This window comes from Colius striatus, chromosome Z (genome assembly GCF_028858725.1).
Source record: "Colius striatus isolate bColStr4 chromosome Z, bColStr4.1.hap1, whole genome shotgun sequence".
Taxonomy (NCBI): domain Eukaryota; kingdom Metazoa; phylum Chordata; class Aves; order Coliiformes; family Coliidae; genus Colius; species Colius striatus.
The window spans coordinates 42,684,731-42,928,523 of record NC_084790.1 but is presented as its reverse complement, the minus strand read 5'-3'; the positions used below and the strand labels follow the sequence as shown (position 1 = coordinate 42,928,523).

At 40.6% G+C, this 243,793-nt stretch overlaps 9 protein-coding genes across 12 annotated transcripts; 6 read left to right on the top strand and 3 right to left on the bottom strand.

The window, feature by feature from the left end:
- Positions 1 to 1,398: 1,398 nt before the first annotated feature.
- PLPP1 (phospholipid phosphatase 1) lies at positions 1,399 to 68,358 on the top strand. Of its 2 annotated transcripts, none has more exons than XM_062017690.1 (6): positions 1,399 to 1,543; positions 36,175 to 36,326; positions 39,714 to 39,994; positions 52,347 to 52,404; positions 66,227 to 66,403; positions 67,804 to 68,358. In XM_062017690.1, exons 1-6 carry the CDS (start codon positions 1,486 to 1,488, stop codon positions 67,927 to 67,929), a joined length of 852 nt encoding a protein of 283 aa, XP_061873674.1. In that variant the 5' UTR covers positions 1,399 to 1,485; the 3' UTR covers positions 67,930 to 68,358. The 2 variants fall into 2 exon arrangements, with proteins under 2 accessions (XP_061873674.1, XP_061873673.1); XM_062017689.1 differs by lacking the exon at positions 36,175 to 36,326 and adding an exon at positions 20,220 to 20,374.
- MTREX (Mtr4 exosome RNA helicase) lies at positions 67,232 to 113,231 on the bottom strand. The gene is made up of 27 exons (XM_062017688.1): positions 112,895 to 113,231; positions 112,435 to 112,566; positions 111,001 to 111,067; positions 109,144 to 109,206; positions 108,509 to 108,621; positions 107,607 to 107,781; positions 106,552 to 106,642; positions 105,998 to 106,122; positions 105,109 to 105,207; positions 104,249 to 104,351; positions 103,980 to 104,111; positions 102,705 to 102,784; positions 100,539 to 100,649; positions 99,378 to 99,479; positions 98,702 to 98,827; positions 86,153 to 86,303; positions 84,172 to 84,344; positions 83,830 to 83,898; positions 78,734 to 78,862; positions 77,722 to 77,832; positions 77,227 to 77,415; positions 75,993 to 76,156; positions 74,760 to 74,865; positions 73,494 to 73,550; positions 72,934 to 73,096; positions 68,768 to 68,872; positions 67,232 to 68,382 (listed from the first exon to the last, which is right to left on the bottom strand). Exons 1-27 carry the CDS (start codon positions 112,999 to 113,001, stop codon positions 68,330 to 68,332), a joined length of 3,096 nt encoding a protein of 1,031 aa, XP_061873672.1. The 5' UTR covers positions 113,002 to 113,231; the 3' UTR covers positions 67,232 to 68,329.
- A 177-nt stretch (positions 113,232 to 113,408) lies between these two features.
- On the top strand, positions 113,409 to 138,583 carry DHX29 (DExH-box helicase 29). 2 transcript variants are annotated; one of them, XM_062018014.1, is made up of 27 exons: positions 113,409 to 113,599; positions 116,998 to 117,071; positions 117,705 to 117,818; positions 118,373 to 118,502; positions 118,902 to 119,044; positions 119,589 to 119,714; positions 120,160 to 120,286; positions 120,548 to 120,709; positions 121,301 to 121,466; positions 122,149 to 122,272; positions 122,710 to 123,306; positions 125,281 to 125,424; positions 125,518 to 125,694; positions 126,278 to 126,418; positions 126,567 to 126,711; positions 126,908 to 127,028; positions 127,879 to 127,963; positions 128,566 to 128,654; positions 129,245 to 129,373; positions 130,129 to 130,204; positions 131,632 to 131,856; positions 132,744 to 132,880; positions 133,499 to 133,592; positions 134,303 to 134,605; positions 135,935 to 136,066; positions 137,475 to 137,571; positions 138,331 to 138,583. In XM_062018014.1, exons 1-27 carry the CDS (start codon positions 113,419 to 113,421, stop codon positions 138,384 to 138,386), a joined length of 4,095 nt encoding a protein of 1,364 aa, XP_061873998.1. In that variant the 5' UTR covers positions 113,409 to 113,418; the 3' UTR covers positions 138,387 to 138,583. The 2 variants fall into 2 exon arrangements, with proteins under 2 accessions (XP_061873998.1, XP_061873999.1); XM_062018015.1 differs by lacking the exons at positions 113,409 to 113,599; positions 116,998 to 117,071; positions 117,705 to 117,818 and having other exon boundaries at positions 118,411 to 118,502; positions 118,902 to 119,039.
- A 2,058-nt stretch (positions 138,584 to 140,641) lies between these two features.
- Positions 140,642 to 142,801, top strand: CCNO (cyclin O). The gene is made up of 4 exons (XM_062018824.1): positions 140,642 to 140,670; positions 141,267 to 141,861; positions 141,969 to 142,154; positions 142,316 to 142,801. The coding sequence occupies exons 1-4, from the start codon at positions 140,642 to 140,644 to the stop codon at positions 142,799 to 142,801; spliced, it is 1,296 nt and encodes a 431-aa protein (XP_061874808.1).
- A 2,410-nt stretch (positions 142,802 to 145,211) lies between these two features.
- MCIDAS (multiciliate differentiation and DNA synthesis associated cell cycle protein) lies at positions 145,212 to 147,052 on the top strand. The gene is made up of 4 exons (XM_062019493.1): positions 145,212 to 145,254; positions 145,647 to 145,861; positions 146,015 to 146,125; positions 146,588 to 147,052. Exons 1-4 carry the CDS (start codon positions 145,248 to 145,250, stop codon positions 147,050 to 147,052), a joined length of 798 nt encoding a protein of 265 aa, XP_061875477.1. The 5' UTR covers positions 145,212 to 145,247.
- Positions 147,053 to 166,677: 19,625 nt separating this feature from the next.
- GPX8 (glutathione peroxidase 8 (putative)) lies at positions 166,678 to 170,727 on the bottom strand. Of its 2 annotated transcripts, XM_010210548.2 has the most exons (3): positions 170,521 to 170,727; positions 169,648 to 169,909; positions 166,678 to 167,317 (listed from the first exon to the last, which is right to left on the bottom strand). In XM_010210548.2, exons 1-3 carry the CDS (start codon positions 170,725 to 170,727, stop codon positions 167,154 to 167,156), a joined length of 633 nt encoding a protein of 210 aa, XP_010208850.1. In that variant the 3' UTR covers positions 166,678 to 167,153. The 2 variants fall into 2 exon arrangements, with proteins under 2 accessions (XP_010208850.1, XP_061874482.1); XM_062018498.1 differs by lacking the exon at positions 169,648 to 169,909 and having other exon boundaries at positions 167,184 to 167,317.
- A 2,482-nt stretch (positions 170,728 to 173,209) lies between these two features.
- CDC20B (cell division cycle 20B) lies at positions 173,210 to 194,663 on the top strand. The gene is given in 11 exon segments (XM_062018823.1): positions 173,210 to 173,221; positions 173,860 to 174,076; positions 175,675 to 175,781; positions 179,607 to 179,706; positions 182,401 to 182,511; positions 183,921 to 184,117; positions 184,966 to 185,060; positions 188,307 to 188,535; positions 189,613 to 189,738; positions 190,453 to 190,570; positions 194,416 to 194,663. Coding segments are annotated over 11 exon segments (1,560 nt in total).
- Positions 194,664 to 197,682: 3,019 nt separating this feature from the next.
- GZMA (granzyme A) lies at positions 197,683 to 202,836 on the bottom strand. Its single transcript, XM_010205182.2, has 5 exons — positions 202,752 to 202,836; positions 201,825 to 201,969; positions 200,026 to 200,164; positions 199,061 to 199,333; positions 197,683 to 198,303 (listed from the first exon to the last, which is right to left on the bottom strand). Exons 1-5 carry the CDS (start codon positions 202,810 to 202,812, stop codon positions 198,145 to 198,147), a joined length of 777 nt encoding a protein of 258 aa, XP_010203484.1. The 5' UTR covers positions 202,813 to 202,836; the 3' UTR covers positions 197,683 to 198,144.
- A 19,322-nt stretch (positions 202,837 to 222,158) lies between these two features.
- On the top strand, positions 222,159 to 228,950 carry ESM1 (endothelial cell specific molecule 1). Its single transcript, XM_010205183.2, has 3 exons — positions 222,159 to 222,561; positions 226,518 to 226,673; positions 228,778 to 228,950. Exons 1-3 carry the CDS (start codon positions 222,261 to 222,263, stop codon positions 228,876 to 228,878), a joined length of 558 nt encoding a protein of 185 aa, XP_010203485.1. The 5' UTR covers positions 222,159 to 222,260; the 3' UTR covers positions 228,879 to 228,950.
- Positions 228,951 to 243,793: the final 14,843 nt, after the last annotated feature.

Genomic DNA, 243,793 nt, shown 5'->3' with positions numbered 1-243,793 from the left:
TTCTCACAGAGATAAGCAGAGTTTTCCTCCTTGCCAGGTGCTAGTACATTTTTCCCCCATTACCTTCTGCATTTTAAGACAATACTGGATTTTCTGCCTCCATGACACCAGCCCAGAATGCTTGTGCACGGCAAGATGTGGTCCATGAATTGCACTACACTTAGAGGAATCACAAATAGTTTTAACCTCTAGAACACTCTCTACATTCTGATTTGTAGCTAGGATGCTTCCTGGGTGTTGACATGAAACTGAGAATGCCCGTACAGGCTACTAAAAAGAGTTTCTTCGTATATTCTGTATGGAACCGTGTTACACACCTTTTTATGCGGCACGGCCAAATACAGCATATTTAGTGAGGCATTTCCACCTCAAGAACTTGTTTCCCTTGTTGATCTGGCAAACCTGTTATTCAGCATGTAATACAAAGTGAAGCTGTTTACAAAGTATAGAGGGTGGACTACACAAGAAGTCACAGAAAAGTTTCTGCCTGATGCTTTGAGTGTGGGATGCGCAGCTCACGCCACCTGCCATTGCCTGCAATAAAACACAAGATGCGCACAGATGTGTGAGTGAAAACTTTGTGCCCCGCAGCACCAAACCACGCTGGTGCTGGAAGGTGTCCGTTTTGGGCTAAATGCCGTTAACATAAAAATGTGGCTGGGTGAAAGCTTTCTTCGTGGCGGTCACTGTTTTATTTCCATACAAGACCTTTTATCAAGGAAAAAGATGGTTCTGCGTTGGTCTGAAACTCCTCGTGCGTTCTGCAGTTTTCCAACACTTCCTGAGCGGCAAGAGCTTTCATCAGAAAGACCCCAGCCTGTATTTGCAGCCGAGGACTCCTCGGGTGTTCGTCACTGGCAGCCCTTCGGGAGCCCAGGCGGGTCGCGCTCGGCCGCCTCGGCAAGGATCGCTTCAGGACAGGCTCGGGAGGGCAGCTGAAGCCCTGTAGGAGCGCGACGGGACCCCCAGCGAAACCCACACGGCCCACCCGCAGCCACCGCGGCCGCCTCAGGCGTGCGACGAAAGGCAAGCGAGGGGCAGGGCGCAAGCCCAGACAGCGGGTTCCCCGGGGCGGGGGGCGGGGGGGGAGCGGGGGGCGGGCCGCGCGGCGATTGGCCGCGCTGGGGCCGCCGCTGAAGCGCGGCCGCGCAGCTGAGGCGTCGCGGAGGCAGCCGCGGGGTGCGGAGCAGCCGCCGCCGTCCCGCCCTTTGCCCCCTCCCTCCCCCCACCGCCATCCCCGCCCGCCTTAAAGCGCGGGCGCGCGCTGCCGTAGTGTCAGTAGCGCAGTGCAGGCGGTGGCTGCGGCGCTGCTGAGATTGTGGGGGGCGGACGGGAGGGCGTCATTGGCTCGAGCGCCGCGCAGAGCCGCAGCTCCTCCCTTCCTCCTGCCGCCTCCGCGCCGCGCCCGCCCCTCGGGCCGAGGCTGTCACCGCGCCGCGCGAGCAGGCACCGCCGTTGCCGCGCCGGGCGCCCGGCGCTGACAGTATGTTTGACAGGACGCGGCTGCCCTTCGTGGCGCTGGACGTGGTCTGCGTGGTGCTGGGTAGGTCAGCGGGACGCGGAGGGGGCGACGGCAGCCGTCCTCGCGGCGCCGCGCCTCATTTGCTCCCCGCACGGTATCGATCTAACCGCATGCTCACCTCTTCCCCCCTCGCGGAGCCAGGCACCACCTCGGAGCGAGGCGTCCTACTGCCTGTGCCCGCGCTGCTGCCTGTCTGCCTCTTCTACACCTGCCTGCCGTCCCTTCACCTCCAACCTTCCTTTCCTTCCCCTCCGCCGTCGCCTCTGGGGGACCGCGGCCCGCGCTCTCCCACCCCTGACCCGGAGGAATCTGGTCACTGCCGCCCCCCGCGTCCGCGGGCTGGGAACGGGAGAGAGGAGTTCTGGGGGTAGGGAGTTGCTGCGGCTCATCCACTGACATCTGAAGCTCCCCGTTCTGTCTGGTGCCTTTATTCTTCCTTCCTTGACTCCTGTCGGCTGGACAGAAGAAGGGCCTGTGCAGGGAAGGTGCGTGTCTGCAGCCTGGGATGTGTTTGTTGCCCGTGGTGGGTCGGAAGGCAGCCCTGCGAAGGGTTGGCAGCACGGGAACCTACCTCATCCCATTTTTCCACGGAGATGGCACCGTAGGTGTTGTGCAGTAGAGAGGAGATTCATTTGAGAGATTGTGGACTATCTCAGTGGTACTAAACTAATGCTGTAGGCTGAAGCTGACAGTGGAAGCGGGTTAATTGCCAGCGCAGGATGTTTGCGTGTAGCAGTGGGGACACGTGTAGGGCACAAGCGATGCCTGGGTGTGACGAGGGCTGTGTATGGAACCCTGACAGCCGCCACAGTGCACTGCCACAGCACTGCACAAGCTTGTCTCAGTTAGTCCAAGCCGTATCACCTTCCTAGTGCTTCTTTCTTCCGATTCAAGCCCCATCTCTGTTGAAACTGTATCATGGCCTGTCAGTTTGCATTAACTTTCACCTCATATGTAACGATAGACTGTAGATAGTAATGATGCGAATTATCAGCCAGCAAAAGGGGAAGCTTTACTTTGTGGAGCTGTGACTCTTCTAGACTGCTGGGTGCTGAAAGACAGGAAAGGCTCTTCAGTTCCTGAAGATGTGCTTCTTGATCAGTCTTGGGAATTAGTAGTTTTGGATATTTGCTTCTTAGCCACATGAGAAAGCAGTATTTCAGTAACAAATGTAGGCACTTGTTTGGTAGGTTTCGTGGTCTTCAATCAAACAGGTTTGGCTTTTGAATTTCCTCTTGGATGAAAATGTCTTTAGCATCAGTGTGAACATAGTTGGCAACATTGTACCTTGGTAGATATTACAAATAGCAGTGGCACTTCTAGCTGTTTGTTATTAAAGAACAAGGTTCTGGTAAATGATGTGTTGCTCTGGATAAGTGTTATATGAGAGAGAGTTTTTGGAGAAGGGTAGTGGATCCATGTAGTCTAGTAGGGTCAATTTTTATTCAGAGGTTTTAGGAAGCTATGCCATAGCAAGGCTTAAATGTCCATGCTGCCTTTATGGTCAGTAAAACAGTTTTTCCTGCCCTGATAATTGTCATTACAAAATCTTTATAATCTGTCAAAAGTTTGCACTATGCATATATTTTGATCTGTTTGAAGTATATGTGTGTATCTGAAGTGATCTTGAGTAATCAAGGAAAACAAAATATATGAAAACTAAGACCGTAGGAGGCACATGACTGTAGGATTTCGCCCTGCTTCTAGCTGCTACCCAGGAGGTAGATTCTTGACCTTGCCCTGCAGTGTAATATCAATTCACACACTTTCCCTGTTTCCACTTAGCATTTGGAGTACAGATGCCCCGATCTGATGTCTCAAGTGTGCTGGAGGGTTGATAGACTTTGTTTTCCCTTGGGCTTGTTTACTTCCCACCAGCAGAGGAAAAATGCAGACAGTGCATAACATGAAGTCTCTTGACACCTGCAACTATAAACACGTTGAGTTTTAGTGAAACTCTAGCTGAAACAAAAATATCCAAGTGTAGGAATGGGAAAGATACTGGCTAGAGGACCAAATTCTGTTCCTCTTCTCCCGGGCCTATAGAATAACACATTTTAAGCCTGTGTGTCTAAAGAGGGAACCTGGTTTAAGTTTTCTTTTTTGGTAAGAAGAATAGTTTCTGTTGATTTTGAACTTCTCTCACATTTTTCCCTGCCCTTCCCCCACACTTACTTTGGTATCGTCTCAAATGACGGAGGTAACTGCCCAGATTAAGTGACTTTCAGGTATTGATAACCAGATACCTAGTATCTCCACTAGAGAGATCCTGAAGCCTCCAAGGGAAAAAAAATCTTTAGCTGTATCATGCTTAAAGCTTTTAACTATGTAGACCAGCTTCAGTTGAGTGCCAGTCTTTGTGTGATAGTCCATTCTACTGAAAAAAGGGCTACCATATTCACAGTCCCCAAGGTAACTGCTGCTGTCACTTGATACCAAACTTAAGTTTTTTTCTTATCCTTCTCCTGCCTGCACCTTCCCCATAGTATGTGAAGATAGGGAAGGGAAAATAATTTCATTATCCCAGCAGTGTTGAACAGAAATTACTAAGGATACTGCTTCAGGTTATGGCTACTTGACTTGGCCATAAGCTCACTGCAATGACAGTGGATAACTTGGACTCTGTATGTCTGTGAGTTGTTTACTCCTGTTTTGGTTGGACCATTCTTTATGCAGGTACCACTCTCTCAACACAAGTTTTCCTAGAGGAAAGGAAGGGAAAAAGAGCTTTATTGCGGGTTTTTGGTGATTTAAATGGATTTATTGAAAGATCTCTCAAAGGCCTAAGATGGAGCAAAGATAGAGACTAAAAAAGAGATCAAGGAAGATCAGGCGCTGAAGGAGGGAGCAACGTCTCACTCTTAAGGTGAAATTAAGCTTTTAAATCAGATTGGTTGCCTAAAGCTTAAGTCTAAGGTTGCTCTTAATTGACCTTAAAGAAACTCCCTCCCTCATCTACCATTCTATCTAGTAAAGGGGTGAGAATTTAGGGAAAGCAGTCTTTGATGCCTTGAGAAAATAAGTGAAAACTTCTTTTTCTCCTGTATCAGGATGATAATCTTTCCTTCAAAATGATACTAGTGTTTTGGTGTTAAAACTAGTTTCATGTTCTTTAATCTGAAAACCAAAAAAGCAAGCTGCCGTTTTCTGCAGTACCTGTCCTTAAGTAGTGTGAGGAGGCTGCATCTGCATTCTGAGAGTGCTGATCTGCAGTGCTGGATGTGTGTGCATGCAGCTCTGCAGTGCTGCATTGCTCCCTTATTCTGTGTACTCCAGCAGAGAGTAGTCAGCTTCTGTCAGTGGAAAGCGCAGGTGACCTGGGCTTCAGGGTTTCCTCCATCTGCATTTTCCTGTTACTTGTCTCCTCTTTGTTTTTCTGGTGGAGAAACATTTTGTATTACATGGTAGAGATGGAGATGGTGTAAATGGAATGGTGATTCTAGACAGCAGTAAAACCATTTTTTAAACTGATACTGATATTTGCTGCTTATGATTCATTTATGGTTCCAATTTGTCATGCAAAAAAATACAACTTATGAGAAATACTTAAATAGTTAGCTTACGACTGATGTCTTCATTAGTCACTGTATATATATTCTGCGCCATTCTATAGGTCTATTGTTTGACTGCAGATCAGGTCCCTTTTGCATTAAGGCAAGTAAACAACACTTAAAGAACAAAGTTGGGGGAATCCATGTTAATATTCCTGTAATCAGGGCAGAACTACTAAATACATTGGCTTTTGGACCAAACTCTCACTGGGGCAAAGTCAGATTAAAGTAACTTCTGCAGAGGTGGATAGAGCAGTAAGGAAAACATTCTCTGTCATGCCAGACTATAGGACAACTTGCATCTAGTCTGTACTTGTTGCAGTTCGTGGCCAGCTGAAGTGCAGGGATGCTTTACACCAAAACGGTGTTTCTTGAGTCCTTTGCCTGACTGTACAATCACTGACAAGTTACTGTACGTAGTTAGGGAGCGTACTTGTATGTGGTTGCTGGTGTAATACAAGGATATGTACAACCCAAAATGAGAATAGTGGCTTCTAAAGAATACAACCGTTCACTGTTTTGATCCACTCTTCTGCAATATGTTGGAAATAATAAAGGAACTATTTGATTATTAGGATTCTACAGCAGTTTCAAATTTATGTTTGGTGTACCTGTAGGGATTTCCCCACACCATATCCTGCCTTGTTTTGGTTGAAGAAGCCACCTGAAAGCTTCCTGCTGGGAATTATCTGCTACTTGGGTGTTGCAGCTGTGTAGAAAAGGAGGTTTGTAGTTGGCTGCTGGTGGGGAAGGTGAGACTGTAACAGTTTTACTCTTTTCTTTTTTTTTGGTCATGAAAATGCTTCTGAATAAGGAAAGAAGTTGTTATAGTCTTCCGAACAGAAGAAAATGTGAATTAAACCTAGAAAAAGTGACTGCTTACATCACTTTTTAGGCTTACAGTTTTAAAGACTGCTGAAATGTGTGATACAGGGCAATATACTGAACAGCAGATGTCTGTGTATAGAACAGGTGATTTTGCTTTTGCAACATATGACCAGGGAGGGTGGGATGCCTGGAACACTCTGCACATCCTCTAGGATGTCTTTGATTTAGGTGCCATTCTTCCCTTTTAGGGGTGTTTACTCTTGCTGTCCTTGAGGGCAGCCATCTCTGTGACAATTAAAGCACTACTGCTCAGTCAAGGAAGTCCTCCTTCTGTGTGGGTTTGCACTTCCTGATTGCCCTGGTTCAAATATTACCTTCCCCCTGCTCCACCCTCCCCCAGCTTGTGACTCACTATGGTTATTTTCTATGTCATGTGGATGCTACATCTTTTTTCTAGTTCATTAATGTTGTTAATCTGTAACAGGTTCATGTGAAATAGCAACTTGTCTTCCAATGACACTTTTGGGCACCACAAGATAATAGCCTTGAAATTGAATCTCAGTTCATTGGAAAGATAGTTGTCACCTAAAACAAGGAAAAACTTCCCTCTCCTACTATATTTTCTCAAAACATCTGAGACTGAGTACTCTGGCTGTGACATTGTCTTTCTTTTGTTACTGTTCTTGGCATCAGCCACTCTTTATTTTCCACCACATAACGTAAGAATGCTCACCTCTTGCAAGAAAGCCTAGAGAAAAGCTTCAGGTTAGAGCTCAACTAGCAAGCGAACCCTATTCTAGGTCAGCAGTCTGATTCTTGCTCTGCCAGGTATTGCTGTTGTATCTTGTCTTCTGGCTAACCCCTGCCTCAAAAAGAGATATTTTTGCATTTGCTTTCTACAGCAATGGATAAATCCTAATTCAGACTCCAGGGCCTTCCCAAGAACCAGATCTTCAACTTGGCACTATACACTTTCCTCTTGGCATAATAGAGGAAGGTGCTTGTCCACATTGAGCTTCCTTACCAGCTGCATGAGTCCTGATAGTTTTTTACCTTAAACAGACAGAAGGACTCTTGCAGCATGCATATGTGGAGGTGCTGCTGAAGGGCATGTAAGGAAATGGACTTCTGGCATGCTTCCTGTAGAAAATGAAGTACAGCACTACAGCTAAATGATAAAATGGCTCATCTGTCATAGTTACAAGACATTCTGCCTCACCCTTATAGCTGCTGAGGTGCTTGTTGAGCCTCTTCTAAGTAACATTGATTCAATACACTGACCTGGTTTTCAACAGTTGGGTTGGATGGACTTGTACTGACTAAAAGCTCATTGGTTTAAAACCCACACAACCACAGCCCTGGTTGGAGGAGAAGTAAAGAGATGACTACTGCTTGCCTGTGTAGTTTTATGTAGGAGCACTGTTGCAGTGACCAGATGCTGATGACAAGATAAAGCTGTGGTAGTCCTTTGTGACTATTGGAGCAATGGAAGCAGGTAGCACAAAGAGATGACCTACCTTAGAAAGGTACCTGATGATGAGAGGTAACACTAGCTTCCAAATTACTTGGATTTATCCCTGACAGCTGATAATGCTCTTTGCAGAGTTAGTCTAGGATGGCTAAGCTCACCTGATGGGGAGGACAGAAAAAGAAAAAGGGAACTACTGGACAGAATTATGTGGCAAGATATACCACACACAGAAGTATGGCTTAAAAGTCATATTCAGTGATACTAGCTTGATTACTTAACTGCTTAGGGTGGTGGTGGTGCCATGGAGTGTTTTTTTTCCCTATTGTCTGTCCCCTAGAGGAAGCTCCTCTTTTTTGGGGCTTAATCAGGTGAAGTAGTTGACTGAACACAACTGAAAAATCCACAGACACTAGGAATTCAGATAATGGATGACTAGCAAGTGACTAGTTCTATCCCAGTTTTATGACTGAAATGAAAACTGTTGATGTTAAAATAAAGTTTCCTTAAGATGCTTTTGTAGTCTTATTTTGTTGGAAAGGTATAGTTGCCACTACATCAGGAAATACTAATCATTTTAGCTGCAGCAAAAGTCCTCTTAGTCCCACCTGTGGACATACCCACAAGCAATTTTCTAGCCAGAGTGGTATAGTCCTCGGGTTTAAAAAGTGGAAGAAAACTGTGCTGCTTATATTAAGGATCTTCTGCTTGGTTCTTGTTTAACAATCACTGGTAATGAGCTGACCCACCTTCTGGAAGGAATTGTCATTTCCAAGTTATGAGAGTAATCTCAGAGGCACAGAACTGAAAACAGGCTGTTGACAAACTGGCATTGTCTTTCAAACTGATTTTACCAGACTCCCTAGTATACAAATCCTTCTGACACCAGCTTCAGGTTAGCTTTTAAAATTAAGAGAGCTTCTTTATATAGAAGCAAAAAATAGCCCGAAGTAAGCTTCTTAAGCAGAATATGATACAGAAAAAATAATATTGAAAATGTCTGATGCACTTAACTTAAGGACTTAAGTAATCTGTTTATAGCATTGATTTATAGGATTTGAAACAACTGGTATGAGAAGCATTAATAGGCTAGTCTTGCTCTGTTACTGGTTTCCCTCATTCATATTTAAAAAGCCATAACCAAAAGCATTCTGACTCAGAAGTGCGTTAAAGTACTTTGGTTTTATTTGTATTATACTTGAGCACAGTTTTGGCATCTCTGCTCATGTGGCTTGATAACTGGCAACAGGAAAGTAAAGTTTTTTTACGTTTTAAATTAAAGGAAATAGGTCAGGACACCCACCTTGGAATGGTTATAAATCCTAATTCTACTAGCTGTAACCAAAAGTATGCAGGAGTGTATCAATACAGCCTTATTTCTGTGATGTTGCTGCTGAAACAATGGATCTTGCTAGACTTAGCCTAGATTTTAGTGACTTCTCCCCTTTGTCTGCCATTGCTAGTCATGCAGCTTTCAGACAGACCACGAAGAGGTTGCTTGGTCTCATAAGAGATGTTGGCTGTCCACCAGTGGTATGGAAGAAGGGTCACAGGCTTTTGTTAAATGATCATTTTCCTAAGGAAGAAAAAAACTGTATAAACAGGATTTGCTCCAAGTGTGGAGGGGATTATACATAAAATTTCAGTATCTCGTGTGTCTTCTGCCTCTCTTCAAAACAGAGTGGAATTTTCCCCTCAAATTAATCTTGGTGCATTTTTGTTAACTTTGTTCTGTTATTGCCAATCTGTAGATTACCTTAGACCTGTTCTGACTGAGTCGCTGAAACTTAACAGTAGGTATAATATTCTCTAAAACCAGAGTACTGGGATGATAAGGAACACATATGTATCTGAGCTTATCTACCTTATGTATCTGAGCTTATCTACCTTATTTTAAGGGATCTAAAAATGGCAATGGACTACACTTTCCTTAAGCTGAAGGAGCTGTTTTGGAAGGTAATGGTGGGGACAGCTAAGAGAATAAAGGACTAATTATAACCAGAGAACCTTCTGATGTACAGCAAGCTAATGGAGAGCCTGTATGTCCCATAAGGGGTCAAGAGAGCATTTAATGCTGAGATGCAGAATGGAGGAAGTGAGATCAAGTCCTGCAAATGGTCCAGTCAGGAACTCTTGCCCATTGAATTCCAAAACTCATCTTCTTATTTATTCATTGTCTCCTTTTCTGTAGCTTTTTGCTGACTTGAGGAAATTCAGGCTTCAATTTGGTTTTGTTACGTAAGCCTATATGGCAGTATTACTATTCATTTAAAATACTCCAAGCCAATATGGTGTCTGGGTCTGATGATGACAGAGGTCCTGTGCTAATAGAGTTCCCTGTTTCTGTGTGCAGACTCAGTCTCTTGTGATTCTTCCTGTCTTTCTGGAATCTTAAGACTCCAGTCATCAATGCTAGAAAATGAATTCTCTAATCATAAATATACAGAAACTAACACCACAAATCTAATGCTGATAGTTTCTACTGAAACTGGGAAGCAACATGTGCTCTGCTATGAGTACTGTAAGGTTTTCTATGTTGTGGCATTGTTCATTACACTTGAGTATGAAAAGCAACTTTATAAAAATTTATTTTACAAATTCCAGGTAAATTAACTTCTTAGTAAGTCTTCTGCATCAGTACAAAACAATTGCTCTGGTAGCTCTAAAACATATAGCATATTACCACTTTTTCCTTTTAAAATTCTGATTAGATCTAGCTTAATACAGGACTTATGTTCTAAAACTATACTGTTAGATGTTAAACTTCAGTGTACCATGAAAAAACGTGGTTTCGCGAACTGAAAATACTCTTAAATTTAGTGGCATGCAGCAATATGTACAGTAAAAAAATGATGACATTCTGGTGATTAAGGTAGACAATCTCATGGAAATTCTGAGTCTGTAGCACTGGCATTGTAAAACTTGACTTTTAAAGGCTGTTTATGTAAAATATTATAATGCTTGTAAGACTCACTGGAAAAGGAGCATTTACACTTCTAAAAGCTCATTAATTGTCTATTTCTAGAGACTGAATGGTATTTCAAGTTAGGATGTGCAGCTGTATGTGAAATATTCTGAAAGCCTCTTTATGCGCACTCCCACAAAACAAAGATTAAAATGGAAAAGTAGTTGCAGCTTCTGGAATTTGAAAGAGCACCGGTCTTACAAGATACTTAGAGTTGGTGTCACCTGCAAAAAAAAAAGTTCCCTGCTTTGCCAACAGCTGACAGCTTCTTTTGCTGTATTGTTTTCCCCACCTGTGCCTAAGCCCAGCATTTAGATTGGTTGATTGTAGAATATCTTGATCTTTGGGGGTACATACATGGCCTTGTATCTGTGGGCTTTTTAATTCTCTAGACAATACTGTTGAAACTTTTAACAGTGAATGTAATGCTGAGCACATAATGCAAGCAGTCTTTACATATTTGATTTCCCCTAAACGGGTCATAGTGGGAGAAGTTGCTCTTGGTTGCTGTGGCTGCAGCCAGCTGGATTCTTCCCCACCTCATGAGTAGCTTTGTAACCCAAGAAGCTGCTGATCTCTCTCTTTCCGTCTTCTACCCCGCCTCTAGTGTCTCTAGCTCCTTGTCTGAGCATCTTAAATCTGACAGGTCTGTCAGTAATCAGGAGAATTAGCCTCTACATCAGTGGGTGAACTGCTAATGAATTCCAGGTGTTTGGCAATCAGCTGCTCTATATCCAGCCCTTTCTGCCCCTTGAACAAACAGAGCCCAGGATGTGGTCTTTGTTTGTGACTAGTTTGCTTTGAGCTGCATATTTGTCTCTCTTGTGTCTCTGTATTTACATGTGAGATAGCTTTATGTTTTTTAGACTAACAGGTACTTAATGCTTCTAAGTGTCCTTTTTTTTTTTTTTTGGTTAACATGTATATGAAATAAGATGGAATATCCTTGTCTCTTAATATTTTTAACTAAGTGTTGTGGCTTGTTATAGAGAATTAGTAATGTATATAGCTGAACTAGTGCTTCCAGGTAGTACTGAAATGTTGAATGGGGAGAAACTAGAGTGTGGTGCAGTTCCCTTTTAGCAAATGGCTAGACTAGAAATTGCAGTTCTTCTGTATTGATGCTGGTCCAGCTCAGAAAAAGATTTCCTTTGCCGCCTGCCTCCTCCACTCTTGTCCTGCCTCAACCAAATGTGTAAGGCATGGCGAGGCAGTGAAGTGAAACTTATCAGTGGGCCTAGGTTTCTGATCTGGCTTCTCTGCCAACCTAATCAAATCAGAAAGCAAGTGAAAATGTAAATAGTCTACAGTTGCAAGTAGAGTAGTTGCAGAGATTAGAATGCAGGTCATGCATTTAAATACATAGATCCTGTTTACTGAAGCCTAGTACAGCTTCTGGCATTATCAGAACAATCTGGTGTGCTGGTATTAGGAATATTTTGCATTCCTTGTAGCAGTAAGATAAAGTACTTTAAAGTGGTTAGGAGGTGAGTTATGGGCTACCCATTTATCTTAGTTTCTGAAAATAAATACTTTCTTGACTTTTTTTCCCTGTACATCACTACCTCTTAAGTGTCAAGTCTAAATGCTTTCTTATTTTTTTTTAGAGTTTTTATAATCTGTTCTTCATAGTAGTTTTCTGTATTCCCAGAACCTCCCGTCTGAGAGGTGTTAGTACTTTCTGACTGCTTGTGGGGGGAGAACAAAGAAAAATACTACATCTGCTTTTCTGCCGAGAAGAGTATCTTTCACAGATGCACCCAAGCTCTCTCCAGCAGCATGAGATTGACATGTCTCAGTTTCTGTACATCTCTTCCTTATCCCAGATGGTACACTGAAAAATGAGCAGCAAAGCAAGCATGGTTGTCCTGGAGGAAAATTAAAGCAAAAATACAAATGTAAGAGTGGGAGAATTTAAGTTCTACTTAAGAGAATTTAAGTTCTACTACTTGTCCTCAGTAGTATTTGGCCATAGCTCCAGATGATGGCAGTTGTTTGTGGAGTTATTTAACACTATCATCTCTCTAATAAGAATGGTAGTTAAGAAAAGTACCTTTTTCTTAAATAAGCAGCTTTTAGCTGAATAACTGATCTTTTTTTGAGACTGTTATTTACGAAGGTTATTTCTCTATATACAGCCATAATTCCTGTTTGAGAGCCCCCCAGTTTAACTTTCCTTACAGAGACCAAAACTGTCTTTCTCTCTTCACATCAAGTGCAGAATGTGTTTATCTGTTTTTCAGGATAAGTGTAGAGAAATATAAAAATTGTCTCATGTTATCTCTAATTAGCATCTACTTGAGAATTCAGTACAACAAGAAGAAAGAACTTTGGTTAATAATCAAGCTAGAATATTTTTATTTGCCATAGTTTCCCCTAAGGGTAACTGCTTTCCTCCCAGTTTCTAGATATTAATCTGTTTAAATGAAGATAATTTCCGTGTTGACAACCAGATACGAGGTTTTGTGTTCTTGGAGAACTTGAAACACCAATTCAGCACAAGTTTTTAAGATGACACAAAGCCTCAAGTCAAGATTCTGTTCCTTCCACAGATAAGGAGGCCAGTTGGGTTAATTAGAGAACGTTTATGAAAAATGCAGTGTATTCCTTTGGACTACTTAAAACTGGTGGAGAAAGTGCCACTGACCAGGAAATGATTTCATGAGGTGTTTTTTAAGCTGATCTGAGACTGTTGCCAATCTGTCCTTGTGCTCCCTTCTTCCACAGCCTTGGCAGTATGTCCCTGCTCTGTCTTTTACACTACCTCAAAGTCACATACTTGGCCAGATATGCAGTTGTTCCTGGAGTGCCAGTGTTGTGGGGGCATACACTTTTTCTTTCTTTGGACAAGTTGGTGTGAAAAGCCAGGGCTGTGTCAAGGAAGGGGATAGCAGTGGATGGCCAGAGACAGAACAGAGGCAGGATACAGTCTAGGTTATTGTTGGTTGCTCTTGGAAGTGTAGCAAGGTTGTATGAAGACCATGTTGAACTAAGTGGTACAGTTAGAAAATTCAGGAGGCTTTATACCTTTCAAGTATAAAGCTTAAACAGCCTTAAAAGACTTATCAAAAACAATGTCCATAGACTTAACTGGGAAAATGTTGCTAAATTTTAAGCAGACCATGGAGAGTATTTTCAGACCCTGAAGCTGCCTCCTTTTGAACAATATTCTCTGCTGGTCTTAAATGTTCAGAGCAACTGCTAGATGTAGAAGAGGCAAAGTCAGCTATATTTCCTCCCTTCTCCTCTACTTTAGGGAAAAATATCCCATTCAGCTCGCTGATAAAGCCAAATGCACACCAGAGTATCAGAATCCAGCTCCTTATGCCCCTAAATTTAAGCACTTGACTCTAAAGATACAGGTATTGAAAATGCCACAAATCAGAGTAATACTGCAGCATTACACGGTACAAAATTTAGCATCCAGCACTTCCATTTGTGTAACTTAAATATCTCTCTTATTTACTTCATAATTAAAACTACTTATAACCAAACAACATTTTTTTTAAAAGGAAGACTTCACCTCTCCCTTCCTCTGGGTATTGGTTTTTTTTTTCTTGACGTTCTCTTGCTTTGGGTGGAGAGCCATTCTCACAGTGGCTTCCTCTCTAGTCTCCTAGCTCAGACTTCCCTTCCTTCCTTACAGGCTTTTGTCTTAATCTGTTGTCCAGCAGATGTGATTAAATATGAGCTCTCTGAAGGCTGTTTGTTACTGTGAATTATCTGTAGGTTTTCAATGGGAACTACCCTAAAAATGTCTTGAATCTGGAACTGGAATTGGAACATCCTTGTAAACTCGACACAATTCCGTGCAACTATTTCACCTAGTCTAGCTTCAGTCTGTGCAAATGTGTTTTGCCCTGTTTTTGTAGTGCTGGCTAAAACAGACTGTTTCATCCCTGCAGTCCCCACTCAGTAGTTGAAATATCAGTTTTGCCTCTCTCTTTTCCCTCTGTTCTATGTGGTTTTTATTCTTTCTTGTCCAAGTATCTGAAGCTTTTTCAAGTTTCTTTCATAGGTAAAGGCTTCAAATCTCTACAGTCTTATTTTCCTAATCAACTTTCTTACTACTGTAACTTTCAGAGTTAGGCAGTCTGTTTGTGTGAGCGTTACTGGAGGACTGCCTCCCAGTTTTTCACAAAGTTTTGGATGGGCCAGTTACAGAGCACTTGGTTGATTGAGTTGTTTGTGTATTTAAAGGGGAAGACAGTGAGATCAGAGCACTACTACTGTGTTTTTGTTACTACCCAGCAAAACAGCCCAGAACCTGTTGGTCCCTAGCTCTTGACAATATCAGCTAGATAAATATTAACAGAAAACAGCAAAACTCCAATTCTGAGCATGGGGAGCTTATCCTAGCATGGTTTGGGTTAGAAAGGACCTTAGAGATCATCCAGTTCCAGCCCCACCCTACTATGGGTACGGACACCTTCCACTAAACCGGATTGCTCAAAGCTCCAGCCAGCCTGGCCTTGAACACTTCCAGGGATGGGGTGTCCACAGCCTCTCTGAGAAACCTGTTCCAGTTTCTAACTACTCTCACAGGGTGGAATTTCCTCCTTCATTTAGTTCAAAGCCATTATCCACTGTCCTGTCACCACATGCCCTTGTAAAAAGTCACTCCCCACATTTCTTGTTGGCTGCTTTGGGTACTGGAAGGTGCTGTAAGACCTCCCTGGAGCCTTCTGTGGGCTGAAGAACCCCAGCTTTCTCAACCTGTCCTCACAGGAGAGGTGTTTCAAGCCCTCTTCAAGCCTCTGGACTCATTCCAACAGGTCCATGTTCTTATGTTGAGGGCCCCAGAGCTGGAGGCAATACTCCAGGGCACACCAGAGGGGCTGAATCCCCCTCCCTCAACCTGTTGGCCACACTTCTTTTGATGCAGCCTAAGATAGGGCTGTGAGTGGACATTGCTGGCTCCTATTCAAGGACTAGTATTTTTTTTACAGTAGAAGGTCATGCTTTAGAGGATAGGAATGACAACTGAGCCATTATGGTCTCTTAAATTTTACCTAGATCAGAAGAACATCATCAGAGGTTACTGCTGCTACTGGCTAGGGGAAGAGGAAGAAGAGATAGGTATATAGTGAAGAGGATAAGGCAGGAGAGTTGATCTACAAGATGGCCTTTTAGCCTTGTAATCTCTCACCTGATCTTGATCATACTTTCTTCCAGTTAATGAAACTGAACATATATTTGTTCCTCAAAAGTTCATTACACAGTCAGCCTGCTTAAAGGTCATGGAGATGCTCAATGCCTGTGATAGCAGTATGGGCCTGGTTTGTTCATTAGTGTATTTTTTTTTCTCTCCTGTAGTTAAAACTTCAAGACCCTGTGCTTACACAGAATCATAGAATGGTAGGGGTTGGAAGGGACCTTTAGAGATCATCTAGTCCAACCCCCCTGCAGAAGCAGGTTCACCTAGATCAGGTCACATAGGAACATGTCCAGGTGGGTCTTGAAGACCTCCAAGGAAGGAGACTCCACAACCCCTCTGGGCAGCCTGTGCCACTGCTCCCTCGCTCTTGTGGTGAAATAGTTTTTTCTTACGTTTAAGTGGAACTTTTTGTGTTCCAGCTTCATCCCATTACCCCTTGTCCTGTTACTGTCTACTATAGAAAAGAGGGATGTCCCAACCTCCTGACACCCTTTAGGTATTTATAAATGTTAATAAGATCATCCCTCAATCTCCTCCAGACTAAACAGCCCCAGTTCCCGCAGCCTTTCTTCGTATGAAAGATGTTCTATACCCTTGATCATCTTGGTGGCCCTGTACTGGACTCTCTCCAGCAGTTCCCTGTCCCTCTTGAGCTGAGGAGCCCAGAACTGGACACAGGACTCCAGATGAGGCCTCACCAGGGCAGAGGAGAGAGGGAGAAGAACCTCCCTTGACCTGCTGGCCACACTCTTCTTGATGCAATCCAGGATGCCATTGCCCTTCTTGGCCACGAGGGCACATTGCTGGCTCATATTTAGCTTATTATCAATCAGGACTTCCAGGTCTCTCTCTGCAGAGCTGCTCTTCAGCTGTTCAACCCCCAGCCTGTACTGGTGCATGAGGTTGTTCCTCCCCAGATGCAGGACTCTGCACTTGTCCTTGTTGAACCTCATGAGGTTCCTCTGTGCCCAACTCTCAAGCTGGTTGTGATCCCACTGAATGGCAGCACAGCCTTCTGGGGAATCAGCCAGTCCTCCTAGTTTGGTGTCATCAAGGAACTTGCTGAGGGTACACTCTGTCCTCTCATCCAGGCTGTTGATAAAGATGTTGAACAAGACTGGCCCTAGAACCCATCCCTGTGGAACTCCACTGGCCACAGGCCTCCAACTCAGTTCTGTGCCACCCTCTGGGCTCTGTCATTCAGCCAGCTCTCGATTCACCTCACTGTCCACTCATCCAAGCCACACTGCTTGAGCTTTCTGATGAGGATGTTGTGGGAGACAGTTTCAAAAGCCTTGCTGAAGTCAAGGTAGATGCTATCCACTGCTCTCCCCTCATCTAACCAGCTGGTTATGCACTCATAGAAGGATATCAGGTTAGTACAGGTGGGTACATGTACTAAGTGTTGTCGTCTTGCCCTGTAAAATGAGCAATAATAAAAATGCTACTGTTTGGAGTAGGTTAATGTTTAACTACACACCAATTCACAAAGTCTCCACTGCTGGAAAGCATAATTTAGATTGCAGTAGGAGTTAACAGAAAAGTAAAAAATGGAAAAGTAAAAAAATAGGAAGTTAGTGTAAGATGTGCAATCAGCATCCAATTTCTTTCATTCTCTTACTACACACAAATGACTATACAAATGAATTTTGCAGTTATCAGTGTCCACATCTGACCCCTTTATTTGCAGCTTTTCCTTTTCCTTCTTTCCCAAAATCTCATGCTATTAAATCAATCTGATTTAACACAAAGATGCATCCTTTTCTGTCAGTGAAATAGATGTAGGAAAGAACAAAAATCTATGAAGAAATATTTAAATATGTAGACAAAAAAAAAGGTGAAACTGCTGATTATGTAGAAGTTCCCACAAACTAATTTTATAAACAAATTTTACATAACAAAGACTATTTAATGAGAAGTAAAGAAAGCTTAAATTAAATCTTGAGTTCCTTTCCTCTTTGTTTAATAAAGCTGAATGCTTAATGCTTATTGTAAGGAATTTTCCCTAATTAAGTAAAAAAAGCCCTCAAGGTTCTGTCTTAACTAGGTTACAGAGTGAGTAATTCTCTCCTGCTGCAGTTACACAACAAAAAAAACCTCCAAACCCTTAATATTCAAACTGTTTTGAGTAAAACACTGCTTGTCAAACTTAAGGTACTTCTGTGCACTCATGTAATAGGTCTCTCCAGTTCCTAAATAAATCTTTCCTGAAAAAAAATGCATGACCCATGATAGTAAACCTCTGTACTTTGGTGTCAAGAAATTTGGAGGTTTTGAGCCTAGACATCTTGTTGTGTTTGCAGGTGTCTTCTCATTTCTGAACAGGAGCACTTAGTGAATGTGTTTTATTTTTAGGAGCTGCTGAAATACTCTGTCCTAATCAAGCTAAACCCAGAAACAAAATCAAACCAAAACATCTCAATCTTACTGTAAAATCTAAACAACATTGGCTAAAGAGAGTTGAGCTGGAAGGTTGAAAATGTAACTGAAAAAAAAATCTTGATGTAGCAACTTTTCTTGGAAAAGAGAGGTATTTGTGTCTGTTAAGTAGTCAACTTGTGCAAAGTATAAACTGCTGCTTAAGTTAACCGTGAAGTTGTTATATTTCTGCTTGTGAAAATCTGATGAGCTGTTTGAGAAGATAGGATTGTATCAAATAGGTAATGGCTTTACCACTCCATCATCCTGATGCTGAGTAGAGATAATGACAGGAAACATGGGCTCTGACTTACGTTAGTGGAATCTTTCCACAGCCTTGAGTGGAGCTGAAAATTAACTATAGACATTGCAAATGTACAGCAGTGTCCTTTGATCTGAGTGAACTTTCGGAGTTTTTCAGTGTGGCCCCCTTTGTATTTGAAGGCCTATGATTCTTTCTGTTGCTGCTTCTGCCATCTGTGTGCTGTCAAACTGTATATCTTTTCTCAGTCATTAAAGGAGAGGAAGGAGAGAGACCTTTGAGATGCAGTTGCTCCAAAAGTGTATTGTCCTACCTCATGAAGAGTTTTGTGCTTAATCTTGAACAAGCATAGTGCCATTTGCTTTTTTGTTCAGTTTCATTATATGGGATGGTAAGCATCTGCTGAAGTGCTTTTCTGCATGAGCATCCCCAGTTGTTAAGTATGGACAATCCTTGTGATTTTGTATGTTTACTGAAGAAAAAAAAAATCCTCTCTGCTCCATAGGAGTCTTTAAATTTCTGCCAAACTGCCTTCTGCAATCATTGCAATTTTCTTAGGATCTGGGAGCTAGGGTATGACCAAGCACATGTACAGTTTCAATATGTACTTCATGAACTTTTCTACTGCAACTTAGCAGCCCAAACAAGGGTCCAGCATTCAGCACTCTTAACTACCGTTTTACACGTGATGCCTTTTCTTCTAATAAGGTAAATAGGATTAAGCTTCTTTAAAACTCCTTTAAGTGATTCATTTGATAGTCATCTTAGCAAGTGTCACCTTAAATCAAAGCAATCTCTCATCACATGAACTTCTTTAAAAGTTCTTTTGTTCTCAGTACAACAGTTTGTTTATAGCATGACTAGTCTTTTCTGCCTCAAATGCACTTACCATCTAATTTGCTTAAGAGTATCTATATGCAGAATTTCATTTTGCATGGATATTGGAGAAAAAATACAAAAGTTTACTTGGTCCCTTTTTACCTTGTTTTAAACAGCAATCTGTGGAGGTTTTGTTAGTGTTTGGGTTTTTTTGGGGTGGTGGGTCACAGTTCTTAAAAGATAGCCTGATTTGTCCACTGTTGATGTATTACTTGATCAGGGGACTAAAGGCAAGTGGGAGAATGAGAAAGTAAAATGACAAAACTTGGGTTTCCTGAGGTGATTGGTCCTGCAAATGACTGCTCCCTAGGCTATTCTCGTCAGAAATAACTTATGGACCTGAATGTAATTGTCAGATGTCGTGAAGGCTTCTTTAGCATTACTTACACTGTACTGGCAGTCAACTTGTAGGAAAGGAAATTAGGTAGCATGTCACACAGTGTTAAATTCAGAGAACTGTCTTTTGTATCAGTTTCAGATTCTGTGTTAACAATGTGTCTTTTTCATGCAGAAATCTTGTGTACAGAAAAAGTGCACAAATGCCATGTGAATGCAACTCTTACAAGTATAACTCTCATTACCTTGAGGTGTAGTCCATTCGAAGTGCCTGTATTTCCCATTGCAGTTCTGTTTTTCCCCTTACCTGCATGAAACCTACTTGCATGAAATCCTTAACTCCCTAACTACAGCAAAATCTGTATATATCTTTGTCTTGTTCTTTGTAAATATTGACCAGATTATAGTGTATAGAACAAAGCTGGTAATTCAGATACAAACCAATGTTTTGGATGATGGTAAGGGAGGGGATGCAAAAGGCAGCCTGCCCTCGGTAACTATTCAGTCATGAGGGTGGCAAATGCTTTGCCAAAGTGTAATCTTTGTTCAGTGTGTGGCAACTCACCTTACTGATGAAAAGACTTTGAACTATATACTTCTGTATGGGGTGAGCAACCTAAGAGTCCTTCTGAAGTTGGTAAGAGATAGTTTGTTTGGTTTTTTTAAACAAACAGGATTTGGTAAGTGTGAGCATTGCATGATACTTGGAAATTTGACTTCTGCATGTTTGGTAGCTTCCTCCATGCATGTTTAAAAATGTTTTTTTTTTTTTTAATTTAACCACATGTATTTCTTGTTTCTGTTTTGTTTGTTTGTTTTCCTCCCCCAACAGCTGGCTTACCCCTTGGTGTTCTAAACTTGGCCAAAATAAAACCGTATCAGAGAGGCTTTTTCTGTAATGATGACAGCATCAAGTATCCGTTCCATGACAGTACCATCACATCCACTGTCCTCTACACAGTGGGGTTCACCCTGCCCATTTTCTCTGTAAGTAGCTAAACTATAGGGAGCTTTGGTGATGGGAATAAAATGTATACCTTCCAAGAGTTCAGCACTGTTAACTGAGTTGAAGACAATGGTCACAATTTCATGTATGTATAGTCATATGCATGTGAAAGGTGACGTTGCTACTTTCTGTATGCATGGAAAATTTAGGATTAATCTCCAACTGCTAGTGTTGCTAATATAATTTTTTTTTAGGGGCAGAAAAACAATGGAGATGAGGCTTCTTTGGTGAGAAAAATAGTAGAGGCTTCCAAAATGCTGTAGAATCAATGCATTTCTTTTTCCAAATGGATTAGTCTAATTTACACACTTGTTATATTAAGACTTGCATTAACTTGTGACTAGTGAGTATTGCTTCCATATACTTTCTACAGAAACAAATCTAATTGGGACTCAGTGGATTTTCTTGGCTTTAAAAAAAGTGATGACTCTTCACACTCTTCAAAATGAGATACAGGGGCTGAAAATCTAGTTCTCTGTAGAAAAAAAGGCTTAGTGTTTTCAAGACTACATGATTTTTACAAAAAAAAGCATTTTGACTCTTTAGTAGGTTTTTCTGTCTTTTAAGTCTGATGGTATCCAAGACTTCAGTAAGGTTTGATCTGCTTTAGAGAGACAAGATTTAATTATTTGAATATGATTCTTGAACCTGAAACTACTTTGTATTATTTCTGCCTGCAGTGGTTGACCAAACTGTACCAGAGATGGTCATGATCTCTGGTGTTCTGATAAATGTATATGCTACATTAATCAGTAAGAAGTATCTGTTAAACTGCTTTAAGATGGAAGGAGTTGTTTAAAACAAGTTAACAGAAATCTGTGAAACCTCTGTGAGTTACTCCAGTTTTCCCTTCAATGCTTATTTAATAAAGCTTGCATTGATCTTATGCAGTAAATAGAAGGTAGATACAACAGTTGTTGTCAAAAGCATAGTTCCACTTTTGAAGAAAATAGTCTGAAGTTTGTGACAAGTACTGACATAGGTCTTTGCCATAACTTGAGGGAAATTTCATTTCTAGTCAGGTTCATGTGTACCTTAATTGATATGTGCACACGTGAACTAGCAGTTGCAGCTCTGTGCAGTTTTGGACTTCTAATGAGACATTCTCAATTGCAGTTAGATAACGTGTTGAATTGTCTGATTTGGTCTTCTAATTTTAGATGTAAAACAGTAACTCCTCTAATGGCAGATCAATCGAGTGCATTTTCTTCTGCCTCTAAGGCAGAAACAAAATATCTGACTTGGAGATAATTTACTTGAAAGTGTAAACATCTAAGGAGTGGCGTAGACAGCTACTGGAACTTTAAATGCCAAGGTATCTAAAAATCTCAGACTTGTTAGCCATTCCAGTCTGTTCTGATACTTTTTCTTCTGTGCCACTTTTGTAGGATTTGCATAGTGAATTTTTATTGCCTATTTTTGTGTAGGGGATTGGAGTATATGATTAGAACCAGGAGTGAACCACTCCTGGCCTGCATGCTCAGAAAGATATTAAAAAAAAATAATTAAAGCACTTGTAATGCTGTAACAATACAGGCTATCCAGATCAGCTTTCTTCAGTCTGGACACTTCACTAGCCTTAAAGCATAACAGGTTTTCTGGAATCCAGAGTAAAAGTAATTGCTGTAGTGTGACTATCACTGCTCTGTAGTTATCATGATAACCTAACTGGCTTCATTAGTGTCAATTTTGAGTTGACTGAATTCATTGGCCTCATGCGAGACATGAAAGAAAACTTCTTGCCACTGAAAACTTAAGACTAGGGTGAGCTGTAAAGCTAGGGAGTCTGAGATACAGGTTATTACAACTTTCTGAGTGGAAGCTGGGTTCCATTTAGATGCTTTGTAGCTTCAAGCTTGCATTTATTTTAAATTCTAGAGGGAAGACTCATACATAAGTCTGGGAATGGTCTGATGGTCATATTGGTTTTGTTTTGGACTGACTCAGTGGAAGCTTGAGACTTTCTCCAAGGCAGGTTATGCTTTTGGAAGTAATATGTTCCACAGCCAACATCCTCAGCAGGGACACAGCTGGCTCATCAGAGGCTTGTTGGGCAGTAATGCTGAGTATCCCATGTTAGTAAAAAACGTTAGCTTGACATTTCTTGAAGATAACAGGCTTCACAAAGATCAAATTCACAGAAAAAAATGGGTTTAATACTATACAAGTAAGAGTTGATAAATTGCACTTTGGTGAAATCTTTTCTTCTGTAATTAAAGATGACCTGGAATGAACAGGATAGTTCCAAAGTAGGACTGATACCACATCACAAAATGGAACTTGTGGTAGGAAGCTAAGGGAAGCAAAAGGTACCATATCTGCAGTGTGGGAAAAAAGAAAATGTTTTACTGAGTGGTAAAAGGGTTATAACCCTTCCCTTGAGCATTCAACAATGTATAGATATTGCAGATTCAGTTATCTTTAGACTTTAGCCCCTAAAGCCTCTTGAAATCCCCCTAGTAATGCTCAAAATGTTGTTATTGTTGGTGACTAACAGCTTACTTGTCTTCAGAGTGGAGTAAGAAATGGCCTATGTTATATAATAATAAAAGGTCTTGTCTAGTTCAGTTGTTGGGACAGGCCCATAGTGGAATGTAGAACAAGTTCAAAGAAAAATAAAAACCTAACAAACCTGCAATAATGAGTAAGGCATAGATATTTCATTAAGAAGTCTCTTAGTGTATACACAAACTAGGCTGCTTGAACATGGTTTGTCTCCAGAATGTTTTTTGAAGATTTAGAAGACATGTTAGAAACTCTCAGATCTTTAAAAAAATAAAAAGAATGCTATTCTAAATTCACAATTTTATTTATAGCTCTAAACTCTTTCTCACTGCTGCCTTCTATCTGGAAATAAAATGTCTGACAGCAACTCATGTTTATTCTTTAAATGCCACTTCATAGGAAAATACTTATCAATTTTCCAAGCTGTTTTATGCAAAATTTCGCTGTTAGAATTTTTTGCAACCTGGGGTCAAAGAAGCCTTGGTAGTGTCCTGGAAAAATGAATTTTTTTAGATGTCTTGGCTAGTGTGTGGAGCAGCACAGATCCATGATGACTGACATACCAGGAACCCCAAATCTTTCTGATATTTGTCATTTTAAGTCTTTTTAGAGATGTTTGGAAAGTAATTGTAAATAGCCTAAAAGCCATGACTTAGGGAGTAGTATCTATAGATTGCAACTCTAGGAATGTTTTAAAATTAATTTCCTAAGATGTACTTGGTGTGGCATTTTTGGTCTTAGCAGAAATGATTTCACGCAGAGAGCTAAGTAAAAATGACATGTTAATGGCAGTGTCTTTCTCTTGCAGTGAGGTCCAGTCATGACTATTTGCATATGTTCAGTTGTTTGGTTTTTTGTGTTTTTTTTCTGGGGACTTCACCTCCAAATTAGTTCTCTTTTCTTTGAATTGTCTAGTTTCTTACCACCATTGACATCAGTGACATACAGCTTCTCTTAGGCTGAAGGGTAGGTGTGACTGGGGGAAGGAGATGCACAGAGCAAAGCAGGCCTTTCTGAAGTATTCTTCTCATCAAAGGAGCAGAAGATCAGAACAACTCAAGAGTTGCTCAGTTTCTTCTGCTCCCTGTGTTAGCTTCTGAGCATGGTTTATCTAGATAACCTGACAAAACTGCTTGTCAGCTCTGGTCCAGAACTGAAGAGACACAACTGATTGGTGAGTTTCTGTATGATGGGCTGATTGAGGTGACAAGAGTTAATTCTTGTAACTTGACTCAAGTGCCACACTTGAGTTTTTCTGGGAAACAAAGTAGTTTGCCAAAGCTGTTGTTATTAAAAAGGTAATGCAAATGCTGATGTTCTGACAGAGGGTGTGTTCAATGGCAAGCAGTCTTGAATCAATCACATCTCTGAGATGTGCTCTGCTACTTGGGACTTCTTTGAGAGAAAGGAACATTATGGGCCTGCAGGACTTACTTTCTCCATCCTGGGCACATCCAAAAGGTATTTAGGTGGTCAGGTCACGTTGTCTTCTGCTTAAAAAACAAAAACAAAAACTAAAACATTCTTAGTTTGGTTTGGCAAAGTCTAATGTCTGCAGTATCATGATCCATTCCCAAAAGGGACCTACGTAGCATTGCTCTTGTGCCAGCTTTAACTGATTAGACAGGAGGCTTAACGTTTTCAGAAATATCTTCTCCTACAATGTGTATCAGTGTTCTTACTGTAACTTTTCCTTCCTGCAGATGAGTGCAATCATACTTTGGAGGCAATCTACAAATTTCTTTCTATCAAAAGAAACTAGTCTTTTATGCTCAGTTAGTGAGAGGGATACGTTTTTGCAAGGAAACTTTTATTGAAAACACCTTTTTGATTAACAAGATGAGCACTTACTAGGCTAATTTGTATGTTTCTTGAGGAATAAAGGTAGCTACTACTGTGGTAGAGACTGGTAAGTGTGACTGTAGAGACTACAGATGACTGTAGTGAAAGCAGATGTGCACTTAATTTTTGGTAGCGGTGCCAAAGCTTTATGGCCCACTGACTGTTTTGCAACTAATGGAAATTTGGCTTGCCATTTGATACTAGAGGGGACTTTTGCATCCTTTAATTTAGAGTTAATTGGGTTATGCATTAAGAATTTTATTATGCCCTGAACAAGGCCTTGTTTCTTACCTGGTAAACTTTTCAAAATGGAGAGTCATGATTCTCTTACTCTGTAATGCTTTATCTTCTTTTTTTTTTTTTTAATATGTTCATGGCACTGGAAAACTTTTTGAGCCATGCTGTTGTATTTCCTAATCTGGCATGAGTTCTTGTTCATAATAACTACTGCATATGATACTCATCTCTGAGACCAAGCTTATTCAGAGGAATAAACTGCTAATTTGTGTTGGTTCAACCTCTGTTTAAAGCCAACATAATAATTACAACCCATGTTTATACTATGCAAAGGATTAATGTGCAGAGTTATGCACTTTGCTTGAATTCATGAGTAATTCCTATGAGATCAATGCAATGGGGGATAGTCTGAGAAGGGGCAGTTGCTGCATCCAGCTTTGGGCTTGCTTCTGCCTCATCCCTGGTGAGGGTGTTCTGGTGGGCTGAGGTGGTGTAGCTCTGGCTGGGTGCTGTATGCTCACCAAGTTGTTCTGTCACTCCCCTCCCGAACTGGACAGGGGAGAGAGAAATATAATGAGGTTCGTGAGTTAAGGACAGGGAGATTGCTCAGCAATTAGTGTCACAGGCAAAACAGACTCAACTTGGGGAGAATGATTTGTTTTATTAATGAACAACCAAAACAGAGTAAGGAAATGAAAAATAAAACCAAATCTTATAACACCTCCCCCCACCCCTTCTTCTTGGGACTCTTCCCTCCTCCCTCCCCAGCAGCATGGGGGATATGGGTTCATTACAGATGGACTATGCTGCTGCTTCTTCTCAGGGGGAGACCTCCTCACACTTCCTACTGCTACAGTGTAGGCTCCCTCACATGAGGAGATGGCCCTTCCCATGGGCTACAGTTCTTCATGAACTGTTCTATCACCGGTCCTTCCAACAGGAGCAGCTCCTCACACCCTGTCCCAATATGAGTCATCCATGGGGAGAACAGTCCTTCAGGTACTGACTGCTCCAACATGAGTCCGCCACAGGATCACAAGTCCTGACAGCAAATTTTCTCCCTGGTGTGGGCCCACCTCTCCTCATGGGCTTCCAGGTCCTGCTAGGAACTTGCTCCAGGCTGGGCTTCCCATAGAGTCACAGCCTCCTTCAGGCATCCACCTGCACTTGTGTGGGGTCCTCCATGGGCTGAGGGGATGTCTCCTCCCAGTGACCTCTATGGACTGCAGTGGCACAGCTGCCTCACCATGGGCAATACCATAGTTCACAGAGGAATCTTTTTTCCAGTGCACGAGCACCTCTTCTCCACTGACCTTAGTGTCTACAGAGTTATTGTTCTCACATTCTCAGTCTCTTCTCCTGCTACTGCAATTTAGCAACTGCACAGCAGCTTCTTCCCCTTCGCAAACACGTTATTCACAGAGGCGTTACCTCCATCATTAATTGGCTTGGCCTTGGTCAGCAGTGGGTCCATCTTAGAATTGACTGTCCCTGTCAGATACGGGAAGTTTCTGGCAGGTCTTTATTTACAACAAAGAAGCCACCCCTGTAGCCCCTGCTACCAAAACCTGACCACATAAAACCACCATGTGGGCTCAGTGTGAAATAAGTGAGGAAACATCTGAGGAGCACCAGTTTGGTTCAAGTCACTATTAGCAGATGCAATTCATCCTAAATAAATCAGTTGCAGAGACTTGCCTGTGAAGTCTGTGGTCTTGATCATAGAATCATAGAATGGTAGAGTTGGAAGGGACCTTTAGAGATCATCTAGTCCAACCCCCCTGCAGAAGCAGGTTCACCTAGATCAGGTCATTTAGGAATATGTCCAGGCAGGTCTCGAAGACCTCCAAGGAAGGAGCCTCCACAACCCCTCTGGGCAGCCTGTGCCAGGGCTCCCTCACCCTCAAATATAAGAAAAAATATTTCACTGTAAGTGGAACTTTTTGTGTTGCAGCTTGATATTGTATTTTGTGAATCCTTAAGGTACATTTCTTAATAGAGTGATCATGAGTGCATGTAGTGTATGAAACTGAGTAAAATAGTTGGCAGGGTGACAATGAAAGGAGCTTCAGACAAGGGCTTCTGAAATACTGAGTGAAGCTTGGTCATAACTGAGAAAGCCAAGCAGTCATGGTGGTTTGGAGTGGTTCTTGAAGGTATTATTTAGTAGAATATACAAAAAAGTGAAATGGGGAGAAATATAGGGAGAGGGAGTTTCAACTTTAAATATTTAAAAGTCTGGACATTTAAGTAAAAAAACACCCTGATTTGTGTCAGATTTTTTTTTTCCTAGTCTCATGCCTAGCTACTAACACCTTGCTGTTGACATCCAGGACTTAAGGGGGTGAAAAAGGGAAGGGACTGCATCAGAAAACAGATGAGCAAGGGGGAAAGCAAGTGAAAGGAAGGAACATTCTTTTTATGCTGTTTCTTTTGTTTCTTTTCCTCTGGCTCATCCCATTGTACTTCTTCCTGTTCTGTTTGGAGCAGCAAGATGCTTATGTAGAGAGGTGGTTTTTATCCATCTTTTCTGGAGAAAACAGAAAGATAAAATGCAGCAGTTAACTGTGGAGACATGTTATAAGCATGTTTCTCTCTAGATGCCCTGTTGAACTATAAAGCTCCATTTAAGAAATTTAAAATAGTATTATTCTGGAGATAAGACAGATATAAAGTAACTTAATCTGTGAAGAGCTGTATGATACCATAGCCAGCTCCAACAGAATGTGAGCAATTGTACAGAGTAATGCTCAAAAGTTTTAACTAAGCTTTCACAGATTGCATGCTTTTCCAAGCAGTATTTCTAGTGTTGTATGAGTGAATATGGATGTTTTTGATGCAATTAGTTGTCAAGTCTCTACAGCAATTCACGGGGAAAAAAAAATTGTGCTTTCTATATTAATTTCTAGTGTAAGGAGACTTAAAACTCAAAATACTACTTAATGCTTTTTAAAAATTAAGATGTCTAGGTGTCACTTTAATTTGGGATTGATAATAGCATGAGGATGGTGGCTTTAAGTGCTGAGAGTAAAAACAGCAAAATCATTTAAATTTGTTTTGTTTCTAAATTCTAGAGAAACAGTATTGCTACCCACTGCTTAAGCACAGGTGTTTGTTTTGTCTGAAATATACCTGCAGTTTCCTGGTTTCCACCACATCTATTCCTAATCCCTTTAAAATGCTAAGAGGATGGAGTACTCTGGCTAAAGGCAGCATTTAAATAAAATCTCACTTAAAGCTGTACTTTCAAGTGATGACTTCACCAAAACATTCAGAAATTAAATAATTTCGTTTCTTTGTGGGGTTAAATGAAGAATCCTTAAATGCATCAATGTTTTAATTAAAATGTGAGAAGTGGACAGTAGAGAAAGTGCTCCCTGGCTTGCACAAGGGAGGAAGGTAGCAAGTAAAGCCCTCCAGGAGTCTACCCAGTTCAGTATAGTCACAAATGCCCTGGAAGAGAGTGTTCAGTGAGGCCACAAAGTAGGGCACTTAGACCAGTAAATACAGAAGAATAGCAATAACATGGTTGGTGGAATACAGTGTGGACAAATGTCAAGTGGTACCTTTCCTGAAGGGAATGAAAAAGACAGCTTGAGGTCAGCGTGTGTCATGTTTGTGCTCTCTCTCTCTCTCGCTCCGCAGAGAGTGGTAATAAGCTTTTAGTGGAGAGATCAGCCTTGTGCCTAGTAACAGTGAAGAAACCTCATCAAGATTAGGAACTTGGAAGGAAACAGGATGGTGTCACACAGGTTATTTATGGAAAAAATCCTAACGTAATCAGTCAGAAATCATTTCAGCTTGCAAGGAAATCTAATCCATTATACTGTATGAGTCAGACTATTGTACAAGTGTACAATTGTTTAAAATATTTAGTCTTATCAGTTAAGCTGCTTGTGTTTCTACCTCTTGTGTTCTGACTCAAAAGACTGTTTCAGAGGCCTGTATATTTCCCTCGCTATGAATTTTTGCCAACTATTTTTAGCTCTCTTCTTGGTTGCTGATGGATCAGTAGTGCTTTTTCTTGGTATCTGCTGCCTATGCAGTTAGCTGACTAGCAGCTTTTATGTTCTGCTGAACTATTCTCTTGGTTTTGAGGTAATGAGGAATGTACCTTAGCAGTTCTTCTGCCTCCCCTCAAGACAGATGAATTAAAACCAATGCTTGCAAATTCTGATTGAATATTGTTTCAGAAAAAAATCTTGTCAGGCAGCTAAAAGTGTTAAAGCCTTTGGAAAGACCTGTTTAATGGTTGCACTACTATACTGGTGTTCAACAGCCATAGGAAGCAGATGTAATTTTCCCCTTGTAGTTTTTGAACTGACAAGCTCCCAGCTCATCACTAACCTCCAAGCGCATGACTCTCAGCTCATTACTGCACAAATCGACATCTGTTTTCTTGCTTCAGTCTTTAAGAGTTGTTTTGCAGGCAGAACTGGCTGACCTTGATCTTCCACTATAGCAAAGAGTAGTCAGCTCTGTCAGGAGTACATCTAGTAGTTATTCATTAATGGTACTGATACTGATATGTACTACATCACACTACCTTATTGGCTTCATCCTTGAGATTACCCTACAGGTAACCTTCCCAACCTTACAGTTCCTCTTAGCATACCTGTTGTCATTTTCCCTGTACACAATTTCTTCACTGTGTTACACTGTGTCTTGAAAAATGATGTATACATCAGGAATGCTTTTTTGGTCATTCTGAATGGGAAGTATTCGGTCCATAGCCCTTAATGACCCTCTGCTGTCTTCACTCCTTACTTAAAAGGAGTGTGCAAACTCCTCAGTTTCTTCTGCTTTCATGTAAAACTGAGGCTACATAATTTTTACTAATTCTCCTTTTTAATGTGCCAAACTCTGCCTTTGGAAGTTGTATCTTGTTTAGGGGAAGAAATTAATTTGTGTAAAAAGCAGAGCCTATCTTTTAACTTACTGTGGCAACATATCAGTATGGCAGATGAGCAGGACTTCTTTTCCCAGTTACCCACTGTTAATTTTTGTTACTTCTGTTGAGAAACTACTGTAGACTGCTGTGTGGATAAATCTTTTGTCATGAGAGTATACTACCTCCTATACAACTATTGAAATTTGTTCTTCAGTTGAATCTGAGACGTTACAGACCTTGACACTAATGATAGCTATACCAGTGTGAAGATAAGCATAATTTTGTATCTTCAGTCATGTACAGTGGTTTTGTGCTGGGAGATTTTGTAGTTTCATACTTAGGAAATTGCTACCTAAATGCAAAAGCTTAACTGAAACTGTGATACCTCTCATGATGAAAAAGTCTATCACAGCTAATAGGCAAACTACTGTAGTAAAAGGCTTTGCCTCTTTCATCACTTACATCAGTTCTTGTGCTTGTTTGTCCCACTTGTGCTAATGAAAAAGCCAATCTCTTTTTTCTTCAATCTCTGCCTTTCTCTTTGAAGGGGAGAAACTTGCACTGCAGAAAGTAGTTAAACTCTATATTTGAAATAACTTTGATTTTATTTTAGAAATTAGGGGTTTTTTTGGAAAAAACCCTTACAATCCCACAAAACCAGGCTTTGCTCATGAATTTAAATCAAAACCTACCCCTTGCTTTGCTCATTAATTTAAATCAAAACCTACCCCTTAAGTAATGCGATAAGTTTTTATTAATAGCTTCACTTGCCAGAAGCAGTAGTAGCTGCTACTCCTTTAGTTTGATTTCTACTTCATTTCAACCACCTAATACTGAAGATTATTCTTTTTCAAGTACAGTCAAGGCATTTTTCAAGTACATCAGCAGCAGAAGGAAGACGAGGGGGAATGTGGGCCTGCTACTAAATACAGAGGGTGCCCTGGTGACCAAGGATGCAGAGAAGACTAAAGTACTGAATACCTTCTTTGCTGCAGTCTTTACAGCCCAGGCCGACCCTTGGGAAGCCCAGTCCAGCAAGGATAACAGGATGGCCAGGACAGCAGAGGACTTGCCCTCGGTGGAAGAGAAAGAGGTTAAAGACTTGTGGGCCAAGCTTAAGTCTCATAAGTCTATGGGTTCTGATGGGATGCATCCTAGAGTGCTGAGGAAGCTGGCTGATGAGCCTCTCTCCATCATTTCTGAACAATCATGGAGGACAGGCGAGGTGCCTGAGGACTGGAGAAAGGCCAGTGTCACTCCAGTCTTCAAAAAGGGCAGGAAGGACGACCCAGGAAACTACAGGCCTGTCAGCATCACCTCCATACCTGGAAAGGTGATGGAACAGCTCATCCTGAATGTTGTGACTAAACATATGAAGGAAAAGATGGTTATCAGGAGGAGTCAATATGGATTCACCAAGGGGAAATCCTGTTTGACTAACCTGATATCCTTCTATGAGTGTGTAACTGACTGGCTAGATGAGGGGAGAGCAGTGGATGGCATCTACCTTGACTTCAGCAAGGCTTTTGACACTGTCTCCCACAACATTCTCATCAGAAAGCTCAGGCAGTGTGGCTTGGATGAGTGGACAGTGAGGTGGATCAAGAGCCAACTGAATGACAGAGCCCAGAGGGTGGCACAGAATCGAGTTGGAGGCCTGTGGCCAGTGGAGTTCCACAGGGATGGGTTCTGGGGCCAGTCTTGTTCAACATCTTCATCAACAGCCTGGATGAGAGGACAGAGTGTACCCTCAGCAAGTTCCTTGATGACACCAAAGTGGGAGGACTGGCTGATTCCCCAGAAGGCTGTGCTGCCATTCAGCGGGATCTCAAACGACTTGAGAGTTGGGCAGAGAGGAACCTCATGAGGTTCAACAAGGACAAGTGCAGAGTCCTGCACCTGGGAAGGAACAACCCTATGCAGCAGTACAGGCTGGGGGTCAAACTGCTGAAGAGCAGCTCTGCAGAGAGAGACCTGGGAGTCTTGGTTGACAATAAACTGAACATAAGCCAGCAATGTGCCCTTGTGGCCAAGAAGGCCAATGGCATCCTGTGATGCATCAAGAAGAGTGTGATCACAAAGTCATGGGAGGTTCTTCTCACCCTCTCCTCTGCCCTGGTGAGCCCTCATCTGGAGTCCTGTGTCCAGTTCTGGGCTCCTCAGCTTAAGAGGGACAGAGAACTTCTGAAGAGTCCAGTGCAGGGCCACCATGATGATCAGGGGACTGGAACATCCTCCTTATGAGGAAAAGCTTTGGGAACTGGGGCTGTTTTAGTCCAGAAACGAGGAGACTTGAGGGGGGATCTCACTAATATTTACAACTATCTAAATAGTGGGTGTCAGGAGGTTGGGACATCCCTTTTTTCTATAGTAGCTAGCAGCAGGACAAGGGGTAATGGGATGAAGCTGGAACACAAAAAGTTCCACTTAAATGTACGAAAAAACTATTTCACTGTGAGGGTCAGGGAGCAGTGGCACAGGCTGCCCAGAGGGGTTGTGGAGTCTCCTTCCTTGGAGGTCTTCAAGAACTGCCTGGACACATTCCTATGTGACCTGATCTAGGTGAACTTGCTTTTGCAGGGGGATTGGACTAGATGATCTCTAAAGATCCCTTCCAACCCTACCATTCTATGATTCATGAGTGTTTAAAAGAAGCAAATTAAACTGACTGTGCAGAGTATATTCTAAGGGAGCAGGTATTGACGTGGGAAAGTAAGTACTTCAACCAAAAAGACACCAAAAGCCAATATTAGCATGATTTTTCAGGATAAAAACTGCCTTTTATTAAGTAAGTCAAGTGGTTAGGATTTGGCACTCTCACTGACGCAGCCCAGGTGTGTGCTCTCATGGTCAGGAAGGCCAATGACATTCTGGGATGTATCAAGAAGAGTGTGGCAGTAGGTTGAGGGCGGTTCTACTGTCCCTCAGTTGTGCTCTTATATGGCCATATGTGGAGTGCTGTGTTATGGGCTCCCAGGTCAAGAGAGACAGGAAACTTCTGGAGACAGTGTAGTGAAGGGATACTAAGATGATCAGAGTACTGGAGCATCTTTTGTACAAGGAAAGGCTGCTGGATCTGGGCCTGTTCAGCCCGGAGAAGACTGAGACGTGATGTTATCAACACTTACAAATACCTAAAGGGTGGGTGTTGAGGCAATGAGGGGCCAGTCTTCTGTAGCACCCAGTGATGGGACAAAGGGTAACAGGCACAAGCTGGGGCACAGCAAGTTCCGCTTGAACATGAGGAAAAACTTCCTTCCTGTAAGGGTGAGGGAGCCCTGGTACAGGCTGCCCAGGGAGGGTATGGAGTCTCCTTCTCTGGAGGTTTCCAAACCCGCCTGAATGCATTCCTCTGCGACTTGATTGAGGTGAACCTGCTTTAGCAAGGAGAGTCGGACTGGATCATCTCTAGGGGTCCCTTCCAATCCCTACCATTCTGTAAAAAGGGAAATTACAAATCTTGTAGTTCTATGACTAATTTTCAGATTGACAATGTTAAGTCAAATCTAATCAGTTTTACTGGTTTTTAGAAATTAAAACTTTCTTCTCAAGCTTTCATTGAGCGTGTGTCTTCTAACCATTTCAGATGTGCTGGTAACAGCAGTAAGACAAAGGACTAGTGGAGTTACTTCCAAATCTGTTATACAGTTGGGGGAAATTGAAGAAACACTTTGTGAATAATGTGAATAAGCCCAGCACTCTGAAAATTTTAAATCTCCTACCCTGAGATGCTGAAACAGTCAGATATGGATAGGAGGAAATGAGTAGTAAGTCACTGTGACACCATTATTTATAGAACAAGTCTTTAAAAAGGTGATGCAGAGCTAGTGATGTGATGTCAGGGACACCGAAACTTTGATTGCAAGTATTTGTGACAGTGTGCTGAAGCTGCTGAAGCTTTTCTGGGCCGAACTTAATTTTACAAGCAGCTGCTTTACTATGATAGTTAAAACTACCTACTTTAAAGAAAGTAAACCACTAAATACCAAAGAGACTGTGAATCATATATGCCTTTTTCTCCAGTTCTGGAGATCTAAAACCTAGGCCTTTCTTAAATATACAGTCTTTAATCTTTGTGTTAGATTATGTGCAGAGTAAAAGATGGAGTTTGCATTCCATATGTATTTTATAAACTAAGCAATGTTGAAAATGCACCATGGTACTAGGTTGACAAGTCACCTTCTCTCACTGTGACTGTACACTTCTGCCTCCTCTTCTGAATGAATTACATTAATAGTAAACAACTGATGATATATCATGACACACTGTCACTATACCAACACAAGGAGAGGGCAGAAGTAAGGTTGATACTGCAGTGTTTTTCAAAACCCTACTGTCTTACAATTAGGAGCAAAGGAGAGGGATGTTTTGTTTTTGGTTTTTGTTTTTTTTTTTTTTCCTGGTAGAAACAACTTATGTTTTTGCACTGTACTGCAGAGTCCAGCTCCAGGGCTCTGTGCTGGCTGGTGTCTGAATGGTTCAGTGTTTTGGTGAGGCTCTGACTTGGCTTGTAGCCCATCCTGCTATCCTTCTGCTTTTGTTGGTGTGCTTGGACCTAGCTTCCAAAGCTAGGTCAGTTGTAGTCCTGCTGGCTTGGAATTGGAAACAGCCCCTCTTCACAGTTACAGTGGAGTTTTTTCTGCCACTTTTAGAGTGGAAGTTTTGCATGATATTGATTTTTATGACTGTATTGGTACAGAAGATACTTGATTCTTTGTGACAAGGCTTGGCTGGAATATGTGGGCACTGTGACACATAATTGTTTGGTCATGGAACAACGCTGTGTCATTGATCAGAGGTCACATCAAGGACATTTTCACCTTATGAACCACTAGTTTATTATTTATTCTTATGTGTCTATTTTCAAACTGAAGCATTCTTTCAAACACTTTTATGTTGTAAAGAAAAAATCCGTAGCAAATCATTGGTGGAACCACAGTATGCCTCACTTGTGGTGGGCCCAGGAATGAGGGTTAGTTTGAAGGACTTCAGGGGTGGAGTTTAAAAGTGAAAGAGGGTTGAAAAGGGGCCTGCGTCTCTTTTTACTCTTTCTTTTTCTCCTGTTCTTTCAATGTTTACTTTTGTTTGTAAACACTTTCTTGGGAGTAGCTGTATATAAGGAAAGGAAAAGGTGGGATATTTGTTGACACAGAGATCCTGAGACAAAAACATCTTTCTGTGGCAGGAAGAATGAGGCTGTCTTGCATCCTTCTGATCACTTATTGGTAGATAAGGAACATCTCTCACCCGATAATTTTTGTTGTCGAACTCTTCATTTTGGTATGCATTTTATGTACAACACTGCTGAACTTTAAGCACAAAATTGAGGACTTTTAAGTACTTCAAAGCTACTAGGCTCTACATCCCCAAGTTGAAGAAAAGTATTTCATGTTTCATTGAACATTATTGATAGTCACCCACTTCTTTTTGCGATATGGACATTTATTTCTGAGGGTATTTCATCCTAGTACACAAACAGATTGTACAGATGTGTGTGCAGCGTGTTACAATTGAACAATTGAGGTTTAAAGGTTTGAGGTTTAAAAGTGTGATTCTATTTGTTTGTAGTAACTTGTATCCTATTTTTAGCTTTTAGAAAAACTCATGCTGTTCAAATAACTAGTTTTGGGTAGTGCAGGTCTCCTGAGGTGCATTGTGTGCCTTCATGTTGTGCTCTGAGTTCAGGATGAGCCACTTTTGCACTTTTGTGGAAGAGAGTGAAATAAGATCTCCATGACCTGAGGTTGTAGGGCCTGTGCAGTGACCACATTGTTCCGGGAATCTACCCAATGTGTGTAGAAATGAGGGGATGGCATGCATGTATAATTTTTCCTTTTTCCCATATTTTCCTCTGCACTTGTGTACCCTGAGAAGCACCCTTTTCCTGCTTTCATGATATGCAATATGCAACTTAGGCTTTTCTGACTTGTAAAGCCATCCAGAGAGGATATAAAGGGGCAACTGTTGCTCACTGAAACATAAATAAATAGTTGATAATTGTGGCAGTATCAACAGATTGAGCAACTCAGTGATTGTCACTGAACTGTTGACTCAACCATGGTTTCATACTTCATTGTGCCACAAATACAAAGGTGAGAGGAATCCTGTCCTGCTCTCCTTCATCTGACAGTGCTTCCTGGGAGCTGCAAAAACAAGGCAGTAGTCATCGGCCAAAGGAAGTGCATAACCTTCTAACTTGTTGCGTGTGTGTTCTTATTTATGCACTTCTTTTTAGATATGCGGGGGTATAATCATTGCCAGAGTTTGTGTTGCTTTTGTAATGTATTTTTTATTCCTTTTTGCTAGCTGGCTTGCCTTTTGCACTTCTCAGTTCAAGACGTATTCCCTTCCAGAGAGGAGTTTTCTGTAGTGATGAATCCATCCAGTATCCATACAAAGAGGACACCATTTCTTATAAGTTGTTAGCAGGAATAATTATTCCTTTCAGTATAATTGTTGTAAGTTAAACTTTTCTTCATTGCATTTGATTTCAATGGGGGTGGGGAAGAGGGAGGAGGGGCAATCTGTTAATACAGACTTCTAAAACTATATTCTATAAGAGTTTTCGACTTGTTTAAAAATAATGACCTTAGACCAGATGCTAAAGCTGTAGAAATGGTGTTTTGGCAAGAGTAACTAGAAGGTTTTCTTTAGTTGAGGTCAAACAATTAGCATTATACAGAATTATAGAATTAGAACCATGGTGGCTTAATTCTATAGTCTATAGTCTGAGAGAGAAAAATCTTCTGCCGTACTGTAAGTGTTAACACTCTAAATTACTATCTCAAGCATTTTTATTTGGGGAGCTATAGCTTTCAGAATGTAAGTTTACACAACCTACTAAGTCAGCATTTTTATCTGCCACAAAATCACTGGAAACACTCACGTGTGTGGAAGTGTAACAACACATACTAAGTTCTTAAACAGAAAAATGTTGTGACTTCCAGTCAGAGCTTGTCAGAACCAAAATTAAAAATAAAATTAAAATCTGGAAGCTTTTCCCTGGATATTTCCCTGAAGGTAAGGTAAAACACTAGGTACATTAGTGTTTTGAGTTAGTATGAGGGCTCACATTCATGCTGCACCTAATCTGGTTGAAAATGGGGTACTGTTTATCCTCCCTCTGCTTCAGATCAGATCAGTGAGCTAGAGCAGTTGCCTCTGCAACTGCCAATTTGGGATCTCCCACTTTGGCTACAGCTCCTATCTAGCTCAGTTGGACTGGCTCAAAATGTAGTCACTCTATATCCTTAAGATTTAATAATATGCTGTCAGCTGACCTAACCTAATAGCTTGCTATGGACAAGAGGTGAGGTCCTGTTGTTATCCTGTCTCTTGCCACCTCTTGTGGCTTGGCTGAACCAAGATAAGCAAGTGTATTTTCTTAGAAACTGGCAACCTGGCAGAAGAAACATCCTTGCAGAAGAGAGCAGCTTTCTTTGAGCTGAGTAAAATTGCTCCTGAAAGCAGATGATATCAGTGCTGGGGCAAAAAGTGGTGGGGGCATGTCCTCGGACATGGATAGAGGGGAAGGATGCACCTCATCAGTTAACCATTTTGTGACCAACACTCATAGGATTGCACTTTAGTTTCCTCAGTGGCCCTAGAACTGAAGGGTCAAGGTTCCTGTCCAGAGCTGCAAAAAAGCTTTGAACTCCACTCAGTGCTCTGTGTTGGGTAACATCCAAGCTCATCAGAGCCACACTTTGAGCAGAGTTAAAAATCTGTTATGTCAGGTAAGACTTTTAGGGGGCAGGTGTTTGTGTGTGTGTCTGTGTATGTAAATAAATAGATGCATATATTTTTGGAAACAAATCTAGGAAAGTAGCAGCTAAATGTAAGCCTCAGCATTGGCCAGGTATGTCTCTGGGCTAGTAGGTTAAAATCAGGGGGAATATTACGGCAATCAACTCCTTTCATGGATAAGGACTGCATGGATTTTTATGTAGGTTCCAATACAAATGTCAATGTTTGCTCTTGTGATGAAAGATTTTTTTTTTTTTTTCATGACTGTAGCAATGTGGGGCAGCGAATCAAAACTGACTTATCTAGTTTTCCTTTTCTTGCAAAAACTGCTTTTAAAACTTGTAGATATACATCTGGAGCAGATAAAACTATTTTTTTAAATATTTTTTGTTGGTTTGGTTTTTTGTTCTGTTAAACGGCAAGTGGCCTACGCTAAAGTGGCTATCCTTTCCTTTCAAGATAGGACTGTCCTTTTCACTGTTACTACTGTTGGTAGTCATTATCTAAGACCAGCAGTACTGGATCACAACTGAAGTCCATCTCATTTCTAGCAGCAGTTAAAACAGATGACTGAAGAAGAGCAGAAAAATAGGGCAAATAAAGATATGTGTTTTGCCCTCAATACTTACAGCTGTTTGCAGCTCAGGGACTTCCCAAGTCAGAAAAGGCTTCAGTGAATATAGTGATTTTTAGTGGATATATTTGTGAACTTAGCTAACAAATACTTGCAGAATCAGGCTTTTCTGTCAAAATTGCTTTCAAGTCAGATGGCTAAAGCAAATGTTGATGTCCTTTACTTAATGTATAGTCAGGTTACTGAAGGTGAATACTCTTTGATATCTGCATCCAGTGAAGTAGGTGATTGACATCACCTAATTTTTTTTTGTCACCTCAACTAAGATAAAGGACCTTTTTGTGGTTTTACAGCAATATTCTTTCACAGTCATAGCTGTGATATTTCTGCTTAACCATCTTCATTAAAATGTTACTCTCCAAAGACAGATTCTGTATAAAACCTTACTACCATCTGCTTTCTGAAAACCTGCTCAGCTTCAGTCCATTTTTTTTTTATATTTATTTCTCTGCTTCAGTCTGTGTTTGTGTGGTGAAGGACGTAGAACATAAGTGTCATGCATCTGATGGGATTGTCTGTTTGCCTTAATGTGCAAAGCTGCTGACAGCTGCTTTGTCTGGCCAAGCACCAAGATTGCTTTAATAAGTTTCATGCACCAAAGCTCTGCTTTGCTGGGATCCTGAACACGTCTCTCTCAAGTGATAGATGGAGCTATTTTTTAATCTGAACAAGATTTTCAAACATGACTTCACATGTATGCAGACAATCCCACACCATCTGATGATCTGTATGAGTCCAGCCTTTCTGTCCAAAATGGGACTACCAGGTTCAGTATCCAGCCTGTCTGGGATGAAGTTTTGTACTTGGTTTAAGGAAAAACTTACTTTTCTGCAAAAGATAAAATGGCAGGGAAACAAAATGAAATCTGCTGTCCTGTCAACACCTGATGAGTATACCTTGGACATGCAGCATGAAAAATCCTTGAAAAGACCTCAGTAATGCCAATTTACATACTCTCAGTTAAGGATTTCTTTTTCCTGAGGAAGAAAGAAATTTATTTGTTTAAATTACTTGCCTTTTACATCCAGAAATGATGTCTTAATACCCTTCATAATAGCCTCTGTCTTCGCAAAAAACTCTAACACTTTTGTGATGAAATAGAAAAGTTTTGGTCAGCAGAAATTTAACAGAAGACTCAATGTAGAATGAAATGTAATATTGGAGAAAATATTTCTAATTAGGGCCATGCCAAGGAACATGAATAAATGTTATTTTGGGAAGGCTGTTTTAACAAATGTTACAGAAGTCAATAGCATTAAGTTCAACATGAAGCCAGGTAATGTAGAATTTTTTTTCTTCTACATAAGGATTTTAAAGTTTGGACATAGTTACTGCTGACTCTTGGAAATTTAAATTTCAGTTTAATGTTTATTACAAATCTGAATTTTTGAAACTGCATTCCTGAGTATATCTTTCTTTTTAATTGATGATCTGTCTTCATCTGTTGTCCTTCTTTCTCTTTCAGATAATCCTAGGAGAGACTCTTTCTGTCATTTATAATCATTTGCACTCAAATTCATTTGTCAGAAATAACTACATAGCCACTATTTACAAAGCCATTGGGACCTTCATTTTTGGAGCAGCGGCTAGCCAATCGTTGACAGACATTGCCAAGTACTCCATAGGTAGACTTCGTCCTCACTTCCTCGCTGTATGCCAGCCTGACTGGACACGAATCAACTGCAGCCTGGGTTACATTGAGAACTTCCCTTGTCAAGGAGACAAGGCAAAAATCAATGAGGGAAGGTGAGTCTAACTAACCTTGTATACTTCATTATAAGACCTGTCTCTTAACTTGGGACAAAGAGTTTGAAATTGCTGCAGCATTTTTTTTGTGATTCTGTAAGAATAATTCTTCTAGAGTAAGTTTCTTGTAATAAGTTTTAAACTTTGGCTTGCCATGTCTAGACGCTAGTTTTCTTTCTGATTTGTGGAAACTTGCTTTATATTAACGTACAGAAGAACGCATAAGTTAGTGTGGATTCATTTCTGCTCTTTTACAAAATGTGGGTGATGTTTCTATTTACATTTCTAAAATATCTGCATGTCCCACGAAGACAAGAGTTTACTTTAAAAACTGGATGCGGAACAGGAAGGAGAACAGTTCAGATATGAATGAAAACAATTTAAAACTGGGATGTATCCATATACATTGAGGTCCCTGGAAGATTGCCTTTAGAGAAACTTCTTGCCATTCACTTTCCAGAAGACCTCTGTGGACATTTACTCCTCTAACGCTCCTCTCTAGGTGTTCCAGTAGCATGTGTGGTACTCCTCAGCAGCCCCAGGAAAATGTTGTATATTGATTTGTTGCGGGGCCAGGTCCAGCTCCAGGTTATACACACCTGTTCAGAGGTGCCAGCAGTAGTTTATATTTTGAATAGCTGTCAGTAGTAGAGGATCAAGTGTGTGATGATAGATGTGCAGCATATCAGACATCCTAAAATGAACAGAACTTCATATAGGTAGTAAATGGATAAATTTGAGTTTATTCTTTGAGAGATGAAGGGAGTGTGCTTCATGTGCAGTTGCTTTTAATTGCTCTTCTAAGATACCACTGATAGTTGGATGGACTTTCCATGCCTGTGAGTAGCCCTGTAGAATCAGAGTAGCCACTACTATGGCCTTTTATCTGTTCCAGGAAGTATGTGATCTGCTTCTGAAGACAGTAATTTTCTATATAACTGTCAACTTTAGTTTGTTAAAAGGCTGAATAAACAAAAGAAAATTTCAGTGAAATTTAGAGGAAAAAAGGAATTTCTAAACATACCCTTCAGACCTTAAACACTACTGACTTTTCAAAGATCTGATTTTTATTAGAACAACCTTAATAATTGAAATAAAGGAGATGCTGCTTCCCTCAAGATAAAAATTTGTCTTGGTGTCTTTCCAGCTTTTGAAATTTTGGTGTGCAGTATTTCCCAGAAACTAACTCTTTAGAGTTTAAAAGAAGGTTAAATGGTAACTTAAAGCACGAGAGGGAGAGAAATACAGAATTTTTGTGCTACATTACATTGTGTCTGGGATAAAATGTTTTGAGGATTTTTTTTGCTTTAACTTGCTAAAGCTGACATTTATTTTTATTGTGCAGCTACTATGTGACAAGATCCTTGTTTAAGTTTCAAATGGAATGAGTCTTTAAAAAATTGCACATCCTCAGAATTGTGTGGCTTTCAGCATAAAACTGGGGTAAAAATTCAGTCTGGGCGTAACTCAAGTCCCTTGAGTCTTCACTTGAACTTCTGCTTTGAGTTTAAAAATGCATCTGAAATGTGAAGAGAAAAATGTGAGAAAATTTGAGTTGATTGTAATGACTGAAAAGGTCTTGGACATAAAATTTTCTGGGTTTTGAGGATGCTGAAAAAACAAGCTTATACTCAAACAAGGAAACATTTTTGTTGCATGAGAATAAACATGGGGAAACAATGGCATAGTGATTACTTCACTTCAGACTTCCATATTGGAAGCAAGATTTGTCATTATATCTTAAGTGATGAGTGTTCAGATGTGTATTCCCAGCTACTGGTTTGTTCCTTTTTTCCATTATCCATGTTGCTCTCTGGAAAACAATCTAGGAGGTCTCTCTTTTTGGTCAAAGCTTGCTTTGAAGTGATGACTTCAGTGTGAGCTCACCTGACGATGGTTCAGTACCTGTCCTTGATAGGCAGTCTGTTTCTACTTCTCAGGGTTTTTTATATCTAAACTCAAATGTTACTGAATCAAGATGGCCTGTTCTTTGTCCTTAAATAAGGCTCAAACCTTAGCCTTCATTCATCTAAGTGAGCTTTCTTGCTGAGCCTCTTTGATCGCATTTATGGTTTTTTATGTGTCTCCAGCTGTAGCTTACAGCTAGCTAAAAGGAGAGAAGTCAGCATATGGTTTAATTTCTTCAACTCTTCAATTCACTGACGTTTACTCTGGAGTTTATTTGTTAAGCTTTCATTTAAGGTACAGACTTGGAGGTGTTCCAGTCTACCATTGAGGTGTTGTTGGCTTGTTTTTGTTCTTCTATTGAGACATAGATAGGAGGGTATTTTGTCTTGTTCATAGAATCTTAGAATGGTAGAGTTGGGAGGAACCTTTTTATAAGATCTGTTCCAAACTGGATTTCATAAATGCCAGATGTGTTGCTTTGTGATGGAATGTTATTGTCCTTTTGGACTGCAACTAAAAAATCTGGATTGAGTTTCAAACATGGGTAACTGCTGGGTACAGCTTTTGGTTTTTAGGGTTTTTTTTGTTTCTAAATAATAAAAATTTAAAGTCTTTATGAATGCAGTTCAAAACTCTCTTGGACATTTTCAAAATAGAAATATTGCCACTAGCTCCATAACAAAGTGGTTTAAGTGTTGTACAAAGAGACAGTTCAGTTCCTGCTCCTGAGTGGAGAGAGCAGTATTCATTAGAGAAAAGAAAATATAACTGCAAACATTTCATTCCTCACTTTCTTCATCCTCTTTAAAATGGAGAAAGCAGAGTTACTACACATGTAGCAGTGTTCTACAATGTTCAGGCAAACCAAGCACTTTTCTTCTCTGCTGCTGAGACACAGAGCAGCTGCAAATGTGGAGGTGTAACTGCAGCATGTTATTTCTTGCAGCAACACAGTGCAAAGTTGGGAGTAGAAATTAGGAGCTCAGGTCCTTTGCAGAGAAGGATGTAAGATTGAAACCTAAATAGTCTTTTGACACTCAGCTCTTTAAGCATACAATTTTATCTATGATAGGAGATTTTTAACAAACCAGTTAAGAATATGTTTGTGTATTTTGCATGTGAATACATACTGTGTCTTTCATAACCTCTTATTTCTGAGCAAATAGAAGATGGTGCAGGTGATGTGCAAATAAGGTCTGCAGTGGAGGTACTCTAACTGGTTGCCTTAATTCTTTTCTGTGGTATATTAAGGAATTTGCTGTTAAAACTTTTGGAATCAGGTTCTAAATCAATTCTGATGACATGCTTTAATTTTTCACAGATTTAGAGTCCATGTTCTCCCTTAATCAGGGCAGCTGAATATAAGAGTGAAAGACAGCAGTGATGAACTGGATGCCATCATGTTCATTTAGGCTCCTCTCGTTGTACTAAATTTGGTTGCGGCATGCAGTACAGTTTGCTGATTTATCCCATTACTTTAGCACTGGTTAACCCAATTCCCATCAGCACCCACCTTTGTACACTTCATTATGAAGTGTTTTCCCATGTGCAGTAGCCCTGGATTTGTGCTGAAGAGCTCTTAGTCTACTTGCTCAGGCTTCTTGAGTTTGCTACAAATTTTTTTTGCATGCAATATTTATTGCATTTTAGCTGAGTAGTTCAAGTTTGTCACAATAATGCAATCACTGACTTGATAGGCTAACTTTTTTAGCTTTTTTTACTGGTTATGACATACCTGTCAAATTCAGAGTTCTGTGTTTGGAGGAGCACTGAAAGCTTGGTGAGTAGGGTCATCCAAGAAGCTGTCCTTTCCGGTTTATCTGTCAGCTCACTTAGCACATACACAGAAGTGAAACCTTTGAACCTGAAGTATTAAGCCATGTTGTACAAGTCTAGCTACTTCGGAGTCACTCTGTGCAATCTAAACTCTGTTAGACTCCAAAGCAGACTTGTACAGCTAGCAGAGGTGTGAAACACTTTATTTGAAGTAGAGTTTAAGATTGAATAGGTTAAATTCTCTAATTTCAGTCTGTCACTTTTTCCTGTTTGTGATAACAGTTAAAAAAGGTTTAAGTGTATAATCATATTACTGCTGTCTACAGATCCAAATTACAACTTGGATGTAACAGGGGAAAAAACTATTCCCTGCTTCAGCTGATGTATTGCTCCTATGCTGGCTGCATTCAAAACAAGCTGTGTGTAGACTGCCATCACAAACTCAAAATGTAATCTTCAAAGCAGCCTTCAGGAAATTAGAGCTGACTGTTTTGAGCATAGTAATTTCTTTCAACACAATTGCCAAGGAGGTGCCTTTTACTAATCACTTGCCAGGAATTTTGTTTCAGCTTTGTTTAGGGCCGTTTCTCAGGTTGTACTCATACATGCTTGTGAGTGCAGTTTAATTACCTGAAGCAGTTCCCACTAGCCAGGCGTCTTGACTGGTATGAGACTAACCTGTGTAACTTTGTTTTAAAGCTCAACCAGACTTTCAAAAACTTACATTGTCTGTTCTATGCACACTGTCAAAACGAACTGTGTTTTGGTTGGGTTTTTTTTGGTTGGTTGTTTTTTTTTCTTTTTAAGAAAAAGCTGTGTTCAGATTCTGTATGCTGTTTTGGTAGTTCAAATTCATGATAACTCAAAATTACTGACTTGGTAAGCACACCCTGAAAATTACTTGGGAGCCAGCTATGGCTAATCAAGCAGTTAAGATGTATTTTCTCATTTTTGGCAGAATGTCACTGATCTGCAAAGCTTATGTCCAAGTTAATAGAAGGGAAAAGTCTCTTAAGATACAACTTCAGATAAATGTGTGACCGTGTTGCTCAAACAGTACTGTAGGAACTCAATGCTCATGGTTCTCCTGCTGCCTCTCTTCCCTTTTCCCCTTCAAAGATTACAAAAAATGGTTTGTACACTTGCCAAGTGCTTCGTGCCCAAAGCAGTTTCTTATGCCTGATTTAACAAGGGCTATCCCTTTGTGTAAAATAAGACCCCTGTGAGTCAGGACAATGTTATGTGGCTAACTTGTGCAGACATGGTTAATGTCTGTAATCTAATGCTTGTAAGAGCAAACTATTAGTCCTTGGTTTGAGTCCTTCTTGTCACTATTTTTGCTTTTACTCTTTCCTCAGAGAGGACTACTAGGAAAGAAGAGGAAGCAAAAGTCCTGAATTTTCTCTTCCACCCCCCCCCCCCCCCCGTTTCTTTTTTTTTTCCCTGTTGGAGAAAGTTAAGTAGAAAAGTAGCAGAAAGTTAAACTGCTTCTTCTGTGTGTTCAGTTACATAGAATGACAAAGTCAAAACTGACTAAAGAGACCTTGTTTTGTAGTGATTTGGCAATATGCATGTGGAAAGACACATTGCAGCATGCTAGTTGATTAGACTTTGCAATATTGAGAGCTCAGAACATAAACATTTGTGTGTGGTACAAATGTCATGAGTTGGTAATTTCTTGCTCCCTAGATAAAACTTTGGAAGTTAAAGATGCAGGTTGGCTGCTGCACATTTCAAAAGGAAGAAATAGTAGGGAGATGAGATTTTTCCTTACTGTTTATTTTACAATGAGAAATTCATTCCTGCTAGTAGTTGCTGGTACAGACTGCTGATGACAGGTGCAGAATAGCTGACTTACTAGTTGTTGCCCAGTTAGTGTTCCGTCAGTATGTAATAGTAATGTTTAAATAAATAAAATTTGCATTATGTCTGAATACTTGGATGTATTCTGAGATTATTTCTTTAGTTCCCAGAGAGGAGGGGGGGTAAAAAAAAACCAACAAGAAATTATGCCAGAAGAATTTTTTAACAAACTTCAAAATCTGATCAGCCTTGCAGGGAAGATAGGCCTGTGGTACTCATAACTGAGTGAAACCATTTCATATTGATCCTGAGATTGGAAAAAAGTTCTTTATACCTCTGTTTCTTGCACTGTCTGTAAGACTTGTTTCAAAAGAATAATGTTAGAAATTAGAAAAATAGTGCCTATTTCTACCTAGAACCTTCTAAGTCTGTTGTATGTCAGTAGGATAAGCAGGAAACTTTCGTTTTTGTCAAATAAGGTTAAGGGAAGACAACCTTTAAAAGGGAACATGTGTAACAGTCTGAAAATAGTGCACATAGTCTCATGTACATTAAGTTTCAGCATTGTTAAGGTTTTTACACTGTTTGCCACTAGTTAGAGTTGAGTGGATAAACTTTTCACCCAAAATATGATTAGGGAATTCTGCAAGATGCTAAGTCTCTTGTTGAAGCACCTCTTCAACAATGAAAATTGTAATGAAAATTGTCCAAGTGATGATGATTACAGAAGTGGAAAGACAGTCAGCTCTTTCCTTTCTGTAAGTGTAAGGATCCATACTCAAGTGTGGGTTTACTGACAGAGAAGGAAGAAAGTAGAATAAATGCAAATACTGTATTTGGAAGATTGAGTTCTGAGTAGTTGCTGATATTGTTAAGTACATGAACTATTTGTGCACTTGCTTAAAACATTAAATTGTAATAATCACAGGAGTGCTTAATTTCAGAGTCCACAAACTTTTCAGCCCCCACTGATCTTGGAAGATGTACTTGTGCAAGTTCAGCACTTAAGAGCAAGTGCTTTGAAAACATGTTGATTGCTTAATGCGGAGAAAAAGTAATTCAAAGAATATGGTGCTTCACCTTAGGAACTAGCATAGGACTAGCACTTTATTAAACCACATCCTTATGGCACTGAAATGCTAGGAATATTTCCCTGATGAGCATGTGGAACTCCTGGGTGTACTTAATGCCAATGTACCGAGCTGCAGTTCCATCTGACACGTGCTCCTCCAGATCAGTGGAATGGTGTCGTGATTTAGGCCCACCAGGGGACAAAAGACCATGATTAGACTCAGGTCCAGGACAAAACAGACCAGGCTACTTGGCTTGGGGAAGAAAACAGAAAATAATTTAATTCAACACCTGAACAACTAAAACATAACCATAAAACCCCAAAACATAACAAACAGAAAACAACACAGAGTGGTACAACGATGAAGAGCACAACCAGCCCTTTAAGACCACCTTCTCTACACCTCTTCCTGGGCTCAGAGCCCCGATTCCAGTGTCTTTATCACCTCCCCTGCTGAATGGCTCAAGGGGGCAGGGAATGGGATTTTCAGTGAGTCTATTCCTGATGGCTTCTGCTGTTTGTCTCTCCTCAGGGAAGATGGGCTCCACACCAGTCTTCCCTGCTCCTTCACAGGGTACCTCACACACGTGGCAGCCCTGAGGTGCATTCATCCCAAAAGCTGCAGCTCCTTTCTGCCTCTCGTGTGGATCTGCTCTGTGGTGTGCAGGCTTTCCAGCACGGCCTGTGCCATGGCCACCTCCTCACACAGTCTCCTGCCCATCCGGGCACACTCAAACAGAGCTGCTGGTGGCTCTCAGTCCTGCCATGGCCCTGCATGGGTTGCAGAGGCTCAGCTGTGTTCTCGACACGGGTTGCAGAGTGGTCTCTGGTCTGTTGCTCCTCCTTCCTTCCTCCTTCTCTGACTGTGGGGTCCATGTGGTTGCCTCCATCTTTTACCACTCATACACCTCCTGCCAGCACTTCAAATTCCCGTCCCCTAAATAGTGATCGCAGAGGCACCAGATTGGCCCAGCTGGGCCGGAGGTGGGTGTGAACCCAGGAGCCGAGGGAGAGTCCAAGAACTTTTTACTGGGTCTTCACTGCAGCTTGCTCCCCCTGTTAGCAAGCAAAAGCTACTCCTTGCTAAACCATGACAAATGGGTAACACAAATGTCAGTGGAAGCTTTGAGGCAGATTTAGAGAATCCAGAGAACTGAAGATAGAAAGAACTAGCTGGATTATCCAGTCTGTTTTTTTTATTTGCTTTGATGTGGGAGTGTGAATAATGTTTTGCTAGGGCTCTTGTTTTCCTCTAAGGGATCATTCCAGAATTCAGTACTTATATTAGGAAGATGCCCTTATTCAGCTTCTGCAGTGTTTATTGTGGCACCATGAGATACACTCTCTTCTGGTTTATCCCTTTCTACTGTCATTTTTAACACTTTGATTTCTCACCATGTAATGCTCCACTGTGCCAGATACATTTAGCTTTTTCCTAGTCTTATGTTTAACTAAAGCTATTAAAGTGCAAACATCTTGACCGGGAAGTTGTTTAAGTATTTCTTCAGGTGTCCTCAGGAAGAAATTATGTGGAGACAAGACATCCAGCCTGTTTACTGATCTCCAGTGTTCAGTAGTTTGCTTACAGAATTATAGAACCACAGAATGGTGGGTGTTGGAAGGGATGTCAAGAGATTATCCCATCCAGCCGCCTGTTAAAGCAGGTTCACTTAGGTCAAGTTGCACAGGAACATGTCCAGGTGTGTTGGCAAACCTCTAGAGAAGGAGACTCCACACACTCGCTGGGCAGCCTGTGCCAGGGCTCCCTCACCTGAACAGTTAAATAGTTTTTCCTTAGGTTTAAGTGGAACTTTTTGTGTTACAGTTTTTGTCTGTTTTCCCATGTCCTGTCACTGGAGACAACAGAAAAAAGTGCCACCCTGTGCCCTTGACATACATCTTTTAAATACTTGGAAGTACTGGAATGGAATCTGTGCCATTGATCACCACCCTCTGGGCTCTGTCATTCAGCCGGCTCTTGATCCACCTCACTGTCCACTCATCCAAGCCACACTGCCTGAGCTTTCTGATGAGGATGTTGTGGGAGACAGTGTCAAAAGCCTTGCTGAAGTCAAGGTAGATGCCGTCCACTGCTCTCCTCTCATATAGCCAGTCAAGTTCTACTTTTGTAGAAGGCTATCAGGTTGGTCAAACAGGATTTCCCCTTGGTGATTCCATTTTGACTCTCCCGATAACCATCTTTTCTTTCATATGTGCAGTGATAACATTCAGGATGAGCTGTTCCATCACCTTTCCAGGGATGGAGGTGCAGCCGACCAGCCTGTAGTTTTCTGGGTCATCCTTCTTGCCCTTTAAGACAAGAGTGACAACACACTTTTAAAAATACTGCCCAGCAGACTACTTAACAAGCTTTTTCTTGCAAGTAACAAATGATCCCTTTATTTGCTGTGTTATGTTCCATCTTTCTGCCGATGGAAGAAATGGGATTTTCTTCACATGGGCTCTGTTCCCTGGACTAAGTTGCCTTTTTGTGTGGAAAGGAATAAAACAGAATGAAATGCATATCAGTGTCAAGTCCTCAAAGATGATGTGTCTTAGACTTGCTTACATGGGATTAGAACTCCTGGCTAAAAGTATTGAGTGGTTCAATTATTTCTTGTAGGAATTGTTTGTACTTCAATTATTTTTCCAAGTAACCTTTAAAGATGTAGACTCACATTAATAAACTGTATTGATTAATTATATCAGTCTTATGGCAGCGTTTTTAAGAAGGTATGTCTTTACTTTTGTCTTTATCATAACTTATGTGAAATTTAAGACAAAACTGTTTCAAGAAAGCTAAATAACCTTTCATTTACCTTGTTTTAGTACCTTTTTGAGATGTCTATCTTTACTATATACACTGGAGACCAAGAGTATATTTTAGACCTTAACTGAGATTTGAAACTAGTTACTACTGAAGGCATTCTTTTAACTTGGTACTAATGTGTTGCCCATGTGGAAATAATTAAGGCTTATGATTTTTCCTGTAAAATAAAGCCTTGTTCCACACACTGGAAATGATCTGTGAGGTAGATATTGATGGAATAGAAGGCATGGATCTCTGCAAAGTTGCTGTTCTGGTGTCAGACTGCCATTTTGAAAAGGATCCAAATGACATTGCACTTACCAACTCTATTTTATGACACTGCAGTTTCACTGAATACTGCTCTAATCTTTTTCAAATAATATGTCCTGAAATGTCATGTGCAATTTCCTACTAGGATAAGCAAGCCTGTTGAGTTGACTGTACCATTTTCTTTATAAATCTATTTTCTAATACTCTGCATTCTGAGGACTAGTAAATATTAAGGGTTTGGAGTTTTTTTTAAGAGAAAAATGTATTTACTTTTTAAATGCTAGGCAGTAAAATCAACAAATGAAGCCTGATCTGTGCTGCCACATGCCCGGTTTGTTAGGCAGGACGTCTTCCTGGCTTTGGGGAGACATTGTTTGTGTGCTGAGGAATTGTTGGGAATTTTTTCCAATGTGGAACTTGGTGTTTGAAAGGGTTTTAAGATTTTTTTTTTTTTTAAATAACAAAAATATTTGTTTTTAAAAAAAGTCTAGAGACATCAGTATTGCCAAATAACTTTCACTGGGATTGTACAATGTACAAATTGGATCGATACTTTGTCTCAGTTGTATTTCTGGCAATACTTTTATGTGCAGAGCACAACGTTTTCAATCATGTACAGCACACTTATCTGTCTGATGAGAATGCATTCAGGTTTTGTAACCTTCAACTTGGAACAAGGCATTCTTAATGTTACATTGGGCTAATACTTTCCTAAACCCAGAAATGCCAGTAATTGGCAACTCCTTTACAGTGGTGTAGGAATTAGAAATTAAAAAACTGTATTTATTCATTTTCTCACTTATTAGCCTTCTGAGGTCCTTTGGGTGACAACATATTGCCTTCAGGAACTGTAGGAAACATCTTACAGACAACAGGAATAATCTGAAAGTCGGTGGATAAAATACTGGTACAGGAGCCAAGAATTCCTTGTTCTCTGTCTTCTGTTCTGTAGAACAGTATGCTTTGCTTTCGTGGCTCAGTTGACATGTTTTCCTGAAAGACAACTCTTCAAAATGCTTCTTGTATTTGCTTTTGTAGAGATACTTAATTAGTGAAGAATGAGAATACTGAAGTGTAGAAGAGATGTCTAGCTAAAATGTAATTTAATGGTTTTGATTTTAAACATCTGAGGATAATACAGTCAATGTAGTTTTTCTATTTAAGAACTGAATTGAAAATTATCTGTGTGTGTGTGCGTGAGTGAATACAGGTGTGTAGTCACACACAGACAAAAGTAATCTTATTCTTTTCAAGATGACTTTAGTATCTCTGAAACTGCAGGCTGTTGACAGCACTTTGACATGACTGTAAAACAAGAATGCTAAAACCTTTGGAGGAAACATGGGTTTTTTCTGTTATCAGATGCACTTTCATAATGTTTTCCATACAGATTAATACAGGAAGTATTGCAGTTTCACCTGTGCACAATCTTGTTTATTGCTGCCTTCGTGGTATATTCATAGTAGATGTTTAACCCAGTTACCTTACTGCACATCAGAGCTGCCTCCATAGAGCTACTCTCAACCTGAAGAAATGTTTCCCTTGACCAGGAATTTCCTTGACCTCAGGCTCTCTACTTTGGTACCAAAACAGGAACCTGCAGGATAAGGTGGAGGACAGTTTGGAGAGCTGTGGAACTTTTTACTAAGTTGGCCTTGTTGATGTATGCCTGGCTCTAAAGTGAGGAGCAGCGTGTTATGTAGGCAAGTTGCACAGACCTGGTTGGGACCTGACTGATAGCCTGTGAAGCAGCACCCTGGCAAGGCAGAATAGGAAAAACAGTTTAAGTGCAGTTTCTTTCATCTCTTCAGTTAATATTGAATGAGAAATGCATTTCTATTTTGCTGTCTCTTCTTGATGAAGAGATGGGTAGAATTTGTTTTATAGCTGAGATACTTGGCTCCTCACAGAAACAGCCTGTGTAGGGGAGGATCTTGCCAAAGACACCCCAGGCTGTCAGCATCAACTGTCCCTACAGTCTGGACCTGCTAGAAGCCTTTTGGGTTGAAGGCAATGTTGACAGTCCTTAAATGAGACAGCAGAATGTGAAGCTGTTTGTACAAATGCTATGCAAGGTGTCATCTTTTGCAGTTGGCTGGCTAATGAACTGCCTTCCTGACTCTCCCCCTACCCTGCAATGAGAGGTGTTTGTGGTTTGCATGAATTGAAAACATTTCCCAAAGGTTGCTTTATGTTTGGGTAATAGGATAAACAACTACATACAAGTTGTTAACTGCTGCCTCTTGATGGTGACCAAATGCAACAAATTGCTTTGGGGTAATTTGTGTCATTTGTTCTCATATGCCTACTGTGACAGTTGGATATGTAGTTTTTAAACTTTATGGTAGTTACAGTATTTGGGTATTTATCAAGAAGATAAAACAAGTCTAATGCTTTAAAGGACCCTTGATTTCTAGCTTTGTGCGTGTGTTCACTTGATGTTCAAACTTCAGTTGAAGGGCTAGTAGTTACTACCTGATGAGATCAACTTAATGCTGGAATAGAGCAGCTGCTGAGTAGGGAAGGCTGTGTGTTTGCCAGAAGCTGTTGTGAGACACGTGTGATGGCTGTTGTGCCTAAATAGCCTTCTTGAGGAAACTTCATGGAGATGTTCAAATTTCATCACTTCAGTTCTATAAGATAAAACAAGTCTCACCATAGGCTCAAGTGTTACAAAAGAAAAGTAACACGATGTTTGCTCTTTTCTTTTCCAGACTATCGTTTTATTCTGGCCATTCTTCATTCTCCATGTACTGCATGCTCTTCCTAGCAGTAAGTATGATCTTTCCATCTAAGTGGCAACAAAAAGTCTGTTAGTTACCTATTACAAAAACTGAAATATTTACTTATGAAAAGGACACTGTTTTTTGTAGGGTGTTTGTCTAGACAATGGAAGATTTCTTCCTAGGGGATATGGGAGAACAGCACCAATAATGGAACAAGAAGTAGAATTATGTTCAATATGCCTAAAGATACTTAATGTGGTAGTTGGCTTGTGTCTCTTGTCTAAAATCAGCCTGGTCACAAGTGGGTTTTGGAAGATGTGTCGCAACTTAAATCTAGTTGTATTGAAAGTATTGCAGGCCATATAAAAATATATTGTCTGACTTAATGAAACAGGCAAAGCCTATTTAAAAAACAAACCCCTTGAACTTAAACCCTGATCAAACATGGGTGGGCCCATAAGCACAAAGCAGCCAATCTACTTGATCTTTAAAATATTAAATTTTCTCCTGTCTTGGGGGCAGGCAGAGAAGGCAAGGGAAGTGAGTGAACAGATCTGTCAGTAGTAGATAGTAATAACTAGTAGATAGTAATAATATAGTCTATACCCTAATGCTTCAATTAGAGCCTACCATGTTTCAGTTCAGGTTGTCCCAAGTAATTTGAGTAAATGATCTTCACTCCCAGCATAAGCTGTGTGACACTGAAAGGTGGATTTGGTTGTTCTCCCCCTACTTATTTGTAACACAGAAGGTATTAAACAACTCTGTACAATGCTATTGTTAATGTAGTTACAAAATTAAGCTCTGGTTTTGGATATAAAATGCTAACATAACGCATAATGGCAGGATCTTCACAGAACTCCGCTTGCCTTCCCATCTTCATTGCAATTTTTTCACCATCTCATGGCAATATTGTGGCATTCACAGTGAACGGACAGATTATTCCTATTAAACTAAAAGCCCTACAACCCCATAGAGAAAGGGGTCTTTCTTGAACTTTATTGTAAAATAAAGCTTTTTCAGCAGCCCAGTGCTAGATTTGCAGTTTGTTTATTGTTAAACCTGTTTAGTTCCTCTCTTACTCATGTTTATCTAATATAAAGACAAAGAGATCATGAAAATGAAACTTCCTGGGTTTGATTAGAATATAGTACAACTTCCTATTTGTCAGATGGTTGGGATTTTTTTGGCCTTTGGTTTGTGTTTGTTGCACTATAGATGCACTTGTGATGAGATTCCAAAACTATTTCCATAATACAGTGGAACACTTCCTGCTATATAGCAACCCATTAGTGGTTTTTAGAAGCACAAACAAAAGATATAAGAGAAAGCTTGCTGGGTGTGTGGCAATATGTATGGCTTATAATTTATGCTGACTGGATTACAGCAACTTGGCAGGGATCTGAATGAACTTTTACCTCTGTCATATGTGTTTAGGAAGAGTCCTGTTTACTTGGTCATCAGGAGGACTTCTCAGCTGGTGCAGACTGAGAGAAAGGAGCTGCTATTTTCAAACCTTTCACCCATTAGTTAAAATCTAGCATGATTTGGAAAAAAAAAAAGAAAAAAAGCAGCCTTTCACAGGAAAGTTGAGGGTTCTTTATTTCGAAGATATCTCATGTGGGTTGAGTAATGTTACCTGTGGCATGGCTTTTTGAATCCATGCAAAGAAGCTTGTCTGGAGAGTTCCTGAACAGGCAACTATGAACCTTACCTGTCTTGGGGCTTTGTGTGTGTGTGAGCTTCACTCTTATCTTTCTGCATGGGGGAGAGGTGGGACAGTGGAAGGCAAGTCTGTCCTCTGAGTGCCACTTTGAAATGCCATAAATGCAGAGCTTGTGCCAGTCCAGGTTCAGCAATGAAATGAACTGGCTGTGTCTCCACTACAGAAACTGACTTTGTGTTGATGCTGCAGAGAACATGTCTGTATGGATGTCTTTAACGTTAAAGTGTCAGGTTAAAAGAGTTAAACAGTTAGTGTTTTAGTGGACATGAGCTTGTTACTCAGTAAACTAAGTTTCTTCTCTCTGGCTGAGCTGTTGCCCAGTACGAGGCTTTGTGAAGATTACATTTCTACTTTCTTTTGTCCCATAAGATAATTCATACAGAAACTACTAGGGACATCCAAAGAATGTCAGTGACTCCTGTGCAGGGGCTTTCACCTTGCTGATTAACATAGTAAGGTTACTGCATGCCAACCTTTACATTGAATGGCATCTTTGTATTTAACAACAGCAAACAACAACAGCAACAGGTTTCTTTAAAAAATTAGTATCTTCAAGCAGCTAGTTATTGCAACCCCCACCCTGCTCCTCTGCCCTGTCACCCTTGCCCACATGGCCAGGCAGTGTGCTGCTGCTGCTGGCTCTGAACCAAACCTGGGGCACTTGATAACCTGTTTGTCATCTGAGTTGTGCTGAGGTCTAATGGCATGCATGTATGCATCTGCATGCTGAGGCCTGAGACAGGACAGTGTCGTTAATGCTCAGTGCTAATAGTAGGCAATGTTGATCATAACCAGACACTGCCTTGCTGGCTTCTGGAGGCACTGAGGCAGTGCCATGTCTACAGGCTGCAGAAAGTAGAAGTGTTACTTGCTGAACATGTTCAACATGTCAGGTTATGCATTTAAAAAATGAGGGAATGCTCTGGCAGGGGGTAGTCAAAGAGGAAACAATCCCTGCTACAGACGGCACTAACACTGCACCTGTGAAATGAGGCAGTTCTTAAAGCCTGTGCCTTAAGTAAAACCAGTTTGCAAAGTACTAAGCAAAGCAGTGGAACACTTCTGCAGCTCCAGTTACTTAAATCAGAATTGCAGGATTACCAGCTAGTTAAATTGTAGCTTTATTCTGTTCTGTGTACTTCTGTGTGATGGATCAGAAACAAATGTGCAGTGGTTTGTCAGAGTTTTCAAATGTTTCAGATGCTCTAAGGCTCTGGTGACATGAGAAATTCCACAAGTGTCAGTGGGTGTTGTGATGTTGAAGTTCTGACTGCATGGCTTCACTGTTATTTGGAGAAAAAAATGGAAATTTTGAACATAATCCTATGGTGCATGTTCCTCCTCATAGTTCTGGCAGTACATGGAGAAACACCTGACAGCTTAGGCTGTGAAGGAATGTGAATGTGAATTTAATGTGAAGGAAGTTGTTGACAAAGACTGTAAGCTGTAGCTGCTGCTGGATGAGTCCAGAGTAAGGAGAAAAATGCATTTATTCTCTTTGATAAAACACTTCTCTAACAGGTTCTTAAAAAATGATAGTATGATAGAAATGTATAGGGGTTTTAACAACTTTTGGGGAGTATTAAATAGTTTATATAATCTATCTATTTAAAGAAGAGGTAGTGTCTATCACCATTCTTACAGCGTAGACATCACTGCTGCATTTGTATCTGGATGTTGATGTTGTCCTGTACGTGTATGGAAGCTGTTGGATCTAACTGGACCAGTTAAAGGTTTGGATTCTCAGCGTGCTTTGAGTTTAGACTTATAACTCAGTATATGGAATTAGTGAAATCACAGGAAATGAATCTGCTTGCAGATTATCAGGCCATGAAGTTGTGATGGAGAATGTATATTGAGATTCATTTGACAGAGCTAGATGGGTCAGTTTGGGTCCAAATAGAGCTGTTATCACTAACACACTTTTGCCAACAACAGCTTCATGTGGAAACTAGAGGGAGTTAGACCTGCAACAGTATGTGGGAACCCAGTGACCTAATAACAGATGCTGGATCCCAGATTGTCTCCATTGTCCCTTCCTGCTGCTGCTCCTCAACTTTCATAGTTAAACCACTGGCACAATCTGTCCTCTACCCACAAACCCTGGGTTTGGAAGTGGGAGGGCAGGTGTAGCTGAACAGGACTCCTAGCCCTGTTTGTGTACCACAGCCAGCCCCTTCCCCTGAAGTGGGAAATGTTGCAGTTGATCATATGTGCTGGGTGTGACTGAATGGTAGTTTTCCATAGCAGCCCTCACAGTGCTATGCCTTCTGTTGGTAGCTAGAAATGTATTTGATAGCACAGTAGTGTTTTGGCTCACACAGTATTGAGGCTGTCTGTCCAACATTTCTTCCCCACCTTCACCAGTAGCTGTGGGTGGGCAGGATCCTGGGAGGAGACACAGCGAGGACAGCTGACCCAGGCTGACCAAGGAGATATTCCATACCATATAACATAAGCTCAGCAATATAAACTCGGGTAGAAGATCGGGAACAGGGGCCATCTGAAGCAAGCATTATGCGTGCCCTAGCTCTGCTGCCTGGGGAGTGGCCAGGCATCACATGTTAACATCTTTCATTCCTTCTGCTTTCATACACATGACCTTTGCTGTTACTTTATTAAATTGCCTCAATCTCTACCCAGGAGGTTTATAAAGTTTTTGCTTCAACTGTTTGTTTTGTTTTGGTTTTTTTTGACTTCTCCATGGTTTGCTTGGGACTTACGGCTGTCAGTGATGATGAAATTATTATGAATTTCCTCCTGTATGTTTGACCTGAAAGCAATACCTCGCAGTCCTTGGGCTCTTCTAGAGAAGGTTTCTGTAACTTGTTAGGCAGAACAGAAAAATACTTTCTCCCAAGTAAAAGGAACACATTTATTGATTTGTTCTGTTTTGTTTTGTTTTGTTTTTTCTCATCAGAAAAGAGCCAAACATTAGCATTAGTAATGGAAAGAAGTATTATTGTTTGTCCTGCTTTATGGTAAAATTATGTCAATAAACAATTATATCTGCAGTGTACAGCCAAATTGGGGCTAGAGGACTAGAAACCCAAAACGCATTACCAGCAGGAAATGTCTGTACACGATAGATAGTACTTTTGATATTGAGTTATTTTATTACTAGAGCTAGCTTTTTCCCCCATTGCACGGGAGGCAGCTCCTGCATGGAATTGCCTTTTGATGGCAGTGTGCAGCTGTCTTAGAGGCCTGACTGGTACATATTCTGCCTTTTCTCTCTAGTCTGATCATTTTTCCCCTTAATTTAGCTGTCCAATGGGTCACTTCCCTGTACCAACTCACCATAGGGCTATTCAGACATCAGAGGTGGCACAGAGAAGTCAGAAGGAATTCATGGAGTAATAGACATAGACCACCCCTTAAAAGAGCACCCCAGATATACCTACACCTTGAAGTAACAGCAGACTTGTATCCTTTTCCTTGACTGGAAGGAGAAAAAATAGTTCTGAAATGGTCCCGTTTCCTCCTTTTTCTGTCTAATCAAAGTAAAAGAAAAGAACAGATAATATTGCAGCTATACCAGGAATCATAAATACTTCTTTGTTAAGAAAAGGAGATATCGTTAAAAAGTCAATTTCAACTTAGATGTCCAGTGCTTTCTTAACACACATTTCTGTTGGGATGTTAGCTTGTTGTGTTTAAAATTGCATGGGATAGGCATGTCCGTGTTTAGGCCCATCAGGGAACAAAAGACCACGATTAGCCTCAAGTACAAAAGACTTGAGAATTGCCAAAGGGCAGGGAGAGCTTAATTGCTGCTTAAGTTTCGGGACAAAACAGACCAGGCTACTCGGGGAAGAAAACAGAAAATAATTTAATGCAACATCAACTGAAGCATAACCATAAAACCCCAAACATAACCAAAATAAAACAACAGAGTGGTACAACAATGAAGAGTCCGACCATCCCTTTAAGACCATCTTCTCCCCACACCTCCCCTCTTCCCGGGCTCAGAGTCCTGATCCAGGTGTCTTTATCCTCCCCCCCCCCCCCCCCACCATGAACAGCCGAGGTGGGCAGGGAGTGGGGGTTTTTGTCAGTCTATTCCTGATAACTTTTGCCATTTGTCTTTCCTCAGGGCAGATGGTCTCCACACCAGTCCTCTTGGCTTCTATGCGAGGTACCTCACACACGGCAGCCCTGCACAGGCTGCTCTGACATGCATTCGTTCATCCCAAAGGCTGCAGCTCCTCTCTGCCTCTCGTGTGGGGCTGCTCTGCGGCCTGCAGGCTCTCCAGCACGGCCTGGGCCATGGCCGTCTCCCCACACAGGCCCTCGCCCATCCGGGCTCACTCACATGGAGCTGCTGGTAGCTCTCAGTCCTGCCGTGGCCCTGCATGGGTTGCAGGGGCACAGCCTGTGTTCTCACAATGGGCTGCAGAGTGGTAAAAGAAGCTGTAGCACTAGTATGTAATATCTGCATTAAGACAAGATTGTCTGTGGCAGGCTGTTAGCACATCTTGTGATGGTTGGACATTGCTCAGAACTGCAGCTTTTAAATGTTTCACTGGATTTATTACACTTAAGAGTTTGTGCTAGCTGAAATATGATTAATAGCTCTTACACAAAGCTATTTGAGTAATAGCTTTTATGTAAACTAGCTTTTATACAAAGGAATCTCTGACCTTTCCTGTAACATGCAGAAAGGGAAGACTTGTTTTGCAGATCTTCACAGAAATAGGAAGCTTGGAAGAGCTCTGAAGGGGTCTTTTTTCCTCCCCTGTTGTCTAGCCTGAGCAGGGCACAGGCGTCTTGCTCTGTACTGCTGGATTCTTGGGAAAGGCTGGAACAGGGGTCAGATAAACCATCTGCCTTGAATATTTTTTCTGTTGCTTTATAGCTTTATGCAAGAATCCAGTGTTAGTATCTCAGCTCTTTCATTCTCTTGGAGGTGAAAAGTGCCACATAGTAGTGTGTAGTGCAGAGTCCCCAGTCCTCAAAGAAAGGCAGTGATGCTGACCTACTGATGAAGTTGATGGTGAAGGTTGAGGGTAGCCTTGGCTGCAGCAACTACAGGATAGTGGGGTTCAGGATCTTGTGTGGTAGGAACAGAATACCAAGCAGGATCACAGCCCTGGGCTTTAGCAGGCCCAAATTTGGTTTTTTCAAGCAATTCCTATGAGACATTTTGTGGAGCAGAGTGTTACAGGATAAAGAGGCCCAAGATAGTTGGTCTCTGTTCAAAGATCACTTTTTCCAAGCTCAAGGTCAGAGCATCCCAGCAGGTAAGAAATCAAGCAAGGAGCCAGGAGAAATGCATGGTCTATAGATCATGGAAGGAAGGGATGGCTAATTGGGATGAATATAAGACTCTTACCAGAAGATGTAGGGAGGCAACTAGGAAAGCTAAAGCCTTGTTGGAGTTGTACCTTGCAAGGGAAGTCAAGGACAAGAAGAAGGGATTCTTCAAATACAGTGTAGATAAAACTAATACTAGAGACAATGTAGGCTCACTGTTGAATGAGGTGGGTGCCCTGGTGAAAGAGGATACAGAGAAGGCAAAATTACTGAATCCCTTCTTTGCCTCTGTCTATACTTCTGGAGACTGTCCTCAGGAGCCCCAGACTCCAGAGGAAGTCAGGTTAAAGGAGGAGTTCTGTTTGGTTGATGAGGACTGGGTTAAGGATCAGCTGAGCAGTCTGGATGTACATAAATCCATGGGCCCCGATGGGATGCACCCGCGGGTGCTGAGGGAGCTGGCAGAAGTCATTGCTAAACCACTCTCCATCATCTTCAGTAAGTTGTGGAGAACAGAAGAGGTGCGTGAGGGCTGGAGGAGAGCAAATGTCACTCCAGTCTTAAAAAAGGGCAAAAAGGAGAAGCTGGGTAACTATAGACCCATCAGCCTCACCTCTATCCCTGGAAAGGTGTTGGAATGACTTATCCTGGGTGCCATCTCCAGGCATTTAAAGGACAAGAGGGTCATTAGGAGCAGTCAACATGGCTTTACCAAGGGGAAGTCATGTTGGACCAATCTGATAGCCTTTGATGAAGATGTAACCAGGTGGACAGGTGGTGGTAGTGCAGTGGAACTGGTTTATCTGGATTTCAGTAAAGCATTTGACACCATCTCCCACAGCATCCTTGCAGCAAAACTGAGAAAGTGTGGGCTGGATGATCAGGTAGCGAGGTGGATTGTTCACTGGTTGAAGGGAAGTTATGATCAATGGGGTAGGGTTTAGTTGGAGGCCTGTATATAGTAGAGTCCCTCAGGGGCTGGTGCTGGGAGTGGTACTCTTCAATATATTCATTAATGATCTTGATGAGGAACAGAGGGCACTGACAGCAAGTTTGCTGATGATACTAAACTAGGGGGAGTGTCTGACACAGCAGAAGACTGTGCTGCCATCCAATGAGACCTGGACAGGGTGAAGGGTTGAGCAGGGAGAAATCTAATGGAAATTCAACAAGAGCAAGTGTGGAGTCTTGCATCTGGGAAAGAATAACCCCATGTACCTGTACAGGCTGGGGAATGAACTGTTAGAGTAGCGTCGGGGAAAGGGACCTGGGGGTCTTGGTGGACAGCAGGATGAGCATGAGCCAGCAATGTGCCCTCATGGCCAAGAAGGCTGGTGGCATCCTGGGGTGTATTAGAAGGGAGGTAGTGAGTAGGTTGAGAGAGGTTCTCCTACCCCTCTACTCTGCCCTTGTGAGACCACATCTGGAATTTTGTGTCTAGTTCTGGGCCCCTCAGTTCCAGAAGCACCAGGAGCTGCTGGAGAGAGTTCAGTGCAGGGCCACAAAGATGATGGAGTGGAGCATCTCCCTTCTGATGAAAGGATGAGGGAGCTGGGACTCTTCAGCATGGAGGAGACTGAGCGGTGACCTTGTTAGTATTTACAAATATATAAAGGGTGGGTGTCAGGAGGATGGAGCCAGGCTGTTCTCAGTGATGTCCAATGATAGGACAAGGGGCAATGGGTATAAGCTGGAACATAAGAAGTTTCAAAGAAACACAAGGAAGAATTTCTTCACTGTGAGAGTGACAGAGCACTGGAACAGGCTGCCCAGATGGGTTGTGGAGTCTCCTTCTCTTGGGACATTCAAAACCAACCTGGATGAGTTCCTGTGTGGCCTACTCTAGATGGTTCAACTCTAGCAGGGGGCTTGGACTGGATGTTCTTTTGATGTCCATTCCAGCCCTTAAGATTCTGTGATTCTTTGAGTTGGAGAGTGAGTAGTTAACTTTGTTGCTCTGTGCCATCTACTCAGCTTCTTGACGGCAGACTGCAGTCTTAGGAGCCAGGGTCTATGTCCTTGGTATATCCATAGAAATGTATTATTCCTATCCTACAGATGTTCCTGGATTCTCACCCTGTATTCCTAACCCCAGGCTTCATGTGAAGTTTTGCCCCACTTTTATTGTATTGGTTACTCTGAGGTTGGGTTTTTTTTCTGAAGACTTTAAAGTACTGGTGCCTCCTGTGCTTTCCCTTCTTCCTTGAACTCCTGCCTCATTAACAAAACCACTAAAACACAGTACTTCCATATCTCCTCCCTGCCACCTGCAAAATCTCAAAGCCAACAGTATGCATGTGTGCACACACTTGGGGGGGGTGATGCATTGCTGTTTCAGAGCTTCTTGCTGTGGGAAGAGTCCTTATGGTGGATTTCCACGGCACTGGGTTACTGGTTTGTGGATCTTGTGATTTTTTGGGTCAGCAGATTTGCCAGAAAATACGAGCTTTTCTAAACATAGTGATAATGGATCAACATACTTAATGTAACTGCAGTAGGATCTTGTGCCTACTAAGGTCAAAATGGTAATGCCAGAGGGTCTTAATGCTCAGACAGATACCATGAAACCAGAGTTGGACAAGACTAATGGTAAATGCCAGGCTAAGTAAAGTAAATGCCGTTTACTGCCCTCAAAGTAGGGCTTATTGCATAAGAAAACAGGCTTTCTGCAGCTTTTTCTCCTCCATAATTTTACTACTTGTACTCTGGACGAACTGAGAAGTGTTCTCATTTTCCTGTGTCACTGGGGAGTTTCTACTCTAGGAAAACCATATTTTCTTCCCATTTTCCTATTAAGTTTATGATCCTGTGAGTATATTAAGATCAAGCAAAAATAAGAGGGAAGACAGGTACATCTGCAGAGGAAGGGTGTGTTTCTCTTCATTAGGACAGAAGGGACACTTGTATGAAATGTGAAAGAAACATGATTGCTAGGGCTTTTTGATCTTGGGAAACATAAAATCCTACTGAAGAATGTAATTTTTCAAAGAGTGGCAGTGAAACTTGGTTTTTTTTTGGGGGGGAGGGATTGGGGAGGGAACCCTAAACTTTCTTCCTTTTGATATCTGCTCTGAAAAGAGGACTGAAAGTGCAGGATGTTTTCTCATGCCATAAAAGGTATTTTGCAGTGCAGATTTTGTGTAATAGGATTTTGAAAGGAAAAAAAAAAGCTGAGAAGGTCTCAAATGCTTGAGGAGTTTTGAGTATGAAACTTTATATCTGAAATGTAACCTCAGCAACTGGAGAAGGCACATTTTGGTTCATGGCCTTACACTGGGAACAGGAGGTGTTGGGCTGTTGGTAAATTTTCTTGTGGAGAAAGCTGCATGGTTATACCTTTAAAAGTCCACCTAGGAAATGAAAGTCAAAGAACATTAGGATTAGGTGGGCAGGCCGTCCTATGTGTATGTGTATTTAGACTGCTTTGATGGAAAAGCAAATACTGGAAAGCTGTGCTAGAAATGTTAAAGAGTAGCAAATAATTCTCCGGGTGCAGAGACCCTTCCATTCATGGCTGTAGCTTCTTGCAAGAAGCCACAAAGTGGCTGTGAGTTTCTCACCATTCCTCTGTGTATTTTTAAAAATGAAGTACCAGACCATAGATTAAGAAGAACCTTGTGTTCAGGATGTGTGTGGTGTAAGGAATGTTTTTTTGTTATAGAGTAAGCACTAGCTAGCTGTGGGGCAGGAGGGAAAGAAGAGCTGGAGATCCTGTAGTCCTGTCACAAGGAAGTTTCCATGGAATCTCTTTGCACGCTTTAAAAAGAACAAACATGAGGAACAGCGGGATGGAAGAGTGAAGAGAAATAGATCATAGCTGAGTGGTATTACTGACAGATGCTCAGAAACAGGATAGGGGGAAGCTGGCACTGCCAAATGTCTGTCACTGGCAGGAGCATGTTGCTACCAGAACAGCTCCGGATGCACCCACTGTGTTCACAGGCTCACAAATGTGCTCTCAGCAACAACTGAAGTGCCAGCAAGGGGCATTACAGCAGTATTAACCAGATGACGTTTCCTAATGTTCCTGCTGCTTCTATAGATGAGACAAGTTTTACAGGTAAAGCTTTTTCCACCCTTTCTAGCAAGAGGAGACAGGCAGGGATTTGCTTCTGTTTCCCTTATTAAGCCTATGCAGTATCAGAGGAGCAAAGAACCTGAGGCATGCCATGCCTATCAGGACTGTTCTGTAAACAGTCTGAAGTCATTGCTCTCCTAAAACAACAGGGTCAACACAGTAGGAAGTGTTACCACCAGGACATTGCTATATTGTACACATAATGCTCTACAAAGTCTAATACTTTATAAAAGATTCATGGGCAAATTTCTGGTATTAGTGTTGGTTTATATTTAACGGAAAAAAGGTGAAAGCTTCTTCCTGTCTTTTGACTGCTTTACTTTCCTGTATGGTCCTGTGGGCCTGTTTTCAGCCCAGATCTGTTGCTGTTGTCTTTCTGAGAGTGAGTCATGGTAGCAGGAGGAATCTTTGCAGGGCAGTATGATTGCCTGAGCCTATTTAAAACAGTGTCAGTTTGAAGTTACCTGCTTAAAAATAGCATGGAATTTGACATTGCAGCAGCTGGTGTTGCAGCAATTGCTCTTAACTGAAAAAAAAAAAAACCAAACCCCACAACAGAACAAAAACATTTGTAACCAGAACAACTGTTACTTCTGAAATTAAACACAGCAGTGATAAAACACTGACACTTACCTGTGGTATGACTTCTCACCCTTTTCACTTTAAATTAATATAAATCTGTCAGCTGGTGTAAGGTGCAAGAAGAGCTTGGGGCCTTTCCTGCGTAGCTGTGGGAGATGGTGGTGTGAAGAAGCACCTAGAGTTGTTGGAGCCTGTAGCCACATTACCCGCATGTGTTCTGCAGGTGATGAAGCAGTTCCAGAGTTTCTCTGTAACTGGAGCTTTCCCTCTCAGTGTGGAAATCTTCACATAGAGGCTTTTGTCTGATGCTTTGTCAAGTGGAAAGTAAAATCTGAGTATGTGCTGCATAAGGGAGATTCAGTGACTGTTTTGCTGGTCACTTGGTGGTGTGGGCTGGCATCTTCCCACGTTTGCTTTTTGTGTGGCATGCCTCATTTTGTTCCCCTGTTCAAAAGCACAGCTGATTTCCCACCCATCTGCAGTTGCATAACCCTTCTTTCTAATATGACTATGCACCTTTGCCAACTACCAGAAATGCTTAGATGGAACAAACTGTTACAGCAAGGTACTTTTAGCTATTGCAAGCAGAACTTAGGGGGACTGAGGAAAGAGGAAAGAACAACCATTATTGATTAATCAGACAGCTCTTTTTAGGCTACCAGCATCTGCTCCTTAGCCCCATATCTGATCCATTGGCATTTGGGTAGTCTTCTGGTCTACTGTTGGTAAATCCAGAAGCAGTGTTAATATAAGACCATTAAAACATCTTTTAACGAAAGATTGAAGCACAGCTAGTTTTTGAAGTGGCTAAACACTATTTTCCCTAGTGGTGAAGTTAAGGTTACCACAAACACACAGTGGCCACCACTCGATGGGGAAAACATTATTTTCCAGTTCAGGCTTAGCTGTAGCTTCTTCAGAGTCTGATTTCACCCTGACCTTGCTATTAGAGAACACTCGTTATGGATAGAGTTGATCTTTTTTGATGCTCCATTTATAGCTGAAAAAGTGAGCCTGCCAAAAATATGATGTAAGTTACTCAAACCAACCGTTCCCCAAATGTTTAGCTTTGGGAAGTAGCAGCTTTGCATCTACAGTGCATGCTCTGTGCCTGTATTTATATTGCAAATGTCATGCTTCTAAAAGGTAGCCATGGCTTTGAAGTTGGCAATGGAGAGATGTAGTGTGCTGCTTTAGTGCCTGAAGCCTGTGTTTCAGTTAGCTTCTAGGATTTTGCAAGACTGTCAATTAAGGTTTTGTACTCAACCTGAAGTTCCTAGATGGTACTGAAAAGATACAGTTGAAATGTTAAATATAACTTCCAACTGAATTGTTCTTGGTAAATATGGCAACTAGGGTGCCCTTTTTGGCAACAGGATCTAGTTCCAGAATAAATTCAGTGTTTACAGGGTAGATTCGGAGAAGCTATTCTTTTAGCTGAAATAAAAGGTCTCTGTTCTAAACAGACCAAAGAAAGCGACAAAAGCAGGGGCTTGGATTAGGTGGGAGTAGAGTTAAATACTGTGAGTTCAAGACAACACATCAAAAGCATAATGTATGCAACATATTATACTGAGGGGAGAGAAAAAAGCTTGGGACTGTACATACACACTTGGTTACCAGAGTGGTAACATGGTTAAAATGCAGCAAAAAAGGATTAGGAAGAGATGGAGCTCTGTGAAATGCACCAGTGACAACTAAGGAATGTGAGCCTAGGTGTTACCAGTCATTGATGCTCAACTACAGCTGGAATATTACGCTCAAAGTTGGTAACACTGAAGGTGACTGAGAAAAAAATTAAAAACTGGTGGGCTGTGTGTATAGTACATGTGAGCTTTTCTAAATACGTTAATGGTCTTCCTGCTCTGAGCAAGTGGGGCTGCTCCTGTATTTGGAAATCTGGATCATTGCCAGCTTTTTATGAATTTTTTTTCTTTTTCAGTAAGACTTGTCTGTAGTTAATTGCAGGAGCAAAACATTGGTTCAGTTTCTACTGGATTCTTTCTGAGCCTTAAGTGGCTCTGGTATTACCAGAACCTTTGTCCTGAAAACCCATTTGTTACATGGGTACAAACAGAGCACAGTATTCTCTGTGATGGTGGTATGTAGTTTTCAAGTCTCCAAACACAAACTTCAGCTCAACTCTTTGAACAGACCCAACGTGATTTTAAGCTATGACTGCTTCTGTAGGTACTGCATTTTAACATCTATTTTTTTTCCTTTTAGCTTTACCTTCAGTCCAGAATGAAAGGAGACTGGGCAAGACTTGTACGTCCTACACTACAGTTTGGTCTCATTGCTGCATCCATCTATGTGGGTCTCTCCCGTGTTTCTGATTACAAGCATCATTGGAGTGATGTTTTAACGGGCCTTATTCAGGGAGCAGTGGTGGCTGTGCTCATCGTAAGTAACTCCTGAGGGGTCATGTGTAAATGCTGCATTTATGAACAGCACCTTAGGCTTGAAAGCTGTGTTTGCTAGACAAAAGGAGACTTGCTTTCCTAATGCTCTAAGCACTGCTGGAGAGGGGAAAACAACTCCTTGAACTAGTAGCAGCAGTAGTGCTTGTGAGAGTGAGGCAGACTCTGGGCCAACAATGAGCTAAGTGGTTGATTTAGCTGTTAGACAACACAGTTGATCCTGCCCAAGAGCTTTTCAAATAACCAAGATGGAAATGGTCAACTGCACAACTGCATGGGCCTCTGCGTGGCTATTTACAACCTTTCTTGCTTCTAGCCAAATTCTAAATCTTGGGTGCGACACTACAGAACAGTGTCTGAGGTAAGTAAGGCAGAAAAAAAACCCCAAGACCTTTAATGGGTACAGACAGCATGAAAATGCCTCCTCAAGCAAGCTTATACAGCCTGCTTGTTCAGTGTGATGGGAAACTAAAACCTTTCACCATTTCTTGTGTTTTGGGAGCTGGAAGGGTGTAGCCTGTGCGGCGCAGCTGTACTGGTGAGTGAAAAACCATACCAGGGAACCAGCATTAGACAAACTTGGGAGCTGCAGGCCTAGTTGGTGGCAGCAGTTGTGCTGGCTGTCACCACAGGGCCATGGTTGATCCATCCATATGAAGGGACAGACCAGAGAGGCTTCTGGTTCCAAGACGTGAGCTAATGGAGGTCACAGTGAAGAATTCAGTTACCAAGAACTGAGGCTCACTGGGAAGAACCACTTCCAAGATCAAAGCTTTCTCAGCTGAAAGTCAGGAGAGTATGGTTCGTTTAAGACAAAGCTTTTCTTTACTTGTTGCAGTGGTAATCATCAAAGCAAATCTCAGCAGCTCTGGGAAACTTTCTGCAATATCTGTCATTAAATGCCTGCCAGTTGACTAAAGCACAGTCCTACCCCTACAATCTCTTCTGCAATGTTTGAAGGAATGCAGGAAAGGACAATGGTGGCAGAGCTGCCCTCACAGCTGCTGGAGCTGTGGGAGGGAGGTGCTGTTAGTTGTGCCAAGGAGAGGAACCCAAGCTTGGTTTAACCAGCTTTTAAAGCAATGGATGAAGAGCAGTGACTTGCTGTGACTAACTACTGAACCCTCTTCCCCAGACAAAAGGATAGGCTTTCCTGTTCTAAACGACACAGTAATTTTAACCCCATGGGCCATGTGCACCCTCAGCAGGCAGTCAGTTTTGAGCACACAGGCCTTTTGAATCTGGCATAAGCCATCAGTGTCTAAATAGCCAGTGGGATGTTTTAATCAGGTTTTAAAATGTTTTTTTAATTAGTTTTTGCATTTCCAGCTAGTTTAGAAGACTTAAAAGCGCAGCAGCTTAACCCTTAATTTGTTTGCTTAGGTTGTGTACGTGTCAGACTTCTTCAAGGTGAGAGGATGTACATTTAAACCAAAAGAAGATTCCCATACGACCCTAAATGAGACTCCAACTAATGGAAATCACTTTGGCAGCAATCATCAGCCATGAAGAGTGACCCATCTCATCTGCCTTGCTCTCTGAAAGGAAAACAATTTCATAAGTCTAATTGTGTAATATAAGTAAATGCCTTTAAAGGACTGCTGCTGCTCTTGGATGCTCACTTTACCTGTATATAATAACATCTACTACAGTTACTGTATTTCTAAACTTTGAATTTCTATTGGTTCAAGCTCTTGCTGAATGGCTTTTTCTTCTAAAAATGTAAATTTTTATTGAAAACATTGTAACAGTTATATTACAATGCTGTTTGTACATGCCTTGTTGAACAAAACAACTATGGTAAAAATGCACACCATTAAAAGAAATAATGACTTGAGATGGATGTAGCATGTGAAGCTGATGAACTTGTTCCATAATGTGAATCTTGTACTGTTCTTAGAATTTTCTGTTACAGGTAAAGGCTTGCAGCAAATACAATATCTCTCTTGATTTTTGTAATCCCTGTTAAAAAGGAAAGCCATATTAGCATCCAGCAGTTACAACTGACAGTCACTATTTTAAGTACAGCTACAGACATGAGTCCTTTGCAGTAGAAGAAATACTATTAAATGAGAGTCATTGTACATTGATTTTTTTTTTTTTCTTTTCCCTTCTTTCAGTCACAAACTTGGCTAAACTGCAACAGGTTTCACAACACGACTTCATTAAGTCAGAGTTTATAACATAGATGGAATCTGGAAAGACAGCAGTGATGCTGTTTCCCATGAAGTCAATAACAGAGGCTTATGTTAACAAACCACCCCCACCCTGGCCTACCTCTGCCTAGCCCCATAGCTTTCCTTTCATGATTTCTAGAATTGTTGCACTCTGGAAATGAAATACATACCCTCTGCAAACTTATTTTCCAGCTCAGTGTTTCCAATGGCTTTTGCAGCCTGGCACATCTGCCGAAGCAATTCTTCTAACCTTCTCATGCAGCGAATTATACTACCTGTAGAAAGACAGGGAGTGAAAACTTGGTATCCCATGACACATCGTGTCACTGATTGATTCAGTTGCTTGACCCCACTTTAGCCCAAGGCAATAGTTCCTGTATTGTTCAATTTATCTAGAAGCCAATGCTAAGAACAGCCCTGAGTCTTGAGCTGGGTTTCCATTTAACAGCAAATTTCTCCATCGGGCACTTCCTTGCACCAATCTTCAAATGTTGTCCTGTTCTTTTATTTTTCTTTGCAACCTCCTACCAAGGTAAGAGGACTTTCTGGTCTGTTTAGTAATCAAGGGTGGATTTTTTTTTCCTTTTAAGTACTTTTTAAAGCCTTCCCTCAACAACCATACCCACTGGGGGTATGCTCAAGTTGCTGCTTAAAGAACTACCCCACCTAAGATTGGGGGGGGGGGGGGGGGGGGGGGGGGCATGTATCTTCTTTTACTATTTAGAGGTATTCCCTACTGCCAGGGAGAGAGGAGGTGGTCTACCTTGCTACCCCCTGTGTTACTCTCTGGACCACTCTAGCACTCAGTGGTAGGCTTACAGTAATGTCAGTCTGGACAGAGCTCCATACTGCAATGTTCATCTGTTCTTTCAAATTGCTCCTCAGCTTGGCTCAAGTTTCACAAAATGACCCTACTGCTCACGCAACCTGTATGCTGTTCATTTCTTCCAGCATCACCTCACACCTACAGACAAAACATGTGACAAAGGGATGGAGAGCAGCCCTGCAGCGAGGGACTTGGGCATAGTGGCGCCTGAAAAGCGGTACAGGAGCTGGCAATGTGCACTTGGAGCCCAGAGAGCCAATTATGTCCTGGGCTGCATCAACACAAGTGGGGGAGGTTGAGGGAGAAGATCCTCTTCGCTCTGGTGGGACACCCTCCCCTCCCTTTCCTGCAGTGCTTCATCCAGCTCTGGGGTCCTCAGCACAGGAAAGATCTGGACCTGCTCCAACAGATCCATAGGAGGGACACAAAAATGATCGGAAGGCTGGAGCAGTAATCCTGTGAGGAAAGGCTGAGAAAGTTGTGGCTGTTCAGCCTGGAGAAGGGAAGGTTCCAAGAAGGTCTTTATAACACCTTCCAGTACTTAAAGGGGCTGACGAGAAAACTGGAGACAGACATTTTAGCAGGGCCTGTTGTGACAGGGCAAGGGGTGATGATTTTAACTAAAAGAAAGTGACAGAGTGGTGGAACAGGTTGCCCAGAGGTTGTGGTTGCTCCATCCCCAGAAATATTCAAGATTAAGTTGTACAGGGCTCTGAGGACTCAGATCTAGTTGCAGATGGCTCTGCTCACTGCAGGGCCTTTGCAGTAGATGACTTTTCTATGATTCAGTGAAGTACTACCTCAAGACAAGGCATAATATCTGAAGAAAAACCGTCAACATGAAAAGAATTCTACAACGCTCTTGGGAAAGTGAGAAGTTAAGTAAAGTAACACCTTTCTTCTAAAACACATCTGTATGTTAGTAGTAGGCCCTGTCGGTTTCTACCATATGAACAGTTTGTTTGTGTGAGGGCAGCAGTCAGTAAAGCCTGCTGCAATGACATGAAGTGGAGGAGCACCATAGGAAGAGACTCGTGGGCAGCTGACCAGAGCAGTGGCAGCTGCCAGCGCAGCTCAGAGGCTGCAGTTCCAAGGCCAGTCCTGCCAGGGAATACTCAGTGTAGCTGGGGTGGTGCAGATACACCTGTTTTTGTGCATGAAAAGAAAATTTGCATTTTTTGAATAAAAAACTTTTCTATGCTTACTTCCACAAAACAGTCACTCTGCAACTGACAGATGCTTAGCTCAGTTTACCATTCTCCCCTACTGCTTTAAAAACCTCCTCCAGTTTCCGTTTCCTACCAATACACACATTTGAACTTCATGGCAGCTTATTTTCATTAGCCAGTCAATCAACTCTGCTCTAATCTGTGGCAAGCACTCTTGCCCTTGGAGTACTGGGGTTTACGCTGCGGTCTGAAAAGGCAGCCACTTACTTACCATAACTACAGGCTTTCACACTCTTCATAACTCCACCCAAAAAGGGTCTGACGCTTGACCATCAATACTAACAAAATAGCAGAACACCAGCCATCTTCCATTGGAAATTAAAATAACTCAATTGAAAGATACTAGAATTAACTGTACAAAATCAGGAGGAACTGGGATTTGCTAAAGCTGAACAGACTCTATGAGTACTGAGGCCAGAGGGTCACAAACTTCAGGGTTACAAAACACTGGGAGTCCTGTGGTGCTAAACAAGGAGACAGAACATCTTCAGGCGGGTGACATTGAAAGCATGCCACTGACTAAGGGTTTCTGTCTAGAAAAAGTCCTAGTCCCTGTTGGCCTGGATGGCAGCACCAAACTGAACATTGTGCTCTTCATGAGAAAGAGGATAGTCTTTCCAAAAGCACTTGGAAGGAGGGAATGTGTGATGGAAAATCAGTTTGAAAGACAACAGTGGTGGCTTCCAATGCAGTTCTCTTAAGGGTTGGACAATTTTCTGCCTCTTACCAAAGCCGGTGCCCAACAGTAATGTAACGACAACAACTCATTGTTACCTATTCCACACTGCCCAAAAGGCAATGCGGAAAATACACCTCATTTTAGAGCTTTAATAAGCCATCATGCTGCACCTCATGGCAACAACCTCCATCAAAATTAAGACTGGAAGTGCTAATACCTGAAGATTAAAATAAGGGTAGTGTGGTTTTGATATCTGGGGTGGCTTTTTGTATTCTGGTTTTTAATTTCTTTGAAATTACTATGGTGACTTGGTTAACCACAGCAAAGTCCCGTGGTATTTATCAACACCACACTGCATGGGAAGTAAGCATAACTGACAGTGGATGCCTGAAGCGCTCTCCTTCCTTTTGGACAACACACAGAAACTGACCTCTTAAAAGCGTCAGCCCCTGCCACAAGAGATGAACTTCTCAAAAAAAGATCTAATTTTGAGGGGGCCAGCAATGGACTAAGAGAAAAGTGATCAAGTAGCCTTAGCCCAAACATGGTAAATGGGAAACATTATTGCCCTGCGTATTCTGAACAGTTGAGGGCCAACACAGAAAAATTTGATAGCTACTGTTGCCCTTATCTTCCTCAGGGTGCCTCTAGAGCAGGTATAAAGCTCAGGCATTCACTGCCATAGGAGGAATCTGCTGAATGCAGAATCCATGTCTGCCACGAGTACTGTTGCTCGCAGGCAACCTGCTTTACAAAGTCCCTGGGTCTCTGCACTGGATTACAGAAGTGCATGAATTCCTTTGTTTTAGGGGCTCCCATTTGCAAACAAGTACTACAAACAGCATTTGAGAGATGCAAGGCAATGGTGACAATAGCAACTTCAAAAATCAGTCATTACCTACAGAGTTCTAAGACTGGGGCACCCATCCTACTACCCTTTTCAACTTTCAACTTAGTTGCTAAAAGAGGAAATTGGGTTTTTCCTTCTGGTTTGCTCTTCAGGTGGATGGTCTGTCTTTTTACAAAGTACCTGGGCTTTAAGTCATCCCATTTTTAAATTAATGAAAATTATTCCTCCTCAAGAGACAGTTTCTAGCACTTCAGTTTCAGGAGCTGAATTAACCCTGGTGATAGCTGTGATGAACCATCCAAACCAGAGATTTGGTTACCACCTCTTACTTCTGTCATCATTAACACACTGGAAGGCATCTTCCATTTACCAAGTAAATAAAATATCTGACTGTAATGAGGACAAGTGCAAGATCTGTACCTCTTAGGAGCAAGCATTTGGAATGTGGTATTTTTGTTTTAACTAGTAAAGGTAACTGTTAACTATTGTTGACATTAGGATCTCTGAGTTTTATAGGAAGCTTCTTAAATGTTGAGATACTCCTTTAGAAGAGTCTTCTGTAGGTTCTGAATTATCAAGAGTGTAACAATAAATTAACGTACAGCAAACGAACTTTTTTTCCCCATTTAGTTTCAGCCATGCAGATACTTGAATACTTCTGAGTCGATAAATTTTGTGATCTCTTAAAAGACTATTCAGAATTACCATTCCATGTAAAGGAATTACTATCTCATGTCTCCTACGGAACGTACCTTCAAAGACATCTGTCATTTTGCAGATATGAGCAAAGTTAGCTCCATTTGCCCAGGTATGCACAACATCCATTAGGTTGGGTCTGAAAGAGTTTAAGTAGTTTTCTTCATCGATTTCGAGTTTTGCTTCTGCCGACACTTTGGCGATTCTTTTTGCACACTCCTTCAAAAGAAAATATTGGCAATTTATAATCTGCTCAAAAGATGTTAAGTCTCTAACCAATAGACACACTGGCATCTTATTAGGTATTGCATACAAGATGAGGTTTCCTTTTTCGTGTGAAATTACTCAATCAGAACATAAACCACTGTTTACGTTAAATCTGCCTGCACTAATGACATACAGTGCAATAATAAAGCTTATAAAACTTTTTAAAGGCATGTTCTCAACTAGCATAAAAAGATTTACTGCAACAAAAGAACCCATTATCACATGCTGCAAATCTACCCTAACTCACTGATGATGCAGGATCATCATGATGCTCCTCTGTGAGCTCGTTGTACTTTACTCCTGCTAACGTTAACCCCAAGCTCTGGCAGGTTTCTAGTGGAGAGATTACCTGCATTTGCCGAAGTGGTCCTGCCAACTGCTCTGTCAATTTTGGCATTTCACTGGACTGAAAAAGAAGACATTATTAAATAGTCTCAGGTGCACCTACATATTTACTGTGCGCCAAATTAAATGCAAAACCAGAAGTTCAATGCATGCCACCCTAAATTGTTCCAATGACTTCTCAAATCTGTTATCAAACACCAAAATTTAATATATTCCCCAGGTACTTGCTCCTCAGACTACATGAGAAAATGAAATCTTTCTGTGCAGTATGCCAACAGTATGAAAAAAGCATCTGCCTTCCAAAATTCTCTCCATTTAGCCATTCCACAATTTTGAACTGCCAAAATGCTGATCATTTTCTGCTTTAACTGTTGCAAGCTTTAAGAATATAAAAGGCAAATGCTTTTAATAACTTAAACACCAGTGGTTACGTACAAAAATATGGCTATTCAAATACAGCAACATTTTTATGTCCTACCTGTTCAGACCCGAGTACTATTGTTGAGTGAACCACAATGTTCTAACAAAACCTTGGCATCCCTTCTTTTAACAGAAGGAAGTAATTAGTGTCTGCTGCTAAAAGTGCTTTTGCCCTTGTGCCATCAACCTGTGTGACACATCCCACTAGCTATGTGCAGTGACATTTCATACGGAAGATTATTTTTGCAGTATTTTCCTGATGATGCTAAACTTCTATACAGTTAGGAGGTGGGAAAACAACGGCATCTGGTTTTAAATGCCCACGTTTTTGCTCTTAATAACACAGTCTGTTTTTAACAGCTCTTTTGGTATCAATTCCACGTGGTACTACCATTTCCATCAATAGGTCAAAGGTACTGTCCAAACAACGTAACGTGGCCACATCTCAGAATTAAAGATACCCTCACCTTTGGAGTGTAGCAGCAGATATTAAGCCTCCTTTTTGAAATGGTCATTCTACATTTTTTGAAGTATTAAGAACGTGTGTGTGTGTGTGCATACATACAAGCATATATGCTGAGTATCTATTAATACTGCTTTACTGCATGGAGTAAACAGCTGTCATTTCATGGAGAGCAATTTATACAACCTTTGGTATGTCATTCATGAGGAACAATATTTTAGCATTGAAGCTGCAATGGTTTTTGTAAGTTCAGTGGCTCAAACACATTAAGAAATGACAAGTGTACAACGGCTCATACTGCTATGACTACTTTCTGGAACTGAATTATACACAATACTGTTGGTAGGCAGGAATGTCTAGAACTCATGAATTGAAGAAGTAACTCACATTCTCTTGAAATACAAAACAGCTCAGTAGTGCAGTTGCCTGTTCTGCAGACAAGTCATTGAAGAGACCATTGAACATCATTTCTGTCAGGAGCAGTTCATCAGCACTAAAATACAGAGAAAGAAGCTTAGGGAAAAGACCTAATTTAAAAGAATAAATTTCTAAGTAGGTACTATAAATCTGTTTTGTGAAGCAACTGGATATAGATAAGAAACAATAGCGTCTTAATTTTTCTCCCAGGAACAGCAAATACTAATGTATTTTTTTTTAAGGAGCATGGTAATTAGTAAGAGAGTGAGACAGTTATTTTAAAGAAACTAAAAACTTGCAGAATAAAGACTTAAAAATGAATTATAAAAGGAATTGCATGATGTGGATACAAAACCCAAACATACTATTTAGATAAAACATCAAAGTTGACAGTAGTACATCTTCAGTTTTTGAGTTTTAGATAAATGCATAGGATGGGGGGGAAAAAAAGAGTAGATTTTTACAAAGAAAAGTGAAACTCATCAGTAAACAGTTCTTGAAGCTGATAAAATTATAGTTCATCTTCCCCATTTGCTATAAAATTTTGCAGGAGAAAAAGGCTATTAGATATAAAAAAAATAGGCAGCATCTTTCAAACTATCTGTATGGCAAGGAGTATAGCAGTCACTGTAAAACTGTTAAAAATACACAAATCTGAGTTACACTCTTGAAGTATTCAAGTCTGATTCATCGGAATCATTACAATATGTTACAATATATATCTACCTTCTAAATGTTTTAGGGCAAAATGCATTGCTCTTGTGGATTTGTTCCAACGGCCCTATGGAAGCAATGAAGCTATACTCCGAAGCTGTCAAGTCACTTGGTAATTGCTGACAATCACCCATATGCCCTTCCTTATTTGTGAGTCACTCTGTACTAATAGAGTCCTGGGACACAGAATCACAGAAATCGAGACCAAAGTAAAACTGAGATTAAACAAAAACACACACTCTTGCCTAAGTTGAGTAAGAAAATAGCCTTTGTTATGGCATTTTCATGTCCTCCTTTTAGTTTTAAAATCTGTTTTGTCCTTAAATTGCTATCTTTACTCTTTACATGAGTATATTCACTTTATGACCTAGATCACACGGTCTCTGCCGAATCTTCTAACGGTCTCGGAACTTAAAACTTTAAACACAACGTAATAATTTCCACAAGGTCAGTAAAGTGTGTATTCATGACAGCACAGGAAACAATTACCTGCTGATTTCACAAGCAACCCGTCCTTTCATCTCAATAACATCTGAAGAGGTGGCAAACCCCAGTCTTCTCAGGACACGCTTGCGGCATTTGAGTTCATCCATTTGTAAGACGGTTCTGGCTTTTTTCAGTTCTCGCTTTGCTGCTTTGATATCTATAGCAATCTAGGGGGTCAGAAGGAGAGAAATTACATGTTTCTGGTTGCATAGATCCAACTGTTTAAAAGGCATTGCTTAATTGACATAAATACCTCAGAACGATGGTATACGGACACACTACTTGACACTGACTCATTCTACTAAGAGGAAGGTTTAAACCAATTTTTTAAATAAATGAATTATAAAATCAGCTCCATTTGCCCACAGGAAACTCTAGGAAGTTAAGTAATTTACCCAAAGTCAGAAAAGAACCCAAACAGCTCCCACCAAAAAAAGAAATCTTTGGTTGAGAAACTAGCACTCGTTTTCTGCAACCTGTACCAAGACTCAGCTAATTATTCAATCAAATGTAACCCAAAAGCATTATCTCCTGCTATCACAGCTTCTCTAGTGTCTTGTATTTCATCACAGCCAACGTCAACAAACCGACAGCAAGGTGTACAACGCAGACAACCTCGCAGCTGAACTCTGCTGGGTCCATCAGGCCCTTATTACACGCAACTTTGTGCTGCCCATGCCAGTGGCTCCTGGAGAACCAGTTTTCTGGAGCAGCACTGAAACACGCGAGTCAGTGCTGTGTGCAACCAGACCAGTCTATCAGGGTATGACCCCATATAAAGTAAATCAGCCTACTGCTTCCAGTCTGGGAGTCAGCTCAGGAAGCAGCAGCAGCAGTACAACTTCTGTGGCACACTGCCCAAGTGAACAAGCCTCATTAATTGAACTTTGCTCTGCACAAGTGTATTAAAAACGATCACTTGCAGACATCCACAGAGATTTTACCTACGCTGTATTGTTCTACGGCCATTCAGTGTAAGAAATTCTAGTGGCACCTTTGTAACCTCCTAATCCCTGAAGACTTTTTCTGAAGACTCTTGTTTTCATACATGCTTCCCATCTTCATCAACCAAGAGCGTATCAACAACTCAGTTTGTTGGTGACATTCAATAATTTTACTGTTTTTAGGAAGGATTACTTGGGTCTTGCAAATAAAAAGAAGAGCAAGTAAGAAGGGAACAGTTACTGTCTCCCTCTTCAGCTGATTACAGACATAGCGTTTTGTTTTGTATTTTTACCTGTGCTTTTTTTTCACAAAGTTTGTACACAGTTTCCAGGTTGGGATCATTGTGAAGAGGATGTGAATACATCCTGTGCTCAAATGCCTCCACTTTTTGGATTACTTTTTTCAGTCCTTGGTCTTTGATGCCCATGTCATCAATGGGGTCTAGTAAAGGTACACCATCAGGAAATCGCTTCTGTACTTCCTAAAAGAAAACATTCTGTAATATTACTAACAGTAGAAGAACCTATTATTTTATAAAGTACCTGGGACAACTATGGGGACAATAGTGTAAGTTTGTTAACATGGCTTCAGAAATTTTCAAAATCAGTGAATGACTTGACTTCCAAAATGAGTGTTGACGAGGAGAAAAACTGACACATCATGGCTTCCAATCCCTTTTAAGAACAAGGCTGAAGATGTGACACAAGCTTTAGAAAAAATTTCTTTAGAACAAGTTGTCTTGTTCTCACTCAGAGCAGAGAATTTACACAAGACTACTGGAACTTACTTGTATAGATTTTAACACACTCTGCCTGTTATCAATAGGCCTCAGGTCTTTTGGTATGTAAAGTCGAACACTGCTGATAGCTGACAGAAGATGTACCAATACAGGAACAACCTATCAATGACAGTAACCGATAAATCAGTAAAAAAAAAAAAAATTTATTATTACTCTTTCCTAGCAAAACTTTACAAAGTAATGGGAAAACTTAAACACAAGGCACAGGAGTGGGTAAAGGAGTAACAGGAAACAGGAAAAAGTAGGTAATGAGATAAGGCATCATGAAGAGCAAAAATAAGAATCAATATTCTATCTCACACTTTAAATGAAGATTTGGGGGGAAAAAAGGCAACATGTGGACAAATTAAAATGAAAATTCAAATTGATCTGAAAATTCAAACTGTTTGTCTTGATACAGGGTTTCAAACTGAAAAATAATGAAAATGCTTTCACTGGCAATTTCAATGTAATTTCAGAATAAGACAGCGTCACAGAGCTGAAGAGGTTTGAAAAAGAGAAAGAAATAAACAATTCTGTTCCCAGAGACAGAAGACACCACTAAGAAAAGCATCTGCCAAACATCATTGCTAAAATTTATCACTCAGAGATTTAAAAACTTCTAACTAAATTCTCAGCTCTAGTAGATGGAAGTGCCTGTTACCCACAAAATCCTGTACAAATATCTAAGAAAAAGCAGCTTACATATGCAGTAGCTAATTTTCGTAACTTTCTTTACGTTACTGCTATTGCCTTTCATCTACTGATGTGAAATATATAACATGGCAGCAACTATGTTTCAAAGCACTTCTTATATTGTATGGTACACTGTCAAGTACTTTTTTCACACTTGAAACTTTCCTCCAAGTGAAACAGCAACTGTTTAAGAAAGCAGAGCTAGGTATACAGCTCGTTTCTCTTCATGCATCAACCCCTCTTTTACTAGTCTGCAAAGGCTCTGGAAATACAATCTTTGATGACATTTGTAGGACGCTATTTAGAATAAAGATCGGTGACAAACCTGCATCTCTCCTTTCTCATCAGGTCTGGCTGGCTTTGCAGCTTCAGTAGCGGAATTTTTCAAACTCTCTTTGCTGCAGTGCAGTAGTACTTCAACTACATATAATGGGTCCAATTCACCAGAATTTGGCTGTTGAGGGCACAAAAACCAAGGTACATAACGGTTACTTTTAAGTACCAGCAAGAACGGAAGGAAAAAGCATTATTTTATTCAACATTAAAGGTGTGAAATGAGCTACTGTTCTTCACAGAGTATCAGCTCAGTGATGATGTGTAATCTAAAAAGCTACTGAATCAATATTGATTGAAAGATCCCTTGTATAGAAAAACACACTTGAAAAAATTACCCCTTCCCATCCTCCCTTAATGGTGTAGTCTAAAATCTATGTGCAGCTTTAGGTGCTTCTTCCTTTTCTTCTCAATGTAGTCCTTTCATAGTAAGCCAACATCTTTTGTAATTGTAATGCAAAATATTTGCATCATGCTAGCAGTACTGGACTTTCCCTCTTTTTAAAAAGCATAACAAAATTTGGGGTATGTCTTTCATTTGCAGGTTTGCAAGTTAAAGTTTTCCCACACAATAAAGACCCCTGAAGACCCTTTCAAGTGTAACAGCCTGTACCTGCAGCAAATGGGAAGCTGCATCTTTCAGGTCACATTTTTTATACACTCTAAACTGCAAGAATAACATCTGACACTCATCTAAAGCACAAAACCACACAGATATGGCGGTTAAAGGCTTTGTTCACAATGCAATAACCTTTATTATACACTGCTTTAAAAAACCCTTGATGTTAGCTAGTTGACTTGATCAGTATGCACCAAGGTTACTCAAATATATTCATACTACAAGCAAGTGTTTTTATGACTTTGAAGAGAATTAAGTTATAGGCCTAACACTGAGGGCAAAAGAGAGAAAGAGAAAACAGATTTTTCAAAATCCCATGTTAACTCAGCTGAGTTTTACTGAGCAATATTTTCATTACAAAACCTACAACGTACTTGTTTTCTTTCCCAGCACGCAGAGCTGGATGGAGACAGCTAGCATTTCTTAGAGCCTCTCAGAGGTACTGTGAGAAACTGCCATAGTAAACTACACAGAAAAACACGGTTATCTTGTTGTACAAGAGATGCAATTTCTTCAAGAAATGCAACTACGTGCTGGGGAAGAAACAATTCCTCTGAATTCTACCCTACCTTTGTGGAACGTGCTCACAGCAGTGTATGAGATGCACACCACTGCTGTTCTCTGAATCAGAGTTTTAAAATAACATCCACATATACTAATTTTACAGCCAAAGCCAAAGAAGCATACTGCTGCATCAAACAAAGAGAGACTGAACTCATGGCTGCCCACGTATGCTACAGTAAATACTAGAATTGGTGATGTCTAGAAAATTGAGAGGGAAAAAGCATTTCTGTCAAAAACTGTATTGTAAACTTTTTAATAAAGCAGGAGTATAAATGTCATTAACACCGACTGTTAATATTACCCGCGGTGAGTTTAAGTATACCAAGGGCTTTTAGACAATGCTGACCAGACATGCCTTAATCTAGAACTGCTTTCTGAATGTATACAGTTTCTTTCAGTGGGCTTCCTACAACATTTTTGGTACTAAAGCCTTGGACAGGAACAGCCATGTTTTTATACGCAAGAGTAAGAAGACCCATCAAGTCACATCAAGTTTAAAGCTTCAAGCATAAAATTCTTCTGCCTTTGGCAGAATATTGTGTGATTAGGTGTATTCCATGGATTTTAGATTTGCTAAACACCTGTTCCTTCATGTGCCTGGAAACAAAACAAGGCAGTTGAACATACCTACAGCACTAAAAGTGTTTATATTTGTTTTTACAAATAAACATGAACAGAGAAGCATGTAAATTTAATACACAAAGATTATTATAGTATAAATATAAGAGGTCAAATCTCAAACTTCTAATATCAATAGCTACTATCAGACAAAAATTTTATGTCTAGAATTAGGGATTAGATGACAATGTGCACTATAAACAGCAAAACAACCAAACCAGCATATTGTTGGCACAATCTAGTGGAAGTGACATTTCTTAATCAAACATATTTGGGTTTTTTATGAATTCTAACACAAACAGGTACTTTGGTGCCTACCATAATATGTAGCAAGCCTTGCTGCTTGAAATAAAATCTGCCTACCGTAATTCAGGGTGAAGTGCTATTTGCATTCACAGTTTTGAGGAACACTGCATCATGAAACCATGTTGGAAAAATATCTAAATAAAATTAATATAAAGCATAACTGATAATGACTCATGCTTCTGTTTACTCACGCTTCTGTTTTCACATTGTAATGAACAAAGAGTGAATCAGTGAAATACAGACTGTAACCACAAATGTCAATCTGAATGACACATTCCTCACTACAAATAGGACTTATTAGAAACTATGATACACTAAACACCTTTTACAGCTAAAAAACCCCAAGTAACAGACCGAATTCAACATCATTTCTAAAAGCAAATCCAAAGAAATATCACACCTTACAAGTGGATGAAGGTTTAAAGACATGGCACAGTAGTGTTTATTTCTAGTATTGAGCATACTACTACATTGAACAGTAATGGGGAGACGTATCTGTACCCAGGGACAAAAATGCACTGAACAGACACATTAAAATGGGTAAATAACACCCTAAGTCATTTGTTTTGCCACACTGCTCGTAGAAACTAGTCTTTCCACCCTGATCTTAAGTTACATAGCTTTAAGTCTGCTCCATAATTTGCAGCACCTATTGTCATTCTTTCCACAGAACTCAGAAGGAAAAATTCAACCCAGCTGCTAGAATCACTCAATGAAAGAAGTGCTGCTGGAGACAGCGATATCTCCTGCAGATCAGACCATCATTTCAAAGTTTGCATTCAAACCTAAAGGTTTTATTCAACAGTGGGACAGACCAGATAGGGAATGGAAGGCAAATATGTATGTGGATAAAACACAACACAGATAGAAGAAATGCCTACAGTAGTAACACAGAAGACTGGGTGAAGAGGAAATCTGTTTCCCTGCTCAATGTGGCTCTATGAAAGGAGTCTAGAAGCAAAAGCTTAAGCAGTAGCAGTAACACTTCAGTTTTCCAACTTAAAAGAAATCTGACTTTCAGAAGGACAATGGAAAACCAAAATAAAATCTCTTTTAGTAAGTTCTCTATGCACACATTTTTCTCATTTCCCATTTATTGAATATATATTAGAGAGGAATCAAAGGATGCTACAAGATACAGGCACCATGAAAACTTGACAAAGGCAGCTTCTCATTTAGATGTAGTAATTAATGCCAATGCTCTCCAGCCAAATTACTGCAAAAATGCTGCCACAGAAAAATACACTTCAAACGTAGGTTTTAATTTAGCCAGAAAAGCAGGCTGTCAAAACATGTCTGAAAGGAGGTCCAAAACATCATCTCTGGGGTTATGTGGAGATCAACTATAAAAACGGCTTTTTGGAAAGAAAAACAAATCTGCCTTCTGTTGCATCACTGACATCTGTATTTTTTTCCTCGCATTTCCCCCAAATCCATTTCTATTTTTTTCTCTGTCTTTTAACTTCCCAACTCAAACTCTACAGTAGCATCTCAGAGGTGAAGCAATGCCATATCTCATGCACGAGCTTAGGACTCTGTTCTGGTTTAGCAAGGAGCAGCTTTTGGCTTAGTAACAGGGGGAGCAGGTTGCAGTGAAGACCCACTAAAGAGTTTTTGGATTCCTCCCCCCCCCCCCCCACGGCTCCTGGGTGCACACCCACCTCTGGCCCGGCTGGACCAATCTGGCGCCTCTGCCATCACTATTTAGGGGACGGGAATTTGAAGTGCTGGCAGGAGGTGTAAGAGTGATACAAGAGGGAGGCGAGCACACAGACCCCACAGTCAGAGAAGGAAGGAGGAGCACTAGACCAGAGACTCCTCTGCAAGCCGTGGCGAGAATGCAGGCTGTGCCCCTGCAACCCATGCAGGGCCATGGCAGGACTGAGAGTTATCAGCAGCTCCGTGTGAGTGAGCCTGGACGGGCGAGGGACTGTGTGGGGAGACGGCCATGGCCCAGGCCGTGCTGGAGAGCCTGCCTGCCGCAGAGCAGCCCCACACGAGAGGCAGAGAGGAGCTGCAGCCTTTGGGATAAATGTGTGTCCGTGCAGGGCTGCCGTGTGAGTTACCCCACGGACTTGCAGGGAGGACTGGTGTGGAGTTCAGCCGTCCTGAGGAGGGACAAACGGCAGAAGCTATCGGGAACAGACTAACTGAAACCCCCACTGCCTGCCCCCCCGAACCGTTCGGGGGGGGGACACACACAAGGTAAAAACCCTGGGATCAGGGCTCTGAGCCCAGGAAGAGGGGAGGGGTGGGGAGAAAGTGTTCTTAAAAAGGCTGGTTGAACTCTTGTTGTATTACTCTGTGTTGTTTTATTTTGGTTATGTTTTGGGTTTTGGGGGTATGTTTTAGTTGATGTTGCATTAAAGTATTTTCTGTTTTCTTCCCCAAGCCGAGTGGCCTGGTCTGTTTTGTCCTGAACCTTAAGCGGCAATTAAGCCCTCCCTGCCCTTTAGCAATCCTCAGCCTCTTCGGTCCTCGAGGCTAATCGTGGCCTTTGTTCCCTGATGGGCCTAAACCATGACAGACTCAAAACACAATTCCCTGCTTAATCTTTCTACATAAAGGCAAACATCAGTCTCTATAAGGTCCCAAGCCTCACTTAGCTTCTGCAGATTTTCTGAGAGTAGGCAACGTGAATGGCTTAGTGAAGGCTGCTAAGGATGTTTTAGAAACAAACAAAACAGTTTGAAACGTTTGTAGTGCCACGTGCACTTTTGAACTAGTCATCCCAGACATATGCAGGCATTTCCTACAGACCTATGCCAAAAGGTATAACACAAGTCTTAGGGATTGTCCCACCTTCCCCTCTTTTTTTTCTTTATGCTTTTGCTCCAGGAAGACCTCAGCTTCCTGTAAATTTCATGTGAAAGGAGAATTTTTTGCCTTCAGAAACTACCAAGAAAATAGGAGCTATATCTTATTTTCAAAAAAAAGCAGTAAGACATATATTTTTCTAATGGACAGAATGTATCTTTTACCTTAACATTCGATTTCTTAGAGAAATTAACAACCACTCCCCATCCAAAGTCATCATCTTCATTCTTCACCTGAAAATATCACAAGATGTTATAATATAATCCACGTATAATCACATCCTAACAAGTGTATCTTTTTGTATTACTCCTATCTACAACAGCAATCATAGCCTATTATTTATTTTAATTAATTGTTGAATGTTTAACAAAGAAACATATCAAAAGCCAAAACTGCTGCTTAGTGCAATGTGTGTGATTTTTCAGGATGGTAAACTGGCAGACACAAAGGAATCCTTCGCGGACAGGTAGGGATTCAAAATAGAAAGAAAAGAAAAATCAAATTACCTTCACCAGTCTTCCTGGCTGTAGAAAGGGCAGGCAATACTTTGGTTTGTGAATATATTCCTCAATCTCTTTACCCAGTTTTGCAAGCTGCTGGCGGATTTTGTAGTATATGACCATATTTTCTTCATTGGGAATTGCTATCTTATTGTACTGTGCTTCCAAATTATTCACTCCTACAATAAAACGTAAAATCTCATTAAAATGGTTAACTGCACAGCCTTAAAAATCATTGTTTTGCTTTGAGATCTACATCACTAGTATTTTGTCACCATTTTTTGACATTATTATTTTTCTGTTTAAAATAATCCAGTCCTGGGAAAGCTAGAAATCAATCAACATCTCTGTTGGATTTTATTTATAGGAAGTTAAACAGTAAAAAAATTTTTTTTTAATCCCAAAACAACAAAACATACTTGAGAAAACAGAGAAGGCTAGCTCCAAATTGTCCAGGAACTATTGATTTAAGAGTAGAAAAGAAGTCTCTCAAAAAATTGCAATGATTTGTGGGAGGGTATTCAGTGCCTACCAGCACTCTTCTACCTCAATGACATCTTCTAACAAGACGGACTCCAACACGAGGAAAGTCGTTAGATATCCTTACTAACCTGTGTTAGGCTCCAATTTCATCATTTAGAAATCAGTATTTTCTTGTCCCAACATTTTTACACCTTGTTTAGTTTACATAAATCAGTTTTTATTATAAGTAACACACTATATTATGAGTAACATTATGAGTAAATATAAACCAAGTGCACATTATAGAGTTCTTTCTCCTCTCTACTAACTCACCCTCTTGCAAGATACTTGAATGCCTATGGATGACAGTAATTCCACTCACTGGGACTTGAGAGCTCAGGGATATATTCTCTATTTTTAGCTGTCAACTTTTTGAAAAAAAAAAACCCAAACTAGCAATCCATACATGTAGCATAATTTCCTCCTTGATATAAACTGTTTCTTTCCTTTGTGTTTTTCATTGCAGCTGAAGCAATTATGAAATGATAATGCCCACTATGGTGCCTAACACAAAAACGTCCAAGAAACAAAAAATAAGTTCTCCAGTTCCAGCTCTCTATTTAAATAGCAATACCAGAACCAATTTCTAGGCATGACAACTGGAACAGGGTGATTCTCAGGAGATAGAAACTATATTTGACTACTACTGTCTTAAGTACCGCACCTGCAAACTAACAGAAACTCTGCAAAGGGAACTGTTCTCTGCCTCTGTGTGTCTATCAAAGCTACATGCACACACACACAGTCTCTCTTAATATTCAATCAATAAAGCAATAGATGAACTGTGTATTCATCAGTGGCTAAGGAAGTAGCTACCTCTTCTGTTGTTAAGATTCTTCTGGGTTAAGTTTTACAAGAGGCCTCTCTCTCTCTCAAACACTGGCTGAGATCTTTGGAAAATTACTTTGGCTCATAAAAACACACTATTTAAAGATCATGGCTCAAAATTTACTCACTGGAGTGTAAATAATGTCTCAGTCCTCTCAGAATTTAGCTTTGTATTTTAACTAAACATTTTTTCCTATACTGTTCAGAATGCAGGATGTATAGTTCTTTTCAGAGACTGTAAGGAGAAATGAAAATTGTTTCTTTTAGCTAAGTTATGTGTATCAGAAAGGAATAAGACCTTTCTTCTTGGCAACTCTAACAAACCACAGGAATTTTTGTTTTTTCCTTCTTCCTGTCCTATGGTTTAGCAACGCAACAACCATTCTTGTCTGACTAAGAGAGGAAAGTTCTCTTCAAAGACTGACAGTGCATATCAATATGGGTGCTAGGAAAAAGAAGAAATTACTCTTCCAAAACTGTAACATAACAGCAAATGGTGCAGTGGCAACTGTTGGCAGGAAAGACAAGAACTGCACAGGTATAAACTCTTCTAAGCATAAAGTGTTAACTACCCCAATCTCACAGAGCAGCGCCTTTTGGACTGACTCTTGTGAGTCCACCATACAGTAATACTTACTTTCTACTATTTCTGGAATAGTTCTGTAATGTTGGAACTGATAGAAGGATTTTTCTAACATGTATTCAGGGTTAATTTCTTCTACCCGAAGCAAGTTCAATACCATGTTGTATGTCAGGTGAAATGCACTGTTCAAAGGATCAGCTGAACCCTGAAAAAGATCCAAGAACACCACCCAGTTAAAGAAATATTATCTGCAGCACACAAGAACAAGTCAAATAAATCAAGATAGAGTGTTTTATATGAGGAGCTGCTTTGATGGGTAGTACAACTGGTCTGGAGTTTAGATTATGTGTGTCATCATATCCTAACCAATTTTATTATGCTGATGTCTCATAATATCTAGAGTTACACTACAATACTATAAATTAGACTCAAATGAAATTAAAGGTTCAGATTAAAACCGAAGACGTTTCTTATAGGCTATTGTTTGGCTTCTATGATTTTAACATTATAGTTACTTAACTATATAAAGTAATCCATTATTTTAACACTCTGGAAAAACTTATTTGCATGCCTTTTTCTCTTAAAACTTACTCATCACATTGGTATCTTGGAAAGTCTGTTACAAAAAAAGGTAGTCTACAATTTCTCTAACTTAAGTAATGTCTCATTACAAAATTAATTTACTTTGCAGGTTGCTTAAGAGAGAGTGAACTCTCCATTTCTGGAGACACACAAAAAACATCTGGACCTGGTTATGGGCAGTCTGCTCTAGATGATCCTGCTTGAGCAACAGGCTTACCTCCAGTGGTCCCTCACAAACTCAACCATTCTGGAGTTCTGTGATTTTTTTTTTTTTTTATTAAGACAATATTTAGAGGCATTTTGAAAAACCGAAGAAAAAAATGGATGCTGGGAAAGAATTGTGGGCAAAGACCACATCACTATCCTCTTTCCCCATTCTTACTTTCTAAGAACATCTACTATTGTCCTCTGTCAAGATAGGGCAGTGGACTAGGTAGATGGACCTTTGGCCTCATTCAGCATAGCTATTATTATGTTCTTACCTAAGAGGAAGACCTCATTATAAGAAGAGCAAACACTTAATTGACACATATTAAAACAAACAGCTATTCAAAGAACACAGAGGTCCAAGGAAGATCTAGAAAACCTCAACACTACAGCTTCTCCAAGCAAAGGGTAAACCTGAGGAACTGTCTTTATTTTAATCATCAGCACAGAAGACAACTCTGATAAACCAAATAAGAAGTTGCTGCAATTTCTTGGTATGAAAGGAACAGGTGCCTTCAGTGAGGGTCCAATAGTAATCCAAAAGTTATGCAGCACAAAATTATAACTTCTCTGTACCAAAAGGAGAGGAAACCAGAAGCAACAGAGAGGTGGGCAGAATATAGCAGAATGGCAACATAAATACACTTTTAATATAACCAAGTTAGATCTCACAGACCATCCAGAGCTCTCTGAAGCTATTACAAGCACCTAGATTATCATGACTCTTTTACTGCTGAAAAATTTATGACAACACACTGCTTAACCCCACCAAACTAATGTCATTAAGTTTTTAACAGATTTTTTAAAAGACTCTAGTGAATTACTAAGCAGATAAAGAGTGTTACTTGATATTTTTTGAAAAAAAAAAAAAATTCCCAATGCAGACTCAAAGAATTCTGAACTTACAGGAAATGAAAAAGGTCTGTTAAAATACTAGCACAACACTGAAGATGCCAGTAATCCACAGGGTTGCATGATAAGGAATAAAATGACAAGTGTGGAACAGTTTGCAATGCTTTAGTATTTATTGCTCATTAAAGAATTCATGAAATACAAGAGATTTACTGAAGCATTGTCATTTCAGCAAGGTCTATGAGTAAATTCAGCTATGATTAAACATTTTAAATTAATAACAATTAAAACAGGTAACAAGAAAATTAGTATGTTTCAAGACATATTTTTATGCAACTACACAACTGCTGAAAGTTCAACATCAGACATTTTAGCCCTCAGAGACAGCTGATGCTGGGAAACACACTCCTCTGCACTTTATTTAAGCTCAAGATTTGCCTTACCTTACTGCATATCAAAAGGCAAAGAAATGAGTTGCAAGACAATATAGTATAATTGGCTTTAGGTATGTAGCAGAGATACTCCTTCATCACTCATAATTTAAAAAATCTAAATTTAAAATAATAATTTAAAAAATTAAAAATCACTCCCATATGAATAGTATATAATGTCAATACTGAAACTTAGATCAAGTGCTTTTCCATTTCAAGTGAAGTCTAATGGACTTTAAATGACATTACCACAAGGTACACATTTTTCTTTCAATTTTAACTGTACAGTCAGGAATTCTGACACTACATCCACTGATGTACTGATGTGAGATTTAAAAAGAGACAGTTTGAATCTAACACTTTTTCACATGAGATTTAAGAATACTGTAATCCCATTTGCTTTATGTGATATGTAGAGACTTATAAGATTACCTAACAAATGCCAGCATCCTCATCACAGCATGATTATTTATTTTCTAAAAAAAACCCCAGCTGTTGCAGAGAAGTCTTCAGCATGTTTACACTAAGGAAGCACCAACATGAATACATGTAAAACACGGCTATGATAAATAATATTACCTAATATTTTCCTTTTCATGGCAAGAGACATCATTCTAGCTTACATCTGTGAGTAGTTCATATACAGATAATGTTTGCACCTCAAGTGATGTACCACAGACCAGAAATACCTCTTAGATCATTAAATGTATATTTAAAATATAAACCCCAAATGGGATCCTACTGAGAGAAATGTGTCAGTAAGTACAACACCAACAGCTGAGCTGCAGCACGCAGAGGAAATCTCAAGTTTCTGCATATGTCTCCACCAAAGAAAGATGAGAGAACTTCTGATGCTAACCAACGTATAACACAGCGTTCTCCTCAGACCTGATAAAAAGATAATGTACCCAAGCTCTTGTCTGTTTTTCTAAATATACCAGTTATTCTAGCCAAGTGAAATTACCACTCCCTAAAAAGCTTGTTTCTGTACAACAGAGAGACATTTAAAGAATGGCATTTACTAAAGGATGGCACAGCAATTATGCCAGTGTCAGCTAACACTAGCTCAGATTCTTTCCTACAGCAATGCCCACTGCTGTAGCCAGGCATCAATTAAAGCAGCTGGAACTCACCCAATAGCTGGCCACAGACACTGGTGTTACCTACAGACCAGCAGAGATCTGGCAAAATAGTGCTGTGACCAATCACACCATGAACCTCTTTTTCCATTTCTGGCAATGTTAAATAGCTTTAAGGCATAACTTTGCTGTGTGCTTGATTATCAACTGTTTGAAAGAATGACATTGTGTTACTCAGTTAAATGCTACCATAAGGTGAGAAAACAATAAACTTTACACAACTAAGAAACATTCACAGAACATGCCAAGAAAGTCCAAATAATTCCTGCAAATTCAGTTTAAAAGCTTTTAAAAAAATCAGCCCAGTTCAACTGTGAAGGAATGATTTAAAAACAAACTAAAAATCCCCATCTTTTTCAAAGATTATACAAAACAGATTTATTTGAAAGGCAGCATTTGAGCCAGTTGCTGATGTGGTAATTTTAAAGTACATATGATCAGTATTGTACAATTTGAAAATAAGACTATTCTATTAACACAAAGCAGTTAAAATACAAATTCTGTCTTGGCAAAAACTGTGGATCCGTCATCTTATAAACACATCTTTCTCCAAGTTTCAGAAATGCCTTTTTTCTCAGTGTTGGTCTCTAGGCAATGCTTCATTTGAAATTAAAATTTCTGAGAAACAGGTTTGGGGTTTTTTTTTCTGAAAACTGGGACTGTTAGTTCTCCAAATGAAATGTAACTGTAATAGCTTTACTTTAGCACACTTCCTGCACATCCAGTGAATGCTGCAGTGTGCATTAGTCTCTACTGACCATGCTGTGCTATCAACGGACCCACATATAACAGGCAGCAATCATCTAGATACTCTTGCCTCGTCTACCTAGTAGTAACATGCAGATTTTGTAAGCTGCATTAGAAACCTTATACCAAACTATAGTTGTTTCATAGGAGGAAAGGCTGTGGGAACTGGGGCTGTTTAGTCTAGAGAAGAGAAGACTGAGGGGAGATCTTACTAACATTTACAAATACCTAAAGAGTGGGTGTCAGGAGGTTGGGACATCCCTTTTTTCTATAGTATCTAGCAACAGGACAAGGGGTAATGGGATGAAGCTGGAACACAAAAAGTTCTACTTAAACATAAGAAAAAACTATTTCACTGTGAGGGTGAGGGAGCAGTGGCACAGGCTGTCCAGAGGGGTTGTGGAGTCTCCTTCCTTGGAGGTCTTCAAGACCTGCCTGGACATGTTCCTATGCGACCTGATCTAGGTGAACCTGCTTCTGCAGGGGGGATGGGCTAGATGATCTCTAAAGGTCCCTTCCAACCCCTACCATTCTATGATTCTCTACTAAGTACACACAAATGATGAGCAGCCTTTTCCAGAAAATTATTAAGATTTACATGATCACTGCAGACAGAATTAATACTTATCTAAAGACACCTGTCAGATACTTATGGTGTCAGGAAAAGAATAATAGCATATATCACTGACAGGAAAATGGAAAAGGTGGACCTTTCCTTCCTGTCTGAGCTTACACAGTACAAGGTGTTCCACTACTCTGAATTTTTCCTGCTGCTAAGATGTACTAAGAGGCAGATCAATATAACTTACATTTTCTCAAAAATGCTTCTCTTGCAGTCCCTTTCTCTTCTCAAGCTCTGTGCCACCAGCTCCCACATAAATTAATTTCATTCTTAACTTCAGGGTATGCAATCACCTGCCTCAAGCTCTCTCAGGTCTTTGAGGAAGCCTCTCTCAGAGAAAAAAGCTCCATATTAGACAAAGGACAAACTACCAACCACACTCATGGAGATCGGACAAAATCCTGCAGAGAGCTGCAACAAATGTTGCTAAGAAAGACTGCCTTCAACAGTCATCAGGAAGTCACTTTCAAACACACAGTGTCCTTGACTTTATTGCTGTTGAATTACTACCTCAGTTCTCCAGCCTCCTTCCTGCAAGCAATCCATCCCCCTCTTCACACGCTGTCCTTCACCACTATTTTCAACAGACAGTAGTAACAGATTTATTTCTGAGTATTTTGTAAAAAACTGAAATATTTTGCAAGCCTTTTTATCCCTTTGCATGAGAACTGGCTGCATATATGAGAACAGCCTGGACATATCAACCGAAGTTCTGAGAAAGTAATGGCCTACTCTGTGAGCTCACAACCACTTTGATTCGAGAAATTTCTAGTCCATTTACCAGTAGCACTCTTTCAACTTTTCCAAGATTTGGGTTGCAAAAGAACAATTGTTTTAAGCTGCTATTGTTAAACATCAAGAACAAGACCATAAGCAATTCATTATAGAAATAATTTAGTCAAGAACTATCTGAAAATTACTGCTGGTATACACTGCCAATAGTTTCAGACAGGAGTCTCTTAAAAAACCTGACTCATCCAACAGGGCAGTCAGCATTTAGCAGTCCTACCATTTCTTGCTCACATAAACTAGAAAGATACAAGGACTGAGAAGTGGGAGATCACTGTCTGGAATTGATATTCACAGGGTATTTTTTTTTTTCATGTTTTTTAAACTGCTGTTAAGACTTGGAAGACTTGTCTAAGCAGAGATGTGAGAGCTGTCATTGCTGCATTATGGCATGTAGTGTTGAGTAAGACATACATTTGGTAAAAGTTACCCTCTCTGTTCTTTCTCACAATGGAAGAAAAATTTTTACACTCTCAAAACTCTTCCTATCCAGAGAGAAGCCAAATTTTGCATGACTTTCTTGTCTCCAGCCTCTCACTGAAAATGTGTACAAAGCTTTCACATACAATGTCAGATGGCAAACACTATCTGAAACTTAACTCATGGGGACACTATGAGCTAACATAAATCATATGCACTGCAGGTTGTATTTTATGCCATTTGGTCCACTGACTCTTTCACTTGCTTATCAGTGTTTCCAGAAATAATCTGAATGCGTTTCCAAAACAGAAACAAAGAACCACTTCACAAAAACAGCAAAGAACAAAACATACTCATGATATTTAAATGGTCTCTTACTTTTTTGCCCCATAAGGGGCCAATAAGGACACTTATCTATCTGTGACTGTCACCTTTACAAATTTCTATGAAAAAACTCATTAAATAAAAATGCAAGTCACTACTTTATACATCTGTTAAAGAAAAAAAACCCCAAACTTTACTGAAATGCTAATTAACAGCACACATTTTCACTTATCAACACTATAGTTAAAATATTAATACATGTATCTCTCTCAAAAATGTCCAAAAAGACTATGTAGTTACGCTGGTAACAGGATTATCCTGAGCTGAATTAGCATGACTTCAGAACAAAGTCCCTTCTGTGGGGTTATTTTTAACAAACAATGGTAAGCAGCTATTTTAAGCATAAACTCACTACCAATTTGGCTCATCGCTTTTCACCCAAAACAGTTGCACTAACACAAACAGAATCCCTCGTGGGTGGCAGAAGACTGATTTAGCAGGCTCTGCTGATCAAAATAGTGGCCTGCCTAAGGGAGCTGGTGGAGTCACCAGTCCTTGCAAGTGTTTAAGAGACAGGTAGATGTTGCACTTAAGGAAACAGTCTAGTGGTTTATAGGGCTAGGACAAAGGCTGGACTCAATCTTAAAGGACTCTTCCAGCCAAAATGATTCTATGATTCTATGAATGAGCTCAAAGAAAGCTAAAATTGAAAAGAACAAATGGTATCTGTATCTGCATTCAGAAGCTAGCTGACATCTCAGCAGTCATTGATTTCAGATTTGCTATTACATGGATCAGGTCAATGATGTGACAGTTCAGAATTTCAGCCAACATGCAGTACGTTTTAACTTAAAGGAAACGTGTGACATAGCAAAGACCATATACTTCTACAACTAGTTAACATAAAAATAAATTTTAAAAGTAACTTCGTCTTCTGTTCAGCTCGCGCCTTGTTTCAATAATAAGGCAGCAAAGAAATAAAAGTCTAGCTTAATCAGTCAAAACAGATTTACATTTGTAGATATGAGTAAAAAAAAAAAAGAAAAAACCTGTCAGTTTTGAGGAAACTGCTTTCCATAACCTAATAATACTTCAAGTAACTTGTGGTATTAGCAAGCAGCAACCACAACTAATAAATACCAGCTAGCTTAGTCTTACTGGCTCTGGAAAAGTCTAACAAGAGGTTCAAGAATGACTAACCATTTTACATGCCATCTGACGCACCTCATATTCCCACATTTTAGTTACAAACATGAGGAAGAACTATTTGTTGTTTTCTTCTATCTGCTGGCTTGCATTGTTATCTACAGAACTGTAATCCTGTTCACAATGGTATCTGAATATCTGTTTCACTTAAAACAGATGAATTCTCTCCATGATTCACATTAAAATCTTGTTGACTTTAAGCAGATTTAAAATTAAGGTTAGAAGTTAAGTACCTTCCCAGACTGAAGCCTGGAAAATTTCTGCAGTGCCAAGCTTCATAAAAAAAAATGAAAAGTTTAGCAGTTTACATTAAAAAAAAAAAAAAAGTTATATAATATGTATATTTATAAAGTATGCTTGTTTCACTGACATTTTCACCTATTTTATCCATGTCTGTTTTATCAACATGTACATCTGTGGCACAAGTTTAGACTAGAAAGAACATTATATTGAACTTAAACCACTAGTGAGAATGTAGTTCTTCAGATCTTGCAACAGATTTTCCAACAAGTGTTATCACCAACCTTCAGCTGAAGTCTATTTCTCCCCAGACTAGGCTTTGGTAAATTTCTCAAATCCTGAGGCATGTAGTAAGCTTTAAGTCAAACCAAAGTACAGCACTGTAATTAAGCTGATGTTTGTAGTCGGGCTATATGCTGATGGAAGACAGTCTGATTAGACAGCTTCATCTGCTGTTTTGTGCATAATCCAAAACAACAAGTGGGAAACTGTTATTTACTACTGACTCCCAAGTTATGGGGAATGAAATACCACTTTGCTTCTCTAGAAACCTCTTTAAAGCACTTGGGAAAACAAAATTGAAAATCTGCACACAGCAGTTAAGTTTTAAAAGGGGTTGACTTTATCATAAAAGCGAAGTAGCATGCAGTATAATTCCATACTGATTTCAAGACAAGTTACCACATATTGAATTAAAAACATTATTCATAGATATTGTATGATGATATTCTCCTACCAAAGCTTTTGGCAAAACTGCAGCACACACTGCACTGAAATACTTCTATGAACTAGCCTACATCTGATATATAGCATTTGGTATAGCAAAATGAGAACTCAACAAATCTTACCACTTTTAAAAAAACCTCCCATTTGATGGAAGGGTTTTCTATATATTAGCCAAAAGAGCCAATTTGAGCAAAACCACGCTAATAATTTCAAGAGTATGATATTGATATATCATATTATTATTCCTATAATATATTGATGGCTGTTGATATGAATGTATATAGGTATTTTACAGAGTAACAAAGACCAACAACAATTTAGGCCAGCTGTCCTAAATTTACTCAACAATAACAACAATAGAAAAGTACCCCAAAACTCAACCACTCAAACAATCTATACTTTTACTTTAGTCAATTAAAAAAGTTGTATTACTTTTCAACCCAACCCAAGAGCATATACACTTGTATTTATTTTAAAACACAGAAAGAGTAATACAAGAGCAAACTTTCTAGAAACTTTCCTTTCTAGCAACTGAAGCTTCTCATCACCTCCTCACCATTTCCACTCTCACATTTTTCCCGATCAACATAAATTTATTTACTTTTATGTAAAATATAGCTTTTCAAGCTAAGTATAATTGTATCTTTTTGTCTGAACATATCAGATGATTAAACCACAAAATACATAACAATGCTGCTTCAATTACATAGCAATGATGATCTGCGCTTTCAAAATTAAGATACTTTCCAACAAGTACACAGTGCTCATAAAAATTGCTGTGGCAGGAAGTTAAACAAAAAAGTCTTAAACTGTCTGAATTGCTATCCTATTCATTTGCTCAGTACAATAAAACAACCTAAAACTCAAAGTAAAACACAGAAAGACCATACTGATTTCTAATAGCAGCATACAGGCCAAATAAGCATAGTACTACCAACTCTACAAATGAAGATCCTGCCAAGAAGACAGATGTAGCTAGTGAAATATCTCCTACAGCTTGGCATCAGGGCACACTATGTTCCCTACCATAATACTGTATATTTTATCTGGCTACATTAGTGTTTTCATTCAAATTCAGTCCACATAGCCTTTCCTATGAAGGAATAAGTAGATGCAAAGAACCTACTCAGAAACATTCTTAGATTAGCACATTCATGAAACAATCATTAACTTCCATAACATAACTGGCTTAAGATTTTTGTCTCTTGGACACGTAACAGACTACCACTGTTCAGTAATTCAATTGTCTCTGTAGATATATATGCTTGTAACATGGCCAAATTCCAAATGGGGAGATGCTGCTCTGGTTTCAAAGGCCATCTAGTGTCAAGGAGAAACTTTCCCCTTCCTACCTAAAATAACACAACGTAGTTAACATTTTTAATTAAGGAAAATTTAAAAAATAAAATATTTCTTACTATTATGCAAATGCAAGTACTTAGTTTTATCCATTTGTGCAAGTCACCGGTTTACTAAATATTCAGAGGTCAAATAAGCGCTAAGGATAACTGAAAAAACCTAGTCACACTGCAGATGACAAATGTCAAGTTACCAAGCTTAAAGAAATATTTATAAATAACCCTGGTAAGAACTCCATCTAAGATCTGAACTTTAATTTTAAGTTTGAAATACTGTACACAATGGTGCAATGAACAGTGCCACAGCCAAACAGCACAGCTACACCAACACTACACACAAAGCTTCCGCCCCACTGACTGCAGCATTAGGCAGCCGACATCATTATTCCTAGATGTTCAGCACTAGTATTCAGGAAATGGTTTGGATCAGACATGCATTAGGGTTGAAAAGCCATGATAAAAATGTCCTATGTAAATATCCCATCATTCTCAAGACAGCTAATTTATGTCTTCTGAAGTTTTCCCTGTAACTCCTAATCTGGAGCAAAGCCACGACACTTGATGTGGCAGCAAAATACCACCACAAGACATGGTTGTGATCGCATTTCAGACAAACACTGTCAGTCAGTAAGTAAAATCTAATTCAGACACTCTTAATGTTAAATACAAGCTGTGAATATTGAAGAAATAAATATGAGTCTCTGTGCATTCTTGATTTTTGTAAAAAAAAAAAAAAAATCCTCTAAGTGTTTCCTATTTAAAAAGAAAAACACTAAGTATTTTTTTATGTTGTACTGGTCGTCCCACAAAAGATTACTTCTACTGCCTTTTCAGCAATTGGATGAATAGTTATAGAAGCTACAGAAGCATCAGCATTTTCATAGCCCCTTCTGAAGTTTTTCAAATAAATTTTAAATTCAAACCTCACAAGTGAAGTATTGTGAAAAATTAATTCAATAAATTCACTTATTTAAATCAGTGGAGAAGAACCAAGAGATAATATTGAAAGCAAGTGAGTTGCCATTATGTTTCATCTGTTTCCTTATAATTCACAATGAAAAATTAAAGGGTCTGCAGTTTCAATAAAGTAAATACTCTATTATTTCCTTAAAATCTAGACAGAAAACCAGAAATTATTAACTTTTTTTTTTTGGTCTTAATTCATGTAGATGGAGTGCTACAGCTCTTAAGCTACTGAACTTATAAACTTAAAAAAAAATCACCTTCTGATTGGTTAAGCATATAGAGTAATCTCATAAGGTCTGAAGATAAATCATTGACATATAATTTTTTCTGAAGTTACTGAAAGTTATTTCATATAATTTAAGTTTTGGGAGATATTCTTTGTAAACTATGTATTACAAGTACACAAAACCAATGCTATTTATAAGAAGTGTTTTTTTCCTTCTACTATTTGGTATTTTCTGCTGTTCAAACTTTCATCTGTGGAAGCACAAAAGTATAAAGGCTTTATTTGAATAAGTATTCCACAAAACTACTTCTATTTTTTTAAAAAAATACTTTAAAAAAAAAACCCTCATAAAAGTCCAGTTAAAATACTTAATCTTCATGCATCACAGGGATGTACATACAAGCTAAGAGTGCATGTAAACAAATAAATGTATGTGGACTGAGTAAAAAAACCCAAATCAAGACTAAAAAAGAATATCTGAAATCTAATGATGCCATACATGATTGAGTTTCAACACTTTTTGAAATTTCTTATCTTACTTACGATTTCTGTCTAGGGAGTCATAATGTAGTATTTATGAAAACTCATGAAAATTCAGAGTTTGAAAAGGTAAAACACTGCACAAGTATAACAGTGGTCTAATGCAGACAGTTATTATGAATGAACAGGAAGCAGCAACCAAACAAGAGAGATAACAAAGAACCCACACCTGCATAACTGACAGCAGTCACATACATATTTTTCCTCTTGTTCTTCATTTGTCTGAACAGAACAGAGAACTATGGTAACTGATTTTTTTTCTGGCAACAAACACATACTTTCTATTAACATACCCTGACGCCGATTTAAGATTATTTCCACAGTTCACACAAATTCTAATAATACTGTCTCGTTTTAAGACAAATTACCTGCTATTTGTACCAAGATTGCAAGCTCCTGATGAGCATGCAGAGTAACTCCACAAGTTTTCTGTTTTAAAGTGGGTGCAGTCAACCTAAGGCAGGCAATACACACAGAGTATTATGCCTTATTATGGTGATTTTTGCCATGGAGTTCAAATAAAAGTGTAATGTGTATAATGCTTCCCATTCAAATTATAAAGGAATAGGATATTACTGTCATAATCTGTAACAACTTCCATTACTGTTTGGGGAAGCCCTATAATCTAATGCCCATCTCAACCACAAGAGTGGGGTTTTTTTTAACCTTTTGATTTCCAAACCTCAAAATTTTCTACAAACACTACCATTTTCTCCATAGCTGATTTTAGCTCCCTGACAGCCATCTTGTTCATATTAAATGCATCTAATTTTTTACGTGACTTTGTCCAGTTTGTCTATGAAAATTCTATTAATGAAGTCTTGTTTCACCACAGAATTAAGACTTTAATAGTTCATATGAAAGCTCTGCAAATCTTTTCCCTTTCAGCAATACCCTTGAAGTGACTGTGGTAAGCAAGAAATGAACAGAATACTGCACTAGTACTGACGTCACCAGCAAACGAGATATAATTCTGCCTCTTCTGCCCAAGATTCTTTTTATAGAGAGAAGGATGATAGTAACCATGTAATTTTGTTTCTCAATAGAAACTCACTTTTTAATGAGAATTCATAGAAAGCTCATACTCCTTTTAGGAGCTGTCATCACCTACCTGCACGATCCACATCTTTTTGTCTGAGGCATGCAATTTTATTTGTTATATTGTTCAAATGAGAATAATGTAACCAGGGATGACAAAAAAAATTAAAAAAATTAACTTCTTTCCTACCTTTAAGAGCTGCTTGCCAATCGTTGGACTCATTTTTTCATCCACCATAAGAATTACTATTCCTCTGTCATCCATACCTCGGCGTCCTGCACGACCTGACATTTGAATGTATTCACCTGAGGATATCTAGATTAAAACAAGAAATAATAAACAATAGAAAAATGGCAAGAACATATAAAGTGCTACTTACAATTACACAGTAAATGATCATGATGTAAAAAAATCAGCAAAGGAGAACTAAGAAACCATTTTACTGTGATGGAAGTTTGCTGGGCATAGTGGAGATTATTAAAATATAATACAACTTCAACATCCTCATAATGATGATGATGATTGTTGTGTTATGATACTTAGCCCACTTATTCTCCACACTCTTCTGACACAGAGGAGAACACTTGGGTCTCACAGTTTTGTAGCAGTCTTAGCTAATATACTGATGACTGCCAGCTTGTGTTTGATGCCCTTTTGCTGCATATGTTCAAATAAATAACATCACGCATAATCTGAGGAATCTTGTCTTCAAGAATTTGTACACTAATGAAAAATGAATTAGTGAACAAATAAATATTTTTTTAAGAAAAAAAAAATTGAAGAGGGTAAGTGAGGAGTAAATTTAATTCCAATAACATTTAAAGAAAGCAGTTTAGTTACGCTATAGAAGCTGCTTTTAACTTACCCATCGGAAATCTTTTCCATCAAATTTGCTGGCACTCGTAAACAGCACAGTCCTGGCTGGCATATTAATTCCCATAGCAAAAGTCTCTGTTGCAAATAAGGCCTAAATAAACAGATGAAAGTTAAGCAAGCTAATCCAAGGGCTCTTAAACTAACATGCAAATAGCCAGAAATTGGTACACAAAACCTCTCTAGATCATACTACTTATGTACAGTCAGCACAGGAACACAGGCTCGTTAGACATTTAAAAGCTGAACCAAAACCACTATTTCTCTCTTCCCTTATTTCCTCTGGGAAAACATGGAAACTAGTTAGATGCAACCATGTAGAAAGACTCCAAGAGAAAATAGACAAGGAGGTGCAAAAATAGTTAAATTTCACATTTAATGCTTGCAAGAAGAAAACAGTCCCACAACTTTCACCTACAGTTACATTTTTCTGAATCTCTTAGGACAACCAAGAGGTTTGGGAAATTTCTAGGCATTCATAAGAGCAAAACAGATCCTAAAAAAATGAAGACGTTGAAGCTAGACATTGTTTAAATACTACAGAATAAAATCTGGAACACCTAAAACTGAAGCTGTAATTGTGCACTAGCATTAACGCAGCTAAGTCAAAGTACTAATGACTACGAACTTATATAGAGAATTCATAGAGAGAAAAAAAGTCAACAGTCTCACAAACTTTTTTTTTCAGATAGAGATGAAGGCATTTATTAAAATATTTACATTTCTTAAGAGAAGGGAGCTGCAAGCAATTACATCAATTAACCTCTGCCACTGGAAAAGCTCAAGGCTTCCAGAGGTGCTGTGTGCATTTGCAGAACCCAGTAAGTACACAGGTCCACAGAACAGGGCCTTTCTCTTCATATGTGTGCAGATTTTTTTTTTTTAAAATTGCCTAATTATTGGTCCACAAAATGTTCAAAAAAACTTCTTACTAAGTACTAAGCCTTATGCTTTCTGCACAGAACCACATTCAAAACATAAGCCATTTTTCAGTTTGTCATGTGCAATGAGCCTTTCACATTTTTCCATCAAAGAGCAGATCTCTACTGTAACACTAGCATACTTTTTGAGCTAAGTCTCAAAATCTTAGTTCTTTGGAATTATCGACTGCATATTTACAACAACAACAAAAAAACATGTACATGAAATATACCTTTATTAGGCCCTCAGAGAAAAGAATTTCTATGGTTTCTTTCAAAATAGGAAGCAGACCACCATGATGGATACCAATTCCTCGCTTCAGAAGAGGAAGTACATGCTCAACCTGGGAAGGACCATGAAGACCAGTAAAGAATTTGTAATAATCGTTAACAAAAAATAAAACCTCAGCACTGCCATTAGTGTTCATGTAATTTACTCCTTCCTGACTTAAATACAATAAATATTGTTGAACCTCATGAGTTTCAACAAGGACAAGTGCAGAGTCCTGTATCTGGGAAGGAACAACCCCATGCACCAGGACAGGCTGGGGGTCAAACTGCTGGAGAGCAGCTCTGCAGAGAGAGACCTGGGAGTCCTGACTGATAATAAAGTAACCATGAGCCAGCAATGTGCCCTCATGGGCAAGAATATCAATGGCATTCTGGGATGCATCAAGAATGTGGCCAGCAGGTCAAGGGAGGTTCCTCTCCCCCTCTACTCTGCCCTGGTGAGGCCTCATCTGGAGTCCTGTGTCCAGCTCTGGGCTCCTCAGCTCAAGAGGAACAGGGAAGTGCTGGAGAGAATCCAGCGCAGGGCCACCAAGATGATCAAGGGTATAGAACATCTTTCATACAAGGAAAGACTGCGGGAACTGGGGCAGTTTAGTCGGGAGAAGAGGAGATAGAGGGATGATCTTATTAACATTTATAAATATCTAAAGGGTGAGTGTCAGAAGGTTGGGACATCCCTTTTTTCTATAGTAGTAACAAGACAAGAGGTAATGGGATGAAGCTGGAACACAAAAAGTTCCACTTAAACATAAGAAAAAACTATTTCACTGTGAGAGTGAGGAAGCAGTGGCACAGAGAGGTTGTGGAGTCTCCTTCCTTCAAACCTGCCTGGACACATTCCTATGCGACCTGATCTAGGTGAACCTGCTTTTGCAGGGGGGTTGGACTAGATGATCTCTAAAGGTCCCTTCCAACCCCTACCATTCTATGATTCTATGAAATATCCCTTCAATATCACTTTCCAGTTAGAACTGGTAATGATATGAAAGGTAAAGCCAGAAGCCAATATTCTCTGTTGACCAGTCTTAAATTGGCTTAGGTCTACTGTGAAGTTACGTCCTAAATTTAAACATGCACTTAGTATTTAAATTTCCCTCTCTAAAATAAAAATTGCCTCATTTTATGCATGATGCATTTTGTTTCTGTTTTAGTTGCAGTGATTTAATTTAATGATATGTGCTGTAAAAGAGTGAAGTCTGCACTTATGAGACACATACAAGGAAATTCAGTGTAAATGATGGAATTAATCTCTTAAATTCTAAAAACATTCTTGAAACAAATAACTACATAAACTTATGTTTGTCTCCGTTTTTCTCTGAAAATACTCTCATTAACAATTAACACTTGATTACCATCCTAAAGGTAATTTTAAAAAATAGGCTCTCAAGATATCATTGCCTGCAGACACAGAACCAGATTACTTTGATATAATGCCACTGTTATAAACTCCCTAAAAAAATCCAGCAACTAACACTCTATATGTTGGATTTCTACTTTATTTTTCTAAAGGTCACAAACAAAACAAAACAGGTATGTGGAATTTGAAGCAAACAGGCATGGCCAAAAATTAAATGGTTGGCTTTTTCAAAGAGAAATTGCCATTGTCATGGTAAATACAGTAAGAAACGACGGGCATAAATAAAGAGCATTGCAGAAAGAAATTGTAGTTTTAATATGTTACAAAAGTACTGAATCCTATAATATTCTGTCCATTTAGAAGCTCGAATATTTCCACTGTACAGATAGTCACTATGGTTAGTCATATATGACAATGTAGATGCACTAAATCAGCAGTCATTACCTGATAAAGAGATAGTTTTAACGCAGATATATCTCTGCATAAGCCCTTATGTTTACTTATTAGAACAAAACTCTAACCCACAGGAATGTCATGGTTAATTTTGGCATATGTCACTTGCCAGAACCATAACTGCAATGAATCCCAATCACTAAGTGCTATTTCACAATGCAGAGTAATGGAAAGAGATATGAAAATTCAGAGAGATGAACAAAAATATCTAGTTCAAGAATTCTGTACCCTCTACAAAAGTGTCACAGTGTCAAAGGTTGCAGAAAACAGCGGCTGCTCCTATTTAAACTCCACTCACCTGAGGAAGCTTTTTGTCTTCATCTGACAGACAATCGATCGCATTATTGAACACTTCTTCAACCATCTTTTTTTCTTCATCTAAGGAGGCAATTTGTAAGTTGTTAAAAAATCTAGAAGGCTAAAACCAGCTGTAAACAAAACATTACCACATTCTAACGTTTACAAAAGTTTACAATAAAATTAGCATGGAAGACCATGAAGTCTACACAAAGCCATCCACAATGGGTCAGATAATCAAGACTTGAATGTGAACTTGAAGGAGCTAAACAGTAACCAGAAGTAGATGCTCAGGAAAAAATGGAACAAACATGGCACAATAATCCAAACTTCAGTTATTTCCAAGGCTGTGATTCCTCAGTTTTATGTATTTTTTGTCTACTTCATAAACCTCCCCGTTTCTCATCTACCTACTACTCCTTGTCTGCATGGACACTAGGGGTTCTTCCTCTTCGATGTTAATTCTCAAAGTTTACACATTTTCTACTTAAACAGTACAAATATCAATATTATACAGTCAAAGTTATGACTGAATATATAACAATGTGTCTCTGTACTTGGCATATCTTTAAATTTTCCAACAGATAAAGCTACATTATCTTGCAACACTGAACCAGAATATACAAAGACTGGAGCAAGCTAGCAAGCAAGAACCCTGAACAGTTCACAAACGTGACATGGTACATTGATTTACAATGAATTCCGTATTTTTGTTACAACCCTTAACATTTCTAAGAAGCAGTGAAGTGAAACTTCTTTTCCGAGTTTGGTCTTAAAATGAAAATATCTCCTTTGTTTACCTTTTGGATTTTTCTTTGAGGAGAATGGGGAGGACAGAAAGAAAGAAAACTGGACTGAATAGTTGAGAAAGAACAGTCTAGTGTTTTGTTACACAGTTGTTTTGATCTTGAGAAAACAGTTTTCATGAATTTTCATGAAAATTCTGGGAAATGCATTTGCTATGATCAGTCTTCTCTCATTATAGATAAAATTTCTAGGAATTCTTGTGCTATTATTACAGTGAAAGGTATTTTGGAGAAAGAAATAAGTTTAAAAACAGAAGAATAATTCAACACTGTGATGACTAAGTACTCTTGTGCACAAACAGTTTCCTGCTGCAAACAGCCTGATGAAATTCATTTTGGGTTTTTTTGTGTTTTGTTTGTTTTTGTTTTGTTTTGTTTTTACACAAAGTGACAAAGGAAACGGAAATATCTAACTAGAGTATCATTTCACATCAAATGACAATTGTGAATAAAACTATATTTATCTGTACCTGTATTGAAATCTAACTTTGTCATCTGAAGTGCATAGGCTTCACAGTCTTTCTTACTGAAGCTGAAAATAATCACAGGTTGGAAATTCCTTTCCATGATCATCTTCACAATCTTAAAAACATTTGAAGGACCTGCAAAGAGATTACATTACTTTAAATGTCCTTCAACAAAAAAATCATCTTTTGGAACAATTGAGACACAAGCACAATTTGCATACAACTTTGTTGTATTACACAATAAGTTACTTTAGAATGGAATCCAAACTCACCTTTTGTTCCTCCTTTCCTGCCTTTCTGGTCCCCTTTTGCCAAGTCTCCTGCATCTCTAAGTACTTGCATTGCTGTATTAAAATTATCTTCTCTGAAATCTCCCTAGACACAGAACACAACCTTTGTAAGCAACTACTTCTTACATAGCCCACTTAAAAACACTTTAGTGCTTTGCACAGCCAGTACCCATTACCCAGTATTTAGAGCCAGCAGGACAAAACTATGCATAAGCTATCAAGTAACTTTACTAGGTCAATGGCACAGCTCAGAATCACATTGCTGTCTTTGAGGTTATTGCTCATTTCTCTGTCCACCACAGCATCAACCCTGCTAGACCTGCTGAATGACACAGTACTAAAACTGACTTTCAGGAACGTCTACATGAAACTACATGTTTCATGAACAACCCTGTTCAACAAAGACTGTTTCAAGTGCAGTTCTGCTGTTTATTAGGTACTGCTGTGCATGCCAAGGATGAATTTTAAACAAGTTGTTACTTTGAAACCACCGAAATGCACAAAAATATTTTGACTCCTCAACTAAAGTAAAATTTAAATGCTACTACATTTCCTTTCAGTAAGGAATAATACAAGAAACATCAGCTACTTTGCACTTTTAGAGAAAAAGTAGCACCATCATCTCAGTAAAGTACTACTCAGCGGACTACATGACATTAATAAAACCAATCTCTTCTATAAGACTCTCAAAATCTAAACCAATGTGGAGATCACTATTACCCATTTGCACTTCATTTTAAAACAAACGTCTTTGGTAGAGTCAACCCAAATTTTTCAAGATATCAACCCTGTGACTGACATTCGAGGAAAAGTATCTTTCAAACAAACAGAATATTACTTACATTTTCATCAACAACTAGGTGAAGTCCATCACCTCCTGCTGGGAATATATAGTGCTGCAGTGGAGTGGGTCGATAGTCAGTATAAATCACATGGCAAGGCTATAAAGAAAAAACAGCATACACCTAAATATTCCATATTTCTAACTGCATTGTAAAAAACACATTACCACTAAAACACATCTTTCTAAAAGCCAGAAAGCAAGACTCCCAGAAACTAAGGTAACAAATTTTCTTTCATGAATATGGATTTTGTACTAATGATGCTGCTTAAGAAAATTAAAGTCTGCAAATCCTTTAGAAGAATACAAGTTGGCTACAAAAATTCTTTCCATGAACACCAGCAGTAACATCAGGTAGTATTTCCTTCTATATTATTACATAAACTCAAAATCCCAACACCTTTTAAAACCAAATGAAAAACTGTTAGTTTCTATTTTAAGCCCTAAATATTTCTTATACCACCTAAAAAACGACATAGCAAACTTTTAAAAACACTGAGGGTTTTAATGCATGGACAAAGCTTGTTTACAAAAAAATAAACAAAACGTTTCCTCTAAAATATTAAATATTAACATAAATCTGTTTTAAAAGAAAAAGCATAGTCTAGTGCTCTGCAAAACAAAGTCAAGGTTTTGTGCCAAACTTAAAAAGACATCTCTTATCTTTCATCACAAACAATGTTAAGAATCAGCCTCTGGGGTATTTCTAAAATTTGAGCAACCTCTAAAGCATATGAACTTCCCTAATTCCTATATTCTTTGGAGCAAAAGCACCTCAAAGCAATAAGAAGGCTCAAAAGACACTCAAAGTTTCAGCTGCCATCAGCAGAAGAGACAGTATGATGCCACAAGACAACAAGGATGGAGGTATAGCACATCAGAAACTTTACCTGTTTGTGAAGATGGCAGATCCATTCAGCAAACTGACGGGCATTTGGAATAGTTGCAGAAAGAAACACATAATGAACATTGTCAGGGAGCAAAATAATTGTCTCTTCCCAAACCACACCACGTTCTGAAAACGGAAAAGCAACATGGCAAACTTAAGGAATTAAAGCCTATTTTTCAATTCTGAAGCCAACAAACAACATGCTTAAAGGTCTTCAAGACCCGCCTGGACATGTTCCTATGAGACCTGATCTAGGTCACCCTGCTTCTGCAAGGGAGTTGGACTAGATGATCTCTAAAGGTCCCTTCCAATCCCTACCATTCTATGATTGTATGAAAAGATTTATCAAATGACCTCAAAGTGGCCTTTGCCTTGGCAAAGAAACTGCAGACTACAACAACAAACTATCTTATACATTTTCAGAAGAAAATAAATTCTGAGTGATTCATGCAGAGAGTTACTCAAGAGTGAGAACAAAAATTTAATTCCTCAAAAGAAAAATAAAAAGTTCTTGGGAAAACAAAACAAAAGATTTAAGTTGTGCCTAAAGGATACCCGAATCTCTCATGTAGTGGATTTCATCAAAAATAACCCATGCAACTTCTCGCATAACTTCAGAGCCTCTGTAGAGCATACTTCTCAAAATCTAGAAAAGGAAAAAAAAGAAATAACAAGTCACATGTTACCAAGATGCCAGGAAGAAACTGCCAGAATTTTTTGGTTCACATTTATATGGAAATATGAAATCTTACTTTGCATAAAACTTAAAAGCATTTAAAGACTGGCAGTGAAATGCTTTCCAAGTTGAATCCAACCTAACAAATTTCATTATATGAGACTAATTTACTTCCCTGCAAGAACAGTGATGGAACACAAAAACTTTTTTTCCCCCATCCTTTACGTGTCAGCATATTTGTTACAAGTCTAGGAATCTACTTCTGACAAATCTTCTTCTCTCATCCTAATTGACAACCTCTCTGGGATTAAGGGGAAATTTTTTGACAGAATAAAAAAAATTATGCTATCTCTTCACCCCAGTCTTTCTCTACCAGAGTTTTCTGTGTAAGACTCTGTCTGTACCTCTAAGAGTAAAGAAAGACAAAAATTACAACTCAGTCACATTTCTACACAGAAATATGACAAAACTGAACCAACATCACTTTGTAACCAAAGGTGAAAAGCCATGTATATTCCTACAGTACTAGCATACAGTGTGAACCACTCAGATATCTCTCAGTGATTTTCCGCTACTCTTTTTTGTTTCCCTAGAACAAAATACCAACTCTACAGGATTCAGTTAAGTCTGATTCAGTACTTCACATCTATCCACAGAAAACTCAGTACCTTGAACAGTGAGCAGAAATTAAGTTCTGCTTTTCTGTATGGGAGAAATAACGTTTCTTACTGGTAGTCTAAAAGTATGAATTTACCTAACTTTTTAATAACCAGAAGTTAAAAAAATATTAAGAGTAAGCTTAATGAACTTTGTAATTCTACCTAATTTCTACCTAATTGGGCTTTTTATAACTTTATAATCTTTTAATATCAGGCCTCCTCAGTCAAAAAAGGTTAGAAGAAAACACATATAAAGTATTTATGTCTAATCTTACCTCAGTTGTCATTACCAGACAAGAAGCTGTAGGATTGATAGTAACATCCCCAGTCATCAAACCAACATCTTGAAATTCTTCATACATCTCACGATACTTCTGATTACTCAGAGCTTTAATTGGACTTGTAAATATCACACGTTGTTTCTCCCTCAAAGCTAGGGCAATTGCATACCTGCATTCAAACATTGCACATATTAAAGTTGTCAGAAAGGCATTCAGAGCATATTACTTTCCTCTAATTTGCTTTTTTTTTTTTTTTTAAATTATGCAATTCAGAACACCATGAGAATGACATGAGACATTTAATATCTAGATTATTAAGTTATGTGCAATCTTAACTCAACTATGTATGTCTCTCTGGACAGCCACAAATCACTGACAACAAATGAACTGATTTTTATGGACCTCAGAGCAGATTTAGCTTAAAAACTTCTCAGTCTCATTTTAAATTACTACTATTTGAACCCATGCCCTGATATATCTCCATGAACATTTCCACTGTCAGACCGAATTCTGACTTCTAAAAGACATAAATTACCTTTTAAAATCAAAACAGTGCTTCTAAGAAAGTAAAGAAAACAGGAAAGAAACTCCTGATTAGTTATATTAGTTATAGGGACTAGAAAATAAAGGTATTTTTTTCTAAATCCACACAAATCTGTATTGCAGAAACTTTATTTTCAATCTATATGAAAACATCTCACCAAAACCAGACTGTTTAAAAGTAAAAAGTAAGCTTAAACCTAAACTAAGGCTTTCATTGCCCACTAAACAGGATGGAAAAAATTACTTTTATATTCACTATTAGTCACTTCATCTCTAACACATAGCTAGTGATGGTTCAACGAAATAAGACAAACATCACACTATTTACTTAAGACTGTCAGAAAACTACTTACTCTGCACAAACAGTTTTACCAGCTGAAGTATGAGCTGAAACCAATACAGATTGGTTATTATCTACACAAAGAATAGCTTCTCTCTGAAAAGCATCAAGAATAAACGGATATTCCTAAAAAGAAAGAAAGCAAAAACATTACATTTTAACACAAACTGTTACTTACATCTGAGTAATTTAGTGACTGATCTAGTTTGCAAATTACACCCAGAAATGAAATTCTGTAGGTATTTCTAACTTGAAGTGATCTTAATCCAGTATTTTTCAATGACTTTGTATTTCAATAATTTTATCTAGTACCACACCCAAGATCTTTGTTTATTTCTTGTTGTCATATCGAATGAAAACCTTGCCCCAATTAATGATTTTTTTCTAACTTACTAATTTAGGAAGAGAACCTACAGTGTACAACAGAAGCCTGACGTCAGAGAACATAACTGAAATCATGACAGCATATCCACCTCCTTCACCCATATCATTCTACTCCACCAAATTTAAAACATCAGTCTTACTTATGTCAGGCCACCTTTTCATGATACTCTTTTCCAAGCCTTGCTGACATAACTTTTTCCCTCTACCCCCATCTACTCTCCAAAGTATATGCAAAAAGAAAAATAAATACCACCTATCACATACTTTTGCAGCTTTTCCAGTTCTTGGCTTCAAGCCTGTGAAGTCTTCCTCTGCTGGAAGTGCAACCTAGAAAAAACATTTAAAATGAAAAAATTTGAAGAATTCTCAGTGTCCACTCCAGTAACATGACAAGCTAGGAAGAGCTGCGTCAGGAGACAGAAATTCAAATTACATCTTTTTCTACAATTACACACGTTAACGCTTTCTCCCTTCTCAAGAGCTTTTTAACCAGCATCTATATTCTTCTGACCTAACAATGCTCCTTCTCTCACTTCTCTGGTATTTCCTACCATCAAAGTTCTGCTTCACTTAACTTGGAACATTAACTTTCCAGGCCAAGACACAGACATGGCTTCTGGACAACAGGCATTAGAAGTGAATTCTGAGCTCACTAGTAACACTCCCTTCCTAAAGGCAATGTATTTACACAGTTCCTGTTCCTGGCCAATATCTAATATTAATTCACACTTAACTTCAGTTACTAAGTGATAGCAAACCTCTAACAGATATCTCAAAGTAACAAAAATGGCATAGACATACGGGCTTTAAAACCTATATCACTATTTGTATATATAGCTCTTTCATTAGGAAGGTCTAATCATACAGGGCCCTTGAATATGGCCCTAATTAGCTTCAGGTGATTCTTGAAGACAACACAGAAACAAAAATGAGCATAAAGCACAATGAAGACAAAATTTACAAATGTAACTGTCATAGAAACTCTTTCTGACAATCACCTTTAGATTAAAAATGATTTAAAAAAAAAATCAGCATTACTACTTTAGCGACCTGATGTAGGTGAACCTGCTTCTGCAGGGGGTTTGGACTAGATGATCTCTAAAGGTCTCTTCCAACCCCTACCATTCTATGATTTTTCACATTTTAAACCGTATTTATGCCTATTAATGCAACTTGAAAACAGATAGTTTTCATTATTTTGCTTTTTAATTAATTTTTTTTAATCAAAATGTAATCACTCTTACAAGAAAGGCTTTATTGAACCAGAATAGCAAAGTATTTCAATGCACTGATGCATACTTAGCTTGCACTATGAACACAGAGCTATTTTACCAACCAGTAGTTTTCTTTCTCAACAACAGTAATCAAAACATGCTAGGTACATTTTCATTATGGAAACGTATGAACATCATGATAAGAGTCTTTCACAATCAGCTATTTTACTGCAACTATCAGTCAAACTACTTCTGGTAAGAAAGTGTATTCATTTTTCAAGTGCATTTTGTGCATGATCAAAGCCGGACACAGACCTCAAGCTCTTTACAAGTCTGCTCTACCTTAAATAAAATATCTGCTTGAGGCTAGGAAGGCTCTACAGAGGGATCTGGAGAGGTTGGATCGATGGGCTCAGGCCAACTGTATGAGGATTAACAAGGCCAAGTGCAGGCTACCACACTTGGACGACAACAACCCCAGGCAATGCTGCAGGCTTGGGGCAGAATGGCTGGAAAGCTGCCAAGAATGAAAGGACCTGGGGGTGTTAATCAACATGAGCCAGCAGTGTGCCCAGGTGGTCAAGAAGGCCAATGGCATCCTGGCTTGGATCGCAAATAGCATGGTGAACAGCAATAGGGCAATGATTATTTCCCTGTAGTCAGTGCTGGTGAGGCCACATCTTGAGTGCTGTGTTCAGTTTTGGGGCTCTCACTAGAGAAAGGACATTGAGGGGCTGGAGTGTGTCCAAAGATGAGCATCTTAAAGGTCTTTCCCAAACTAAATGAATCTGTGGTTCTATGACATAGTAAGTACAAGGGCAATAACCAGAACTATTATACTGGCAGTAACACATATAATTCAATGAAACAAGTTTATATTTTTCATGTGCATTTTCACTGCACTAACCTCATGTGTACACCCTTCCACGGTTTCCACAGCTTGCACCTTTACTTGAGGCATCAGGTCTGCCAGACTGAAAACACATGAGTTAGGATTGCCAATAACACGCTTAAAAATCCTGCTTTGTTTATAAATGTGAAAATGTTGAACTTCACCTCTACTTTAACTGCAACAGTAAACAAGGATGTACAAACTTGAAAAAAAAGAGAAACACAGACTACTAACAAACAGGACTAATATCTGTGAATGTAAAATTTTTGCTGCTGTGAAAATCTACTTCAGCTACTGCTTTGGGATTTGTGACACCTTAAAAAGCTGCATGACAAAACAACATTTGGATCACATCCATTCATCTGAAGCCTTCCCACTGAGGACTCTTACTTTCAAAGAAAAATTCAAGACCTGTAGTCCTACTAACAGTCATGACAGTGAGTAACACCAGCCTAAAAAAATCCCCAGCAGCTGCCTGAAGACAAGATTCCTCTTTTTTACCAGCCCCTTCCTTCGTGTCTACAAGAAAATGCCTGTGTCAGTTGTTTTTTTATGATGGTTTTAATGTACTTAGCAAGCTACTGTGGGAATGTAGATGGTCTGCTGAGGCCACTAACATGGAACACAGAAACTGACTTAAAACATTGATTCTGGTTCTGCTTCTATACAGGTACCCCCTGTTTTCAGTGTTCTGAGCAGAACTCTTCTCCCAGCTTTTGCACTGTCTTACCCTCAAGTTCAGAAAACTTATCATGTAAGACCAAATGATAATGCAGACTAGGATTCTGTCCGACAGAAGTCATCAACACATCACCCACTGAGAAGCATAAGAACACTGCAAGTGTAGTCTTTATTTCTTCAGCAGTTTTCTACATCTTGAGCTAGGAGGCACACATCTGCATTTGGCAGACAAATCTTTATTTCAAGAACCCTCCTAATAATTTTCTCAACCAACATAAGCTCTCAAGTTCCCAAGAACCTCTTAAGAGCCTCCCTTCAGCTGCCTTATCTCCACAGCTGTTGACATGTTCATCTTCCTTTCCATGTTAAATACTTGCTCATGCTCACGTTATTCTACTCAAATTCAAAAGCATGTACGTACTGAAGATTCCAAATATTTGCTGCAGTTATAATCTTACACACCTCAAAAGCCTAATTTCTGCCTCCTTGGTCAAAAACATCTCCCTATGTCCCAAGTAAGGAGCATGATACAAATCAAGACTGCTTTCTCCCAGATGCTCAACTGCTACTTTCTTGCTTTATGCCTGAAATCAATCTGTCCACAGCATTATTTCAAACACAGCCAGTGCTGATCTATAGCACCTCCTCAATTATATACATAAAGGAAAATAAATATCAGTTATACTACTTTCATTGACTATCCACAACTAGCATACAGCTAACCAGTATGTTGCTATGATTTCCTTATACATCAAGTTAGGCACTTACTTAGCATCTTCTGAAAGAACATCTTCCAATTTTGGCTTTTTTCCTAAAATAGTATCTTCAGTACTATTGACCTCAGCTTCCCTTTTCGTCTTCCCTGTCACAGGCTTTGGAGACTTCTCCTCCAAACGTTTTCTGCAACATGAATAGGAAAAAATTTAAAGTCAGTCTCAGGAGATCGGGTGCCCTGCGGGCAACAGTGATCACCTTGCCTTCAGGGCGCTGCACCTTCTTCCTGGATGAGCTTGCCTGCTGGTCCCCGCGCTCCCCAGTTGCCCACTGCACCAGGACTGGCTACAGCTTTGGAGCCAGGGATCTCAGGAAAACTCGTCCCTTCGGGCTGCACTGACTGTCGGGTCCGTGGCAATCAGGCCAGCCGAAGCGAGGCGCAGGAGCGCGGCCTGAGCCCCGAGCGGCCGAGCACCCCCAGCACTGCTACCGTGCCTCCCTGCCGCGCCCTTACCCTGGTCTCTTGGCGTTCTCCGTAGCGCCTGCTTTGCTCTTCTTGGCGCCGGAGGCGGCCGCGTCCTCAAACACGCTGAAGAGCTCATCCCCGAAAGCGTCGGCCATCTTCCCCGCCGGTCCCACGAGGCCCAGCGCAGGACAGCCTCCCCGTACTCGCCCGGATCTTCTCCGCTCTTACTCCGGGGTGGCACCCCAAAAAGGAGGTCTCTCGCTCCGACGGGCCCTGGGAGCCTTCCGCGCTGCCGGTACTGCTGCCGCTGCGTTCTTACCAGCCGCGGGACACCGCACTCGGCTCTGCTCCGTCGCTTGCGTCCGCTCTGTCCCTCACCCACACGCCTCCGCGCCCGACGCTGTGCCCCGGAACCTCATCGCCACAAGGCCTCACACGACCTGAGACCTTGACCAATAGGAGATGGAGGGCGGTGCCAAGTGGGAGTCACCGGCCAATGGGGGGAGGCGGGCGGTGTCGAGCTCGGTCCCCGGATGTAGAGGCGGGCGGGTTCCGGTACAGGTAGTGGTGTCATGGGTGGCCGCAACAAGAAGCAGCGGGCGGGCAGCGCGGCCCACACGGCCTCCGCCGCCACCGCAGCCGCCCGCGCTCGAGCCGCTGCCGAGGCCGGTGCTGCTGCAACCGCCGCAGAGGTGGGCAGCCGAGCGTCTCCGCGGCCGCCTCCCACCAGCAAGGAGCCGCGTGTCAAGCAAGGTACCGAGAGCCGAGGCGCGAGGCGGCCCCGGCCGGGCAGCCGCGGCGGGGATGTGCTGTGGGCAAGAGCGGCACAGCTGAGGCTGACTGCATGTGGAGGGGTATCGTTGTCAGGGAGCTCCCCGAGCGCACGGCCCTGACTCTGTCCTGAGGTCTAGGCCTTAAGGGAAAAGGCCTGATCCAAGGCTTGGCGTTACTGAGCGTCGGGAAGTGCACTACACATAGTGCCCGGCTTTAGTCTTTGTCACTGCCAGGAGTGTCCCTGAACAGATGAGCCTTCTTGGCATCGATGTGTTGAGTGCAAACAAAAACTCTACCATTAGATTATTGGCGGTTCTTTTGGAGCAAGAGTTGATGTGGGTTTTTTTCCTAGTAATGGTCGGGGTTGGAAGGGACTTCTAGAGGTCATCTAGTCCAAGTCCTTGCTAAAGCAGGTTCACCTCAATCAAGTGACACAGGAATGTGTCCAGGCGGGTTTAGAAACCTCCACAGAAGGACACTCCACAACCTCCCTGGGCAGCCTGTGTTAGGACTCCCTCACCTAAACAATAAAGTATTTGTGTCTGAGTGCAACTTTTTGTGCTCCACCTTCTGTCAATTACCCTTTGTCTGCTGTAGACAATAGAAAAAAGTGTCACCCCCTCCTCCTGCCATCTACTTTTTAGGTGCTTTGAAGTGTTAATGAGGCCTCTTTTCTAGTTTAAATGGCCCTTGGTCCCACAGCCTTTTCTCCCAAGATAAGGAAAATCGTTTTGTAGATGGTAATTCCATATGTGCTCAAAACTAATATAATGTGGATTTATGTGATTTTATGAGATTTAGTTTTGTGTCATGAAAACAGTCTAGAGTGGTGTCAGGGCTGGAGGCACTTTAGCTGTGTTGGATAAGCTGAGGGATTACTGTTCTGGGTGCAATCTGAAAAAATAGTATTCTCCAGCACTGTGAGATGTCTGTTTTCAGTAAACCAGCTTTGCTAGAAGTAGCTCAGATATACCATCAGTAACAGATTGTGTTGCAGTCTGTAAGCAAATCATACAGTGACTAGGCTTTTTGAAATTCCAACTTGTTAATACAAAATCTTGGAATCCTGTAGTTTAAGGTGTATAGAACTTATTCAGGTACTCTGCTTTCATGCGTTTAGCAGAGTCTAGATTTATTTCTTGGGCCTCCTACTCCTCCATGACCGCGATGCTCAGGCCTTTTTGGAAAGGATCCTGCTTCTCACCCAGGTCATCTGCTGTGATGAAGAATAGGTCAGCTTAAGGGAAGGGTAAATTAGTGTAGTCTAAATAATGTGAGGTCCCTTATTCTACCAATAGTTACAGTGATTAGCCTGTGAGTGCTAATTGCTATTTGTAGCTCTTGCCAGAAAACCAGTTTGTGTGTTCTAGAAACTAAAGTTTAACTGCAAACTATGTGTTGTTATTGTAATGATGATAAATAATTTTGTGAATTAGTATTTTTCTAACAGCTGTTAAAAATGTTTAAGAATGACTGTAGCCATCAGAACAAAGGCCTCTGTAACCTTGCATCTTCTCTTAAATAGGAACCAAAAGCAGACACTTAGGTAAGAATAGCTCAGGCGTGCAGTGTTACTGATGTAGGATATTGTCATGGTTTGGCCCAGCTAGGACATAAGCACCAGACAATCTCTCGCTTAGTGGCCCCATTCACCCCCACCCTCTGGGCAGAGACCTCAGCAAAATGGGAGGAAAAAGATAAGCAAGGTTGTTGTGGATTAAGACAAGGGCAGGGAGGGCTCACTGCAAATTACACAGCATTACACAGCATTACACTGCTCTCTCACAGCAAAAGAGAGTCCAGTACTCGACTAAGAGAGGAAAGTAGGAAAGTTTATTCTACAAGAAACAGAAAGGAATAAAAGCAAAAAGGGAATAGGATGATGAGAAAATTACAACCAGCACTTGAAGATCTCCCTCCCCCATCCCTCCTTTCTTCCTGGGCCCAGATACCGCTATCTCTATCTATATCCCTATATCTATATCTCTACCTCCTCCCACCTCAGTGGCTCATTGTGGGGACTAGGGAATGTGGGATGTGGTCAGTCTCTCAGAGATGGGCTCTGCCACTTCTCTCTTCTCAGATGAGGATGACTTCTGGCATTCTTCCTCTCCTCCAACAAGGGGTTCCATTACTACCCCCCCCACCCCCCCTTCTCCCGAGACACTGTTCTTAACGAACTTCTCTGGTGTGGGTTGTTCCCAGCAGCTGCAGCTTCTGCCGATACAGGGTCCCTCAAACGGGGGACAGTCCTTGGTGAATATCTCTGATGTGGATTCTTTGCCAAGGTCGCAGTTACAGGTTCCCTCCCTCGGGACATGGCCTATTCCAGCCATAGTTTTAATGAAGAGAATCACTGCCCCTGGCTCAGGGCCTGCAGTGAAGTGATTGGGTCCCTTCCACAGGAAAGGGCCTCCTCCGGCCATAGTTACTGTCCCTGATATGGGGTCATTATCAAAATGAGTCTCTGCCACTAATGCAGGGTCTTTAGCAAAATGCAAACAAATCTCAGCTTCACCAGTCCTCTCCATAGGATGCAGGGAAGTCTCTGCTTCTGCACACCTCCTTGTTTCTTTCCTCACTTACCTTGGAGTCCACATGGTTATTTCTCTCACTCTTCCTACTCCTTGCACCACCACCAGCTGGAGAAGAAGAAGGGACAGAAGAGAAGGAAGAAACAGGAAGAACCCTCCTCTTCTGGCTTCCTCTTAAAAAGTGATCATGGAATCGTCTAATTTGCTCAGCCCCAGGAGTGGGTCTGGCTCAGAGCTGGGGAGAGTTTTGGGCAACTTCTTACAGGAACCATCTTTACAGCCCCTTCCCCCTTTCCAGAAAAGACTGTCATGTCAAACCACGACAGTTATTTTTACTTCTTCCAGCAATTGTGACTGAGCCAGATGGAATGTTTTTTCAATGCCTTCCCAAACTGATTTGTTTGATCTTTTCTGCAAAGCTATCATATCTGCCCCTGGACTTTAATAAATATATAGTATCTCCAGCTTTAGTGGCAAGAGTTTTGTTAACGTAGCGATTTGTATTTTAATAAAAAAAACTTCAATACTTGTGCTCAATTTGAACCTGTTACTAGCATTTACCTCCCTGTTGGCACTCCTTATTCCAATGTTGAGAGAGGGTGAGCAGTCAGTCCCATTTTGTCTTGTTGTCTCTTTTGTCTGCTGAGAGTCGTACTTTCTTGCTTTGCCTTTTTCAGGGATCCTGCTGTTGATTATTCTTATTGTTGTTATGTACGTACATGTTTCTGGCAAATTGGGTAATATTTTCTTGCACTAGCCTGTGTTATATTGGATCCGCTGTAGGTACTATAAAAAATGTTCTGTGTCCTGCTTATATAATTCATGGTTATTTGCAATTTGCAGGTCCAAAAACTTACAGTTTTGGTTCAACAACTGATTCTGGTGCTGCTGCCAATCTAGATAAATCTGTTCTTAAGGCAAGTATCTTCTTTAGGTAAAACAACGTATATATTCAAAGTAAGAAGTGATACATTGCATGCAGGGCTCTTAAGAGTTGTGTTTGGACATTTGCTGTGCCTACAGATTCCTCTTCAAGTCAGAGGAAGAATACAGATTTTGTACAACAGCCTCAGTAGCAACTGAAGCTTGGTTCATGTTTAGAAGTGTTAAAACACTGAAATTATTGTTTGCTATAATTATTTTTTTTTAAGCCAGGTAGGAAGAATAGTGCCATAGAATGTATCTTGATATTCAAATAATTTCATACCCATTCTTGTAAGCAGAGGACAAAGGCTTTGTTCTTCCCAGTTGGATTTTTTAAAATTTCCTTATAGTATTTTACTTGAAATAGTACATTTCTTTGAAGATGTGCATGCCCTTCTCTGTAATAAGGAAAGAGTTCTTCAAGTTAAGTAAAACCATACAGCTTGCAAAAGTAAAAAGTGTCCATTTTGTAAGAAAAGTGTACTGCATTATGGAAAGCTGGGAAAGTTGGGATTTGAATGGCAGAAGTATCTCTGCAGTCCAATTTCCTTAGCGATGGAGAGCATTGATATGTCATAAGAAATTGTAATGTTTTACGTTATATCAACTGATTTTTCTCTGTGCAGGTAATGATAAATAGTAGTTTGGAGAAAAGGATTATTGATATAATCAATGACCATAAAAAACAAAATGACGACAAAGGAATGATTTCCAAAAGACTTACTGTGAAGAAACTACAGGTAGAGTTTGAAGTGATGTTTTCCAGCCATGGCTTATTTAGAATAAACTGCTTATTTCTTGTCACTTGTATCACATGTGATGTGACACTTTTGTATGCTGTACAGATCAGTGTAGTAGCATACTTTCCAGTAGTTAGATTAATGATAGTAGAATCAACAAGTATGGTTATTAGGAAACAAAATTCTTTATGCATTTAGTAACTACAACTGTAGCTTCAGACAGGATAGAGAAATGGAACTTGATCTGAACGTTTCATATGGTTTTTAGTCCACGTGCTGGAAAACTATAGGTTTGTCTTGCTAACTAGAAAACAGATTCAGTACAGAAGCTGGAATGTAGATTTATTTATACATATGCATACATATTTTCAATAGAAATATTATAAACTCTGGATGCAAAACAGGATTTTCTACTCAACCTTTTGATAAATTAACTCATACTTTTTACTGTCATTTAATGCCAGTTATCTGGCGTGTGGGAAATGGGAGTTTACAGGCCTATATTGTATTTCTAGATTAAATAGTAATGTTTTTCAACTTTTTTTTATTTCTAGGATGTATACGTGGCTTTACAAAGATTCTCTTTTAAGACTGAGCACGTTGAAGAAGCGATGAAAAATACACTTTTATATGGTGGTGATCTTCACTCTGCACTAGATTGGCTTTGTTTAAACCTTCCCGATGGTGAGTACGATGACAGAGAATAGGTTACAGTTTTTTATAGAAGAATGACGTGCTCTGGCATGGGAATGCTTCATAGTAGTAATTAAATATATTTTTTCACTAAGTCTGGTAGGCATCATGGTGTTCCTTTAGTGGAAGCATTGCTGACAGCTTGTGGGATATTTTTTTTTTTTAGTATATAAAGCCTCTTGTTCCTAGTCTTAGGGTTTTATGGAAATCCTGTCTTATAACCCATCCAGTTTATGGAAATGCTGTCTTACCTAAATGCAAAAGCCTAAATTTATTTCATCAATGCCTTTTTTTGCTCTGTGTTCTTCTAGTTGTCTCCCAACACACTCTGAAAGATTTTAGAGTAATTATTATTGACATGTTGTGTGACATGGATTTTTTTTTTTTAAGATGCCTTGCCTGAAGGTTTTAGCCAGCAGTTTGATGAACAGCAGCAGAAACCTAGAGCAAAGTTTTGTTCTCCTGTGTCACAACGTGAACCTCCACCTCACTTTGTCGATAAAAAAAAGAAAGAAAACGGCCCTGAAAGTAAGGTAATCTTAGGAATTAATTTGTATTTACTGGGGGGGGGACGAGAGGATTACGTTTTTCTGAAATACAGAGTTTGCATTGACTTCCAACACTAGTGGAAAAACTTCTGAAAATATGATATGTTTGATAACTGTCACATATTGATTTAACTTCAGTGGAATGGTCGTTTGAAGGTAATATTTTTTCACGTGAAGTCTAGAAGGTTCTTCATAGTTCATTGTTGTGGTAAAGTATAGCCTAATTTTCTCAACAGGCTTCATTTTATTTACAGGTGACACTCTTTATATACTAATGTGGGTTTAAGTTTGCCCACAGACTTTTTGCTTCTGTGGTTATTGACTCTTTAAGCCTAGAAAAGATTTCTTTCAAAAACTGGAGTGTTTTTTCTTACAGCAGTTGTAATTGTTTAGGTGTTAAGTTCTGTGTAAGTATATTGTGAGATGTTTACTCTGGTTGGTGAAAATAGTTCATAAATACTAATGGAAAAAAACATTGGTGTTTTCACTCACTGTTATCATTACTTGTATTTTCCATTACTCTTCCTAGGAGACAAATGTGGGGAAAGAGAAAGAAGTGAGTATGAAGGAATGGATTTTGCGATATGCCGAGCAACAGAGTGATGAAGAGAAAAATGAGACTGTGAAGGAGGCAGATGAAGAAAAGTTTGACCCGGTAAGATAGAATAACACTTCATGGAAGTCTTTAAAAAAACCAATACATCTGAAAGCCATGGATTGTTAAAAATTGTGATTGTTAAAAATTAGGCATTTAATACTCTTTTGCACTGTCTATTTTTAAATTTGCAGTCTATGAAAGGAGAAATGTGTTGAAACTTCTTTCTTAAGTAGTTTTTCCTTTTTTTTTTTTTTTGCACTGAGCTCAAAATACTGAATGCATTGTGCTGGAAATGAAAAATTCTTGAAACACATCTCAGTGAGATTAGGAAAGTAACTATTAAACTCTGAGAGACTTTGTTAATTATATAAAAACTAATTGTTCCTCCTTTGTGTAAGCATGGTAAAAAGGACAAAACCCTACTTCTTATTATTACGAAATTCATTAAAAGTGGCAAACATAACAGTATTCAACTTATAATTAATAATTCTGCTTGAAATAGAATGAGAGGTATGTACATCTGGCTGCCAGGCTTTCAGAAGCAAAAGAGCAAGCAAGCATCTCCAAGCAAGACAAGGACAAGCAAGGCCAGAAGGTAGCACAGGAGAAAATAAGAAGAATTCAGCAAGGTAGAGCTATGAAAATTATCTGTGTTTTATTTTGTGACCTGCATAGTTGTTAAGCAATTAAGTGTCTGAGTCAAATTGAATTGATGAACTGATTTTATCAGTTTTTATGCCTCTCTGAATTGCAGGCTTTTCTAAATCTATGTGGGTCAAATTCTAAAATGTCGGTAATATTACTTCTTGTTTTGAGGGTCAGTATCTTTTCTATTTAAACAATAAGTACTCATAAATTGGCAAGTGTAAGTTGTATTCTCTCTCTGACAGAAATGTCAGTACTAGAAGAACATCCAGTATTTAGTCCAGCTATAAAGATTTCAAACCAACAGCAAAATGAAAAGAAAAAAACCCCTTCACCTCAGCCTCAAGAAACCACTCTGAATCTGAGCTTGCTTGAAAAACCTGATGGTGCTGCAAAGGAAGACAAAGGTGTGTTGGAAGTGGTTCAATGTAGACTTGAAGCATACCACAAATTTCCAGTATTAGTTCTTGTTTTTCTATGTTGTATTATATTGCTGTGCTCAGTCATCAGGCTCTAGCTACAGGGAAGGCAGGTGGACCACCATTAGAGGATCTGTATTTATTGTAGCATGTGACATTGAAAGCTATTTTTGCCATACTGTTGTGTCTAATTTTTTTAATTATTTTTCCTTTCCCCTTTTTTTGCTTCTAGAACTAGTTACAGTTTCCATTGCAACCATTTAATCTTTTAAAACTGTTTTCATTGTAAACCTTCAAACTGTTACATTATTTTTTATTAACCAAACTTTAGTTATAAAGTTCTTAAATTATTGGGTAACAAAAGATGGCAAACAAAATACTGAAATTTATTTACTGCTACATACTTTTGTAGGAAAAGTGGCAGTTTCTGTCATGTGTAAGTACCAGTATTTCTGCAATTCAGAAAATACTGCTCTGTAGTAAAACTACATTTGATGGAAAGGTAAAAACATTCTTAGCTATCAAAGGAATGGAAAATAAATTTCGGGAGACTTAAAATTCGGTTTTCTGCTCTTCTAGTGAAAAAGAAAGAACCACTAGATATAAGAAATTTTGATTATAGTGCTCGAAGTTGGACTGGTAAATCTCCAAAACAGTTTTTGATCGACTGGTGCAGGAAGAATTTTCCCAAGAGCCCAAATCCTGCTTTTGAAAAGATTCCAGTTGGAAAATATTGGAAATGTAGGTATGTATTTCCTATGAACTTTTCATTTTCCTTTTGGTTCAATTAAAAAGAAAAATACTGTTTGCTTCTGTCTTGTCATGTTGATCCAGATTTGTATGAGTGTAGCTTAACTGAAACTCTTTTTTGATTCACGAGGGAAGTATGTCACTTGGGATAGCTCTGCAAGTGTAGTGCTTAGACTGGACACTACTGCAACAATAAGATGCTGTAGTGAGCGCTCTTGAAAGAAAGGATAAATTTCTAATTCTGTACTGCTGAATGAAACGTTCTGTACTGGACCTGTGAGATAAGTTTAGACAATGAACTTCTAATATTCTCATTCAAAGTAATGCAATAAATCATGAGATTTACATAAATGAGTACCAAAAGTCCTTTCGAGATTATTTAAAATAATGTGTAAGTTAGAAATTTGTATGGAAGCTGTTGTTTGTTTGTAACCAAAATAATTCAGATTCTTTTTTTAAAAAAAAAAAAAGTCTATAATATATGATAATATTCTACTTCATATAAATATAGAAATAAAGTAGACATGATGTTACAAACTAGTAATGCTTCTTGAAGAAACCAAGTAAAAGAACATACCTTGCTGAAGTTAAAAGCTACTTATCTACTGTTTCCTGAAGAGACATGTGTGCTGTTTATATAGGTAGCAAAAAATAAGGTAAATGAATTTGTCTTTAAGGGTCAGGATTACCAAATCATCAGATGATGTGATGGCAATGTGTCCTACAATCGTAACAGAAGATAGTATGCAAGCTCAACATCTAGCTGCTACTTTGGCACTCTATCATTTAACCAAAGGACAAGTAAGACTTTCATCAATGTTGCTGTTCTTAGCCTAGGGTCTGCCTCTGCACTTGTTTTTATAATTTAACTACAGACATTATAACAAACATTTCAGTTAATTGCTTCGTTTCAGATACTATGCTTGCATCATATGTTCATTTGCTTTTATCTTTAGTCATACGTATTTTTTGCAGCATATAGGGAGGAAATTTTTTGTTTATCAAAACTATTCTTGCAGTGTTGAAAAGAATGCAAGCAGTTGAAAGTAAAAAAAAATACTGTTAATGTTTATTTTACTGTTTTCATAGTGTAGCTCTCTATTACATGTGTTGTCATAACTAGAGTGTAGCTCTCTATTTTGTGTTTTGTCATACCTTTTGCCGCTCAAATTCACTTACGTATAAAATGTTAGTGATAGTACTAACAAGGCTTTTCTTTCTGCTTTTCCCACCTAAAGTCAGTTCATCAGTTGCTGCCTCCTACCTACCGAGATGTCTGGCTAGAATGGAGAAATATTGAAAAGAAAAAGGAAGAGGAAAACAAGATAGAAACCAACAAGCCTCGTGATAACTTTATTGCTAAATTATTAAACAAACTCAAACAACAGCAACAACTGCAATCCGAAAATCAACCAAAAGTGTCTGAGGGTCCTGAAGATTCCTGGGAAAACTTAGTTTGTGATGAGGACTTCAGCAGTCTCTCTCTTGAGACCTCAGATGCAGATAATTTAGAACCTTCAAGGATTCTGTTCAAAAAGCTGCAAAGTTCCTTTAGATACCAGAGGCTTCTGAAAGAGAGACAGGAGTTACCTGTGTTTAAGCACAGATACTCGATTGTAGAAACTCTTAAAAAACATCGTGTAGTTGTTGTAGCCGGTGAAACTGGCAGTGGGAAGAGTACCCAAGTGCCCCATTTCTTGTTGGAAGACTTACTGCTAGATGAAGGATCAAAAAAATGTAATATTGTTTGCACACAACCCAGAAGAATCTCAGCAGTGAGTCTTGCAACAAGGGTTTGTGAAGAGCTAGGCTGTGAATCAGGACCAGGAGGAAAAGTAAGATGCTTCTGAATTCTTTTTTTCAGTCTTAATCAAATGCAAGGGGCTGGATTGTTGATACAAAGTGAAAACATTGTTTCTCAGATGCGATTTTCTCTTGAAAAGAGCATATTGCTGTGTCAGCTGTTTCTTTACAAATTGTCATCTGTACCCCTCTGGATATTTGTATATGCCATGGTTTGGCCCACCTAGAACAGAAGCACCACGACAATCTTTCACTTGGTGTCCCCCATTCACCTCTTAGGGTGGTGGAGGCCCCAGCAAAATGGGAGGAAAATGAGCAAGGTTGTTGTGGACTAAGACAAGAGCAGGGAAGGGTCACTGCAAATTACAGTTCTGGGCAAAACAGACTCCAGTACTCAACTTAGAGAGGAAAGTTTATTCTACAAGAAACAGAGAGGAATAAAAGCAAAAAGGGAGTAGGATGATGAGAAAATTACAACCAGCACTTTAAGATCTTCCTTCCCCATCCCTCCTTTCTTCGCGGGCCCAGCTCACTACTCCTTATAAGTCTACCTCCTCCCACCTCAATGGCTCATTGTGGGGGGCAGGGAATGGGGAATGTGGTTAGTCTCTCAGAGATGGGCTCTGCCACTTCTTTCTTCTCAGATGAGGATGACTCCTGGCATTCTTCCCCTGCTCCAACACGGGGTTCCTCCCCCAGGACACAGTCCTTAATGAACTTCTCTGGTGTGGGTTGTTCCCAACAGCTGCAGCTTCTGCTGATACAGGGTCACTCACACGGGACACAGTCCTTGGTGAATATCTCTGGTGTGGATTCTTTGCCAAGGTTGCAGTTTCTGCAGTTATAGGGTCGCTCCCTTGGGACACGGCCTCTTCTGGGCATAATTTTAATGAGCTGCTTTATCGTGGGTTCCTTCCCACAGTTACAGCTGTGGATATTGGGTCCCTTCCTTGGGACACAGCCTCCTCTAGCATAGCGATAAAGGTTTCCTCCCTTGGGACATGGCCTCTCTCGCCATAGTTTTAATGCAGAGAATCACTGCCCGTGGCTTGGGGTCTGCGATTTGGTCCCTCCCACTGGACATGTCCTCCTCTGGCCATAGTCACTGTCCCTGGCTCTGGGTTCTTAGCAAAATTAGTCTCTACTGCTGATGCAGGGTCTTTAGCAAAATGCAAACAAATCTCAACTTCACCAGTCCTTTCCGTAGGATGCAGGGAGTCTGCTCCAGGACACCTCCTCCTCTCTTTCCTCACTCACCTTGGAATCTGCATGGTTATTTCTCTCAGTCTTCCCACTCCTTGCACCACCACCAGCTGGAGAAGAAGAAGGAAGAAACAGGAAGAACCCTCCTCTTCCAGCTTCCTCTTAAAAAGTGATTGTGGAGGCATCTAATTGGCTCAGCCCCAGGAGTGGGTCTGGTTCAGAGCTGGGGAGAGTTTTGGGAAACTTCTTACGGGAGCCATCTTTACAGCCCCTTACCAGAAAAGGGTGTCATGTCAAACCATGACAGTATATGATTTCTAAAATCTTCAGAGAGTGATTAAGAGCAGGTATGTTTCATAATAGGGATGGTCAGACATTGTAGCAGATTGTCCAGAGACTGGCATCTCCCTCATTAGGGACAGAGAAAACTGCGTAAGACTCTGAGCAATCTAGTCTGGCTTTGAGTGAGGACCTGCAAATTTATCTTGTTACTTAAAGAAAACCACGGTTCTGTACATTTTATGATACTCTTGCAAAAATATTTTTGAGGACTGTGAAGAACCCTGGGAAGTTAATCAGCCCTTTGCTGCTCTGGAGAAACTTAATTGTAGATTTTGGTGTATTTTCCCTTTCTTAACTAAGGAAAGTGTATGTATGAAAAAAGTGTTGTAATAATTCACTGTACTATTTAGTTAGCAACCCATGTAGTGTCTGAATCGGGCAGTGTTTAAATCTCACTTCGTTTTTAATACCTCTAGCAAGTATCCTATTTTAAGTTATATTTTTAATATCTTTTTTTGAAGAATTCCCTGTGTGGATATCAAATTCGTATGGAATCAAGAACAGGAGAAGCCACCAGACTACTGTACTGTACAACAGGTGTCCTGCTTCGGAAGCTTCAAGAAGATGGTCTTCTTTCAAGTGTATCTCACGTTATTGTAGATGAGGTTATCAGCTCTTAATATTATGCAGAAACTATAGTCGTTCTGGGCATTGAGTTCTGCTAAAGTCTTACTACAGATATGTTTTTGTAATTCTAGGTACATGAAAGAAGTGTCCAGTCTGATTTTTTGCTAGTTATTCTGAGAGAGATCTTGCATAAGCGCTCAGACCTGCATCTGATATTAATGAGTGCTACTGTAGACAGTGAGAAGTTTTCCAGGTATTTCTCACACTGTCCCATTTTAAGGATCTCAGGGAGAAGTTACCCTGTTGAGGTAGGTAGATCTTTCTTTGATTATAGAAGACAGTTCGTATATATGGTATTTGTATACAGAATAGGAAATAACCCAGTGCCTTTTTTTTGTGCCAAAATTATGTCTTAAATGTGTTTCAAGGACTTGTAACTTTTCTCCTTTTTTGAGAATATAAAATAGCTTCAATGCTTTAGTTACAGGATTGTGCTATTCTTGATGTGTTTATCTTGATAAAAATAAGTCCATTGGTGACACCGTGATGTTTCTGTCTTCAACTTAGGTAAAAAAATAGAAGTGTTAAAGAATTCCACCTGCCCCTCATGCAACTTTTTCATTACACTTATGTATATTTCTTATGTGGATTATATAGGGTGTGGTAAAGATAATGTTAGTGATCCAATGGAGAGGCCCATTAACAAATTCATAGCAGCTCATAAGTTTAGGTTTTCAAAAATTGTAAGAAGGCTTAAGTTAAAGTTTGCAAGATCTATTAAAACATTGAAAGAGAAGGTCTTGTTCAACTTTATACATAAGCTTTAAAAAAAAAAAGGTGGTGATCAGTTTTTGACAGGCCTTGTATTTCTTCTGTGAATTCTCATTAAAGATTTTCCATGTTGAAGATGTAATTGAAGCAACTGGCTATGTTCTGGAGAAGGACTCGGAATATTGTCAGAAGTTCTTGGAGGAGGAGGAGGAAGTAACAATAAATATTACTAGCAAAGGAGGAGGCACTACAAAGTATCTGGTAAAACAGGCATTTCTAGCTTTGATTTGGAAATGTTATTTTTAAAAAATATCACTTAATTTCCTCTTATTAAATGTCATTTGGATTGTACATCTAATATTCTTTCAGCTGATAAACAGACCCTGTTTTTCCTGGTCTTGTTTTTTAGGAGTGTGTTCCAATCAAATCTGGATCTGGTATCGATTTGACTCCTTACTATGCAAAGTACAGCAGTCGTACACAGCAGGCTATCTTCTATATGAACCCTTACAAGATCAACCTGGAACTTATTTTGGAGTTGCTTGCATACTTGGGTACAGTCTAACTCTTCAGAGGTTTATATACATGGGGCTGTCCTTAGGACTTGTTTTCCAGTGCTTTCCCCTGGTAGTGAAGTACTTGACTTTGTTCTTACATGAAACAGCCTAAAAAGTATTTACTTCAGGTTGAGTGAAGTTCTTTGCAAATGTGAGTTTGTTTTGACTGTGTACCTGTACTGTAACTTTCCAGATAGAAGTCCTCAGTTCAAGAACGTTGAGGGTGCTGTGCTGATCTTTTTACCAGGCCTTGCCCATATCCAACAGCTGTATGATCTCATTTCAACTGACAGAAGATTTAACTTGCGTGACAGGTAACACAGATATTTTCTATGAAGTTAATAGTTTATTGATTTAATCTATTTGTTGGCTTTTATGGTCAGCTGTTCTAGAAAAGGGAAACAAACCTCTGAGCTGTTTGAGCTACAAATGTACTTTTCTGCTTGTATAATTGTTAGATAATAAGTGACAGGTGCTTAGGAATGCTACAGTAATAACTTTTTGCTCTAATTATAGTTTTCAACAAACTTACCTAATTATAAAGCACTTCACTACTTCTTTTCCACTTCTTAGGGTATGGAATCTGCCATATCTGGGATATAGCTTTCCGTGTGTTACTGTTTACATGGAAGTGACTGCTTCCTGAGAAGAGAAATTAAGAAGTCTTACTGTCTCTTCCACAGTAATCTGGCAAGAGAAATGGTATAAGGTTGTAATTGCAGATAGTTTGGAAATTTGTTTTGTGGGCAACTGCAGGTTATGAACATGATGGCATAAAAAGAACATTTGCAGTCAAATTCTAAGGATTCATAGATGGACTGAAATGTAAAGGTGTAGAAGAAAAGGAAAGTACAAAACTCTGTGTCTGTCTCATCTCTGAAGGCCTTTATTAGTCAGGCTGAAAGTTGCATATCTTCATAGTTCTGTGCAAAGTTTCAATAACAGTCCTTGCCTTGGAAGCACAATATGAAGAATTTGAGTTCATGGACCCAAAGAATTTACGTTCATTACTTGTCTTTTTTGACAATACAAATTAGCATCAAGTTCTGCAGTAATAGTATTTCTACTGCATTATTAGGAGAACTACTCAATGACCTAACAGTGTTACTCTTTCTTTTGTCATAATTTGAAGTGTATATTGCTAAATATTATTTCTTGTTCTAGGCACAGGTTGATAGCTTTGCATTCTGTTCTTTCAACTGAAGATCAAGCAGCTGCATTTACAGTACCTCCTCTTGGTATTAGAAAGGTATGATATATTTAGAAAGACCAAGTTCACCACCGTGGGGAGAAACTTTCTGTGAGTGCAGCTCTGAATAGTTTAAAATTAAATCATAGAGAACTGCACAACAACCAGATGTTCCTGGAACATTCTCACTGTAAAGAAATAATTCTAATCTGATTCTCTCTAATAAATAGAAGCTAACGTGCTGTGAAAACTGTGGCAGTAATCAGTCACATTTTTAAACCTAATATTTTTTTCTGAGACCTTCTTTAATTGTTGCTTTACTGTATTTTAACTATTATTAACCTGTAACTGTAGCTTTTATCTTGGAGAATGGTGTTTTACTTACTGCAAAGCTAGTTAAAAGTTGACCAATTTTTGCAGGGACTGGGTAGCAATTTTGAGATACTATAAACCAAAAAATGAGTGCGAAGTTCTTGCTAAACTTTAGATTACTCAGTAATGGGGAAGACTAAACCATTTTCCAATTTGTTTGTCTTTATCAGACTAGCAAAGGAAATGTTTCTCAGTAAAAAACTTTAAGTAAACTTATTCTGTAATATCAATTAAAAGGGTGTTAAGACATTCTGTAATTATTTTATTTGTGTTATGTTACTAATTTTCAGATCGTTTTGGCAACCAATATAGCAGAGACGGGTATTACAATACCAGATGTTGTCTTTGTAATTGATACTGGGAGAACAAAAGAAAATAGGTGAGAGTTTTGATTTTTATCAGTTACACTGTGATTGCAGTAAATACTTTTGAGATTAGTACTGCAAGAATTTTGTAGTATCCTTATTAAACTACAGTTCTGGATTAAAAACTGCACTGAGTGCATTGAACAGCATAAAATTTAGGTACAAGTTTGGGATGAATCTTTGGATGTTTTAATGATGTATGAACACCAGGGGGAGTTGCTCGTATATATGGAGAGTTGTGATTAAGTACTGGTTTAAAAACATAGTAGATGCTTTTCATACTTTCTCAGTTTTTATAAGCTATTTTTAATCTCATTTCAACGTGAAAAGCCCTACAGAATGTGCTAGAAAATTCTAAATTGCCAGGGAGATGAAAATAATCAACTAGCTATTTCACTTTCCAATTTTTACACTTTCATGAGTGAGTTGTGTCCAAGGTTCTGTGGTGTGTGGTTTTCCCCAGCTACGCTTAGCTTGCAAAAACAGATAAGATATTTTCAAATTAGTACTATTTAGATATATTTTATCAATATTCTGCTATGTAAGTTTATATCAAAACTTCAGTTCTGAAATCTGAACGGGTACTTGCTTTACAATTTTTAAGGTATCACGAAAGCAGTCAGATGAGTTCGCTGGAGGAGACCTTTGTTAGCAAAGCTAGCGCCCTGCAGCGACAAGGAAGAGCTGGGCGTGTTCGGAATGGATTCTGCTTCCGAATGTACACCAGAGACAGGTACTATAAACTTAACAACTTTTTGTAAATATTACTGCAAATGGGAAAGATTAATCTGTAAAATAAAGGGGAAGATTTTAATATCATATTAATAAAATGTTACGATATTTTATGTTTCACTTTTAAAAAAGTTAATTTTATTCTCATTATCTCTTTAATGTCTTTTGAAAAAAATTTTCAGTATTAAAGGAAAAGTGCAGCACCAAGGAATGTTGGAAAAATCAGATTTAACTGCATCTACCGCCCTGCATGAAATATATACAGACTTTACCTCCTGAACTTGAATTTTTTATCTGACAAATCTGTAGGTCTCTCCAGTGGTATCTGTGGATACGAGATTTTAACTTGTATAGCACTGCAGAATTAGTTTCCATTACTGCAGTGAAATAACTTTTTCCGTTCTTGTCTGAAAGTCTGAAGCAGCTTTTCAGCTGAGAGTCAATTACGATAAAAGCATTTTTAAGTAGCCAGTTGCATGTTGCTAAAATGGACAGTCAAGATTTTCAGATTGAGAGCTATTGATTTTAAGAACTTCTATTGAAAATTTTGTATCTAACTGCCTTTCGTTCTTTTTCACTAAAACTCTTGCTTTCCAACGTGACACACGTCTTATTTCAAAGAATGACAGTTTACCCATGTGTGGAAACACATGCCACCCCACATAACAGAATATCTGCACAGAATGAGCATATGAAAGCTAAATTTATAAGTTGAATTCAAACATGAAGTTGAGTATCTGTGTTTCTATGTTGCAGGTTTGAAAGTTTCATGGAATATTCTGTTCCAGAAATACTGCGTGTGCCTTTGGAGGAATTATGCCTTCATATTATGGTATGGTTTTGGGTTTGGAATTACTGACCTAATTGTTAGGTAAAAACATTTGCTAGAGCAGCACTCAGTGTAGTTAGTGAGGCTTGTCCCACCAGGACAGAGGGGGAAACTGAGTTACCTCTATGTTGGAAATTCCAGAGCGTACTGCTGAGAATAGCAGTCTCTGCTATTCCAGTTTGCCTCAGAGTGACAATTCAAACTTAAACAGCCTTCAAAGTGACTTCTGGTTAAGGAAGCAATTCCATTCTTTCTCTCTCCATCCTGAATGAGTGGGGTATATATGGGAACATGAGCAACCTGTCAGATTAAATATTGGATTGATCTCCTGCTGCTCTGGTCAGTGGTTGTGCCTACAAAGTCCTTCCAAACCATGGTTTTGTTAACCTGATGTGTGGTGCATCTCTGTTTTGGGAACCAAGCGGCTGGTTTAGAGAGGAGGTTATTGTCATGGTTTAGGCCCATCCAGGGACAAAAAAAACCACAATTAGACTTCAGTACCACAGACCCTGGAACTCCTGAAAGACAGGGAAAGCTCAACTGCAGCTTATGGCCCCAAACAAAAAAGACAAGGGTACTCAGCTTGGGGAAGAAAAACTTAATTTAGTCCACCTTCAACCAAAACAAAACAGAAATATCCAGTGGAAAAATAAGACAGAGTAGGAGAAATGATGGAAGTGCAACGAGCTCTTTAAGATCACATTTTCCCCACCCATTCTCTCTTCCCAGGCTCAGGGCCCTGTCATTACCTCCTCCTCCCATAGGCAGTGCTGGGGGCAGGGAATGGGGGCTGCAGTCTGTCCTTTCCTGATGTCTCTTGCTGCTTATGGCACTCCTGAGGAGCAGTGCTCTTAACCAGCCCTGCCTTGCTCCAGCTTGGGGTCTCCCAACACCAGGCAGCCCTGCACAGGCCACTCTGCCAGGGCACTGCAACCCCAGTTCATCGCCTCTGGACTGGGGTCTAAACTGCTCGCTACCTCTGACCCAGAGTCTCCAACTGTCACCCGGTCTGGCACAGGGTCTCTGCTTCTCATTGCAGGCTGCAAGGATGTCTCTGGTCCAGCACTGCTTTTTCTGTCTTGTCCTGACAGTGAGGTCCACATGGTGGCCTCCATCTTGCCATCCTGTTCTTCCTCCTTCCACACATTTCAAATTCCTGTCCTTAAACAGTGATCGGAGGTGCCAGATTGGTCCAGCCAGGCCAGGGGTGTGTCTGAACCCAAGAGCCAGGGGAAAGTCTGAGAGCTCTTTATCAGTCTGCACTGCAGCCCCGTCCCTCTGTTAGCAAGCAAAAGCTGCTCCTCACTAAACCATGACAGTTACGTAGGCTTTTGGTTGCAAGAACAGCTTTCCAGTTTCCTTTTGTAGCTACTATCAAAGTTTGTCCTAATAAAATTTTATACTGAAATGTATACCTATTTACTCCACAGAAATGCAATCTGGGCTCTCCTGAAGACTTCCTTTCCAGAGCATTAGACCCACCACAGCAGCAAGTAATTGGTAATGCAATGAACTTGTTGAGGAAGATCGGGGCTTGTCTGTTAAATGAGCCCAAACTGACTCCGTTGGGTCAGCACCTTGCAGCCCTTCCTGTCAATGTAAAGATTGGCAAAATGCTTATATTTGGTGCTATATTTGGCTGCTTGGATCCTGTGGTGAGTGGAGAAAAAAAAAAGGTTAAAAATTGTATCTAAAGTTAAAAAACAGTATAGAAATGGTTAAATCTTTAAAGTTAGCCTGGTTTTGTGCAAAGTGGTATTTTGAAAGGATGATGTGAGAAGTTAAAATGTTTATTTTAAGATGAGAGCACCTGAACATCATAAAGGGTAGCAATCTTAAGTCTTTATGATTTGGCTTGGTGATCTCTAAGGTCTTCTGCAACCTAAATAATTCTGTGATTCTAAACTCCTAGGTATTGTTCACAAGGAGACAGCTGTACTTGATCTTCAGTTCTGTCTCTTATGATCTCAGGGACACTTAAAGAAAAAGCCTCATTACTTATGGGTTAGCCAAATCTGAATTACCCTGTGGTTTGTGGGCCAAGAACATGCTAATATAAAGTCACTGCAAATTAATTTGTGTGATAACTTATGTGAATACTGTGGCGTAGTTTACACTTGAACTGAATCCATTAAACTTGCAGCAAATTAGGTTGAAGCACGGATATATTAGTTGCTGAAAACTGAAAGTTAAAATTATTTGTTGTCTCAGTATCAGCTGGCAATGTGGTATAATCTAAAGCAGCTGTTTAGCTGATGTTCACTGTATCAGGTATTACTCTGTCATTTGACAAACGATTTCATGTGAGTTTTGAGGTTTAATATTTTTTAATCTGTAAGTATGAGGCACTATATAAGCAACTTTTTTTGTATTTGTAAGTCCTGAATTCTACATGGAAAGTTTTTAGAGTGGTAAATTTTCCTTGAGACTTAGAAGATGATAAAACACCATTAAATATTATTGTAAAAGAAAATTTGAAGCTATTTGTATGATAAATCTGTAAGAGTATACTCTTAAGTGATGTCTGCTTTACCGTTTGCAGGCAACTCTGGCTGCTGTTATGACAGAAAAATCTCCATTTACCACACCAATTGGTCGAAAAGATGAAGCCGACCTTGCAAAATCATCTCTAGCAATGGCAGTTTCAGACCACATAACAATCTTCAATGCTTACCTCGGGTAAATTAGAGCTCTCCTGTGCTTATAGCTGGATGCAGATAACACTTAAGTACTATAATTCTATAACTAATCCTTCACAACTCCTCTTGAATTGCTTGTACATGTGAATTTTTCAGAGTAGCAATATGTTGCCAAATACCGTAACAGGAAAGCATAGCTTGCTTAGTACGTTATCCTTTAACTCCTTTTGTGTCTATTTTTCCTACTGTTTTAAGGTATTTAGTTTGTTGGTTCTGCTATGTTGATCTTAATATTTTGCATCTGAGGAAGTACAAACTTAGATATTACAAAATGACTGTTTTTTCTTTATAGGGTATTATCACTAAGCCTCAAAAACCACACCTGAATTTTTTGTTTCAACTGTCAAGGCAGGCAAACGTGTAATTTTTGAGAGAAAATTGCCTTGTATTTTCATTAGTGTCTGTCAAATTCGTTACAGTTCTCTGGGGTGCTTTTAGGCGTGCAGCATTCATCTTTATTAATGACACTTATTTCTAGTTTTGAGTGGAGAATGCTGACCAAAACACAGTATTGCCTTTTAGCTTAATACTACTGTCATACTATTATACTCTTTATGTGATTCTTTTTGCCCTAATAAGACAGGGTATTTTTCTGCAGGTGGAAAAGAGCTCGACAAGAAGGAGGTTACCGTGCTGAAATGACTTATTGCAGAAGAAATTTCCTCAACAGGACCTCACTCTTGACTCTGGAGGTAAATAATTATGCTCTGCACTTGAAAATTATTTGTTAAAATTTCCCTCTGATGATGTCATGCCCTTTCAAAGATATGATAGATAACATGTCTACTATTTGGACAAGACAAAAACAGATCGAATACTAGGGCCTGATGAAGTGCACACTATCAGTCAAGGTAGATGTGTCTGCATTTGAGTTTTAATATGCACACTTTGTTGCTATACATCTTTGCAGCTGCTGTTGATGAAGAAGGTAGTCCTACTTCCACCAGAGAATCAAAACTTATGAATTAAAATACTTAGATTGGGTTATTCTTGATATCAGAAAACAGATCCGTTAATAGTTTGAGAGATGAGCCACAAACTCATGTAAATAGCCTTTTATTTTTGGTGAGAAAATACTTTAACTGATCTTTACAATTTAAGTTTGAGTGACTGAACTCTCCTAAGCAGAAGTGGATCTTTGATTCAAATGCATCTCTCTATTTTGACTACAAGTGAGAGATTTAGTATTTGCAGCATATGTAGTCCATGTATCTAGAGACCATGTCCATGTATCCTATATTCCAGATAAAGTTTTCCTACAAAACAGCCAGCATTCCTAAGGTGTTGCAGAAAATACAATTATTTTTCTACTGAGAGATATTTCCCCTGGAAAGCATGAATATCTGGGATGGAGTATGTACCTTTTTTAAATTAAATTTTACTAATACCTTACTCATTTCAGGATGTGAAGCAAGAACTTATAAGGGTGGTCAGAGCAGCAGGGTTCACAGCACCTACAGTGCAACATGGATGGGATGGAAGTGGAGCTACACAACCACTTTCTCTCCACGAAATAGCTCTTCTTAAAGCTGTGTTGACTGCAGGGCTGTATGACAATGTTGGAAAAATATTATATACAAAGTCTGTGGATATCACAGAAAAGCTGGCTTGCATGGTGGAAACTGCTCAGGGTAAAGCACAAGTGCATCCCTCTTCTGTAAATCGAGACTTACAGACATACGGATGGCTACTTTACCAGGAGAAGGTAAGTGAGAACAGTGAATGTAGCTGATAGCTTGTGTAAAGGTGGAGTTATACCTCTAAATAACATAGAGCAGACGAACAGTATATTTGGATAAACTTTACACCAAAGAGTGTTTAGTAGCTAATGATCCCAAAGTCCATAAAAAGGAATTCAACTGAGTGATGAAGAAAAAGAAGTTAGAGCTGAACATCATGGACAAATGCATACATGGTGAAACTGATAGCTATAAACGAAGATACCTTTCTGTGTCCTTTAACTGAGCTTTTGATACAGTGTTGTTGGCTTTAATATGATCACTTTAAGCAGTAAAATGTAGTGTTACTTCAAAGTGTTACAGCTTTTTAATTATTGTAAGCAGACTCTAAGGTATTGAAACTTGGTACAGACCTCACAATAATAGCTTAAAATGAAATAGCTAATTCTGTAATTTAACTTTGGAAGTTCAGCAGTCATTGTGTTTTTCTTTCTTCTGCCACTTTCTTCTCCTCAGAACTGAAAATTTTGTCAGCTGTTCGCTAAATTCAGGTGTTGATATTTAGTTACACCTGAGATAGTAACCAAACCTTTTGGTTAGTAACCAAACTTTGACAGCCAGTTGCATAATGATCAATTTTACTGTAGAGATGCAAGACAGTACATGAGACTTGTTAATGCACATGAAGTGACAGTCCCTAAGAAACTCATAGCTTAAGGGCAAGGCAGCAGCTAAGGCTGGTAAGCTGTTCTGTGAACAATAGAACGCACAAAGCCTCTGCTTCTATGTGGAGGCACTCTTTTTGTTTCTTTGCCTCCCACTTCAACTCCTTCCCATGCTATTCCATTGTTATCTGTGAGAGCCTCCAAAGCCAGACATAGCATATGTGAGCCTCATAGTTTACTCGGTGTCTGTATCTACATATGTGCTTGCATTTGTGTGTGTATATGTGGATATAGATTGACAAACTAGCTGCTGTTACAAGGAATGTATGATGGAAGAGTTTTACCTGCTTCTTACTTCAGCAGGCTTATTGATTTTTATCTTTTCTCTGAACAGCACTAGGCTAACATGATCTTTCTGTTTGAATTTTAACAAGAAAATGGTGACTTTAGCTAATTCACTGGTAGCATAGAAGCCTGTCACTCAGAGGTAATGTATTTTATGTCGTCTAGAACAGACAAATTGCCATTGGTTTTTCTGTGTACCATGACTTGTGTTGACTAGATCTTAAAAGGAAAAAAAAGATAATTTTTTACTTGCAAAACTAGCAATCAAATTCGGTGTTATAGATTTTTATGTGGTTTGCGGGGTTTTTTAAATTGTTTTTAATGCTTTTGTTTGTTTATATGCAGGTGAGATACAGTAAGGTATATTTGAGAGAGACAACTTTAATCTCCCCCTTTCCCATTTTGCTTTTTGGTGGGGATATAGAAGTCCAGCATCGGGAGCGTCTCCTGACAGTTGATGGCTGGATCCACTTTCAGGTGTGTTGAAGATTTTCTTTTGTGGTTCAATGGGCTTTTGTATTACACAGTCAATATACAGGCCTAATTTCTAATGCTATATATATGGGATGAAGACAAGAGGAAAGGATGACAGGCAGGCAGGAAGGAAGGAGAGAATTAAATGAAATTATGGAAATTTTACATGTGACGAAATTTTAGCAAATCACACTTGAAAAAGGAGGCTTGTAATACGCACCTTGTAACAAGTCAGTTCTATAACAACATAAGTACATAGTTGTCTTTAAAATATCATTTATTTTACTTATAGCCCAAATTTAATAATTTGGGAAAGAAATAAATGCAAATGGAAAAGACCTTTTTGGTAGGTGTATTTGGGGAGGTTTTTTTGTGGGTTTTTTCTTCCAAGGTGAAAGGGTTTTATTTGATAATGGAAAACTGAGTGCATTTTATTAGCCTGTTTTTGCAGAAAAAATTAAAGCAAGTCACATGCCAAAATCATCTGTGAATTCTGTTAAATGGCAAACATTGGCTTTTGGTAGCCTGCCAGCCATTTTGTTACAGTTTTCTGTGTTCTTGAGGGCCCTGTGCTACACTCAAGGAAGACTAATCTAAAGAAACACTTTAGTTTTTAGCATTCTGGTGCAAACAAGCAGTCATCTAATTAATTGGATTTACTGATTTTCATGAATATGGAACTCTAAAAAGCAGCTCCCGGAGAGCTGCATTTGCTGGAGAGTTTTTTTATGGTCACTGGGTGGCTGCAGGTTGTCCAGGTACAAGCCAATTATATCAATGTACTTCAGAATTTGTTTTTCTACTGAGATGCTAAGCAAAGTGTATTGGATATTGAGCTTTTTCCATAAAAGCTACTTAATGTACCACAGGCAGTATATAAATGAAATAAAGACTGAAATAGGGAATGAAGGCATGTTAATGTGAAAAATTCCTCAAAAAGGCTTCAGATTTACATATACAAACTCCTAGAGAGATGTAGAAGAGGCTTATGTCTGCCTTCTCAGGAAGCCAGGTGGACCTTCTGAGGGATATGTGTAGGTGTGGTATTTCAGGTATAAATTAATTTATATGTTTATGCCTTGGAAAAGAGCAATTAGAGAAAGTAGGATATTGGTAAATTAATAATGTCCCATATGCTGCTTATTTGGTATGTGTGGGAACGTATTCCCTACTCCCCACCTTTCTGAGCTGTAGTTCTTCGGGCTGTGATGCTGCAAACAGCAGTTTCTTAAAGATAAGGAAGCTTAGTAATAAGCCTAGTCATTTCCTGATACACTATACATATGCTTAAAATTATGTGTATACATATTTGTTGGCAGAAATCTTGTTATAAATTTCTATTTGTATGTAACCTAATAATTTATATTGTGGTATAAAATGCCTGAGTAACACAAATGTTTGTTCTTTATAGGCTCCTGTGAAGATAGCAGTAATATTCAAACAGCTGAGAGTTCTCATTGAGTCTGTTTTAAAGAGGAAGCTTGAAAATCCTAAAATGTCACTTGAAGGTAACTTTATTACTATGCGGCTGACACTACTCTATGTTAAATGAAGCTTGTGACAAGTCTAAGGAGATGTTAGTACACTGCATCTTCACCCAGTATGCTTAGTGTGACTTGAGTATCATCTCATTACTGTGAGAGACATCCCAAAAGTTGTTACTAACCTGTATGTAATGTGGCTCACTCCAGATGTGTGAAGATCTGCAGCACTGTTGTTTTAAAGATAATCCCTGATAACGTTCAAGGTAGTAGTACTAACAGTGAGGTACAAGTCTCCCAAAGGGAATTAAGATTGTGTGTGGTGAACCACTGGCATAGATGAGTGTTAAGCATTACACAAGTTGTCTTGCAATTTAAGTTAGCAATAGGGAGCTGAATGTTGGCCCCCAAAGTAAAGGGTAGAAGGGGCACAGTTTAAACTTTGAACACTGGATGTTCAGAAGAATATTGTGGGTTGGGAGAAAGAAAAGGCATTCCTGTTTGCTAGTATATCTGTAGGTAACCCATCACTTTCTTAATCTCTTTTGTGCAATACTGAAATGGCCAGAACCAGCTCACTGGGTAACCTAATAAACTCTTTAGTTGATATACTGTGTACGTACTGTTTGCCCTTTTGCTTTACAAATAGAAATCACTTGTTTTAGCTTTAGAGTCTGGCATAGCATACAACGTTAAGATTTTAAGTTGTTTTCTGATTTTTTTTTCTTAGGTTTTGGGATTTTTAAGCTTGCTCTTTTCCACTCAGTGTTTTGTTTTCTTTCCTAGATGATAAGGTCTTACTCATCATCAAAGAACTGATAAAGACAGAGAATGGTAACTGAAACCAGACATCAATAACAAAGGAGAGCTTCAGTAATGACAAGGGAAATATGCACTCCAGCGTTAGCTGAAAGTATTTAAATACTTGGTGGGGTTGACACCAGCCTTGATGTGGAAAGACTGCATGATTTTGCGTAGAACTCACCTTTCTCTGTTATTATTTTTGAAGATGAACAATGAATATAGCCTTTACAATGCATTTGGTGCCATTTGTCTGATTGTATGAATGATGGAAGGAGGAAATGGGGCATTTTTTAGCATAAAAATATCTGTGGCAAATTAATCTTTTGCTCAATGTATTAGTCATACCCTCACTGGCAGTACAGACTGTACTAATGGTGAAAGATTGGGTCCTGAATCTTAGTCGAGTGGAATTCTGTTAGATGTGTGCAAACAGAAGAGTAATGTTTCTAATGTGGGTTTCCTTAAGTCATAATTTTTTTTTATCTAAAAATTTATAGTATTACCATAATATATCCTATAGATGTCCTACGCTTTCATGAACTGCAATCAACTAGTACTAGTCCTGGTTTCCTAGAAGAGACAAGAAGTGTGTTCATTTTTAATTCCGAAGTCTACAACATTTAATGCAAGTGTAGTGGTTTAGCCAGGTACCCACCAAGTCAGACTATCACTCCCCCTCCTAAACTGGACAGGGGAGAGAGAAATATAATGAGAGGTTTGTGAGTCAAGATATGGACAGGGAGATCACTCGGCAATTAGTGTCACAGGCAAAACAGACTCAATGTGGGGAGGAAAAGGTTTGATTTATTAAAGGAACAATAAGAACAGGGAGATGATAAAACCAAATCTTAAACCCCACTCCTCCCTGCTCCGAGACTCTCCTTCCTTCCCCCAGCAGTGCAGGGGATGGGGGTTAAGGTCAGTTCATTACAGATGGACTTTGCCGCTGCTGCTTCTGAGGGGGAGGCCTCCTCACACTTCCCACTGCTACACTGTGAGGTCGCTCCCATAGGAGACAGTCCCTCACAAACTGCTCCAGCGTGGGTCCTTCCCATAGGCTGCAGTTCCTCACAAACTGCTCCAGCATGGGGCCTCCCACGGGGGCAGCTCCTCACACCCTGCCTCAATGTGGGTCACCCACCAGGAGAACAGTCCTTCTGATGCCGACTGCTCCAGCCTGAGTCCCTCACAGGATCACAAGTCCTGACAGCAAACCTGCTCTGGCATGGGCTCCTCTCTCCCCATGGGCTCCCAGGTCCTGCCAGGAACTTGCTCCAGGGTGAGCTTCCCCCAGAGTCACAGCCTCCTTCAGGCATCCACGTGCTCCAGCATGGGCTCCTACATGGGCTGCGAGTGGCTTCCATGGACTGCAGGGACACAGCTGCCTCACCATGGGCTGCACCAGAGGTCACAGGGGAGTGTTTCAAGGCCTAAGCACCCTCCTCCCTTTCCTTCTCCACTGATCTTGGTGTCTGTGGAGGCATTTTCACATTCTCACTCCCTGTTGCTGTTGCAGTTCAGTAACTGTGCAACAATGTCTTCTCCAATACGTCATTCACAGAGGTGTTACCTCAGTCACTAATTGGCCAGACCTGAGTCAGCTGCAGGGTTTATCCTAGAATTGAGTGGCATTAGTCCTGTCAGTTACAGGGGTAGCCTCTGGCAGATCTTTGTTTAAGGAAGCCACCCCTGTAGCTCCCCCCATTACCAAAAACCTGGCCCAGGCAAAACCACTACGGTGAGGAAACTTTTAAATGGTTGAGTTTTTATCTTAAGACCTCAGTTTTGCCCTCTGTACTGCCAGACGCCTTCTTTCATGTCAGAGGACTAGAAATAAAGAACTGCAAATGACATTCCTTGAAGATTAAAAATTTTCAAGGTTTGTTTTAGGTGAGGTCTTTTATTTGTATCCTTTGGAAATATAAGTACACCTGAGTAATCCAACAACTACCCTGCTTCTTTCTCTTTTAAAATTGAATGGCTAAATTCTGGTGAAAGTGTTAAATTGTCACAGAATCACAGAATCTTAAGGGTTGGAAGGGACCTCAAAAAGGTCATCTAGTCCAACCCCCCTTGCCAGAGCAGGACCACTTCTTTTTCCTTATTTAACTGTGATGAAGGGGAAGGTTTTGTTCCATTTATGTATAGTAATACTGAAATTCAGAGGGCTTCTTTGTGTTTTTCTTAGCTTGCCTTGCTTTGTAACCTTTCAAAGAGGTAGCTTCTTTCAATTGTTACTAAGGGGATATGTTGCACTGATAAATTGCACACTCATCAGTTTCCTGCCAAACCGATGACACAGGTCACACTGTGGTGTGATAAGTACAGTGATCATAAAATTTAAGAAACGCTGGCTTTCTGCTTCTGCTGTGTATTTATGCAGTGGTTGTGCCTGTGCTCTTCACCTTTCTCTTTTCCCTGTTTATTTAATAAATACCTCTGTTAACAACTTGGTGTTAATTTGCTCAAAACATTTGTCAGAAACTGTGGGGTTTTTGTTTGTTTGGTTTTTTTTCTCACAGCCAGGTTCTTCGGGCTGTGCTGGTTTTGTGGGGTTTTTTAAGGCAGGGGCTGCTGCTGGCCTCTGTGTCCTCTTCAGGGAGCTGTCTGCCTGGGATCATAGCCTTCTCAAAGCTCTCTTTTCAGTTGACATCATCTCCCTTGCTCTTTTTTCCTTCTACAAGTCTTTCCTCACCTTATAGTGGTACTGATCAATGAGTCTTACTACCGAATCATATGCAGTAAAACAGTCGTGTCAAGGCTCTCCTCAGTAAACCAGCAGGGCAGGAACGTTTCCATTTCCCTACCTTCACTTCTTTTTAGTCCAGGGCTAGGAATAGAACCAAGACCCAAACCCCTCAGAGAACTCTAGTGGCCCCTGTGTCTCCCCTGGTGTGTTTGTGACTGGTGACCTCAAGTGAAAGTAGTACTGTTAAAGCTCATGGTGAGCTGAGTTTTAAGGCTCCGAGCGGGAGCGAGGTGTGTTTGCGCAGTGGCTCTGCCATTCGCGCTCCTAGGGCAGTTCTGCCTCGTTGGTTGTCCGTGTTCGCCGAGGCGGGCTGCGCCGCGGTCCTTGGGCTTGGAGGAGAGCCAGGCGTTTGGGCAGCTCCGTTCTTTTTTGGTCTGCTTGCGGATTTTGTTTTGGAGACGGCGCTCCCTGCAGCGCCCGGACGGGGGCGGGGGGCGGCGACGGTCCTGGGGCCGCCCGCCGCTCAAATAGCGGCCGGCGTGTCTGGCCGCCGAGCTGGCACAGCGGCCCCCGCCATGGTGACGGCGGGGAGCGGGCGGCGCGGTCACTCCCCACGGCAGCGGGGCCCCGGCGGCTCTCCTGGCCGCTGCCCTCGGCGCCCGGCGCGGCCACGGCACCCGAGGACGGCGGCGGTAGCGGGAGCGGCGGGGGAGAGCCCGCAAGACCTACAGGCTTTCCGCGACTACGGGGAGAGCTGGTACTGCTCTCGCAAGCGGCTGGAGAGCCGCTTCCAGCCACGGGAACCGTTGGCTCGGCAGCCGCAGGTAAGAGCAGCGCTGCCGGCGGCGGCGGCGGCGGCGGCGGGCGGTGGGCGGCCGTGGTGCCAGCCCCCCGACCAGGTGCTGGCCGAGCCTGACTCTCGCTGACGCAGGTGACGGCGGAGGCGCGCTGCAAGCTGATCAGCTGGCTTATCTCCGTGCACCGCCACTTCGGCTTCTCCTTCGAGGCGCTTTGCCTGGCCGTCAACATCCTCGACCGCTTCCTCGCCACCACCCCCGTGGCCGCCGACTGCTTCCAGCTCCTGGGGGTGACAGCCCTGCTCATCGCATGCAAGCAGGTAGGGCGGCCCTGAAGCCCGACGACCCGGCCGCTGGGGTCCCTATAGCCGCTCCTCGGCCGCCCCCAGCGGCTCCGGCGCCAGCTCAGCCTCAGCCGGGCCCGGCTTCTGCACCCTGCGCGCTCCCCCGGCTGCAGCATCTCCCTTGTCTCCCCTCGCAGGTAGAGGTGCACCCCCCCAGCGTCAAAGAGCTCCTTGCTCTCTGCTGCGGCGCCTTCACCCGGCAGCAGCTCCGCAACCTAGAGTGTATCGTCCTGCACCGCCTGGGTTTCGACCTGGCGGCCCCCACCATCAGCTTCTTCCTGGAGCACTTCAGCCAGGTGCGGCTGGAGGCAAGCGGGGCTGACCTGAGGGAGGCGGCCGACGCCAGGAGCCTGGCTGGCGGGGTGGCAGAGCTCAGCCTGGCCGACTATGCCTTCACCAAGTACGCGCCTTCGCTGCTGGCCGCAGGCAGCCTGGGGCTGGCGGACCGGCTGCTGCGGCACCGCAGCCCCCTGGACCTGCGGGTCAGCGGCTATCCGGAGGGCCTCCTGCGGGACTGCATGGACCAGCTGCAGCTGCTGGTGTCTCTGAACGGGCAGTCCCTGCCTCTCCTCTTGCCCCCGGAGGTGGCCCAGAAATGCGCCTGGCTGCCGAGTGGCCGCTGACCCACCGCTCGCAACCTCCATCCACGGGCCCGGGTCCAGGCCAGTAGCTGGGACGGACTCGTGCATCGTTCGCACTCCGTGGAGTTGACGTGGAGTCTGGTCAACAACACGTTAGTGCCTCTGGAGTTTTTAAAATTAGATCACGAGTTGCACATGATGCTACTGTTTGTCACTTGCCCTGTCCCTTTGCCGTTTTCCTAAAATCCAGCATGTACATAATATATGGAATCTCAAGTACTGTATTATTTATTTGGAGAACGGTCCATAACGATGGAAGGACCAAATGAAGGTTGAATAAACTCTTTTCTACTTGTCATCTACACTCTTTTACTTGCCGGTGGTGCGTGTAGATAGCCAGAAGAGGAAAGACGTTGACACAGGAGTTCACCCCAGCAGTTAACCCCAGCCCCCACAAAGTAATTATGCCCGATGTTGTCATTCCCCATTTCAAAATGAGATGCGATAACTGGGTCAGGTCTAGGGGAAAAAAAAAAAAAAAAAAAAAAAAAAAAAAGAGATGCATTGACCTCAGTGCTGGAAAACAAAGTGTTATAAAACAGCCTGTCTCTGTTTTCCGACAGGTCTGTGTAACCCAGGTGCATGCTCTTACTCAACTTGGTGCTGTAGCACGGGAAACGTTCAAGCGGAGACGACAGTCATGTTGTTATAGAACATTTTATTTTCTACATTTTATTGCCTCTGTGCACAGAAGTGACATTAAAAGAGAACATACACATTAAAACTTGCGCCCTGGCCTGCTCGCCCTTCAGGGCGACGGGGAGCGGGTGACCCGCAGCCGGGCTGCGCTCGGAGCCCTGCCTGGGGACAGGCGTCGGGACGCAGCCAGCGGGGCTTCCCCAGTCTGCCGCGGCACAAAACACCTACAAGCCCATCGCAAGAGGTGAAGGGTCCGTTAGTCCTCCGCCAGCCTCAGCTGGGCTTGGCAGTGGGGGACCCTCCCCCGGTGCGGGGCTCAGGCCAGTTGAGATGCCACGGGATGATTTTCTCTTCCCTCTCTCCGCTCTCACCTTGTGTTTGCAACGCTGTCGGGCAGTACTTACTGCCTAGCATTTAACGAATACCTCATAAACACCATCCCAGTCCGCAAGATCCTGGCGGTGAAGGGGGGGGCAATGCCTCTCCCCGGGTTCGCAGCCGGGGCGGCCCTTCGGCCCGCCCCGGCTCCGCGGGCGCGGGGAAGAGCTCCGCGGGCGCGGGAGCCGGAGGCGCGGCGCGGCCCGGGGGGGCGGCGGGCGATTTCCGCGTCCCAGCAGAGGGAAGGCGGACGGGTAGCCCCCGCCACGGCCCCGACTCCCCGCTCCTAGGACCGCGGCCCCGTCCGCACCCAGGCCCGCGGGGCGGCGCCGAGCTGGGCGCGGGGCGGAGGGCGCCAGCGGGGCCGGGGCCGCTGCCGTGACGGCAGGATGGAGCAGGGCGGCCGCCGCCGGGCCTTCGACAGCATCTGCCCCAACAGAGTCCAGGGGCCGCCCGCTCGCCTCCCCAAGAAGCCGGCGCGGCCCGGTGCGGGGGCGGCAGGGACCCCCTCGGCCGCCGCCGCTGCCCGAGCGCCCCTGCCCCGCGCTCGCCGCAGCGGCCCCCCGCCGGCCTCCGCCGCGCCTGCCCTCGGTGAGTCCCGCGGAGCGCCCCGACCCACCGGCCGAGACCCGCTCCCCTTGCCCCCGCCGCACTCCCCCTGGTGCTCCCCGCCATGCTCCTCAGGCCCACATCCCCCGGTCACCACACTCCAATCGTGCCTTCCGCCGCGTCTCCTTCTCCATGCTTGCTATTGTGCTTCATTCTCTGTGTCCTGACCATGCTCTCCTCCTGCACTCCCAAGCCCTATGTCCCCTGCCTGTACCTTTTGAGAATACTCCCCTAACCATGCTTTCCTACTTTGCTGTGCCCTCCTGGTTATGCCTGTCCATGGCCAGGCTCCTCATTGCTGTCTCTCACTGTCCCCAGTGCTCGCCACCATTGACTGGCAGGATCTGACAGCCTGTGCCCCCATCCTTCCCACTGCGTTGGCTAGTCCTGTGACCCCAGAGCAGGTAACCTTCTTGTCTGAGGCAGGCTTGGCTGCCCCTGGCACAAGGTACTCACGTGGGTGGTCCCCTCAGTCCAAGGGGTGATGGCAGCCTCCTCAGCCTCAGGCATCCTGCCTGTGAAATGGGCACAATGGAGGACAGCGTCTTGTCCCACACATTGGACAGGTTAGTGGCAAGAGCAGGGCAAGGGACAAGTGCCCAGGGGTGCAGGGGCTGTGGGAAGATGCTGAACACAGGCAGCAGTTGGTGTTGGCGCAGTATGAGCAGTGATGGGCAGCATGGGCAGGTGTGAGGCTGGATCCTGCTCACTGTCATGTTTCCTTCATCCCTGCCAGGGTCCCTGCCTCCAGGATGGACCAGACTTTGATTTGCAGGAGTTCAGAGATGCTGTTGACAATTTTATGTCTGGCAAGTAGATATTTTTCCTTATGTAAGCCAAACACACCTGCATGTGCACATCAGCAGTTACGCTGCATTCAGTCTCCTCTTTTTTGTTGTTGTTTTGTTTTTATGGTTTTGAATGCCTATTCACTGCATGCTTGTCCCACCCCGAGACAATCCATAAGGCAGTGTGTTCTGGTGTGTCCCCTGAGAGCAACCTGTGCTGGCACTGGGCTTTCCTCCACAGGGGACAGAAATTAAATCCAAACAGCTTTAGGGTGCACAATTGCTACAGTGCAGTAGAAGCATGTTATTGACATACTGGAGGGATTCTCAAAACTAAGAAGGTGTGGTGGGGTCAGGCAGAAGAGAGGGTGGGCAAACCTCCTTTCTCTAATGTCTGTGGCTATTCACTCCAGATGCATCCACCTTAATGTCACCACCACTGGACTGCACTGACTTTGATTTGTCACTGGGTGAGGAGGTGGCCTTTGGCCCCTGTTCTTCACAGCTGGAGAATGGTGTGGTGGTGCAGAAACCCTCCCAGTGCCTGCCTTCCCCTGAGCCGTGCTGGAGGGACCTGGCAGATCAGCACCAGAAAGTGCTGGGAGATGCCCTGGAGGCAAACAGCCAGGTAGGGACCCCCAAGCCTTCTCCAAGGGCCCACACTGGGTTTTCTCTCCCTCACATCCTGCCAAGGCAGCCGCATGGCCCTGGTGTGCAGCATCCCCCAGCCCCTGAACAGTGGGGCTGACCCAACCACCTTATCCTTACTTGTCCTTCACAGCTGCAGGAGACCCTCACTCAGCGACAGGAAGAGCTGGTGACACTGCGAGAGAGCAACACGCAGTTGAAGGAGCTGGCAAGCCAGGCCAGGCAGCTGGCTGCCATCCTTGATGTGAGTGCTACTGTCTCACCTGACTGGCTGTCCCACACCCCAGGCACTCCCTGGGGGACAGTGTGGTAGGGGAGAGGGTGCAAGGTGAGGCTCAGCAGTGTGGGATGGGACAGGGTCATGTGAGGAGCAACAAGGAGGTGTGGGGCAGGATGGAGTGGCACTGTGGGCTTGTGTGGTACAGGACAGGGTGATGCAGGGTGGGATGGGGTGAGGCAGGGCAGCATGGATCAGAGTGGTGTGGTGTGGTGTGGGATGGAGCAGGACAGTAGGGAACTGTTTGGGGCAGGGTGGGATGTGACGGGTCAGTGTGAGATGGGGGCGATGCAGGGCAGGGCAGTGAGGCGTGGGATGGGGCCGTGTGGTGTGGAAAGTAAGAGTGTGGGACAGCATGGTGAGGGCAGGGTGTTGTGGGGATGTGTGGTGTGGCTCAGCTCGCGGAAGTCGCACTCTCTTCCCCGGCAGACGCTGATGCTGCCGCCGTGCACCGACGGGACGGCCCTTCCTCCTCCACCTCCTCCTCCTGCCGCCGCAGCCGCCCCGTCTGGGCCATTGGACAGATGCGAGCGGCCGGAGGCGCGGGAGGAGGCGGCGGGTGTGGACGCCATGCTGCGGGAAGTCTCGGAGAAGTGCCGCGCTGCCCTGCGCTGCCTGGGGGGCGGCCCAGGGGGCAGCCTGGGGGAAAGCCCGTGGGGCAGCCCTACGGCCAAGCGCCCACGGCGGGCCCCTCGCCTGCATGGCGCTTTCCGCGAGCTGCTCACAGGCCGTGGCGACCCACACTCGGGCGACGTGGGGCTAGAGGAAGGCGGGAGCCTGCGAACGGCGCTGGGACAGGCGGGCGGCATCCGCACGCTGCCGTTCCCGCAGGGCAATGCCATCACTCTCCGCACGGCCTTCGGCGGGTACCACTTCCGCTGGGTGCCACGCTGAGAGCCCGCACCCCCTGCCAGCACCGGCCGCGAGTGTCCTGGGTGAGGCTCGGGCTGGCTGGGCTCCCCGCACCGCATCTCTCGGGACACAGGCATCCCCAGTTCATTCCCCCATCACTGGAGGGCAGAGGGGAGAAGGGACAAGTGCGGCGGGGGTGGCGAGCCTCGGGCTCCACACGGAGCTGCCATGGCATTTGAGTCAGCAACTTGCTCTCGGTAGTTTGCTGATGAAGGCAGAGACTGAACGAAGGTCTGCCTGGGTTTGTCCAGAGCTTTTACTGCAGCTGAGCAGTGAAAACGTAACTGACAGCGTAGTGAGTGCGGCCAGCCCAGGTGAACCCGAATGGACCATGTCTAGTGTCTTCAAAGGTGGTAACAGCTTCCCCACCATGGGGTTTTACATCCATGGCACTCGTGGCCTTCATGCGTACAGCTGTAGGTGTATGTTTGTACTCAGTGTGATGATGAAATAGTGATTAAAATTGCTGTTCATTTGTACTGCTTTAATGTGAACACGGTGTTCTGTGTCAGGTATGCGTATTTGCTTTTGTTAGGGCAAAGATAACAAAGCTGAGCACCTGCACAGTGTTTACTTTGATGTGCTTCATCTGAAATTTTTAGAATAAAGTATGTTGCTCTTAATGTTCAGTCATATTATCTCAAATAAAGAGAGGCCTGAATGACATTAAATCATTCTGAATGGATACATTTCATCTGCACACTCTAGTTTAAAAGCTGAACCACTGATGGCACATGTGAAATGATACCTGAAGTTAATTTTCCTGTGGTACATAAGTGAATGATGGGACCATGCCCCACCTGGGACAGAGATTTTTCTCTCAGTGAAGTGACTCTGCTTTCCAGTACTCAGATTTTGCAGTACTCTTGCATGGGCCTATGCACATTTGCAGTAATCTTACTATAACAGGCTTTTGTGATGGTGTGAGGTGTACTACATTGTCATCTCAGCAGATTTCTCAGGGAAGCCACAACGCTGCATGTAGTGCTGTGCTTTTAGCAAGTAGGAACTGTATTAAGCAGGAGCTGACCAGCACAACCTTGAGCTGTATGGCTCCTAGGAGACCACAGCGCTAATCCTATCTGTGGTCCTTCAATATCTCTGGTCCGTTGTGTCTGTGGCACTGACATTTTCTAGCAGGGCGGTGCTGGAGCCCTGTCTGGGATGCCAAGGGCTCAATCCTGGAACGACTCTGATGACTCCAGAGATGTTCATATTTGAGGAGAAGACCATTGCCACCTTGACCAAAATACTGTGAGAAAGCTCTGCTTTGGCAGCTTCTGACAAGAGAGAAAAAGCCCTGTCTGACTGCATTGAATACAGCAGCGAATGAACCAGTAACAAATGGCAGCTCCTGTAAGTATCTACAGTTCCCCTCCATGTTTTATGAAGCTAACCACAAAACATTGTTGTGTATATCACATTGTAATGCTCATAACCATGTTAATTCCTCAGAAATAAAGTGATCTATGAAAACTTCAGGCTTCTCCTAGCTTGCAACAACAAAATAATCATCCTCATAGATTTTCAGTAGTTTTGTTCTTGATGCTACCTTGAGTCTTTTCAGAATTACAAGTACATATTTGCCACTTACTTTTGCAGCTAACCTGCTATAGATTTTCTGCTGATAAGAATCACAGAATCATAGAATGGTAGGATTGGAAGAGACCTTTAGAGATCATCTAGTCCAACCCCCCCTGCAGAAGCAGGTTCACCTAGATCAGGTTGCACAGGAACATGTCCAGGTGGGTCTTGAAGACTTCCAATGAAGGAGACTCCACAACCCCTCTGGGCAGCCTGTGCCACTGCTCCCTCACCCTCACAGTGAAATAGCTTTTTCTTATGTTTAAGTGGAGCTTTTTGTGCTCCAGCTTCATCCCACTACCCCTTGACCTGTTGCTAGCTACTATAGAAAAGAGGGATGTCCCAACCTCCTGACACCCACCCTTTAGATATTTATAAATGTTAATAAGATCTCCCCTCAATCTCCTCTTCTCCAGACTAAACAGCCCCAGTTCCCACAGAATTTTCCTCATATGAAAGATGTTCCAGTCCCCTGATCATCTTGGTGGCCCTGCGCTGGACTCTTTCCAGCATTTCCCTGTCCCTCTTGAGTTGAGGAGCCCAGAACTGGACACAGGACTCCAGATGAGGCCTCAACCAGGGCAGAGTAGAGAGGGAGAAGAACCTCCCTTTATCTGCTGGCCACACTCTTCTTGATGCCTTCCAGGATGCCATTGGCCTTCTTGGCCACGAGGGCACATTGCTGGCCCATGGTCAGTTTATTATCAGTCAGGACTCCCAGGTCTCTCTCTGCAGAGCTGCTCTCCAGTGGTTCGACCCCCAGCCTGTCCTGGTGCATGGGGTTGTTCCTTCCCAGATGCAGGACTCTGCATTTGTCCTTGGTGAACCTCATGAGGTTCCTCTCTGTCCAACTCTCAAGCCAGTCGAGATCCCGCTGAATGGCAGCACAGCCTTCTGGGGAATCAGCCAGTCCTCCCAGTTTGGTGTCATCAGCCAACTTGCTGAGGGTGCACTCTGTCCCCTTATCCAGGTCGTTGATGAAGATGTGGAACAAGACTGGCTCCAGAAGCCATCCCTGTGGAACTGCACTGGCCACAGGCCTCCAACTCGACTCTGTGCCATTGATCACCACCCTCTGGGCTCTGTCATTCAGCCAGCTCTTGATCCACCTCACTGTCCACTCATCCAAGCCACACTGACTGAGCTTTCTGATGAGGATGTTATGGGAGACAGTGTCAAAAGCCTTGCTGAAGTCAAGGTAGATGACATCCACTGCTCTCCCCTCATCTAGCCAGCCAGTTATGCACTCACAGAAGGCTATCAGGTTGGTCAAACAGGATTTCCCCTTGGCAAACCCATGTTGACTCCCCCTGATAACCATCTTTTCTTTCATATGTTTAGTGATAACATTCAGGATGAGCTGTTCCATCACCTTTCCAGGTATGGAGGTGAGGCTGACCGGCCTGTAGTTTCCTGGGTGGTCCTTCCTGCCCTTTTTGAAGACTGGAGTGACATTGGCCTTTCTCCAGTCCTCAGGCACCTCACCTGTCCTCCATGATTGTTCAAAAATGATGGGGAGAGGCTTAGCAATCACATCAGCCAGCTCCCTCAGCACTCTAGGATGCATCCCATCAGGACCCATTATGTTTACATTTCAGTAAAGAGATGAGGGCTAGGTTCAGAAATGATTTTGAGAGCAAGGAAAAGTTCTTGAGTGAGAATCTAGCAGGAAACAAACTAGGATGGGAGGAAAAGTGCTGAGGGATTTACCCTGTCTTTTAATGCTCATATTCAAGATTTTTCAATAAGAAAATATGAAAATTATAGGACAAAAGATAAGTAGAAAAGCAAGATGACACACAAGCAAGAAATACAGCTGTAGTAGTCGTAGTCAAGGTAAAAATTTTACGGCAGAAGTTAAGGACAAAAGAGAAGGCAATCAGTAGCACCCAAGGTTATATTTCCATTATAACAAATAGAGGTGCTAACTACTCAAAAGTGCTTTCATAAATCCACTTGGAAAGAAATATGATGATAGCAATCCATGTTCCAAAACACAATGACACACTGGACAGCCAGTGCCCAAGTGTCAATGTTACATGGGGAGGCAACATCCCAGCAGAGGCTGAGGTACTTGCAGTGCATCAGTTTGGGAGACAGGACTCCTGGACCCACCACTTTGTGGGGAAGTGTGTTAACTTTGAAGCTCTCGTATGAAAGGTAGGTAATGTAAAGTAGCTTTGCTAAAACAGGGCATAGCAAATCTTAATCAGCTTTTCCAAGAAACAGCTATTAGATCTCCGGGAAGGGCCTTGGTCCTTCATCTTGTATATTTAGAGGTGGCTGTTTCAAGGTGGGTGCTATGGTGACAGGACAGCCCCCCCGGTGCTTAAAGCACTGTTCAGACAGCTTAGCTTCGAGGTTTTCTTGGCTTTGTATCTTCTCAGGTGCTCTTTTTCCTCCCTGCTCTGGCTCTGTGCAAGCAATGTAAATGTGTAATAGTGTGTGTACTCATCAAGCGGTAGAAAGCCAAGCACTGTTTCCACCTTTGCTCCAAGCCAGGGGGAGTGGTTTGTAGCTATTCAAATGTCTTGGTATATGGCTGTTCCCTACTGTTGGGCCCACCCTACAGCATCCTGGGTCTGATGGTGAAAGGGGTACTACTCCAGGTACGAGTAGAACTGCATGTGACTCACAGTCCTTTCTCATACTTCGAGGGTGCTAATAAAACACAGTATTTGACTTAGGCAATTGTCTCATGTTTTTGGTTTTGTTTTGTTTTTTTTTTCCAGAGGTATGCATCTAGATCCAGCATCTAGTGGCAATATGTTTAGTTGCACTTCCCACCTCTGCCCCTTGACTTTTAGGTACCTAAACCTTCTACTGAAACCTGTCAATGATCTCAGTGGACAGTAGCTAAGCTGGTGCTGAGGGATGCATGAGAACACTAGCACATCCACTTAACCTTAAGTGTGAAAATTGACCCAGTACTTTAGCAACACAGTTTTACTCAGGCCTAATCATGCAATATATGTAATGGCTCTGCCTGTATGGTTTGTGTGGTAAGGTGGGGAGGATCTTACAACATCTGAGGATATGTTAGTTTTTAAATTATTTGAATGAAGATGTTTAAGAGAAGGATCTTTTTTTCCCAAGTGACATTTCTAAAGATTCTGATTGTACTCTTTTGCATTTCTTCATTGCTGTATGAAGTAGCAATCACAAGAGATGCAATAAAAGCAATTAGACCACTTATAACAAAATACCTCCCTTGCTTGAAACCAGCAGATCACTTTTGTTTCAAGTGTTGGAGGTTCTAACTTTAAATGAATCTCGGTAAGTGTTCGTGTGTAGGAAACCGAGATGCAGGACTCAATACAATGTGAGAAAGAACTGGAGCAGTGAGTGAACACAGCATGCACATGTAGCTGATTGGAGAAGCCTCCATGTGAACAGGAGATGCAAACAGCAAACAGCCGTTGCAAGTAGCAAACAAGTTAACAGCACAGCTGCTTGGAAGGACATTGAACAATGAATGACTTGCTTAGAAAGAACTAAGGGAGGTATAAATAAAGGGGATGCTTGTACAATAAATTATTCCAATTGTAATTCTGCTTGCACCATAACTGGGGTCCATGTCTTTACTTGCTGCATTCATAGGACTATTTATTAATATAGATTGATGCTAGATACCTGAAAAGTCTACATGACTGCAGTTTTCTCTTGAAGGCAGTCTATACCGTTCTGCTCAAATGGGCCTTCACTGCCCATCAGCAAATGAGTAACTTTGTAATTCCCTAACTCAGGTGGATCTCCAGTGGAAATAAACAGAGGAAAGAAGCTTCCTAACACATTTCAAATTGACGTCTTATATTTGTTTATGTCCTTGGGACATTTTGCACCATCTTTTGTGATGAGAAGTAAAGGGTGCTACAAAGTCACTACTTAATCCACGACGTACTACTGTTCAGTTTTCTAAAAGCCCTGGTTCAGTTTTTTATTCTCTGAGGAAACTCCTGCTATTTCCTCTATGGTGGCTGGTTTTCTAGGGGTGACTGCATAGGTGATAACAAGTACATAACCAGAACCTCTATTATATTTTTCAGAACTCTAGTTAGAGCTATCAAATATTCATTCATATTATCACAGTAATGAGCAACATGCAGCCCAGGATGTTCTGGGGTGTGTGATGCACATCAAAATGAAGAGGAAAGGAAGAGTTGAGGCTAAAAGTAATAGGAGAATCTCTTATGCTGGGCTCTTTGTGTGAAAGGTGTTACTAATTGTCGTGGTTTTGCCCAGCCAGCAAAGGAGCATCACCACAGTCTTTTATTTGGTGCCCCTCATCCACTCCCACCCTCATTATGATGGCAGAGGCCCCAGCAAGATGGAAGGGAAAAGATAACTAAGGTTGTTGCAGATTGAGACAAGGGCAGGGAGGGCTCGCTGCCAATTATAGTTCCAGGCAAAATAGACTCTAGTACTCAACTTAGAGAGGAAAGTGGGAAAGTTTATTCTACTACCTACAAGAGACAGAACAAAAAAACAGTAGGATGATGAGAAAATTACAGCCAGCGCTGTAAGATCTCTCTCCCCTATTCCTCCTTTCTTCCTGGGCTCAGCTCACTGCTCTGGATATCTCTACCTCCTCCCCCTCAACAGCTCGGGGGGACAGGGATGGGGGATGTGATCAGTCTCTCATAGATGGGCTCTGCCGCTTCTCTCTTCTCAGAGGAGGACGACTCCTGGCATTTTTCCCCTGCTCCGACACAGGGTCCCTGCCCCGTAGTCCTTAGCAAACTTCTCTGGTGTGGGTTGTTCCCAGCAGCTACGGCTTCTGGAAATACGGAGCCCCTTTCCATGGGACATGGCCTCTTCTGGGCGTAATTTTAACAAGCTTCTTTGGCATGAGTTCTTCCCCACAGTTACAGCTTCTGTGAATATGGAGTCCCTCAAACGGGTCACAGCCTCCTCTGGGCATAGTCACTGCCCCTGGCACGGGATCTTTAATGAGGAGAATCACTGTCCCTGATGTGGGGTCTTCAATGAAATGCAAAAAAAACCTCAGCTTCACCAGTCCTCTCCACAGGATGCAGGGGAGTCTTTGCTCCAGTACACCACCTCCTCTCTTCCCTCACTGACCTTGGAGTCTGCATGGTTCCTTCTCTCTCTCTCTGAAGTCCTTGTACCGCCACCAGCCAGAAAAGAAAAAAGGAGGGGGGGGGAGGGGGGGCGCGGGGTGGGGCAGAAGAGGGAAGAGACAGGAACAAGCCTCCTCTTTCCGACTTCTTAAAAGTGATCGTGGAGGTGCTTAATTGGCTCAGCCCCAGCAGTGGGTCTGGCTCAGAGCTGGGGAGAATTTTGAGCAACTTCTTACAGAAGCCATCTTTACAGCCCCTTCCCCGTTACCAGAAACAGCTTCATGTCAAACAGTGACACTAATAAAACAGCTACAGATATATTTATTGTTAAATGTTTTCTACTATGTGGAGGGGTTGAAATAGATAAGCACCTGTTATGGAGTTAGGTACAAACTGCTTAACTGTAAGAACAGAGTCTTAGGATATGAATTAACCTATGTCATCTAGAAACTGCAACACTAAACTATAGGTTTGCTGAAGTCAGTATCTCAAAAGTGAGTGATAGTATCTGATTGGAATTACTGACCTGTTTTCAAATAGTGTAGTACCCACCAGGGGAAAAAAAAGAAAACCCAAACAAACAAACCAAACCCATTTAAATAAAAAACAGCTTACGTGCTCAACTATATAATAATACCATCTGGCTTGATTCCCTGAATATTATTTTTTTGAAGTGAAAAGAGAGACTTGATTCCACGGGAAGTGGTATGGGGACCTAACAGAATTCCAGGAACTCACAGTGATGGAGTTGAACCTGTCAGCAATTACTTCATTGAAACATGTTTGCAAAGAGAGGTGACAGTTGCTTTCGAAGGTATATATTTAATTTCCCTTGGTCAGAAGAGAATGCTAGAAACCCTACCCTGTCTCTGAGACCACCAGAGAGGAATAATCTACAACAGACGCCTGAAACCTTGCATATAGTTACCATCCATAATTATTCAAATCCATAATTACCCTTTGCATAAATTTATCTTACAATAATTTATAGCATTGTGGTGCCAGTAACATAGTAATGAGTATCGTGCTAACAATAGAAGCTGCTAGAGAAGCTTTGGAAAGAACCACATCTGAGTGTCATTTTGGCAGTTTGTTAATCCAGACTCTCAGGATTCCAGGATGAAACATTATTTAGACCAACATTTGGCAGCTGGCAAAGAGCTCAGAGGTTCTGTTGTTGGGTTGGAGTTTAGCCAAGGTAAACAAAATATAGTTGTGTGTCCAGTCCCCAAAGCCAACACAGGATTCCAGCATGTTGGGAGACTTAACTGAGAAAGTTTTTGTAGCAGTGACATGCTGAAATGCGTTATTAATGTGGACAGAAAAAGGGAGCACACAATGAAGAGAGAAACTTTGCAGAAAGACCTGAGATGGATGACCTAGAACCACAGCTCATGACCTGCACACTGAAAAGCAAAGCCAGGTCATTACTAGAGCAGGTAGAAGAAATCAATTACAAATGGTATTGTTTTTATGAGTCTTAAAGTTCACATTAAAGCTGATCGTCCTGCAAGTGACCCTGGAGGCCAATACTAAGTTATATGAAAAATCAAAGAGTTTATTAATGTCCACTTATCCCTTGGTGCACTTGTTTTCTTGTAGTTTCTCCTCTGTTTTTAAACCAGTAAAAATATTTTAAAAGACAGAAATGGACAGCCGACACAAATTCCTTCCTGAGCTAAAAAGATCCTTAGTCTACTTAATGCACACCTCACAACAACGCCTGTCATTAGTGCTAAATTTAACATTGGAAATTAAGTAAGTTTAGGTATGGGGGAAGGTGTGGTACAAATTGACAAAAGTCAGAAAAATATAAAGACAATACTCTGTCATTTCCGTGTCAATCTATCTACATAATGCAGCATACTGGCAGTGACAGAATGTAGCACCTAAGGAACAGTTACAGCTTTTTTTTCTTTATTTCCTTACTTCTTTGAGTAATGTATGAGCTGTTGAGGTTTTTCTGAGGAGGAAGAGTGGACAGTCATTCCCCACTTGCTCACAATCACTTTTACTGTGCTGGCAAAGATAAATGAAACGGCAGATGTCTGATGAGCAGACTACCAGAATGAGATGTTAAGTATGTGGCTTAAGATAGGCCCCAGCAAAGCCACGGAAACTTTTTTCCCCTCTTGTGTTCTGAAGGACATCTAGTTAACCTGTGATTTTAATAGCTAAAATGGAGCTGTATGTTCACTACCAGAATATTCCAGCTGTCTGATCAACAAAATTTCATACTGGAATCTAAACAACAGCTGTTTGTTGTGGTGTGAAATGGTGTGAATAGAATAGTGATGTGATCCCTTCTCTTTCCTGATTCCTTCCATACCCATCCTTTCTCTGCTTTCCTCCACAGTTAGAAACACTTGAGGGTCAAAGATTGCATTTATAAATGGGAACCACTTTCTACTACTACTGTCAGCCACCTACAGAGATCCCATGGTTTGCCCTGTACCAGCGTGAGAGCTTTTCCTCTAACCCACTCAGCAGCTTCTGAGTACAACTGAGCAGGCAACAAGATTGGGCTCTTTCTGAGATACTGGCTGAAAAGCTAGAGAGAAGAGTGAAGAAACACAGGAAGAAATGTTTTATTTCACTCTGTACTGATCTCTCTGAGAAAGTTCTGAAGCTTGCTATCAATGTCCAATTCCCACCTTCAGACTATAAAATCATATTTTATTTTGATGAATTCGAAAGTCTGCTCATGGTGACAAAATTATATAAAAAGATTTTCAAGAAAATGGATGAGGAAAAAACTCAGTTCCTATGGGATTGAGAACCTGACTGCCAGCTGTCAAGGATGTACCATGTAACAACGTGTCAGCACCATCTGCTGTTAGCGGGGTCAAACTACACGGTTTCTACAGGCTGGTTTGAGAATATTTTTACATTTAGCCACTCACGTTTCTAGTCTGTACGTGAAATACTTGAGCAATTGGCTACATAGGTTCCATAATGAGGAGCCTAAAATGAGTCCACAGTGAGAGAAAAGAAGACATTTAGCCAAGATGACCTTTTCATTTCACTTTGAAGACATGTTAGTGAGATGCAGAAAACACTGCAGAAGCGATGTGTTCAGTTGTAGATAGCTTTTCTCCTTTGTTTAAAATCCAGTTACAGCTCTTAACTGGCAAAGCAGCCTCTACCTACCACATCATTTCCAAGATACCAGGTGCTTCAGATGAAGAAATGTTTTAAGGATATCCTTGATGTTATAATACCTTCCCAACAATACAAGGCCTCCTCCTTAACAAACACAAACTTCAAACTTCTCCATGGCACTTCTGCTTATTTCTGGATTTTATTTACCACTGATTTAGAGACCTACTTATTTTTACATTTTATTTACCAGCAAACATGATGCCTTGGCACTTTTTCCACTTGCTAATCAGTGATTGGAAATAGAAAGTGCGGTAGAGATAGAGAAGATCCTCCAAATCTTTCCACATAACATGTCTGTGGTGCTTGCATGCACACGAGTTCACCATCAGGAATAACTGATTGTAACACCAGTTCCAGTGTGTCATGTTATTTACTTTTTAATTACTTGCTCTGCAATAATTATCCTAATTTTAATCCACCACAACTTTGCCTTGTTGACTTGGAAAGACTTTTGACTTTTATTACGGTTCGCAACCATATAGCTCTCAGACTGCAGTCTCTTTCCCTCCCACTATCAAACAAACTGTGTGGTTACAGCTTCACTCATCTGAAAAAGTACTTCTCAGCATGAGCAAAAGCTTTGTTAAGAGACCCAAAAGCTGGTGTGACAGGGAACAGTTCCATCCAGTTCATCCAAGTGCTGCTGACTCATTGAGCACTCCAGGGTGATGATGGTGCCGTTGGTGCCAGCAGCTGCTGTGCGGCAGGGCAGCACTAGCTGGCTACGTGTGCTGAGCATTACTCTCATAGGAAGAGCTCAGGTTCAGTTAAACAAACAACTGGAGCATTGCATACAATCCTTTGTAACTGCATTCTAGCAATGCCTTCTGTTTGTTTGTTTTATAGATGGTATTGAGTTACTTGCCCACTTTGTATCTCAAGTGTGCCTAGCTGTGGCCTTACCAACACAAAGTAAGATAATAAAATGGCACTTTTGAATACTTTGATTTGGAAAAACAGCTCTTTCATCTGGTATTTAAGCATTGCCTATAACCCAGGTACCAATGAAAATATCCTCCTCCACTGTCTTACACACATGATGTCCTTTTGCAGATCTATGTCTGAAGCTCTAGAAACAGAACTGAGTGGGAGACAGGACTTCACATGAGAAAATGTCTGTGGGATAATATTTTTTTTCTTCAAATAATACTTTTCCAACTGAAAATTTAGAAAACTTCTGTTTTCCCGGGGAAAAAAATGGAAGTGAAGAAAACTTTGAGCACATCATTGAAAGTGTCATTCTGTTTCTTACTGTTTCTTAGCCAATAACACTTTTAATCTTGATTCTCAGATCCAAAAGCTGGAAAAAGGAAAAATGGGCTGTGTGTCTCAGCTTCTGTCACTTGAAAACTGAAGTGGCGTCACTCCAAAATTTGAAACTAAGGTCTGAAAAAGGATGGTATGAACTTACTTTAAAAAAAAAAAAAAAGGGACGTATATGTAGTGGTTACTCTTCTTTTTCCTTCTTATCTCTTTGCATTTAACCAAATACTGTCTTCCAACAAAAACACATTTAACTTCTTTCCTAGCAAATCTATGCTCAAGTTTCCTCAGGTTAAGTGAATCTAAAGTGCGCATGTAATCCCCTTGTCACCCTGCATTCCATAACACACAAGCATAAGCAACTGATCAGCAGGGATAAAATGATGCTTCTTCTACAACTTCTGCCATTGCCCATCACATTAAAGCAGGTGATTACAGATTGTATCTCCAAGTCTGGTTGTTTGTGGGGTGGCTAGATTTTGCCAACTTTCAGCACTGGGGCAGTTAGCTGGAGGCCAGGCCACCACGTGGTGCCTAGAGATGGGGTGCTGTCCCCGCTCTTGCTTCCAGAGCGGCCAGGCCTGTATGCTACTCCCCAGGCCGGGCTCTCAGGCCTCTGCTGCCTGCCTGTGCCCGACTCCTAGCAGCCGGTAAACCCCTCAGTGGGAAAAAAACCGTCGCGTGAGTTTCTGCCGATGGAACGTGCAGAAGCTGCCCAGGTAGGAGCCGAGGTGGCAGCTCCCCGAAAGCAGAATATGGCCACGTGGGTAGCTCCGCAAAGACCAGCTGAGGTCGTCCACCAGGCCCGTCCCTGGCCCCGGCCCCGGCCCCGGCCCCGGCCCCGGCCCCGGCCCCGGCCCCGGCAGAGCGCAGCCGGTCCAGGGTGAGAACCTCGGGGCCCGCCTGACCCATGGACGAGCTGGGGCCGTTTGGCACCGGCTGCAACCGCCGCCCTCTTCCGCCTCCCCCTTCCCGCAGCGGCTGCGGGACCCGCCGCGCCGCACTCCTTTGCCGCCACCGCCGCAGCCAGGCCGCGCTGCGTCCCGCCGGCGGGCCGGGACAGACCGCGACGGGACGGGACGGGTCGCGCCGCCGCTCGCAGGTTCCCGCCTCGCCGGCCGCGCCTGAGGGCTGCTTAAAGGGCCCTGGCAGCCGCCGGCCAGAGTGCGGGGAGCGCGGCGCAGGGGCCGGCACCGACTCTCGGGCAGCAGGAACCGGGGCCCCGAGGGCTGTCGCGCTACAGGCTGCCTTCCTCGGCAGGCTGCTCTGCCCGTGAGCCGCCTGGCCCGCAGGGACGCGCCTCGAAGTGAGGTCGCCGCGCCTGAATCAGCAGCAGGGTCCGCCAGCCCCGGCGGAGACGGAGTGGAAAAAACGTGACCGGACGACGAGCAGGAGGAATGAAGGCATGCCTAGGGTAACAGTGCCCTGCGGGGGGCTGCTGGTGCCGTGGGGTGGGTGACGGCCGGGGAGCTTTACCCGGCGGACGCCGCGCCGGCCTCTCGGGTAGCTCTGCCTTGTCCCGAGTGGAGGGCGATTAGGGGTGAAGAAACTGGGCGCCACGCGAGTGTTGAGTGTTGTGACTCTGCTTCTTTTCAAGGAGAAAGCGATGGGGACACTTGGAAGAGACCCGAAGTGCAGCAAAGAGCAAATGCTACGGACAGCGGCTAAGGTAAGGGCGGGCATAGACATTGACGCTCTCCTGTATTCACTGCACTATAGAACTGTCCTCTTCGCATTTCTGAGGGAGGGAGAGGGCGAAACGCTAAAATAAGTTATTTTGAAAAAAACCACTTTTTTTTTCCCCCCACACCCCATTAATCCATCTCACACCTTCCTAACTGTAGGATCTGAACTGTCAGAAAAACTCAGTCTATGGTTCACTGACATCTCTTGAGGGGAGGAGTCAAAACCACATCTGTGCTTTTCTCCTTTGGCACAAGAGGGAATGCTAGCCCTTTGAAAGAAAAAAAAATACTTTACCAGGTTGAAATAGGTTTATGGATTTACAGAGCTGTCTTTTTATTGGCACTGCAAGCTACCTTGTCCACATTTAGAAGGTATTAAAGATGAAAGGGACAACAAAGAATTTACATATACAGTAGGAACATAGGTAGAAAGCTTATTAATGATCAACAATATCCCTGACAGTAGTAACATACAGGCAGCTTGTGCCTTGAGGAGTTGACAAAGATCAACTGGTGAGGCTTCAATACAGGAAGTCATGGAGTAGGAGGTGAAGACATAAAAGGAATTGATCATACTGAAAATACTAAAGCAAGGGATGAGCAGTGTGCCCTTAGATACAATGAAGGTACCGAAATGTAGCCACCAGCATGCTGAGAGTGCCACTCCAACATATTTATGTAAGTGACCCCATGGGAAAAGCCATGTTGTTAAAGGAAGACAATGACAGGTCACTAGGAGAAGAAACTTGGATGTAATGTAAGGGAAAACTAATGACCAAAACTTGAGAGAATGTTACAGTCTGGCAGTGCATGTTAGCTGACTGTTGTCTCTGATATGTGAACAGCTGCTAGCTGCACTCCATATTGTTTCATTCAAAAGCATTGTGGAAAGCTCAAAGGTGGCCTCTTGCTGTGGGAAAAGCAGAAGTCAGTTAGCTAATGCTTTTCTATGGCTGCTAACAACAGCACTCAGGCAAGTAAATGTTTTAGTATTTAGTTTTGTATTGAGTTGAGACGTATTTTGAGTGACTTAAGTCCAGTTTTTAAGAAGCAAAGGCAAGGCTTCAAATTTGGTATTAACTGACTTTTATATAAAGTGTCTATCTTGGTGACTGCTTTCCAGCATGGCTTCAAAAGACCTTCCATCAAAATGGATGTTGCAGGTAAAATTTTATATCCATTCAGCTTAAGTCCATAAGTTTGAATCTTGTGATCTTTATTCATCCTTTGTTGTGTGGCTCTAAATGTAGGTACATGGCATCTCATCATCTAAAGTTAAGTTGCTCTGTGGAGCAACCAATGATAACTCTAATTTCAAAATAAGCTAAAAGTGACTGTACTGAGTTATATTCTGGGCTCATCTGGGCTAAGGGCCAGGTTCCAACATGTTGGATCATACATGGATGCCCAATGTATGATACTAACTGATTTATGGAGATAACACACTATGCTGGTGCACCTGCAACTAAGGCAAGAAACAATTTGCAACACTATCCAGAAAGTCTGGGATCTGATTCTAGTCATACTCCACATAGGTTTGATACTATTATTTTAATTCAAATTTTGCTGAATCAGAAACTTCTCTGTGCCATTTATTTCATGACTATATTTACTGCTTGAACTTGTGTATATACATATATGAAACACAAGCCTCAAAACAGGTAAGCAGTGCTGAATTTGGTAGAAGAGACTTTTCCAGGCGTTATTTCATGAGACATCTTGCTCTGCATGGACACTCTGTCTGGTAGGCAGTGCACTACTAGCTGGCTGCTGTCTCTGAATGCAGAAGTTGCTGCTGCACTGGCACCTGCTGTAGGGACAGCTAATTGCTGTTTAGAGGTGTTTTCATTGTTAATGTGTTAAGGTTCTAACTTCCAGGAATGCAGGTGGTGTGTCTGTGTGTGATGGGATGGCAGTGTATGTTAGCTGGTTGAAATTCTGACATCAGCTGACATGCAGTTGCTATCCTTTTCCACATACTTCGATCATACTGCTTTTGTAGAAGGAATCTTTTTGGGTCCACTTAATTATTTTTTATCCATCAAGCTTGTTTTTGGTATTATAGCAGTGTGTTGTATTTCCATTATCCACCATTACCCAAAGAATTGTGAGAATTTTTGTTTGATTTAGTCTGGCTTTCATCTGCTTTTAGATACTAATGTAACAGGAGGTTTATAAATACTTCAAACAGGTAAGTAATTAAATCATTTCAAGCAATATAAGTCTGTAAGTTTTATTAAAGCAGAAAAAGCACAGTTAAACCTTCAAATGTATTTTAAAGTTTGATTTTGAAGCTTTTGTAATATTTGGCAAATACAAGTTGGTGGTTGCTATTTTTTCATGTTCTTTTGTTTTTGTTTTTTTTAACTGAGTAATTAGATGCTGCAAGAGACTTAAAATCATGTTCACCAACTGCCTGAATGCTATTTCTGAAAAATAACTTTCCATTCTATAAAAAAAAAAAAGGGGTCAACTTTAGAGTTTCCCTTTTCTCTTTGCTTCTGAGAATAACTTAATTTGTGAACAGCAATACATTTAAACAACTGCAGATAGTCTCACTAACCAGGACAGACAATTTAGACAAGACATAAAGCTTCAGAAAAAAAAGACTGGAAGTACATTGATCCTTTTGATTCATGTTATACTGCCAACTTCTATCAATCTTTAATGATGCAGGCAACTGAGTATTATCTCTGTCTTCACCCTGGTACTTCAGACATCTACAGAATGCAAAAGAAACTCTGGTATTACTTGCTTTATCTGGGTGCTGCTATATGCAGTTTGCAAAGTGAAGGTCTCCTAGGATGAGGAGTAACATCAATGTTTGTCAAGGTCTGTGGAATCTGGGTGATCCTAGTGTGGTGTGTGGTAATTAGGCAGTGTACTGTTAGTTAGCTGTTCTCCATACACCAGCAACTGACTACACTGCCACATTAACACATTACTGTTGAGACAAAAATATAAACACTGTTATTATAAATATCTCCTCAGATCCTTAGCTGATACGGGGCTCAATGCCTGCCTGGTTCCCCTAACTAAAAGGAGCTGTGCTAGGTAATGCAAACTGTGTGAATGTAGGGTATGAAAGCAAGTGTAACACGCAGCTAATCCAAAAAATTTACAAATTTATATAAGTATTGAGTAAGAGTTTCAGGTTTGAACTCTGTGTGAATATGTTTCTCTTACACCACTAAATGTCTACTGGAACATTGATATGTGGGCTCGGCAAACAAGTATTTTCTGATAATACTTGAATCAGCAGGGACATGTCCAACTGGTGGCTGAAATGGATTTAGAATATTTGCACTTCCAGACAATGTTTTGGAAAGAGGAGCTGACAGTTGAATGTTATCTGTTGGAAGAAATGATATGTCAGACCTAAGGAGTGAGGGGAAGAAGGAAATAGGCATTAGGATGAAGGATGCAATAGGTTATGCTCAAATGGGGTTGAAGAAACTTTAATACTCATGGACTGAACTCTGTTAACCTTTTTAAGAGAACAGTTTTACCTTAAATTGGTAGGATTATTTAAAAATCCAGTAAGTAGTTTTTAACTGTTTATAGCATTTTCAGTTTCATTTTTTATGTATATACATCTTATACTTTTAAAAATAGCCTACATAAACTGTAAGTGGATATTTACACAAATATGTATTCATATTACTGTTGGCTTTTGACTATAGAAAAGTGTGTGCTTGTGTAACAATGTTCTGACTTTCATTTTATTTATTTGCCTTTCCAGGTCTGTGTAGATTTGGCAGTTAATGATGCTTTGTTTTTATCATGGCTAACTGGTAACTTGGTTTTAGAAAAGAAGCGAATCATTTATCAATGATCTGCCCTAAAAATTACATTGGAAAAGCTGGTATGTCTCAAAAAGAACCCATAATACAAACATACTCAGTGTTCGGAGAAATGTTTATTAACAGTAAACCTTGAAAAAATTTGGGAATTCAGGACTGAATGTTAATTATATCCAAATCTATGGATTGGGAGCAAATGGTGAAATAAGGAATTAAATTGCTATTTTTTCAGGCAAAACCTTTTTCTAGGAATCTGAAGTAAAAGCAATTCAGGAATCAATAAGTTTGCTAGTATCCCATTATATATATATATACTGAATACCACAAAAGTAATTTGATTGTAATGACTTTTCATATCTTAATATTGTTTAATATTTTTTAACATTTTCATTGGCAACATGGGCAGTGGGATGCAGGGTACCCTCAGCAAGTTTGCTGGTGACACTGAGCTGTATGATACAGTCAACACATGGGAGAGAAGGGACACATCCAGAGGCACCTGGACAGGCTTGAGAGATGGCTCTCTGCAGACCTCACAAAGTTCAACAAGGCCAAGTTCAAGGTCCTGCATCTAGGTTGGGGCAATCCCAAGCACTGGTACAGGCTGGGAAGAGAATGGATTGATAGCAGCCCTGCAGAGAAAGACTTGGGAGTACTGGTGGATGAAAAACTGAGTATAAGCCAGAAATGTGAGCTTGCAGCCCAGAAAGCCAACCCTATGCTGGGCTGCATTGAAAGAAGCATGACCAGCAGGTCAAGGGAGGTGATTCTCCCTCTCTGCTCTAGAGTACTACATCAAACTCTGGGACCCTCAACATGAAAAGGATCTGGATCTCTTGGATTGAGTCCAGAGGAGGGCCACAAAGATGACCGAGTGCTGGGGGCACCTCTCCTATGAAGTCAGACTGAGAGAGTTGGTGTTGTTCAGCCTGGAGAAGAGAAGGCTCCAGGGACACTTTCCAGTACTTAGTGGGGCCAACAAGAAAGGTTGAGAGGGACTTTTCACAAGGACATGTAGTGACAGGATAGAGGGTAATGGTTTTAAACTGAAAGAGGGGAGATTTAGATTAGAGAGTGAGGGTGGTGAGACACTGGAACAGATTGCCCAGAGAGATTGTGAAAGTCTCATCCCTGGAAGTATTCAAGGCCAGACTGGATGGGGCTTTGGGCAACCTGGTCTAGAGGAAGGTGTCTCTGCCCATGGCAGGGGGGCTGAAACACAGTGATCCTTATGGTCCTTTCCAACACAAACCATTATATGATTAATGCTGGTATTGCATTATTTAAGATTACAGTGTATCCTGTGAAAAGCAGAGTGTAAGTGAATGAGTTACAGGCAAGTTGTGCACACTCCCTTTTCTCTTGATCCCTTCAGAACTAGAGAATGATACTGCGCTGTTTATCTTCCATAAGGTATTTAAAGAACTAGAGTGAAATTTCCTGAATGATGAGTATCTCTCCAGCAATACCAGGACTAAAGGATTTTTTTTCAGGTTTTCCACAAACAGCACTCAACATTCCTTTATACTTACCTGTTTTTTATTAAGTAATACAAAAAGCGAAGAAGTATAGCAATGCACATGAATGCAATGCATGTTTTAGTCATGTATATTTTAAAGTAAACATATCATCCACTATTTATGGGAAAAACATTGTGTTCTGTGACTTGCTTCTCTGGAATCTAGACTGCTCCCAGCGAAGGGAGAGGACACATATCTCAATTCCTTTTCTGCTCCATCAAAACAGCCGAGATATGTGACAAAAATCACCTGAAATGTTAAGTGATTCCTAGGGCTGGGATTGGACTAGATGATCTTTCAAGGTCCCTTGCAACCCGTAAGATTCTGTGATTCTGTGAAGTGTACATGCCTCAGGAGAATGGAGTAAAACATAGGACCTCAGCATAAGAAAGGAACTGTTGTGACAGATTGGATGTGGAATCTTGCAGGCTAATGGCAAGCAGCTCAGGGACTGGTCTAAAACACCAGCAGCAGGCATATTTGGACTAATTAGATCCTTATGTAGGCCTTAACTGGTCTCTGAAAGTTGGAATGGCTAAAATTGACTTCCCTTCCAAAATGGTGATTGTCATTATTGTGAGTGACTTTGTTTAATCCTTTGCATCAGTGTCATTACAGATCTTTTAATATCCTTATCCTCAGATATATTCTGTGAAATTATCAATGAATTCCATAGATGAATTATTTTTTTTAAAATTGCTTTTGAATTTTTCACCTTTTTAATATAGCCAAGTGGCTATGTTTATTGAAAATTGTTTTTAATTACTTCAGGTATTTCCAGTCAAAAGAGAACAGCACTAACGCTACCCATCATTTTTCATATAGAGAACCCTCGGAGGCAGTAGTTCATCTTGTTTCTCTTATCTCATCCCTCCTTTAAGACTTGGACAGGGTATTCCAATTTAATGGTGCTTATTCCAATGTCTCCCTTCACCAAACAGAGAAATCAAAACACTTGGAAGTTTGAAATAGAAAAGTGGAAGAGAACTGGAAACAAGTTTGCAGCTACATGCAGGATTGTGGAGATTGCACAGTGAGAAGAGGGGACTTGAGGCATGAACTTTCATTCCCTTCTTCTAACCACCACTTGAAGAGTGCTGTTTTATTCCAGAGGTGTTAGGTGGATCATTGGTCTTTGTTCAGAAAGATGGCTGTTAGAGTGCCAGGCTGTTGATTTTTGTTGCCCCTTGAATCCTACTGTAAGCAACTGCATATATTCACCCAGACTTGGCCTTCCTCCAGGTCAGAAGACTGAGAATCCAGCAGGAGATGAGCTCACAGCAGAGGCACTATAGTGCAAATGTATGGAGAAGGCTGAAGAGGTTAAAGGTCTTGCTGTAAAGGTGAAATGTAAAGTGAATTAAAAGGCAAAGCAGGCAAGGAAGCATTTTTGCTTTCTTTTTTCTTTTAATAATTGCATTTTCTATGTACAGTTTTTTACAACTAAGTCGACAGCTTCACAATTCGGTAATCTTCCTTGAGAAGATATTGCAAAGCTGTTGCCTTCAATTGTATTTGTCACTAAAAGCCCTGCTATGGTGACTCTGGGCCCCATGATTTTAAATCAGAGAAATGATGTGTTAATGGAATATCAAAATCTATTTGTTATTAGTGGATGGGAAACAAAACTCTTCTGTGCAAATATTAAGTAATTTATCAACAAATCTTCTCTTTAGCTATGCCCCTGCTGGTGACACCTGCAATTAGCTGCTGTCAGCAATTTAAATAAACATTTGGAAACTTTATGCAAATTGAAGGTCCATCCCTGCAAGTTCCCCAGTGCCTTGCCACTTTCAGTAACCTCAGTGGTTCTCAAGGCTCTTGCAGGAGCCAATCCAACATTAATAGATATAGTGTAGCTGAAAGTACTAACGGCAAAGAGAAGTAAAATCACCTGGCAGTTTAGTTTCTAGCAGTGTTTCCCAGGAACGTAGTAATGCTGTGTACCCAAGCTGTTGAATGAATTCACAGCATGAAGAGCTTTTTCACAGGTCTTCTCTTTTTTTCATTATAATCTGCCTGATTAATGATGCTACTTCTGGCTTAATACTTTCTATGGGCTCTTCAGGTCTCCAGAATTTCACAACGTCACCCTCAGGGTTGACAAGGTACTTCCAGAAATTCCATCGAGGCTCCTTTTTTGAAGAATCTGTAAGAACGGCATCAGATCATTTTAGTGACTTCCACTTGTACCTGCACTGATTCTTTAGCTATTTGTGTTGAAGTAATCCAACCTTGTTCTTCTTATCTGTTTTCCCCTTCTTGTGAATCTGTTTAAGAATTCCTAGGAAGCAAAATATAGGGAAAATAGGAAGGAGGATATGAGGGTTGAATACTCATTTGGGGAATCCCTAGTTTTATGTTGGTTTAGGGTAAGTGAAATAGCAGCAGAAGCCATACTGATGATAGTGGCTTAAACCAGTTCCTTTCATCCCATTTGGCAAAACCTTACTGGTATCTTTACTGTCATGAATACCTGACAAGGTAATTTCCAAGATCAAGTAGCTATCAGGAAACTCTGACTCCTAGAGGACACAGAAACAGTTTCTTGACTTGGACGTTGTCTTTGGAGAGTCACAGGTTTAGAGGGAAGTCTCTGTTTTAAGAGAAGAACTAGAAGAAGACTTGATGAGATTTTGGTGGGAGAACAGCTGTCTGGTGGGGAACGCTGCTGAACCCTACACTAATTCTTGGAAGCTGTGGGTTGAATTTTGCCACTGGGGTACATTTGCAATGTCCTGACTGTAAGGGATCACCATGGCAAGAAAATGGTTATGGTAAACCTCATGTCATGGAGGCTTTGGCCCAACTAGTTTTATCTTTGCTGAGTTATTGTATCTAGGATCAGTCTTGAGGTATCATAACCCCATCTTTGAATGTTTTTTGCAGGATTCATCAATGCATATGAATAATTCATACAAAGTACAGACATGTAGGAAGCTGCACATTATTTGAGGAAAGGTGAGGCCTTGCTATGTTCCCAAAAAATGCCTTACTGCTATAAAAGCAACAGGAAGCAGCTGTGTAAAGGCCTTGCCACCATGATTATGCTGCCAGTGGATTCTTTTTGCACTAGACTGACAGTGCTGGACAAATTGTAGCTAGCAGTCAGAGTCACAAGGGGGTGGTGGCATGAAGATGTTTGACCTTTTGGTTTGTCAAGATAGCTATAGGAAGAAAACAGATGCTTCTTTCATTAAAGATATACAGTAATTTCACGTGAAGCAGAGGAATGTGAGAAAATAACTTTTTTTTCAAGATATTCAAGTACCAGGGGATCTTTCTTCTTCTTGTGGGTGAACAAGATGTGAAATAAGAACCAACTGAGTAAACACTTCTGTTCTGTTTCTGTTCAGGCGTTAATGTCAGATATTGATTGCACTGGTAGGTAGAGTCTGAACTCATCCCACCCAGTTAGTAACCTACGTGCTGTAGTGTCCTCTCTAATGAACTGAGAGGCACCTCCAGAGTGCATTCAAAAGTTCCAGTGGACATCAAGCATCTCAGAGTAATGAGGTCTTTGTTGACTTGCCTAAGGGGAGGTGCATTACACCTAAAATGGTGGCCACTGAAATAATAAATAATTACTACTGTAATTGTCTAGAGAAGCACATGTAGTACTGGTTTGGGTAGCTATGATCCTGTCTTGAGGCAGGGAGATGGAATACAGGTTTGGGCCTTCTCCTGCCTTATTTTCTAGTTAAAATGATATAACAGAAAAGAGTTACATTCTAATTATCCTTTCTTTCATCTGGCAATGTTTAGTATGGGTCAAACACCTGGCCAAAGATTAGGAAAATTATGAGAGGCTTTTCAAGTTGACTGTGGGTCTACATACTCTTAGGTCAAGTAAAGAGAGTGTAACTTTTCTTGTTAGAATATGAGGCTCTCGGCCAGTAAATAATACAGTTACTGTACCCAGGAGTATTTGTGCAGGTGGGTTTTGCAGGGTGGGCCCTGAGGGTCAGAAGACAATGCAAAGCAATGATGACAGGTAACTACAGTATATGTAATCCTGCTTTACAGTTGACGTAAAGGTGGACATATGGCTGTTCTAAAACAGGAGTTTTCTCATCTGCATATGTTAAGTAAAATCTTCCAGTAGTTAAATTTTGATACATAAGAAAAGTTGGTTTTGAACAAAAATCACATAATTTGAACTTGGACTTTGTAAAGGGGGAGTTTTTGCACTTAATTTTATACACTCAGAAAATGAATGTTTCTATCTGGGCTGGTCACAGCAGGCAGTTTTTATAATTAGTAAGGAGAAATAGATGCTTTCAGGATACAACTCTTCTGAACGTATTTTTGATATCTGCATTGAAATGAGATGAATTTTATGCCAAGTGCCTGTTTGGTTTTTTTTTTTTTTTTCTTCATAGACTACAAAGACTATGACGTTTCCTGACATACTCAGAATAGAATTTAGGGAGAATACCATGGTTACAGGCAGGTTGACATACAAAAGAAAGCAGTTACCTATTAGAAATTTAAAGGCGGGCTCTGCTTCTGATCCTAGGATCTTGATTTTGTGGAAGACGGGGAAGGTTACTCCATAGTTTCCTCTGGCAAAAGATTCTATTTCCTGGCTTGAACTGGGCTCTGATTCTCCGAACTGGTTGCAAGGAAAAGCCAGCACAGTGAAGTGGGAGGGACCAAACTCTCTGTGTAGTTCTTGCAGTGCGATGTAATTTTTGTTTGTGTGTTGGCAGTAACTGGCCACGTTTACAACCAAAGTTGCCTTCAGAAAAATAAAATTATAGTTATAAGAAAAAAAACTAGAGATGGTGAAGAGATTGCAATTAAGTGTTCAAATGGCATCTCCTTTGTACTTTTGTTGTTCCTGCCGGAAGGCTAAATTGAATGTCTGATCATAATTTTGTTAAACAGATGAAGATGATAGCTGCTTAAGATATTTATTTTCAGATAATCTGTTTTTAAAATCCAGTAAACAAAAGCTTCAATTTACAGCTTTGATTAAACAAAAGCATGTAAAAAGCCAGGTATTTAGGACAGGCACTGAGACAAGATTTACTAGATCAGCTTCCAGAACTGAGTACAACATGGTACTATTCTTAACTATGATTAAAATGCACAAATTGTATTGTTAGGCTGCATTGATTTATAATAAAGAATAAGGGAAAACATTTTTCTTGATTTATTAGACCTAATACTTAATTTCTGGAGCAGGCCTAGCCAAAATAAATCTATCTCCAGCTTACTGTTTGAAGAACAGTAATTTAGCACAAATCTTAGCCAAAAAAAAATCACATAACTTTTTGTTTGCCTACAAATTAACATCTACTTTTCAGTAAAGATTCAAGACAAAGATACAATGAAGTTGTAACTTACTTTCCCTCTGTACTTCTCCAGGGAAATGATCCTTCCTCGTGAATCCTTTACTTTGAAAGAATAAAAATCTTTGATTTTAGGCTTAAAAAATCGGAGTTGCAGCAAGCAGAGAACGGCTGTACACAAAACCATTGACAGGAAGACAACAAAGACCTTGGCTTTGGGCACTGAGTATTTCAGAGGATAAGTAGTTGTGAGAGGCTCCATTTTTGAAATCTTTGGAGAGGAGCCTGGGCAGGCCTGGAATGTGGAGGAGGAGCTGAAATATGAAACTCGCAGCTCAACTGGAAAGAAAAAGCCACTCATTTTGTCCCTGGTGTGGAAGTGTCTGTTTCATATCACAGTGGCTCTGCTGGGCTTCAGAGCTCTTCAGTAAAGTACAGAAATCTCTCTAGGAAAAAAAAAACCTAGAAACAAAAGTGTGCTCCCATCATCTAAGGATGCCAAACTGACCTGTGTGGGATACTTCAGTGTTTGTCTGCACAGTTTTCCATGGGTCTCTAGTGCAACTCTAGCACATCCCCTGTGCTCCTCAGGTGTCTTCGTCAGAGATGTTCAGCAGCAGGCACCTATGCTATCAGACAGACCTGGAGAAGCAGTTTGAGAGCCAGCTGTTCAGGCAGAGGGAAGGCAGTGTGGCTGAAAGCACCCTGTTCACAACCTCTGTCCTGCCTCTCATTAGCTGCCGTGGGATCCTAGGCAGCTTTAGTTGTACATTTTTTACAGCACATGGGGCAAAGAAAACTTCCTTGTTTATTGTCAGGCATTAAGGGAAGATATTAAAATGTGGGGTTTGGTTTTTTGTGTGGTTTGTTTTTGTTTTTGGTTTAATGGGGAGGCTGATGATGCAAAATGGATTGCTTTTTTTAGTTGCTACTGGCTAACTATCAACTAGCTGTGCTGAGACGAGATGTGAGGTTGGCATGAGAGAAGAATGAGTTAGCTGAGAATCTCAGGTATAAGCCAGGTAGCTTTGGTGGCATTTTGCTAAGGCAATTGTGAAAGACACTCTGAACTTCAGAGGCAGACAAGTCTGATGTCTTATCTGTCTTTATTTTATTGTTTTATATTTTAAAGATGTGTCCTGATTTCAGCTGGAATAGATTTAATTTTCTTACTAGTAGCTAGTACAGGGCCGTGTTTCGGATTTAATGTGAGGAGAATGTTGGTAACATACCGATATTTTAGTTGTTGCTCAGTAGTGCTTATCATAAGTGAAGGACATTTCAGTTTCCTGTGCTTTGCCAGTGAGGAGGTACACAAGAGGCTGAGAGGGAGCATGGCTAGGTCAGCTGACCCAAACTAGCCAAAGTCATGATGTCATGACCAGTGTGTAAACTGGGGGCAAGTGGCAGGTAGGTGCAGATTGTTCAGCGGGTGGTGGGCAATTGCATTGGGCATCACTTGTCTTTTCTTGGATTTTCTTTTTCTTTCTGTTGCATTACTTTTCATTAATATTATTATTTAAATTTGTATTTAGTTTAGGTTAGTTTGGTTACTACACTGATCTCTCACTGCACAAGTTTTCCTTTTTTTTTTCTGATTCTCTTCCCCATCTCACTTGGAATGGAGAGGAATAAGCAAGTGGCTGCATAGTGCTTATTTGCTGACTGGAGTTAAGAGCCTGTTGCTCTTTGTTTCTGAAGGTACTTCAACATGAAGTTGGCTACAACTCAGTTATGGAAAAACCTAAAATTTTCTCTATCTTTCTTCATATCTTCCTTTGCTTAGTTCTTTCCTTTTTCTGTCCATTTGCTATTCTGTCTCTTCCTCTCAGCTTTCATGATTTTGTTTTGTTCTCCACATTTCTGTTCTTGGGCTTTTTTTGAATTGTTATTTTTCTTTCAATCCTTGTGGCTTGTCAGTCTTGGCTAACTTTATTTTCCTCCTGGCTCAAACCAGCACTGAAGTGATCTCTCTCAGTTGTTTTTGTTATCACTCTGAGTTTTTGCTGCACTTAGAGTCTATATTTTAAAGAATGAAAACAGAATCAGTCTTTCTGAAGATGAAACTTGGAATTTGGTTGTCTGTTGCTTTTCAGTGACTTTGATATCAGCTAACCAATACTTGATTTATAAAATAGCATAGGGATATGTTCAACCATTTCTATAATGTTTAAAATCTATGTTCATTTTGTTTAACAAGACTATATAGAGACTTTCACATCATTCTACCAGAGAGATGCTTGGGAAATACTGTGAAATTGTAGTATTTATATGAGTGTTTCCTGTGCTCTCAGAAGCTTGATCTCTGCTGGCAGTGAGGCTTGGAGATGTGTTTTGGTGGTGGGGACAGGAAAGGCATAGACTTCTGTGCTGAAATGAACAAAGCAAGCACAAGTAACTAATGCTGACTTCAAAAGCAAGTTTGAATGTGCTTGATTTCAGAAAATCCATGTAAGATCCTGGCCTCTAAGTTACATCTCAACAGCTTGTAATTTGCGTCTAAATATTATTTCAGAAGTTTAAAAGAAGATACAAGACTTAACATGTTAAAAATACTTAGTGGAGTACTTGCAAAGAGCTCAAAGACTATGCTTGCTGTGCTTCCTTACTGTTGTTACTTTCACCTAAAATAGTGCTCTAAAACTGAAAACCAAAATATTTGTTCACTGTTCTCTAGACTCTTGCATTTCAAATTTTGATGCATTCTTATGTTTTATGTTTTCCTGACACAATTTCATCTATGAATGAATTTGAAAGTAAGAAACGTGAATCTGAAATTTAGCCTTTATTTAGTATGCTTTATATATTAAAAAGTGTAAGATAACATTAAAAGTAATAATGTGAGCAAGCTGCAGTGGTGGTGAGAAGATTCAGAAATCAGAGAGATCCAAAGTCCTCTCTCAAGTGAAAATCAGAAAACCAGCCTATTTCCAGACAACCAACAGGTAGGTTTGCCCAAATGCCCTGCTCTCAGGAAAGACCTGACCCATGAGCCTAGGCTGGAATATCTGAAGATTCCTTGTGCTTTTCAAAGGCCAGAGCCTTAGCCAAGTGTGTGAGGTGACACAAAGGTGGGTTTTTTTTTATTTCCCTGCCCCACAGGCTTTCTGTATGACAGCTGGTTCAGGGATAGTTATGTGACCAGAAACATTTGTTTTTTTCTGTGTTTTTGGGGTTTTGTTTTTGAGGGCTTTGTTTTTCCCCTCACTCTTTCTCCATCTAGGTATCTGACTGCTGGAGCCATCCTCAGCCCAATGTCCATTTCCATGACCTGTGGCTCTGAGGTGGACTGAGCACAAGCAGCATAGCAAAGGAAAACATAAAGCAATGTGAAGGGACGGAATGGTGTGAAGCCAAGGCTGAATTTAGTGTTTGTTTCCTTTCACTTGCGCAGGCTCCGGGGTCGGGGAGGATCACGTATTCCCGATTTAAGACGTCCATCGAGCGGAAGCTGGCGGCTCGGACTCCGGTGGCGAGCAGCCCTATGGTCACAAGATGGCAGCAGCTGCACGCGGAGCCGAAGCTCATCGGCCCAACTGCCGAGGCTACAGGTCAGGCGGGATGCAGGCAACGTTTTCACGCTGCGGACGGACTCACGCACGGCGTACAAGGTGTGGCAGTCCGTGCAGCTTCCCCAGGCCTTGTAGCCGCAGGGCCAGCCTCAGGGCCGGACTCATCCCTGCAGCAGTACATTGCATCCCTGAGAGGAAAGCTGGGCCCAAGGCTCCTGTCAGCAGTGCACAGGATGACCGAGGCTGTACTGAGATGGGCGTAAGTTACAGTGCACAAGCTTTGTTGCTGCAGGCTCCTCTCCTTTTCTTCCTTTGGCTTCTTTGCCTTACAGCTATGGCACACCTGGCCCCAGCTGCAGAAATTAGAATCATGAAACGGTAGAGTTGGAAGGGACTTTTAGAGATCATCTAGTCCAACCCCCCTGCAGAAGCAGGTCAACCTAGATCAGGTCACATAGGAACATGTCCAGGTGGGTCTTGAAGATCTCCAAGGAAGGAGACTCCACAACCTGTCTGGGCAGCCTGTTCCACTGCTCCCTCACCCTCACAGTGAAATAGTTTTTTCTTATATTTAAATGGAACTTTTTGTGTTCCAGCTTCATCCCATTACCGCTTGTCCTGTTGCTAGCTGCTATAGAAAAAAGGAATGTTCCAATCTCCTGACACCCACAACCTCCTGACAGCCAACTTGGACCAGTTTGCATACCTGGATGTGGTGCAGTGTTCACTCTCTGAAGGAGATCGCTTTCCCTCTGGTAGTGACTGTGTCTCCTCCAACACATAAGGCATCTGATACCGACAAAGAAAAGGGACAGCAGCCAAGAGACATTCACTAAGCCCACTTTAGGAAAAAACTTATCTCGGGTGCTTTCAGACCACAGATCACTCAGAGCTGACTCTAGGGAAGGCTGTTTCTCTCAGTCATCAACAGAGGGAGATGATGAAACGTTAAACGAGCCTTTGAACTCTATGACTTCCAGCAGTGCTTGGGGGAAACAGGGAAGGGTTTACATGCTGCATGTACGAGAAAGCTTCTTGAAAGATCTAGGAAACTAAACATGGCTTATTTCATGATTGATAATTTAAATCTATAGAGAGCAAATAAAAGATGCTGATGAGTGTTCAGGATGTGTTTGTATGATGCCATGGCTGTTGGTCAGAAAGTGCAATTCTATCTTCTGCTAAGCAGAATATGAGAGCTGTGGAATAATACGTGCCCAACTCTAGGGAACTCAGGTTCTAAAACAAGTTAAAGTCTTCCCTACATCAATTTCTAGAACAGAAAATCCTGCATGCTGTTTCTACTAGCAGTGGAGAAAGCCTGTATGGTTCTGGGAAAATAGACATTGGTTTCCTTTGGGGTAGGATCCTATGTAACCAATCAGTAAGTCTAAGGCAGGAAGGATATGAGCTGCAGTAGTGAACAGGCACTTTTTTCAAGAGAATGATCAATCTGACATTTTTTAGACATCTCATTTAGGATAAGATGAATAGTGCTGTAGAGATGTCTGTTTTCACTGACAAAAGGAAAGCAGGGTGACTGGTTCAAATGTCAGTATTTGCATTGTCCTGCTTAATGGGTCAGATGTGCTTTTAGAGTACTGCTGCTACAAAGTCAATGCTATTCTGAAAAGTGCTAACAAATATCCATGTGTATGTTTTTAAAGGAGTTGTTTCTGTTGAAATTGTTTTTCCAGTGGCACCTCAGGTGTCTAAGAAACTCTCCAACATGAATGTTGTGACTCTGCCTAGCAGTCATGCTGCAGAGAGGAATAACAGGAAAGATGAAGTGGAAAGGAAGCAGGTGAGTAATGTAGAATTTAGGTGCACAGGTAATGTGTTTGCTTTCCAAATGTGTTTTGTTTCCTTAAATTTGGCTTGGAGTCTGTTCTGTGAATACTACCTCGTTCACATGGAGATCAGCAACATGAGGAGATCAATTTAGGAAATGTCTGCTAGTGAAATGTGAGGAGAAATTGCTTGATTATTTATTTGATTCAGCTTCTCTCACTGTCCTTGAGGCTCTTGTTCTGCAAACTAAAATTGAAACTAAGCTAATGAAACTCTTGAGATGTGTTTGCTACCTCTAAGGGAAAACGTAAAAAAGACACATGAAAAGCGTGAATGACTCAGGTTTCCACTTTCTTTAATAACCATCATGTGAAGAAGATAATTTCTTCTGTTCTGCAGGATGTTTGTTTTGTCATGTGGACAGAATGTGGTGCTATGAAAAATTTGCTGAAAAGTAGCTCTCTGAGAGTATTTTTTTTTTGGTCACAGCAATACAAGGTCAGATTCTTAGCCAAGAATGAAAGAACATATGAGATCTACCTAACATGAAACAAAGACTTCAGATCACTTTGCATTTGTTATTTTCTATTACTGTACATTTTTTCTAGTGGACACTTAACATACTTTTTTTTTTTTTCCCCCCTTTTATCTCTTTAAGCATTATCTGTTGCTTTTTGGTCATCTTAAATAAACCTGTGCTCCAGCCACCCACCTACTTCTGTTCACTAACTTCTTCCAAAATGACTTCTCGTGTGAAGCATGGTGATACTTGTCTGTATTAGTAAAAGTTGTTAGCATAACATTACACTCAAATACCTTTCTATTGTAGTGCTATCTAATTGTAACTCTTCATATAAAGTTATAAACTTTTAGTCAGTGACCACAGTCTTTCTTGTGCTCTCTGTTTCTTCATTGCACCAGTTGCAATGTCAGTACTAAAGATCTTGGTAGCTGTTCTCAGGCAATTACTTTTTTGACAATAACTGTTCAGTATGTATGCTTCAGAGATGTATAGTCGATGTCATTGCCTGTGTGGTTTATAGTTCTTAATATTATTGAGAAGTTTCAGTGAGGATACTGAACTAAGAGAAGGAGGTACTGTCGAGGCAGGTGTAGTTGAAATAATTGCACTGTTGAAGGTCTTTGGATGTTGGGAAATGACTGTGTTTTTACATCATTCTGGGAAACCTGGTCCTCAGGGCAATCACTTTCCTCTCTAAATAGGCAAAATAGTCTGAAAAATCTTCTGTTCAACAAGTGTTTTCTTCTTTCTTACCTCACTCCATGGTCTCATTGGTTAGTCTGTGAATTTTAGAATTGTTAAAATACACAACTCAATGGGTTTAGTAATCTTAGTTGAATGTACCCTGCAGAGAAATATAACTTTTTAAAGATGAGTACATGTAACATTGTCTTCAGTCTTAGTCATCCAGTGAAGGGACCTTTAAAGGTCATGTAGTCCAACTCCCCTGCAGAGAACAGAGACATCTTCAATTACATCAAGTTGTTGAGAGCCCTGCCCAACCTGACCTTGAATGTTTCCAGGGATAGGGCATCTACCACCTCACTGGGCAACCTGTTCTAGTTCCTCACCCATCTCATCTTAAAAAATTTTTTCCCTGTATCTAGTTAAACATTAAAAGTCAGTTGAAAAACATTACTCCTGTCCTCTTGCAACAGGAGATTAAAAAGCTTGTCCCCTTCTTTCCTGTAGCCCCCCTTTAAGTACTGAGAGGCTGTAGTAAGTGTTCTCTGGAGCCTTCACCAGGCTGAACAGCCCCAACTATCTCATCCTGTCCTTACAGCAGTGCTGCTCCAGCCCTCTGATTGATCATTTTTGTGGCCCTGGACTTGTGGCAACAGGCCTGTGTCCTCCTTTTGTTGAGGACTCCACAGCTGGATGCAGTACTCCACGTGAGGTCTCACCAGAGTGGAGTAGAGGGGCAGAATCCCCTCACTCAGCATGCTGACCATGCTGTTTTTGATGCAGCCCAGGTCAGGGTTGGCTTTTTGAGCTGTAAGTGCTTGTTGCCAGCTCATGTTAACGTTTCATGCCCTCAGGTCTGCCACAGGGCTGCTCTCAATCCATTCTCTGCTCAGCTTGTATTTATGCTTGGGACTGCCCCAACACATGTGTAGGACCTTGCACTTGGCCTTGTTGAACCTCATAATTTTTGCTGGTAGTGCAAAACTCGATCCCACTGTGTCATTGATAAAGATATTAAACTGTACTGGTTCCAGTATGGACCATTTGTCAGTCTTTCACTTCTACAGCGAAGTGACATAGCTGGAGTTACAGTGTAGTCTACAAGCAGGAGTTGAGTTAGATTTTCGGAGGTCTACATCAAAGTTCACAACTATTTCCTAGAACTGTGATGTGGGGGTCTTTTAGATAACAGTGTGGGATGGCCAAACCCCAAGTTCTTTCTTAAATAATTTGTTAAGTCAATCCTGGCTAAAACTGTATGAAAATCTACTAATCTACTTGTATATAATAATTAATGACTATTTTATTTGTGCTACCTGGTAGCATAAAGGGATGGGATGCATTGAAAATAAAATCTTCTCAGGTTCCAATGAACATATGTGGTCTCTTTGTGGGCCAAAAAAGTACTTCTTCATATACACTGTAGGTTTTCCATAGAGATGTTTGCACTTATTTTACAGGGACACAGATCCAAGTAATCTGATTAGCTCTCTGGCAGGTTGTCTATATAAATCATACAGAAAGTGCCTATCAAAGCTGAAGGCCTGCTGTAGAACAGCTGGGATTTATAAAGGAGGAACACTTTTTTTCCACTAGTGTTTTTGTAAGACATTTCTTGTCATGTTTGCAAAGGATTTTGAGGAAGAGTAACACTGGGCATGCTTGGAGTGTTAGGTTTCACAGACATTGAAAGAAGAACATACTAATCTTAAGTGGTTGGTTAAAACATCAGCTGCGTTTCCACCTGACTGTAAATGAAGAATTAGAGACCAAACAGACAACTGGCATCAGAGCATTCAGCTCAGTGAAGCTTATGAAGAAATGTATTATTACTAGGGCTTGGTGAAGAGATTCATATCCTCTGTGAGCTGTTACGAGCCTTTGCCTGAGTCTTGGCTAAAGGCCTAGGCTAATTTTTTTCAAAAAGGTTAGAAACATAATTCAAATCTCCCATGTTGTTTCTTTATCCTCCTCTTCATTTCCCCAACAAGCAAATGATAATGTAATTAAAAATACCTTCTTGCTCTGAGACATCTTATATATATATTTTCAGTTTCATTTTGTAATACTGGTTTAAGAATCATGGTGTCCAGGATCTGTGGCTCTGAGAGAACACTCTGACATCCTGTAGGTGTCATGCTGGACTCAGTGACCTTGCAGTGTATGCATCACAAAATTTATCTTCCCTCATGGACCAAGTCTGAGACATACAACTTACTGTCTGCATTCAGGAAACATAGCATTGTATGCTGGTAAAAGTAGCCTAAATGCCAATCAGAAAAGTGTAAGAGGGAACTAAAATTTGTCAGGTGACCTGTGAGAATTTCTACAGATATACAGACCTGGGTCCTCCTCCACTGCCAAGTTGGAAGTTTTGTTGATGTTTATGTGATCATTAGCAGTGAATTGGCATTCTATGGAAGGAAAAGTGGTGGCTCAAGTTAGAGCGTGTGATTTGGACACTGATATTCTGTATTTGTTACTGATGTCCCATCCAAGAGACAAGTTGTTTTGAAGCTTTAATGTAACAAATGTTGAGCCCCTTGATTAGTGATGTGTTATCCATGTTTCTTAATGGATTTTTCAACAAACTTCTTCATTCATTTGTGTTTTCTTTAAATGTTTCAGCAGAAATTTCCTTCTCAGCTTCTGAGGGTCCAAGAGGTTGCATATAGCATTGCAGAAAGCAGCGATGTTAAAATCTGTGGAAATACCAATTGTGTCTGGAAAGGTATGTTCTAATATAGCAAATACTCTCATGCACACTGATGCAGGCTGCATCTACATTGGAAAAACAAGGGCATGAAACTGTTCCGGTAAGTGTTGCAGCTTAATACATAGTGACTGAGACCTATACTGCTTGGAGCTATTTCTAGAGTTCCCACTGCTTTTGAAGAGATAGTATTTCACTTGGCTCTACTTTGGGCCCCATCTGACACATTGGTGGCCTTAAAACATTAATTGTCTTTTATCTTTTCAACCTCAGAACTGTTGTACTGCAGATGTATCATATGGGCTGTTGGGTACATAGGAGTGCAAGGCATGCAGAAATGATGGGGTGTTCTTGTTCCAACCTATAGGGAAAGGTAGCTGGAACAAACTGTCCCTAGCACTGCCTCTGGTTTCATCTGTGGAGGAGTTGGTTAATTTGCTTCAAAAGAGATCCTAGGAATGAATGAGCACAAAGGAGTGTGAATTGTCAGGCAACTGGAAAACAGATGTGATGTGAGAAGCTAACCTGTGAAATAATACAGATATGCCCAGAGTTATTTGAGTATAAGGCAGTTCATTCAGTATCAGACCAATATTTTGTTGTATTCTGTCTTGGACAGGTGATTTCTTTTGGCTATCTCGTTATTCCTGTGTATGATATGTTCCTGCCAGTCAGGGCCTGATTCATGCTCTTATAAAAACAGTTAGAAACTGTTTCTTTATAAATCTGGAGTTTAGCTTCTGTAGACTAAGTTTGGGGCTATATGATAGATTTATATATTCCTTTGTTTCTCTTCTCCATGCAAATAAGACACATTTCAGAGCACTCAATAGCAACAGTATAAGGATTAGTAACAGTGCTTTTTTTCTTGATGGCAAACAAATAATAGGTATCAGAAATATTGAGTTTTATTCCACCCACATAGTTGTTGATCGTGTGGTCCTAGTGTGACAGTACTGACTACTTACCACTTCCTGAATCGAATTTTGAGAAGTGACTCAGGCACAGGAGAGCTGAAATTTTATCAAAAGTCAGTGATATCTGCTAGTACTTTGACAAAATAATGCAAAATGTTATAATGAATCTTAATCTCAATTAATTAAAAAGCTTGTTATGCACATACGATTCTATAACTCTGTGATTCATGTCTTGATGAAGTAGGTGAATAGACATGAAAGTGTGATTGGTATGAACTGGGGGTAGATGAATTACTCATTAGAGAAGAGAGACCTGAAATGAGTTACAGAGATGAGTTCAACCTTTGTATTTCACTGCTCAATACCAACTACCATTGTTGATGAAGAAAAACATTTTTCACAGTGTTTCAGAAATGTTACCATTCATCCAACTATCACAATTGCTATAATTTTCCTGAATTATCTTACTTGATTGAGTTCAGAAAGTTCTGGTAAAGTTTTCAAAAAGATAACCAAATCTAGATGTTAGAAACAACTCTCTCTGTACGCTGAAGTCTCATTTCAGTGATATTGGACTTTTTCAGGGTTAGAAGGCAGTGTTACATATCCCATTAGGCAAGTCTGAGGAGGTTTTTCCTGTAAGCCTGCTTGATCTTTTAACCACAAAATTTTAGGTACAGAAGAAAACCACTGTGGCCTGGTAGTTCCTCATCTCCAGTTTTTATTTGGAGAGAGAGGAGGTACCACAGCTAAGAGGGGAAACGTTTGTTGTCTGGCAGAAACGAATTTTGGGTTAGAGAGGAAGATTCAGGACTGAGTGTGAAAGGACAATGTGAACTAAATTCTCTACAGTTTGTCACTGGACTTCCATATTGGATGTTTATGTATGTATTTAAGACAGAGAGTACAAAAAGTTTGTCAGAGTTGTTTTTTTTTTTTTTTTTTTTTTAAAAGAGAAGGTTAGTTGTACAGATAAGTAAGGTCTTCTGCCCCTGAACTTTTTCATACTTGTTAATACTCCTCTCTGGAGAATAAGAAAAAAAATAGAGATAAGTGCAGAAAACAGAGAAAAAATGCAGAAAAAGTGCAGAAACATGAATCTCCAGCTGTCTCCTGTGCATGTTACAGCAAGATACTTTCTTACACATAAAAAATAAGCATTAAATGATCCATAGTGCTGGTGATCTGTTTGGTTTTTTTTTTTTTTCTGTGAAGTCCTTACAGAATAATATAGACAATAACCACAAAGATGACTCTTTTTTGCCCATGCTTTTATTTCCTTTTGTTTCTTTTTTATCTGTTGTCACAAGCTCAGTGTGCTGTGATCAAAGTGCGTGTGCACCCTTTTCCTGTGGTTAGATATTGATGGGGGAGATCTTTTGGTGGGAAATTAACACCAGAAAGCAAAAAAGTTAATTGCTGTATGAGGGGATTTTGAAGTGGGAGGGCTCGTATGAAACATTTTGCTACTAAGTTTTGACAGATAACTAAGTTGAAAAAGACAAAAATAAACATGGTCTGTGTTGATCTTTGGTACAATTTAAACAAAAGATAGTGAACCTTGTTCTCTTTATAGCTGATTAAATCTATGGGATTTGAAAGAGCTGATAAAAGGTGGCTTGCACTTAGTTTACTGTGTCTAGTGTTTTGAGCCTACCCAGGGCAAATTAGACCCTTCTGGCCTCCTCTGGACCATGAAGAGGCAAATACATAGACAATGTGAAATGCTTAGGCCTGTGAAAAACTAGTGGTGTTTTGCATTGCTGATTTTTGTGTGATGAATCTCCAAATACAGGATGCCAAAGGGGGACCCAGAATGAGTTTAGAACTATTACCACAGTGAAATCTTCCACACCCTTGGAGCCAGATGTGAGGCTTCAGGTTACTGACTTGCGTGATGATTACTGTAAGTTAATTTCTCTTGTGTGGTGGTTTCTGTAGAGACTGAGAATTCTTATGTATGTTTCAAGAAAAATGACAAAGGCGTGTCCCTTTCACTTAAAATGGAATCTTTGCAGGTCAGATGCATTGATACATGTTTACAAGGATATATCTTTGGAAACAGCCTGTCCTAGGATGGACACAGGACTGAGTAGACCCTAGACTAGCTAACTCTCATGCACTTCCCTTCAGCTCTACATCTCAGTACAACTTTCTAAACAAACCAATATCCTTAATTAAGTATATTACCATCTTCTTAACTAAGTGATATATTTCAGCTGTCAGCATTGGATATCTATCAGCCAGTCAACAGAGCAGCAACTTCACAGAGCATGCTTTGAAATCTCTTCTTTTTGGAGAAATCAGTGACATAGTTTATGATGTGCATGATAGATATGATGTGCATGATAGATACCTTCTTATGTCTTTGGTGATGCAAAAATTAAACATGCAGAGGTTATACATGAACATATGTGAATCTCTGGTGTACAGCAGCAAATACATGTTTTAACACTTTGTAAGGTCTAATGAACAACTCTGAATATTTGTAATTGTCCCTGTGGAGATTTTTTGAACATATTCTTGCAAATGTTCATGTATATCTGTGAACAAGATGTAAGTTTGTTTGTATGATTTACAGTGGTTTTGTACAAGATATAACCCTAGACTAACAGCATTAACAGAAGTACTGGGAAGTAATTTCTGGCTGCCAGTGCCAGGACTGTAGTCAAATAGCTGACTGATGAGCTCAGCTGTACTTCAGAGTGATTTTAGTTACCAAAATATGATGTCACACTTGGCATATGGTACCAATGTTCTGTTCTTCAGCAATGATGCAAAATGACTTTTAAGCTATCCTAAGTGGACAGCTGAGAGTTTCCCTTGACAAGGGAAAATGTCCTGGCTTGGTATTAGATGTGATATACCAACTTCCTCTGGCCTACCTGATGTAGCAGACTGCTTTGAAGCCAATTGCAGTAGTGACTTGGTCTGCCAGGATCTGCAAGTGCATTGTGCCCAGCATCAGAAGCACTGGAAACAGTGTTTCTGTCATATGCTTGCTAAATGGACTCTGAAGGTAAGGAGCTAAATTTCCCTAATTCTTTCTGCATTTTTGCAAACATATATGCAAATATATGTGCAAACACACCAGTTAGTGGACATTAGACTTATGAAGACCTTGGCTTGTTAGGGCTACTCTCCTTCATGTAGGAGGAATTTTGCTAGTAATGATTTCATAGAAGCATTCTCTTTAAGTTTTTCCATAGCTGAAAAAAAATAAAAAGCCTCTCCCCTGCAAGCCATACTCCTCCTCACCCCATCCTATTACTTACAACTTTTTTTTGCAGTAATTTTTAGTACCTTTTTTTCTAGATCTTAACATACTGGACTGGAGCCTTGAAAATCTCATTGCTCTAGCTGTAGGACCTGCTGCATGCGTCTGGAATGGAAGCAGTCTTCAAGCTGTTGAAAGCATTGATTTGAATTCCAGTTACAAATACATTTCATCTCTGGCTTGGATAAAAGAAGGAACTTGCCTTGCAATTGGCACCAGTGATGGAGAAGTGCAAGTACTAGTTAATTTGCTTTTTTAATCTATCTCTGTATTTAGCTAAAGTGGCCACAAGACAATTTCATGCTGTTTTTTTTTAAGGAAACAAATGAAGAAGATTTGCTAAACTGTAGAAGAACTCTACTGGAGACGATATAGCTCTTCCCTGTATCATGCTGCAAGTTATTCAATGGCTTAGTGATATACAGTGTTATCTACATTTAATGGAGCTTTCAAAGCCATTGAAAAGCTGATGGCTGACTTAATGGTTCAGTTGTCCAGAGACGATCAGATTTTCTTGTTTACAACAGTAACAGGGACTCCTCCATTAAATAATTTTACTCAGCATAGGCTATTTTTGTCTTGTATCTCTCTTGCTAAGGTCACTCTTGTATTCAGTGCCTTGAAAACTCTGTAGATTCACACATGAGAATTTGACTTCAGTCTGATTATACATTTACCTCTAGCCTGCTTTGCAGGACAGTCCTGTTATGTAAAGATTCTTTTTTGGGAGGCCTTTGACTGAGATGCTAGACGATATGGGGACCTACCTTCTGGAGTCAGCAATCTGAATGTACCGAAAGCCAGTGCTTTCAAGTATGGGCTTCCAAATACTGACATGTAAATAAATAACTTGAAACTCAGAGATATGCATTGCTTTCAGTCCTGTCTGATTTCATCACTAATCTACATGCCAAAAACTGGAAATGCTCCTTCTTGTCCTACTTGTGAAATTAATAAGCTTGAGGTTGTCTCTATGTCAAATCAGAGCTAGGGAGTGGCTTACTTGCAGATAAAGGAAGACAATAAATACTTTCTGTCTTTTTGTTGATAAATTAGTATTTTTTGTTTGTTTTGGATTGGCAGCTCTGGGACATTGAAACCAAAAAGAGATTGAGAAATATGTTTGGTCACCTCTCTGTAGTTGGAGCTCTGAGCTGGAATCATTATATTCTGAGCAGGTGAGTGGTATAGTGTATTCTCACAAAGAATCCTGCTGCTTTTACTTAGATAAATGTACCATTCATTTTGACTGTTTTCTCTGGCTGTACTCAAAGGTGATTTATCTTGTCTCTCTACTTATCAGCTATCTCAGAAAATATATGCAGATTTACTCTGCATCAGGAAAGCAGCCAAAGGGGATTTAGCCTGCCTCTCTACTCTGTTTCTTACTCTCTTCGCAGGAAACTGTCACTACCTGCAAAATTTCACTAGGTTGTGGAGGCCGTGGCTCTAGTTTTGCTCAAAGCCTGAGCTTGAAATGATGTTGTCTCCAGTGGGTCTGGACTACAAAAATCATAGCCTGCCTGGTGCTGAGGAGAGGGCATGTAGCTTAGACTGCCTCTCCATTGATATCACGGCTGTGTTTATCTTTTTAGATGCACAGTGAAACACAGCTGTTAAGGACTGCTCATCTCTCTAGCTGTGTATTTACAAGGGAAGGCCAGCTCATTGCTCTCCACAACCCAAAGAAAACTGAAGTGGCTGACCTTGACTTTGCCAAGAGTGAATTTTATAATTGGGGAATATTTTTATTTAGGGATCATTTCAATATGAGGACTCAGATGAGAAAGATCAAGTGTAGTCTTTTGTGGTTTTTTTTTCCTTTTTCCTTCCAGTTTCTGTTTCAGATTTTTGACTCCCACCTTAAGGGAGACCTGTTTATTATGGATGCTTCTTTGATTTTAAAATCTTATGATAGTCTTCTGTTTTACTAAAATGCAGAAATAATAGCAGGGGTGGACTGACTTTATTATTAAACTCAAAACAAAGCTAGTATCTCTGGATAGGAACACTAGAGGTAATTTTGATTTCAGAAGATGCTCTGGCTGTTGATTTCATGAGGTCTGCTATGTGGAGAGTTACAAGGATATCAGCTGAACAATCAGTTAATAAAGTGCTGTTGCTGGTGCAGGTATGCTGAGTGGGTTAAATTACAAGGATGCAGCTGGAACATCTTGCCCATGTCAAATAGCATAACCTTATTACAGTAAACATTAATTTCAGTTTCACCTTGGCCAAAGGAGTGAAAATAATAGAAACTTCAATTACACATCTTTCTGATCAGATTCAGATGATCTCTCTGATCAAATTTAGATGATCTCAGTTTGATCTCTCAGGTCAAATTCAGCATGAACTACAGTTATGTTTGACACAAATGTTGAGACAGCATTTATTTCTCTTGCTAGGTTTGAAACTGAACAGTTCATTCTAACATTAATAGTTAGAATGTCCATATAACTAGAAAAAAAAAGATGTGGAGTTAATATTCATTGTTAGTAAACTAAACACATCATTCTTAAAGTAAAATTCTTCACTGTGGACAATTGATACTTTGGGATTACATACTATTCTTGTGGATAAACAGTCCAACAACATATCACCATGAACTTGTAAATAAGTTAACCTGTCACAAAATTTCGTTAGCTTCTATTTGTCTTTAGAAAAATAGATGCCATTGTCTATGTCAAAAGCAAATAACTCTGATTTCTTTTTATACCAAGTGGAGAAATGTTCTTTCAGCCAGAATTCTCAGGAGCCTAGTTCCTTCCTGTTAATACCAGTAGAATTACTGAAACCCTTAATGTGACCACACTGGCAAGTCAATTTCTTAGTAGGAAAAATCTGTATAAATCTTCAGGAGGCAAATTATGATGCCTTTGCATGTGATGCAGTGCTCCCATGTGTTTTCATATATACTTTCCATAAAGATGTGCTTAATATTCACTGGGGCACTGCTTGGTTGGAATCTTTCATGCTTTTGTGAACTTAAGAGTTTGTCAAGTCCATAATACAATCACAATAACATGATATTTCTTGCAAACAGTCATTTTTTGGTAAGCATTTTTAGAACTTCCAAATCACTCAACTCACGTCTGAAAAATCTTTTAAGAGCCGGTATGGGAAAGTCTCCAGTAAGTATTGCCTTAAATTAGTATATTGCAGTAACGTCAGATATCTGTTTCTCAGATACTTGGAAAGATGGTATTGAACTTGGTGATTTTTTTCAGTGTCATCATAGTAATTGGAAGTGTGACTTTCCAGCAGGAAGCTCTTTGAAAATGCACTACAAGGTATTTTCAATATTTTCAGTTCAACTCTACTATTGATGTGTAAAACTCATGTCTGGGAGCTAAATGGTAACAGTAGCTATGCTCCCTGGCATGGTATTCTTTTTCTTTGTCCTGCAGTGCTGGCTGTGAACCATGTATCCATTTCCTAAGAGGCAATTGATGTAACAGTGTCAAAATGCAGATTTTCTTTTCAGCCTGGAACAGGCAGAGAGAAAGGAGACAAAGGAAGAGACAGGACCAAGGAACACACTGTTACTTGCCAGTGAGCCCTTTCCCAGGGCAATGCAGTTTTACACTGCCGCTTTGTTGGGTGTAGAGTCATATCTGGCCTTGGCAAAATTATCTTGCAAAATGATTTTTCGTGAAGAACAGGAAATAGTTTACCTTAAATAGCTTGACAGTTGAACAGGGTGCAGATTAGTGGCATACAACACAAAATATCTTCAGGGAAATGAAAACCGTGACACACTGAGCACCTGCTTGGCTCCTTTCTGTTGTCAGACACCTCTACAGTCAAGAATGTAATTTTGATAGTTGGTTTGTGTTTCCTTTTACTGAAAGCCTATCCAGAGTCAGGCGATGCAGCTGGTAAAGGGTCTAGAGAACAAGTCGTATGAGGAGTGGCTGAGGGAGTTTGGGTTATTGAGCCTAGAGGAGAGGGGGCTGACAGGCAATGTGGTCACTGTTTACAGCTACCTAAAGGAGAGTTTTAGTGAGAGGGTGTTGATCTCTCTAGCAATGAATGACAGAACACAAGGAAATGGGCTCGAGTTGCACCAGGAGAGGTTTAGATTTGACATTAGGAAGAACTTTTTCACCAAGCGTGTTAATAAGCACAGGAATGAGCTGTCCAGGGAGGTACTGGAATCACCATCCCTAGAGATATTCAAAACATGCATAGATGAGGTGCTGAGGTACACAGTTTAGTTTAGTGATGGGCTTGGCAGTGTTAGGTAAGTGGTTGGACTCAGTGATTTTAAAGGTCTTTTCCAACTGTAATGATTCTATGAAATACTATTGTTCTGCAGATACATTTCACTCTGATGTTACTTCTGAAACCACTGAAGAAACATCAGTGTGATGATAGCTTGTCTTCTTTAACATTAAACCCATGCTATCTTTTCTAATCTACAGTGGTTCACGACTAGGATCTATTCATCACCATGATGTTCGGATTGCTCAGCACCATGTTGGAACTCTTTGTCAAAACAAGCAAAGCATTTGCAGCCTCAAATGGTCACTAGCCAACCAGTTGCTGGCAAGTGGGTCCAGTGATGGTATATTGAATATCTGGCCTAGTGACCCCGGTGTGAAATTGCAGTCACAGCCACTGAAAACCATACCTCATTCCTCAGCAGTTAAGGTATAGAAGGAATGTCAGCTTTTCTTTACTTGCTCTTATGGAATCACATTGTTGATGTGGACAGGTAGGGGATTTTTCTCACTAATACCTGTCCTGATGCTGTTAATTTCAAGACCATCTCTCTTCATTCCAAGTCACAGATAAGTTTTCTAGGGCTTTGATTAGGAAATTTTATTGCATTAGTAAATATAATGACAAATAGAAATAAAATTTACAGCCTTCTCTGTCTCTCTGCCTTGCACAGAAAGTTTGGTGGTTCAATACTTAAAAGTTAACAAACAAGGTCATTCAGTTTTTAAAGTTTCTGAAAATTCTGCAATTAATTTAAATAAGAGCTTTCTTTTGCCTCCCTGCCCATATTTTTTTTTTTTTTGTGAGTGCTGGTAGCAAATAATCTGGAGTAGGAAACTGGAAATGAGACAATGTAAGATTCCTCGTCTTTATGAAGTTCCTGTCTGTGTGGGAGAGAACAAGTATTAGCAATAAGAAGCAGGGAAGTCCAGCATTTGTGAGCGTCTTATCTTCCCAAAAGAATCTGAGTCTGGCTGAGGTTAAAGGGTTAGAGGAGCTTATTGAAACATATGGAACCCAGTTCTTAGCAGCTTTTCTTCAGGTAGAGTTTGGGTAGAGTTTAGGCACATTCTCGAATCATATCCAAAGAAACTAATTCTCTTGTAAGATCTGTCAGTCGCATTGCTAAGGCTAGAAATAGATGATCTTTAAGATCACTTCCAACATAAACCGTTCTATGGTCCTAAGATTCTATGATTATGTGATGGCTTGGCTTATGCAGTAAGACTCTAACCTGCTGGGTTCTTCTGGTACTGGGTGTGAGTCTATGGCCTTTGAGCAGAGAAGCTGGAGGTTTATGAACATATGTAGAACAGTGTAGACTGTAATGAAGCAATGGTAAGGGAAGCAGCAGTTAGAGTTTTGGGATCATACCTTGCTGTGTGTGTACATTCTGGGTGCTTGTTGCAGTTCATTTTTTGAACTAGACTTTTAAGCAAAAACACTCTGTTTTCTCAGCTAACCTCATAGTCTGTTCTGGCATCTCAGGTTTTTTTTTTTTTTTAGGCTATAAACTGGTGTCCTTGGCAGTCCAAAGTCCTTGCTACAGGAGGTGGAATGAAAGATGGGATTTTACGTGTCTGGGACATAAATCGTGAGAAAGTCATCCAAACTGCAGCTACAGATTCTCAGGTGAAATGATGAAATGTCTGCATACTTAGGCTATTCTCTTCTTATGTAGCTGTGCTCATTTGGCAAACTCCCACTGACTTTGAGGGTGGTTATGCAGTCAGAGGAACAGCGGGATTTTCTCTGGATATGCAGTTGTGCTACATTTGGTACTGCAGTATGTGATTGGACTCAGAAGTTTGTTGTTTCTCATTCACCATTTCTGTCTCCATGCAGAAATGATTGAAGAGGAGGTGGTCTCACAGCCAGACACTTCTCATCATCTTTTCCTTATTGTCAATAATAGTTTTGGCCAAAACTCTTGGTATGAAGAGAATGTTGTGGGGAAGAGAAAATTCCCAGAGTGTTGGGGTGAGAAGAGTCAGAGGGCAAACATCCATCTCTGGAGTCTGAATATTAGGAGGCAGAGGAACAGATTCTAATCTGGAGTAAAGCAGCATAACTTGATTTTAGTGGAACAGCTTAGCTGAAGATGTGTTTGAAAGGCTTTGGTTTTATACTGATTGACTCTTACCACATTTAGATAGGACAATAAGAAAATTGTACTTTGAAGTGTTGCAAGGAATGAAACAATCCTAAACAAGTAGTTTAGGATAGTGCCAATAGTGGCACTATTTCTCAGCAGCTTGTTAAACATTGTAGATAACATTTCAAACCTCATGAATGCTATATGCTGACCCTTTCTGAAAACTAAACTGAAATTTTAAATTGCAATAGATTTGTTCCTTGCTTTGGTTACCCAACAATGGTGAACTGATGACTGGTCAAGGACTTCCTGGAAATCAGATGAAAATATGGAAGTATCCTAAGCTTACCAATTCATCAGAACTCTACGGCAAGTATTTTAGTTAATAGCTTTACCTGTTTCATTTAACTATCTGTCTCTCAGTTAAAAGCATTAAAAGAGCAGTTACCTACACATTCTCCCTCTGCCTACACACGTTCATTCATATGCACATTATTCATACCATGAATCATGGTATTTTAAAGGTTAATGTATGAAGGTAATAGTATAAGTTGCTTCTGTAAAATTCCTTGGTTTTAATGATGAGATTCTATCCTGTTATTTCCAAGGCCATGTCAGGTGCAGGATGTGGATTTCTGCTTCTTTCTAAGGCTTATTAGGCCTGGATTGAGTGTGCTTCCTATATATTCTAGGCTAATGGCCTTCTAGATACACAAACTGGATGTGTTCTTTGGTTTTGCAGCTCATCACACCAGGGAGAATGAACCAGCTTCCAAATGATATTTTAAATAATCTCCATGTGTTATTTAGAGCTGTCTGAATTTTAATGACAGCTACAGGAAAGTGAAGTTTCCTTGCAGCTCAGTGTTGGTCCATGTAAGGCTACACTACACATAAAAGTTCCTTGCTATATCCAGCCTTCTTGTTTCTGGTGCTTGCTGTCACTCCTATCCGTTAAATTTTACTTGTTTCAGTGTCAACTGAAGTGACCCATTAGGAGTGTCCAAAGCTAGAGGAAAATAAGAAATAATTTGCACATTTTCCCAAGTATGGTTGTTTTTTCACACTCACTGACAAGATATGGTCAAAGAAGTTTTGATTTTTAATCTGACAGCTGATATTTACAAATATGTTTTATACCTATTGGTACATTTGAAGGCATTTGTGAAATTCCTGATTTATTAAATCGTAGTTGTACTGGGGTGCTGTCCTTGGAACCAGGGACTTGGGTGGAACCAGGGACTTGCCTTCAACACAGGGCTGTAATAGGAAATCACAAGAGAGTCAAAACAAACACGAATGGAATAGAAAGGGCAGCAGAGGAGTATGTGGATCAGGTTACTCATTATCCTTGTGTAATGCTGCATATCTGTGTTGCTTTTCCTTCCTTCCTTCCTCCTCTTCATTATGTACAGCTCTTAAGGTAATGTGCTGTGATGATCTAAGAAATGATTTGGAAAGTGACATAATCATTAGTCTTAACTACTGTAGCTTGAGGTTTCTCAAATCACTGTCAGTCTTGAATATACTATGTGAAATGAAACTTAGGTTTAGTCTTACCTTTGAGAATAGCTTGTGATGTAAAATATTTACCATATAAGTCAAAGGGATTGGTAATTCGGTGAAGCTGGTGGGTTACTTTTCATCCTATTTCCTATTCAGTTTACTTATCTGCAAAAGAAGCTAATTTTCATGTTCAAAAAGACCACATAGTTGTTATACAGATATATTCTTGGTTATGAAGACTCTTAATACCTTATTAAAAGCAATTAAATGTTGGAAGAAATTGTGACTGTATCAAAATACGTTCAGAAAAAATACTGTGATGGATGACTGTGAGATGGTTCTAGGTCATCCTCAGCCAGCCTTAACCACATCAGTTTTACATCCAAAGAAATGAACAGATGAATCATAACTGAATCTCATTTAATCCTCCTGTAAAATGCTGAAGACTTCAACAAACAATGATGCACCATCAGCTATTATTAAGTAATTTAGTAGCTGGGGTTGCCTATTATTGACCATGTTCAGAATAGGATTAACAACTGAAAGACGGTATCCTTTTTAGAGCACTGAGTCTTTGAGGTACCTATCGACATACTTCTGATAGAACTATTGGAGTAGTTTACTGGAAAAAACCATTAATTTTGGATGTAAATGCCCTCCCCTCAGGAAAGTGGTAGATCAAAGTAAACATACAGGTGAACAAAAGATATAATTACATTAAAAAATATCTGAATGTGATCTTGATCTTCAATAACTTAATAAGTTAGTTTTATGAGGATAAACACATTGAACTGTAAAACCTTCTGCAACCGTGCTGTGTATCACAACATTATCTCAGGAAGACCAGAGGTGTATTGCAGCATGGTTTCAGAAGGTTTTACAATTTCTTATGTGCTCATCCTCATAAAATTATTCTGAACTAGAGTAACACTATCCCTTTGTGTTCACGGAGAATTCAAGTATAGATGATGAATAACCAACCTGCGTTCGCATTGGTTATTCAAGACTTCCTTCATGCCTTCATGCTTAATCTTTAAGGATGTGGTTCATCTGGTCTGTTTTAGATGAGAGACACTATGTCTCAGAAGTTTCTTTTTTCCCCCTGAGTGACTAGCTCAGCCACATGAGTGCCATTAACTTAACCAACCAGACAAGGTGTCCAGTAGCTTAGAGTAAAAAGGCTTCTAATTTCTCATGTCCCCACGTGCCTAAAAACCTCATGGGTTTGCTTAGCGTTGACGTCATGCTAGATGATGGGAAATCTATGTCAGAGCAGTGAGGTAAATACAGGTGTCAGTTTAGTACTAGCCTCTTTCTACCTTCAGTTCAAATTCAGTTGCTTCTGCTGAAGGAGATTCTTCTATAACTAGGTTAATGAGTTTTGTACATTCACTGTGCTGCTAGACTAGGCTAGCTTCTAGCCTTGAGTGTTTAGATCCCAAAGTTTGCTACAACTGCAGACAAACTCATAGTACAACTCCAATAAATTATTTAGTGGGAACACTGATAAAAGATATCTTTAACAGCAAGAACTGAGCAACTGGAGATACTCTCTTGGTATTTTTGGATCATCTGCAAAACTGTCTGCAAGGCGTGTGCAGCCAGATGGGAAAGCTCAGCAGTGAGACACACTGCCGAACAGAGATGAATGATGTTTTAAGTGCATGGAGAATCAAGAGTTCAGGTTCTATGTTCTTTGACAGAAATGTCTTCTCAGTGTGGTGCAGTCCTGGCAGTTGAAGCCTGGTCTCCCAAAAAAAAAAAAAAGCGTTCAACTCTTTCTTAATGTAAGAATATGCTATAGGTAACCACATCGACCGAACGGAACCACGCAAATACTTACCTAATCCAGAGTCTTTGTTCGGATCTTTGTGTACAAAAATTACGGGGTACTGCAGGTTTATTTGCTTATTTGCCGAATTTGGAAGGGGTTCGGAATACAGAGTTTGGCAAGGGAATTTCCCACACCAGGGCCATCCGCAGATGAGGCGACCCCCTAGTCTGGGAATCCAATACCAAATCTACCTGTATCCGAGTCACGGCACCAAATTGTTATAAGTTGCTGTGATAAAGTTCACAAGCCAATTTAAGTGACTCATAGATCAAATTTATTAAGCAAGCAGCAAATAAGCAAAACAGCGCTGGGCGGCCGGGAGACTCTGCTCCACCAACGGCGCGTGACCCCCCCCCCTCCCCATATCAGAGTCCTTTTATACAGTCCTTATCGGTTGGGTGCATCGCTCCCTGGTGCACTCTGCGCATGTGCCCGTCTTGTTACTAGGGGGTCTTCTTCTGCCTCCTGGTGGTCGTAGGGTGGTCACTGGGATGGAGTCAGTAGTCTTCCTCTAGTGGCCTGCTCATGAACTCTTCTGTTGGCTCTTATCAGCTCTTGTGCAACCTATTGTACCTCTTATAAGCACCTTAGCCAACTACACCTGTTCACATTGTAGAAACTTTACGGTTAAAGTTTTACCAGACTTTTACAATGACTTTAAACGGTTCCTCGCACAACTATTCTTTCATGATTTGATTAACGAACATGACCTCTTCCATTACAGTAATACAAGCTTCTGATATCCTCTGCAGCAAGTTTTACTGCTGCACTAGAAGTGGAACAAACTGTAGTGTGGATGGCAAAAGTGACTGGCACAATCATTGTAAAATTGTTATGTATCTTTCCTTTTTCTTGTACATATTTTATTTTACAGGTCACAAAGGAAGAGTCCTGCATCTTGCCCTGAGCCCAGATGACAGCAGACTCTTTTCTGTTGCGGCTGATGGCATAGCTTGTCTGTGGAAATGACATGAATCTGTGGAGAGCAAGCACAGCAGACAGGCTTTTTCTAATGGTTATTTGAGCCAATTCTTGTGCCTTCTTTTCCTTGAAAGCAAGTGGTTAAATGTGTTTTGCCCATTCAAGAATTCAAAACGTGTGTTTCTTCCAATGGAAACATGACAAAAGATAGTACCATATTTTCAAGAGAAAGCATTTTCCCCCCTCAGCTTATCATGTGAAATATTAGTAGCTTGTCTTACTTATCCTACAGAAAAGATATTCTAAATCTGAAAAATAACATAATATTTATTTTATTAGAGTAGCAAGCATGGATGGAATCTGCCCTGTGTCAAGTGTCAGCATAAAGTCCTAGGTCTTGCTTTTAGCTATGGTTATGGTAAGTGATTTTACATTATCTTACCCTGCCCATTGGGAACCACATGACTATTTGTGTAAACTGCCTTGAGTCACTTGAAGCCTAGGATCAGCAAAGACCAGTGGGTGCGTATTGCTCTTTATGTTACACCAATCATGGTACAGAATCTGTCTGAATCCTTCTAGAGATCTAGGTTAAATATGTAACTGTACCTAAGATTTCTTGGGAGTTCTTTATTGGCTTTGTAGTGGTAATGACACTTTGCTTAATTAGAGAAGTGTCTATTGAATTTTGAATTGTTTCCTTTCCTTAAGCCCACCTACTATGTTTGATAGTGAAAATAATGCAAATACAAATATTATATTATTATGCATAATTATATGATAAACTTGTTGATGAGCCAGATGGACATAGTTAAAGGAGCATGCTGTTTGGATCAAACACAAGTTAATTCATCCATTCCTTAAGGACACCAGGTTGATTCTGGATGTTGGCAGACCTGGCAGCTGTCACCCTCTCACCAACTCCTTTGAGTTCAGATGCAATTCAGAAGTGCTATACAAAAAGTGTTTTATCCACAGACATCTTTGGAGCTTTGCTTTCATTATTAGGAAGACAAGAAGCCAGGAGTAAGGAACCACTCTTGCATTTGGATATTAAAGGCCCTGCTAGTCCAGAAACTCATATTGTTTGGATTTTTTTTTTTCTGATGGAAATATATTTAGAATATCTCCTCGTAGACAGAGAGGAATGGAAGTGTAAGAGAGTAAAGCAGGGTCAGTTCATGGAAGATTGCTTTATGATCAAATACATGAAAAGGGATAGGCAAAGTTAACAGGGGCCCAAGTGTCTCTGGAAATGAATGTGAAACTGTCTTGTCTTCAGTTCTTATTATTTTTAAAACCTCATATTCTGCTGTTCATAAATCACATGGTTGCTGAAAAAAATTCTATGATTCTGTGTTAATTTACAATAAATTTGCTACTAAACTGCTGACATCAACTTGTATCCTCTTCAAAATAGGTCAGAAAATGGGAATGTTCGTTATCAATTAAGAAATGACTACCAAGAAGCTTGTATGTTTGTCCGTACAGTCAAAGCTGGCCCTTGGGAAGGCCAGTCCAGCAAGAAGTCTGGAGAACAGAGGATTTTCCCTTGGTGGATGAGGGAGAGGTTAAACACTTGTTGGCCAAGCTTAACACTCATAAGTCAATGGGTCCTGATGGGATGCATGCTAGAGTGCTGAGGGAGCTGGTTAATGTGATTGCTAAGCCTCTCTCCATCATTTTTGAAAAATCATGGAGGACAGGTGAGGTGCCTGAGGACTGAAGAAAGGCCAATGTCACGCCAGTCTTAAAGGGCAGGAAGGACGACCCAGGGAACTACAGGCTGGTCAGCCTCACCTCCATCCCTGGAAAGGTGATGGAACAACTAATCCTGAATGTTGTCACTAAACATATGAAGGTAAAGATGGTTATTGAGGGAATCAACATGGATTCACCAAGGGAAAATCCTGTTTAACCAACCTGATAGTCTTCTGTGAGTGCGTAACTAACTGGCTAGATGAAGGGAGAGCAGTGGATGTCATCTACCTTGGCTTTTGACACTGTCTCCCATGACATTCTCATCAGAAAGCTCAGGCAGTGTGACTTGGATGAGTGAACAGTGAGGTGGATCGAGAGCTGCCTGAATGACAGAGCCCAGAGGGTGGTGATCAATGGCACAGAATCGAGTTGGAGGCCTGTGGCCAGTGGAGTTCCACAGGGATCGGTTCTAGGGCCAGTCTTGTTCAACATTTTCATCAATGACCTGGATGAGGGGACAGAGTGTACCCTCAGCAAATTGGCTGATGACAGCAAAGCGGGAGGACTGGCTGATTCCCCAGAGGGCTGTGCTGCCATTAAGTGGGATCTCAACCGACTTGAGAGTTGGGCAGAGAGGAACCTCATGAGGTTCAACAAGGACAAGTGTAGAGTCCATCTGGAGAGGAACAACCCCATGCACCCCATCTGGGGATTGACCTGCTGTAGGGCGACTGAAGAGAGAGACCTGGGAGTCCTGATTGATAATAAACTAACCATGAGGCAGCAATGGCCAAGAAGGCCCTCATGGCCCTCTTGGCCTTCATGGCCAAGAAGGCCAATGGCATCCTGGGCTGCATCAACAAAAGTGTGGCCAGCAGGTCTAGAGAAGTTCTGCTTCCCCTCTCCTCTGCCCTGGTGAGGCCTCATCTGGAGTCCTGTGTCCAGTTGTGGACTCCTCAGCTCAAGAGGGACAGGGAACTGCTGGATAGAGTCCAGTGCAGGGCCACAAAGATGATCAGGGAACTGGGACATCTTCCTTATGAAGAAAGACTGCAGGAACTGGGGCTGTTCAGCCTGGAGGAGACTGAGGGGGGATCTTATTAGTATTTACAAATAGTGTCTGAGGAGGTTGGGGCATCCCTTTTTTCTGTTGTATCTAGTGACAGGACAAGGGGTAATGGAAAAAAGTTGGAACACAAAAAGTTCCACTTAAACATAAGAAAAAGATATTTCACTGTGAGGATGAGGGAGCCCTGGCACAGGCTGCCTGTGCCAGGGAGGATGTGGAGTTTCTTTCTCTGGAGATCTTCAACACTCGTCTAGACGTGTTCGTCTGTGACCTGATCTAGGTGGATCTGGTTGGACTGGATGATCTCTAAATGTCCCTTCCAACCCCAACCATTCTGTGATTCTGTGAAATGCGCATTTATTATGAACCACAATCAAATGCAGTTGCTGAAACTTTATTTTCTGAAACTTAGCAGTATCCTACATCTCTAAAATTGGGAGCTCTGCTGCAGAGAAACTGCCAAGTTTTTCAGGTGTTCATGGTTGTGCCTAGCATCTCACTAACTTTCAAGGTTATTTGCAGAAGTGCAGGTACAGAAGAGTGCAGTATACACTGAGCATGCAGTGAGGACACAAGCAGCTGGTTCTTGGTCAGAAGTCTCTGTCCATATAGATATCAGTCTGCATGTCCAAAGCAAGCATGTTTGAAGCCTGAGTCACAAATCCCCATCAAATGGCTGACAAGTTATAAAAGGTGTTTTAGCAGAATGCTGTGTTCTTGCCCTTTTAAAACCACATCCGTCCTGAAAACAGAGATATATATTTTTATCTATAAGGACATTAAGCTGTCAAAATTCATTATGGGAATACCTCTTTTAGCAGTACAATGAAGCTGTTCTAAAAAGCATGTTTTACAACTAGATACTGATACACAAGTACCAAGTAGGAAATCATTTGGTCAAACCCCAATCTATTAGGCTCCTCCTATGGTTTTCCTTATCCACCGGAGGTATTGCCTTGTGAGTCGAGTGTAGACTCCAGGGCTATCAACAGTACCACACTTGTTTGCCTTCCCAAAAGCAGTGATGCCTCTCATCACATTATTGCATCTTAAAGGTCCTCCAGAATCCCCCTGGAAAAAGCAGAAAAAAAAGAGTAAATATTCAAATTTACAAAAGCTAAAAAGTGCTTCTTTTCAGTAAAGTTTTCCCCAGTTGCATGGAGGAAGTAAAACATAGACAGTGCAGGTTTTTTTAAATGATTTTCAATAGCAAAACCCAAAATAAGTCTTCAGTCTGATCTTTAAAATGTGTCTAATGGGGAATGAATGTAGCTCAATGCTAAGGAATATTAAGTCTTTTTGAATATGGAAAGAATAAACTTGGAAACTTTCCTCTTGAAATGCAGGAAGTCTCTGGAAATTGGTACCTTTTTTGTAGTGTTGTCAGTTCAATGTTGAAAGTTAAAAAATTGTAGTAGTCCTTATATAGTCGTGCATTTGACTTTGGGCTCAGTCAAAATGCTTTATATCAGCAAGCCTTGTGTCAAAGCCCTCTGACATCAGAGAAGTTGTTCCACTGAGGTGGCCTGCTTAAGAATAGCTTGTAAGCTATTTTGTGGAGATTTTTCCATTAAAATCATTTTATTGAAGAAGAGAATAACTATCTGCCATGCCTGGATAAAAACCACAATATCCAAAGTCTGTGAAGGTGTATATCAATCAGAAGTTTTGATTTTCAGTCTTAGAAGAACCAGCCTTGGTAAATTCACTTATTTTTAATAAAACTCTCCAGTGAACTGAGGAGAAGCAAAAGCTATAAATGTGTAAAAGCCAATACGTGAATTTTAATTTTAAATATTGTCTATATGGAGACAGTAAATGTACTTACATAGCATGAGTCCTTTCCTCCATTCTTAGCCCCTGCGCATATCATCTTTTCTGTTATAACAGGGTTGTTTTTATAATGATTGTTGTCATTGCAGATTTGCCTACTGATGACAGTAATATTGACCTCCCTCAGCGTATCAGAAGGCTTTCTCAGACGATTGTGAGTTTGTCCCCATCCTGCTACCGTGCAAGTTGTTCCTGGTTTGAGATCGTTGTCTGAGGTAGGCAGGGGAATGACTTGTACAGCTTTGTTAAGTCTTGCTCTTTTCTGAAGCTGTAAAAAGCCACAGAAAATAGTGATTATGTGGGAGACCCCAACAGAGGCCCCTGCATGTTAACAGTTGGATCTTTTCCATTATAGTAATGGTGGATTGCTGCAATCCCTTTATGAGAGTACTTGGTTCTTTGTGACAGGATTTGTGTAATCAATGGAAGAATAAGGAAAATTAGTATTCTTTCTGTCATGAAAACATATTTAGCTTTTGCTGAAATATTAGCTATAAAAAATACCAGTTTTACTACTTTGGCGCTCAGACCATTGTGAGGACAAAATAGCAGTAATCACTGGAGCTGGCAAAACTGAGAATCAGAGAAGTTGTATATTTTTACTCAGAACCAATTTTCAGACAGAACACTAAGGTTTTTAAATAAATCATTTCTATGTGTGAAATATGCTTCTTTTGGTGGACAGTCTTTGTTCTTTCATTGGAAAAACAGAAATTTAAATATCTTGGTGAAGTTCCAGCTTTTTTCCACTTCTAGCATTGGCATGCATTACAGGAATTGTTGATTGCTTTATTTTCCAATGCGTCCCCAGTTCCTCAGTCTGCTAGATTAGCAGACCAAACTGTACCACCCCAGAAAAAAAGGCACTGAAAACTCCCTTGTCTCATCTCCCTTAAAAGAAAGAGGAAACCGGTACATCACAGAGGATGCATATTCCATGAGTAATGTGTGAGTCTTTACCTGCAGCAGCATAATGTCATTTTCCTTGCTACTGAAGTCATAGCATGGATAGCGAATTTGTTTTGCAATCCGAAAAACCTGTTTTTCTTTTTCTCTTGCTGTCAGTGAATGAGCTCCGAGAGTAACTTTGCCTCCCTTCCTGAGAAGAGAGACAACATGGTTAGTGGGATTCACTTGCTGTAACCCCATATTTTTTTTGCTGTTAAATGTGGTGCTATAATGTCCAGCTGCTACAATCTCTTTCCTCATGCCTGAAAAGCAACAGTGATTTACAAAAATATAAAATATTATCCTGTGTTTAGAAGCAGTTAAAACTGACTCAGTAAATCAAATTCATGCTATCTTATTTTCAGCTTCCCAGGAACACAGGCAAGAGTCAAGTTGATTCTGAACCTACCCCTGTTGTTTCCCTTTGGGAACTGAATAAGGGGTGGATGCTTTGCTGTTGGTGGTAGTCTCAAAACTGGGCCTCTCCTATTTGTGCTGAAAATCTAGAAGAACAGCTCACAGCACTGTTATTTCAGAGATCATCATGACTGGACTGAATTGTACTATTGCTTTGCACTACCATTTCAACACCATTTCCTGAGTCCATGTGAGACAAAGCTCATTCCCTTTCTCTAACATGTTCTGCAGCTTCATATACTTACTAGATGCTGAAATGGTGACAGTTGTGCCTTCTGGGGCTCTCTAATATAGAAACCAGGAGTCTAGCACTCCCTGGTCAAGCAGTCCAAGCAGACCTTTATATCAAACCACGGGTATAGCTGTTAGTGGGAGAACAATGAATGTTATAGCTGAATGGGACAATATTCTTCAAGCAGATATGTAGGTTGGTCCTCATTTCTATCTTACTGTGGCAAACACAATCCCAAGAAAGTAGTTGCTCCTTTCCTTCAGCTACTAAGAATCATTAGGTTAATGATCATTAGGTTAATTTATTGTGTTTTCTCTTAAGTGTGATCTCATTTGGAAATGCTCTTTACCTTATGTTAGTAGGAAAATTTTGAGCCCTATGCTGTCTTTGTAGTAGGTCTCATACCTCCCTGTTTGGATGGGGAGAAGAGGGGTGGATAAATTTCTCTGGTGTCTGCAGAGTTCAGTGATTCACTGGTCCTGGACAGGCTGTTGACAGAGCCTGTGTGAGGTCTGGCTCAGCAGCAGCTCCAGTCCTCCTCACAAAGGCAAAGGGTGGGCCATGTGATTTAAACCTCATAGCTTGTCTCGCTGAGGGACTCTGCGAGGCAAATAGCCATTTGCATCTTGAGTCAGACAGGAAGAAGAAAGGTTGGCTGACAAGCCATCATATCGAGTAGGGTAGAGGTCTCTCAATGTTTCCTGTCATTTTTCTGGAGAGTTTTTGCTCCTGTGTAACTGCATGTGGTCTCTTTCTGTGGTGAACTGCATATCTTTTACAGAGTAAAATGACAAGAATTTATTTGTTTTCTGAGCAGCTGTTTAGACTGGCCAGTCTTCTGGCCTGGTGCACTGGCTGACTGAAAGACCAGGGATAAACCTTTCCCCCGAATTCACTACTTTGATGTTGGTACTCTGTGCTTGCATGCAGTTAAAAGCTTGTAAAATATCTCTTCAGAAAGAGTGAAGGCCAGTATACCTTGTCATATTATTTTTTGCTCACTGAAGCGCATTTGTCAACATAAATTATAAAACACAATGATCAGAACACAATCATGGTCATTCTAAATTCATAAAGACCACCAGAGATCTTAACTTTCCTTCTTGAACAGAGGCACCAGACACTCGCTAAGGACAAACTCTGAATCAGAGTAAGAACTTACACATCACAGTGGGCAGCTGTTAACACCCAGTTTTCCTTAATCAAAGCTCCTCCACAAATAGATCCCTTTGCTCCTTCGATTAGGGCCATAAACGGTCTTGAGTGTGGTGCTACTTCAGTTCCTCCAATGATATCCACACACAAACCTAAAAATAAAGACGAGACACAATGCAAACAGCTGGGTGAACAAAAACTGTAAGACACTGAAAGTCTTAGAAAAAACAATTATTGCAATTACAAAGTGTGCAGACACTGAAGTGGCACGTGCCACAATGCTGGTCTTCAGGGTAGACTTTTAAAATTACTCAGCTGTATGTTCCAATGGGACCAAAATTAGATCAGTGAGTTCAGCTTTGACAGGAAAAACTCTCAAGTATTGTTACTCTTGCACAGATTTATTTTCTTGGAGTTCACTGCCATGGTTAATTTCTTAGCTTTCATTGTGAGAAACAGCCCCAGATCTGCCACATGATATGTGACTTAGGAGGATGTCTGGAAACTGGGCTATGTAGTGTAACTCACTTAACATAAACCTGTTTTTCAGAAAAACAGAAAATAGAGAGTTTAAAGTATATTTATGCCTCTGGAGAGAAAGGTCAGATAATCATTATGTTAACTCCTTGGAACTCCTCCAAATTAATAATAAAAAATAAATAAATAAATAAATAAATAAAGCTGTCCTCTGTGGAGCTTTAATTAACGCAGTGCATGCAAGACCTTTTTTTTTGTTTTTTGGTTTTGGTTTTTTTTGTACAAAAGATCAAACACATGCAAGAGAGTGGAACAGAGCTAAAGAAAAGAACTTGAATAATAATCATGACTACTTGAATAATATTCATGACTACTTCCTTTACATTAATACATGTTGGCTTAACTGGAACTCTGTATGTCAGCATTTACCTCAAAAAGAATTGAATTGGGCACTTACCTCCACGAATTACCAAGAGAATAACAGCAGCAGACGTGGACAAAATAAGGAAAGCTCCCATGATTTCTATTTGATGTTCTCCCTGATTCACTGTTAAATATATATCTCTAACTGAAAAGGATGTGGGTTTTGTTTTTCCTCTTAAGGAGATTTGACTTTTGTACCTGTGACAAAGGCAAAAAACCACCTCAAATATGTAGTTTACAGCAAGAGGTGTTGGTGAGAAATTGTGTCATCTTTTGTGGTGTGAAGACAAGATCAGCACCCCTTCATGTTTTCTCTGTAGCATTTCCAGAGAACTGATATATCTGAGTATTGATGTGAAACCTTGCAAGCCACTGTGTGCAGCTACACAGTGAAACTCAGCTGACATAAATGTAGGCTCGATTCAGTTGCCCAACATATGGTTTCATTCTAGACCTCACAATTGGCCTCCAGGTTAAGGATGATTCCCAGCGTGTTCTCCGTTAGAGAGTCATATGTGCTGTTCAGGAGCAACTCATGGCCAAGGAATCTGATGTTTTCTCCTTCCAGCATCTGATCCTGCCTCATTAGTTTTGGACTGATGAGCATCCATGTATCATTGAGTGTGGTTTAGTGGCCTAGAGATAAGTGATGCCATTTAAAGTGCTTTAAGATCTCTCAGGTATGTCTCCTGATGCAGAAGACCATGGATCTTCTGTAGATGCTATGTCAGATTTGCCAGCCCTGTGCCCATGTCTCAAAAAACCCAGGAAACCATGCCATGGAAACCCAAGGTGTCTCAAATATCACTAAATGCCTAGTTTTAGGCAACTGAATTGATACCTGAAAACTGACTAAATCTTGTTAGAGCCTTGCAAAGATACAGTTCCACCCAAATAACAGAAATTACTTCCATCAGTATTAAATAATTTGGAATATTGAATGTTCTGTTAACTAACTGGGGACATTTGGTGAAATATCACCACCACATAGCCTGAAAGGTTTCCTGAAGACCTGGGTCCCACTGCAGTCAGCCTGCAGAAACCTTCTGTGTTCTTGCTGTCACATTTTTGTCCTCAATTGTCCCAACATGGTGTGAGTTTTACCTGTAGAAAATCTTGGACAGAAAAATGGCTCAAATTTACTGTTGCCCTTCTTTCTGGGACAGAGAGCAATTATTGGTGGCTGCTCTGAAGAGGGCAGATGTGGAGCTGTTTTTAGAGATGGCAGAACTGTTGGTCACTAATGTGGCTTGTCAGAGACACTGTCACCTATGTGATATGGTGATAGCTTCATGCACTGCAAGACCACACCAAGGTTTTAATTGCCTTTCATTTTTCTCCACATCCCCTGTAACTATCAGCAGTTTGTAGAACTGGTGTTATTTTTTTTTCCTCAAAGTTCTCCCAAAAGTAGTATCACTAGATATCATAAGTACTGTTCTTTCATTTAAATCTGATTTTGTGACCTTTAAATTAGCAGTCTTACTATACTGAAGCTGTTTATTCTCTGGACTGTGTACAGCCATGCCCAGGATGAACACTTGTGACCGAAATCCTGTACACCAAGAGCTGATTAAACTCATAGTACTACATTAGTAGCACAGAAATACAAGTAGGTGTAGTTAACTTGGAAAGTCCTCAAAGCCTTGTAGCCAATCAGTGTTACTTATGTTATGAAGCTGAGTGACAGAACACAGAATCACAGAATCTTTAGATTTGGAAGGGACCTCAGACCTCGTCTGTACCCCATGATTGTTCAAAAATGTTGGAGAGTGGCTTAACAACCACATCAGACAGCTGTCTCAGCATTCTTGGATGCATCCCATCAGGTTATTAGTGTTAGGCTTGGCCAACAAATCTTTAACATCTTCCTTATCTACCAAGGGCAAGTCCTCTGCTGTCCAAGCCGTCCTACTATCCTTGCTGGACTGGGCTTCCCGAGGGTCAGCCTTGGCTGTAAAGACTGAAGCAAAGAAGGCATTCAGTACTTCGGCCTTCTCTGCATCCTCTGTCACCAGGACACTCTCTGTGTTCAGCAACAGTCCTACATTTCCCCTCATCTTCCTTTTGCTGCTGATGTACCTGGAAAACCCCTTCTTATTTCCCTTAACTTTCCTAGCCAGGTTTAATTCTAGAAGGGCTCTAGCATTCTTAGTTGCACCCCTGCATGCCCTGGCAATGTTCCTATACTCTTCCCAAGAAACCAGACTCTGTTTCCACCTCTCATAGATGGCTGCTTGCTGCCTGAGTTGTCCCACCAAATCCTTGTTCATCCATGGAGGCCTCCTGCCACCTTTTCCTGCTTTCCTACATGTGGAGACACACTGGTCCTGGGCTTGGAGGAAGTGGTGCTTGAAGACTGACCAGCTCTCTTGGGCAATTCTACCTTCTAGGATCTTATCCCATGAGATCCCTCCAAGCAGGTCTTTGAAGAGGCCAAAGACCTCTTTTGGCCAAAGAGGCCAAAAATCCAGGGTCACAGTCCTGCTTTGTGTCCTGCCTCTTTCACACAGGATCTTGAACTCTACCATCTTATGGTCACTGCAGCTGAGGTTGCCTCCAACCTTCACATCCCCAACCAGGATGGAGAGTCACTTTTGGGTAGATGGTAATGAGATGGTAAATTCTAAAAGTCACATGTTTTATTTTAAAAGAGCTTTGGAAGAGTCTTGTGAAATGTGTTCTGTTGTGTTGTGTCATGCATATATTTTCAAATTGGGTTTTAAGTATCATAGTAAGTATGTAAGTAAGTAAGTAACTAGTAAGATTCTAGTAAGATACCATAGAAAAAGGCATTTCAATGTCATCATCTCATTCGCCAACTGGGAGAGATGCTGTTCTCTAACTCTTGAATAAAAATGAGAGCTACCTATATTGGGCAAATTAAATTTCTGATTCTTTTGATGGTAGTTAAGATGGCAGCAGTTTTTTGACCATTTTTTTTTCACAGGAAGGCATGCTTTTTTTGTAGTGGTTTACCAGAAGGGCGTGTAAAACATGAGTACAGACACAGAGGTTTGCAATACAGAAATCTTTCTCTCACCATTGTGTCCTCTTGTCTTTTTCTTGTGACCACCAATTAGTTATTTTCTTTCCATTTGATGCTTGAACACTTTAGGATTTTCTGCATCTGAATCCTGCATCCTCAAAAGTTACTGCTAAGAAAATACAAATTGTTCTGTCCTCTGTGGATGTATCTTGTCTTTTGTGTCAGCCATTCCTGAGCTTATCAGACAACAGATGCCTTCTCATAAAACTCATGTATGAAAATACCTGGGAAGTATAATTCTGCAGAGGATCATCTGCTGCTAATGTATCTCGGTCCAGTTTGTGAATGACATTTGTACTGTGCTTGCCCTAAATTTTCTCACTAGTGTTCTATGAAGCCTTTTCAGGTGGCCCTTGTATTCCTTCTCCCTCTTATCTACCAGCTTGAAGATGATCAGTTTTATTCTTCTTATGTATTTCCATTTTTTTTTCTCTTTTTTTTTTTTTTCTTTAAAGTCAATAGAGAGTTGAAATCTCTGAGACACTTAAGTTTTATTATACATTCATCCCAGGTAAGGCTCAGGAATTTTCTTATGTGCTTGTTTTCTAATGTAATGCAGTGCAGGGTTTCGGAAATTCCTGTGCAACTTGGACCAATTGATGTTGACTCACTTTTACAATCGAAGAAACAAGCAGGTTTTAAAGAAACCTGAAGAAAGAACCTAAAAAAAATGAAATGACAGTTAAATAATACAATGTTAATGATGTAAAGGGAAACTTCAAGAGAGAGAGCTGTTCATAAAACCTTTCAACCATTATTTCCTCTAATGGACATTTAGATAGAAAGATTGTATCATAATTTACAATACTCATGACAGTAAATAACAGCAGCTATGAGAAGCCATACTATAGCTATTACCCTACCTCTGAGACCCAAGTACTCTAAAGATATCTATATATCTATATTTAGATACTCTAAGCATCTAAAGATATAAATATCCAAATTCTCAATTGCTCTAGGCTATGTGTGACATAACTGCACTGCTGGTGCATTTCAGATGGCTGCATGGACATCATTGGAAGACAGGTTATGCATCCTCATTTCTGGCCTTTTATGGCTGCTATCCAGAGACGGGATTTAACTGAGTGTGGAGGAGCTCTTCTGGAAAAGCAGTGGATTTTGATAGCAGTGTATTGTTACACTGAGGCCATTTCAATTCTATATTGAGGTGGGACATGGAGTGTAAGCCTGTAAAGAAAAGGTGGATATTGATGTTTTAAGAATTGCTAAAAGCTGCAGTTATGTCACTAAAGTGATCTAAGAACCTGTCATTTAAGTTATTCTGTAAACTACTGATCTGTATTATGTAGAATTACCTTCATTAATCAGATCCTGTCAATATTACAGGATACAGACTGTGTTGTTAAAAGACATAAATCATTATTTATGCATCAGAAACAGAAATGTCTTAGAGAAGGGCATATGTTCCAAAGTGCTTTAAACAAATCTTACCCATGTGCCTGAGATTAAGCCTCAAAACACCCTGAGAGATGAAGCTGAGTTAGATGGAAGCACTATCTCCCATTTTAAATGACCTGGGGTCACAAAAGTGGAATGTCTCTCATGACTGTGACAAGAAGGTTTGTTCTTTAGAGAAGTCAACACATACCCCTTCCCCAGGTGGGGGTACAGCTGTTGAACAGCTGGCTCGGGGTAAGAAGGACATCTGCTGTTCATGTTAGGAAGTAAAATGGCCTGGATTTGATACAATATTCTCTATTTTGCATTTTTAGGTGTTTTTTTTTTCTTTTCTGTATTTTGACTAGGTAGAAGCAGATCAATTACAATAAACCTGTACAAACCTGACCTCCTCAAACACACTGTAGGCAGCTTGGATAACCTTCTTCCATCAACTAGTCTGAAATAGAGGATGTATCTCCTTCTTTCTAAGTGAATTTGACTCTCACACTTCTTCAGTTGAATTAGATTTGTTTAGTTTTTTGTAGGGGTTGAAATAATCACAGCCAGCATGTGCTGTTGAGGACATTTACAACACCAAAAGCCAAGCTTTCCTCCTCAGAATTAAGGGATTTTTTGATGGCAGCTGGAGTCTCTCACTCTTCAGACAAGGAGTTGGAGATATCTAGACATTTATACTTGTAAAAATTCATATTTGGGAGCTATTCAGTGGAAAGGGCAATGGTTTTCTCTGGTCCTGTGGAGAGTGCACTCTGGTCACTGGTTTGTTTTTTCAACCAGCTCATCAGTTTGGCCTGATGTTAAGTCTTTGTCACTGGGGCAAACTGAAACACCACCTGTCCTTCTCTTGAGCTGTACAATGATGTCCATGCAAAATGCACCCACCCCTATGCTGTGTTTAGACTATTCTTAGCAGGTGTGGTTGTAGATCTTCCTTATTAGTGAGTAATATGTGGTAATCACTTCTAAAATAATTTTTGTCTTAGACAAAAGAGCAACATTAATGTCTATATGGCCTGCAAACAACCTGTCAGATCTGTGTGAGGTAGCAGTGCATTTTTTTTTTTGTTTTGTTTTATCCCCAAGCTTATCAATGTGCACAATGGCAGTTGCCCCTCTAGTGAGGATGATATGTGAGTCTCAGGGGTGAAGTTTGGGTCTTATGTCATTCTCACTGTGGGAAGCGTGCTTTGTACGTAAAAGGGGAAATTTTTAGGATCCAGCACTCACTTTACAGCTATTTTCACAGGCAAACATTCACATACAAATAAATTAATTCTATTTTGAAGAAGTTGTCCTGTGTGTGAAGCATGGGAAAGATGAAGCATGGGAAAACAGTGGTATGTCTTCTGGTAATGTCATCTTACTGGGACAAAATGAAGAAAGACAGACTCTGACAAATGCATTTCTGATGATACTCAGATTGGAGGAGAAAGAGTTTTATGAGACCCTCAATTTACTGTTTATTAGCAGGAACTGGACCTACAACTGTCTCTGGGTTTTGGCAAGAGTCACTTTTTAGTATTCACTATACAAGTGTCTTGTGTTAGGCAGGCAACACCCATCCTTCTTCCTTAATTAACTGAATCCTGCTGTTTAGCGAAGTTAAGGATAAAACTCTACTAATATTAAAGGTGTCCACTGCAGCAGAGCACTTCCCTGCATGCATGATGCTCAAAGTGAGTATTGAGTGTTCTATATGTGTGTTCTAAAGTCCCACTGATGTCAGCAAGACAACCTACAGGCATGTTTCAGTCCCTTGCAGGATTGGTGCACACGTCCAAAAGAGACCATTAAAATCCTAATGAGAGACATCAATACCAGCAGTCCTTGTGCAGGGAGCTCTCCTTAAAAAGCCAGTAGGCTTTTTCATGAAATTAATTCCAAACTCTAGAAATCCCTGAAGGTCAGATATTACACCATTGTTTCGCCAAGCTAGATTTACAGTAAAGAAATATTACTTTGTACAGTGAAAATACAAGCTCATGTCAGAACATTGAAATGAACAATATCCTTCCCTATGTTTTAATCATGTTGTTGCAAAAGGAAATTTTGTTAAGTTACTTGTCTTTGGATTATCTTGAGAGATGTTGCTCAGTTCCAGTAGTGACCTTCTCTCCCTCCCTGTACTTTCTTCAAATTACAGATTAAACAAATCAGAAGTTAGAGTTGTTCTTGGAGCCCATGACACATCCATAGCTGAAAAAAGAAACAGATATTTAAGGTTATGCAGTACTTTCCTATCCTCAGTTTGACAGGTCTTCCAAGGAAAATGATATAATGCTTCTCTAGGTATTGTGTTAATTACTATTGTGTTATTATAAAAGGAATTTTGCTGATGATCATTTAGGCCATTCTTTGATTTCAAAGAATACATTGTTTGGATAGCTTAGCAATATCACAGAACACCATGCTTTTAGTTGCACTAATTTAGATAACATTACAGGATCACTGACACTCTGAGCAGGGATGGCATTTCAAGCCCATTCTATGCTCTAAAACTCTCTTTAGCCTACTCACTACAGCAACCACTCCAAAACTCTGAAACACATTATTTAAGAATTTTTCAAAGGCAGTGGAAACATCCCAAAGGCATACGTTATGCCAGATTAAGCAAAAACGTGGATGAAACTTACAGTTAATTATTTTAAGTAACCACATAAAGTATGGATAATACAGAACATAGATGAATTCATCTCTAGGAGCATAGAGTGGCTACATAATGAAAAAGGCTTGTGACTCTGCAAAATGATGCATGGAAAGATGTCCTTGCCAACACCATCATCCTGGATGCCAAAGTAGGACAAGGCTCTAAGAATTCCCTGTGTACCAGCTGCCACTCAGTTTGGCTCATTCCTCGTGTCCCTGCACTGAGAACTCTGTTAATCCAGCACAGAGATTGACATGGAGGCAGCCATGGATGTTTTGAACAGGGATAGGACAGCCTCTATGTGGGAAACTTGTAGATGCTCAGATGGTCAGATGGTTCTGGAGGATTGTCTTCCTGGTACTATCAGTTTCAGTGTTGATCTAAAGTCCCTGAGGAAGCTGAGACTTTGTACATGTGAGTAAGAATTGGCCCAGGACTGAAATATAGACAAAAATTGGGAAAAAATTGGAAAAAAAAGAGGGAGGTGATGTAAAAGTGGAAAGAATAGTAAACTACTGTTAACACTGCAGCTGGGGGCCTTAGAGGATGTTGCAAACACAGATTAGTCCCTTTTACCTCTGTAAGCTAAGTAACAGCAAGGATATCCTTCTTCCCATCCTACAGGAGACTTTTTGCACCACACAGACTGATAACAATTAACTGGTGTTTCACTTCTCAAAACAATTGCACAGTGGCTGAATCTCAGTCACTGCTGGGAAATAATGAATGACAGAGTCTTGATAGAGTGCCTGCTTACCCACTCCCCTGAGTGAGGGGCAGCCTGGGCCAAGGAGTGTGGTATGAGTTTTGCAGCAGGGATGCAAAATGCCCTACAATTCTGCATTATATTGGCACCTGTGAAAGCACCTGGTGGAATGATGACTGGTTCTGCAGCTGGGGGGTAGGCAAATGTCCAGGAAAGGGTGAGTGTTGGCTAAACGAGATGACCACCAGTGTGACTCCCTGCTGAAACCACTGCTAGGCTGGTTCTCACATTTGAGCTGGAAACAGGAAAGCCACAGACAGCAGCTCCAGGTACATTACATTTTTACAGTAACAGACACCCACAAAGCCTGACAAAATTAAGCTAGGAGCACATTCTTATTAGACTGAGAGGAGCTCATATTCAGCAGCATGTGGCAGAGTTTACTATAAATTCCAGTTGTTTCCAGTACAGTATTTACAATTCTCCTTCAGTCAGAGAAATCTAGTCTTGTCTCTTAACCTGTTGTCCCTCAACACCAATCTCTGGGTGTCTGTGAGGCGTCCCTCTTGCACATTACCTCCTAGTTTTTAAATACTGTCTTCTTGTACAACACCAGCTCTCCCATAATATCTGTTTCTATCTTTACCACAAATTTTATGAGTGGAATAAAGGAGGAGTGCCCCAGGAATCTTTAGCCCTTGGCCAGGGCTGGGCTTCTATCTACATTTGCACTTAGCAACTTAAATCTCTACTGTATTGACTTCTCTGATAGATGTTTGATTCTATCCCTGTTTTTACCGAGGTCCTCCAGGTAAGCAATATTTCTTATGAAATTTGTTTGCTGAGAGGTCCAAATTGCTTGCTGCCTGTTACATAGTCATATTTGTGCATAAAGGGCAGCCCCTAAGGTAGACCAGGCCATGCAAAGACATGACGTGTGACACACTGATGATGCTGATGCAGAGGGTAAGGTGCTGACATGTTTCATGGCTATTTATCCAATAGCGAGGGCTGGCAACTTGTATTCACACATCACACAAGGATACAGGTGCCAGTTGCCTTAGTCCTTATGTCAATTCTGCTCTTGTTCTGGACAGTAATGACTGATTTGCACTTGTTTTGCCTGTACATGTAATGGAGTGCACATTCAACGTGGGAATCTGTGTGCTGTTGTGTTTATTTTTTTTAAGCAAAATTCAAGTTCTCAGTACAGAGGATGACACCATTGTTGTCAAAAACTTGTTTCCTGAAATTGTAGCGAAACATTTGATGCATGGATTGCCTCCACAGCTCCTAGTCAAAGTCTTTGTTTTGTCTTCTGACTGCAGAACCTCCCACCATCTAGCAGGCTGTAAAAAGTAACCTTCCTTTTGGGCAACTTCATATGGTATCCAGAAGAAACATTTAGAAAACAGAATTAAAAGGAACACAGCCCATCAGATTTTTAAGATAATTGTCTTGGATATTTGCCGAAGAGAAGTAAAGATGAACTCAGAAGGCTCTTTCAAATTCTGAATAGGTCAGTTCACTGTAGTCAGACAAAATACAGCAAGTCATTTTAGTATGTCTGTTACATGTTTTAATTACAGTTTACTAGTTTCTAAAATGTATTCTCATCTCATTAATGATCTGGCAGATAGTTCAGACATGTCCATCCCAGTATGTTTATAACCCCACAATCATCTGATAAAGCTCTTTTTGGATTGGCTGATAATATTTAATAATCAATATCTAACAGATTGCAAGTAGGTTAATTTAAGTGTAATTGAATGTGTTACAGGCTGCTTCAAAAGCATTGGAATCAGCTGTGGAATGTGCATTGAAAGTCAGCCGTGAATTTCACAAAGAGTCATCAAGTCTAAATGGTGTACCAAGACTCACATCCTTGTCATGACAGAGAGGAAACCACGGAAAGATGAGCAAGAAACCCCTTATTTTAATGAAAAATTGAACAGAAGCTTACATATCTTAGCTACTTCCAAAAGCACAGATTAGATTCAATGTATAAATAACAGAGTTTCACAGTGCTCATTCTTATGTGCATTTGTATGTAGAAAGTAAGAAACTTTGCCTTGTTAACACATTCTCACAAAACCTTTCTTTTGATAAAATATCAAACCTGTCTGCAGCCACATAGAAAATTAAGATAAGCAACAATTAAAGCCGTGGCAAAAGCAGTAAATGTTACCTTAATCACTGCTGTCATTAAAAAAATACTAGTAATGAGTACTTAATTAACCATTTCCATTTAAATGAATTAGTGGTATATAGTTCTTGGTTCATGTTATCTTGAAACTATGTAGAGGCTATTACCTATTAGGGTGTAGTGTCCAGGTCTCTTGGAACATCCCTGTCTCAAGCTGTTAAAATCAAAGCCACATCACACATCCTTTCAGCCCCCCCGATACCAGAATAAAGAAGATGCATGAAAAGAAAGAGTAGCTCTGGTCTAGCATGTTTGCAAAACCCTGACATTTTCACTGACAGTGATGTGGCTTTCACTGGTTAAAATCTGGGGTATACACATCCCATGCTGAAAATCATAGTCCTGTTCTAGTGCTGATCTCAGCAGAGTTCAAGTAACAAATGATCCCGTTGGGCACTAAATTATTTTCCAAATTGAATCTTCAGGTATGCTGGTGGAGCACTGTGGAGAAGCTTGCCCTGTTTCCTTTCACTGGGGACTGTGAGAGGCCGCATCTTCCAAGGTGGACCAGTCAGATTGTGTCAATGAATTGCCATTGTATGCAATCCATGTTGTAATGAACAGAATAATGTGGAGGCAGCAACTATACTTACAGCACTAGGGGTCTACACACAGACAGAGGGTAAACTTGTTGAAACTGCTGCATAGTTCATAATCTTCTTGCAGTGTTTCAAAGGAATGGGTTCTGACTGTAATTACCTTTTGGGCATGCCTCTGCACTAAACCGTGAGTATGTGAGAAACTGAGTAAGCTAAAAAGTGTCATATGGGCAGCTATGGTGGTCAGCTGAGGTACGCCAGCTTCAGAAGTTATCACCTACGTAGCACGAAGGGAGTGGTGTTTGTGCTCCCCCAGGAGTGGAAATGAGTGGTTTGAGTTAACTTGCTGCCCTGTGGTTTAGTTTCGGGAACTGTGAATTAAGGCTGTGCTGCAGCAGCAGCCAGCCAGGCAGCCTCACTGTGAGATTTGACAGGAACTGCACATCAGAGCCCTGAACTATTAAATGAAGTAAGCTTGTGTATTCTGTCTTAGGAACAATGCTTGTGATCTTACTACAGGTGGTCTTGGACTTGTTTTGCAGAAATATTGAGAGTATCTGCCCAGGGTAAGGGCACAGCTGGTGATAAGATAATACAAGAAATAGACTCAGTTCTAAAGGGATATTTAAAGAGTTTCTCTTGAGACCTCTTTCTCTCCCCTTTGTTTATCTTGCACATTGTTACTGAAGTCAGTAACAGTTACCAGTTTTGATACTCACATTTGGGAGAGGTTTTCAGAAGGGTTTGTTATTCCACCAGTTGCGTTGGGTTTTTCCTTTCTCATGATGTTTGCTTCCAGCTTAGCCACTCTGGGCAGTATTTCTCTGCCTAGCCAAACACTGCTGGTGGCTTTGGGTGGGTTTCGATGGGTACAGCCAGTGTTTTGTAAGACCTGTTCAAGGCACTGAGGCAATAGACAAACAAAAATATCCTTTCCCTCTATGATGGATGTAGAAAACGGATGTATTTGTTTACTACTTCTTTATAAAATTACACTTTCCCCACCCCCATTTTATAAAAAAGCCAGAACTGATGACACTATCACCCAATTCTAGCCCAGCTGGCCTCATGAGATCCATATGAGGGAAAATCCTGTGTACCACAGCTCTGGAGGCTGTTGCTACTGTCAACAGCCATCTGTAGCTGACTTTCTGCTCTGTCCTTGTAGCAGTTTCTTGAGACAGTTACCCAGCACCCAGTCAGCATTCATAGTCTACATAAATCATAGCCTACCTATAACATCATAGCCCAACCCTTGCCTGGCACAGTGAAGAGGATCCACAGTACAGCCTGTGAGCAATTGGAGCACAAGATTAGGGGCTGAACAGTAACTACTTGATTTAAATTAGGTCTTCTAAGAAAGTATATCTGACTCTGAACTATTTCAGAAATTATGCCTGCATAAATAGTTTAGTCTGTCAGGGATAGCAAACATCTAAAACAACCCACGTTGACTCTATGACAATTCAGAAGATAAAAAGAGAAAAAAAGAATGTGCCAGTATGGGGAAAGCACATATCCACTTTGTCATATTCATAATTTGAGAAAATAGCTGCAGCTTTGAATACTACTTTTTTTTTTTTTTTTTTTTTTTTTTCCCCAGGCACTTGTCTTAAAGGATTTAACTTCTGGGCACTTGATTAAGAGATTGAAAATTAAAATCCAGTTTTTGATGAAATAATTAACATTGGTCTATGAGAAAAATAAAAAAGCAATACAACTCACTATATTTTATATAATTCTCTCAAGTTTGCTGGCTGGATAGAAATGTGTATAAATTAGCAAATTTCTGAGTAAGAGCACAAGGTTGGGTGCTGCATATGTAACACTGCTTAGTTGTAAGACCTTTTTTTCTTTTAGAAATATAATAAGAAAATTGAAAATAATGAAATATGGGCTAAAACAGATTTGGAAGTGATTGGGCAGCTTTTAGATTTCTGGCTTTAAATTCTGAGCTTTTTGACAGTTTTGTTGTCTAATGTAACACAAACTTAACCAGGCAATATGCAGCTGTTACTCCTCACTGCTTTCTAATTAGAGCTTATTTGCAAACATTCCTTTCATTACTTTGAATAAAAAACACACACAAAAAAGTTCTAGACTGTCTCTCTTTTCTTTGCTACAGAGAAGACATTGAAAGTATTGTGTGAAATCCTGGCCCCCATGAAATGAGTCACAAAACTTTTCTGTCTCTGGGGTCAGTGTTCACCTGTAGTATGTGTACCACAGGAAAGAAAGAAAAGCAAAAAAAAACCAAACCAAAAAAAAACCCCAGCCGTGTGGCTGATGAGGCAAACAACAAAGGATCTGGCGAGTATGTGACAGTATTAAAATCCTGCTGGTATCCTAGGGTAGCAAATGGACTTGTGCTAGATTCCTCCAAGTACATTGTTCTGGGAGACCTTGACTGGTGTCTCTTTTCATGAAAGTCAAAATATGAATGCACTTTGTGTCCAAACTTGTTCAGTGAAGTAGATACTAATTGCAGATAGCATGGAAATGGCTGACTTTTTGACCTATCAAAATTCATCTTCAAAAAAGAAGGCTGTACCAGTCAGCTCAAAGTTTCAAAGTGGCTTCAGTCTGGATAGACAAGATGGGCAGAGTGTGAGGATTGTGAACAAGAGAAAGCAAAAAAGATGGGCTCCAGGGATAGAGTCTTGTTCCATTCTTATTTTCGGGATGTATTTTGTGCATGGCAGTAGACTTGAGAAAAATAAAGCTGTATATGAATCAAAGAGAGAGAACACAAATAAAGAGATGAAATGTCAGCAGTGAAGAAAAACAGTTTAATGAGGACTAAGGCTAAGCTGGAGAGATTGTGTGGCAGAGAGAAGCCAGGACAAAACAGCCACTCACCCTTAGAAAGTGTGTGTAACACTGTGGAAAACTGATAGTTCCTTTCAGCCTTTGGTTGATTCTTCCCTGAAATTTTATCACCTAGGAGATGCTGAAGTTATCTTATGGCTTTTCTGGGATCATCTTATTGTTTTGGAAAGTATGCTTCAAAGATGAGTAAGAAAATGAAGAGAAAATTTACCTTCTTTCTGAAGGTAAATGTTAATGGATAGGAATCTGTTCATAAAAATTAATTGGTTAAAATTGTTTTTTCTCTGCCAATGGGAAGGTTACTGTCCCAGTGATATTACAAATAATACACGGAAATATTAGCTCATGAGGACATCTAGCCCAAACTCAAACAACTTGACATTTCACACATATGATCACAGATTTTCATGTTAGCAGCCCATGGTGTACAACAAGATCTGAGCTTTTCGTTGTTTTGTCATTCATTATAGGAAATAGCTGCTTAGTCAAATCTAAACTATATATAAAGCATGGCTAAAAATTTTTCAGAAATGTAAGACAATGGCACTGCTTGATTACAACAAAGTTATAAAAAATACGTTTTAGGACAGAAAAGTAGAAATCACATTGACGTTTAAGGTACGGTTCTATTCCCGTGGGTGTCGATAGAGGAGTCACCTTCTGTTTCTTAAAGAGCAGAGACCAAAATCATCTTGAGTTGCAAGTAAAAGAATGCTCTGCACCAATCCTAAAATATCAAATTCCAGAATTTGTACTTAGGATTTAGAACTGTTTGGCTTAGTTATCAGAGACTGATAACTGATAACTAATAACTAGTTATCAGACACAGATAGCTAATTATCAGAGTAAAATTGCCATTCTGATGAGTAGTGAAAGGATAAAATTCACTATATTTGTCATTTTATTGACTGTTTTGTTATTATGTCCTGACAAGACTAATGAAAATACTTATGTGAAATGGTGCGGGGCAAAATGTCATTCATGTTATTTCAGCATTATGAATAGAACATATGCACCTGAGTTGCTAGGTAGGACATGTGAAGAATCATAATTCATATCTTATTTTCTTTCATCGATAAAGAAAAGGAACGTTTGAAAATTGGTAGCTGTGAAGAAGTGGAAAAGTTTTGCTACATGGAAGATATTTTTTCCTGGGTGGACTTATGGCTTATTCATGGTGATTTACATTCCTAGGACAAAGAAGCCTCACAAAAGAGACAGCTACTGACAAAACTATTGATAGGGTGGTGGGTTCTGAAGACACAGCATTGGTTTGGGCTGTGAGTGTTCGGTCAGGTTTAGCATTAGAGAAGTAAATTTTCTAAAGTACAGAGAAGGTATATGACTTTCTCATACTTTTAAAAAACTCTCTTATGTGGATCTTAGAGGTCTTGGACACTGCAACCCCTTCCTATGGAAATGTAGAGGATTTGAAAGTAGTAAAAAAAAAGACTTCAGTTTAACTGAATCACAACCTTCAGTCAGTTTTACTTCCAGCTCCTAGGCTGGACATGCCACGTATTTGTAAGTGGAGTTATGGGCAATTATATTTTTAGTATGCTCTGAACAAGCTATGGCTCTAATTCCTGAGGCTCTCTGCAGATAACCCCAGCATATTCAGTCATTCCTGTGGTAGCCCCTAAGGTCTGTACATAGGTGGTCAGCCTACCCAGTCTTCTGCATAGCATCTGGTCTGCCTGGGGGAAGGATGTAAGCACCTCTTGCCTTCAGCAAGTAGGAAATGTCCCAAAGCTTCTATTTTTACCAGAGTGAAGTTGAGTTGCCATGTTATGGTCAAAACAAAGGGTAATTAGCAATTCATTGAAAAGATACAAGAAAAGAAATCATACAAAGGAGAGTCCTTGTCACTCTCTCACTTTCCTGATTCTTATCTTTTACTTCCTATTTCTGGTTTTTCATTTTGGACTTTACAGTTCAGCTTCCTTTTGGTGTTTCCCTTTGAATCTTTGCTTTTCGTATAGCATTGTGCTTATGGCTTTTTTGTAAAGGAAGCCTGGGAAAAGGTTGGATAGTTCAGGAATGTATGGTACCATTTTTAGGTTAGGGACTGCCTTTTGGAAACAAGCAACAAGGGTCATGCGTTAACTATGTTTAAAGAGGTATTAATGCTTCCTGCTTGTCCTGACTTCACATGTTCAAAACACCAAATAACGCCAGAATGTTTAAGTTCAGAAGAACTGAAGTGAGTTTTATTCCATCTAAAGAATAAAAGAAGCAAGTGAGGGGATGTAATTAATATTTACAAATATCTAAATTATGGATGTCAGGAGGTTGGGGCATCATTTTTTTTTCTATTGTATCTAGTGAGAGGATGAGGAGCAAAGGAAAGAAGCTGGAACACAAAAAACTAAACATAAGGAAAAAATATTTCACTGTGAGGGAGCCCTGGCACAGGCTACCCAGCAAGGGTGTAGAGTCTCCTTCTCTGGAGGTTTTCAAACCCACCTGGACATGTTCCTGAGTTACATAATCTAGGTGGATCTGCTTCTGCAAGGGGTTGGACTAGATGATCTCTAAAGGTCCCTTCCAACCCCTACCATTCTATGATTCTGTGAAATCCTTAGTGGCTGCTCCCATGTCAGCATTAGCACAGATTGTTCACCTATCATGCAGTATGTCGTTTCATGGGGATCTATAGCAGGTAGGATCAAACATTTCAGAGAGCATGAATAAAACCTGAAGACTCCCCCACAAGTTCCTTTTGTCTGAGAAATGGATTATTTGCAAAAGAAGTAGAAACATTTTGCCCTGAGATACTCAGCTGGAAACACAGTTCACAGTTCATGACACACTAAATCAGTGAAAGCTCTGTTCTCTGTAAAGCACTGAACCTAGGGGCTGAAATATTTTCTGCTTCTGGAAGGAATGCCAAACACTATATGTGGTGATGTAATTATGATGTAAGCTGGCAGCAAGACTATTTATACTATAAATTCAGGAAAAAAAAAATCACCACTGATTTGATCCAGAAAATCTTCCACATTTCAAGTATATTTGTACGGTACCACAAAGTAAATAATGGTGCCAAATCTTCTGCTGTTGATAGCTGGGGAAGCATCATTAATTCCCATTGCACTGATTTTCAAGGGAGAGCTTAGTTTAGAGCTTACAGGATAAAGCTGTTCACTGGAAAGAAAAGCTTAATGGATTCAACAGGTAAAACATCAAAGAAACATTAAAACCAGAGGGAGTCACATTGGATTTATTTCACTACTCAATCAGTGGACAGTATGGAAGATCATAGAATCATCATTTCCTCTGTGATATTGTGTATAAGACAGACCTCTATCTGTTCATATTGTTTTCTTCCATTACATGTATTTTTTGATCCATTGCAATAATTTACTTTGGCTTCTAGCTCCAAGCACAGAATACATTTTCCATCTTAGTTCAAATAATATTGGCTAGTTGCTAGGGGAGTATGTTGATTTCTTTTACGATTTCTTTCCTCACCACATCTGTGTGTAATTATTTAATTTATTATCTCCCTAGGACATTTTTCCTGTGAGAAACCCAAATGTGAAATGCAGCCCTTTCAGATCTTGTTTGGTGTTCAATACAAAGAGTATTTCCTAAATATCTTTACAGAACAAGATTTTACCAGCTGGTGTTTATTAACAGGCATAAACGCCTAAGTGCATGTGTGGATGAGTCTGCACAATTCTCTCTTATTTCCTCTGAGTGAGCAAGCAGGTATGAATTTAAGGGCAGGTATGAATTAACTTAAGGCAGAATTAAGGGAGATGGGACTTAAGGGAGAGCCTTCCCGCTCCTTACTGCTCCAGACCCATGAAGTGTTTTGCACCAAGAATACAACCTGCTTCTTTGGGCTATTTCACCCCAGCAACAAGATTTGAAATGGTTACTGCCTTTAGTTGTGCTCCCTGTCCCTGTGATCAAACTCAGCTTCTCCCTCTGGGGGACTGCTCAGTGAGATTTATGTAGGCTACTCAACCCTACAGCTTACAGCTTGGCCTATCAATACAAACCAAGGTCAATTTTAGCATCAGCTAACATTTACATATAAATGGGCAGTGGTTTATGTGACTCTGCTGAGCTGTGAAATATGGGAGGAGATGTATTGTCATTTTTTTTTTAATACAGGCTTTTGCCATGTTGTAGGTGTGATAGGGTCAGGGTTAGCACATCTATTTATAATTTGTTTGCTCATCATAACCTTGCACTTCTGTTCCTCTTTAGTTTTTAGCTGCAATCTTCATTTCCACGTTTAAAGTCTTACATTCACTTCTGAGAGGATAGCTACACTGGGTTTTGATTATTAAGTTGTTTGCTACTGCTAATTACTGTTATCTCATGGATACCAACAGCACTTTGTTGTTTTATGCAAGATTTCAACCTAGTGCCTTAATTTTTACGCTTTAAATTCACTGACTGGTCAAAGATTATATGTGAAAACAGGCAGGAGTTAGTGCACATAAACATAATGCCAGCTGGCAACCGTGATTAGAAGAACTATATTTTGAATGGTTATATACTGTCTAAGATGGCTGCCTGCAAATATGTGCTGGAGTAGAGTTACCCTTTGTCATCTGTTAAACATACTCGGTCCTTTCCTCTCTAAGTTCCTATATGCACATATAGCAGAAGCATACGAACAACCTACCCAAATGCAACATACAGTATGTTGGTTGGTTTTCTTGACTTCTTCACAAGAGAAAAGAGTTAAACTTTTGGGTTTGGATCCAGAAATTCACATTTGCACATTTGAAGAAAAGGCTTTCCTGCTCTCCTGTATTTCCAGCATAGCCCTTCATTTTATTTGGCAACCCACTGTCAGTGTCCTCAGCCCACTCAAGACACAAGATTCCCAAATGTCAAGCTGGTCACATACAAGTTTAGGTTGATTCAGTTCCCACTAGCTTCAAAGTGACAGTGATTTTTGGAATTCAGAGGTTAATTTATGGCTAGTTTTATTTCTTTTTTCCTGACCTGTAGATCTTTCTATAGAGCAGAAATCTCCACCTCTCTGGTGGCTCATCTGTTTCACTGAAAACTTCAGTTCTTTGCTGTTTCTTGTCAAGGCTCTGTCAGCGTAAATAAAGTCTAAAGTTGGAGGACAAGGGAAATGGAGACTTACTTTCTGTTTAATTCCACTATTTTCATTGAAGATCGACATCAGGGCATTCCATAGAGTTTACTTGGGATAGAAGTGGTGTAAAGGGAAGGAGAATCAGCTTCCCCTGGATCCATGTTAAAGCTATGCAGACAGTGATGGTGATGGATGGGGATTTTCCCCTTTGGTGTTAAGGTCAGGGCAGCTCATTGATCATTCTCCTACACTAACTGCAGAAGACCTCACAAAATACTGGTTTCTGTCTGACCCCTTTCTAGTTCTAGTAATAATCTTCAAGTGAAATGTTTAATTCATCTCCAGCTAAATACTGATTGTAAATTACCATTTGATGCTGGCAGGAAAAACATGACTGAAACTTTTGAGCTTGTCTGTTAAAAGGCATGATCTCACTTTGTTTATTAAAGTAACTGTCCAAGCGGATGGCAAACCTTTATTCTTTTAAAGATTCAGCAGTGAGATGATTCAGAGTGATTTTCTTCTGTCCGCATGAGCTGTGTTAGTGAGGCAGAGCTATTGTGTCAGCAGCGTGCCCAGTGTCAGAGTGATCCCTGTCCTGCAGGAAGGTATGCAACCTACTTGGAGTTGAGGTTGTTTTTTTTTGGGTTGTGTGTCGATTTTTTGTTGTTTTGCTTTTTTTTTTTTTTTTTTCCTTCTTTTGGCAGACGTCCTTGAGCATTTGAGACGGATGTGAGAGTTTTTAGTCCTCATGCAAAACAACCAACTAAACATAACAGATTACATCAGCTCAGGCTTTTCAATTCCTGGATGGCAGCAGAGTGCTAATCCAACCTTCATCCTGGATTTCATAAACTGAAACAAGGGAGGCTGGCAGGAGCAGCACTGCCGGATTGAGGAAGCTGACGACGGTGCAGCATGTGGGCAACACACTGTATAAAGCTCATAAACTTGCAGGCTGATGTGTGCAGCTACCACTTTGGATTCTGTACCGCTGCTTCCCTCGGCACAAGGCACCAGCAGGCTGAGCGTTAGATCCTGCTCTTTGGGACGGAGCATTTACCCCTGCAAGACATGAAGGGCTTCCTGTTTCTCACATTCTTCCTGATGCCTGTGCACGCTGGAACTGCCTGGAGTGTGAAATACGCAGTAGATTGTCCCGAGCCCTGTGACAGTAATGCATGCAAAAGTACCTTGCGCTGTAAGCGAACGGTGCTGGATGACTGTGGCTGTTGCAGAGTGTGTGCAGCTGCTCTGGGAGAGACTTGCTATCGTACGGTCTCGGGTATGGATGGTGTCAAGTGTGGTCCTGGGCTGAAGTGCCAGTTTTACACTGAGGAGGATGACTTTGGTGATGAATTTGGTATCTGCAAAGGTAACAATATTCACTTTGCATGCACCCACTGTGACAATTTGACAGCAGCCTACATAGAGTGCTTGTGTCCTGCTTGAAAAGTCTAAAATAGGATTTTTCCAGCTGAGCCCTTAGCCAAGAAGAAATGAGAAATACTTGCTGATATTAAAAGGTGTTACATGTAGGTGTGATGGGGTTATTAATGTCAGGATATTGTTTAGACTTGGGGACATGTGTGAGGAAATGCGCATGAGTTTTGCTCTGAGATGAGATTTTTTACTGGGAATTGGGAGACCCAGGTGCTAGTCCTGATCCTTCCGCTGATTTTGTGGGTGGCTTTCTATAAACTCCAAAGACTTTAATCCTGCAAGTCCAACCTTGTCACGGGGTCTGGGCCTTTGCCGTGCTCTTCCTGGGGTGAGGTTCCCTCTGGCATTGCCGGCTCCCTGCACAGGGACCAGGTGCTCTCTCTGGAGTCTGGGAGGTGAAGAGAACAGCACAGGGGACACTGGTGTGTTTAATTCAGTCCTGACTTTGAGGTATTCAGCTGCCCTAGAGATGTGGTCAGGGGATGAAGGATGAGAATAACAGCACAAGAGCTGACTGTGAGATGAATAGCCAGCCACTCACTACTCTCAGCTTATTCCAGGTATGCTGCATTTCTGATTTCTTTAGTCAAAGAGTATAATGGCATTTTTCATTTATGAGCTGTCCTTTCTCTATACAGAAAGGAACATCTTTGAAAGTAGAAGAGGTATTTAATTATTAAGTAGGATGAAAGTTTTCAAAATAAATCATTTTAAAGAAAAGCTTTGCAAAGCACAAATGCTTTTCCTTTGTTTGTGTACAACTTAAGTAAGCAGATACAGATGTTGTCTTTGAATAACATCCTTAAAAGTGGAGATGTCTTGGCAGTTAAATACTGGGAATATTCATAGCCTCAGTTACAGTAATGGCTTAGGAGCAGATACTGGAAAAATCACTCAGGCTGATTCACATACTTACATACTTACACTTACATACTTACATCAATATTTAAAAACAAAATCATGTGCATGTTTGATGGTAAACCCCAAATACTACTTTCATTTCTGAAGAGTAGACTTTATGCATTAAGAGCATATCTTTGGTGAACCCACCAGAAAAGTATTTTACTGATATAGTTGACTGATCTTAAGTGTGTTAAAAGTTATTGCGGTGCAAGGTACCACCTATAACTATTTTAACAATTCTTTTGAATGATTATATACTTTTCACTATCCTCACAGGAATTTCTTTGCAATAATGTACACAAAATGGGGAAAAAAAAGAAATAGAGATATGAGATCTGAATTCCTGTAGTTGAATACTGGAAGGTCTGTAGAAAATATGAAGTAAAAAGTTTGGGTTTTTTCTTTTTCCGATGGGTCAGTGGGAAATCTCTCATTAATTTCAGTAAAGTCGTATCTTGATTTAGAGTTTCAAAATGGTACTTAAGGCTTATATTCACTGTATGTTTATTTGTGCTAAGTATTATAGTTGTAACTTCTAATTATTTTTATTTTTTCACCTCAGCCCTGAGACAGTCCAGTCTTTCTTCGTATGTGTGTGAATTTTACCAGTATGAGACCAAGTATTGCTGTTTTATACATCCTTTTATAGCTATGATACCAGATAATTTCCTCATTTAATAATTTCCAATATTTCACAGTCAGGTCAACTAAATTATCTCTGGTTGCTTGAGACCGATTTACTTTGAAGTTGTGGAAAAATGACCTGAACTCCCTGCTCTTCAATTTCTTCTCTCTAAAATCAGTAAATGACGGAAAGTATACATTTCAGCACATTCTTTTTGAGTACTTTTTGTGTTATGAGTACATCATATTATTAGCAATAGCAATGTTATCATTATCCAAAACAGACTAAGGACTAACAGACCGGTACTCTGCACTTTTATTAGTATAGCCCTCTTAAACCTGAGTCCCACTCTTGCTTCCTTTAGTTCACTGGGAGCTATTCGTAATTTGTTTAAGAGCAAACTTCTGCTAAACAAAATCTACTAACAGCAAAACTGACTCAAAACTCAGTTTCAGCAAAACTAAAGAGAAGCATCAGATGCTAGGATTATTCCTCACAGAGCTAAATGCTCTGGGGTCAGACTTGTTTCCATGCTGCTGTGTACAGTTTTGCATCCAACCTCTCTGGGCTGAGCACCTGCAGCAGGAAGACTGATGCTCTGTGGGGTTTGTGCTCTCAGCTTGACCCCCAGGGAAGATCGTGCACACAAGAACTTTGCTTTGGCAGTATTTTGGGTTTTTTTAAGTGGACAAACAGCAGATCAAAGTGTCCTTGCTTGGGTAGGGAAGCATGGTGAAGCTCAGTAAGGTCCTCTAGGCTGGAGGGATTCACTGAGCAGTCCCTGTCAGGAATTTGGTTGATTTCCCAGTGCTTTTCACTCATAAAAGCATACTCATTGAACATACAGAGGATTCTAAAATGCTGATTTCATTTTGGGACATTAACCTGATTTTTAGATAGCCTAGGCTGTACGGCAAAGCCGAAAATTTGCATTGATTTGATAGGAGACTGGACTAACTGAGAAGGATAACCCTGGGGTGGGGTGTTACATGCATAGAAACTATGACTGGCTCAGGAGGTCCCAGAGTTGCAAATTAGGATGAATATGAAGGCTGGGAGGTATCATTTGTGCTTACCATGGTCATCTTCATTCCTGAATGTTTTGAATGAGCCTGGGCTGCATGGACCCTTGTTCTGGCCCTGAATGATCGTTCACTTGCCCTTAGGAGTTGAATTGGACACTTCCCAAGGCTTGCCATTTGAGGTGGCTGTGCAGACTGGGTTGGCAAAGACATACCAAGTATAAAGACCTTTCTCCTGGGACAACCCAAACTTCTCTTGGGATGATCTCTTGTTTTGGGGTTTGGGAAGGGGATGTTGGAACTTATCCTTTCCTCATCCCCATCTCTTCAGCAGTGTTCCTGGGAAGGTAACCTGTTTAACACCAAGGCAGAGGAAGCCAAGGGCTCTGACACCGGTTTAAACCGTCTGGGAAGCGGTGTGATCCAGCACGTGATACATGCCAACTATCAGACGGGGCAAATCTTCTGCAACTGTCTTCACCTTTGGTTTTGTTTTGTTTTTTTTTTGGGCAGGGGGGAGTGTTTGTTTTGTTTTTGTTTGTTTGTTTGTTTGATTTGGTCTTTTCCTGACTGTTGCCCTGTGGTGCTCCTTGCTACAAGCTTGCTTAGGAATGGGGGATTTTAATCGAGTCACTACGTGACCAGATGCAGTATAGCGAGGCAGCTAGCACAGTGCCAGTTGACCCCTTTAAAGCACACTCTTTAGGCTGGAGATGTAGATGATCTCTTTGCTGCCTGCCAAGGGAAGGTAAACGCTTGCCTTCTGAGCGGCTGCTGCACAGGGAGGGGAGGTGAGATGAGGGGTGGGCTCTTGCTGAGGGCCAGCATGAGGACAGGCACGGACGCGTGTCCTGGATTGCTCCTCGGGCTTGGCGCACCAGCTCCCACCCAGCCCAGCAGCAGCACCGTATCCTGCGTCTAAATCGGGACAGTTGTGCCAGTCAAATAATACCACACCATAACTGTGAATTTAGGAGCTTTGTGAAGTCATCTTTTTCTCTAAATCCAATGCTAATCCTTTAACCACCTAATCTTTGATTACATACTTACATGCATATTGCCTTCAGCTTGCATCTTAATACTATGGGTGTTTCAGAGAAGGATTGCTGTAAATACGTTACAGGAAAGGAAGTCATGTATGTAATGCGTGCCAGGGTGTGTCAAAACTGGACAACACCTTTAACAAGAAGTCAGCATACTGAAGTCCTGTAGTAAAGGTTTATCTCACCTCCCCTCAAAGGTGTTTCACTTGCAAAGATATAAGCAGATAGCTATCAAGAGTGCTGGCAGCTGGGTTGCATCATTGATGACTGCTTTGCTGTCTTCTTTTTTTTTCAGAGTGTCCCTATGGTACCTATGGAATGGAATGCAGGAAAACCTGCAACTGTCCCTCAGGCATCTGTGACAGAGTAAGCGGGAAGTGTTTGAAGTTCCCATTTTTTCAACTGTCTGCTTCAAAGCCTCCAAATCGACGAAAAACAGTTGTACACACAGGTAAGACTTCACGAGGCAGCTGATTTCAGCAGAAATCGCCTTGTACGTGATCTGCTGCCATGCTGTATACACTGTATGTGAGTGGTGTATACTTTGGTGGAGCTGTGCAAACATCTAACAACACAGCATATGTTTACTTTTCTTATTGACAGCTCCCTTAACATAAGACAAGGAATTAGGTGAGCCATTTCAAAATCATAACATGGGTAAAATACTCTGCAGCTATTGCACACACTAGCAGTGCAATGTCACCTGTGCTGTGGGAGGCTATGCTAAGACTTGAATTAGTTGTTTCAGATGGAATGCATGTCACTGCTTTGTGTAGAACAGCATTTCAGTGGGTTGCATTTTCTACTCTTAATTAACATATGATAAAAATCATATGGTAAAAATAACATAAAAAATCATATGGTAAAAATAACGTTTTTTTTTTCTTTCCCCTCCTGTGAAGACAGAGCTTTTTGTGCTTTCAGGTGCCAATGAACTATTGTAGTAATTTATCACAGTATCTCTGGAATAAATTCTTACCTTTAAGATTATGTCCAAAGCCCGTAACAGATCTTTCAAGAATTAAAAAAGACCCCAGGCAATGTGAGAAACTAGAGGAAGTTTCAGATCACTGCAGTTTTTAAAGCTGAGATTAAAATTTCTTCCCCTTTTATTCTTCCCCGATGATCCCGAGGTACATTGGACTGAATAGTGTTTACTTGAAATTTAAACACCACCCAAAATCAATATAAATGTAAAGATTTAATCCTAGACCTACTGGGACCTTTTCTAGGATTTCACCCAAAAGCATTTTGATTTTTGTTTCTCCTCCAGTTGCAGTTTGTGTGTCTTATTTTGATTGCCTCCTGTTATAATAAACTATCTAGATTTTGCTGCCTTGACGCATGGTTTATCTTTCCCCCATTCTCCATTTAGAGAAAGTTAAATGTGGGCAAACTTCTTCAGCTTATGCTCATATCAAATTTAAAATCATCCTGAAAAAACTTTGTGAGATGGATCACTCCTGATCCTTTGTGTTTTTCTACATGGCTGTTCTTTCTAGATTTTGTTTATTTCCATGAGTGTTAAAATAACATGAAAAAATATTCTGGTCTTGCTTTTTTTTTTTCAAATCTAGCTTATATTCCAAATCATCCCAGACAGATAGCCTGTTTTCATCAGTTGCTACTCCTCTTTCCCTTCCCTGCCTTGCCTTTGACCCTAAAGCTTTTGCTACCTCGACATTCAGCAGCTTCTCTGATCCCAGTCAGGATAAAATACTGACCCCATAAAAACCAAGAGTATTTTTTACCCATGCAAAGATTTCACACTGATTCTTGTCCACAGAGGTCCAAGTAGACACTGTGGGTACTATTTTGTGGCATAGTCACATGAGGTTTCATTTATTAGCAGTCGTCAGAGGTAGCTCTGGCATCTAGGGCAGATCCTCGGCAAATTAAAACAGTTGTGAATACTTCTGTATTTTAAAGTTTCGAGCCCATATATTTTAGAAAGACACTGTGGCTGTATACACTGCAGTAAACTTAACTGTGTTCCTGGGTATTGCCATTGGACCCCTTTCTTGGTCAAACAGTAGTGCAGCAGCCAGCACGCTTTGTCCCAGCCCAGCTAGCCATACCAAACAGCCTCAGCCACAGCTCAGGAGTTAGTGTCAGCCAGGGTCCATTTCCAGGAGACAAACTGAATATCTTTTACATTTTTTTTTTGAGAGTTAGAGAGTTTAGTGGCATGCACCAGGATATTCCATGCCCAATGCTCTCAGTCAGAGAAAAGCTTCAGGGACGTTTAATTTACTGTTCTAGCTATTGAGGAGGTACTGCTTGGTCCTGTGTCACACTGGAGTGTTACAGTGAGAAATGGAAATCAAACTCATATCACCTGCCTTATGCTTAAACTATTAGAAGACACATCTGGCTTATGTCATAATTTGCAGAAATTCTGCAACAAGCTAATGGGAAGCATTCAGAGAGATTTCTGCATGTTTTGTAAGCTAAGGTTTTTCTGCAGCGTTCCCCAAACCAGGGACATTGCTGCATGACAGTATTTTGATGCTCTCATTCTCAAGAAACTCACCTTTATTTTTGTATATTTTCAGAGAACGACATGGCATCGGGGGATGGCAATTCTGTAAAAGAGGAATTTGTTAAGGAGAAAGCTATTCACCCTCCAGTTATGAAATGGCTAAATCCTCGCTGATATTCACTTACAAGACTTTCAAGTGAATGCATTTCTCACAGATTATTGAATATGCAACAACACACTTTAAGAACAAAGTAGATCTATAGCTATGAAAATGTAACTTCTGAAGGCTAATTGTGATTCTGTTTTTCATGAGAAAAATGTTTACTTAAAAATAGTCTGTACAGTGTATATGATTTTTGATATTTGTTTTGATAAGTATTTGAACAGAGAGTTGTATTGGGGATTTATGAATGTATAGTAATATTAAAACAACAACATTATTGAACCTTCCTCATTTTAATAATGCCAGAGGCAGACTCTTGGAACCTGAGGCCAGGAAAGCTCTCACTGAATTCAGTGGATGGTTTAGTTGAGTGAAACAGTTGGTGTGGAGCCAATGTGAAAGAAACACACATCAACAAATCCCAGGATAGAAAGCAACACTCCTGCATCACAGTAATAATAATAACGTAGGAGCACAGCAGCGTGAATTGTATAAACCAATGGTAGTTGTTAGTCATGTTCTGGTTTTTGGAAGTTTGTTGACAATTTCTTGGAGAAAAACATGCCTTTCTTCAGTGAGAAAATACCCAGCATTTCAGATTATACATTGTGAATAACTTATCCAAGACCCTGAAGATGTATATTGTAATGAGATGGATTTCTAAAGCTAAATTCTGTACAGAGCAACAGCAACTTGGTAAATAATACAGGTTTGTAGAGGGGGAATCTGAACCAAAATAAATCTGCTTAACAGTATTTAAATAGATAAGTTTCTATAAAGCAGCTACTTTGGTGTCATTAAGATGACACCTGCACTTCTTGGGGAAGGGCAAGTCCAATGCCAGAGGCCAGCAAATGGACCTTTGTGCCTTCCATCTTCACTGGTGGCTGCAGCCCAGCTGCGGCTCACATGGAGTTAATCTAATCCAGCTTAGAGAAGGCTTGGATCCTCAGTGGCTGATAGTGCAGCCACAATTCATAGTACTTTGGTACCCATTTCCCATTTCAGCCAGGAGAATAACTTCCACATGTTAGAGTGTTTTAGGAACTAGCAGTCCCTCATTAGTCCAGACTGAATGATATAGTTCTAACACAATAATCCACTGACTTTGCTATTACAAACAGATCCTCAGATAATGAAGACTGATGTAACTGTGTAAGAGTGAACTGGGATTTTATGAGTTTAAAAACTGCCTTGTAACACAGAGCACTCTCACTGGAAATGTGTTTTGAGTTGAGGATTTCCTTTGAAATCAATGCGACCTCTGACAGTGATTTCAGTGAAAGGAAGAGCACACAGTACCTCGGAACAAAGTTTGGTGCAGGATCTCAAAAGGTACTTGAAGCTGCAAACAAAACTGCAAAGCCTTTAAAGAGTCCAAATCCTGACGGAAAGCCAATGCTGGCTGCTTTCACACGGGAAAGCAGCACTGACCTGTGATGCTCTAGAACAAGAGAAGGGTGACAGCAGTAGGCATTTAAATGTCAGTATGACAGTGCAGGCTCTCTCGCCACATTAAAGGGAGACACATAAACCTCAAACTACAAAATGCCGCATTTTAACCTATTTTGAATGTTTAGGTCTGAGAGGGAGCAATATAATCCTGGGCTATTTACAAGCAAGCATGTTGATTCTCAGCTACTGATATCACAAATAATTTTTTCTTGATTTCTTTGAGAGCAGGACCAAATCCATGGTCTTTCAGCAGACTGAAGAGAATTATTTAAAGAATGTAGTAACTATTTGCATACATTATTACTGGTTTGCAACAGTGTCATAAAAGACATTACAAGTTCTTGAATGTAAATCTAATAAGCTGGTTGGGTTTTTTTTAAAAATAATATTGTTCAATAAAAAAGCAAGTGAAAGCATCACTGTCTATTGTGTCTATCCATTAATGACAGATAGTGGTGATGGCATAGGCATGGTTCTTGCACACTAGGCACAATTTTGCTACCAAATCCACAGAAACAGCTTCACAATGGCTGCATCTATGTCCCTGAATTTGCAGGGCATCATTCTCCATTCTGAAGCTGAGTGGTTGCCCATATCCTTACCATTCAACTGTCTTCACCTCTAAAACAAGGTCAAGTTTTCCTACACGGGACAGTTGCTCCCTAGCCAACCTCAGTGCAGGAAGACTTTAGCAATCCTTTTGCTGGCCTGGCTACTGCTGTGCCAGGGACCATTTAGCTCTGGGGCAGTGACTGCAACTTTGGTACTATTTGATTTTCCCATCTAGGACCAACCTTTGGCTCTGCACCTGGAAAGTCAGGAGAAAGGAGAAGAAAGAGTGGGATATCTGCAAACTTTTAAAATTTTTTCCCTCTGGTTTTGTCCAAATTTATAAAATGCTGTTGCATTTCCCCAGCTGCTCTGGTAATAGATTGCTCAATACAGGTTTCAGAATAAAATTATACTATAATTTAACTTTCTCCATCATGTTTTGAGAAGTCTACCTGTTGCTACTACCAGCAATGGACCACACTGGTAGAAGAAATGATGCAAACAATCATAGAATCATTTAGGTTGGGAAAGACCTTTAAGATCATCAGGTCCAACCATTAACCCAGCACTGCCATGTCCACCACTATGCCATGTCCTTAAGTACCACAGCTTCACATATTTTAAATACTTCCAAAGCGGGTGAGTCAACCGCTTCCCTAGGCAGCCTGTTCCAATGCCTGACAACCCTTTCAGTGAAGAAATTTTTCCTAATGTCCAACTTGAGGCCATTTCCTTGTCCTATCATTTGTTACTTGGGAGAAGAGACCAACAACCTCACTACAACCTCCTTTCAGGTAGTTGTGGAGAGTGATCATGTCTCCCCTTTTCTCCAGACTAAACAATCCCATTTCCCTCAGCTGTTCCCCAACAGACTTGTTTGCCAGACCGTTCACCAGCTTCATTGCCTGTCTCTAGAAATGCTCCAACACCTCAATGCCCTTCTTGTAGTGAGGGGCCCAGAACTGGACACTGAATTTGAGGTGCAGTCTCACCAGTGGCTTCATTCTGCTCCTCATCTTTGTGTCCCACTCAGAGGACTGAGTACCCCAAGAACAACTGGTCTTACCATTAAAGACTGAGGCAAAGAGGCCTTTTCCTTATTCTTTGTCACTATATTTCCCAATAAAGGATATTCTCCTTAGGCTTCCTTTTGTTGCTTTCGTTGTATTTATGGAAGCATTTTTAACTGTCTTTTATGGTAGTAGCCAAAGTTCTAGTTGTGCTTTGGTGCTTCTAATTTTCTCCCTGCAAACCTCTTGACATCCTTGTAGTCCTTCTGAGCTGCCTGACCGTTCTTCCAAAGGGCATAAACCCTCTGTTTTTTTTCCTGAGTTCCAGCCAAAGCTCTCTGTTCAGCCAGGCTGGTCTTCTTCATAGCTTGCCCACCTTCCAGCAAATGGGGGCAGGCTGCTCCTGAGCCTTTAACGTTTCATTCTTGAAGAATATCCAACCCTCCTGGACATCTTTTCCTGAAGGGCTACCTCCAAAGGAACATGAATCGGTTCCTGGAACAAAGGGCTATTCACCAGCTTCTTCTCTATTTTTCACTCTTTCATCTTTCTGCCTGCTCTTTCACATCTCCTTTCTCCGCACTGTGCGCTTCAACTCATTTCCCCTGTTTTGCATGCCGTGATTTAACCCCAGTCCGCAGCTAATCACCATGCAGCCACTCACCCACTCCACCTCCTCCTAAAGGGAGGGAAAAAAAGGTAAAACTTGTGAGTTAAGAATGGTTTAATAACTAAAATGAAAAACCATAAGAATAATGATAATTTAAAAATAATCATAGCAACAACAATAGCAATAATAATTATTATTATGAACTTGGGCTAGTTCAGATCAGCTGTCCCTAACTCCCAGCTTCTCGTCTCCCCCAGCCCACTTGCTGTCAAAGCAGGGTGAGAAGCAGCAAAAATCTTAACACTGTGTGAGCACTGCTAAGCAATAACTAAAACATTGTTGTGTTATCAACACTGTTTTTAGCACAAATCGAAAACACAGCCCTGTATCAGCTATTAGGAAGAAAATTAACTCTGTCCCTGCTGAGGACATCAGTTGTGGATTTTCTTTTAGATGTTATTTCCTTTCTTCACTCAACTCTGTGTTCCAGACATTCTCTTTTCAGAAAACCTTTCCTTTCCACACAAGCCTGAAGTTACTTGTCTCTCCTGGGCTAAAAGTCATGAGATGGCTCATCACAGTGTGCTCCTGTCATTGAATTTCTAGATTTGTTTTCAGTAGGGTCATATATTATTTCCAACATGAATATGTTTGACAAATAGGCCTCAACTTGAGTAGGTAGACTTCATTTTCTCAACTACTAAACAGTTACTTGGTGATATATACACCAGCTCTTATTTTATATTCCATGTACAACAACACTGATGAGAAGAATGCAATAGTACAGCATTATCTTTTCAAATGCAGTCTGTATTGGAGGATGTTGCAGACTCCATTACAGTTCAAACCATGTATCCTCATGTGTTTTAGAGTGATGTCTGAAAAGCACAGGATAAAAAACGTCTGAAAAACATTCAGATGTATTTCATCTATGATTCAAATAAGATGTATAAATACACTTCCAGCATAGGTCAACTTTTAAGGAAAACGAGCTTCGACTGTACAAAGCATCTTTAATGTACTTTAATATACTTTAATACACTTTAATATTCTTTAATACACAGTTTCATAATATAAATACATTCTCACAGGTATTATGAGATGTATCACTGCTTCATCAGCAGAGTGGGATTAACAACAAATTTGCCACTCTGATCTGCTGAGACATATTAGAGCAAACACACTACAGTGTACATTTTAAATATACATATTATCACCTCTGTACATGCTTGCTATCTTTTTGAATGGACTGTCAGGTCACAGAAGCGCCTTGCAAGTATTTCCTGACACCTGCAAAGTTGGTAAATATTTCCTGTTTTTGTTGTGTCTGCTGAAAATAGAAATTTTACAAGCTGGACTGATAACTTAACAGGCATTGCAATCTCCAGTTTAGTAGGTCTTAATGTGGTTTCCACTGGAATTTGTGACTGTCTGAGGAAACTAGGGCTGACAAAATGGTGCGTTAGTCTCTTGCTCTCCCAAAACAAAGTCCAGCCACTATTCAAGTATAGCTAATTGTCTGCCTGTCTTCTGAGTGGCCAGAGATCACGCACAACCCAAACATATGGCTTAATTTTTGTAGAACAAATGTAGCAATTAAATAGATGTTAATACAGCAAGACCTCTGAATGCAGAAGTATTCTCTCCCCTCTTCTCAAGCAGCAGCTGCCAGTGCCTGTGACAGGTGCCTCGTTGGTGGCTAGGGTGGTTGTGTTGCAACCGTGCCTGGAAAACATGACTTTTCTGCAGGCACTGGCTGCAGCCCTGACAGCCCCGTATCTCCCATGTTGCCTTCCCGCAGGATTGTCAGGGCAGGCAAAAGGCTCTGTGTAAACAAACAAACCTGTGTTTGGATGACGAAAAAGACAGGGATTTCCTTAACTTTATTAGTACACAATGCTCCTGATCCTCCCTGATTCCTTCCCAAAGTTGCTGCAACTAAGATTCACGTGCTAGCTCCCTTCCTACTTTTGAAAGCTATCAAGTAAATATTCAATTGCAATAAGGGCAACAGTTGATTATGCATACGCTGATTTTCATCATTCTAACAAAGCACATTAGTTTTTCTTGAAATGACATAATTTATGCAGTCTTTCTGTCCGGCAAACACTGAGCCTATAAAAGTGTTATTTGATAAATGGGGACAACCAAAGTCATATGAACAAGACTTGAAAACATCTTTCTTCCTCACAAGAGAAACATCTATTTTTGAAGAACAAATAATGGACTGGAATGCCATTGAAATCCAAACACAATATTAGTATGTTCCTGAAAAAAAAGGTACAATGCTAGGGGAGAATGCAGCAGAGACATTGCAGCTGTGTCACACTTTCCTGTTTGTTATTTTTAGTTTTCCATTCCTGCTTTTTATTTTGGGCTTTGCTTTGCTTCCTATGCAGCTTCCCTTTAACTCCTGTATAGCTCTGTCTTACATATTTCAGGCATTTGGCTCTTTCTTTTTTTCCCTTCCCTTCTCTCTTTTTTTTTTTTTTTTTCTTCAAAGGAAACCTAAGTAATGCTGTCCAGATTCAGGAACTCATGTTTCTCTTGGCAGTGGTTGAGTTCTTGGGTTTCTAAAGGCATTTAGGAAATTTATATCACTAGTTTTTAGCTTTGAACATGCTCAGGCTTTACAAGCGTAAGAAAAGAGCAGCACACACGAAGAGCCCTCGTTTGCTCTTCAGTATGTCCTGATCTTTGCACCTGGGAAAGTCCCACATTAAAGTTCCAGAATGGCATTTAATAAAAAAAGGAATATCATGGGCTCTGGTGAAACACTGTAGTGGATTTTTTTCTCTCCTTGTTTATATATTGAAGGATTGGTGATGTTGTAAAGCCAGATAGCTCATCTACAGAATAGGAAATGTTATGATCTCTTAAAGCCATACCACAAATCTCACATTACTGAATGCTTTGCTAGTAGCATATGACCTGTTCGCACAAAGTTAGTTAGGAATCTCAGATGATGTCTGAAAAATGGAAAGTTTTTTGGTGAAAAGTTTTATTTCCCCCACCATGAACCTTATTGCAGGGTAAAGCACTTCATTGCAGGTGTACACACAGAGACTCAGAAATCAGCATCCACATGCCCAGTCCCAAAGGTTAAAAAAACCCAAACCCAGCCCTTTAACATTTTGAAACGGATGCCATGATTTCTTGGGACTTAGCACTCAACTGGGACTGAAAACTCAGGACTGACAATCTTCATACTGCCCAACAGTAAGTGCAAAACCAGAGCACACAACAAAGAAGGGTGAACAGTGAAAGCATCTGTTTCCCTCCCTTAACTATTTCACTTCCCTACTTTCAACAGTCTCAGGCTACTGAAATTTGGCTGTTACCATGATAAGCAACAATGTCTGGCTCCCTCCAGCCAATGTCGGGAGGCATAACCAGCGCTGCCACCCACAGCACCTATCCAGCACCATTCCCGGCTTAACATCAGTAAAGTGGTGTTTGGTGACAACTACGCACAAAACAAAATAACTACCAAGCCACCATAAGCTATCCCCTAGCCCAGATCTTCCTGGGTGCTGATTGCATTCAAGGCCACAGCTAGCTTGACTTTGTCTCAGGTAGACAGATGATCTAGTGTAGAGGCTGTTTTGTATTGATCCCCAGGAGACAAACACAAAAAGTAGAAGGTCAGGTCAGTCTCAGCCAACTCAAAAGGACAAACAGTGGGACACCAGGAACCTGATGACTTCATATAGGAAGTACATGGCAGCTGATCTCGACCCTAACAGTTAGGTAGAACCATCTTCCAGTACTGCTGTTTACCTCAGTAAGCAATATGTCATATTAGGTCAGAATAAAGACCCTTCTAGCACAGTACTATCTTCATAATGACCCTTAGCTCCCTAACAGCCATTCAAACTGCCAGTCTTTTTCTCAGGACTTCCCCAGAAACTGTCAGTTCTTTCCAGTGACCAGGTCTATCATAAAAACAAGTCAGGAGACCATTCTGGGAAACAGCTACCAGTGTATGTGGCAGAGATGCTTGTGCTGTGCTGCAGGACAGATCTGAAGGACTCATCTGTGAATAGAGGTACTGGGCAGACCCCAGTCTAATCCCTCCATGTGGTAGACTAGTGGTCTACCTGCAGCTTCTTACAACTTTTAGTCTGAGATAGGATGACTTCTTCGAAATTGGTTTTTCTATTATCTGAGTGATTCTTGAAGCAGCACCATCCAATCCCTGTTCCCACAGCTCTCATTCTCTGACATGAGCCACATGAGCCTACCTGCCACCTGTGGAACATTAGCAAATTCAACTGTGGGGTTGGCATCTGCTCTTTCCCTACCTTGTCATATGTCTGGCAGAGCTCAGCCAGGTAGTACCCATGCTGCAGCTCCTTGGATGGTGGTAGGTACATCTTACAGGGCGGTAGGTACTCAACATCCTTTTCCAGTCACTTGATTTTAAACTGTTTTAGTGTTCTTTTACCTTTCTTTCTTTTCCTTAGGCTCTTAGCTTTGCAGTAGCCTTAGTAAGGGAAAGATAAGACTAGGCTTAAAGGTTGTTGAAAGGCTGCATTTCAGAGGCAGACTGTACTGCTGCAACTGCATGACGTAGCAGTAGCTGGAATTAACGGGAGAGGCTAAAGATCTTAATTCTCCAATTAAGTCTGAGCCTATAATCAGCTCACTGGCCATACACCTGCCTGTTTTACCGTACACTGGATAAGAATTATTTCTGAGGACACTGAATTTCCTAGGACCAAAATAAAATGCCAAAAATAACTCTCATCTGACTGATGTGAACTACCTGGATCCACGTGTAAGAGTTTCTCCCTGTTACATGTGCTTCTGTCCTGCAAACCAGTGCCTTATCAAAGACCTTAAAATGGTTTATTTTCTTTATTTATGTCTTTAAAAGTTTCAGTGGAGAGAATAGTTCTTATCTTTGTAATATTTTCTCCCATGTTATATTAAGGTGAGGAGATGAGAAAGAACTATAAAACAACAGAGAAAGGAGAGAAATATATAATATCATATCATATCATATCATATCATATCATATCATATTCAGAGACTCTTGTTTCATCAGGACACAAAGTATTTCTGTATTACATAGGGCATATGGTGGAAAAAAGATAGCTAGAATACATAATATACCCACATAAACTGATTTTATACAGGATCTGTCATTTTCCTTTTCTGTTTGGGTTCACACATCCCAAAAACTTTTGACCCAACAAAGGAAATGGGAAAATAACTAGTGGGAACAGTAGCACTGCATGAGGAGTACAAAATTGTGCAGGACTTCATAGGCTGTTTACTAGCAGAGCATGAGTTGCTGCAAGAAATACAAACATAAACCTGGGTTAAACATTCAACGGACATAAGTGCCCTCACATTAATCTGTATTTATTTTTGTTTACTGCTTGGACACTCTCGACTTTCCTGCATGCATGTGAATATCTTTATAGCACTGTCTCAAATTTTCAGCCATCTCTGCCCTCTGGAGTTCCTTGGATTTGCAGCCAGGTGTCTGTGGTAAGTAAGAAGTAAGGTCTGTCCATTATGTTGTGCAGGGAAGAAAGATTTCTTTACGAATCAAAAAAAAAATGTTCTCTTTATTTAGAAAAACACAATATATCCTCACTCCATGTAAAAATTCTGACCTTCAGGTGGAATGCTGCTAGTGAGACTATAAATAGCACCCTTACTAAGAAAGGAGGCAGAAGCATTTAGAGTTCAACTGGCAGTGTGTACATAATGGAGAAACAGCAAATGAACTACCTTTAGCTCTTGTGCTCTAGAAAGCTCAGAGGCAATTTATACAGGAAATCAGCTGAATCTCTGTTGAGCAGGTTGGAATATTTTTCTTCTGAAAACAACCACGGGGAGTCTCGTGTGTCCAAAACCCCTTTTGTTGCCCCATGGCGCTTCCTCCACCATTTCATGAGCACTGTGCAGCCCTCAGTATATTCCCCAGAGCTGCACTCACAGACAGAAAAGCACTGCAGCTTGCAGACAGCAAACTAGGGGGAGAGAAGGCCAAGTGTCCCACTCAGGACTCCACTCGCACTCTGTGCAAAGGAAGTGCTCCAGCCAGCAATTGTAGGTTCTAGGCTAGTGACCTACATCTGGGATTGTCCTCATTCACCAGGTGCTTTTAAAATGTTTGCATGGCAAACCTCTGGGCATCCAGTGGCTTAGGAAAAATGTCTATTAGTTTGATTTCTGTTTGCTGTGATTTGGTTCAGGGAGACTTAATTGCAGTGCAGGGTGTGCACTTTCTCTCATAATATAACAATAATATAATTCTAACAAAAAAGCTCTGAATGTGAGATGACCGCTGCTGCAATTTGATTTATCACAGCTCAGCAAGTTTGCACAACAGTCATGAATGTCTCCTCTGTCTCTGTTGTTTTCATCTAGCAGGTTTGTGCAGCCACACAACTGTTTCTCCAGGAAGATTCATGTGAAAATATTTTTGCTCATGCAGGTATTTTGGGAACAAGCTTCTTTTCACACATGTATGTTTGTATGTAAGACAGAGGGTGCACATGAATGATGCTGACTGTCATCTGCAATTAAATTTTATTGATTTTTCAGGGAACATAAACTAAATCATGGGAGGATCCTCTCCTCAGCCCCTGCTTACATGTTATCTCTGAACCTGCTGGAACTGTGGAAATAGAAAAGTCCAGAAGGACAGATATTAACACCAATATAATTTCTTGTTGTATTCCTCAGATATGCTGTAAAAGCATTATATGTCTGATGTTTTATTTCCCAAACCTATTTCAATGTCATGGCAACCTGGAAGTCCTGCTTCCTTCTTCAAAACTAGGCCTGCTTCTCCTACAATGCAAACAACATCCTCCAAATCAAAACAAAAACTGAATAGACAGACCATCAAAGCCATGTAAAAGTACCAGCTGCCCGGACATGTACCAGCAGAGCAAAGCTATTTACCCGAGAAGCCTTTCAGATGATTCAGGTCAATTCTATTGTACATGGAGCTGACTCACAGAACTCGGGCAACTCATTGTCCCTTCCCCTCTTTGCTTCCCTCCTTTTATTTCATGCCATTGTTTCTAAGTAGACATTAAAATACTCTGGGACAAAGACCATGTCTTCCTGTGAGCTTACACTGAGTGAAGTACAAAAAAGTCCCAGTACTGTGTGGGGCTGAGCAAACTATGCTGCTCTGAGAAAAGTACAAGCAGATGAGCCTCAGCAGCTAAGCATACACATATGCAGACACCTATACTTGAAAGGTTCGCTGTAATTACCATGCATAGTGATGCATCACACCCCTACCTCATGGTCATGGTTTGATATCCCTGATATTCCCTCTGTGACTCTAAAGCAAGAATAACATACAAGGAGAAGCAGATAGGCAGTATATCCTTACATACGGACAACATGCCGTATATTACTCTATATTAGAGTAGATCTTTGAGTTCCTATTTAGTGTTGTCTTCTTGCCTCTTGCTGGGATAAAGTATATTCAGTCTCTTTATTATGCTAATTAATTTCTTCCTGTCTGCATTTTTTCTAATACTTGTTATAAAAAATAATAAAAATTAAATAAAAATTATTTTATATAATTTTTTTATCACCATGGATAGTTTTCCAAAGTTGTAGTGTATTTTGGCAGACAAACTATGTCTCATTTTCCTCCCATTCTTTAAGACAAAATGAAGTCTTGTTCTAAAACTGATTATCTATTCCCTCTCTCACACCACAGGTTTAAATTGTTGCCTTTAATTAAATTGAAAATGTTTACTTCTTTATACTATTTCTGTCCAGTTTTCCCTGGTAAGGGTAAGTTTCCTCCCATGATCTGGAACATGCAATAAAGAAAACAGTGAGTCAGTATTTGGAGCTGTGAAGCTTTTTACACTATAGTACAATGACTACGTACTACACTTGTAATGAAATAAAAAAAAAGAAAAATAAACCATATTTTGCTTTCTGTTTAAAGAGGAATAAAATGAGACCTAAAGTATTGATGTCATAGCCAGGTTTACCTACCAGATGGAGGAGAGTTGGAAACAGACTTGGGTCTTCCGCTAATCCTTGAGATGTTGAAAATAATTTGTCACTTTTTAAAACCTAGGCCTATGCCTTAGAATTTTTCTCCCTGAGGACAAATGGGTCTGTTTCTGCAGTGCTTCCCCAGTAAGTGCTTACAGAAGGGCAGCAAGCATAAAGACTGCAAGAATGAGTCCCTTGGCCATAGTGCCAAGTTTCCAAGCAGGAGCTGAAAATGTCTCCAGAATAATTTCCTTGCCCTCATGCCTTCATGAAAGGTAAATATTTTTATTTCTGATCTCTACACTTAGCACTTTCAAACGTTTTCATCAGCCACTGGATGCTGTCCGCTTACTTGAAATAAACGATTCAGTCAAAAGTTATATTTTAGAAATAATCTATTACTAATAAAGTAAATGAAAAAAAAATCTGGAAACCTCTTTTAAACTCAGACAGTCATTACCAACTAAACAGCAAATCTCCTTATACTTGAGATTTTTATTTACTACTTGGTTTGTTAAAACAAGGCATCATTTTGGGGAAAAAAACCCCTTCCTTTGTGTCTTGCAAGCTGGAAGCATAAATCCAAACCCCTGTGGGGTATTTCTGAGTTTGAGAAAATAAGCATTGCCACTAAATTCACACAAACATGCTCAGACTTTTGGCTAGAAATAAAACCAAGCAAATGTACACATGAAAAGGAAATAGAAAACCATAAAGCTACACTTAGCAATGCTTACTGGGGAGAAGTAGCCTCGTCTTTACCTACTAGGTTGTGCCCTGGACAGGTCCTGTCTATTACATTACTTCCTTCCACCTCAATTTCCTCTTTCCCTTTCACACCCCAAGGTGTGCCTGCTCAGCTCTCCCTGTTGTGCCTTCCTCCCCCCAGGCATGCTGCTTATGGAGCACCACATGCTTCCCAAACCTCCTCCAGGCTCTCCCCTTGCCTCCCATTGACAACTCTTCTGAAAATGCTTTGGGTAGAGCTTTGTGGGCTGTGCAGAGATCACCCTCCATACTTGGCAACATGGATGTGCAACTGTGGCCCTTCTTGGGGTAGAGATGACAGCTCTGTGGGGTGACAGGAACACATTAATACTTTTGTGTGTGTTCGTTAAGGGATTGAAGACCCATGGAAGCAGCTTGGCAGGAGCTGACAAGTGAAGTTTATTCCTCTTGCTGCCAGTCTGAAAATATCTCTTTAGACAAAACATGCACTGGGGAACTTCCAGGCTGGAGCTCATGCATCACCTCTGCAGCTGTGCAGCACTGGCAGTGCATGCTTCACCCGCACTGTTGACTTGTCTGCTTGGAAAAGGCATTTTAGCAATACTGGCAACATCTCTTCACCTGAGAAAGAAAGTACTTTTATTGGCATCACTTAAACCACTTCAGAGTGAAATAAACTCTGCTGTCAGGAGACTCTTTTTCTGGAGTAGCTGCATACCCACTAAAGCTTTTGTTGGCAATTTTCTTCAGGCTCATAGCCAACATAAGCTTGATGCGCTAGCCCACTTTGAGGTGGCAAATGCCAAAAAAACCCATTTCCAAGGGAAAGAGCCAAGAGCTCTGTTCCCTTCTTGTCATTAAGAATGAAATAATTTCTTTACCTGGGTAAACTTTCCTGGGATTGTACTTGTATTCCATCAGCTTAACTGAAAATTTGTTACTTGGCTCATGGTGAACTAAATTATTTATTTAAACAGGTTTTTTACTGGATGGAATCTGAAGAGCTGAAAGTACAATGGAAGAAAACAAATGGGATCAAATAAAGAACTGACAAGGGATGCAGCCTGCATATTTTTATGAATTATTGTTTTTTTGGGGAGGTTTATTTATTTTTTTAAAAGCAGCAGCAAAGTGGGTACATTGCAGGTTGCATTCTACTGAACATTTCTTTAAATTGCAGCTTGTTGAATTTTATGTGAAATACAGAGAAAAATAATGAAAAACATACATTTCAGTATCATGCCATAACTCACTATAAGTGCAAACAGGCATTTTGTCCTTTAAAATGAAGTCCTTTGAATAAAATCAGTGCCTATTGTTACAATAACATGTAAAGTTTTTATAGCTAAGAACTATTTAGTGGCATCTATATTGTTCTTCTTTTTACCCAGAATGTTGTTGGCAACATTCATGAATGATTTGTGGTTATCATAACAATGGGTAACTATTTACTTCTGAGGGGAAAAAAACCCAATAGATACAGGATTTTCTGTTTCTCATTTCATTTGTTTGCTTTGTGTGGAGAGGAATAGTTTAATATATTGTATTCTGAGCCAAAATCATTGTAAAATGACATTGGCACCAATATCTGAAAAATGTCGGAGATAAACAAAGCTTAGGAAAAGCAAGAGTAAATATTTTGCAAGAGAAAGGATAGTGGGTTTTAATGTTTTTAAAATGTACTCTCTGTGGTAGGCCTCAGCGGCTGGGAGCTTCATTCTCTAGTGAGATCAGCTTTCTGACTAGTGTGTTTAAATTTAAGCATACAAGTAATAACTGTGAGCTCCACTAAACAGTGCAACTTTGGAAGTACTCAGAAATTTCCCTAAATGAGAAGAGAGTGTGTTGTATCTCACAGACGTGGGACACCAAAAACTTTATCTGAAACAAAGGGGAGATGGTGTCTGCACTAAAACACTCCCATTTCTGTGTCAGTCTCCTGTGACTCAGCTCTCACTAGCTACACAAGTCAGCAGACAACATCACCACAGCTGAAATGTCTTAAGGACCTGTGTTACACCCATTCTCAGCTAAAACTGAAACAGTTTGGAAATGTCAGATTCAAACATTCAAGTTCTCCTAGTTTCATGGAATCTTTTGTTGGGACCTATAAGCCTGCCACTGGAATTTTTAAACAGAGCAGTGTTATTTTGTATTCAATTTCACTCTTTCTGTGTTGGGTTTGTGCAGTATCTCAATGAGACCAGGTTGTCTCCAGGCCACATTTGCCAGTGTTTTGAGAGCCTTACCCAGCAAGATGTAATTACACTTGGGATTTACATTTCGCTTTCAGGTCCAACTTCACCCTACACTTACCTTCAAACTAGTCAGATTTACATACTAAGGGACACTGCTCTCTCTTACCAGATAAAACTGCAGATAAGAGGGCTGCCCATTTCACCCACCCGTGGGTGAAATTTAATAAACTTTAAATTGCAAAGCCCAGATCTTATCTAGGAATATAAAAAGGTATACAGGTCCACCTGAGGCTGTCTTGCATTTCACTTTGCATCTCAAAAGAAGAATATATCTGTGGTTGAGCACTCAGAGCATTTATTTCACAACACTCTGCCAG

Excerpts from the sequence above, each read along its gene's own strand:
- PLPP1 (XM_062017689.1), top strand. The coding sequence starts at position 1,486 with ATGTTTGACAGGACGCGGCTGCCCTTCGTGGCGCTGGACGTGGTCTGC. Across the intron at positions 52,405-66,226 it reads ACTGCATGCTCTTCCTAGCA|CTTTACCTTCAGTCCAGAAT; the intron begins GTAAGTATGATC and ends TTTTCCTTTTAG. Across the intron at positions 66,404-67,803 it reads CAGTGGTGGCTGTGCTCATC|GTTGTGTACGTGTCAGACTT; the intron begins GTAAGTAACTCC and ends TTGTTTGCTTAG.
- MTREX (XM_062017688.1), bottom strand. The coding sequence starts at position 113,001 with ATGGCCGACGCTTTCGGGGATGAGCTCTTCAGCGTGTTTGAGGACGCG. Across the intron at positions 108,622-109,143 it reads GAACTGGAAAAGCTGCAAAA|GAATATCCGTTTATTCTTGA; the intron begins GTATGTGATAGG and ends CTTTCTTTTTAG. Across the intron at positions 68,383-68,767 it reads GGAAAATAAGTTTGCAGAGG|GGATTACAAAAATCAAGAGA; the intron begins GTATGTATTTCA and ends CCTTTTTAACAG.
- DHX29 (XM_062018014.1), top strand. The coding sequence starts at position 113,419 with ATGGGTGGCCGCAACAAGAAGCAGCGGGCGGGCAGCGCGGCCCACACG. Across the intron at positions 120,710-121,300 it reads TGCTGCAAAGGAAGACAAAG|TGAAAAAGAAAGAACCACTA; the intron begins GTGTGTTGGAAG and ends CTGCTCTTCTAG. Across the intron at positions 131,857-132,743 it reads TTGGCTGCTTGGATCCTGTG|GCAACTCTGGCTGCTGTTAT; the intron begins GTGAGTGGAGAA and ends TACCGTTTGCAG.
- CCNO (XM_062018824.1), top strand. The coding sequence starts at position 140,642 with ATGACACAGGTCACACTGTGGTGTGATAA. Across the intron at positions 141,862-141,968 it reads CGTTGGCTCGGCAGCCGCAG|GTGACGGCGGAGGCGCGCTG; the intron begins GTAAGAGCAGCG and ends TCGCTGACGCAG. Across the intron at positions 142,155-142,315 it reads TGCTCATCGCATGCAAGCAG|GTAGAGGTGCACCCCCCCAG; the intron begins GTAGGGCGGCCC and ends CTCCCCTCGCAG.
- MCIDAS (XM_062019493.1), top strand. Across the intron at positions 145,862-146,014 it reads CCCTGGAGGCAAACAGCCAG|CTGCAGGAGACCCTCACTCA; the intron begins GTAGGGACCCCC and ends TGTCCTTCACAG. Across the intron at positions 146,126-146,587 it reads AGCTGGCTGCCATCCTTGAT|ACGCTGATGCTGCCGCCGTG; the intron begins GTGAGTGCTACT and ends CTTCCCCGGCAG.
- GPX8 (XM_010210548.2), bottom strand. The coding sequence starts at position 170,727 with ATGGAGCCTCTCACAACTACTTATCCTCTGAAATACTCAGTGCCCAAA. Across the intron at positions 169,910-170,520 it reads TGGAGAAGTACAGAGGGAAA|GCAACTTTGGTTGTAAACGT; the intron begins GTAAGTTACAAC and ends ATTTTTCTGAAG. Across the intron at positions 167,318-169,647 it reads CGCCTTTAAATTTCTAATAG|ATTCTTCAAAAAAGGAGCCT; the intron begins GTAACTGCTTTC and ends CCGTTCTTACAG.
- GZMA (XM_010205182.2), bottom strand. The coding sequence starts at position 202,812 with ATGGGAGCTTTCCTTATTTTGTCCACGTCTGCTGCTGTTATTCTCTTG. Across the intron at positions 201,970-202,751 it reads TCTCTTGGTAATTCGTGGAG|GTTTGTGTGTGGATATCATT; the intron begins GTAAGTGCCCAA and ends CTTTATTTTTAG. Across the intron at positions 198,304-199,060 it reads GAGGAAAGGACTCATGCTAT|GGGGATTCTGGAGGACCTTT; the intron begins GTAAGTACATTT and ends TGCTTTTTCCAG.
- ESM1 (XM_010205183.2), top strand. The coding sequence starts at position 222,261 with ATGAAGGGCTTCCTGTTTCTCACATTCTTCCTGATGCCTGTGCACGCT. Across the intron at positions 222,562-226,517 it reads TGAATTTGGTATCTGCAAAG|AGTGTCCCTATGGTACCTAT; the intron begins GTAACAATATTC and ends TTTTTTTTTCAG. Across the intron at positions 226,674-228,777 it reads AAAAACAGTTGTACACACAG|AGAACGACATGGCATCGGGG; the intron begins GTAAGACTTCAC and ends GTATATTTTCAG.